At 39.3% G+C, this 288358-nt stretch overlaps 13 protein-coding genes and 1 pseudogene across 20 annotated transcripts in view; 9 read left to right on the top strand and 5 right to left on the bottom strand.

Moving 5' to 3' along the window:
- Positions 1-488, bottom strand: part of pitpnm3 (PITPNM family member 3) — a 161381-nt gene extending 160893 nt beyond the window's left edge. For all 3 annotated transcript variants that reach the window (XM_088345163.1, XM_088345164.1, XM_088345165.1), the window contains exon 1: positions 224-488. In XM_088345163.1, coding sequence (XP_088201289.1) covers positions 224-248 — 25 coding nt within the window. In that variant the 5' untranslated portion in view covers positions 249-488. The remainder of the gene's footprint in view (positions 1-223) is intronic.
- A 9824-nt stretch (positions 489-10312) lies between these two features.
- kiaa0753 (KIAA0753 ortholog) lies at positions 10313-50770 on the bottom strand. 3 transcript variants are annotated; one of them, XR_015851576.1, is made up of 20 exons: positions 50400-50770; positions 49456-49758; positions 48337-48513; positions 48050-48256; positions 46407-46748; positions 46266-46328; positions 43281-43502; positions 43019-43208; positions 41822-41943; positions 41626-41759; positions 41222-41383; positions 39859-39948; positions 39691-39778; positions 37887-37958; positions 37675-37797; positions 37513-37588; positions 34382-34502; positions 26381-26602; positions 13226-13508; positions 10313-12435 (listed from the first exon to the last, which is right to left on the bottom strand). XR_015851576.1 is itself a non-coding variant. In XM_088346273.1 (20 exons), exons 3-20 carry the CDS (start codon positions 49624-49626, stop codon positions 13349-13351), a joined length of 2742 nt encoding a protein of 913 aa, XP_088202399.1. In that variant the 5' UTR covers positions 49627-49758; positions 50400-50494; positions 50579-50770; the 3' UTR covers positions 13204-13348. The 3 variants fall into 3 exon arrangements, 2 of the variants coding, with proteins under 2 accessions (XP_088202399.1, XP_088202397.1); XM_088346273.1 differs by lacking the exon at positions 10313-12435 and having other exon boundaries at positions 13204-13508; positions 50400-50494; positions 50579-50770; XM_088346271.1 differs by lacking the exon at positions 10313-12435 and having other exon boundaries at positions 13204-13508.
- Positions 50771-51354: 584 nt separating this feature from the next.
- txndc17 (thioredoxin domain containing 17) lies at positions 51355-53507 on the top strand. The gene is made up of 4 exons (XM_088345453.1): positions 51355-51601; positions 51700-51781; positions 53112-53187; positions 53260-53507. Exons 1-4 carry the CDS (start codon positions 51457-51459, stop codon positions 53326-53328), a joined length of 372 nt encoding a protein of 123 aa, XP_088201579.1. The 5' UTR covers positions 51355-51456; the 3' UTR covers positions 53329-53507.
- Positions 53508-53701: 194 nt separating this feature from the next.
- Positions 53702-53838, top strand: LOC148357748 (U2 spliceosomal RNA; annotated as a pseudogene).
- A 5088-nt stretch (positions 53839-58926) lies between these two features.
- On the top strand, positions 58927-123347 carry nxn (nucleoredoxin). Its single transcript, XM_088345667.1, has 8 exons — positions 58927-59491; positions 103064-103181; positions 112552-112685; positions 114485-114585; positions 114652-114758; positions 119288-119467; positions 121276-121400; positions 122862-123347. The coding sequence occupies exons 1-8, from the start codon at positions 59183-59185 to the stop codon at positions 123042-123044; spliced, it is 1257 nt and encodes a 418-aa protein (XP_088201793.1). The 5' UTR covers positions 58927-59182; the 3' UTR covers positions 123045-123347.
- Positions 123348-124997: 1650 nt separating this feature from the next.
- On the bottom strand, positions 124998-134797 carry mrm3a (mitochondrial rRNA methyltransferase 3a). The gene is made up of 4 exons (XM_088345666.1): positions 134395-134797; positions 132924-133168; positions 131244-131405; positions 124998-125611 (listed from the first exon to the last, which is right to left on the bottom strand). Exons 1-4 carry the CDS (start codon positions 134757-134759, stop codon positions 125055-125057), a joined length of 1329 nt encoding a protein of 442 aa, XP_088201792.1. The 5' UTR covers positions 134760-134797; the 3' UTR covers positions 124998-125054.
- Positions 134798-142957: 8160 nt separating this feature from the next.
- Positions 142958-147816, top strand: glod4 (glyoxalase domain containing 4). Its single transcript, XM_088346524.1, has 9 exons — positions 142958-143124; positions 143228-143277; positions 143343-143463; positions 143551-143695; positions 143765-143901; positions 144084-144170; positions 145913-146026; positions 146100-146186; positions 146477-147816. Exons 1-9 carry the CDS (start codon positions 143119-143121, stop codon positions 146540-146542), a joined length of 813 nt encoding a protein of 270 aa, XP_088202650.1. The 5' UTR covers positions 142958-143118; the 3' UTR covers positions 146543-147816.
- A 976-nt stretch (positions 147817-148792) lies between these two features.
- On the top strand, positions 148793-173973 carry bltp2 (bridge-like lipid transfer protein family member 2). 2 transcript variants are annotated; one of them, XM_088346521.1, is made up of 40 exons: positions 148796-148888; positions 149323-149435; positions 151118-151244; positions 151360-151409; positions 152164-152308; positions 152715-152833; positions 152900-152960; positions 153022-153211; positions 154631-154754; positions 154820-154944; positions 155006-155073; positions 155144-155280; positions 155430-155548; positions 156458-156651; positions 156727-157012; positions 157082-157287; positions 157419-158457; positions 159932-160123; positions 160197-160399; positions 160957-161075; positions 161354-161577; positions 161653-161843; positions 162112-162211; positions 162352-162551; positions 162623-162920; positions 163275-163432; positions 163735-163941; positions 164411-164510; positions 164718-164900; positions 164971-165092; positions 165182-165337; positions 165752-165873; positions 165966-166146; positions 166471-166557; positions 169599-169709; positions 169792-169927; positions 171787-171911; positions 171987-172088; positions 172298-172432; positions 172573-173973. In XM_088346521.1, exons 2-40 carry the CDS (start codon positions 149365-149367, stop codon positions 172762-172764), a joined length of 6705 nt encoding a protein of 2234 aa, XP_088202647.1. In that variant the 5' UTR covers positions 148796-148888; positions 149323-149364; the 3' UTR covers positions 172765-173973. The 2 variants fall into 2 exon arrangements, with proteins under 2 accessions (XP_088202648.1, XP_088202647.1); XM_088346522.1 differs by lacking the exons at positions 169599-169709; positions 169792-169927; positions 171787-171911; ... (1 more) ...; positions 172298-172432; positions 172573-173973 and adding an exon at positions 167990-169592 and having other exon boundaries at positions 148793-148888.
- sae1 (SUMO1 activating enzyme subunit 1) lies at positions 173973-178504 on the bottom strand. The gene is made up of 9 exons (XM_088346523.1): positions 178292-178504; positions 178068-178179; positions 177768-177941; positions 176161-176306; positions 175995-176097; positions 174841-174946; positions 174618-174759; positions 174474-174543; positions 173973-174188 (listed from the first exon to the last, which is right to left on the bottom strand). Exons 1-9 carry the CDS (start codon positions 178381-178383, stop codon positions 174096-174098), a joined length of 1038 nt encoding a protein of 345 aa, XP_088202649.1. The 5' UTR covers positions 178384-178504; the 3' UTR covers positions 173973-174095.
- Positions 178505-183152: 4648 nt separating this feature from the next.
- zc3h4 (zinc finger CCCH-type containing 4) lies at positions 183153-194504 on the top strand. Its single transcript, XM_088345854.1, has 13 exons — positions 183153-183480; positions 185852-186137; positions 186347-186454; positions 186530-186728; positions 188019-188161; positions 188232-188516; positions 189280-189387; positions 189485-189596; positions 189677-189786; positions 190455-190861; positions 190928-191097; positions 191696-191881; positions 192041-194504. The coding sequence occupies exons 1-13, from the start codon at positions 183401-183403 to the stop codon at positions 193654-193656; spliced, it is 3810 nt and encodes a 1269-aa protein (XP_088201980.1). The 5' UTR covers positions 183153-183400; the 3' UTR covers positions 193657-194504.
- Positions 194505-210658: 16154 nt separating this feature from the next.
- LOC148357741 (cdc42 effector protein 2) lies at positions 210659-220796 on the top strand. 2 transcript variants are annotated; one of them, XM_088346246.1, is made up of 2 exons: positions 210659-210782; positions 219170-220796. In XM_088346246.1, the coding sequence occupies exon 2, from the start codon at positions 219336-219338 to the stop codon at positions 220101-220103; it is 768 nt and encodes a 255-aa protein (XP_088202372.1). In that variant the 5' UTR covers positions 210659-210782; positions 219170-219335; the 3' UTR covers positions 220104-220796. The 2 variants fall into 2 exon arrangements, with proteins under 2 accessions (XP_088202372.1, XP_088202371.1); XM_088346245.1 differs by lacking the exon at positions 210659-210782 and adding an exon at positions 211212-211363.
- Positions 220797-224905: 4109 nt separating this feature from the next.
- ercc2 (excision repair cross-complementation group 2) lies at positions 224906-238641 on the top strand. The gene is made up of 23 exons (XM_088346256.1): positions 224906-225018; positions 225190-225289; positions 225366-225443; positions 225505-225567; positions 225647-225760; positions 227105-227221; positions 227284-227400; positions 227507-227630; positions 228534-228630; positions 228704-228837; positions 230671-230839; positions 230902-231020; positions 231303-231372; positions 233069-233138; positions 233203-233304; positions 233875-233938; positions 235280-235401; positions 235467-235559; positions 235640-235712; positions 235830-235900; positions 235984-236127; positions 237870-238013; positions 238226-238641. Exons 1-23 carry the CDS (start codon positions 225014-225016, stop codon positions 238316-238318), a joined length of 2283 nt encoding a protein of 760 aa, XP_088202382.1. The 5' UTR covers positions 224906-225013; the 3' UTR covers positions 238319-238641.
- Positions 238642-239898: 1257 nt separating this feature from the next.
- Positions 239899-258932, bottom strand: klc3 (kinesin light chain 3). Its single transcript, XM_088345536.1, has 16 exons — positions 258880-258932; positions 258626-258707; positions 258455-258513; positions 253957-254189; positions 253817-253882; positions 253552-253719; positions 251511-251583; positions 251273-251424; positions 250054-250136; positions 249871-249958; positions 247895-247996; positions 245232-245405; positions 245064-245163; positions 243872-244046; positions 241048-241114; positions 239899-240975 (listed from the first exon to the last, which is right to left on the bottom strand). Exons 2-16 carry the CDS (start codon positions 258649-258651, stop codon positions 240895-240897), a joined length of 1647 nt encoding a protein of 548 aa, XP_088201662.1. The 5' UTR covers positions 258652-258707; positions 258880-258932; the 3' UTR covers positions 239899-240894.
- Positions 258933-270977: 12045 nt separating this feature from the next.
- Positions 270978-284770, top strand: ckmb (creatine kinase, muscle b). 2 transcript variants are annotated; one of them, XM_088345042.1, is made up of 9 exons: positions 270978-271044; positions 272877-272989; positions 274917-275013; positions 275085-275239; positions 275423-275555; positions 277926-278097; positions 280972-281095; positions 281505-281694; positions 284351-284770. In XM_088345042.1, exons 2-9 carry the CDS (start codon positions 272897-272899, stop codon positions 284527-284529), a joined length of 1143 nt encoding a protein of 380 aa, XP_088201168.1. In that variant the 5' UTR covers positions 270978-271044; positions 272877-272896; the 3' UTR covers positions 284530-284770. The 2 variants fall into 2 exon arrangements, with proteins under 2 accessions (XP_088201168.1, XP_088201167.1); XM_088345041.1 differs by lacking the exon at positions 270978-271044 and adding an exon at positions 272642-272808.
- Positions 284771-288358: the final 3588 nt, after the last annotated feature.

Raw genomic sequence — 288358 nt, 5'->3', positions numbered from 1 at the left:
GACAGTTTGTAAGGACATGGAGCCCTGGAGCTTGACCGGTATGAAGACTAATTATCTCAGGTACTTCTATATTTTCAACCACGAGTGGCTTTTAAGAAGGACCCCGTGAAAGCTTTGAGAGAGGGGCTCACATTCCAGCAGATGGAAGCACACTCGCGGGGGAACCTGTTACCAACACAGGGGGTACAGGAGGGGACGGGCGGCCATGCAGATGTTGCCTTACCTCTTCCTCTGGCTTCCTTAGACATGCTTGTCTGTGTACACAAAGCTTCCTCTTTTTCTCAATGTCAGCAAAAGCGCTGCTAAAAGGCTCCGGGAGTAGCGACCGACGGGAGTCCGACGCCGCGGCCGCCTTCTGCGCCTCCTCTGGCGGCGATGAGTTGCCGCGCCCGCTCGCTACGCATCCACCTGTGTCAGGCGGACGTCCGCCGCTCCTTCTCCCCCTCCCTCCCCGGTGCCACCGCGCATACTTTGGGGACAGTGGGTTGTTTCCGTGCAGACTTGGCTCTTATTCTGCTTCTTTTCTCCCTCCCTTCCCCCCTTCCTCCCTTTCCCTAATTCAGAGGAGAGTAACAGAGTACAGTTCTGCAGCGCCACGGCGCCTGAAGGGCATCCATCCGATCGGTGGTCCACACTTGCGCAATGAAAACCAAAAAACACAAAAAAAAGAACTCGGATGTCAGACGGCCATGAACGCGGCGAGATCGGGTATAATTGACGTGAATCAAGTTTGGCTTATTAGTCACGTGATCAAGATCAAAGATGAGTACGTCAACGTCCGTCACACGTCGTCTATGGCAAGGTTTTCCAAGACAGGGGTCTGAAACTCGCGACCCGGGCGACAAGTGCCAGCCCCAGGGATGATAGTTAAGGCCCCCACCGTAGTTTGAAAGTTAATGAATGAATAAATGAAAACTTTATTCGAACATCAAAATAAAAACAGAACAAAAACAATAACTCAACAACAAAATAACGTTACATAATATGTTCGAAAAGGGGTAGTGAAGGATTTTATATTTTATACGATCAAATACTAATTACATTTAAATGCAAAAGATATTCACTGGCTGAGCTGTGGGGCGAGGTCAATGTAACCTAGTGGGGAATGATGTTTACAGAAAACAGCAGGAACTGGGACGGGGGCTGACGCAGGAAGAGCCTCTGTGACACCGGAGGGCAGGCATTGTTTGGAGAAGTTGTCCTGATAAGCTCTGCTGATATGAGTTTTTTAGACATCTCGACGCCCTTCGGCGAGGAGGTGGTGAAGCTGGCACCTGGCGCGCCCATGGGAGGAGTCGGCACGCCATGGAAGGAGCCGGCACACCAGCTTGTGAAAATACGTGGGAAGAAAGGAGGAAGATTGAACGAGAGGGACAATCGAGAAAGGAGGCTCGACGAAGAACGACAACAATTCGGCTAAATCGATGGAATTCACTTAGTTCATCATTTAAGAAATTAAATCTGCCCCTGTGTGAAAATGTCGTTTATTCTTGTCCATCTTTTCCCAGAAAGAAACGAGCATGCATTGTTAAGTGAATGAAGTTTGTGTTTGGTTAATCGAGTCAGATAACTAATTCGAACAATTTGGTAAACGATACATTTGTAGTAGCTTAGTTCCGAACAGTAGTAAGGAGCAAATGCTTATATTACCTACCCCTTCATCTTCCCCACAAAATATACCAATGATATAACAACCAATGTAATGATATTAATCATAACAGTTTTGATATAAGAATAGCAACAATAACACAAAGTTAACTAGACGCACTCTTCCCAATCTCCCGCACCACTCATACCCCACCCTCCTCATCTCTGTATTCCGCCAGGAATGTTCATTTGTATCTAAACCTGAGCAAGTGAATAGTTGGACACTGTTTGATCTCGTCTTGCAAACCCTTCCAAAGCTTGACTCCACACACAGATACACACATACTTTTCCTGGTTGTTCTCAGCTTTAGGATTATGAATTCACTACAGCCCCTTAAATTATAATATAATAATTGATGGATGTTTTCTGGCACAATGTTTTTGTTGACCTTATATAGCAGTTGTGCAGTGAAAAATGTTATTAAATCATCCAATTTTAATAATTTGGACTGCATGAATCAAATATTAGTATGATCCAGATATCCTACCCTGTGTATGGTTCTAATTGCACGTTTTTGGAGGATAAAAAGGGGCTGTAGTGAACTTTTGTAATTATTGCCCCAGACTTTTGCACAACATGTTAAGTATGGCAGAACAATATAATAAATACACTGCATTATAGTTCAAAATGAATTTGGCTTTATTAATTATTGAAATGCTTTTAGATACTGTAGTTTTTATCTGTCTGTAAATGGGACAGTGTGTATCCCAAATGTTGAGCATTTTGAGCAATATTTTGGATGATGAAACTAATTGATTTTAAATCAGCTTAATTTTGGTATAAGAATAATGGTTGGGTTCCCCGCTTGCAAGATTTATTTATATAGGTTTATGAGGCCAGGTTGGATTATGTTGCCCTTACGACGACTGATTTTCTTTAATAAATAAGTTATTGTGATTAAAATGTAATACAAGGCTAAATACGAATGTGAGTTCATTAGGAAGTGTTGTACATAAATATGTTGTGTCAATTTGAGCTTTAAGTTGAAAAGTACTACTTCCATTTTTTTTCACGTCTCTTGCGATTCCGCCAGCTCAACGCAAAGGGAGACTCAGACAATGGCTGGCAGGACTGTTGCCATGTCCAATCCATCCTCATCCATGTTGAAGGATTAACAAGGTAATGTCCACAGTTTCTAAAAGTGTTTATATGATGTATAAACAACTATATATTGTAATAGTTCAGACAGGTGTAAATTTATTTACTTTATTTTCGTGAACTTATTGTCACGTGCTTCCAATGCATTGTATTGTACTTTCGTAGTTTTCACTGTCCGGAGAAAGTAAATCTTTAATTACATATCACCTTTGGTCACAGTTCTTTTTTAGTGGTTTAGCTCAGTGCCATACAAAGGTAAACCACTTCAGTTTTTGCATTTGTGATTTCCCACAGCCAATGGATTGCCGATAGCTCATTCATGCCCAGAATGTTCTGTTATAAAACCTCTGAAGGAATTGTTGTCCAAATCATTAAAATTAGATGATTTAGATGATTTCACAGAACAACTACTACTTTAGGTCAACAAAAACATAGTGCCAGAAAACATCCATAAATTATTCATTTGGAAAGAGGGAACTTAAAACTTAAGGGGCTGTAGTGAATTCATAATCCCAAAGGTGAGAACCACCAGGAAAAGTATGTGTGTGTCTGTGTGTGCTTTGGAAGGGTTTGCAAGACGAGATCAAACGGTGTCCAACTATTCACTGGTTTAGATACAAAGGAACATTCCTGGCGGAATACAGAGATGAAGAGGATGGGGTATGAGTAGTGCAGGAGATTGGGAATAGTGTGTCTAGTTAACTTTGTGTTATTGTTGCTATTCTTATATCAAAACTGTTATTATTAATATAATTACAATTGTTGTTATATCATTGGTGTATTTGGTGGGGAAGAAGAAGGGGTAGGAAATACAAGCATTTGCTTCTTACTACCCCTTTTCAAACATATTATGTAACATTATTTTGTTGTTGAGTCATTGTTTTTGTTCTGTTTTTATTTTGATGTTTGAATAAAGTTTTCATTCATTCATTCATTGTTCATCTCTAACTCTTATTTTGACCAACCTCTTGTCTCAAAACCTGGAGAGAAAAAGAAATACGTGAAGGAAAAAATGCCATTCTTCTTCACTAACCACAGAATCGATTGATGCGTATGGAAGTAAAAAAAAATTGGTTTGATTAATAAGCCGTTTCCTGGCGTGCCCTTGGCCCATCAGTGGAAGAAAATAGCTTTTTTTCCCCTAACGCCGATGCAACAAAACAGCTTTTGGCCATCATGTCACTGTTGTGATCACAAAATATGAAAAGCTTCAAATAACGCCAGCATGAAGTCCGTTTGGTCTCAGATGCTTTCCAGGGATGAAATAGTAATGGAGCAGATGACAGGCCCGAAATCCAGCAGCGATCCGTGTTGATCTGACACGAAGTTTTATGGCCGCCACCGCATTTGACCCGCACGGGCCGTAAAAAGAAAAGAGCCCGAGCCCTCGACAGCACCGCCGGCGTATCTCAAAGAGAGCTTATGTCACCCTTTTTTATGACCCGTCTCGCCTCACCAGAGCACCAAGATGGAGGAAAATAGGTGCCGGAAAAAGGAGACGGTATTATAACCGACCGTATTTTCAGGATAGAGATGGGCTGTGCGAAAAAAAAGACCACTTCAGGGTAATTTGGGCTATTTTTAGGACTCTTTCAAAGATAAGCTACTTTTGGAGGACCTGTACAAAAGTCATGGATTGGAGGATCATGCAAAATGGCCGACAATTCGACTGTGCCAAATGATTATTAAACTCGCTTCAATTTTAGATTTTTTTTTGTCATTAAATCAGGTGGATGAAAAAAGATTTTTTTCCATCTTTGTATATCAAAACAGACCATGAGCTCAAATTCTCACCGTCGTAAATGTAAATCAATGACAAATTGGGTCACACCATGTCAAAATATACAGGTAGCTACTGTTAGGAATTAAATATTAAAATGTACCGTTTACCAAATTGTTCGAATTAGTTATCTGACTCCATTAACGAAACACAACCTGCATTCTCCTAACAATGCGCGCTTGTTTCTTGATGGGAAAAGATGGACAAGAGACCGGCATTTCCACACGGGGGCAGATTTAATTTCTTAAACAATTTAATTAAGTGAACTCCATTGAATTAGCCGAATCAGTGTCGCTTGAGTCTTCTCTCGCGATTCTCCCTCGATCTTCTGAAGTTCTTTTCTCGACCCAAGTCCCTCCGCCAGCTGGTGTGCCGGCTCCTCCCATGGGTGTGCCAGGAAAGCCCCCTCGCCTCGATGTCTGGACCCCTAGCGTCTCTGCGTCACCAGGGCCCCTCTTGCGTCGGGAAGTGCTGATTATCTTATCAGCCCTTTGTCCCAGTTCGCCGCTATTCCTGTAAACATCATTCTTCACAAGGTTGCATTTGAGTCAAAACACATGCCTTGCGGGTGCAGAGGTTCGTTGACGGACTGACAAAGGGTAAGTGAGAGCACTCAGCTTAAACAGGAGGGAAGCCAATCAGTCAACGAACCGCAGCTGGCGCCAAACGGGCGGGGCCAATTGGGCGCCATGGCCAACCGTGACAATACAACATGGGCTAACAATAATAAAAACGTTTTAAAAACACTTATTTTTACAATATGATTTTAGAATTGTTTATTCTGTCTTTGATATTGGACACCTGCAAAGGAGATTGCATTATAGTCCAGTTTGTTATTATGACTATAACGCACCTTTTACATTATTGTCACTATCGGCCAATCATGTTCCCGCTCTTTGATATCCAAACCCTTTAAGGCGGATCTGATTTTTGTGAGATTTAATAAAAAGAAAGGGCTGAGGGAAAGGATTTGGAATTTGACATAGGGAAGGGTTTTTTTGTGCAGTCCTCTATGTCAGAAAGCCATCAAATTTAACTGAACTGCACCAATTATTTCAAGAGGAGAAGTCAAAGATTCGACAAGAAGCTTGCCAGAAGCTTATGGATGGCTACCAAAAGCATCTAATTGAAGTGAAAATGGCCAAGGGACATGTTACCATATATTAGCGGTGCTGTATGTATATTTTTGATTCAGCAGATTTTATCACCTTTTCTCTTAACCCATAATAAAGTAATAAATGAACCAAACTTCATGAATGTTTGTTTGTGACAAAGAACTATTTGTTCCAATCATTCCATCAGAGAAAATTCTGAGTTGTAGAAATAACTGGAAACTCAAGAGAGCCATGACATAATGTTCTTCACAAGTGTATGTCAACTTTTGACCATAACTGTATATTTGTCAGGACCAGAACGGAGACAGGACCCACTAGCGTGCGTTTCTCTTAGTTTTATTGGGAAGAAGGGAAAGGATCGTACACAGGATCCGGAGATCGCTGGTCGCGGAGAGCAGGTTGCTCAGACGCGGAACTGTATTGCCGTGGCGAGCGATGGCGGTGTCGAGAGCGGAAAAAACAGGTCAGTGGCCCGGGACAGGGGAGCAAACATCGGGATCAGAAACTGGGTCGACGCCGGGAGACAGACGGGAGCCAGAACAGGAGAGAGTCAGGGTCGAAAAGCTTGCCCAGCGTAAGCTGAGGTTCACAGACGGACTGACAACCGGTGACAGAAAGACAAGGATTTAAAAAGTGACAGGGACCCAATCAGCATCCGAGACAGTCGGCGCCAAATAAGCGGGCACTGGTGCCTTGCATCAGTACCGGTAATCATGACAATATTGACTTAGTTCATTCATTCATAAATGGTTACCGTAGGTAGAAACATTTAATTGTAATTGCGCATTTCAGATTTTATTCACTGTATTTCCGGTCCATAAGGCGCAGGGGCAAGCGGGCCGTATGTTGACACCACTTAACTAAACGGATACAGTACATCAGGTCAAATCACGTTTATTAGTGATGCCATTAATCACAAGGAGTCTCGAAGGGCTGCACAGACCACAGACTATTACAGACTATTATTACACCATCTCCTGATTTAAAATCTACATCAGGGTAAGGAAAAACTCAAAAACCTCAGCATGAGGAAAATTGTCAGAACCAGAACAGATGGTAGACCCAAACGCGTAACGTTTCACACAAAGCTTTTTCGGAGAATCGAGGAAGTCAGGTGCGGGGAAACAAGCAACAGTGATGTGCTCGCTGCACAGGAGGAGCAAGGAGCTCACGGGACCGAGTGGAGTTGCCGGGACGGGCAATCGGAGCGTGGTCGATGTGCAAAAACGGGTCAAGTAGCCGGAGCGGGATATTGGAGCGTGGTCGGTGGGCAAAAACGGGTCGAGTAGCCGGAGCAGGTGGTTAGAGCATGGTCAGTGGGCAAAAACGGGTCAAGTAGCCCGAGACGATCGGGAAGTCAGGGACAGACCGGAGCCAGAGTCAAACAGTGCTTGCCTTGCATATGCAGAGGTTCGCTGGCGTGCTGACAATGAGTGAATGGAGTACTGAGTTTAAATAGGAGGGGAACCAATCAGGCAACGAGCAGCAGCTGGCGCCAAACGAGCGGGCACAGGTGAGGGCAACGGGTAATCATGACAAAAACAAAGAAACCTTGAGAAGGGACAGCACCCCACAAGAACTTCCATCTAAGTCACTGTGTGTGGGGCCTAGTTTGCATCATCGATAGCAATTTCACAAAAAGCACCAAAGCTAATTGAATGTAATCCCTCCAAGATTTATGTTCTTTTTACACTCAACTTTCTAATAGACGGCTTCTGTTTTCTTTTTCTGTGGTGAGACACATGAAGTATTCATCAGCAAATCATTTATTCATCATTAAAAGCACACAAAGATTTTTTTAAAAGCATTTGCAGACAGCCATGCTTGACTCACACTTCATGTTTAAGAGAGCTCGTTTTTACGATGCATGAATGAGTCACCGTTACATTTATAATCATGATGGGTTCCATATTGGGTTATTTTTAGCAATTTTAATGTATTGAGCCTGTTTAATGTGTGGGAAAAAAATCATACTTGGTGCTTTAATAGACTCCAGTGGCACTTTCCGATTGTTCACTTAAAAAACGAGACAGATCTCACCGAATAAAGAAAACGTTCGAATTTCCTGTCGTCCAACAAACTAAAATAACCTCCCAATTGATATTAAAACGTTGAAAGTAACAGAAATTGGGTCCAAATGGACGGATTCACGACTTGGATTAATTTGATCCTACTTTCTGTCTTGTTTAATAGGAATCGACACAACATTTAACATTCTTCTTTCAAGTATAAAAAATGCATACATTGTTTTTATCTAACGGTCTCACTAATTAGTAAATCATTTCATTTTTGTTCCAAATTTTTTTTCATCCTACTAGTTAATCATGAAAAGAGTGGTTCTGTTTCTGCAAAGGAGATTGCTTTGGATGTTTGGGTTGTTTGTTACTTTGACCATTATGCACGGTTTGAATCCGATCCGATGGATGATTCAATCCTACCTACCATAAATTTCCGAGTATGACAAAGAAATAAGCGAGTCAGTGATTTCAATCATAAGTTATGATTTATTTGTTTTTTAATAAAATCAAACCAAATGCTCTCTCCGTCCGCTAGATGGCAGTATTGAGTTTGTTTGGCGCGGTGAATTGGTTCAGGTGTAATGATTTCACTCAACTGTTATAATACATCAGCTAACACATTCAATGCCAAACTTTCCCCCCCATTGTTTGTGAAATAATGTGTTTAAATATGTTCTCTTGTCTATCATGATTATATTATGTATTTACTAATGTAGGCTGAATGATAAAGCATATTTCTGAAAAACAAAACTTAAAACTTGGAGTTGACATCCTTTTACTGATAAGACTTGCCTCCGAACTTAAAGTCTGGATCCGCACACAGAACCAAACTGAGTTTGACATCCCTGGTGGACATCATTGTCACTACTAGCCAATTGCGTTGCCGTTGTTTTTTTCCGATCACGTCTAGATGTAGGAAAAGTTGTGTTCTAGCCAACCCCCTAAGGAAACAATGTGTTCTTATTTTGCTTAAAAAACAACAGCAGTAAACAAACATAATATGATAATCTCATATTGACGTTAAGACCCCCGGGTTACAGCACCCCTACTTTACTATAGTTTCACGTTGCGATGTGGAATGTTTTTTCTGCCCCTTGTTAAGTCATTTCCCTCACCATACAGCATCAACCTCAACTTCTTTTGCTTTGTCCAAAAGTCACGTTTAAACTTTGTGGGAATTGCAGGTATTACAGTTAGAATTGAGTGCTTCTAAGATGCCCATCTACTATTGGTCGACATCAGAACATGCCGGTCTGCATCACAGCATCATTAAGATGACGTTATGTCATTGGCTGAACATCCCACACTGCTTTATTTCTCTCTATTTGTTCAGTTCAGAATGTCATGTAACAAACTTATTTGTTCAGCTAATAGTCTCAAGACATGTAGTGGTGGTAAAGGGAGAAGTAAGAAGATAACAATGATAACAATCTCCAGTTACTAAGTTAGGAAATACAAAGAAGGCACACACATCGATAGCCTCTCTACGGAATATGGCTGTAACCAAGTGACAATCAGGACAAATTTTAAGAATATGGGGACAATTTAGGCATCAGAGTAATTTAGAGGGCATGGTAATCCTAGTGGTAGTTTTGATTCTAATCTACCGTCTTCTCCCCCTTCTGCATCCACCCACTAACTTCACTGTACCAGCTTAAGTCACATCACACCAAAGGTAAATTTCCTTTTTCATGTATATTTATTATATCATAATATACACATACAGGTAGTACTATAGGTAACTATACTATGCGTTAGCTAATTACCATAAAATGTCATCTTGTGATCTTCACCTGAATTAATGTCATACCCTGGGGGTCTACTTTATGTACTGTAAAGTATTTTGAAAAACCGAGTCTGCTTCAACATGTTCGCAGGAATACAGTTTTTGCATTAAGGCCAAAAGTAGTTTTGCTATTTTGTCTAGTTGAAAAGCTATACAATTGGATAAAAGTTGCTCTATTGGCTTCTTGTTGCATCACATCTGACGTATTAATCAACCAATTTGTGGGTTTCAGACGATTTCAGTTTCCCTATTTATGCCAGAACTTGGCCACGATTCCACAAAATTGTTTGAACCATTAAACGGACGCTTAAACTCGCATCTCTGGGGCTTTGGCAATCTTTGAGTGTGGGCCGAGCACTGCAAAAACAGTAAATAAAAAATAAAAAAAATCCACCAGTTTTCATTACATTGTTTCATTACATAAGGAAAATCATGCAATATTTTTCTCCATCCAACGTGACAAATCGAGTGGGTGACTTATTGGAAAGTCTTTTTTTAACAATTTAATTTTGCAAAACAGTCTAGCATCTCTTGAAAAAGACCGACTACCAATTAAGTACACAGAGGGAATCAGTTGGAGAATTAACATTTTCATCTGAATTTAAAACTCTAAAAGATTAGAAAGTGTAAAAAAACACACACACAAAAAAAACACAAATGGGGGAAAAAATTAAAAATGCAAGTTAAAAACAGATCAGAATATATAGAAAAAGGAAGCGCGAAAACATTTTTCCTCTAAATCACCAAAACCAAAAATATAAATACTCTATATTCATCCCCCCTTAACGAAGTTCACTCACACATTTAGTTTGCTTTTCGTTGTAATTTTGGGGTGGACCCAAGCGCAGGAAGCAGGAAAAGGCAAGGTACTCAAAAACAAATGCAATTTAATAACACAATCATCAACAACAAACAAACTGTCAAAAACAACAAACTGTCTTGGACAAGAAACAAACCAAACTTCAGAAACCAGGATATATCTGAAAAATGTGATAGTGGAAAAAAAGGCTGAAAATTAAAATCACCCGTCCACGGGTGCTGTCCAAAATGTCCTTATGAAGGGTCAGGCTAATTAGGGCCAGATGTGGGGTGATTGGAAACACCTGTCCCGATTACAAACAGAATACGTGCGCCAGGCTCTAACACTTCGATTACTTTATAATTTTTTTAGACTCGATTTAAACTCCATCATAAACAATATATGGGTTTCTATTTAATCATTCAAACATTTAAAGTAGATGATGATAAATGAAACATTGTGAAACATGTGTAAAAATATATCTTTGAAAAACATTTTTGCATGATTTTAATTGTCACTCAATGATTAGTTTCAAGTTACTTACAGGGACACAGTGTAATGTTTGACGACTAGATGTCGCTGTGTTGCGTTGCGCAACTAAAAACGAGTGCTACAAAGCACAGAAAAGAATACAGACCACGACAACTCAGATGACCAAAATGCGCAATTACAGTACCTTCTCATTTTTTGGTCCAGCCTTATGGGGGTGTCGTTGTTTTTTGGGGGGAACACGAAGCAGCAAGATGGCGGACAATCAGGTGAGCTCGCTCTAAGTGAACCTTGAGTGATGTAAAATTGATCAGACTTTCTCTGCTTGCAAGTATTTAAAAATAAATGACCTTTGCATTGCAGTTCATGTATTTTTCCTTCTCATTCAAAATAATGATTTTTTTTAAGTAAATTATTATTTTCACCACTGGGAGGCATTAAATAATACACAATGTCACTTTAAAAGTAAATGGTACATTTTGATTGAATAGAATTCCTTAAATTTTTGACAAATTATGTCGAAAAGTAGATGTATTAATAAATAAGAGTGGATCTATGTTCTTAGAGTATAGACTTAAGAAATTAAAGTCAATTTCTTGAACATTATTATGCAAATAGTGATGTCTATATGATTTTTCCTGGAAGGCGAAAACCTCATATGCTGTTCTAAAGGTTTCATTTTCCTCATGCTGAGATTTTTGAGTTTTTTCTTGCCCTCTGGTAGGATTTAGAACAGGGGATAGTGTAATAATAGCCTGTAGTTTGTACAGTTCTTTGAGACACCTTGTGATTAAGGGCTATACAAATAAACATGAGCTGACTTGACTTTAAAATTGAAATTCTATTAAAATCAAATGTACTTTAATAATTTTACCAATGCCATTTTGTGAAGAAAAAAATAAAAAAGAATTATTCTAACTAAATTATACAAATGTCTCTTCAAAAGTTATCATTTTGTAAATCTGCCAATACTATATTACCAGTAAAGGTATTGTTTCTGTCATGTAAAATAAAAGAAAATAACTCCAAAATGTATTTTGGGGAAATTAGTGTTATTCTGAAAAAAAAGGAAAAAGGGAATTATGGAGAAAAAGAGTTTTCCACATTACAGCTAAGGTTTAAACCTGAATACAAAACTCTTGACCATATAATAATGTATAGTCCATATCTAAAACTAGACGTATTGTATTAAATTTGGAATTCGGAAAATACATATTAGGTGGAGAATTCACGCTATCACACCCCAAAAAATGACGCCATGGATTTCATAATCGGAATCAGCCCATTCCCGATAAACCTCGACCAAGAGACGAAAGCCATTTATCATGCGATGTCACGACGCAATAGCCCCCTCGCCTTATTCCCAGCCGGAAATAGAACGTGTGAGTAATCCGCCCGAGAGATCCAGTAATCTTATAATCCCTCTGCCAAAATGTAGTAATAGTCTCTCCAAGCTTATCGAAACTAATTTTCCCTCTGGAATACAATCTCTCATAACTGATGGCGCGGGAAGAGAAAAAGACCTCACATCAAATGCTGTGCGGCGGTCTTTCCTGTTGGAGATTTGTTTTATTAAAAACACACGCACAGATAAAAACGGGCAGGTAATTTCACTGCCGCTGTACAAAATAAATTAAAAAGACATCAGCGTGAGCTGGCCGCACCTAAAGACCCTTTCATAGCCGTGACGTCACAGTCGACGCTGGGGGCAAAAGAATATTCCGCGTTAGTGAACACGCAAGCTTTTCTTTCTGCTAGTTTGGTATTAAAATGTCCTCTTGTTGTGTGTTTGGGTCCTAGAATCGGAGAAAGTTGAAGTTTTACAGGATCCCAGCAGACCCGCCTGATCAAAGGGGAAGAAGAATTTTTTCGTTAGATGCATTTAAGCGAAAAGATTGGACCGAGGTATTCATCAAAAATGATCAGGTTTGCAGCGCACACTTCATATCGAGTAAGAGAAATTAAACATTTATGATTTTTGCTATCCACATTACTTAGTATATCGGCAAAGTGTATGGCTATTTTCTTAGCTTCAGCAAACTGTTAGCATGTAGCCTAAACGCCATCAAAAGATCCTTATCCTAAAAATACAATAAATACACGAATAATTAAATAAATCAAAAAATGACTTAGATTTTGTGTCCAACGTTGTTTTCACTGTGTGCTTGTTTGAGCAGTCACACGCAGTGTTTACAAAGCTGAAGTTGGCCTTTAGGCTACAGGCTAACAGTTAGCTGAAGCGCAGAAAATAGCAATATATTAAGCATTTTTGATGAGTGCCTCGGTCTAATCTTTTCACTTTGCTGCATTTAACTACAACCGTTGTTTTTTTTTTTGTTTTTAGGAATGTCCGATGGCATCCTGTAAATCTTCTATTTACGATCACTAACGTTTCTCTGATTCTGGCACCGAAACACACAACATGACGACATTTTAAAAACCAGCTACAGCAGCTTTCTTTTCTTCTTTTGTCCAGCGCAAGCCTTTTTCACCTCCACATTCCCCTGTGACGTCACGAGTGGCGTAGGATATCGAAGCCATCCATTTTGATTAGACAAAGCTAATCTTTTAGCGATTGTTGACACTTTGCCTTGCCCTAGCTTCTGCTTCCAGGCCTATTGGTTGACCGATGAGGAAGAGGAGGAAGTGATGCGAGGCGACTGGATCAATTGCAGGAACTCGGCGGTAAAAACGGCCTCTGCGCACTCTTCGGTCACGTCCTGGAACTCGGCAGCCACCTCGCCGGCCGCGTCCCACAACAGCTCATCTGCCAGGCTGCAGCGTTACGGAAGAAACGACAACAAATAAAAAACAAAACACACACACAACACCATTGTCATGAATAATGACATGCACGGAAGCATGCACATCAATTATTTCAATTCTTAATGTATCGACTAGGGTGGAGCTTATTTTCAAAGTTGCAAAAAGTCACCGTCTTACCCCCTAATTGTGTTCCATTACACAAAAGAACAGTTGCTGTGTAGTTTGGTCTAAATAAAATACATTTTAGAGGTAGCTCAATTGCTGAGAAGTTTGGTGTTTTCTATCATTTTTCTTAAATGGGAGTTCTAGGGATGCTAGGATAAACCACGTATGTGTAAGTTTATATCTCAAACAATTATTACCCACAAGTCATTGCTCAGCAAGATCAGTCTATTTCAACTAGTATAATATCCCTTGACCGACTTTTGAAGACAAGGCCCGCAGACCTTTGTCCCCCAAGAAGTGATTGACATTCAAAGAACAGCATCAGGTAAATATTCAGTACATTGTTTCAATTAGATCTTGGTACTTATGTGTCTGAACTAACTGGAAGCAAGCTACCATCAGTTTGCATTGCTCATTGTTTCTTTATCAACACTTAAAATTGCACAAGCCCATCAGAGCGTCTCCTGCATTGAAAGTGAAAGAATTATCGTATGGAGGTGCAGGCAGATCCCCCCCGTGGCTGTGCTCCAAATGGCTGCAGATACCATACAATCTGCGAGCGGCGGGCCTAAGACGCAGCCATAAAGAAGACTCGTCTGCACCCACCCGGAGGGGGGAGCCGGAGCTACGCTGTGGGAGTCCCGGCAGCAACGGCCTGGGTTGTGGAACCCAGAAGGGAGAGAACCCACGCAGAAGGGAGAGGACCCACACAGAGGACTGGAAGAATGCTGCTTGGGAGGGTGGGATGGCAGAGCTATGCCCTTGCACAATAGTATTGCCTTTTACACGCTGGTTAACTACTGTTAAAAGAAAATAACTCTGAAATTGTTTAATTGATGTTGAAAATGTCAGGAAAAAATGTTAAAACGTCATATCGTCACGTCATATTGTCAGATATAAAAAAATTGTGAATATGCTTGATGGCTGTGTTTTGCTGCTGTTGGTGTCGGTGGATTTGTTCAGACCGAGGACAATCGACTTTGGCCTGGACGGATCTATTGACACTAACAAAGATGTTATATAATGAAATTGTGAATATGTTTGATTTTCGAGAAGGTTTGTTCAAACATCACTTTGTGTTTGCTGTTAAAAACGTAATATTGGAATATAATATTGTGAATGTGCTTAATTGCTGTTGAGATTGTCATGATTGTTTTCTGTTTTTAGTGTCAATAACGGTATCCAATATGGCGGCGCATGGATACATGCTTGCGGCTCGTTGCCCAGCTAATCTTCTATTTATTGCCGTTCTCTTGTCTTTTTTGCTTTCACTTTTGGACACATGTGTGGCCAAAAACACTTACAGTAGGGACGAACTTATTCGGTTGGGTGGGCGTCTAAATTTCGATTATTCGGGCACTTTTTATACCGCCCATGATATACCGAGCGAACTTCAAAGAGACCCGGCATCCTTGTCGATAGCTATTCCTCTTAATAAACGACGGCGGCGGCCCCGTAAAGAAAGGAAACAGAAACGTGGTTGCCGTGCAGGTAGATGTGTGAAGCGTGTGAAGTCCAAGCAGCAAGATGGACGCGAGGATGGACGCGAGGATGTAACTAATTCCACCATTCATTCCTCGCCGGACAACCGACGCTTTAAACTCAGCGCTCACGAGCGGCCACAACGCTGGGAGCTTTTGAAGATCTCGACAAAGACTACAAAGAGTTCAGCTAAGTCAAATGATTCAGCAAAGCTGAAATTTGGTCTGTTAAATATTAGATCGCTTGCTCCAAAAGCTTTACTTGTTGATAACATTATTCGTGATTATAAACTTAACTGTATGGGTCTTTGTGAAACGTGGTTACGCCCGGATGAGCACTTAGCGCTAAATTATGCCTCTCCCCCAGACTACGAGAGTAGTCATATAGCACGCACGCTGAAAAGGGGTGGTGGTGTTGCGCTAATCTCTGAAAAATCGCTTAAATTTAATACACGTACCTCTAATAATTACAAAACGTTTGAGGCTCTTGTGATGCGGTCCCCTCAATTGTCAATTGATGTAATAACTATCTATCGTGCACCTGGGCCATACACAACTTTCTTAGACGAATTTGCTGAACTTTTGTCTGAACTAGTAACCTATGCAGACAAAATTATAATTATGGGAGACTTTAACATTCATATGAACTCCCCACACAGTTCACTTACTATTGCGTTTAGTTCTCTAATTGATGCATTTGGTTTTACTCAACTGGTTGACTTGCCAACCCATAAAAATGGGAACACGCTAGACTTGATTCTGACTCGAGGAGTTTTAACCTCAAACATTATGGTGCTACCGTGTACTACTGTTATCTCTGATCATTATTTAGTGACATTTGAGGTGCTAACTAAATGTAGAGTTAATAAAGCTGAGGGATTTAGCGGACGCAATATAAGCACTGGCACAGTTTCTGAGCTCTTTGAACTCCTTCCTGGAGCAGTTGCGTCCTTTCCTAAATACAATGGCTCGATTGACTCACTCATGAATGAGTTCAATACCACCCTGACTAGTGTGCTGGATTCAATAGCGCCCATAAAACTAAAATCACGTCCCAAAAGACGCACACCTTGGTTTACTGATGAAACTAGAACCCTTAAAAAAGAATGCAGGAAATGGGAGAGAAAATGGCGCGCTACCAAGCTTGAGGTTTTCCATCAAACCTGGTGTGACAGCTTGTTAAAGTATAAAGCGGCCCTTGCCTCTGCAAAATCGGCCTACCTTTCGAAGGTGATTGCGTCTCAAAAGAACAACCCCAAAGCCCTTTTTGACACTGTAGCATCGCTTACAAGGCAACAGCCTATCGCAGACAGTTCGACACACTCTGCTCAGGACTTAATGGTCTTCTTCACTAAGAAGATTCAATGCATACAGGAAGAAATTGCAAAAGATATTGTTAGTACCACACATATTAAAGGACTGAAATTTACAGATGCACGACAGGGTGGCTGCCCTGGGAAAATGGCCGGTTTTAGTGAACTGTCACTTGATGATCTCAAACAAGTGGTGAATGCGGCCAAACCGACAACTTGCCAGTTCGACCCGCTCCCAGGTTCACTTATTAAAAGTCTTTTTAGCGTCCTTGGGCCTTCAGTTCTAAATATTATAAATACATCACTCTCCTCAGGTGTAGTTCCAGCAGCTTTTAAGTCCGCCGTTATTAAACCCACACTGAAACGACCCAACCTTGATCCAGAAATATTAAGTAATTACAGACCTGTGTCAAACCTACCTTTCCTCTCTAAAGTACTCGAAAGAGTAGTGGCACAGCAGCTGAATGCTTTCATATCGGAGAATAACCTTTTTGAATCCATGCAATCAGGATTCAGGGCTAACCACTCTACTGAGACAGCTCTGATCAAGGTAACAAATGATCTCCTAATGTCAATGGATTCTGGCGCTTCATCACTTTTGCTGCTGCTGGATCTTAGTGCTGCTTTTGACACAGTGCGCCACAATATCCTACTAGAACGGTTGGAAAAATGGATTGGTCTCTCAGGAGCTGTCCTCTCGTGGTTCAAATCCTACCTCTCAGATAGGACACACTGTGTTAAATATGGTGAAACGACATCTGAGCCCTTTAATGTTACCTGCGGTGTTCCGCAGGGTTCAGTGCTCGGCCCCCTACTTTTCAACATTTACATGCTTCCATTAGGTGATATTATTCGCAAGTACAATATCAGCTTCCATTGCTATGCAGACGACACTCAACTATATCTTCCGTTGGAGGAATCTTCCACACTAAACTGTGGAAATTTGGAGGCCTGTCTCACTGAGATAAAAGAGTGGATGTCACTCAATTTCTTGCGTCTTAACTCTGAAAAGACTGAAATGTTAGTCATTGGTCCTTCTAAATGCCGGGACTTATTCTCAAAAACTGCTGTGAACATTGACAAATGTCACATCACACAGAGTGATTCAGTTAAAAATTTAGGTGTCATATTTGACCCTGATCTATCCTTTGAGATGCATGTAAAGCAAATTACTAGAACTGCCTTCTTCCATCTTCGCAACATTGCTAAAATCCGTTCAATACTGTCTCAGTCTGATGCGGAAACAATAATTCATGCATTTGTTACCTCCCGTCTCGATTACTGCAATGCACTACTCTCCGGTCTCCCGAAGTCCAGAATCAAGTCTCTTCAGCTAGTACAAAATGCCGCAGCGAGGCTCTTAACCAGGACAAAAAAGTACGATCACATAACACCGATTTTGGCTAACCTGCATTGGCTCCCAGTTAGCCAAAGATGTGACTTCAAAGTTCTCTTAGTATTGTACAAAATCATACATGGACTTGCTCCCTCTTATCTTTCAGATCTGATCTGCCACTATGTCCCGGTCCGAAGCCTACGATCTGAGAGTGCTGGTCTTCTGATGATCCCGAGAGCAAAGAAGTCTTCTGCTGGTTCGAGAGCGTTCTCCATCCGGGCACCGGTGCTGTGGAATGCTCTTCCCCCTGAGATTCGATCTGCAACCTCAGTGGAAATGTTTAAATCTAAACTTAAAACTCACTTCTACTCCATTGCATACGAATAACCTACTCCTCTTGTCGGTTGAAAATAGTTTGTGTAATATAGTGTAACAATCTGTGAAGCCCTTTGAGACTCTTCGTGATTTAGGGCTATACAAATAAAAATGACTTGACTTGACTTGAATAAATTTGTTCAAACCAAAAAAAAAAAAAAATTGGGAATAAAGCAAGAATTCCAATTCGAGATCCAGAAAATTGTCAGACTAAATTGAAAACATTTTTCAAGCATGGCGTTTCTTTTAAAAAAAGAACAAAGGATGACAAACAGCAATACAAAAAGCCCAGGAAAGTGAATTAAAAAAAGAATTTGATGACTTGTTTGACATTGTTCATGCTAATGCTCTCAACATTATGACAATCCCAGAAGACAAAGAGTTTTTGTTGGCTCAAAGAGCAAAAGGAAGAAAGGGGTCAATGGCAGGTGTTGCCAAAAAATTAGCAGAGAAAGAAATAAGACTTGAAGAAAATCAAGGAAATACCTTGAAACGACGCTTAAAATCTGAAGCTGAGCAAAGAATTGCGAATGAGTCAGTTCAATTATCATGTAGCAGAAGTAGTTCGGAAGATGATAAACCAGGAACAAGTCATGACATATCAGGTGTTGGTATCTCAAATAGTAAAAGAGGCATGAAAAACGTTGTAACTCCAGAGTTAGCTGCTTATTTAGATTGCACCAAGATGTCTGATGAAAAAGCTACATTTGCAATTGATTCAGGAATACTGTGATCATATCAAAAAGATGAAACTGATCTGCAGCATCTGCTGCAAATTGCTGAAAAACACCGCAAAACTTTTCCTGACAGCCGTAAAGAGACTAATTAGGGACGGAGTTTTTTTTTTTATTGTTTGTATCATGTACCTAAGCCATCATTATTTTGTGTGTGTAACCGGCTCATAGGGCGCTAATCCCAATCTATAGAGTGAATGAGCTACCTGTAAAGATCAACTTACATGACTGAAACTTCTGTCGTGTAGTTATTGGTGGAAGTGGAACATTTTTGTGGGGTAAGGTAAAAGAATATATGAAAAAAATATATATTGGTCATATAAGCTCCACCCTAGTATCGACTAATAATACACATGTATGTTCGACATACACATAGCATCAGACTCAAGACTTGTTGGAAACACAGTGGTACCTCCTTATACGAGCACCTCTAAACGCGAGAATTTCAAGATACAAGTTTTTTTTGGAGGAGAAATCTTGCTCCTCATATGTAGAAAACCCCAGGTAGGCCGTGGGACTGCTCAGGAGCAGTCCCACGGGCTACCACTGGAGACCGCTTGAGACCACTCATTGACAGCATCAGCCTTCCAGTTGGCGCACGCAAACAAATGGGCAAGCCGGTATTTAAAAAAAAAAAAAAAGCAATTCTGTATGGAATTTGTTATGCGGCCTACACAATTTAAAATGATCAAGAACCATAAAATCCGAAGAAAAGTTGAGAGGTATGCGATCTCCATCACTCCACCTCACAGAAACCCCACCCCTTCCTTCGCATCATATGCACTTAACCTAACCTTTGTTGCGGTGACTGCCTTACGGTAAGTGCTTATTTGCAACTCACATTTTATTCTATTAATATCTTCTTATCTATTTTATTACTGTATTTTTGAATCTTAAATTACTATTTGAATGTGTTCTTAGCAATCAGAAAGATATGTTTTGTAGCTATTTAGGGTTCATTTGGATGCTTTTGGCAGGAAGAGAAAGACCAATTCGTTTTTAATTATTTTATAACAGGAAAATTAATTTGTTATGCAAGCAATGCGAGCTACGAGCACAATCCTGGAAGAAGTGAAGCTTGTATGAAGAATTACTACTGTACGTCCACTTGCACATACTACCCGGACCAGCAACTGCTCATTTTCTCCAACTGTTGCTCATTTGTTCCCAGCAAACGCTCGTTTTCTCCAGTAATTGCTCTTTTTTTTTTAATATCTGTCACCGCACCACGTATCAGCCCGTCAACACTTGCTACAATTTTATAACCTAGTCAAACTAACAATAAACTGTTTATAATAACTAGGCAGATAGTACCATTGTAATGGATTCATGACCGACAGGTGGGAACCGATCACTGTCGTAAGCCGAATGTTAAATGAAGACAATCATGTTTATGACGTGACTGACTGCAACACAGTTGAGAGGATTTTTCTCGTAATCTTTCCTGTTTACATGAATACTAACACACCCGTATTCAAATGCCAGTTTTTTGTCATACTAAAAGTATTTTTACCCACAATTGTGACCTCTAACCTGTGCAACTCAAAATAAGAAATACTTATTGGATATAGTAATTGAAATGATAATTAAATAAATGTAAATGATATACATTAAATATATACACATTATTGTTAAAAGTTTTTTTTATTAATATCTAGTATCGTTTTATTACATAAAATACAAATAAACAAAATTAAAGTATTTGCACAAGTGTGCAGGAATTTATAAAGGATGACTCAGACAGACCAATTACAGATGACCTGTTGCCCAAAGCAGAGCTGTGATTGGTCCTTACTGTAATGTCATCTTTATTTTACAGCAAAACGTCTTCGCCCTGTGATTAAACAAGTGGATTTTGTTACATCATTCATGTTCCACAAGTGCAATATTAATCAAACTGCTGCATTTATACTCTTGTAAAGTACATTTTTACAGGTTAAATTTGTCTTGGAATAAAAAGTGGGGTCTTTTTATTACAGTTTTTGTGAGATTTATTTCTGAAGGTTTTGTGCTCCTGCAGACTGTTATTTGGAACTGTTTAAAATTCCCCTCAACATTTCCAGCGGAAGAAAAACAGCCCCAAGGCATATTGCTTCCACAATAACACGCTGCTGTAGTGTACGTACCGTCCGACTCACTCATATGCGCACAATCAATTCTTGAATGAATGAAAAAAAAAAGAATGACATTTTTCTATGAAAATTTCCCTTTTAATACTGAATTGTAACTGATCATACAATTTCAGAAGAAATGAAAAATGGAAGGAGACAATTTTATACATTTATTTCAATTAGAAATATGAAAGGTGCCTAAAGTTGTGAGCCAGATGGTTTAGTATCATGTCCTTATGGTGATGAGCAGTGTTGTGTCTGTGCTATCTTTTGTTTTTTGGGGGACAATTTTTCCACTTACACCTGGTGGATTTCAAATCTGTATTTCGATTTTTCTTTTTCTATACAACTCTAGCCATCTTAGCTATATAGTCACCCCATCCATCCATGCCTCCCTCCTTCCTTCCATCTATTCTCCTATATGTCCTTCTAATTGTCTATATTATTTATCCAGTTCATCTATCCATCCCTCTGTCTATCTGTGCTAAATCCCACCTTCCAATTATTTATTGATCCTTCCAATCATCTAACTTTCCCTCTCTCTAGCCCTCTATATATATATATATATATATATATATATATATATATATATATATATATATATATGAATCCACCTCTCCCTCTATATATTCACCATCTCTCTTTTCCTCCCTCACATTTTCTATCCATCAACCCTCTATCCTTCACTCTATGCCAGGGGTCAGCAACAAGCAGCTCTGGTCCTTTGGTCTCCCTAGTGGCTTATTGATGCTTTTACAAAAACGTTTGACAACGTTTTACAGTGACTATAAATACATACAGGATACATATACAGTATATGTTGCATTCCGTATAAGGCAATAATAAATCTTTTAATTTTTTGCAGATCAAATATATGTTTTTTTTGTCCCAATATGACTCTTTCAACAACTAGGGTCCCAACTCAGTTTATCCATATCTAGCTATCTGTCTATTATTTTAGATATCAATATACACAGAACAATTCCCAGTGTTAGCTTAACATCAGCAAATATTTTTGTTTGTAAGTCCATTAATGATAATTTTAAATTTTTCAGTCTTACCTTTTTTACACCAGAAATTTGTTAAATATTATATAGTGTTATATAGTGTCTAATGTAAAAAATGAACACTTTGAAAAGTGTTAAATCAACACTTATGGACTCTTAACACAAGTTATCACTATCTAGTGTTAACCCAATGCTGATGTTGTGTCCATTTATCAATCCATATTGTTCTAATTGTTTTCCCATTCACTTGTGTTTTCTTGCCACACTACATTGTACTGCAGAAGATTATCCATCCACCCATTATTTGCACCGCTTATGCTCAGTGGGGTCGCGGGGAGCTGGAGCCCATATTAATCTGACATGCATGTTTTTGGAATGTGGGAGGAATCAGGGTGCATGGAGGATCGGAAGATACCCGCGCAAGCACAGGGAGAACATGGTAACTCCGCACAGGAAGGCTGGTAGCTGGATTTCAACAAATGACCTCGGAACTATGCCACAGACGTGCTAACCACTCAGCCGCCTTGTCACCAGCAGAAGAGGATATACTGGACTGTCTCAGAAAATTAGAATATTGTGATAAAGTTCTTTATTTTCTGTAATGCAATTAAAAAAACAAAAGTGTCATACATTCTGGATTCATTACACATCAACTGAACTATTTCAAGCCTTTTATTATTTGAATATTGCTGATTTTGGCTTACAGCTGAAAAAAACTCAAAAATCCTATCTCAAAATATTAGAATACTTCCTCAGACCAAGTAAAAAAAATAATTTTATAACAGCAAAACTAAATCAAACATTTGAAAATGTCCATTGATGCACTCAGTACTTGGTTGGGAATCCTTTTGCACGGATTACTGCATCAATCCGGCGTGGCATGGAGGCAATCAGCCTGTGGCATTGCTGAGGTGTTATTGATGCCCAGGATGCTTCGATAGCGGCCTTCAGCTCATTTGCATTTGTAGGTCTGGTGTCTTTCATCTTCTTCTTAACTATACCCCACAAATTCTCGATGGGGTTCAGGTCAGGGGAATTATCAGGCCAATCAAGGACAGTGATGCCATGGTCAGTGCACCAGTTACTGGTGGTTTTGGCACTGTGGGCAGGTGCCAGATCATGCTGGAAAATGAAATCCTCATCTCCATAGAGCTTTTCAGCAGATGGAAGCATGTAGTGCTCTAAAATCTCTTGGTACACAGTTGCATTTACTCTGGACTTGATAAAACACAGTGGACCAACACCAGCAGCTGACATGGCTCCCCAAACCATTGCTGACTGTGGGAACTTCACACTGGATTTCAAGCAACTTGGATTTTGCTCTTCTCCAGCCTTTCTCCAGACTCTGGCGCCTTGACTTCCAAATGAAATGCAAAACTTGCTTTCGTCTGAAAAGAGGACTTTGGACCACTCTGCAACTGTCCAGTGCTTCTTCTCCATAGCCCAAGTCAAACGCTTCTTCCGTTGTCTTGAGTTCAGAAGTGGCTTGACCATAGGAATACGGCTATTGTAGCCCATTTCCCGGACACGTCTGTGAACTGTGGCTTTTGATACCTGGACTCCAGCTTCAGCCCACTGTCTTTGAAGCTCCCTCAAATTCTGGAAGCGGCTCTTCTTCACAATTTTGTTAAGGCTGCGGTCATCTCTCTTGGTTGTGCAGCGTTTCCGGCCACATTTTTCCCTTCCAACAGACTTTTTGTGGATATGCTTTGAAACTGCACTCTGTGAACAGCCTGCTCTTTGAGAAATTTATTTTTGTGTCTTACCCTCCTGATGGAGGGTATCAATGATGGTCCCCTGGACAGCAGTCAGATCAGCAGTGATTTAGTTTACTGAACCAAGCTGAGTGTTTTTAAGGCTCAGGAAACCCTCGCAAGGTGTTTCGAGTTAATTAGATGATTCAGGTGATTAGTTGAATAGCCTACTTGTATACTTTTTCATGATGTTCTAATATTTTGAGATAGGATTTTTGAGTTTTCTTAAGCTGTAAGCCAAATTCAGCAATATTCAAATAATAAAAGGCTTGAAATAGTTCAGTTGATGTGTAATGAATCCAAAATGTATGACATTTTTGTTTTTTTAATTGCATTACAGAAAATAAAGAACTTTATCACAATATTCTAATTTTCTGAGACAGTCCAGTATATATATATATATATATATATATATATATATATATATATTAAAGAAGGGAGATTGTCTCATGCAAAAAAACCTCCAGTCAAAACCAGACATTCTTGCAACATTTTCATGTTACGTTAGCTTCGAGAAACACCTTGCTCTGTTCTTTTTGAGTATAATTTTAAGGGACCACCTTTTTTTTGGGTGAATCCACTGTGCAATACAACTATTGTACATGTAATGCCCCGGAAATTATGTTGCCTGATGCTGTAGAATCTCCACATAGTATTCCATGTGCTATAATATTTGATAAAAATAAATAGAAAATAAAATATGCAATAAAAACATGTGACCTTCATTTAAGGGTAATCACATGCATTTTAAATCTTACCAAGTGTGTGCTACTGCTGACTTTCATTATCATAACTTTGAATGCGACCGATTAATTCTGAGCAACTTTTTACGAAAATATGCAGAAGGCAAATCATCTGTTTATTTTACACTCCCACTCAAAATCCATTTTTGTTTTTTCCTGTTCCACAGTTTTTAAGCTACTTGGTTATTTTTCATTTTGAGAATAATAAAATTGGACAATAGAAACGCCTGCAAGCTGTGTGTGTGTGAGGGTGCATGTTGCCAGATTCACAAACCTGAGTTGGTGTTTGTGAATATTCATAGAGTCCAAGGAATAAGCTAGCAAATAAACGTGTGTTTTGTGTACAAAAGCAGAGAGCAGATGCGATGCGCTGACATTGTTGAAGTGCTTCTGCATATTAAAGCGTGACGCCCCGCGCAGATGTGTCTCCGCAAATATTAGCCGAAGGCTGGTAATGAGGACTCTGTCTTCCTTTGAGCTCTAACATGCTATAAAATGAGATGAAGAAACTCTGACGACATTTGAATATTGGAATAGGCAGCATGGGTGGGAGTCTTTTTCTGCACTGCAGCAACTCAACAATTCTGTTGAGTATGTAAATGGGAGAGTGGGAGACTGAGAGAGAGCCAACCATAAAAATCAGCTTTATCCGCTGAACGAACAAGAATGCCATGTCATCAGCAAACACGCCCAGCAGTGCCGTTTAGTGGATGTCTAATAACAATATCCACGCAAAGGGTGTTTGCTATGTGCAAGAGGTAAGGGTAGGTTTGAGAGGAAACATTCAAATAGGCATCACAGGGCATGTAGAAGATGACAAAATAAATCATTTCAACTTTGCTTGTCAAAGTTCAATAGTGTTTTTCAAAATAGAATAGAATAGAATTTACTTTTATTGTCATTCTTTGTAACCATGCACACAGAACGAAATGTCGATACACCTGACCCGTACAGTTGAACTGTAGTGAGCCGATGCAGCCGCAGCCAAACAGGGCGCCGCCATTTTAGACCCAACTGCTGTGTTGGGAGTCATTAGGTGACCAAACCCCCCAATTCCAACCCTTAATGCCGAGCGCCCAGCAGGGAGGCAATGAGTACCAATGTTGCTTTTTTCCAGTGATTAGCTAAACAACTGCTTTCATCTATATCGGTAGGTGACAGCAGATTACTATTTGTTTCTTAATATATACAAATTATCTACTCAAAGTAGTACAGTATTTGCTTTCTTCCATCGATCAGTCGAATAACTAAAATTCTAACGAACATATGAGTAGGTGTCAGCATATCATTATTGGTTTCTATTTATTTATTATTTATCTGCTCATGAGGAAATATATTTAATAACCAATTTTGTTTGCTGAAGCTGATTAAGACTGCACTACAAAAATAATAAATAAATAAAAATTCCCATAATTTTGCTTATTTTAATTAATGACCTAACTGTTTATATTTGCATTTTTAACACTCCCCATTGAGTAACAGTGTGTAAGTTTTGCCTAAAAATTCCAGAAGACAATGAATAATATTTGGGTATCATTGGTTATCACTTTGTAAAACTTTCATAAAAATTCCAGATGATAAAATATGAACATGGCCATATTCAGTCACGTTTTTTATTTTAGCCAAAACAAAGAAACCTACATTTACCTCCACCATGCAGACCATGCTGCAACTCTTACAGGCACATCCAACACAAAGCTACTACAATATTTGCATTTTTTAAGATGTTAAAATATGTTTATAATGTTTTTAAATTTTAAACAATGACTTTTGAGTCTCTTATAGATCTCCCAAATGTTCTGTCACAATGAGACACAGAAGCTCCCTTGTAAAGAATCAAAAGCATTTTTAAGTCATCTTACCTGTCCGCGATGGACCAGAAGTTGACGTTTCCGCTAGCGCCCTCGTGAGCCACCAGGCGCAAGTACGAATTGTAGTTTTCCCGATATCGGCGAATGCTTTCCAGCATGCTGACCGGCACACTTAAAGCAGTCTTCGGCGCACCATCCTCCTTGGGACCGGGGAATATCGGTTGGTCGTTGACTTGGGAGGTCTGCTCTAACGGGCTGGTCTCGGGGAGGACGCTTCATTGAGAAGACACAAGAATATGCTTGACCTTGTATATTTTCAATTGAAGGAGGCAAACATTTGTGCTCATAAATGAAGAAAAAATTAATACATTTAAATCAAGTGGATTTATGGTGCGTAAAACGCAAACGATATTACAAACAGAGTGGGCCAAATTACTGATTTTAAAAAAACAATGGTTCTACTTGACCCACTTAAGCTCCTTCTTTCCAGATTCAAACAGTCGGACACGTCAATTTAATTCAGAGTGACGTTGTCGAGGTTCAAGGAAAATGATTTTGGAGAGCGACAGTTTGGAGAGGGCGCAGCTGGGTACAGCTGAGCACTTTCTAATCCTCCCTACTTGGGTGGATTGGCCTGCTTCTTGGGCTCTCTGAGCTATATTTAGTGTTGCGGCAATTCCCACACATGCGTGCCTTTCTCAACAACTACTTTGTGCTCCTGAAAAAAAAGACTTCTGACCCTAAACATATGAGAGGTTGCTTCACCCAATCAGTTCTTACTCTCCAAATTTTTGGTGGGATTTCTTGAGATTGTCCTTTAAAATATATCTTGATTTTATCAGCTACTATCTTAAATAATGAATCCCTCTGCATTTATATCATTTAGAATTTTTTTTTAAAAAACATTCGGGATCTGTCGTAATGCAAAGTTAACACTCACAGCTTGTGCGGAAAAATAAATAATCAGTAACTATTGACTAGAAGCTGTGCATTATTCAAATGTAAGTACAGTATTATAATTTTCAATCTTTCAAATGACAAATTTAATTTATTGCCTGACCATACAGACTACACAAGCAAATCTTAGGAATGTGATTGCTTTTGTCAAAATGATGATTTATAATGAAACATTATTCTAATTACAGGTAACTATCACATTTTCTATTTTTTGCAACAAAGAACAAAAGTTCCTTTAAGTGAACTGCTCTGTAGCAAGTCCATGTCTAGTTTTATTGCATAAAGTGTTTTACAACTTTGATATCAGTGACAATAAAGGCAATTCTAAGTGTTTCTAGACAGAACACTTTCAGTACTGAAATCCCGAGTATCTTATCTATTACCTTGCCGTTATCACAAGGAATACAAAAACGTTTGTTGTTCCATGGTCAGCTATTGCACAATCGAGATCAAGGAGCGGTTCCATAAGGGTTGCGAAAGTAGAACAGCTGCTACACTAGGTCAGAATAGATTATTATCGGCAATTTCTTTGCTTCATGGCAAGGAGTACATGAGAAATACATATTTTTGTTTTTTTTTATAGAAATATAACCGACATTTTGACCATTATTCTGCATTCACTATGAAAAGGGTGTATTTCCACCAGAGGGGAGTCTCCAAAATTGAATCACGATGTGCAAAAAAAGAAAAATTAAAAACAGACTCGACCCATTTAGATGAAGATAGCTCACTACAAGTCTGCTGAGTTTTAGTAGGAGAGGTAGAAAAATCAATATGAAGTGTGACTGTTTGAGTTTGGCACTAGCTTGCAATCAATAATCTTTTAAAGTGATTGTTTGGAATTTGGAGAGCGCATCATTGGGAACTGCAGCCCCCTTGAACCAATAGATGAGAGTATTAAAAGAGAAAGAATACTACAAAGAAAAATAAAGAGAACACAAAGGATTGTATGTAATTGAGTAGGTCCTGCATCTTTGTATTGATTTTGATGGAAGATACTAAGGGTCAGCTAAGGTGCTGGTCCTGTGTCTGAATTTTTCACAGTGGACACATAAATCTTGCCTTGCACTATAAAATGTCTCAGTATTGCATATCCACCTGTGTGGAGTTACTGTTCTGAAATATACTTTGCAAAAATATATACATAAATAAATATAACAAACATAGTCAGAACAGTTCATTGGTTAAATGGTTGGTTTGTTCCCTGGTTCCCATATTGATTACCAACAGAACAAAAATGTAAAAACCGTGATTGGACAAACTCATGAAACCCAGTATTGCTAAAAATCAAAGATGCTTTGTGGCATTTGAATATCTTGCAATAACATTGGAAAACATTCTCTAAGTGGTGGCCAAATTGGGGTGTTGGTGGTCCGGGGAAAGTTTAAAGGCATTTCAAGAGGTAGAAAATATTTTAAATTCTAGCTTCAAAATAATCATCAATGCAAAATTACAGCACTTGCTCCTCTTACACCTTAAAGGTGGTGTGCAGCGTTTGAAAACCTAAGGCTGCAATCATGACTTTAAGCCAGGATATGGCGGCAGCGTAACACATGATTTGCGTGTAGTTCTTAGACGCGTTTGAATAAACTCTTAACATCTTTTTGGGGAGTTTGTTCCCTTCCGAACAGGCCTGTTAACGTAAGATAAAAGCAGACAAGCACAATGGGGAAAAAAAACATAAGGGCTCTTTGAACTCAGTTGAGCATTTTTAACGCATACTTAATAGAGAAAATATTTAACTTTCAACTTTTTCAGTACCGTATTTTCGCACTATAAGGCGCACATAAAATCTTTTTTTTTTTTTAAAGCTGACTATGCGCCTTATAATCCGGTGCGCCTTATATATGGATCAATATTGAATTGCAAGGTCTCGCAACTAAGAGAAGCAGCCACCGACTCCATTTTTTGCGTAGAAGAAGAAGTGCGCTGTGCATACTAGGAAATATATAACAACGATTCTCTTTTATTTGTGCGTTTGTATAAAGACCCTGAAATGGCTCCTATTAAGAGACATGCTTACAACGCAGAGTTTAAACTCAAGGCGATCAGTCACGCAGTAGAACACGGATATAGAGCAACAGCGAGAGAGTTCAAAATTAATGAATCGATGGTGCGGAAGTGGAGGAAGCATGAGGATAAGCTGCGCCAAGTAAGGAAGACTAAACAAAGTTTCCGTGGCAATAAAGCGAGATGGCCACAGTTAGAGGACACACTAAACAGTGGGTTGTTGAACAAAGAGCAGCAAGTAGAAGTATCAGTACAATAACTATTCGAATGAAGGCAACAGCGCTGGCACGGGAACTTAACATTAAAGAATTCAGAGGTGGTCCTACTTGGTGTGTTTTTACGTTTTACATTTTACCGTTATTATGTTATTGCTTTATTGTTTTTGCACATTACGAGTGTCACTATATTGCGATTGCACTAACGTTTAATTTACCATAACAGTATCAGACGTTTTTTTTGCGTGTTGACTAAATGGAGGAAAAGTAAAATGTTATGCCTTGCTGTTGTTCAAAGATGTTAAAGCTGTGTCACGAAAATGCTTTACCTCAGAGAAAATAATAAAACAGCTGATATTCATTTTGGGAGTGAATGGAGTTGTGGAAAGCTTGTTTGTTATCTATTAATAATGTTTGACTGACCTATCTGACTGTTTTGTTGACATTCCCTTTAGCGCGGCACCATCTAATGGTTGCATAACGTAACTACATCCTCTACTGTAGCCAAGTCAAGTAAAGTCACATTTACTTATACAGCCCTCAATCACAAAAATGTCTCGAAGGACTGCACAGGATTACAATTACAAAATTGCACAATTACCTGATCTTAAACCAGCATGCACTCATAGCGCCTTATAATGTGGTGCGCCTTATGTATGGAAAAAGTTTTAAAATATATCATTCATTGAAGTGCGCCTTATAACACGGTGCGCCTTATAGTGCGGAAAATACGGTACATTTTTGTACAGACTCAACTTATTTGTATTCAATGAAAAACATATATGGGGGCATACGATGTGAGTAATCTGCTTACACATGCTTGCATCTGTGTTTCTTCAGCATGATGTGAGAGGTGTTTAAAAGGGGCAGAGAGAGAGGGCTGGGTATCCCCTCTTCTGTATCAATCTCCTAGAATGAGTCAAGATAGCACAGAGGGTGGGAGAGGGTTGCCCTCAAGCAACTTAAGACTTGGGGTGCTTAATGTGCACGGTTGTAATACGATTAAGAGTAAGAAAGGTGAGATTGGAATAAATTTCAGAGAAGAAGGTGTGATGTCTGTGCATTGAGAAAACTAAGTTAAGAGGGAGTGATGAGGTTTGTTTTGGTGATGTGGTTGGCAGAGTGGCAGGTGTGAGTCCAGGGAGAGCAGGGAAGGTGTGGCTTTGTTGGCGAGTGAGAGAGAGACAGCGAGAGAGCACTGGAATGGAAGGAGGTGTCCTCAAAATTGATGTGGGTTAAAAAGAAGTGGGGAAGGGAGATGTGGGTGTTTTTGAGTGTGTATGTTTGGAGTGAATTGTCAAGTATTTGTGTTGGGAGTTTTGAACGCGAGAGTTGGTGATGTGAGGATGGAAGGGGTAATCGGAAAATTTGGTGTCCCAGGAGTGAATGAGAGTGGCAAGAGACTGATTTAAATGTGTCTAGAGCAAGAGTTAATGATAGGAAATAACATTTAGTAAGAAGAATGTCTATAGGACTAGAATTGCAGATGGACAAACGGTTTAAAAAGCATTGATGGATTACGTGTTGATCAGTTGGAAAGTGTGAGGGAGATTGTTGGTAAATGTACTGAGAGACGAGGCTGGAGGAATGTCCGACCACTATCTTGTGGAGGCAAAATTGAGAGTGTGTGGTAAGTGGCAGAGTTATGGAAAGAAAGTGCATGTGAGAAAAGTGAAAATCAGTGAGTTGAAGAAGCGAGAAAAGTATTGAGGGAAGAGGGAGTGTTTTGAGATGGTGAGGGAGAGATTTGTAGGGGGAGTGAAGAAAGAGTGCGAATGTTTGAAGACATGTTTGAAGTGCAGCACAATTGAGGTAAGTGAAATGCGCCAGGTTGGTGGACATGTAAAAAGGGGTAGTGTAAGAGCAGCAGTTTTGGAAAAGAGAAAGACATTTGAAGAATGGTTGACGAGTGATGATTAAGAAGTATATGAGATGTATAGAATGAAAATAAATTGTTTAAAGCGAGTGGTAAGAGAAACGAAAAAAAAGCAGCGGATGATAGATGGGGGAGGAAGTTGACTCAGTTTTGAGCAGAATAAAGGGATTTTTTGGGAAAGATGTGAAGAGGATAAGGAAGGGGAGACAGGGCAGGAGAAATATGTGAAAAATCAGAATGGCAGGCAGTGAGGCAGTTGTCTGAAAAGTTCAAAACACAAGGAAGAGAGGTGTAATGGGCATTTATGGATTTAGAGAAAGCATATGACAGGATGGATTGAGAGGCATTGCAGCAAATGTTGAGTATATATGGGGTGGGTAGCAGGTTGCTGAATACTGTGCAAAGCTTGTATGAAGATTGTAGAGCTTTTGTGAGAGTTGGGATTGAAGTGAGCGAGTGGTTTCCGGTGAGTGTGGGTATGAGCCAAGGGTGTGTCATGTCATCTTGGCTGTTCAATTTGTATATGGATGGTGTCGCGGGTGAGGTGTGTGAAGTGCTTGTAAGTGAGAGCCGGTATAGTGTGTGAGTCAGCTGTTTGCAGATTACACTGCTTTGGTGGCTGACTCTGCAGCAGGACTGAGTGCTTTGGTAGTTGAGTGTGTAAGAGAAATAAGTTTAAGGTGAATGCAGACAAAATTAAGGTAATGAGGAGTTCGAGAGTGGTTTAAAGTTGCAGGAGGTAGATGGTTCCAAGTATTTGGGTTTGTATGTGGCAGCAGGTGGTGGTTTGGAGGAGGCTGTAAAGAAGAGGGAGTGGGGGTAAAAGGTGCAAGGCAATGGATGGCTGAATGGATTGTTCAAATGTAGAGATCTGTAAATGGATGCAAAGCAAGGATTGCTTGAAGGTGCGGTGGTACCAAAAGTAATGTATGGCCCAGAGGTGTTGGGTTTGAGAGTAAATGAGCATAATAGGGTGAATATTTTCAAAATGAGATGTTTGTGTAGTATGTGTGGCACCACTGTGTGAGTCAAGGAATGATCAACTAAGGAGAAGAACTGGTGTGGTAAGAGAGCTTGTTTTGGACATATGGAAAGAATGGATGAAGGCAGTTTGACTAGAAGTGTACGTAGATCAAGATAGTTGTTCTTATTATTGTATTTTTAGAATATTTGATCACAAAAATTGCTAACATTATTAATTTACAATAACAAAATAGTGCTTTTATTACGACTATATTTAAATCTTTAAATATCAAAGAAAAAAATGTGTTTTTCATTTTAATTCAAATATGTTAAGAGTATGTACAAATAATATTTTTTATTATTTTCCTATATATTAATTTAGAGGATAAAAATGAAAAAAAAATATCCAAAATATCTTGAATATTTACAAATAGTTATTTGACTATGTATTTAATTGAAAAATAGCTTTCCTTTTTATTGTATTTAAGATTTGGTATGGTAAAAACATTTTTATATATATATATATATATACATACATATATATATGTATATATATACATATATATGATATGGTTGGTCATTGAACTAAAATGAATTATTTTTAACTAAAAGTCAAGTCATGTGTATTTGTATGGCCCTTAATCACAAAGAGTCTCAATGGGCTGATTAATTGGGCAGTTGGGCAGCTTGGGTTTTTCTTTTGTGGACACCAAAATAACAATATTGTATTTTTTTTAACTACAATGTTAACAATTATACCTTTAAGTATCTTAAGTACGTTTTTTGTTGTTTTCATTGGACGATAACAAAAGAAAATGAGTTAAATTGTGAAAAATAAATATTTTTAAAGTCTGCAATTTCATGGATCATCAGTGAAGCACTGGTCAAGGGGCCACTTATCAGAAAAAAAATAATTCCCCGCAGGTACATACAAAAATGAAAAAAGATTGGGAAACACTGCGTTGCAGCATTGTGCTTCAAATACTTTTTTTGTGTAGAATTTAGGTCATCCTGCTCCCCATGTGCCAAAAAACAATAACTTCCAAAATACTTGTCTCAAACAATGGATAGATGTTAGCTATCTTTTTCACTAAGCCTAATATGTGGAACATCATTGTCCTATTTGAACACTAAAGAACACGTGCTAATTTTATAAAACTGACAACCTTCAAAAGTCAGGAACCAAACACTTTATCCATCTGTCTCACCAATAATGACTCCGTGTGTCCAACCTATTTGCCTTTGAGGGTGTCTGGCATGCACTTCACTCAGTAATACTGCTTCATGTACCTTTCATTACTTGAGAGCACCTCTACTCCTGTTCTCCAATCAAAACAAGTGTCATCTATTTCACTCAGTCCTTTTGGTAAGTCCTCTGAATGGGTTAGTGTTCACCGGGATAATAACGTAACAGCACTTGATATCGCTTGTAGTAAATTATTGATACGATTTTAAGAAGCCCATCTAAATGAATTATCAAATTGAAACTGCATTCAGTAATTTTCTTCCATTTGACTTGGTTGTGGCACCTTCCTAACCCAACGCAGTCCGTCCCTCTCATATTCTTGATTAATTCCAGCAGTTGGGCAGCTTTAGGCAAAGCCCAAGGCAGTTGTGGGTTTTTCTTTTGTGGAGACAAAAAAGGTAGCCACAAAGCCCCAATTCTTCTATCTAAAAAAAAGAAGTAAGGCCTCCTCCTGGGGAAAGCACTTACACTGACACTTCACCAAGAACAAAAAAAGACCGCTATAGAGGGCAGGAGAAAAAAAAAATCATCCAGTTGAGAGGCCTAATTATGGAAAATTGTCAGTGGCCTCCTGTGGTCATTTGCACACTCAGAGTCCACATCTGGCCTTCAAGTTGCAATGTACCCAAGAGTAATGTACCCTAGAGAGCTTGATTTTGTACACATATATGACCAAAGATACCTCCTGTAATTAATATGCATGGAAATCAATTTGCTTTCAAAATTGGCTGCATATATCAAACAAACTAATGACAGGGAGGAATAGAAATGGATGGAAAACCCACCCTGTCTCCACTGGTTCTCCTAGGACAATTTCAACGGCCTTGGCCTGTCTTAGTAAAGGCTTGGATAGTTGAATAGGCTTGGGAGAGCTTGGCCCTGAGGCCAGGACCTGGACTTGAGAGCCTGAGAAGAGAAAAAAAAAGGGCAAGGGGTGCAGAAAAGAATTGCATGTCTAAACGTTATTATGTTCAGTAAAATCAATGAGCCGATATTCATAAGAGACACTGGGTCATGTGACAAACATTGCAATGGACTTTTCAAAGTACCGTATTTTCACAACTGTAAGACACAACTAAAAGCCTTTATATTTTTCAAAAGCTGACCATGCGCCTTATAATACAGTGCGCCTTATATATGGATCAATATTGAGTCGCAAGGTCTCGCAACTAAAGCAAGCAGCCGCCGACTAAATTTACCCACATAGGCGAAGTAGTCCGCGGTGTATGCTGGGGTATATATACACCGGCGTTTCATTTCCTAACCAATGTGTCAATCACCATTTGAATCGGTCACTATTGGCTAAAGTTATAAGGGGGTAAAGGAGGCGGCTCCTTTTTAGCATTTACAGGCACACGTAGGCAAAAGCCGGGTAAAACAAAGCCTGCAATTGGCCGAAAAAGATGAATGTGAATCACATGTTAGGTTGCTCTACGGCATAGAGAAAGCATTTTTTTCTAGTCTATTTGTAAACAGGAATTATGGGGCTAAACACACAGCGAGCAACAAGCAACATCTATCGATGCAGATGCTTCTCAGCTGATTTTTTCTTTTATTTGTCGGCATTATTGCGTCTTTTGGAGAGTGTAAATATTTTACACGGTTGGATTTACGATACTCATGGATGTAAGAGTACCATATTATTATTGAATGTGATGGCTGCAAGCAGACTTTGGTGAGCTATACCGGCTTTTTATGTTCCCAGTATCTTGTTTCAGACTGATCTTGATGTTTCTATGATGAGTCTATTTTTAAATTCAATTCAATTAAAAGTGTCCGTACGTGTCCGAGAAAGGTATTTGCTTCTTCATGAGCCGTCGGAATGTTAAGGGGTTAATAAGTTTGACTGAACTATCTGACCGTTTTTTTGACATTCCCACTGTAGTGCCTTATAGTCCGGTGCGCCTTATGTATGGAAAATATAGGACAAAAAAATATTTTTGGGAGGTGCGCCTTATAGTCGTGAAAACAGGGTATATATATTTTTTAGCGTGAAAGTTATTACAAGGGTGAGTCTGACTCTACATCATTCATGGTCATTCTGCCTTAGTGCAAGGTGGTCAGCATTAGGGTGCATGACTGAGTGGTGTGTTTATTTTTTTACATATGCTTATTTTTTTATTTATTTGCCATTACGTTTCATTAGAGATTGGCAAGAGTGGCCCTTGATTCCGGTGCTGATACAAGATTTTAAAAAATATCTGTACTCCCACTGGGTGCCATTGCCTGCCCTCTAGTTACATTTAACAAGTGGGCTCTTGATTACAGAGAATGATTAATTGACAATAGATGAATGCAACACTACAAAAATATGTTGTTATAATTAAAGAGTATACAGTATGTCACAAAAGTGAGTACACCGCTCACATTTCCTCATTATGTTTAATTGAACAACACTAAAGAAACATTTTTTCAAAACAATTAAAGGTAGTCTGTGTAAAGCTCATATAGCAGTGTAAATGTATTTTCCCTCTCAAAAAACTCAAATTATAGCCATTAGTAGATAAAACAAAAGCAAGTACACCCTCAAGTAAAAGTTCCTGAATTCCAATATTTTGTGTGACCGCCATGATTTTGCAGAACCACTTTAATCCTCCTCGCCATGGATATCCCTAGAGCCTCACTAATTGCCACTGGAATGCTCTTCCATTCCTCCATGAAAACATGACTGAGCTGGGGGATATTTGAGATCTTGTCCTTTTCCACCTTCCGCTTAAGGATGCCTCAAATATGTCCTATTGGGTTTAGATTTGGAGACATGATTGGCCAGTCTATCCCCTTTACCCTTGGCCCCTTTGGAAAAGCCTTGGTCGTCTTAGAGGTGTATTTGGGGTCAATTTCAGACTGGAATATTGCCCTGCCACCCAGTTTCTGGAGGGAGGGATCATTCCTTGCTCCCGTATTTCACAGTACATGCTTTAGTTTATGTTTTCCTTAATAAAATGCAAACCTCTAACTCCTGTTGCACTCATGCAGCCCCAAACCATTACATTTTCAACACCATGCTTGACTTAGGCAAGGCACAAATATGTTTGCACTCCTCACCACACATGCTTCAAACCATCTGAGTTTCATCAGACAAGAGGATATATTTCAAGTAAGCCATGGCCTTTTTTGACAGACATCTTTTTGTGTCAAAGTTTCTTCAGTGATGTTCTATTAAACGTTCTAATTAAATCCCTGCAGAAATCTGAGGAGTGTTCTCACTTGTGTGATATACTGTATCTCTAAAGCTATTTGTCATTTGTAGCTGAGGGAATTGAATTGTGTGTATCGTATTTTTCCAGACTAAAAACCCAAATACAAAAGTGTGTCTTACATTTAGCCTACATTTTACCTTGTCGACCGAATGTTTTCCCCCCCTATTATTTTTCTAGCTCCTATAGAAGTTTTAATTTAATGTGCCTTATAGTCCAGTGTGCATTAAATGAAATATTTTACAAAATAATATTTTGTGTGTGGGAAAATATGGTACTACTATTATTGGTAAGTGGCATTAGAGTTAATGAACACTTAATGTTTACCTATTGTCTTAACAAATGAGGCAACCAAAATCCCTATCATTAATAAGTAAGAAAAACAATCACATCATCTCACGCATTGCAAGCCTACTTAATTGGAAACAGGCAGTTTTTTTCCCCGACAAGAGCAGTGAATGCGGTAATAATAGGATACCTATGTTGAGATTCTGTGTATGCTTGTGTGTGACGAATGTGGACTCTGATTTATTTCTGGCCCACCTCTAATAACCATGCCAGAGAAAGGGAAGTGTATCGATCGTGAGTATGCATCAGAAAATGCCAACTAGCCAAGTTGAAATTACGAGTCAAGTACACCCAAGGAAGGCTCTGCCTAATTTCCTTGGCTCAATTAATGGAGCGTTTAGAATGTGGAGTGTGATGGGATTGACGAATACCCGCTGACTGCTTCCACTGAAGAGAGTCAGAGTAAGTGATCGAGGCTACACGTCTCCTCACTTGCTCCTGGTCTCTCTGCTCCAGAAAAAAACAGAAGAAAGGGTAAAAACACTGCACCCATCAGTCACGAGCGACAGGGGGACTTCCATTCCGAGTTTTACCTGTATCTCCTCCATTCGCTGCAGCATTTCTTCCAAGGTGGGGTCTTGCAAAAAACTCATCATTCCTTCTTCCGAAAGCTCATCAGGAAGAGCGTCGCCCGCCTCCCTGGCACTCTCGACCACCTGGGGAACGAAAACCATCAAGGCACATTAGGGGATTGAATCTAAGTGTATCTTTAATTGCCTAGCTTAGAACAGTCTATGTGCGTCACCCTCATTGGAGCCTGCTCCGACAGCTTATTCCTCAGCGAAAAGCTGCTCCTGCTGCAGGACTCTCCGAGATGCTGAGGTAAACACACAAATGAAGACAAACAGTTTTGGAGGCTTGTTGCAAAAGCCCATAACAACCACCAAGAGACACTGAACTGCTGAATAATGCATCGCAAAGAATCGTAGCAGGCCAGAAAAACTAACCCATGAGAATCTGCGAGCGGAAATGGGCAGTGATATCAGACCGAGTGACTTCCTTTGGCTTCTCAAATGCCCTTGAACAGCTCCGGTCGTGTTGAGGCATCATTGTCGCCTCACTATTTGTCAACACGATCTTGTCCCAAATGTGTCAGTGGCTAAATCATTGACTCCCATTATTTACTTGCCTTTTGCACAGCAAACACACATATTTATGTGTAATAATAATTGGTTTAGATCTAGAGATATTATGCAAATGCATATCTGCTGCATATTTTGTCGATTTATTACATCTGAATCAGTAGAGTAATGATGACGTACCTACGCATCATTTAAATATTTTGTGTCTAGCATTATTTGGGTTGCGGTCAGCAATCACTCCACTATATTCACTCATGCTTTAAGTCGACAAAAGCAGCTGGCAAATTAAGAATGATGTGGCTGAGTCAAAGATGAGTAAAAACATGCATTATGAAAATGCTACTTTTTTGTGTCTTGTTTACAGAACAGTATATCTGGGGATCCTGACCAATGTGTCCACCAATCAAGAGTAGAATTAGAAAACAAAGTACCAAACTTGGTAATTAAATTACACACAAAAGAAAAACACACGACTGCCTTGGGCTTTGCCGAAGGCTTCCCAACTGCCGGATTTAAACCAAGAATATGAGAGAGGACTGCGTTGGGTGAGGAAGGTGCCACAACCAAGTCGAATGGAAGAAAATTACTGAATTAAGTTTCAATTTGAAAATAACTTTAATATATTTTTTAATAAAATTAACTTTGCTCGTCCTTTTTTAGTTCCAAAAAGATTCAACCGACCTCAGAGAAAAAGATCAAATCTGCAATGATATTTGGCCAAATTGTACTTCTCCACATACTGAGGTAGCTGTGGGGATACAGTAATCCCTCGCTATAACGCGGTTTACTTTTCTTGGTTTTGCTACTATATGGATTTGCATTGTGCATTGTGTTCAGATTGGCTGAAATGTCTTGCTGAATATCATTTGATGATGCAGTATATATTTGTGAGAAAAAAACCTTTAAACACCATTTATACAGTACTTTTTTGTCCAAAAATGTATTGAGCCTGGAAAAGGGGTTTGATCAAAGGTTTTACTCTTTTCTGTATTTTAAAATATGTTGTTACTTTTCAATCACTCTAGCCTTGAATTTTCTTAAGTATACAGAGCTTCTGTTTATTTGACACCACCTAAAAAAAGTGTGGGTGGTGGCTGGTGTGTTTTGTGTTCGGCAAGAAAAATGTTTTCATTGTCCTGATCGCTTGAGTGTTTTCCACACTCTGGGCTTTGCCGCAGAGTACAAAGAAACAAACCGTCTGCTACCAACACTTGCAGCCTGAGTTCGACAAATGCCGCCAGGACCAATCCAGCGCATGGTGGTCAATCAAACGAAAACTGGAACTGCCAAATTTCCCCTGGGGCGAATAATTAATCATCAAAATATCTATACTCCATCAATGGTGAATATTGTAAACAGACAACCTACAATGGCGTGATTAAGAATCGTGTTAAATTGTGACAAATAGACATGATAATATGTAAGTAATGATGTCAATTGAATATACACAACGAGACGTCACCGAACCTTGGCTTCATCCAATAGTGGCTTGATTCTTTCTCGCACCTGCTGCTCTGCCCTCTCAGCCCACTGAGTCGGCGAGACGACCTCAGCCCTGTGCATAAAAACACCTCATTAATTTTAATTGTATCCAGTTGTAAACACTGGTTGCTCTATCTGCATGTGTCTGCTCGCCTCAGTTGTTGAATGCGTTCCGCTTCTTCTCGTGTCAACTGGTCAAGGTCCTTTAGTCGTTGCGTGGTGATTCTGTCCAACCAGACACTTCTGCAGTGAACAGAATGTTGCATGTGATTAGCATTTTGGAGTACAAACACTGGCAAATCCTTATCTTTGGGACCTATGTTGTAAAAAGTAAATAAATATTGTGAACAAAGAACAAATAAGCAATTGTGACAATAGAAAGGATCTGTACAAAAATGAGTAATCCATTCATCCATTGAAAAAAAAACTGGTAAAAATAACCCCATTTGAATAACATTAGGCAAGGAACAATCTTCAACTTCCTGGCTTACTTATAAAACTCCCATAAAAAAGCTTCATTGTCTTTGAAATAACTCCCCCAAAACTGGTTTATTCGTTTTCAATAACTTGAAAACATGGCTCAGTATAATGTAACATGTTTTGTTTAAAACATAATTGAAAAAAAATCAAAAAAGTTTGGATCATATTGTACTGAACAACTCTCAAAACGGGGTCTTTTTTTAATACATCTGCTTAAAAGCCATGCCATTTTATTGGGTGATTACAAATACAATGTTGCATATTTGTTGGATAGCGTGGAGGGTTTTCTATATTTCTCTCCAATTTTAGAGGGCACTGTAGTTATTGGGGTGGAATGATTTTTATATGTTCGCCCCCTTACAACATATATTATTCTGATAAAACCAGACTAAATGCAACAATAAACAGACAGCAAGACACCACACAGTGCCGATAGGAGATGAAGCTGCTCATAAAGTACAATATGAGAAATAAAATAGTGAAATAATAATCATAGACAGTATTTGTTTTGACAAGGTAACTGGTGACCTAATTAAGATGTAGCAAAACTAGAGACCAAGGCAATCAACAGCACACTGAAAAACAATTTATAGTTATATACATTGGTTAATTTTCCGTAGAATTAACAGAAATGTGCAGTCCGTCATGATTTTTAGTTTGGGAGGCCCCCATTGTGCTAATGATTTTACGATTAAACAAACATATGCGGAGCGGAAAACGAGGCCACGGATTAATCCCCACAAAAACAAATGATCTCGATTAAGAATTAAGCGAGCAGTTTGATTAATTTATAACAGAGGGTAGGAAAATAACTTTGATTGGTTAATGATGCACACAGCATGTAACTAAAATCTGACAATGGGAGTTAGAAATAGCACTAAAAATTACAAACAAGGGGGTCATTTAATCTGTTGTTTAGTTTTCAATTATTATCCTTTGCATTTATTGCTACTCTATAAAAGCCCAACCCAAACTTATTCAAAACAAACACATGGTTTCTGTCAAGCATGCTAGAAGAAAAATAATTGAATGTCACCTCAGTGCTTCATCCTGTGCTTGTTGCTTCTTTTTCGAGCTCAGATGGGCCTCTTGTGTTATTTCCGCGGACGCTTTCTGGGGGCTTGAAGCCAATAAGGGCTTGGCGGGAGACGATAGGCATCTAGGCTCGGGTGTCGTCTTGGGATGAGAGCTGCAAAGGCTAAAAGAGATTTGGATCAATTCTATCTTGAGACAAGAGGAAGCAAAACGACAAGGGGGTCATCAGCTCACATAGGGACCTTTAAAAAAGATGGGTGACTTTCTGTCTTTTCAGATATAGATTCAACAATCGAATCTCATTGCTAGATATTTCAAATGGCATCCTTTTTCTAAGAAACGTGTTTACTAAATGTTATCCCACTCAGATCATAATCATCACATAAGAACAAAAAAGAGGCTCACCGCGGAGGTGAGAGGGAGTGCAACGTCGCCGGTATCCACGGCACCAACCGCTTCCTGCGAGGGAGCTGATTGGTTCGAAGGCGAGAAGACACAGTGGGCTCCTTGAAATGTGCATCCTCTTTCCCTTGATTACTCTAACAGGATGGAAACAATTTTACAAACTGTGAGCAATCATACTAACAATTCTACCAAATACCTTCACTTTTGAAGCCAAGTGATTTTTTTTTCCAGGGGAGTTTCTCTTGAGCTGTTGGGGCGCCCTCTGCAGGCTTACTGGCCGTTCTGGAGCGCGTCGCCTCTGTGCCACTATTTTCCCGGCTGCAAACATAATGAATGGTTTACAGTCGAAAGACTGCCTGTATCCATGCAGGTGAAATATCTAACAGTAGGAAAATGATTTTTGGGGATTCCATTGGGAAAAAAAATGAAAGAGAAAACTGTTTTATAGCATAACATTTAACCTAGAAAGCAGCAAGTGATGCTTTAAATATCAATTACACACAGAACTTTTTACCCACCCCTTTATCTTGCGGCACCCTTTTCCACATTTATTTTTCCTTTTCAATCATGTTGCAAACAAACATCTCATCACCAAATCAACAAATCACCAGAAAAGAATAAAGGGAAGACGGGTTGAAGCCAAAGGCCTTTAAGACACCAACCCCTAAATAAACTCCGGACGCTTCTTCTATCCATCATTCCAACTCTTTATCATGTCGTAAGTCACTATAAATTACTTGTTAGGTCCATTCAGAAATGATCAAATTTTTTTGTATCACAATATACATTTCACAATTTCCGAGGGAATTTCCCCCCCCATCAATCTCTCCCTTACGCTCTAAAAAAATGTTTGTAAAAGTAAAATGCGTAAATATCTCAAAGCCAGTCTTTAAATTTTGGACCATAAATGTGATAAATCCCTTCCTTAAAAATACGAGAAGCACCTTTTCTCAAGAGGCTTCGGAAGACTCATATTCTTTAAAAAAAATTCCACAAACCATTAAATTTAAAAACGTGTGTTAAATAAAATAAATAACCTAAAACATGTTTTATTCATGAATAAATGAATACAAACTTTAAACAGTAAAACGTAAAAAAATCCATTATATAAATTGTGTCCCCTGTAACTGGCTGACGACCATTTCAGAGTGTCGCCTGCCCACTGCTCGAAAATTGCTGGGATCGGGTACAGCACCCCTGCGACCTTAGTGAAGATAAGCCGTGCAGAAAATGGAAGGATGGATTTTATATTATTAAACTTGATTTTATAAATAATTATTACCTACTCGTGTAATTACTTTGTAAAGTCAGCATTAGAAATGAATGATTATTTAAACTGTTTTTTATACCATTCATTTTTTTTGCATTTGTGCCTCCTTTAACTACGACTTACCGTAGAGGTTTCTCAGTGAAATAGATGCTTTAGAGAGTCCACGAGCTGCAATTCCCTTGGGTGTTCGGTTGGCAGGCATCAAATTGAAATGAGTGGACGGCTTCCTCTGTGAAGAACCAGCTTGGTTTTGCTCGGCTTGGTTTTGCTTGGCTTGCTTTGCCTCTTGTTTGCTGACAGCGCAGTCCAGAATCTAATAGGAGTATAAATCATAAAAACCCACCCGCCTGTGATGTCGAAAATTGCACATTCATATTTCCTTCACCTCTAGCTTCCGCAAGATTTCAACAGCTGTGTCTGGTGTGGGTGAGCCTGGCTCCACTTGGATCCTGGCGGAGGACAAACAAAGCTGGCAAATGAGCCGGCTCAGTTCTGCACAATGGGATGGAAGTTGATTGTGACGCTGATGAGCAAGTTGGCGTGTGACCACCTGTAAGGCCTTTAGGGTGCTGCGGTGGGCACCTGATAGACGCTGGATGACTGTGGACTGTGGAAATGAAATTTGAAAAAAAGAGGATTACCGTATTTTTCACACTATAATGGCGCACTCCCCAAAAATAGTCTTATGTCATATTTTTCTAACATAAGGCACAACAGACTATAAGGCGTATGAAAGTGCGACCACAGTAAAAGCTTCCGTGTGGACGAGTACATAATAATGGCATTAATTATTGCGTGCTTCCATCCTAAATTGCAAAAAAATTATGCAATAGTAATCGAACCTAATGTAATGATATTGAAAGCGCCGACACATTACTACTAGACCACCATTAGTGCAGATGACGTACAAAAAGGCATTATAGATTATCTCATCATCACACGATTCTCACTGTTCAACAACACTGATTTGCATAGTGCATTCTAATAGGTCAAACAGTCTCTCCACTTCTTTACCTGTGCGTCAATAAGCTTTTGGTTTAATACGTGTATGTGTAAACGAGCTTGCATAGAATTTTGTTGTAAGACTTTTTTTTCTACATTCTTAAATCTAATTGGTGAAGAAGCTACCACTACACGGGTTGGGATCCCGTTGCATACAATATTTTGAAATTTAGGTCAATGATGTTTATCGATTTAATTAATCAATAAACAATCCTTGCTCGAATACGGTATTGCTGTAAAACCTTGTATGGTAATGCACACCAATAATTACTGTATGCATTTCCAATCTTATTTTCCGTATACTGTTTAATATAACGTCCACCGGGTAATACAGGCATGAAATTTGGTCAGGACTTAAAAAGGTGAGAAGGGTGTGGAGGAAACACTATATTTATTTGTGTGTAACGCGCATTCCTAGTATTTGATTTGAAATCAGTAAAAAAGCAGTAGCTCGGGAGGTAGAGCACTCATCTAGGGGTCGAGAACTCCCAGGTTCATTTCCGTTCGATTCCCGGCTCCTTCGAATTACAATATGTCAAAAAGTAAGCACACCCCTCATATACCTCCAGAGATTTCATTATAATATTTAATGGAACAACACAGAGGAAACATTGCTTTGACACAATGAGAGGTGGTCTGCGTAAAGCTTATATAGAAGTGTTAATTAATTTTCCCCCTCAAAATATAGCCATAAGTAGCTAAACCCCTGGTAACAAAAGTGGGTACACCCTTAAGTAAAAGTTCCTGAAGTTCAATATTTTGCTTGACCACCATAATTTTGCAGAACCACCTTAATCCTCCAGGCCATGGATTTCACCAGAGCCTCACAAATTGCCACGGGAATGCTCTTCCACTCCTCCATGACAACATGACGGAGCTTGGGGATATTTGAGATTTTTTACTTCCACTTGAGGATGTATCAATGACATTCTATTGAATTTAGATGTGGAGACATGATTGGCCAGTCCATCCTCTTTACCCTCAGCCCCTTGAGAAAAGCCTTGGTCATCTTAGAAGTGTGTTTAGGGTCATTGGCAGGCTGAAACATATCCCTGCGATTCAGTTTCTGGAGTTATTAGTCTGTTTTACATTTTTAGTTTTTATGCTCATATATATATTTTTTTTTAACATTAATATTATTTCAACGTACCTTCGATTAGTTACCTTTCTTCAAAACCAATTAATGCCCATCTTTTAGAATGGATACTTCAGAACACCATCCTCCCCTGTACTGGAGAGGATTATGGGTCGGAGTCAGTGCCAGAGATCCAGTGAATAATATGGACACTGAGAAAGCAAGACTTAAAAACTTTTATGTATATATTTATAACAGTTAATGTTTCCAGTTTTTGTTATCTTACAATGTGTTCATTGTCAGTTCCAGTCTTTACTCCATTATAACCCTGAAAAATCCAAGTCAGTTTTTTTCTGCTTTTCATTTTTAACTGTTATTAAATTTTCTTAACACATCATTATGGTAGATATTGCCAGATATTGAAAATTGGGTTGTTCTGAAAACAAAAGGGCCAAAAGTTATCACTCACACATAACATGATTTCTGACTCTTTCATGGACAGAATAACAAACCAAAAAAACCTCCAGGCTTCCTGTATGATACTTGTACAATAAAGGATTAAGCATTATAATGAAATCTGCAGAAATGTTAGGGGTGTACTCACTTTTGTGACATATTGTAAATGTCAAAGTGTCCTTGGGCAAGACACTCAACCCCCAATGCCCCCGACAAGGGTAGGTAGTCACCTTGCATGGCTTTGCCGCTGTGTGAATGGGTAAGTGTGAAGCACATTTTAAACCGCTTTGGGAGGTCTTCAAGGACTTTATAAGAGCATTATAAATGCAGATTATTTTCAACTGTGAACACAATACAAAGAGTTGTTTCCCTTATCGTGCTTTTTTGAGTTTATATCTTTCAGGCCGACTTTCTTTTTCTCAATTCTCAAAAATTAGTCTCTAGTACCGTGAATAAAGAGTGTATTAATCAGATAGAACCTAATGCGTGTTACACACTGATAAATACAGTAATCTTGCCTATGTGGACTACACCGATTTTTTTATTTAAACTAACTACCTCCAAAGCCTGATTCCCTCTGGGAAATCTCACAATACACCCCCTTCCAACCTTAATACATTTCCTCCTCGGATCTAAACAATTCACATAGGTAACCCTTTTTGACTTAAAAATGGTGAATTTATCTAAAAGGTGATATTTTTTCATGCCTGGTTATGAGGCGCACTTTCAAACTTCTGGCGAACTTGGGGTTTTTAGGTGAGCCTTATAGTCTAGAAAATACAGTACACAGTTTGCTGGTAATTATTCTCATGATTGATTAATTTAAATTAAGGGTACCTTTTTATCATCCCACATGCCCTGATTGTGCAGTTTTTCAATGTACTCTTGTATCATATTGATCTGGAGGGGGGAAACAAATTGTTATCCTGGGTGGGAAAAAATATGGTTTTCATTTTACAAATGGCCGAACGCAAGTACCTGCTGGCGGAGGGAGTAGATGGTCCGTGCCGAGAGTTCACACTGCTTCTGCCAGCGAACCTCTAACCTCTTCTCTTTGCAAGGGTCAAGCTCTTCTACCTCACGATGGTCCTTTTTAATCCACGATGTGTCTCTATTAGTCACATGCTCCACTAGCAGGATGAAGTTCTCTAGCTCTGCGTCCAGTTTGTACATTTCCTGAGCTAAGAAATCTTGCTGGTCCTCAGCCCCTGGGACAAGATTTTGTTCAGATGACACCTTCGAAGTAACCAAACGTTTTTTAGAAGCGTTATTGGCAATTTTCTTGGGAGGGGAGGTATCACTCCAAATTGTGTTTCCATCCTGTAAGCAAAATGAATTGATTCGACTCAGTCATAGATTGTGTGAATATAGGTAGGACAAAGACAACTGCTCTACTTAAAATACAGTATGTTAACTTTTCCATTTCACCTAGGGATTACTTAAAATCCAATGTGTAATATTTGACCACTAGTTGACACAGTGTTGTCTGGCAAGGGCCAGTGCCACAGAGCACAGATCCTAGATGTTATACAAACATGGCGGGGACATAGGTGGGGATTCCACAGTGTATAAGAAATACCAATTTTTCCACCTAGGATTTTTGATAAAAATTAAATTTGGTATGATATTTCATGTATTTTTTGTATACAAATCAATGTTTTTGTTTTCTTGCACGAGTGATGCGAGTGATTTCACATGCATGCTGGCGGTTTTCTTTTATTCCAAAATGAAAATGGTGAAAGTAAAAGAAGGGCCGTTTCAAATACAGTCCAAATGCCAAACTAAACCCCGAAAAGATAAAAAGCAAGAGTTTATTAAAGCGCATCTAAGAGTTTCACACACTTGACGATATGATGATATTAGCCAGGAGATGGCGTCAACAAGTAGAACACTTTGAAGATAAAATATATTAGAACATGTGCTTTTTTGTGGAAGTCAACCCAAAGACTTCCTACCAGGACGCCCGCTCCAGGACTGGGAGGTCACTGGTTTGCGCCTTGGCCGAGTCATTCCTAAGACATCATAGGTACCCAATGCCTCCTTGCTTGACGCTCGACATTCGGGGTTAGATTTGAGGGGTTCAGTCACCTAACGACTCCCAACGACAGGTGTTGTGACACGTCGGTTAGTTAGAATCGTCGCATCATTTATCGTAACCAGTCGCATGTGTGTGTATGAAAGCCGACCCCTGATTGATCGGGATAAGGCGAGGAAAACGAACGAACCCAAGGACTTCGTAATATTATGGGCCTAAAAAAAACTAGAGTAAACCTGGCATTTTATGTTCATATAATGAGTTAAGAAGTAATCCACCCGTTTTATTTACCTCCGTGAGCAGCCGTTTTTTTAAATGATGTTGATGGATGATGACATCCCAAATGCTGTGGGTCTAACTGATGATCAATCGCACTTCAACTGCTTTTAGAAGCAGAACCAGGTGGATTTCGCTTTCCAAATCATATCCGCCATATAGTCACTTTATGTGAAAACAGCGATCAACATTTTTTTGGTTACACTTCAAACATACGAGAAATATATCAATTAAAAAAACTATGGGGGCCCATGAAACATATTTTTAAGAAATCCCTGCAACAACAGTTTCAAGAAAATGTAGTAAGTACCTGGACAAATGCACTTTCAGAGCTATGTTCAGGCCTTAAAATCCCCTGACTCTGTAGAGTCTTCTTGCCTGGACCATACGTTGTCCGCAGTGTGGGACGTTTCGTCCAGGGAGAACGATGAATGTGTAGTTTTGATGAGACGGGGGGCTTCTTGGCCAAGAATAATGGTTGTCTGTCTCTATTTGGGCTTCCTTTAGAATTTAAACCCTGCAAAGAAAAAAAAAATCCCGTGAAATCTCTTACCAAATTGAATCACAAAAACACCTCGCAGTTTCGGTACAAGGTACCTTTTTTAGACTTTCAAGTTCATTCTGAAGTTTGCGGAGCTCCTGCTTTAAGAACTTGTGCTGGTCCGCACCTGCCGCCTGCCTTGATGAAATTGGTGGATGGCTTTTTTGGTTGGGTGTTAGTTGTTTGGAACCAGGTCTTGACAGCCTCTCCTTCAAGCTCACTTTATTTGGCATCTTTGATGAATAAGAAGAAAACAGGATACAATTTGTATCAAACACTTGCTAGTGACTCAAATTTCACCCTGCAGATTACAACAAAAGGAGCACACCAATAAATAGGGTATAACTTCAACTTCAAAAAGCCAATAAATATATATATTATAATAAGAGGATGGCAGCACGGCAGCGCAGTGCTTAGTGCGTGTGCGGCACAGTTCCGAGGTCATGAGATCAAGCCTTCCTTTGTGGAGTTTGCATGTTCTCTCCTTGCTTGTGTGAGTTTCCTCCAGGCACTCTGGTTTCCTCCCTTATTCCAAAAACATGCATGTCAGCTTAATTGGCCGGTCCAAATTGTCCCTAAGTGTGGGTGAGCGAGTGAGTTGTCTGTCTCTGTTTGCCCTGCGACTGGCTGGCAACCAGTTCAGGGTGTCCCCTGCCCACTGCTCGAAGATAGCTGGGATGGGCTCCAGCACCCCGCGATGCAACTGAGGATGAGCGGTGCAGATAATGGATGGATGGATGATAAGAGGAATTTCCTAGATTAACAGTTGAAACAATCAATAAATCACCAGCTATGATTTAGTTTGCAATACATTCAAAGTCATCTTTCACATCATAGTTGGATCCGATTTTTAAAAGTACATCAAAAGTGAGTGTCTACAATGCATTGTGTACTATGAAGACTTTTCATAATCTCTACTAACAACCCAGTCTAGATGAAGCAAACATGTGAGTCTATAAGACACACTGTATTAATTTAAATGTGCTTTTACATACTTGACACAACTACTTTCTCTTTTTACGAGGAATTGTGAAACAGCAAAGAAAAAAAACAATAAACACAAGGAGGATTTCTCAGGATAGATGATGCAAATGGGTAGAGACCGAAACCCAAGTACAGTATAGTAGGTGGGCATTGACTGTATACTTTCCATATAGATTTTCCATATTGCTTACCTGGGTAAGCATACTATTGCAAATGTCCAACTCAGGTACATCACCAGAGGGTTCTGCAGATTCCATGCACATCGCTTGAAAACGACTCCGCCTCAGATCCCTCTTGGCAAGGTCTACCGCAGCCTGCAGTTTCTCCTCAGAGACACTGCTGAAGCTAAGTGAGGTTTTCATGCCGCCGTCATCATCCTTCTGGCGCCCGCTCGGTGGCAAGGGAAGCAGCTTCTCAATAATAATGGCGGCTGGGGGGCCCACCGCTGTCGCTCTGTTCTTGAGGCTGGTGGGAACGGCTTCATTGAATAACAGCTGTGTTAAAGAAGACACAGGGAGGAAAATGCACTTATCATGGTGTGTCTCCATATTCATTGTGTAAAACCAAACAATTAAGCACATGATCATCAGTGTGTGTTTCTGTATATTTGAGGTATTTGTGCACAGGAAGAGAACAGATTTATCCCTGAATTGAGGCAAAAAGTTGTGAAAGTTTCACTATAATAAAGTGAGGAATGAATCCAATTAATTTTACACAGGATTTCAGCATGTTATGATACAAAATTAATGAAGGATCTCAGGCAGAAAGTTAATTTGTGAATACAATATATAGACTATGTATACTACCACTATTTCAACATTTATATTTGAGGGCGACATTATTCTAAGTTTCCCGGCTCCTCCGTGTTATATGTCGAAGTGTCCTTGGGCAAGACACAGAATCCCTAATGTCCCCAATAAGCAGGTAGGCGCCTTGCATGGCTGACTCCCTATTGGTGTGCGAGTGTATGTGTGAATGGGTAAGTGGGAAGCACATTGTAAAGCGCTTTGGGAGGTCTTCATTGACTTGAAAAGCGCTATATAAATACAGACCATTTATCATTTTAAGGTGTTTATTTGCCAAGGATCAATACTATTTGGGTCAAACTGAACTAGACAAAACAGTCATTGTTTACCTTGGTTTGAGACGTTCCTCGGGGGGAATAGCTACCGTTTTGGGTGTTTCGGTTTGAAGGCAAAGCAACCCATTCCCTTCCATTAGTTTGTTGTCCTAATGAAACCATTGCAGCGTTTATATTCTAAAAAAAAAATCACATTATTAAAAATAGCAGCTCTAGATTAGCCTCTCAAATACCTCACATCCCATTTGCGTGGAGGTCTCATTAAAGAAAATTAATTTAAAACAAATGCATATGCATTTGCAAAACACGGATACGAAAAAAAATGTGTTCTTAAAGAACAGCATCAGGTATTTAAAAGCCATAGTTCCTTAATACTGTCTCTGATAACTGCGAGAATTTAAACTGTCGCCGCCATGACGACAACAAACCGCCGTTATCGGAAGTAGAATGTACGGAAAGCAAAAAGGGTCATTTATGGGAAAATAAAATTCCGTTATGATTTTTTTGATAAAATACGGTAATGAAATTGTGAATTATATTTGTTTTTGTTTTAGGCAGTATTAGTTTACAAAACTTAAAAAAACACTCATTCATCTTGTACCAACAAACTCAAGTTACATGTATTTAGTGCACATTAAAAATGTAACAGACTAAAGTTTTAGTAATATTCCTGTTTTGCACTTGGAAATTATGAACAATATTCATACAGCAACGATAATTAAATCGCAGAAAAAACAACAGGGGTTTGAACAATTTGTATTGACACTTTTAACAGCAATTAAACACGTTCACAATTTAATTATATCATATTCTAACAATATGAGGTTTGAACAATTTTTATCTTTTAACAGCAATTAAACACATTCACAATTTCATTATATCATATTTCTAACAACATCAACAACGCTTGCAAAAAAAACACACACAAAAAAAAAACATAAGGCGCTCGCCCGTACCCCGGAAGAACTCGTCGCGTCTGATAGCTCCCCCCCCCCCCCCCCCACGTTTACACCCCAAACGTGACATCAGCTGACACGACACAACTGGAAACACTTCTCTTTTTGGTTTCACTTTTGTATAAACTCTTTGTCGAACCAAGTCGAACTAAACAATGGCCCAATATGAATATGTGAACGTACGCGGCTATACCGAATTCAACAAGGCAGTAGAGGAAAGACCAGACAAAGATATTTTCGTTTACTTTTGTGGGGACAAAGACGAGCAGGGTCAAAGCTGGTGTCCAGACTGTGTCCAAGGTTAGTTTCACTGCAGCCTGCAATGCGTATTTTACTGTTATTCTGCTGCAAAGTTGAATTCGATATTTGAATAACGATTTCTCATGTTTTGCTTGCAGCTGAGCCAGTTTTAAAGGCAGCAATGAGTTTCCTTCCAAATGACTCTGTCTTCATTTACTGTCAAGTTGGAGAAAGGAAATAGTCAGTATCTCTTTTTATATCTCAGTACTTTTTTCTAAATTTGCAGATGTGATCTCCAAATCCAAGTGGTTTCAATTTATGTTGCATTTTGTGCAATTGTGGAGTTTACAGTGATTTGGGAGAAAAAATCCTCTTATTTAGAATACATATGTATTTTTAAAATATTTTATGTTCTTCTCCGTTCTGTTATTACGGGCTTTCTTTCTATGGAGCAAAAATGTTTCGCAATAAGTAGAGACTTTTTGCAGATCCTTTGTCATGAAAGTGTCACAACAATGCTTCCCGTTTATGATCTTTTCAGTCATGTTTAAGTAAGAAGAAAATAACAACATGCTTTAGCCAATTGGTACATTTTGAAATTCTAGAATAAAAATATGCACATTTTTTTCTCCCCACACTAGTTGAGATAGGTTTGTAAACCATTGCACAATTTCAAGTCTTGTTGTTTTAGTCAACGGTTCGAATTTGTGTTTTAACATTATAGGGCTGAAATCTCCAACGTGATCCCTGCAGGCACTTTAAAAACAATCTTTTAGTGATTGACTCTGCTAATTTTAACCCTCATTATAATAAGTGCAACCTGGTAATGACATAGTAGTAACATTGTAAGAACATAGATAAAACATAAGTTGCTATTTTGAAATACATTTCAAACTAGAAGCCCTTCGCACTAGCTCTCAGGTTGAAAAAGGTTGGCAACCTCTGTTCTAGGGCACGTTTTAGATTAACTAGTTTAAACACTGGATCGGGAAAATATAAGGAAATCCCAGTCCCTACAACTGAGTGTTCTACCCCCAGGTTAGGGTTTTAAAGTTGGCTATGAATTAACTTAAATCTAAACGGCTGCTAATTTGACTTTTGCACTAGTGGCAGTTTTTTTATAGCTTGCCACTCCTTGCACATTTGATCTCTGCACTATTGTTACTTACAGTGTTATTACTTACAGTGTTATTGTTTACAATATAATGGTACTGTGTACCTGACTTGTTAACCTGACTGCCCATCTTGCACATCTGGTTAGCGTCTCTTCTTGCACTATCGGCACTATGGTAAATAACACAATACAGCTTTATTTATATCTGTACACTGAAGGACACTGAGGGAAACTGTGGGAGTCAGATCCATCGACATTTCGTTCTGTATACACGTGTACTAGAATGACAATAAAGTAGATCTGAATCTGAATCTGAATCTGAATTCATACCAGGGATAAGTTTTAAATTATATTTTCATGGTTGAGATCCAAGATGGGATTCTAACCAAAATATAGTGTTGTTTAATTACTTCTGGCACTTTTGTATGAATATTAACATGTTTGTTTTTCATGCAGTTGGAAGGACCCAAGCAACGACTTCAAGACATCTCTGAAGCTGACTGGGGTGCCAACCCTGCTGCGATACAACACTGTAAGAACACGGACTAGGACATTCAATAAAATCAGATCTGTAATCACAACTTTTGTGTGTATGAATTTTCAGCCTAAGAAGCTGGTGGAGGAGCAATGCTTCAGAGAGGATCTCATGAAGATGTTATTCACTGATGACTGATAGACAAGATGCGTGTTAATGACTTCAGAATCAAAAATGAGTGTTAATCACTTCAGAATGAAAAAGGAAAATTTAGCACTAAAAAGCACTTCTTAATTTTGTCACATATCAATGATACATGTTTTCTGTAATCTGCCTTAATGTACTGTATAGCTTTTGATAAAGTCTTGTCTGATGCAGCATTTTGTCTTTTTGTTCAAACTGAGATCACAATGTTTTTGAAGAATCATCACACAGTCATTATGATGATATTAATTAATGTGCATCGTTTGAGGTGTTCTTAAGATAAAAGTAAAATGTCTTATCTATTAAGTGTGTTTAAACAATGCCCACATGAGTTCAAAGAGCCCTTATGCTTTATTTTCTATTGTGCCTATCTGCTTTTAGTGTCCCAAATTGAGATGGCATGAAACTTTGATTTTTGCAATCCAGAGATGGAATAAGAGCTTGCTCTGTCCACTCCACGCATCGGCCCGGTATTGCAGTACCTCCGGGAACGGTGCATTCGCAATGATTGCAGCAAGGCTTTAGGGATAGGACCTTAGCTTGGCCTTTTGGCTGAGAGTAAGTGTCCCGGCTCCTAGGCTTTGTAGCGTATAATGAACTGACCGATAATGGATAATGAATAACGAAGATAGATCAATAACCCTTAAAAACCCCAAACCCCCCCTTTTAGTTTTTTAATCAACCTTGTTCAGGGCGGAAGGGAAAGGGGGCTGGGGAGATCCGTAATTCTCTTCCCTACAGTTTTTTAAAAATGTATCTCTATTTGAAAGTGGAGCACAAAAACGGTAAAAGAAAATGCCTGCTTCTAGTATAATCCAAACGCTGCTGGAATGGGCAGCAATCAAGTCTGCTGGAATGGGCAGCAGCACCCCAGCGACTTTTGTGAGGATATGTGGTTGGACAATGAACAAATGTGAAAAGTGTAACTTTAGTATTTAAATTCAAATATTTTATCGCTACCTTTAAAGCCCATTAAAATATGGGTGTATTATTTTGAACAAAGTAATTTTTACTCGATACGTGTATTCCACGTCATATAAAAGTCATACAAGAAGCACATTCAATACGTGTATTTCGATGCCCAGTTTAAAATAGTGTTCAAATATTTATTTAAAAGTACCACTACTTCAAAATACGGCCAACTTGTAGGTCTCTACTATCAACACTAGATGGCAACCCACGATCGGGGTTTACGGTATAAACTAAATCACACACGTTAATCGATACCGACCACTGTATATTTTTATTATTGCGTGTAACTAAAGAAACACTGTATTTTAGAAGGGATTGTAACAATAGTGTACTCCAATTAAACGTTTTTGCTTACGTATTATTTTTATTTTGCAGCGTCATGTGACAGGAAGCCTCTTAAGTGTTGAACAACAGCACAGCTGCAGCTGTGCAAGCAATGGTGTGCGATACGGCCAGTATCGTCGATCCAAATGCTAATACTGTAATAACAAAAGCATCACTAATCTGCGGATGAAAATCAAAACAATGTAATAAATTGAATATGTCAATTAAATATATTGATTAATTGGTGGAAATGCAAAGTGGTACTGGAAGAAGAGGTATCGGACGACGGTACATTAAATCCAGCGTTAATATCATGTATAATTTTGTTTTATACCGGCGACTATAATATCTATACAACACTGCTAAAAACCGAAAAATGATAATAATTTGCAAGGTTCAATCAAAATTATAACTTTACATACTGTGAAAATACGTACCTTGCGATTTATTTGGGATTTTTGTTGCTGCTAAATTGTACTTCTTTTCATTGCACCATTGCCGTGATGCTCTAATATTTTTCGTTCAGCTATCATTTTAACTCAGACTGGCTTCTGAGCATACATTGTAAATATATTTTGCCTATTCATCACAACGTTGATGTCAGTAACAACAGAGATAATTTAATGTAATTCAATTCAATACCCAAAATATAGAATTCCCTTCACTCTGCAAAAACTAAAACACAGATATTTTGAAGAAATACGCCTCTGGGCCATACATCACTATTGGTACCACTGCACCTTCAAACAATCTTTGCTTTGCATCCATTTGCGGACCTCTACATTAAAGGTGTAGAGTTTGAGAGAAAATGACCGTAATATGTTAAATGCCTTTGAAATGAGATGTTTGCGAAGTAAGTGTGGAGTGACAGAACTGGATAGGTTAAGGAATGAGTAAGTAAGGAGAAGAACTGCTTTGGTGAGAATGTTCTTGGATAGTTTGGAGATATTGAAAGAATGGATGAAGGCAGTTCGACTAAAAAAGTAAGTAGTGCAGAGGTGGTGGGAAATAGAATGGTTGAATGGATGGGGTGAAACGTGGTCTGAATGTAAGGTCGGTTAACTTAATTGATGCAAGGGTGTGTGTGCTAGGGGTGGACATGAATGGAGAAGGATGGTTAAAATTGACTGATATCGACGCATTTGATGCGGAGGAGGTAAACCAGTGAAAGGGCATCTCTACTGAAGGGTTGCATGGCACAGCAACTCAGCCCTTGTTGTGCTGTGTGCCTAAGGTTCGGTGTTAGGTTGGGAAGAGCGAAGGGTAATACATATTTTGTGAATGTGAGTGTTCTTGACTCTGGCCATCTTCCACTGTGGGGATATGGCTCCAGTATATGGATGAAAAAATGGAATGTTGAATTTTTTGAATAGAATTTGCCCAACGGCGGTTGAGTGGTTAGCGTGTTAGCCCCACGGTGCAGAGGTCCAGGGTTCAATTCCAGCTACCAGCCTCTCCATGCAGAGTTTGCATGTTCTCCCCATGCCTGCGTGGGTTTCCTGACACATTCCAAAATCATGAATGGGAAGAGGATTGGCAGGTCCAAATTGCCTGCCTCTGTGTGCCCTGCAATTGTCTGACAACCAGTTGAAGGTGACCCCTACACTGTGCCCGAAGATGGCAGGGATGGGCTCCAGCATGCCAGCAACCCTACTGAGAATAAAAAGTTCAAAAAAATGGATAGATGAGTATCTTTAAAATCTTCAGGGGTTCCAATTATTAAAGTGAAGTTACAAGACAGCCCTGAACAAAAGTTGCTGCTGCCTTCTACAAAGCCACAGTGGAAAGCATTCTGGCATACGGCATCACGGTGTGGTATCCTGGGAGCACGGTAGTGGACAGGAAAAACATACAGAGTAATCAACACAGCCCCAAAAATCATCAGCTTCTCTCTAACCAGTCTAGAAGACATTGCTGGCTTGCAATACCGTAGCAGAGCCATTAACATTATAAAATACGATAACCCCTCTCACCACTACCTTTTTGACCTGTTGCCCTCTGCTAGGAACTACAGGTCTCTCAAAACTAGGACAAACAGGCTCAGAGACAGCTTCTTCCCCAGGGCCATCACCACCTTATACAAACACACAAAACTGTAAAAACATATCTTACAACTTATTTTTGTTTGTTTTTCTTTTTTTTGTTGCTAAATAAAACTGAGAAAAAACATATACTATTTGAAACTGAAATTGTGAAAATATATACCTTTGAATTATATTGGGTTTTTATATTGCTGTCATGTCCTGCACGGTTGTCATGGCATCTAGCTAGCCCCGCCCCTTGCGGCTGAGACGCATTGAACTGATTGTTTATGGAGTACTTAAACGCTCCTTTTGGGACTGCCCGTTGCCAGACCATTGCTTAACCTTGAGGAAAACCCGTTCAGGCCTGTTTGTTCTGAGTAATGCCTAGTTTGTAATTTTGATTACCTTTGAACCTGTTTTGTTTTGTCCTTGGTCCGTTTGTGTGTTGGACAACTTTTATTTCTCAATTAAAGTGAAAGATCGGCTACGCAAATGAGTTCCGACTTTCTGCTTCCTAGTTCGTTTCCTGACAATTTCTGCTGTTAAATATTATTGCACTTATTATCATTGCACTATTGTTCCGATGCACTATTCTTCATTGGATTGTTATTATTATAATTTAGGCCAGTTTTCTAAGTACTACCTTGTATTTCTTTTTTTTTTTGCCTTTTTATCCTGATAGTCTTTTCTCCTTTTTCTCTTCAAAGTCTTTCCTACTACTTTTACCTGGAGTGCCATGTCTAATCTCGCTGCATTTTTTGATTTGAACAAATTTATTGACACTAATAACAGCAAACAAACGATGTGAGGTTTTAACAACCCTTCTCGACAATCTTAACAGCAATCAAGCATATTCACAATTTCGTTATATAACATCTTTGATAGTGTCAATAGATCCGTCCGGTTTGAACAAATTCATTGACACTAATAACAGCAAACAAACAATGTGAGGTTTGAACAACCCTTCTCGATAATCTTAACAGCAATCAAGCATATTCACAATTTCGTTATACAACATCCGTCCAGACCAAAATCGATTGTTTTTTAGGTCTGAACAAATCCACCGACACCAACAGCAGCAAACAAACACGACAATCTCAACATCAAACAACCATATTCACAAATTTGTTATATCTGACAATATGACGTGACAATATGACGTTTTAACATTTTTTCCTGACATTTTCAACATCAATTAAACCAGATGAACTCCTTTTAAGTGGGGCTAATGATGGGTAGACGCCTACGAGTACTTAAAAAAAAACAACATTTATATATTAGTTCGTATATATTGGCTTACTTTTCTAATCAATGTTGTTTGTTTAATAAATGTTTTTTTCTAACCACGAGAAAGCGCTAAATACTAGATCATGGGGCTCCAACGTGGTCAGAAAATATCTCACCAGTGCTATATCATTTTCTATTTAAATTATTATTACAGTGATGTACTGAGTCTATTTATCCCTACGTCCAATAATTAACCTGATAATAACACAGTAACAATATGATAAGTTTTTTATTTTAGAAATGCCTATCAAACTGTGCTAATTAGGAACTCTCAGCTTCAAAAAGGTTGGAGACCCGTGTTCTACACAATCAGTTCAGGGTGTCCCCTGCCCACTGCCCGAAGATAGCTGCGATGGGCTCCAGCACCCCGCAACCCTACTGAGGATAAGTGGTGCAGATAATGGATGGATATTCTTAGTGTGTTTCAGAATGTGTGAGATCGTGTTGATTTGCCATATAACAACACAAGTCCATTTTATAATTGTATATAATTGTTCTCTTGATAAATATTTGTCATTTTTATGTATATAGTGTATTTGTATTTATCATTTTGTCTTTTGGTGATTTACATTGGCAAATTATATATATATATATATATATATATATATATATATATATATATATATATATATATATAGTGTATCTGTATTCATTATTTAAGCTTTTTATATATATATATATTTACCATTTTATGTATATTGTGGATTCATATTATTCAAGCATTTGTGCAATTGACAAATATCCCTACCTCTTTAATTCGTGATAAATATGTGACTTGGCAGTTTTTGGGTCTGGTAGGGGCCTGGGGGTGGGGTGCTTGGAAGGGGTGTTGCCCAGGGAGTAATTTAGTATCGAACCGCCACTGGTCAGATGGTTTAAAGAATGGAAAAGTGGCAAGGCAATTTGCCCCAAAATAACATTTCCAAAACCCGTGACCGAGGAGTGAGAGAAAATATCAGCACAATTGAGTGTATCGGAATATCGACACCCAGTATCGTTCCCGAGGACACCACCAACGAGACGCCTTCAAGTGCGGTGCATTCCTGTGCTGGGTGCCTGCGAACCAAGTCTCTTAGGCTGGGGAGACGCACCGCGACGCCTCGCCTCGCTCGTAGGGGGCCCGGAGGAGCTCACCCCAAAAAACCTCAAACTCACACTTGAACCCGCGGCGCTGGGCGGGACGCGGGGTGGTGTGAATCGTCGGCGCCCCTCAGCGGTTCGGGGGAACCTCAGAAGCGGCAATGTCGGAGCTTCTTCTGAGCGTGCTCGGGGAGCGGCTCGTCAACCGCGAGAAAGCCGAAGTGGATGTGCAAGCGCTGGGCGAGCGCGTGTCGCTACTCGGTCTGTTCTTCGGCTCCGGCCTGAACGCGCCTTGCCGGCAGTTCAACGGCAGCCTGTGCGACTTTTACGGTCGATTTAAGAAGACTTCAGAGCACCGAGACCAACTGGAGGTGGTTTTCGTCTCATCGGACCAGGAGCAGAAGCAGTGGCAGGACTTTCTGCAGGAGATGCCCTGGCCCGCCTTGCCTTTCAAAGACAGACACAAAAAGGTAAGAAGAAGTAGATCGTTTTTGTGCTTGGGCGTTTTCATTTCAGGGGTCCAGATTGCATCTGTTTTCCCTTAGATTTCATCAAATAGAAACTTGAACAATTTAACTTGTAACACTTCAAATCAAATCAAAAGTAAAGCAGTTTTCAGCCAATAAATTGCTAAAGTGCCGTATAAAACATTCAGTGTACGATAAGAAAATTTAAGACCCCTTCCTTTTTTCCACCCAACATCCCGAAATAACACATACACGTATACACACAATGGTTAAAATAAAATAAAAATAAAAAATCAATTATCATACAAATGCGATTGATAAAATAAATCCAATTATGGCAAGGCACAGACTAACCATGTGAGGAAAACGACCCAAAGGGGGCAATGAACTATCACAAATAGTCTGACTCATAAACATAATTACTTTTAAGTGTATTTTGTTCTTCTCACACGTCCTGTTAAAACGCCTAAAGACAAAAGATTCAATATTTGTATTTTTCTTCTTTATTTTTAAAAAGGTTTAGAAGTAGATCGTTTACAAGCCTGGGCGCTTTCATTTGGAGGTTGAGATTGCAGAACATCTATTTTGCTTAACATTTAATTGAATAGAAACTTATGCAATTCAATTTGAAACACTTAAGAAATCCTACTCCACCCCAACAATGAATTATTACTAATAATCTGACATGTAAACAGAATGATTTAGAATTTGTTTTTTCTTCAATACCTTTGTGGCTAACATGCCAAATTCTTACACATCCTGTAAATCGCCAAAAGACAAATATTTAATGTTTCACTCGCTGTGATCAGACATTGTATTTTTCCTCTTTATTTATTAATCCATATAAAATTCATTATTTATTGGCTGGCAACCCAAAGCACTGTCAGTTAGTGCTTCCCCCTTACATGCAAGAGTTCAGTCATAGAGTTCAGACAGACAATAAACACAATGAGCATAATGTTCTGTTTAGATGCCACTGTAAATACGCACATATTTATGATATATCTTTTATTTATTTAACTCTCTTATCTCTTTGCATTTTTACCCTTTTATTTTATTATTTTTACTTGCACAAAAGTTATCCTTGTACAATGACTTAAAGGCCATTCATTCATTCAACATAATGACAATTTCTTTCTTATTTTATCTTTCCCTAAACCAAACTCGACTCTCGAAGCAAAAGACAAGGAGACAAAAAGGATGCATTGATGCACAAAAACAACGAGGTCCATGTAAATAAAAAATATATATTTTTAATAAAAGCAATGAATTTTAAATAGACGTATCTATATGTGAGCTTTAACTAAGAACTATGTTTTGATCTGCTTTCAATATATTCTGCAATTAATTGATACGAAGTGATGGTTTTAAGCCTCACATGAGGGGTGCTACACTGCAAATTTCCATTGTTGTCTTGCTTTTCGGTTAAGAAGCGGCAGCAGCACCATTGTCCTGGCTTCTTATTGAGTTTATTGCAAGTATCTGTGTTATCGATAAAGGAACCATTGTGGAAGAATGTTGTCGATTTTCCTATTGGTCAGAGATTAAGCAATCCTTGCTTTTTATATAAGCTTCTATCATTGCTTGTACATTATTTTATTTTTCAAAATGGTATTTTGTTATCAAATGCAGCGCTCGGCAATATTTCAAACACGAGACACGTCTAAAGCTTAAGTTGCATTCATTTTTACTCCCTTATTAACATACGTTATGCACAGTTATTATTTTTTTCTTCTTTTGTATTTGGCGTTACTTGATTTATATTTATGTCTGCATTATTGCAGCTCTTTTGTCCACACCTTATGATGTAAAAGAAATCATCAGCTAGTTTGAAGTAATAAGAATATTAAGAATAAATAATATGGAACAGGGACACTCTTTTGACTTTTTTTTTGAAAGCTTTGAAAGTATTTTGTCATCCATACATCCATTTTCTGTGCCGCGGGGCTGTAGCCCATAATACTTTGTCATTAAAAAATGTATCATGAAATGTACCGTAATTTCGGGACTATAGAGCACACCTTATTATAAGCCACACCCACCACATTTCGAGAGGAAAACCGATTTTGTACTTACACAAGCCACACTTGTATATAAGCCGCATGCGCCCACATTAAAAAAATGTAATACAAAATTAACCCAGACCCGACTTTAAGTCTCGCGATTGTAACTGAATATCCTTCTTTAAAGTACACATTCCAAAAATCACAGCCGACTAAATGAATGTAAAATGATACCGGTAATTAATGTTTGATGCAGACCGGCAGAGTCCGGGTCCCGTTGAAAGTAATCCAAAGAAAAAAGTGTATATTTCCAAAGGTAAGGGTGGGAAAAATATATATCCACTATTGTCCGCCGTGTCCACAAACACTCACCTTTACCGGTCCCCACTTCCCGCCAGCCCGCGTTTGTTACGCCCCTTCTTTTTAATTTGCCCATCCGAAAAATATCAGAATAAGTGTTCAAAATAAATACAAATAAATACATTACAAAAATATACATTTGCAAAAACATATTATACATGGTTACACATATTTACAAAAAAAGACGGTACACCAACAGAGTTTTCAAAGCTTTAATAATAATAATATAACTTTCATCCCATACTGTGCCTGTGACAGGTAGCAACACGCTCGCAACACAGTAAACGGGTCTCTTAAAAAAAACATACTGTACTTGTAACAATCACGGTAAACCGTCCTCATCTTCCTCCTTACAACTGAAACCATCAAAGTCGTCTTCCTCAGTGTCGGAAAGAAACAGTGTCATAGAGACGTTGTCCCACGCTCCCGCAGCCTCACTCGCGCTGTCACTGTCGCTGGTGTGCCCTCCTCTCCGTCACGGCTTTTCGGAACCCGTTGGTGATGGTGGATTTTTTGATGCTGCGCCACGCTGTCAGGATCCACTGGCAGACTTCCGAAAAAGTTGCCTTTTGCATGCGGCCAGTTTTAGTGAAAGATTTCTCACCGCTAGTCAAGCCAAGAAGTTGCAGTCTTCCTCGGCGCATATATTCCCCCGGTCTAAATCTTATCTTTTGTACTAGAGCGCCTCTGGCGGCCGTTAGAAAAATTTACATAAATTGGCCGCATCATTGAATAAGCCGCAGGGTTGAAAGTTTGGGGAAAAAGTAGCGGCTTATAGTCCAGAATTAATAATAATATTTTTAGATTAAGAAATCTGCTAACTATTGTTAAACAATATACCATATTTTCCGGACCATAAGGCGCACTGGATTATAAAGCGCATCTCCTTAAATAGGCCGATGTGTAATATTTTTCAAAAACAAGTCACACTGGACTACAAGGTACATGGAATTGAAAAAAAAACGCAGAAAGAAAATAGTTTTTCTTTGAACATCAATGCCATGAAACCTATCCACCTAAAGGAATTGATTATAAATTGTAACCCTATATTGTAGCGTTTCATTGTTCTTATAATGTAATTTAGCATATTTTTCGGACTATAAGGCCCATTTTAAAAATTCTCGCAATTTTTCTTTTTTAGGTGTGTCTCATAGTTTGGAAAATACAGTATTTATCTATCTTAAAATGGATAACATCAATTTAAATTTGATTCGTTGTTGCCCCAATATAAATAATTTGACAGAATGTCATACATGTCATTATATATATATATATATATATATATATTTTTTTTAATTTTATTTTTTTTTTTTTTAATTTCATTTTTGTCGACTAAATGGCTTAGATTAAAACACATTCTATTTCAGTATTTTAATAGTATATACAGTACTATATTTTTTTGTATGAGACATTATTATCCTAAAAATGATAATTGTATTTATTGTCATTGATAACAACGTAGTGAACTTTGTTTTTAATGAGATTAGACATGGCACACCAGGATAAACACTTCATATAGAATGAAAAGAGAGAAACAAGATTAAAAGAGGGTCAGACTGAATGGGAAAAATATATACAGGATAGTGCTTAGAGACTGGCACTAAGTTGGAATCATAGTGCAATGAAAAAGAGTGTAATAACACTTAGCAGCAACAGAAATCCCCAAAAAGCCAGCACATGATATATCATTACCCAATTTTATACACAATACCTCTTTTTCGATACAATTGTCAAGATATCTAAATAATCGTATTCATGCATTTACACAAACTATACATCTTTGTGTTGCACAAAGCATTCAAGATAGAAGTCTTATTTCAGATGTTGTTCCGTGTCAGAAGTTAATGATGTGTATGCTATTAACAGGACTAGTCGGTGGTTTCTGTTGTTGACCCAACGGTCATGTGACCACCTCAGGCCTCTATCCAGACTCTCCTTTTTCTTCAGCCCAGCTTCTGCACTGCAGTTTGTCTTCTATTGTTTACACCAGTGCCCTGCACCCCCTTTTGGAATCTCACACTGTACCTCCTGTTCCTGCTCGGGGCCCTCTTTCGTTATCTTGTCTCCTGGAAGGTTATCTGGGGTTATCTATTCAGTCCTTCCCACTGTGAGAAACGTGAATTATATTTTAAAAAATGTAGTAGTACATCAAATTGAATTCAAACAAGGTTTAAAATGCACTTTAACAGGTACATTTGGCAAGTGTGTCTGTCGTGAGTAGATCTTTGTCAAACTGGCATCAGTAAGGTCGTTTTGTGTTGGAGAGATTTTGTTTGAATGCGAAGTTCAAACATCACAGTTCTGGGAAGATGGATGATGCAAAATTATGAGGGATCTTTCATAATTTCCTTGTGTGGGAGGTGCATGGCAGTGGACTTGGATGAAATCCCAAGAAAATAGTCGAGGTGAATAATAGGAAAAAGTAGCTTTAAATACTATTTTGACTGAATCATGAACTTTCCTGGACAAATCTTTTAAGAAAACATTACCTAGAAAGGCTATCAATTTTAAAATGCATAAGAAGTCAAATAAAGATACGTCAAGTCACATTTATTTGTATAGACCTTAATCACAAAATGTTTCAAAGGACTGCGCAGGTTACAATTACACCATCCCCCGATCTAAAACCGATATGAGGGCAAGGTAAAACCTCAGCATGAGGAAAATTAGAAAGCTTGAGAAGGGGCCTTACAAGTGGTAATCCCCCTTCCAGGATGACCATGATGAAATAGATTTAGCATTGGGTAACAGTAAAACACAAAGATACAAGAATGAATTGGTTAGTCCGACATCTAATTGACTATTGAATTAATCCACAACCATCTATTATATTAAATAATGGTTAAAATGTTAAGCTCGTCAGTAATAAACATTTGCCACATTTTGTCTTAGAAAGCCAAATTGTGTTGAATAACAATCCAAACTATTTAGGTCAACATTTTGTGTATTATATACTTATATTGTATACTATAAAAATCTTGAATTCATTCATTTACTGTCGGCCTATTCAAGTAAGATGTGTCTTTAAACACATTAATCCGACAATGACAGTGAATGACTGGATACTGTCCTTTTCAATTATTGACACACGTTTGTCTTGAAAATGTAATATTTGTGGTTTTGTCTTTCTAGGAGTTTAGGGTATGTGATCTGAGACCATTTATCATAGCACCGTTGCTTTTTTTTTTATTTTATTTTTTTATAATTTTAATTTTTTTGTGTGTGTGTGCATGTAATCTTGCTTTTCATTATAAATCTTAGTGAGACTTTAGCCTTTCTCATATATTTAGAACTCTTAGCTGATTATGGTGTTCAGGAAACCAGCAGAGGTGAAAAGAAGATGTAGCAATGTTATATCTGACTCCGTCGTCATCAACTCAGCACCATGAAAAAAAGGTCAAATAATTGAGGGGGGTTAAAGTAATACTTGAACAAGTATCTGTAGTTATTTTTAGGGTCTCTAAGAAATTGATCATTCTGGCTATAAAGACGCTCCCCTACTTACGACTATTTGACTTACGTAAAATGGTAGATACGAACATTTTTTTCGGGAGGTCGAAAAATATTCGCTTCTTTCCGCCGCTACCGGCGTGTGGCGCTGAGAGATTTCACCCAGCATGCACCCGCAAGTAAAAAAAAAAATCTGCTTCCTCTTTCTAGTTCATGTATGTTTCCTTCACCTGCTCGTAATGCCACCGCTGCCACCAATGTAGCGTGTCGTTTTGTGTGGGTAATGGATTACTCCTCGTTCATGAAAAAATACGTTTACGGTCTCTTTGGAGAGCGACAACCGTCAGCACCCGTTAATTGTAAACACACCAAACTCTCTCCAAAACTAAACTCTCGCAACAACTCTCGCGACAATCGTTGCCCCACTGACATCATTCATGCGCACCTAACATTCTACGCCTACACTATCTCCAGCGCGCTAAGAACTTTGACATTTTTATTGTTTAATATCTCGTGCATCCATTCAATATGGTTGGTGTAAAGAAGAGGCAAGCCGTTTCTTTTGAAATAAAAGTGGAATAAGAATGATTGATGCAGTTGAGAAAATGGTTGGATCACTTTTTTTCTGCCATTTTTTACCATGGTAGAGGTAGGTGCCTAAGAAATAAGAAATAAGCTTTATGGTAGAGTGCATAACAGTTTCAATACGAGCGATTTGAATAGAAAAAGGCAAAATAAACATGTTACCTGCTCAAAAGTGATTTGTATACGGCGTGCATTACCGTTGTATTACATTCCCAACAAATGCAAGACAAAGTGGTTTTGGTTATATGTTCGCCATTAAATTCCCTAAAAGTCATATAAAAGTTAGATAAAACGAGGTAAAAGTGGTTGTAGTAGCGAGGGGATGCAAATCTCGGCAAGGATGCATTTCTCGGCATAACGCTGGCTCGGCAGCTTTTATACCCGTGGTCCACACGAGAAAATGACGCGGAAATGACGCGATGAGGAAGCGGAACAGTCGCCGGCGTCTGTTTTGCGGGCATACCACTGATGAACAGCGGGTTGGCCAATTTTGCGCATTTTCCATCGCGGGCAACCACGGGCAAAAAAACCCCGCAAAATTTTACCCGCGATACAGACGCAAACGGCTGTGTGACCAGGCCCTAACTCTTGAAGCTCATCTTCCAAAAGTTAGTTAAACTTCACGTTATTTATATTTATAGAGCATATTATTTTATAAAGTGTTTATTTTTTTTAGTATGAAACATCACAGGTTACTTATACAAACCTCAAACATACTTGCATAAACCATAAACATACGAAATATAGCGCCGAACCAACTTACGAAAAAATTCAACTTACGAACGGTGGTCCCTGAGTAGGGCAGCGTCTGTTCCTGTATGTTTAGAACAGAAACTCTTGATTTGCTTTAACAATTTGGTGTGAAAAAAGAGCAAACTTTAACCTGGTTTCTGACACATTAGCGGTCAACACGACTCGTAAACGCATATTGAATAAAATTGACAAAAATTGAAAATTAAGGAGCAGATGATTTTTAACTTATTTCTGGCGTAAGATTGTTACCCGTAAATGTAGCCCTGGAGTCACCAATTTTGTTTTTTAACTCAATGAATGACATTGACATCTGAAGTTCTCAATTAAATTAAAGCTAATGCCAATAACCGTAAACTAAAGTGAGTTAAGTGTGGCTGATGGATGGGATCTGATTTGCTACTTAAATTTGACGATTGCATTCCAAACAGATGAGTTACAAAATTTCTAAAATTTTGAGTGTTTGTCGTCAGATAAAGCGTATTTATTAATGTATAACGTGCACCCGTGTACTTATAGACCTATTGGTAATTTTTTGTTTATTGAAAATCGGTATAAAAATTTTGTTTCACTTTTTTTTTTTTTAGCTCAAACTAAACATTGTAAGTGAGAGACGTTAAATATGTGTGGCCATGTTTGTAATCATTTATTGACAATGTAAACCACAATTGCAACTTAAAAATTAACAATAGTTATTTAATGTCCTTCAGTGTTTGATACATCATCAGATACACCGAAGAGTTGTTTGTCTCGCCTGGCTTTTTGTGTTTATTTATGTCTTTCAGGATTACTTTCTGTTTTCTCCACTGCCTAATATTCATCTCTGGTTCAGTGAACTTTCTGCTTGCTGCTCGATTTCCGTAATTTTTAGGCTTTTTATCCTCAACTTTGAGCTTGATAGGGGCGTTATATGCAGAAAGTTTCTCTTCACAGCCTAAGTTACCATCTAACATATACAAATATATAATATAATTGCAAATATAAGACTGTATTGAATCTTATAACTCTTAAGACATTGGTGATTGCACCAAACAGCAATGCTCAGGTTTAAGTGTTAGCGAGGTGAATCAATAAAGAAATGAAGAGGCCTCTGCGCACGAGCCATTGAGAATTACCATAATTATTAAAGAACGTCGACACAAGTGATTAAGATATTGTTTCTAAGAATAGACCATATGACTATTGTGGGTGCTAATAAAAATAGTCTGATGAGAAAAAAAATGGGATATCTTTTTGTTTGTTCGCCGTATCCATGGTGGTCCATTTTTTTTCAAGATTTGGCGCTTTCACTGCCGTGGCCCAGGTTTGTTTTCCGTTGCATTCAATGTTTTGCTATGGTGGTCAGCGATATTTTTTGACTAATTAATCATTGCACAGATACAGTAATGTAATACTGTAAAACCTCATGTATTTCGCGCAACCAAACTTTGAGTCCTGTTTTAGGTGAAAAGAAATGCTGTTATACACAAATTAATACAGTAGCAGCAAAGTTTTGCCAAACGGACGTTAGTGATGCCCAAGTGTGTGGTTCTTGGCATTGTCTTGACATGACTGTTATTTTTGCTGGAGTCTCGCCTACAAATCAATTAAGAAACCGCTGCCAATAGAGCGGCTGCTGCAGTTGGCGCTCTCTTCGGCAAAAGAAAGAAATTCTTGTTCGAGCCCGGGCCCACCGCACCTCCATTATGAGGGCACAGGCAGATGCCCACATGATACCATCTTGGAACCGCTATGATGGCCCAAGAAGGGCCAAGTACATAATGCCTCACTCAAAAAGCAGCTGTAGTTTGTCTGCGCTATCTAAAAGCAGCAAATCATCCAGCCAAAGATAATCTCATTTTGGCCTCTGTCTTGATGATTACTTTTTGAAAAACTGCACACACACCCTTTGGAGATTTGAATAAGCATCATTGTTTTACTGTTATTGTTAGTATTTGACAAAAATGGCAGCATCTGGAGCAAATTGGAATGGGCATTTTTCACATTAATGTGGATTACTCCATTCGCTGGATTTGCTGGGGCAAGCTAATGCAGTGAATTGATCCCCAAAAAGAAGTCCAGTTTAGTTTTCAGATTGGCAGCTATTGTTCCATTAAATGAATGTGATGATTCCTCTTGCCAAGTTTTGGGCATAAATACCACTTTGGAGAATAGAAATTAATAGACTAGCATTAAAAAATGATGCAACGTATTCTGCACTTTACATTATCATTAATGTCAATGTGAAAAAAGTGTTTATCAACTATGTTAATTATTTCTGTGATCACTATTTGGATTAAAAATTCTCAGAAATATGTCCTGTTATCAGTAAATATTTTTTGAAGTTTCTGTGCCTCCTGATAAAAATATTATCTTCATCCTGAATCCATTTGTTTTTCCGATGTCGGAATTGCTATAAAATGATTAGCTATATATTGTAGGTCAATGGTATCAGCCTCAGGTATCGAAACTCATTACAGCAGCCAATACCAGTAGTGGCTGTCCTCAAGTGGCCGTATAAAAAAAAATTGAAACTCAAAGGTGAGGACTGATAAATTTCATTTATTTTAATGCCAAATAAAGGGACATTGTGTATTATTTATAGAATCTCGGTGGTAAAAAAAAGAAATAATTCCTTAAAAAATATAATGGATTTTAGAAAATAAGCAACAATACGTGAACTGTTCTATAAAAATTTGTATTCCCGTTGGTTAAGAAATTTGTATTTATTTTACATTCCATGAGGCTTACTTAGAGGTAGCCTACTTGTTTATCTGCCATCCATGAGGCTCATCTAGTAGTAGCTGATATTTTGGTCTGCCATCTTACTGGTAAGGGTACCCCTCAAAAACAAAAACCTGGTGAAAAGCCTGGACAAAAAAATGAGAAGAAAAATGCTGTGGTTTGGTTACTTTACTCTCCATAGTGTGTAATCTTCCTTGTGCTTTGTAGCACTCGTTTTTAGTGGCACACACCAGGAGTCTCTAGCATGGTGCCAATGAGCACCTAGGTGCCCCCTAGGGACAGCTGAGGTGCCCGCGGACCTTTTCTAAAAAGATGGCTCAGCAGTTCTGGGTCAATGTTATTTTCTCTAGTAAAATTATTCTTTAAGTTGTTGACTAAGTCCATTTCAGCCTTCTTCCAATAATTAGCCTGGTAATTATAGAATAACAACATAGTGATAACCTGGTGCCCGTTGCGGTGCAGATACTCCCCTAATTACGAACGACATGCGTTCCGGACGATCGTTTGTGAGTTGAATTTGTCCGTAAGTAACGTCAGTGCTATATTTTGTATGGAATGTATGTTTAAGGTTTATATAAGTATGTTCAGGATTGGGTAGGGTTACTTTAACTTGATTACTTTCAATTACTTTTGGATTACTCCAATACCAAATATGCAGATAAAAGACAAAAGACACTAAATATGAATACAATTACTTAATTTTATGCAGGCTTGGGGGGTAACGGAATACATGGAACGGCAAAAATGATGTTGGCAAGCTGTTTGGCTTTATTTTCATTTTGTTTCTGTCGCATTTTATGTTAGTTTTGCCAGAGATCAAAGAGATCAAAGCCAGGAGAGAAAGCTTACCACGTGTTGGGAGTCATAATTTTATTCATATTTAGTTTCTTTTGTCTTTTATTAGCATATATGGTATTGGAGTAATCCAAAAGTAATTGAAAGTAATCAAGTTAAAGCAACCCTCCCCAACCCCGAGTATGTTTAAGGCTTGTAAAAGTGACCTGTATTGTTTTGTACTGAAAAACATTTATTCAAATAATATGCTCTATAAAGATAAATAAGGTGAAGTTTAACTTACTTTTGGAAGATGGGCTTCAAGAGTTAGGCTACTTGCTCCTGCGTGGTAGAAAGTGGCCGGAAAAAAGCAGTCCCACCATTTTCTCAACCCTATCAAACTTCCTTATTCCACTTTCATTTCAAATGAAACAGCTCGCCTCTTCTTTACACTTTACTCCAACCATAATGAATGTATGCATGAGATATAAAACAATAAAAATTTCAAAGTTCTTAGCGCGCTGGAGATACAGTACATAATGTTTACAAATGAAGTGGGACTGTGACAGGAAGAGGAAGCCGGATTTCTTCTTCAGTGTGGATTCTGGGTGAGCTCTCACAGCGCCACACGCCAGTAGCGGCGTAAAGCACTACAGTATTGTCCTGTACCCGGAAAAAGGTCCACAATACAATAACTTACAGCTATGTCCGGATATCTTTCGACATCCCAAAAAATATGTTCGTATGTATCGTTGTTCATAACTGGAATGTTCGTAAGGGAGCGCCTGTAATTTGAAAAATCTGAACAAAAATCAGCTCTCGCCTTGAAGAAAGGTTGGAGTTCCCTGCACTACACATTACAATAGAATCTAGGGGTTAAATATTACACACTGTCCATGTTATTGCATAGAAAGCAGAATTTTATATATTCCTGGAATATGTACCTGGTATCAGTATCCATGACTAATGGAGTATTGATTTGGAAAAATTGTGGTATCGCACATCCGTAATTATATTTGTCCTACACTGTACATTTGAAATATGGCTTTACAAAACAGACATTGAAATGAAACTGTTTTTATTTTATCTGACTCACCAATTGACAAAATAATCAACAACAAATCATCGTTTGTTTCACCCCCTAGATCGCTGTTCTGGTCGGTCATTTCCATTAACCATCACCTTGCACAACTAAAAGATTTAAAATCCTCTAAAAAGATACTAAGGAATTGTGCGGAACATCATAAATCCAACACCAGCTGTTCATATGATTATTAGAGACGTTGTTGCATTGAAGCATTTTGAAGTGGAGTAAACGGCTGGAAGGACCCCGGAGCGAACCTCCTGCTGAGGCTACTCCGCCGCCTCGTCAGGAGGCTAATCGCCACTTCGATTGGTCTTTTTTCGCCCAATCTGTTCACGTGCCGTGGCATTGGAGCCGCCATGTTGCATGAAAGGGTTTCATCAGCTTAAGCTTGTTGTAAGGAGCACTCAGGGGTCTCATCCACAGAGGGGACACACATACAAAGACACACGAGCATCAAGCCAATTAGAGACGGCAGCGCCTAAAAAGAGAGAACACTGGCATGCGTGAACAGTTCATTAATGCAGTCAGGATTCAGTATGATCAATGATTGAATTGACTTTTGATCATTGTTATTATTCATTGTAATCACCTAACACAGTCTAAATGAATGCAATTACCATATTTTCCACGCTATAAGGCACAATGGATTATGAGGGGCACCCCAAAAAATAGTCTTTTTTTCATATATTTTACACACATTAGGCGGATCGGACTTTTTGGCGCATGAAATCTACAGTAAGAGCATTTCTATGTACGGGTACACATTATTGAATTCCATTAGTATGTGCCGCTTTTCCTATTTGCAAAACCTTGTCTGTAATGCGAATTGAACCAGAGTAGTGGTGTGAGAGCGCCAATACAATACTATTAGACCACCAGTCGTACAGATAACATACAGAAAGTCATTAGAACTATCATTATCACACTATATTTACTCACAGTGCCACAACCCTGATTTTGCATTGTGCATTCTGATAGGTTAGACAGTCAACTTTTTCACCTGTACGTCAAAAACCTCTTGGTTCCATATGTATGCGTACGTAGTAGAGCTTGAAGAAGTTGAGAAACTGCTTAACCTATCAGAATACACTATCCAAATCTTCACCAATGAATGTTGGAGAATAGAGAGAACAGTCTTTTAACAAAATACTATACAAGCCTTTTTATGTACATGAGTATATTAAACCGAGAGGTTATTGACACACAGGGAAAGAACGATTAAACAGTATCTCCACATCAGAATGCACTATCCAAATCTTCGCCAATGAATGTTAGAGAATAGAGTCTTTTAACAAAATACTATACAAGGCTTTTTATGTACACATATATATTAAACCGAGAGGTTATTGACGCAAAGGGAAAGAAAGATTAAACAGTATCTCCACATCAGAATGCACTATGCAAATAATTGTTTCTTGCACTGTGAGTAGAAATATTGTGATATTAAGATAACGGCTAATGCCTGGCCGTATGTCTTTTGTACCACTGGTGGTCTAGTAGTAACGGGATGGGGTTCTCACCACCATTACCTCGGTTAGATTCCCGTTGCATACAATGTGTTGCAATTTACGTCACAAATCTTTATTTCTTTGATCAATCATTGCTCAAATGTTAAAATAAAACCTTGTATTTTAATGCACTCCAGATATTAGTGTATGCATTTCCTATCTTGTCCTCCGTATTCTGCGGTATACAAGGCGCATGGTCAAATTTCTGGCCAAATTGGTGTATTTAGGTGTGGAAAATACGGCCATTCACAATGGGATGCTTCTGCAGTTTAGCAGCTCACCTTGATGTCTTTTACCACCTGCTCCAGTCAGTAGCTTAGCTGTGTCGGTGGCAGTAGGTGTGCTCTTCTGCTCTGATGATAGTGATCACTTCTGTTGCAACCACAGTAACGGAAATCCAGTGTGTGTGTTTAATCACGGCAAAACGCTCTAGTGCACATTACATCCTACAGGAATAAAGAGGATTAGCCAGGAAAAAAAGCATGAAAATGGTTCATGTGAGAAACGGTGGCCTTCTTCTCAATTGCATTTGTCAGGCAAATGCTATTTTATGTAGGCTTATTCCTTGCGCACACACTTATTTTTTCCTGATTAGTTGACATTTGTTCAACATATATAACTAGTACCGAAAATAAAGTATTGGATTAAATTTTTCAAGTGTTCAGTTTTGCCCCACAAGCAATATGTAAAAGCAAAAATGGAAAAGGTCTACACACTTCTGGTGAAATACTCGATTTTGTAGATTCCATAAAATAAATAAAGGGATAGTGTGTAATATTGAGTGCCTCTTACAAAAAACCTTTCATTCGGTTAAAAAAACATTGATTTGAATACTAAGCAAAAATACTTCAACAATACCAATATTGTTATGGAAAAATCATAGGTCGAGAAATTTGGATTTCTTTCACATAGTGGAATCCCTACTTAAGTCGCTGCCATGTTTGTCTGGCATTTTTTTTGCTTGCTGTGGCACTGGTTTTTGTCGGCATTAGTCAACAGTGCCATCAAGTGGTGAAATATTACACACTGGGGTTTAAAAATAAACAGTATGTATCTAGTGATGGCCTGATATAGAATATTTTTACCCCCATATCCATAAATAAAGATGATTTTATTTTGCTATACAAGTTTAAAATCTGCTATCAAATTTTTGAAAGAGTTAAAACCCAACTCGGGCTTCATTTAAATAGTATCTCAAAACTTTTCTTTCATGGCTGCATACAAAAACAGGGGTAACAAAGGCCTGTTTGTTGGTTGTTTTAACTAATTTACCAAGCAAATGATACCTGTTTTATTCCTATCCATCCATCCAACCATCCCTTATCTGCACCGATTATCCTCAGTTGGGTTGCGGGGAGCCCACCCCAGGTATTTTCGTGCAGTGGGCAGGGGACATCCTGACCTGGTTGCCAGTCAGTTGCAGGGCACACAGTCCAGACAACCCTTTATATGCTCACTTATACCAAGGGACAATTTGGAGTCACCAAATAACGTGCCATGCACATCTTTGGATTTTGAGAGGAAACTCGCGCGGGCACAGGGAGAACATGCAAACTAAGCACAGAAAGGCTGGATTTGGCCTCAGAACTATTCCAAGGACTAATTGAACAATGGTTGATTCTTTAAATATGTTTTTTTGTTTCAGTGTATAATTACCAGCTCAGTAGCCTAGATGGTAGTGTGCCCGCTTTGAGACTGGGAGGTCGCTGGTTCGCGCCTCGACCGAGACATACCTAATTGGTATAATGGCGGCGCCCTCTGGCTGCGGCTGCATCGACTCGCTACAACGGGTCAGATGTATCGACATTTCGTTCTGTGTACATTGTTACAAAGAATGACAATACAAAGGAAATTATTATTATTATTATTATTATTATTATTAATAGAATCCCATTGTATAATAATTGTAAAAAAAAAAAAAAGGTTTCTTTTTTTCGGATTTTGCCTATCACGGGTTCATTTTGGAACCTAACCCCCTCGATAAACGAAGGATCTCTTTATTTAAAATTTGACACTTAAAATAAATTACAGATTTACTGTCTTCTTGTAGACACACAGTGACACCATCAGTTTCCAAGATGGTTCCGAGTCTAAAGATCCTAAAACCCACTTGTGCTCTATGTACTGAAAAATACAATTATCAAATCTTATCAGAACCAAAACCAGACTAATTTGTGTCCAAATGTGACATTCCAACAATATGAACCACAATGGAGAAAACTGAAAAACAAATACATTTTTTCCAACGATCCCCAGGCCATTATTTGGATGTGACTGAGATAAATAAAAAAACTACTGAAGTTCTGTACTTAAGTCACAGGAATCCTCTTGGATTGCTGGAATTTGGCAACGAAAAAGTGGTTTCAGATGTAGCTTGGTCCTTGTTCATCGGGAGTGTTTTTATCATTTCCTTTGTTGATTCAGGTGTGCACTAAAGGAAAGACATCATCATTATCATCATAAAGATGTTCTCACTGGTTCTTCCTGAGGCACATGTTGGTAAGGTCACACGGTCATTTCCGGCAGCTAAGAGATTGGAAAGCGTAGCATCATTTTGTTTCTTCATCAAAAGAACTTGCCATCATTTTCCAGCCAAGTTAAGCAAGACCGTTTGGAGGGGGACTTTAAAGCCTAGGATGTTATCCGAGCAAAAAAAGAGTTTGTGTTGATCAGAGATTAAACCGTGGCTGAATTTCTCACACATTAGCCCATGCCAACACTCTGGCTTGAACACAAAAGTCTGCGAAACACATTTTCTCAGTTGATTTTCAAGATCTGGGGTTGCTGTTTTTTCCATTCTGGAAATTTGAATGTGATTTCTGACTTTATAAACAATACATTTTGTTTTAGGTGAAACTAGAAACTAAATAAGGAAGAGTATTGTACTTGTTTACTTTTTAGGATGTTTTTCTAAAATCCTGAATTCAAACCAATACAATCTAGCATGCTATATTTTGTATTTTTTGGTTAAAGTTTCAGTTTCACTGAAAGGTGGGGCGCCATGTTTGAGGTGTCCTTAAAAAAGTTGAGGTTAAATATTTTCTCTATTAAGTATGCGTATACAAAATATGTTTATTTACATACACACATAATATATAATATATATAAATAATATATATATATATATATATATATATATATATATATATGGTTTTGTTTTTTAAAGGGGTGAGAGCTAATAAGCTACGCTTCTGCTCACTCCTTTCTGAATATGTATTAGATGCTGCCCTACTTACGAACGAGATAGGTTGCTGACGATCGTTCGTAAGTTGAATTTGTTTGTAAGTTGCTTCAGTGCTATATTTTGTATGGAATGTGTGTTCAAGGTTTATATAATTATGTTTAAGGCTTGCATAAGTAACCTGTATTGTTTTGTATTAGAAAAAATATATTTCATAAAATAATATGCTCTATAAAGATAAATAAAGTTAAGTTTAACTTACTTTTGAAAGATGAGCTTCAAGAAGTCCTCCGTGGTAGAGAGTGGCCGAAAAAAAGTCATCCAACCATTTTCTCAACTGCATCAAGCTTTCTTATTACACTTTTATTTCAAAAGAAACGGCTCGCCTCTTTACACTTGACAACAACCATATTGAATAGATGCACGGGATATTAAACAATAAAAATGTCAAAGTTCTTAGTGCACTTGAGAGTATGTTTACATACAAACTGAGACTGTAACAGGAAGAGGAAGTTGGTGGATGATGGGTGAGCTCTCACAGCGCCACATGCCGGTAGCGGCGGAAAAAAAGCACTACAGTGCTGTCCTGTACTCAGAAAAAGGTGCAAAATACAAAATCTGACTTACAGCAATGTCCAAGTATTTTTCGACACCCCCCCCAAGAAAATGTTCGTATCTCCCGTTTTTCGTAAGTCGAATGGTCTGTATTTTGTTTTCCCTTCCTTTGCTTTCTGGTTTAAGTAGCCTCCTCATTTGTTTTTCTATTTCACATGTTTTTGTTTTGAGAAATTGTTTGACAGTACTTGTAATGCATATTTAGAATAAACAACAATGTCCAACTGAGTTCAAAAAGCCCTTACGCTTTATATTCCACAGAACCTGCTTTTATATTACTTTTGGCAAAGCTGTTCTGGGTAGAACACATTAGGGTGGAGAAATGCTCGTCCCTGAGTTTTTTTTCTATTTCTTAGTGTAGCTTGAAAATGCTCCAACCCAAATTCCCCAAAAGTTGAAAAAGGAAGAGTTTATTCGAGCGTGTTCAAAAAGTTGCACGTACTTGCATGAGCATCATAAGGGAGCTGAAAGTGGCTGCAATGATGACTTGAGCCATGAGATGGCGGCCATGAGGAAAAAAAGTTCCAAATTGTGTCCAGCTCCCTCAAAGATTGTGTCCGTAAATTCAAAATAATCTACTTGCTGATGCCATCTTCTGGCTGAAATCATCATTGCAGCCTCTGTCAACATGCTTGAGTCCCACATGCACGTACTTACTGCACTCGAATAAACTCTTTTTTTTCTCATCTTTTTGGGGGTTTGGTTTGGCATTTGGACTGCATTAAAACATTCCTTCTTCTTACTTTCACAATTTGTATCCTGAAATAAAAAAAACAACAACAACAACAACCAGGACACGTGTGAAATCCCTCTACAACACTACAAATCCAACCTCTGTTTTTCCAGCCTAATGCGCGCCGTGCCCGGAACACCACTGAAAAAAGTATGAAAAAAGCAGATAGCCGCAGTGAAAAAAAAAAAAATTTACAGTAATTCAACTCAGTTGAGGCAGCACGGCAGCGCAGTGGTTAGCGCGTGTGCAGCACAGTTCTGAGGTCGTGAGATCAAACCTTCCTGTGTGGAGTTTGCATGTTCTCCCTGTGCTTGCATGGGTTTCCTCCGGGCACTCCGGTTCCCTCCCACATTCCAAAAAGATGCATGTCAAGTTAATTGGGCGGTCCAAATTGTCCCTGGGTGTAAATGAACGAGTGAGTTGTCTGTCTCTGTGTGCCCTGCGACTGGCTGGCAACCAGTTCAGGGTGTCCTCTGCCCACCGCCCGAATATAGCTGGGATAGGCTCCAGGACCCCCGCGACCCCACTGAGGATAAGCGGTGCAGACGATTGATGGATGAACTCAGTTGGCCATTGTTACCACATACTTAATACAGAAAACATTTAAACTTTTTAAGGATAATGGTAGGAAATTACGCACCCTAACTTTTAAGGAAGAAACAAAAATTAGCTGTTAAATAAAATTCAAAATTATTTAGAAATATTTTAGTGTTATAAGTTTTATATTAAATACACTAAAATAAAATAGGTTGACAAGTATGTTATAAGCATTGGAAAATGAGCAATCTGTTTTTCTTTTATCCCTTTTCCAATGAACCTTTATTGAGATTTGAAGGGAACTTGATATATTGAATATAGAATCTGGAGCTACGAACATTGAAATTCTCGGGGAATATGTGTGACAAACATGACATTAAACACTGGTCACATATTACAAGATGGGGAATTGATTGAACAGTGAAACCCGAGATATGTTATTGCTTTCTTACATTCATTTAAAGTTATGAGTACAAAGGCCAAGGAACAACAAACATTTTGCATGTAAAATGGTAGTTTTACACGTGCTCGGCGTTGTCTGAGTGGTTCAGATTATAGCTTGCGATGCGCCGTTCTATATGTTGGCATGCAGTTGAGAATCTACATCCTGTCCCGTTGTGCATGGCAAGCAGCTGTGATGGGACGCTGGAAATAATTACTGCCGCATGCCTGTTAAATCGGCGATGTTGGGCTGCAGCTGTCTCTTATAACTATGGTAATCATTTTGAAGTGCTAACTTGGAGATGTTTTTCAAAAAAGTCAAAATGCTTTATAGGCTTTTCTTTGAATGATGTAATGTAATATCTTAGAGTCTTGTTTTATATAAAATCCAAATAAGATCATCTGCATATTTATCAACTGGCCCACAGCACCCAACCTTCCCCAAGAGTGTTTCCCTTATCATCCTCAATCTTAGTGACACAAAGAGGACAGCCGTTTCAAAGTGGGTCAGGTTTCTGTCTCATGTATTTCTTTTTTCCAAATCTCTATTGTGTGGAATTGGTAGAGGCAGCAAAAGAGAAAAATTAAATGTCATGAGAGTCACTGTATTTTCTTGGACACATGGACAATAAGGCATGTAATATAATTTGAAAGCAAAAGGCTCTATTTAACTCATTAAATGCTCGTCTATCTAAAATAAATCCTTCACATCTATTGCCATCCACGGCAGTCCCGCTAAAATGGATCTTTCACCCCTGTAGCCATTGATAGCAGCCTAGCTATGGGTCTTTGATGTTTAACTATCCATGCCAATCTAGCTTGAGTGGATCTTTGACATCAATAGCTATGTCCGTGAATTGGTTATATAACACGTTCTGTTCTCTGTTCTGATTGGATAACCAGTGGAAGCATGAAACCAAATTGCAGGATACTAATTTCTTGGAATCTTGCTTTGTTTTAGCAAGATGTGACTCATGGTTTGGTGAGTGTGCCCATTTGAAACATGGAAATCGGCACAATTGTTTGAGAGAAGGAGCTTGAGTGTAATAAGAGACTGTTATATGTCAGACTTTAAACACTTGATTTGAACAATTGCAATACAAATCAAGTCAAGTCCTGTTTATTTGTATGACCCTTTTTCACAAGAAGTTTTAAAGGGCTGTACAGTCTACCATAACACCATCCCCTGATCTGAAACCCACATGAGGGCAAGGAAAAAGGTGAGATAAAACACTCAATGAGAACTGAGTTCTCATTGATAGCATAGTTTTTAATGTTCAGTCTGCTAACAGCGTAAACTTCGTCTTTATTTTGACCATCAGCAAAAGTTTGAGATTGTACTAAACAGATTTTAGATTTTGCGGTGCATGAGCACCCCTGAACTCTTTCTCAGGGTCTGACAAAAGCCACCCCCACATTTGCTCGACCCTCATAATCCTCTTTATGCCACTCGTTTACTTCCAGCTCTTTAACGCTGGCTCTTCCCAGTGTTGTAGACATTGACCCATGAGAACCGGAGCTAATTCTTTCAATGGCCGCAACATTTGGTCATGCTTTGACCTTGTGGAGGTGGCTTGTTAGAATTTTGTGTTTTGTTGAGTCGTCCAATTTCTCCTACACTCAGTTAAACAAGAAAGGAGGGGTGGTGGGACGGATTAAAGTCAAAACATTTTGCCACCAAGATCAGCCTTAATGCTAGACCAAATGCTCATTTATTTGATATTTTATGTTGTACTTCAATCTTCGAAGTATTTGAGGTTGAAATTTGGTATTTAACCAGACCTAGTGTGTAGGATAATGCCATCTTTAAAGGAATTCTCAGTTGTGAGCTTGGCGTGTTTCCACTAAATCTGTCAACTTTCCAAATCCTTTCGCTCATTTTTGGGGGGAATATCAACAGCTACTAACAAATGTAGCTACTTTTTCTTTCATCCCTCATGACATTCCTGTTTTCTCCAACAACTTTGGAAATTATTCAAATTGGAGATGGGCGTCATTTAGCAAGTTCAAGCGGCTTATACGACACAATAGGCTAACTTTTGATTTGTTAACTGTGCTTGAAATGCTCCTATATGATTCGGTTTGTGGTCATGCAAAATTCCACACAACCTAATTAAGAAAGGTTTGGGGTAAAAAGCAAGTACACCTCCTGAAACTTTTCCCATGCTAAGGCAACACGAAATGGTAAAAAGTTTTCATTTCTTGCCATTTTTATCTAACTCCCATATATTACTGACATTTGTATTGTTTAGTAGACACTCAAGTAGACATCAATGAGTTTTGAACAAGGAGAACAGAAGAGGACGGTACAAACAACCTTCAGATAACAAATTCTAATGTTTTGATTTAATCTCCCAAGGGTTTGGTGATCAAAGAACAGCAACATTTTGGCCAATTGTGAAAATGATGTAGACCGTGCATAACCGTCAAATTTAGGAACAACAGTGTGTGGGTAGTATGCATATGATCCCGGGGTTGTCCAATATCGAAAAGAAGCAGAATAAACCTATTAATTACTCATGCTTCAAATTTAATTTTGATTTAACAAAACGTTTGAGCCAAGCTTGTTGCTTTAAACAAAATTAAGGACTTAATCGCAAGCTTAAGCCCTTCTGAATCTTTTCCTCCATCAAGTTGGCTTTGGGAGCAGACCTTTCAGGTATAAAAAAATGGGTAGGTGGGCTATAGTCATTTCCTGTAATGACCAAAAGTGAAAATGCTTTTTTTGGGGATGAATCGTGATTGTGAGTGTGAATTATGAGTTACGGGGCTCCAAGCTTGAGATGATTTTACTATGGCAACCCGGTTTATTGTTCTGCTCTCGATACTGGTTCATAGTGAGACGAACATGATATTGAGATCCACTTGAAATAAGTCATTAGTTGTTGGGAGGCGTTTAATCATTAGCACGAAGGAGGACACGTCAATGAAATGAGCTTTTGTGCCTTTTCCAGGTGACATTTTGCAGGAGGTGTGTTTGCGCATGTGTGTGCCATGATTGTATGGTTGCGGAATGCTGTTCTCCAGGGTGCCTTATCAAGATACCACCATGCTGAAAGAAAGACCCCCAGGGGTGAAGTGAGGGATATTTATTGACCTCAATGCAGGGATCGACTTCAGTGTGGAAAATTACCAGAGTAGCCCCCCACATCTGACTGTGTCAGAATGCCTTGCTGGCGCAGCTTAGGTTGTTTATTGGCACTGTTTCACATTAAATGATTTTACGTTTTAAATCATGAGGTTCCTTGACGTTTAGTACAATGGTGAGAGCAGATGCTGTGTTATTTGGAATTCTGCTTTAAATAAATTCTTTACTCTTAGTATACTAAAATGACAACTCTGACCACAAATTTTAAGTTTATCCAGAAAGAAAACTTAAAGGACACGTATCTTTTGATTTTACACCATTTTACGATAGGGTATAGAAAACAAGACTGTGTGCAACATCATCGGAGGGTGCATTGGACCTTACGAAGAACTGTTGTCAACTGCTCGGACAAAAACTGCAGTGGTATGGTCATGTCACAAGATCATCAGTACTGGCCAAGATCATTTTCCAGGGCACAGTCCAAGGGGGCAGGAAGAGAAGAAGATAGAAAAAGAACTGGGCTGACAACATCAAGGAATTGACTGTTGCCAACTTTGTCTAAAGCGGGCCAGAAACCGTCAACAGTGGAGAGAGCTGTCCAGATTTGCGTCCTCTCCGGTGCCCCGACAACCCAGGCGATTTAAGCATCCGTGAACTGTGATGGACATTAAATGTTTATATCCCACCTTTAATGCAATAGCGATGCCTTTTCTTATACAATATATTTCATGGGAAAACATCCTCACCAGGTAGTATGGTATTCTGCGCTGAACTCGCAGCACTTTCAAAGACCAGACACAGAACTTTTAAACATTCAAAAAGCAATGGCATCTGAATGTTTGTTTCTGTCAAGTTATGTCGTAAATGTTTGACTTATAAGTACCACTTTGAAATTATTATTTTCAAATAAGCTTCAAAGGATAAGTGCCAATTCTTTCACTATAATGCAAGAATAGTTGTCTTTGAATGCGTTTAGAGTGAGAAATCGGAAAAAAACCTCAAATGTTTATTCAGTCGTATATTGGTCCTTTTAATTTTTGTGATCAAAAAGAGAGGTTAGTACTTGCTTTTTTATGGAAAGACTATGGTAAACAGAAGATCCTTCTGGTGAAAAGGATCTTGTTTTGTTATAATAGGTATGCCGAAATGTATTTCCCTAGAGCGAAAATTGTAAAATCTGGAAAGAAATAACAAATTTTAGTCATACTTTTCATATTTCTTTTTATGGTGATATACAGTCAGTGTTCATTTTACCTCTGAAAAGTGTTGGGTCCCGGGGACTCGCATGCTCAAAAATCTATGGGTCCCAACAGAGATCTATGGGTCCCCAAAATTTAGTGTAATCGAGGTTGAAATTGTAAATCGGCGACAAATATTTAACAAAAATCTACATATTCATTCAGTTTCAATCATCACAGTTAATTGGTAATACAAAGCAGTTATAACTTCAAATTTTTCAGTTCACAAAAATATTGTACATTATACAAAATAATATTGCTGAAATATTAGTCTATATAACTGTTTTTTCGGAGGCATACTCATACTTGTCAACCTCCACGGCTCCAAGCCCTTACAAACTGTCGTATTTTCCCATACAAAAAAATCTTACACCGTATTTTTTTTTTCAAACGTGTTTATTTATGTAGTTTAACATGTTATATTGTACATGTGTTTCCTTATATCATATATATTGTTAATGAACATTTTGTTGTGAGACACTGAGTTGCTCGACATGAATGAGGTTTATTATTAAAAAAAGTTCAAAAATTAAGTAGCTTGGACGTTCACTGTAGAAGGAACAAATACATGCAAATATAATTAAGTAGAAGATTATTAATTCATTTTTTGCATTAAATTATTGTTGGTGATATACTGATTAAAGGAATAACCACAAACCTGTCTTTTTTCATTTTCTCCTTTTAACTTCCTTTTTTTTCTTAACTTCTTTATACATCATAATTCGTAATATAATGCATCAAAGCAAGTGAGCCGTTTGAGAGCCTGCTCTCCTTAATGAGTTGCGCCGAAAAAGCCGGTTCTCTAAAAAGAGACGGACTTTCACTTTACAACTCGAACTCATCTCATCTCATCTCATTAGCCGTACCGCTTATCCTCATTAGGGTCGCGGGGGGGCTGGAGCCCATCCCAGCCATCTTCGGGCAGTGGGCAGGGGACACCCTGAACTGGTTGCCAGCCAATCGCAGCAACTCGAACTCGTTTGACTTGATTGATTTGCCGTTTCGTGATAGTCGGTGTATACGGATGGTACCCATAATTGACAAATTTGCGTTTTTCCGTACAGATTTTCTTGTACGTCGTACACGTCTTAAAATGCATAATAAACGTACTTTGTACGGCAAAAACGTACAGGTTGACAGGTATGCATACCTCACCTTCACTCAACAAGCACCACAACAATGACGTAATCTCAAAGCAACGAGATCTCGTTTGCTGAGATCGGCGTGCAGACAAAAACACTAACCGCGAGACCAAAACAACAATGGTGGATCTGCCTAACGAAAAGTTTGGAGTGCAGTAAGTCTTTGTTTAAAAAAAATAATCGGGTAATAATGACAATTTTGTGTCTAAAAAGTTGCGTCCCGGGGACGCACGTTGATTTGACACTATGCGTCCCCAGCAAAAATTATGCGTCTAGGACGCAGGGACGCGGGCAAACAAGAACACTGTACAGTACTTGGTATACTTGTGTATTTTAGAATTAAATTGTGGCATATTTTAGTGACCGGTACATATAGTATCATTTACAGCATTAATCAGCTTCGGCCTTAGTCTTTCCAGGTAACCTCTGAGGCGAGCCTCCTCTAAAAAACAAGGATAATTAATTTTCTTAACAGAATATTGCAAGGGTATTTTACTGTTTATTAATGGTCTATTGAATAATGTAAATGCTTTTGTCAGTATGCATTGTGTTCAAAATGGTGTTTTTTTTTTGTATGCTTCCTTACCGGGGTTTATTTAACTCTAGTGTGGAGTGTGTTGACGTTTTATGTCTGCTTTAAGAACTAACACAATACGTTTGCTTCCAACAACTCGCCAGCTTTGCTTAGCTTCCTCCTGACATACAAAAGTCCAGATAAAAGACTGAATACTGTTCCAAAATGTGTTTTTTTTTTAAATTATGGACGTTACGTATTTGGTTTAATCAGTTACAATTGTAATTGTCACGAATATTTGCAAAAATTGAGATTCTACTTTTTAGGCCCATTGTCAAGCCTTACCTTAAAGGATCACTGCTAGGTTTACACTTTAGAGCTTAATGCTCAATTCAGATTTTTTGGTGAAATCCGATGTGTTTGTGAGATTGTTCACATTTCCAACTAAATATGACTTGTATGGGACTTTAATTCTGGTGTGAACGCTACAAGCGGCGTTACACGCAATGCGCTCATGTTTGCGGAAGTACTCGTGGATGTTAACGGCTCGGCGTTGTCACCCGAAATATGAATTAAATCCAAACCTCACTTTACCCCCATTGAATGCTCTCCATGTGGTGTGATTTAAACGTAAATGTTAACTACCACGAGAGAGTAATATTGCTTTATCAATGAGCGGCACTGTTGTAGTGACGTCAAGCAACATGTTGTGAATCCAGTTGTATGTGATGGGATGTTGGCTGTTCTGTGGTTACAAAATAAACAGGTGTTTATCTTCCATGAATGTGCAAATTCATGACAGTGTTATTGTCCGCCTTGGTTGTTGATTTCTTTGCATCCTCACACCTAGTTGAAGGCAGAATAGAGATGTTTGCCGGCTATAAGGGCTGCACGATTTTGGAAAAAAACCTAGATGCGATTTTTCAGACCTAAATTCCAATGTCCCTGCGATTTTCGATTTTAAAAGAAAAGTGCAATTTCTGTGGTAGTTTTTTTCCCGGGGAGAACTTAAACATTGACGTTCAAACATAACTTGAGATGACGTACTCAAAGACTGAGAGTAAACAACTGACAAAATGTCAACTGTAGATGTACAAATAAAAACAGAATTGTATTTAAATTAATTGTCTTTATTGTCATTAAACAAAAGGACAATGAAATTTGAGGACTACTTCTTTTAGTGTAAGAAAGCGATTTAGAAAGTGGATGGCTAGCTGCATGCTAGTGACGGGTCCCCGCAACTTCTGCAAAGTCTTTGTGAAGATTAAAATACAATATGCACAAATGTAGTGGTTTTCCACAGGTAGTAGCTCCAAGTCGTCCATTTTATTGATAACAGATCTGGCGTTGGTGACTAGCCACGTTCGGCAGTGATGACTTAAGAGATGTTAGCCTAGCTGTTAGCTTTCCCTTCCGACGCCGCCTCAGTCAATTCCCGGACGCGACAAAAATCCAAGGAGCACCCGCTGGTGATCAGCTTTTCTTTGCGGTCTTCCGTCTTTCCCCAGAATCTGATTTTATTAATGAATTTATTTTTAATGTAACAAGCTGCTAAAGCTATGAGCAATGGCATTTGTTTTGATAGCCATTTGTACAAGGGCTGTTTGACAGGCTGGCGTAAATTGCCGTTTAATCAAAGTCATGCACAAAAGTCTTGCAAACCTTGCCTTTATTGGTTGGTGCCATTAAAACCTGTTTCTGGTTGGCCAGCGCTATTAAAGCACGAAATGTGACAATTCTTGTTGGCCAAACACTCCATCACTCAAATAACAAACTGGAACTATGAATCCTTGAAAAAAACGTGTTTTGCAGTTTCACTATCGCACTAAGCAATATCTATTTGATTCCGGTTAATCATGCAGCCCTACCGCCTATCGATGCATGCTGATCGCATGAATGCGCATTGACCGTTCAGACAGCAGTCACGTTCCAAAAGATCGGACACGTATCGGATTTAGGACCACATGTGAAAGTGGCCTGGGTCTGGTATTGAAAAAAGCTGATTTGTGCCGTTCAGACAGACTTTAATGGATCGGATACAGGCCGCGTGCAAAAAAATAAAATTTCCCTGCAGTGTGAACCTAGAGACTCACAATGACCAAACCGTAACGTTTGTTTGCCCTGCCTTTCACAAGGTTTTTGGGAGTACGAGTAGTAGCAAGATGGCAAGTAATCATGTTAGCTCCTTCTAGGTGAGCATCATGTAATGCAAAAGAAATGCAAATTACTCGATCTACTAATATCTAAAAAAGTGCACGGTTGTATGATAGTTTGTGTATTTTTTTGTTTTTTTATTAAAATCAACATAGTTTTTTGTAATGAATGATGTTCTTTTCAACCAAATAGAAGGGACTAATACACAATATCCCTTTAATGTCAGACCAACCCTTGTCTGTCTCTGTCCTGCCTGGCAGGACACCTGTATTTCGAGAGTAAAAAGACCTTGTTCCTGCTTGTACGCATTACACCAAGTGCCACTCAGCAGCTTGCCGGCAGCGCTCAATCCTGTTAGTGTGGAACATGGACCAATTAGATTCGCTCCGCATCCGGCCGCTACATCTGTATAACGTCACTAAAATGTTATGACCATGAGCGGGCTACAGTGACTTCACAATGACATCCGGATTGTAAGAGAAGTTTGTTTAAGGCGTGATGTTGCCACGGCAACAGGTCTTGTTGGTGAAGCTGTAGGCTTTATGTCGATTCAGGTCTGCCATGCTAGCATATATTACTCAGGATCGGTATACAGTAATCCCTTGCTGTATCACGGTTTCCTTTTTGCGTTTTTTTTATTGTGCACCGTGTTGTGCATTCTGATTGGCTAAACTGTTTAGTCACCCCGTCTTATGTACACGAATGTAAAACAGCTTGACGAACCTATATCATATATGGGCAAAACTTTTTCAATTGAAAGTTTCTGTAAAAGTCATCATGTCAATAAAGCGCTCTGGACCCACTAAAGCACTGGCGGCCAGAACCGAAGGATAGAGAAAGATTCTTTTTATCGCCAATAAAGTTTGACTTCTTGACCCGCTATAGCAGGGGTGGCGAACACGTGGCTCTAGAGCCGCATGCAGCTCTTGGCCAATAAGAATGCGGCTCTTTGCCTCAACATATTTTCTATATACTGTGGCTCTTTGCCTTGTTTCATGTTTATTTATTTTTTGTGTGTATTGAGGGTGGACACTTTCCTTGAAATCAACACAAGAACAATACTTGTTGTATTGTAAGGAGAGGAGTGTGTTATGGGAAATAATGTTTTTAATTGTGTGTGTTTGTGTGTGTGTTTGTGTCGGTCATGGCAGGTCAGTGCGTGGTGTGGCTCTTTGACTCTCACAGTTAAAAATTTTGGCTCTTTGTGTCATACTTGTTCGCCGCCCCTGCGCTATAGCATGTGTTAAACTCTTGGCCCTGGGTCCAAATATTGCCCGCCACATCCTTTTATGTGGCCCATGAGAGCTTAAATGTCTGAGCTTCAATAGAAAAAAAAAAGGTCAAAGTAATGCTTTTGACCAAAAAGAAATATCCCACGATACCTGTTGACTACAATACCCACAAAGTTACGGCTCAGCACCACTATATACCAGTATTACATTTCAATGCCAGTGAGTGGAATTAAGAAATGAATTATCCTAAAAATGTCCAAAATATTTTTTTTATTTTCCTGTATAGTCATACCTCTACTTACAAGATAATTTTTTTCCCGGATCAAGCTTTCATTTAGAATTGCTCGTATCTCAAGCGATTTTTCCTGAAACAAAATAACGGAAAACCAATTTATTAGTTTGCGGCTTCCCAAAAGCATCCAAGTTATCTTTTGATAGCTATCATACACGTCTTCCTGATTATTAAAAACCCATTCAAATAGTAATCGGACATAAAAATACAATAATAAGATACAGTACTTTACATAAAGAAGTCACATTTATTTTACATACCCATTACATTTAGTTACATTTAAAAGTTAAATCAGGCTCTTTGAGGACAGCCTTTACATTGATGTGGCCCTCAGTGAAAACGATTTTAGCACCGCTGCGCTTAGGAAGGTAAATGCAGTTTTCTATAACGTTCACATCGTGATGGAGACCAAAGAGCATGAGTAGTGAAAACGTAGTGTCCTAAAATCATTTTCAACCCTTAATATATTACATGCGCCATGATGATTTTTGAAATCATAATTTGAAAGTACACAAGTTTAAAAGTACAGTAATTTTGTTAAACAAATGCTTGAGCCTGTAAATTGTTTTTGCTCTTTGTTTCAATGTATATTATGAATTGATTTAAAGCAGAATAGAGTATTCAATAAAGAAATACAGGTTTATACTTTGCAGGTTTTGACTAACGCGGGACCTTTTTGGAACGCAACCCCACAAAAAACTAGGGACTACGGGATTGTAGTTTTCTTGACAACGTATGATTCACACAAAAATGTAGACTGAATGCAGTGTACAAGGTCGTCTCTGGCTGACGACACTTGTATAGGGTGACCTCATGATTACAAACATTCATACCCTAAATCTGAACAGCGAGTACAAAAATGACCTCGGCTGATGAGCAATATGCTGTTTGAGGAGAATTTCTTAGTGTGCACATTAGATGTGGTCTTCTTAACACTGCTAGCTTGCTTATAATATCCAGCTCCTCTGTTGAGATCGCCAAAATATAGTTGTTTCCTGAGTAATATCAAGATTTATCTTTCTGGTTCTCAGGAAAGCAGATGCTTGAAATGCAGAACAAAGTCCATAGTAACATTTCAGCCACTGCAGAACCTGGAGCCACTTCACGATCACCCATGTACAGTGTAATATAGTTAATCAGAGCAGGAAATCTTGTAAAACATGGGATAATATACTGGATGCTCTCAGTCTCACAGGATAATTGACAAGCGTGTAGTGTTTTTTTACAGTCCTTCAAATGATGCCTTGGTAAAACGAACCAGTGAGTACTTCCTCTTATTTTTTTTTTGTGGCGCGAGAAAATGTGGGTCATATTTTGCAAGCACAATCCAATTTTCCACATAACTATGAACTTGACTTTAACCCATTTTCCTGCGCTATCCATTTGTACAGCTAGAATTATTCTCTGGCGGTGTGACTCCCTATTATTCACAGCGCGAATTCCTTGTTGTTTTGGCCCAATGGATGAAAGGAGGCTGATGTCTATCTTGGCCTGGAGGGATGAAGGCATGCAATGTGGCAGATTGATTACCCTCATAATGTCCTTTGTACCAGGTCGGCATCCTCGCTGCTATGTTGTGTCACTTTTTTCCCTAAATCTAATCCGTCTGCATTTGGAGTTGACATCGAAATATGGTGCAATGTCATTAAAGTTGATATGTGAAGTTATGAACACATAAAAGACTTAGCCGCTTGGTTATTCCTAGCAGCTTGCTTTTAGCAATGATGGATTTTATCAAAGTCTACCAAAAAGTTGGTTCAAGACAAATTTCTAGTTTTGAATGACTATGTTGACCCTAAAGTTAAATGTGGCCAATTTGCTAAAAGTGGCAAAAGAAATAGGCTACTTAAAACATTTGTTCAGAAATACAAAAAATAAAGAATTTGAAGCTTTTCGATGCACAATGTTAGTTTGAAAATGGCTAAGTTTGTATTTGAAAATAGAAATGAAGTTTAAAAAGGGCATTCAAGCAGCTCTTTGATAATAAATGTACAACATTATGAAAACATTAAGCTAATGGCGAGCTTACTTGTACTGTTGTGTAAAATTATTTTGTCTGCAATTTGCAAAAAAACCCAACTTGTTTCATTGCCCATAATGGTGTTGCATTGTATTTTGTCGTGGTACCAAAAACAACTGCTGCAAAACACAAGGGGAATACAAACTACGGAGACTCGGTGACCAGACTGCACCACTTTTCTTCTCGTGTTTTTGACAGTCTTTTCAAAAGGTTTTGGGGTACCAATAGCAAAAAAATGGCAGACACTTATATAAGTTCATTTGAGGTGAGCCTCATGTTATGTAAACTAAATTCAAATTTATGGATCTATGAGTATTTTTTTAAATACATATTTATTTAACAGTATGTATTTTTGCTTATTACTTAAATCAATATTGTTTTTTTTTTCAATGAATACCATTTGGAGACACTAAATAATACACAATGTCCCTTTCATAAATTCAGTAATATTAATCATTATCTACAGAGAATCATGGATATCGAAATTGATATAGTGTTTATCAATGTGTTGAATATGACTAGGCTGTTGTTATCAAAGATTTTTAAAAATCAGGGCTAATGGCTAAGTAGTTCATTGCATAAAAGTGCCTAGTTGTAAAAGCACTAAGTGATGTTCATTTCCCGTCTTCAAACAGCTAGACACAGTAATTTCCAAATTTTAAAAGTTTACTTCGGAAATGTATGTAGTGTACCAGGTCAAAAATCTTTTTGATTCAAGAGCCTTGAAAGCAATACATTTAGATTTTTGTTTTTTTGTTTGTTTTTTTTTCAGACCCACAACAAATATTTCAAGACAAAATTCAACAACACCACGAGACCTGCTCTCCAGACAAAAGCAAATTCTTCAGCACAATTGATTTACTCTGTAACGTTTGATGATTTGATAAATTCTATGAAATCATAATAATCGCGTAATCAAGAAATATACCGCTTAAAATCTGTCTCCCGCTGACAGTTACGTACGATCATGTTTGCCGTAAATAATGTTTTCAACAAGGTGCGAGCAAGGCTCTTTTGTAAAAAAGTCACAAAATACTGCAAACTAAAAGGATACAGATGCATTTAGGGGAGTGCGCTATGTGTGCTGAGATCCGCCCACCCCTACTGCTCACCCAATCAAATTGCTCAGGGTGCTTGCCTGGCGTTTCAGGGTGTTTACATTTTGCTTTGTGGGTTTTTGTCATAATGTGTATTAACAATACAGCCAAAAAGGGTCTGTTGATGTAACACTAAGTATAAACTGTAGTTACAACTTCCCCAGTATATTCTGGACTGAATGTGCAGCTTTCTGACATTCAAAATATATCCTTCTTTTTTGTAGTTTGTTGGTCTTTCCTGTTATTGCAATAAACGCCAACTGTGGCTAATACGATAAGACATGCTCAAGATTTGCTTAATGTGTTAAAAAAAATCCTGGGAACATGTTCGGGCAACAATACATGGATAATTTTGTAAGAAAAATGGATGTTTGTAACTTAACACGGGTTTAAGGTTTACCTGTGTCTAAGCTAACTCGGCTAGCTTGATGGCACAAGTGCTTTGAAGTGATGCATGGAGTCCACGGCTTCCTTTTGTGTGCGTGTCCGCCTTGTGCAGAGTTATTTATAAAGCAAGTAAAGCCTCAGAACATTCCAGGCTGCCGCAGACCTCTCAGCCATGCAAGTTCTCTTTGTGGACCGACATGCTTGAGAAAGACAAAAGGAAGAAGAATGCTGCAGATTGTCATCGTTTATGGACTTCCTTCTTTACAATGCTTTTTACTTTATTTGATTTTGGCTTTTTATGATTCGTTTTGTCTGTCATGATGAGTCATGCCAGGTCATTTGGCCCTTTAGCTTCCATTTAGGCAGCACTTTTCACTTTAATGCACTGTGGAGAATGCTCTCTATTTTAATGGCCGTTTTTTGAGGGAATATAAATCATTTATTAAAGTGAGAGTAACAATGGCACCATTTGACTCACTTGGGACATTTCTACCTATGTAATTTTGTATTAAATAAGAAGGTAGGGTGCTTAGCTTGTTAAAATGGCATTGACTGGGATCAGGCGCAATATCTGAATCTCTAAAATAATATTTTACTGGATGTGAATAAAAATGGCTTGTTTATTCTGGAACAAGTTACATTTCATTGTCTATGAGAAGGAACCATTTCCATTTTTTTACCGGGATTATAATTTGCCATAAATAACTCACTCACACTAGAAATGTCCAATAAAATGTTTTCTCAGAAAGAGACGAGAACTTGAATAGTCACAGAAAACCAAATTGCTACTCACAAAATGGGACTCATCAAGGTCAAGGGGACAGGCACAAAAAACTTGTTTTGCAATCATTATGGACGGTATGATTTTAATGAATTTTTTATTTAAAATTACTAAATAAATAAAATATGGAGATTTTTTCCAAAATAATAATTTACTTTTTTAAGACCAAAATAAAAGATTTTTACAATATGTTAGATATTTGAATCCATATCAAACAAAGCAATAAATCTAACCACACATGATTCAGAAAAATATGTATATATTCCAAAGATAATACATTTATTCTAGTTTTACTTTTGAACACCAGCATAGGAGATTGCGTGCCTGTCTGTTATTTGGACTATTATTGCACTGTTGTTCTGTTTTTGAACAAGTTTAAATTTCTTAGCTGAGGTTTGGGCTCTTTCCTGTTGGCCTTGCAAGTTCAAAACCCATTGATGTCTTCTCTCCTTATTTTGAGTGTGTACTAAACTATAAAATCATCCTGTTCAATACGACAGGTTTGGGCAAAAATGCTTATTTACAATAAAAGTGTTTTCATTTTATTGTGCTGTATTGTAACCAAGGGGTGGGATGATACGTATTGGTCACGATTCGATTGATATCACGATTCTTGATAATTGCGAAACAAGTATTAAGATTCGATATCATTGATTATTATAATTGTATTTTCTTTCCTAAAAAAACAAGCAACTTAAAACGAACATCTGGGACAATAAACCATAAATGACGTTCAAACAATGCACATCAGTCTGTGTCAGTCAGTCTGGAAGCTGACTTTTATTTCAACTGAGTCAATGAGAACATTACATGTACACTTTTTACAGGTTTACAGCCACAACATTTTGTCAACAGAAATGATCGCTTGGGTTGGTTAATGTTAATATCGGAAGAGGCGCGGTTATGTTCGTCGTGTTACCCCAGTGGGATACGGGTCTGCAGCAAAGTTTGCAGACAGTTTTATGTCGAGCTCCATCTTCCCAGGACTGTGTAAAAACCAAAAGGTGTCCATACTTTGGATTTTTAATTGATGGGCCACCTGCCTAGGTCCTCTTTGCTCGCTTTCTTCCTCCATTTTACACTTCCGTTTGCTTCCCTGCATTTTCACTTCCCAGAACTTGTGATGCATACGATGTATACATGAAGCAATTTTTTTTTTGTCCCACTCTTAATTGAAACATTCTTTTTTTTCTCTAATTCACGACTCTAGCTTGCTTAGCCTTGTTTAAAACCACATCAATGCCGACTTGAGCATTATGTTGAGGTGGGCAAAACCTTGAAAACGGCGTACAAGGGGAGGAAAGAGCCTAATGAGCGGGAATATTTTGTCACTTGATGCCATAATGTCACTCTACTTTGGTAATACTCACATAGTCAACATCATGGCCCCCAGGTAAGGGAAAGCTCACTCGCATTGTGCACGGTACCGCAAAGAGATGGGACATGACCATAAATAAAGAAGGTTTGAATGGACGTTGAGCTACTACACCTCGGAGCTCTTTTATGCTCTTGTTCAAAAAACTGTGTCACTGTGATTTATGAGGCGACCAGTCCCTCTATAGGGGGAAAACAAAAAGTGGGTCACAATTATGACATCAAACCCACCTATGGCGGCAGTGAAAAATGTGCCGGTTTTATTACTTAGCTCGAAGCCAGTGATGTTCAGTGAAGTTTGTTTCGAGTGAGGCTCTGTCAGATTTACAAATAAATGAATTTTCATCTTATTTATTTATTATTTGAATGGCTGAGCAAGAAAGCAACATATAAACTGTAGCAAAAGAAAACATGTTTCATTGTCTTACCTTAACTTATAAATGACGTATATGCGCTTCTCCTTTTAAATAAAAGCATCACTAGATTAGTTATCCTCGATTATGATCAAAAGTCAACGTAACCACAAATAAATTACTGGATGGCTTGACTTACTGTGAGCTTGATAAACTATCACCAGTTCTGTCAATTGGGGTTCAAGTGTACACCAGACCCAGTGTTCATTTTACCTCTGAAAAGTGATGAGTCCCGGGGCCTCGCATGCCCAAAATTCTATGTGTCCCAACAGAGATCTATGGGTCCCCAAAATTTAGTGTAATCGAGGTTGAAATTGTAAATCTGCGACAAATATATAATATAAAGCTACATATTCATTCAGTTTTAATCATCACAGTTTATTGGTAATACAAATCAGTTATCACTTCAAGATATTTCAGTTCACAACAATATTTTACATTATACTAAATAATATTGCTGAAATAATTATATTAATCTATATTTTCATTCAGTTTTAATCATCATAGTTGATTTGTAATGCAAAGCAGTGATCACTTCAGATTTTTCAGTTCACAAAAATATTGTACATTATACAAAATACTATTGCTGAAATATTAGTCTATATATTCATGCACTTTTAATCATCACAGTTAATTGGTAATACAAAGCAGTTATCACTTCAGATTTTTCCATTCATATATTCTTCGTGGTTTGCTGTCCCGCCACATTTGTAATGCCTTCTCAAGGTCCAATTCATTATCATCCTCCTCATAACGTAATCAGGAATATAACTTAGTCCATTTTGGCAGAAAAGTCCTTTTTTTAGCTAGTAGTATTCCTTTGTTTATTTTCTTTCGTCGAATCGTTCGCTTCAACACACGTGTTTTCCTAGCCTCCGTGATCTTCCGAAGAATTTCTCCGCCGATTTTCGTGCCGAATTATTGCCGTTGTTATCACTTTCGGCATTATGTTTTGACTTATTACTGACACTGAAGAAATTACCAATTTTGTGTTGATTTTTTTTTTACCTTAAATCGACGACAAGCACCACAACAATGACGTAATCTCAAAGCAACGAGATCTCGTTGGCCGAGATCGGCGTGCAGACAAAAACTCGAACCGCGAGACCAAAACAACAATGGCGGATCTGCCTGACGAAAAGTTTGGAGTGCGGTAAATCTTTGTTTATAAAAACTAATCTGTTAATAATGACAATTTTGTGTCAAAAAAGTTGCGTCCCGGGGACGCACGTTGATTTGACACTATGCGTCCCCAGCAAAAATGATGCATCTGAGACCCGGGCAAACGAGAACACTGCAGACCAGAATCTTTGGTCTTGCTATCGCCCTCTGTCGTGAGACAAGTAAATTGCATGCCTCAGTCTGCATCTGCTGATGCTTAGCACAATAATATTACGCACTAGGAGGATTTTTGCAGACCGCCAGGGTTTAATTGGTCCTGCCAGAGTCTCATACACTTGTGTTTTTTTAAAACATACAGTGAAATGTTTTTTTTAAATATATAAATGCAAAGTTAATCAAAATATTATTTTTATTTCTTATTATGTAAAAGATCAAACATGTCATGGTGTGTATTTTGCTTTGTATCTCTGTCAGTCAGAAGGAATATTGTTCAGTCAACACTTTGGTGGACACTGTAGCTTATAAGTTGTGCGTTACCATAACCTCTTGTGAACCATCGAAGAAGAACCGGCATCCAGTTGTAGCAGCAACCACGAAAGGTGCGATACTGATATTTAATACTGTAAATTACCAAATCACCCATATGAGTTTTATATTTAATTTATTTGAAAACTTATATCTTATTAGTCTAATTAGATGAAACCCTTGTCCGAAACTCTTGTTTGGAAGCCTGCTTAGGAATACTTTCAAACTATTCCAGTATTTTTCTTGAAGCCTTCCATTGACAATCAAACAGCCTATTCAAATGTTGTTATTAACGGTTTCCACATTTGAATCCGATCAATGTTGCTTTAAAACACAATTATTTTTTCAAACGCTCCTTCAATGTTGAAATGAGGTGCAGAAGGCTGCTAATACGTGTGAAATGTTCTCCTTTTAAAGTGGCATCAATATTCATGTGTTGTGATGCGAAGAGCACGCGAGGAGGAGCGGCAGTGGGATTTAGGATTGAGGGTCAAACGGAGGTCACAGCAGGGAAGCTTTCCAAGCCGCACCCAACCCCCTCCTTTTAAAGCAGAAAGTGGGGTACCACTTTGTGAAGCCTTGCCCTCCCCTGTGGACTTGCGTGTGTGAACTGAATGCTGACTGCGGCTAATTGAGCAGCAAAGTGTGCAAATGAGGCTCATTAATGTGTTTTGTGCGATTATTAATATGTCGTGAAGTCACAAATGAGGCCACGTAAGGCTTTTGCGCCAACAGCTTTCATTTCTTTTTTTGCGTCTTATCTGGTGGTGTTACCGCTGGCACACACAATAAATGCACCTAGTTTTCCAAGCCACGGGTTAGCCCTATCGGACCCGGGAACAAGGTAAAGCATAAAGCCAGTCCAGGTGGTTTAGACAAAAGTCAAAACCTGGGCTGGTTCCAGCTGATCCAAACAAGAACCAGGTTCGCATCTTAAAGGGTGATAGAGCATCCCAAATACATTTCAGCTGATGACAAATGTAATCAATGTATGAATCAATCAAATATAATTAACAAGAAATGTCATTATGAGGCAAATAGGCAATAACCTTTTTTACCATGCAAATTAGTTCATTACAATAAACTATTAATTTCCTAATTTTTTTGTTACAAAATTTGGTTACTTTTATTATAAGAGATTTTACTGACCATAGGAACTACTTGCACTTTTTGTAGCACCTCAAAGGGACAGTGTTTATTATCTAGGACCTCAGTGTTAGAAAAAAACGTCATTCATTTAAAAAACATATTGAGTTAAATAATAAGCAAAAAAATACATTAACAATTTCAAATTAATGAGCATTTTTTTAAATACTCTGTAGTATTACATGAGCCTTACCTAAAGGAAGCTGACATAATTATCCCCCATCTTGCTGATACAAGTACACCCAAAACCAAAAACTTTGTGAAATGCGAAGCAAAAATTATACTGATAAAAAATGGTGCAGTTTGGTCACTTTGAGTTTTGGTAGGTTGTATTATTCATTGTAGTCGTTTTTGGTTGTTTTATTTCTAAAGAGCAAATTTAGCCCTGAGGAAAAAAAAAAAAGAACCTAATTTTCCAAGTTTACTTTGAACTCGCAATCCTGGCTCGTACAAATCTAAATCTTCAGTCATTTTATTGTTTGATTTTAAAAATCAAACTTATTTTAAATACCAGAACCAGGCTTTAACAAAGGAACCCGAGCAGAACCTTTGATTCTGGGCTCACATGTGTCCAGTGTGCCTCCACCAGTCATGCCCGATGGTCCGTTTCAAATTGTTTCCACATTACTGTGCATGCTACCCCATTCGTACACTTTGTGATCAAAATGAGGACCAAAGAGAAGATAAGAGAGCAAAAAATGGACCCACTGCCACTGAGACCACAGGTTGCCTGTAAAGTCACAATGCAGCACATATTCACCGAGCTTTTGTACTCGGTATATTCCTCCCCCACCGTTTTTTTTTCTTTAACTCCATTAAAAGTGGTCACTATACAGACTCAAAGTTTAGGGCCTCTATTCAAGCAGGTCGCTTTTGTGCCTGCACACTAGGCTGCACGGAGGTACTGGGGGTGGGGTGGGGTGGTGCAAAAGGGTGGGCTGTGCCTTTATCCACTTCCATTTATATTTTTTTCCCCCTGAAGCACTCTGACATTCTAGCACCTGTTTTCAGTCACAAAACCATTAATTTATCACTGAATTATTAAGCAAGGAAAGCGCACAATACGTCTGGCGCTCTTTTGGCACTGAAGGGCGGAGGGTGTTGCCGTGGCAACATGTTTGGTGATGAAGATGAGGAGGTAAAGAGGGGAGTCGTCATCATAACCGATAATCAAAAATTGCCATTCATTCCGCCGCTTTCCTGGTGTAGAAAACAGATGTGGAGATAGTAAGGAGGACCACCCCTATGACGCCACTTGAATCAATAGCTCGCTTCCAACTGAAGAACGTGACAAGATAGAGTTAAGAGAGGTTAAGACCCACGACGCTGCAGCTGTCTCTGGAGAGGCCCCCTGGTTTGGTCGTGCACACTAGCGGAAGAGACAGCAGAAAGATTCTCGCTTTTGTTGCCACAATGAGCAGTTGTCATCTCGGGGTCCCTTCTAAGAAGAAAGCAGGACTTACTTATTTATCCAATTCAAATCGACATTTCAATATAATGGATGCAATTTAGAAAGTTCATACCGGTGCTCAAATTCTTTGAAAATGCTTGAATTATGATGTTGTGTTTTCAAGGAGTAAAACGTGCTTGTATTTTGGGTGAACTGCTTGTAAATGCTTGAAATTCTTGTCAACGAGTTTCCTTAAAAATGACAGTGCTCTCTGGTGGCTTTGCTTTTGCCATTGAATATCTTCCCTCGTAATGAACTGCTGATGGCATTAGTTTGTATGGAATTGTCCTGTGAATCCTCATCGCCAACGACGGATCGCTCCAAATAGGACAGGTGCATGCTACACCTAAACTGGTTACTATGAAAGGTGTATTAGTGAAAGTATTAAGTATCGATTATGGGCATTTATTATGGCCCATGCATAAAGAGTTTGGGTAACGCTTCTCAGTAATCAATTGTAATAGGAAAAACTTCCTCCACCTGAAATTGTAAGCTACATATTACTGTCAATTTTACCCATTTTAAGATTTTTTGCGATTTACTCCATCTAATAATCATGTCTTGTTGAATGCACACAAAAGATTAAAATCGCATATGTAAACCGCAGATTTATTTTTGACTCTGGGAAAAAAATGTATATAATGCTCCTGGAGAAATTGGAAAATTGGCTTTGGAAGTCCTGAAAAAGTGCTTGAGTTTGGGAGTGAAAAAGTTGTACGAACCCTGAACTTAAGTAATCAGAGAAAGTAGGTTGGATTCTCCAGCAACTGAGCTAAATAATTTGCTTGTGAGGTTTAGTTATTTTGTGTACATTTGGGAATTTTTGCAAGGAGTGGTGACTGCGATCACATACCTGTCAACTTATATATTTTCCCAGCACCGTATACGTTTTTTCATCATTTCAAATTGTTTATGCCGTATAACAGATTTTATAAGGGGGGAAACCTTTTTTCTAATAAGACTCATCTCGTCTTGCCTATTTTTGCTCTAATCCTTATCGTCTCGCTCAGCTGCAGCAGATGACACTGTCAATGTAGATCGCTAATATTGTTGCAATATTCTACATAGTCTGTTTTGCTGTGAGGATTTTGGTGCCGTGTTGGTTTCTTAGGTTTATCATCATTTAATAAGGGGAATCCCAACCATTAATATGGGGAGCAATTGGCTGAGGTTGACGGGGATGAGATCAAGAGAATATTTATGATACGTTAGCACTTACTGTACACTTATAATTAAATTTACTGTAACTTTAAATGAATGTTCACACAAAAAGAAATTACAGCATGATTCTTATTTTATTTTTTTGCCTCCAGTAGTTTGCATGTGCCAACTACAACCAGCTTTGGTGAGCGGTCTCTCGTGGTAGTCTCTGTGACAGCTTGTGACCTGGATTGTCTTTTGTATAAAGAGCATGATTTTTGTTCTAATTACTATATCTCTAACTTGCTTATATAGATACCTCTTTATTTCCCTGTGGTGTTTGAAACTTTCAATGTGTATGGCTTTAAAAGGCAGTGTCTTGAATGGTGAGTGAGGTAGGCATTAGCAAGCGCGGGTGTTGAGTTAACTGGTTGTTGCACAATGACTGTGTAAGAACCACGAGTTTAATGTTTCAGTGAAGTTATTTATACTGGCAGGGTCCTTTTACTGTGTGCCAATTGCTTTATCTTTAAAATTGGTTTATTGATTACTTTGTTAAAACAAAGTATTTTCATTTTAAACTCTTTATGCCAAAATATAACTTAAAGGAGCTGCACGGAATTTGAAACTTTTTTACCCGTGCAAGTATGTGCATTTCTGAGACGCACTCAAATAACCTCTTTTTTAATCTTTCTTGTGCTTTGGGTTTGCATTTACACTGTACTTAAAGAAGGTCCTTTCTTAGTTTCACTTTTCACAAATAGAAAAAAAATAAAAACCGCAGAGATGACATCACTCTACACCACTCCATCTCCATCACCCCATTCCTCCGACCTCATTTTTGTTCCAGAGCAAACAACTTAGCTAAAAGATAAAAGCAGAAATGTGCGTTAGAAAATAAAGCATAAGGGATTTTGACCTTAGTTTGGCGCTCTAACACATACTTGATGGAAAAAATATTAAACTTTCAACTTTTTCAAAGATACCTCAAACCTTTAAAATTTAAGATAATGGAAAACTTTCATTACAGTTTATTTGCACTGGTTTAGTCTGTAATGCGTTGGAAAATTTAGAAAAATATATATCATCCGTATTTTCCAACCGAAAAGTTAATCGCTAGCATTGAAACCTTTACTGAAAGTCCATAATGGTCACATTCAATGAACACCGTCATATTCATCTTGTTTCAATCTTTCAGTTTTGGGTTTATTATTTTTTTTCCTATACAATTGTTTCTGTTTTTTTCCTAAATAAAGTATAAAAAATTGTATTTTCTCATTTTAACCAAAGTTATTTTGTAATACATACGTACATTCAGATTCAGATTCAGATTCAGATTCAGATCTACTTTATTGTCATTCTAGTACACGTGTATACAGAACGAAATGTCGATGGATCTGACTCCCACAGTCTCCCTCAGTGTCCTTCAGTGTACAGATATAAATAAAGCTGTATTGTGTTATTTACCATAGTGCCGATAGTGCAAGAAGAGACGCTAACCAGAGGTTAACAAGTCAGGTACACAGTACCATTATATTGTAAACAATAACACTGTAAGTAATAACACTGTAAGTAACAATAGTGCAGAGATCAAATGTGCAAGGAGTGGCAAGCTATAAAAAAACTGCCACTAGTGCAAAAGTCAAATTAGCAGCCGTTTAGATTTAAGTTAACTATATGTTAGATTGACCATTTAACAGTCTAATGGCCAGGGGGACTAGACTATTGCGGAGCCTGGTGGTCCTGCACCGCACACTGCAGTACCTCTTCCCAGAGGCTAGCAGAGTGAATAGTCCATGATGGGGGTGAGAGGGGTCCCCGGTAATGTTCTTAGCATGGGATAAGCAGCGCTTCTGGCCAATGTCCTGAATGGAGGGAAGTGTAGTCCCGATTATTTTCTCCGCTGTCCTCGTTACCCTCCTCACACTACCCCAGTCGGTAGCGCTGCAGCCTCCACACCACACAGAGATACAGCTTACGAAAGTAAACGCAAATGTGTCAAATGAGCAGTTTTCCATAGATGCTGGTTTGACCAATTGTGACCTTTAATTTTTCATTAGAATTAGAATTTGCTCTTTTTTGTCATAATAACAATAAAGTAACAAATATTTTCCATGGGGATACATGTGGTACTTTAGTATAAACATGTGAAATATAAAAATAGGATTAAAAAAAGACATGTTAAAATGAATAGGCTTGTCACGTCCAGAACAATGGGTAGACCCAATCGCGTAACGTTTCTCACAAGTTTGAGATGGAGAGAGGAAGGGCGACGCCCGTGATCCGGTGCTCACTGGATGCGGGAGGCAAGTCGCTCTCGCAATCGTATCGTGATCCGAATACGGAAGTGGATCTTCTGTAGCGGGAGTTGGCGGTTTCAGGGACGGAAAAACTGGTGGATAGCCGGGACAGGAGAGCAAAAACGTGGCCGGGATCAAAAACGGGTCGCAGCCGGAGGAACGGACAGGTGAAAAAACGGGTGCAAAAACGGGACAGTCGGGAGTAAGGGTCAAAAAGGCTTGCCTTGTAACAACAGAGGTTTGCAAACGGACTGACAACTGGAGAGTGACAGGACTGGGCTTAAAAAGGGACAGGGAACCATTCAGATAGCCCGCAGTGGCTGGTGCCAAATGAGTGGGCACAGGTGATCCAAATTGGTAATCATGACAAGGCTAAAATATTTACAAGGTAGTGCTTGGAGACTGACCTAAGTTGTAAGTTATCGTGAGAATAGTGCAATAGAAAATAGTGCAATGACATTAGCAGCAACGATAAACAGGATGTGAATAGCCATTTTTCTATACATAGGCAAGATGTATCTATTTTAACCATTCTTTAACAGTTTAGTGCATTTGTTTGGGGTTATGATGGCCCTGGGGAAGAAACTGTCTCCAAGCCTCTTAGTCCTTGATTTAAGGAACCTGTAGCGCCTACCAGAGGGCAGGAGGTCAAAAAGGTGGTGGCTTTGCTGCGGTCTCTCAAGCCGGCAATGCCCTCCACACTGGGCAGAGAGCAGCTAATAACTTTCTGGGCTGACTTGATGACTCTCCGTATGTTTTGTCTCATTACTGCCGTCTTCCCAGCATACCACACTGTGACGCTGTATGCCAGAATTGTAATTATTTGGAGCCACATCAGTAAATGTGCATTCACAAAATGACTGCCTTTAAAACATTTGATGTACATGTATTTAGAATTTTTAGGCCTGGGGTGAGTAGCAGAGCTCCCCCTACAACTTTGAACCATGAACATTTTGATGAAAACATGTCCTGGCAAAGTTGATATTAGCATCTAACTAGAAGAGTATCGCAAGCACGGTAAGCTTTTGCTCTCAGCTGGAAAATTAAAAAGATAATACTGTGAGTTTTTCTAAACCCTGAAATGTTCATCACATTTTTATAGTCTTTACTGCAAGCAGTCGTTTTTTTTTTTACAAGGCAACGATTCATGTGTCTTTGGAGACATATTGCTGCATTTTTTTGCTTCAGCTGTAAGAGCGTCCAATGAAATGACAATTGTGGGGGTGGGATTAGTCGATCAATACGGCATGAGATTGTTCACGCTTATCGTCTCCTCCTGGGACTCTCACTGTGAGAGCAATTGTCTGCAATCCTTACCTCATGTCCGAGTGGTTTTAGGGCGGTGTGGAAAACGCTCAGCTGTGTGTTTGAAAATGGAATACCAAAGCTTTTGCTTTTTTGTTTGTTTGCAGATGAAGCTGTGGAATAAGTACAAGGTGACCAGCATCCCGTCGCTTGTGTTTGTGGACGCAGCCACGGGGAAGGTGGTCTGTCGGAACGGCCTCCTGGTGGTCAGGGATGATCCCAAAGGTGAGGCTGAGTGGGGGTCTACACACACCATGTACCATATTTTTTAGACTTTAAGGTGCACCTAAAGACCCCAAGTTTGCTAGAAATTTAAAAGTGCGCCTTATAACACCCCAATGCTTCTTATTTACTTCAAAATACAACGGAAATGATTGTGAAAGCATACAGTATTTTTGTGTGTGTGCCCTTACACAAGGTGTTACGTTATACGACCGTATTTTTGCAATGAATTGTATTGAGAAAAGCTCGGCAAGTGAATAGAAAAAATGGTGAGGTTTGGTCACACTGAGTCTCCATAGTTTGTATACTTCCTTGTGCTTTGTAGCACTCTCTTTCGGTTGCACTGAATGATATAGCAACATCTAGATATCAAATATTAAACAGTGCCCCTTTTAAGTATGTATTCATATTTGTATTAATCTATTTTTTAATTTATGTGGGATGAAAGGTATGTTGTTGATACAAAAATTTGTTCGTTTTCTCTTGAGAAAGGACACTTCTTTTCTTTTCGCTTTTTAATTGGCTTTACTAATGATTGTTGTAATGTTTGTATGATTGATTGAAGAAGCAAAGTTATTTTGGGGACAGGTCTCCTATAAGCCTTTAGCTTCAACGTGTCTTCCCTTATTTCTTTCCAGAGTATTTATTGATTTTGTGAGGTGATGTTTTTGGCAACACAATTAAAAAGGAAGAAAAAAAAATAAAAAATGTTTTCATATTATGTAAAAGTCTTGTGTTTCTTGGTATCATCTGGATCATTTGAGGGCTTACTTGTGTCCACCAGCTGTTAGATTACTCCGTGCCTCTTTTTTAAATCTTCTGTGCAGCACATCGCCATCACACGAGGAGTTTTAAGATTTGCATCGCATTTACATTTCTTCCCATGGCTTTGCTGCACTAGCGGTATACTCAAAAGCGATCAATCATGTGTGAGAATTGCCTGCTAAAGGCGATACAGGGAAGAGCCAGGGTGGATTTCTTTCCTTTTTGACAGCTTTTACTGTCCAGCTAATGAAATCCAGAACAGGCCTGTGGTAATATTTACATGATTCATTAACTGCGCTCGCAAACGAGCTGACGGTGAAGAGGACATAAATTATTTGCTGTAGAACAAGCACATACATTTCAAGAGTTTATTACTAATTATTGTGGTTACTCTTATTGTACGGGGATGGTTTCCTTAACGTTTTTATTGTTTCTTTGTTTAAGTTTAGTCTAGCTAATAAATTGGAGGGTTGGGTGATTATGGACAAATAATAAGAGCAGTCTGTCTAGATATTTGCGAGTTTAGAAGTTTTAGTTTCATTGATTAAAAATACATCGTGCGCAAAATGTTCAGACAAGAATGACTTAATGCAAATTATAAGTCACAGCTCATGCGAAAAACTTAAATTACAGTAACTAGTTAGTAACAGCACAAAATTGGTGTAATTCAAAACTGAACTTATATTTTGCCTACCATCAATTACACTATTAAAGGGTCACCATATATTGTTTAGATCCTCCTAGTGCTAAAGAAACCTTCATTTATTGAAAGAAAAATATTAATTTGAATAATAAGCACAAATGTGTGAACTGCCAATACATTTTTATTTATTTTACATGAGTCTCACCGAGAGGGAGCTGACATCATTGTCCGTCATCCTGCTGTTAAGGGTACCCCTAAAACAAAAACCTGTCTGAAACGTTGGGGGTGAAGGGGGAAAGAAAATGGGGCAGTTGAGTCAACTTGAGTCTCCGTAGTTTGTTTTCTTCTGAGCTTATCAGCACTCGTTTTTAGTTGCACTACACAATACAGCCGGGTTCGGGCCTAAAATCCTAAATCAGAGTCAGAATATAGTCAGACTATACGGCAAAGTTGTACTACTGAAAAGAAATGATGAGACATTATTGGCCCCGATGTCATTTCATGTGTATCCCCCTGTAAATATGTTTTTTCTTGAAGCATTGGTCTGTACCTGATATTTGTTTTATCATGTACAGAGATCAAGTCAAGTCATGTTTTATCAAAGGGCTGCACAGATCAAAGACTATTGCAAACTACAGACTATTATGACACCATCCCCTCATCTAAAACCTACATGAGGGCAAATAATACCCTTGGTTTACAAAATTACTGGAGACCAGAGCCACCCGCAAAAAGTGAAAATCCACTGAGTAGTGTCGCACCTTTTATTTATTTAATTTTTTGCCTCCAATAGAGCAGACTTGCCGACTTACCGAAAGAGTGAGCGAGAGAGAACAAATTGATGATTGGAAATTTTAACAAAGCCCTGCCGATTGGCCAACTGAGAGAGAGAGCCAGAGAGAGAGAAACAGAGAGAGCCAGAGCCAGAGTTTACTTTACTGTGTACCAGTCTTTGATTTTAAAGCCTAAGATGAAAGACATTTTTCTGCTGCTCTCAGCTGCACTCATTTGAAATGTGTTGAAATCTTAAAACTTGAAGTGAAGAGACATTTACTTGCTCTGCTGCTGTATTTACTAAAGTGTGTGTGTGTTGAAATGAGAGTTTTATTCCCACCTGTGCAACTCATTTATGCAATGTGTACAATTTGGCACCTTATTACTGAAAAGTTGAGTCAAAGACCTTACGACCTGTTACCTTACCTGCGCATAGTTCCTCAAAAGGTTTTAGCCCAACAGGCTAAAATCCTGCCCCGTTACAGTTGTCTTAATGAAAGGAACGGAATATTAAGTTGATAGTGATTTATTGATTATTTCTTGACCATAAAATTCATCAAGATGTACAGCACGGGTGGCCAACCCGGTCCTCCAGAGCCGCATGCCATGAATGTTCCGGATATTTCTCTTCTCCAACTCAGGTGATGCAAACGTTCAGCTTGATAGCAAGCTGTTTAGGAGCTTGATAATGATGCAGGTGATTGGAATCCCCTGTATTGGAGCAGAGAAACTCCCAAAATATGGAGGACATCCGACTCTTGAGAACTGGGTTGGCCACCCCTGCTGTACAGTATTATTATCATAGTAGCCTTTAATGCAGAGTGGAAAGAATTGACAATATATTCGTCAATCGTGGTTATTTGTGTGACAATCGTCTCCAAAATATCCAAATCGTCACAGCGTATCAATGATATGTGTCATGATGTATTTCAATGACTGGCAAAATCGGGAAAACGCGTATTTTTTCCCAACAGGACACCCAGGTGCTATTGTTTATTTTGGATTTTTGAATCCAGGTCCTACCCGATAATTTCTAATCACTGGGGATAGAAAGCATAATTTAGTAGTAAATCTTGCTACTAAACTGAGACATCCTTGCACTGCAAGTGAGTGCAATCGTATCACCTTAAAGGGACAGTGTGTATTATTTGACCACTAGATGTCACTGTATTGTGTAGCCCAACTGAACTATAAAGCACAAGGAAGCATACAAACTAAAGGCTCAAAGTGAAAGGCCCCGTTTTCTTTTTTTTTTGCCAAGCCTTTGACAAAGATTTTTGTTTTTTGGGGGGTACCATTAGAAACAAAATGGTGGACAAACATTGTCGGCTCATTCAAAGGGAGCCCCACTTTATGTAAAATATATAAAAACCTCTTGAATTTAGGGTAAGAAATTAAGCCTGAGCCCGACCCAAATTTCGGGCCTAAGATGTCAATTATTATGTTCAGGTTCGGGCTAGTCCAGACTTTTGTTTTTTTTTAAATTACCGGTATGCCTTTGGAGAGTTGCCTTTCTTTGGTGACATCTAGTGGACATAACTGCAGGTCATTATTTTACATGATGTGGCTCATTTTTTTCCTGTGTTCCTCTCAGCATTGTCTCAGATGCCGGGTTAAATCTTTTGGTACCCCTGATCCAGCCCACAGGCCGTATGTTTCACACACCTGGTCTACATTAAAAAGATAACTCGTTCTGCTGTAAGATGTTATGCTTGAGATGGCTCCATGTTTATTAAAACCGTGAGAGCAGCTGCCATGCTAGCCAACGTGGGTGTAGGAATGACCCCGGCAATGATGAAAAAGCAGACTGGAGTGCCTGCAGCTTGCGTGGAAGATGGAGAATGTGCGAGTGGGCCTTTTAGCTTCAGGACCACAATGAGCGGCTGTTGGGCTGCAGACGTGTCATTCCTGCCTAATGAAGCCCCGTGCATAAAGGCGCCATTATGGAGCGGCTGTACAAGCCTTTATTTAGGATTACCTCCTCTGCCCGCCCTCTCTGTATAACTCCACTTTCTGGTGCCCAGGGGCTAACAATGAAGACACCGTGAAAAGGAAGGGACAGCAGAGCAAGTAGGAAGGTAAAGATGAAGCCTTTGACATCTGGTTGCCTGGGCTCACTTTAAATATGATGGGTATGTCAAAGTTAGTTAGTCCAATCCAATCACAAATCAGTTTTTATGATTACCCAAGACACCTTAAACATCGGTGATGCCATTTTCAGGTTTTCCAAAGGGAACAATTCCAAGAAATGTGTTGTTTATTGCTATCAATGCTAGCATGTTAGAGAGGTGGACGTCATTAAATGCAGGTTAAGTTTTTGTCAATTAAGCAACAACGTTCATTAAAAACACTATTGATTTTAATAATAAGCAAAAATACATTTCATTGCGTTCATTTTTTTAAGATACTTCTTTGTTGAGGATTTTGCATTTATTTGACATAACATGAGCCTCACCTAGAGGGAGCGGACATAATTGTTAGCCATCTTGTTGTTATAGGTACCCAAAAACCAAAAACATCACGATAGGCTGGGTAAAAAAATGAGAAGAAAAATGGTGCGGTTTATCTGTAATTTCTATTCTTCCTTATCCTTTTTAGCACTTTTTTTGTGGTTGCACTACACAATATAGTGACATGTAGTGGTCAAACAATGCACACGCAGTTCCTTTACCCCTTACGGAACATACTGTAGTTAACTAATTGTCATAAATTTGATATTCCTTTGTTTAATTGTAGATGGATGAGATTACTGTAGCGCTTAAACTAGTCACTTAAGACTTTCCAATGCCCTTGAATCAATGAATGAGTCAACAACAGAATAATGTCCCTTTACTATGTACTTCACACTTTACGCAATTACATTTTTGTACAGAGAAGAAAAAAAAAAGTCATGTTGATTTTAGTAGCCCTTAATCACAAAGGGTCAAGGGCTGCACAGACCAGAGTATTGCAAACTACGGACTATTATTACACCATCCCCTGATCTAAAACCTACATTAGGGCAAAGAAAATCTCAAAAACCTCAACATGAGGAAAATGAAGAAACCCTGAGAAGGGACTGCACATGAGGTAATCCCGCTTCCAGGATGACCTGGCTACAATGGATGTTGCAATAACGAATAATACACGGATATCGTCAACAGGAAATATTGGTCATTCATAAGCTATAGAATAAAAGTGTGTTTTAAGCCTAGATTTAAACAGCTCCACTGAGGTTTCAGATGGATTCCATGGAGCAGAGCATTCCACAGCACCGGGGCCTGAATGGAGAACGCTCTTGAACCTGCGGTTCTCATCTTGGCTCTTGGGATTACTAGTAGACCAGCATTTTCAGAGTGAAGGCTGCGGCCCAGAACATAAGGGGGAAATTAAAACTGAAAGATATGAGGGAGCAAGTTCATGTATTAGAAAATTAGAAAAAAGGAATATGTAGTCATGTCTGAAAACACGTTGCGTTATCCAATTTGGTACTAAGTGACCATTTTGGGGGTCACACTTCCTTTAAAGGTCTTTTAAAGGGACAGTGTGTAATATGGCTGCGGCCATGTTCTTCTAGCATCTAGCCGCCACTCGTACTCTGTGGCACTGGCCCTCGCTCACGCCAGACAACACAGTGCCATGTAGTGGTCAAAAATTGCACACTAGGGCTTTAAATGCTATTTTGTCATATTTGCTGCTAAATTTGAACCACGTATACGGTAATAGATACAACATAAATGAACAGGAATTTTTGCTTTTTTATGTAGTGAGGTTCATTTAATCTCCCTAAAAATTCAGAAATAATGCTGGTTTCACTTAAAGGGACATCGTGTATATTTAGCGCCTCCTTTGTGGTAAAAAAAATAACATTCATTTAAAAACAACATCTTTGACTTAAATAATAATGCTGCAAACAAAGACCAAAACACTTGTGAAAAGCTGAAGGGAGAAAATAAATTGTGCCGTTTGGTCACTTTTAGTCACCGTAGTTTGTATTCTTCCATTTGCTTTGTATCACACTTTTTCATTTGCACTACAGCAGGAGTCACCTACTTTTTAAAGCTGAGGGCTTCTCTTTGTTAGTGATTGGCACTCACTGGTGCTAGTGTAATATGCATTTCAAAAATTCCAACTTTATCATGTTATACCTATATTGTTACTATGTTACTACACAATGCTGACATAAAGTGTTCAAATATTACAGGTTGCCCCTTTAACAGCACATGATTTGGCTTGCATGAAAACCTGACATTCACTAGTAACTCGCCAAATATTTCATTGCTTTGAAGATTTTTTTATGCTCGCTAAGATGTTTTGAGCGTGTTTAAAATTTGATGGCAACGCATTAACTACAGCTCTCCTTCAAAGATGGACTCCTTTGAACAATTTAATCCGATAGCTAACACATTTTAGCAACATTTGCAAGACAGATGGAAGATAAATTGAAAAAGTAAAATTTGGATTTTTATTATTGTGCCACATGTGTGATAAATTTTCAGACCATCCAAAATGCCCATCTAGTAATAACTGCCTTAAAGGTCTGCTTTTCTTGTTTGATACTATCATTTTTTTAGGGATGTACAAGAACCGATACAAGTTATCCATTTCAATGCATATACCACCAACATTTTTAATGTGTTAGTACCAGAGGTGTGTAGTAACGGAGAACATTTGCTCGGTTACATTTACTTGAGTAAGTTTTGCGAAATGTTGTACTCTGAGTATTTTTAAATCCCTATACATTTACTTGAGTAAAAACTATTAATCAATAAACTGTACTTTTACTCCGCTACATTAGGCAACATTGAAGTGTTTACCCTGTTACTTAATAAAACCCCTCCTCGTAAGAACTAGTCTGTCTGTCTCCGCCATTTCGACGTAGAACTCCGGCAGGCTCTATCCTGGTTAACCAATCAAACTTGGCAGCCTCGTCACATGACCATATTCAACTTCAGCTGGGGAAATTTGGTTTATGGATGAAACGGATCGAAAATGTCGCTTAGCAATACCGACAATGAAAACACAGAAGAAGAGGAGCACCCCTGGCCTCACACCAAAAGTTTGTTCCCCTTTAAAAGGGTGTCAGCTACAATATGCAATGTCCTCTTTGTTCGAGTTCATGGGCAAGCTTGTTGTTCTGCTTGCAGAGCCCGTTAAGTATTGGGGCTTCAAATGTACTACTTGTTCTTAATTTATTTATTTGATTTATATTCTTTTTTATTTTAAGTGTGTGTGTAAATGGGTAAGTGTGAAGCACATTGTTGAGCGCTTTGGGAGGTCTTGAGTGACTTGAAAAGCGCTATATAAATGCAGACCATTTACCATTTTATTGTTTATTAAAGCACTTGAATTGACGTTGACTATTTTAATCTTATTTTAAATTGAATGTATTTTTTGTTTATTGGTTGGACTTTTATAATTTGTTGATCTGATTGGTTGTCTTACAAAAATTATATATAAATACGACACTGCTACGGTTACTCAGTACTTGAGTACTCTAATTTTTTCACCAAGTACTCTTTTACTCAAGTATTTGGTTGACTACTTCTGAAGTAACAGTACTTTTACTTGAGTAACATTTTTGGCTTCTCTACCCACCTCTGGTTAGTATTTAAGGATCTGCAAACCGAGAACGTGTCACAGTTGCCCACGGCGCCCAATCGGCCCCGCCCATTTGGCACCAGCTGCGGCTCGTTGACTGATTGGCTTCCTTCCTATTTAAGCTCAGTGCTCCCACTCACCCTTTGTCAGTCCGCCAACGAACCTCTGCACCCACAAGACGTGTATTGTGTTTGTGTATCCTGTCCGGTTTCTATCCCGTCTATTTTGTCCTGTTTTGATATCGTCTCCGGTCTCCAGTGTCTGGTATCATTCCCGTCTATCTCGTTCTGTCTGATCTCTGTTTCCAGTCTCCTATCTCTGTTATCAATCCCATCCGTCCCTGTCCGGTATCGATCTCGTTGGTTTCTGGCTTCCTGTTGTTCCACGACAGACTTCTGTCTTTCTTCTTCCGCCTAGTGATCACCGAATCACTGGCGTTGGTGTTAATGTGCATGACTGCCCCATTCCCGTAAAATAAAGCTTGTGTGAGAAACGTTACGCATCTGGGTCCTCCTCCTGTTCCGGTTCATGACAAAACTTAAACTGGCAATTGTAGCAAATTGGCAAATACCAGTATCAGCAGTGGCTATTTAAAAACCGAGAACCTGAAATTAAAGAAATGACAAGTATTCATTAAGTAAAAGCAAAAATGGAGAACATTTTGCAATTTAAATGTATGTCTTGAAATTTATTGGGCTGTTATAGGTCTGTGTTATCAATGGCTATTGAGGAAGAAGGCGACTTTTCTTCCTATACGTGTCCGTTTTGTGGTGAGAAGATAATAAAAAAAAGCCAAGATGAGCAGTTTATTTGAAACTTAATTACAGAAAATTCTGAGAACAAATGAGCTAAAGGACAATGACTGAAAATTTTGAAGTGTGTTATCAGAATTGCTGACAATTACAGGCAGTCCAAAGGCTGATTAAAAATCGAAGCCAAAGAAAGCCCGTTTTCTGCCTACAAAAAAAACACAGCTGAAATAATGGAGGTGAATTAGAATAACCGAATCAAGAAGTAAAATAATTGCGACTAAATACACGAAGAGGTTATAAATGAAGAAATCATACAATCACAACTTAATGTAAAACGTGAACCATTTCAATAGTGCCACTCTGTTCAAGATTTAGATATTTAAGTATTGAACAACCCTGTCATTTTCGCATCATTTCCCTTTGATGAAATGCATCTGATCCAAAACTCCTTTGTGATTTGTAAACAATAAGAAAAACACTCCAATTTGAAGTTCATAGAAAAATGTTCCAAACGGATCTCAACATAGGCTGTGGTCGTAGCTTTGAAGATTGAAATTTGTTTTTTGTGGTTATGGAAATATCCAAATCAAAATAATCATCAAAGACCTTCGATAGTCTTTAAAGATTCTTTTTTAAAATAAAAGTCTCACATGTTTTAGTCTTCCAGTCTTTTTCAAGTGCTGACACATCCAAACTCCAAAGGACTCTCCCGCAATGTAAAAATGTACAGTTCTCACTTTGATTTTTTTACAGAATTCCATGGACTCAGCCGATAATCTGAATATTGGTCCGACGATATCACCCTAGGCTAGAATTTGAACAACCCTCGACTTCTATTGTCCTTTCTTTCCCTCCACAGGCCTGGAGTTCCCCTGGGGGCCGAAGCCATTTGCAGAAGTGGTTGCCGGGCCCCTGCTTAGAAGCAACAGGCAGTCGAGCGACAGTGCTTGCCTGGAAGGGCACTTCGTGGGGGTCTACTTCTCGGCACACTGGGTGAGTGGCTTTTATGACGTCCTGGTATTGTTCTCGCCAGTGAGGGTTGTGTAAGAAGAACAGAGCTCTAAGTACTTAAGTAAAAGTACACATACTTTTGTCCAAAAAAAAAATTCCAGTGGAGGAAAAGAAACTACGTTATTAACATAATATTCCCCTCAATAAAGAATCTGTCTTGCATCTAAGTACTGGCACGGAGTCCTGGACGCAGTTGTCCCTCAAGCCGCCAGAACCACAAAGCCACTGTTGAGTGGTTGACATGACACAGAGATAGACCAGAATGAAGACTTTTTGCACCACAATACCACCAGGAACTCAATTCAATTACTGTGCGAAGGCTGTAAAGCTCCTCCAAGTGGTTGAAAATGTTTTTGCAAGGAAAGGTCTTTAAAGAATTGTCGCTCAACCGTTTTTAGAGTCAAAACGCCCTTTTTGATGATTGCAAAAATCTCAGAAAATAAGTAAACAAATAAAAAGTTTCATTTATCCATCCATCCATTATCTGTACCGCTTATCCTCAGTAGGGTCGCGGGGGTGCTGGAGCCCATCCCAGCCATCTTCGGGCAGTAGGCAGGGGACACCTTGAACTGGTTGCCAGCCAGTCACAGGGCACACAGGGACAGACAATTCGCTCGCTCATTCACACCTAGGGACAATTTGGACCGGCCAATTAACCTGACATTCATGTTTTTGGAATGTGGAAGAAACCGAAGTGCCCGGAGGAACCCACGCAAGCACGGGTAGAACATGCAAACTCCGCATAGGAAGGTTGGTATCTGGATTTGAACCCATGACCTCAGAACTGTGCCGCACACGCGCAAACCACCCCGCCGCTGTGCTGCCAAGTTTTTTCTATTTAATGTTTAAATGACTAATAGTACAGCGTGTATTATTAAGCCAGTCTTTCCTGTTCTAATTTAAATTTATTAATGTCTTCTCTCCTTATTTTGAGTATCTATTAAACTATAAAATAATCAAAGAGGAATGTTTTTTTGGGCGGCTGAGGCTCAGGTAATCTTATGTGTAAATACCTTTAGGACTACTTTTGTTGTAATTGTGTTTTTTCAACTTAGTTTTTCTCGTTTTACTGTATTTGAACGTGAATATTAGGAAAATAATAAAAAAGTTACTTTCAAAATGAGTAAAATCATCTTTTTAAAATGAATATTAAAAACCTTTCTTCCTTCTATAAAAATTCAATACCTAAATACTTGAAATTATAAAAAATTTCTGCCTCAGAAAATCTTATTTTTTTGGGATCATAATTATCAAATGTATCAAATTCGAAGTCTCAAGGCACACTGCTATAAAGAAGTACTGCAGCCTAAAATTGGTATAAAATGAATATTGGATTGTACACAACTTTTTTTCAGAAGAATTGCAATTTTCCTCCTATTCCAAAAAGGAAAAAAAAATACAAACAGGAAAACCAAAATGTATTTTTTACTTGAGGAAAACATTGATTAATCCTCATTAAATATGACTAATGTAGAATTGGAATTGTCTGTATTGTCACTGATAACACCGTATTGAACATGGTTTGCAATGAGATAAGACAAGGCACACCAGAAAAAAACATGGAGATGACGTGAAGATATAGGAATGCCATGTTAATAGGCAAAAATATTTACAAGGTCGTGCTTGGAGTCTGGCCTAAATTGTAATAATAGTGCATCATAACAATAGTGCAATGATAGGTTAGTGCAACGACATTTAGCAGCAACAAAATTCCCCAATAAGCCGATAAATAAGAAATGAATGCCCATAAGAAGTTAGTCTTTCTGTCCGATATCTTTTAGTGTCCACCATGCCGCAGTTTGACACGAGTTCTGCTGGAGTCGTATCGCACCGTCAAAGAGTCGGGTCAAAAATTTGAGATCGTGTTTGTCAGTGCTGACAGGTAAGTTGCAGTACATACAGTGTTTAATATTGAGACCCACGCATATTTAAGTTGTCTTTCCCGTAGATCTGAGGAGTCTTTCCAGCAGTACTTCAGCGAAATGCCTTGGTTGGCGGTGCCGTATTCAGACGAGGCTCGACGCTCGCGACTTAATAGACTGTATGGGATTCAAGGTATAGATGAAAATCATTGTTCCATCTTTTTTTATTTCCTTGTTTTTACTCACTCTGCTAGATATAAAAATTCAACCCCGAGCGTGCTGTGTACCACTCAGATGAGCGCAGATAATTCTTAAAAATACAAAGTGTTTGCTTTAAACGGTTTATTGCTTTTCCCAGTTGATGTTTACTGTAAAACTAAACATAGACCAAAACACAACAAAAGAAGTCTCAATCCACATTTGAACTCGTAAACCATGGTTGACCAACGTCAGCTGAGAGCTAATTCTTTGTTTCTGATTGTGTGATCGGCTACCAATGTCATACATTTCTCATATAACAACTTGTATTACTATGTTTATGTTATTACCGATATTAGGAGTGGGGCTACGATGGGCACTGTCACCTCAAAAAACATTGTCTTTGAAAAAAATGGTAACAGGCGATTGCAAATACAGTGTAATACATTTTGCTTTTCGTACAGCACTTTGAGTTGCATTTTGTTTTATGAAAAGTGCTATACCAAGAGTCAAAACAGCCCACCAGTGATGGGTCATTGCAACTGTTTTTAGGATATTTGATAGCTAACTGGCATGAGAAATCATTGTCTTTAAATACATGGTCAATGCTTTCCAAATTCATTTAAGGTTAGCCCATTGTTATGTATGTAAATCACGTTATACAGGGCAGCATTTTTATTGATTGACTGAGCCTATTCTAGCCCTACTTTGTAAAATTACAACCTGTAATAACATTATAATATAACAACAACATAGTAATAAAATAAGTTGCTATTTTATGTATTATTTTACTTTTTTATTTAACACATCCACAATTACATCAAACGATGCCACAGCAGTGTTGTCTTATAAGTTTAATGCACAAACGAACTATATTACATAGAATAAGCTGTGGACCAAACTGTCATTTCCCTAAGTGCTACGTTGCATCGCAGGGAAACTGGGGAGGTTATTTTTTCCACCTATATGTTCTTCTTTTTAAATATTTTAGAAATGCATATCAAATTGTTAGCCTTTTAAGTAATAAAAAAGTACCTCTAAGCCTCAAAAGGTAGGTGATCTAAATTTGATTTGTTTCGATTAATGAAATCAGTTCTTGTCAGTTATTATTAAAACTTTACACGCTGCCCTACTTGAACGAGATAGTAAGTTCGCAAGTTGAATTTGTTTGTAAGTTACTTCAGTGCTAAATGTATTTGTATGTTTAAGGTTTGTATAGGTATGTTTAAGGCTTGTATAATTAGTAACCTGTATTGTTTTGTACAAAAAATAATATGCTTTATAAAGATAAAGTTAAGTTTAACTTACTTTTGGAAGATGAGCTTCAACAGTTAGGCGACTTCCTCCTCCGTGGCAGAAAGTGGGCGAAAAAAAGCGATCCCACCATTTTCTCAACCGCATCGATCTTTCTTATTCCACTTTCATTTCAAATGAAACGGCTCAACTCTTCCTTACACTTTACACCAACCATATTGAATGGATGCACAAGATATTAATCAATAAAAACGTCAAAGTTCTTAGCGCATTACAGGTACAGTACACGTAGTATGTATACACACGAACCAGGAAGTAGAGGCCGGATTTCTTCTTCGGGGTGGATGCTGGTGACCTCTCACGCGGCGGAAAGAATGACTACAGCACTGTCATCTACTCAGAAAAAGCACACAATCCAAAATCTAACTTACAGCAATGTCCGGATAGTTTTGACATCCCGAAAAAAATGGTCGTATCTACGGTTTTTCGTAAGTCAAACGGTCGTAAGAAGGGGAGCTTCTGTACTGTAACCAGCCATCAAGGACAATGAAAATAAATCATCCAACTTTAAATACTGTAAAGCCAAAATTGTACTCATAATTCTCTTATAAGGAAGGACTCAAGTTTTCATTTTACTTACGATCCTTCGACAGTTCATTTAGGAAAAAAGAAGAATTTGACTTATGCAATTACTTTATTAGATACTGTCCATCTGAAAAAAACTGTCAACTCTGAAAATGTTCCACTATCTTCTAAGATGTTTACGTACATTAAAACACAATTTATTACCATTTTTTAATACATTCCAAAGTGCAAAGATTCAATTTGGTGCACCAGAATCAAATGTTTGTTTTTGTTCTACAGCTTTTACAAGGAGCTTGCACATTTGGAATTGACACAATAAGTGAAAAATATCCACCAATCCATCTGTTTTGTTATTTTTTTGCCCGAATAGCTCATCCTCTGTAGCATCTGCGTTTAGATTTCCAAGGTTGGCATTCGCAGTTGTCAGAATTTCATCTCTCACAGCAGCTCTGAATTTTTACGAGCTCCTGGTTTTGATCCGTCATCGTGTTTTCGCCTCTACACTCCTCTCTCATCCTCTGAAATAAGCGAGGGGAGGGGAATGCTTGCGAGGTTTTCTTGCAAAGCATGCATGGAATGCAGGGAGATGTCAACATTGCCCCCCTTTTCATTCTACCCTGGCCGCTTCGGGTCCACATGTGCGGACAAGACGAAAAGTGAGGCTGGCCCTGGCTGAGCCCCGCGTCACGGCTGTTTTGATAAAGTTAGCAGATAATGATCATATCGCAAAGCAGCCCGACAGGAAGCTACATCCACAGGGAGCTGCCTTATTTTGTCTTTATCTATCTGTTCCTTCATTCATGTATGTACTGTATCTGTTTATTTATGTGTTTATTTTAAATTTTGCGCAAGAATTTGAATGACTTACTATGTCAACTAGACTATATAATACTGAAAAAGGCATTGTATATATTATTCTTTTTTGAGGTTGCATTTTAAGGGTAAGTATGCGCCAACTAAAAAAATCCCAGATTTAAAAAAATGAGGTTAAGACAACTGATTTACAACTTGAGTTAATTTGACCATGTTTCTTGTATTGTTTTGGACAAGCAAGAGTAAAATGTTGTGGTTTTATTTTCTATGAAAAAAAGAAAAATTATTTAACTCTAAACAGCCCAAAAACTAAAACGTGTTTTCCATAAGTCCTCCAAAAATATACCAGGTTTTCGTAGTGCAGTGGTTAGCACCTTTGCCTGGCACGCAAAACGTCCCCAGTTCAAGACCAGGTGGAAACATATGTTGGCCTGGAGAGGGAGGGGCTCCACCGGGCTATATTTGCCAAAGGCACGCAACCGGGAAAAGTGCCCCTACGACCATAATGGTTGAGGGATCCAACCAACCATTCAAGTCAAGTCACATTTATTTATATAGCCCTTAATCACAAAAATGTCTCAAAGGAATGCACAGGATTATAATGACACAATTACCTGATCTTAAACCAACATGCTATTAAGCCAAATACTTTTTTTACAAACCATTTTTGAAAGTGAAGCGTCATTTTGTGTAAACAACCCAGAAATCAAGTCCAGTTTCATTTAATAAAGACATCCTTAATCACAAAAGATTCTCTCGAAAGGCGGTTAACCTATTATTTTGAACATAAAAAACACCCCAAAACAGGGTTGTTTTGATTACACAGGCTCAAAAAATGTTGTTGCTTTTAACCAAGCCAAAAGTTAGGTTAGGACAACCCACTCCACATTCCCCAAAAAACAAAAATGGATATCTTGTTTTAAAAAGACATTATGTCCTATAAACCCCTCCTAATGGTATGAAAAATATCATGAATTAATAAAAACAATCTTGATTTTAATAAAAAATCAAAACTACGTAAACCACAATAGATAGGTTGAGACATTTCTATTTATTTTACATAACATGAGGTTCACCTAGAGGGAGCTAACATAATGGTCCGCCATCTTGCCTCCACGGGTACCTCAAAAATACACAAATCTGGGAAAACAAACTAGAAGCAAAATGCAGTCATGATGCAGTTAGGTCACTTTAGATTGTAGTTCTTATTATTCCTTTTGCTTCGTGCAGCCCTTTGAGACTTCTTGTGACTAAGGGCTATACGAATAAACTTGACTTGGGGCAGCATTGGCTCAGGAGGTCGAGCGCTTGTCTTGGGATCAAGAGGTCACAGGTTTGATTCCTGGCTCTTCCGTGTTATGGGCAAGACACTGAATCCCTAATGCCCCCAATAGCAGGTAGCAAGTAGTTTCCTCCGGTGAGTTAGTGTGTAAAACAGGTAAAGTGTGAAGCACGTTGTAAAGCACTTTGGGAGGTCTGCATTGAGTTGAAAAGTGTTCTATAAATACAGACCAATGCAGACTTGTAGCACTGGTTTTCGGTTGCACAGCACAAAACACTATCTCATGGTCAAATATTACGCCGCGTCCCTTTAAATAGCAAAATAGCATGTCATTTTGTTTAAAATACTCAGAAATTATGCTGTCTTTTTCGATACTTAACTAAAACAAAAGAGGCTGTTTTTACTTTAAACCCTTTTTTATAACGAGTTATTTTGTTTAAAAAAATGCAGATATGTAAGCCATTTTGTACAAAACAATTCAAAAGTTGATCTAAATAGTTGATCGGTATTTTTTTATTTATTCATTTAACTCGATAGGGGTTAATTTATCTATCTTATCATCTTATCCTTCAACTTTTATCGCCACCCAGGTATCCCCACCCTGATTGTTTTGGACACGGAGGGCCACGTGATCACGCGCCAGGGCCGCGTGGAGGTGCTAAATGACCCCGATTGTCGGCTCTTCCCGTGGCATCCTCGCCCCGTGCTCGAACTCAGCGAGGCCAACGCAGCGCAACTCCACGAGGGCCCCTGCCTCGTCCTCTTTGTGGGTGAGTCGCCATACATCGTTGACGGGGTTGGCAGGGTTACTTCAAAAATGGAATCTGATACAGTTACTACTGTAATTACCTGTTGAAAAATGTCATCAGTAACGTCCCATCGCCCATCCCTCTCCATGCCATTTTTGGGGGTAGGGGTTTGCTCCTCTGCATTAAACAGATAGCACAAGTTTCTATGGTTACACGTTGTCATAGAAGCCTCCTGATCTGACACAGAAACAGCACCTTCATCATCTGGTTTCCGTTGTTGTCAGTGTAAAGTGTCCTCCCACTCTTAAGAGATGTGTTGGAAATAAAAACAGGATCCCCAATTTGACAGATGGGAGAGTACTGATGCCTAGCAATACCTGCCTATTTTTAGGTACTGATGCTTGTGACATAGGAGTGTGTGCTGCCCTCTAGGGGTCGTATACAATCAAGAACAAGAAGTTACAGATTAGATGAGTATAATAATAATAATAATAATTTACTTGTATTGTCATTCTTTGTAACAATGTACACAGAACGAAATGTCAATACACCTGACCCGTACAGTTAAACTATAGCGAGCCGATGTATCGCAGCCAAACAGGGCGCAGCCATTTTAGTCATTAGGTGAGCAAACCCCCCATTCCACCCCTTAATGCTGAGCGCCAAGCAGGGAGGCAATGAGTACCAATGTTGTAAGTCTTAGGTATGACTCGGCCGAGGCTCGAACTAGCGACCTCCCAGTCTCAAAGCGGGCGCCCTACCATCTAGGCTACCGAGCTGGTATGTGTAGCTACCGACCCTCCAGTGCAGAGTTTGCATGTTCTTCCCGTGCCTGCGTGGGTTTTCTCTGAGCATGACAGTTTTCCCCCAAATTACAAAAAACATGCATGTCAGGTGAATTGGCCGGTCCAAATTGTCCCTAGGTGTGAATGAGCGAGTAAGTTTTCTGTCTTCGTGCCCTGCGACTGGCTGGCCATCAGTTCAGGGTGTCCCTTGCCCAGGTAGCTGAGATTGTCTCCAGTTCCTCCGCGTCCTTACTAAAGACAAGTGGTTCAGATGATGGATAATTATATCCATCCATGAATCCATCATCTGCACTGGATGGATGGATAAATATATTCATCCATCCATCCATTATCTGCACAACCTACCCTCTTCAGGTTCGCAGGCGAATGAATATTTGTTGATCTTTATTACTAGCAAATTTAATCAAAAATAATATGCTTTCCTTTTTTTCTTTTTATTTAAAGGGGAGGAGAGGAATTGTATGTACTAGTAGTATCTATATCTGATGTCTGAATCTGAATGAATGACGATTGAAGAGTTGATATCAACATTGGTCTGAAAAAAGTTGCCTTACCTGATATTAACCATAAGTTCATAGGTCAAAATACAGTAAGATTTTAAAATCCTATTTATTTGTTACTGTCACATAATTTCATTGATCATAAATTGTAATTCAATCTTCACATATAGAACAAACACGTGAAAGATTAAATTTGTTATTAATTTGCTTTAGAAAGACTCAAAGCTAAATATTTATGAGAGCCATATGCAGTTTATGTCAAATTTCGGTCCAGTTCATTGCTGAGGCACCCATCCAAACAATTGAGACGAACATTAAATAACTGCTTCAAGCCAAAATGTCCAACTTCCCAGACTTAGCCTCTAAAGACTTTTTGAGCTTCTAATGATGAGCGTGTCCACCAAATTTGGAAAGAATGCAGAGTGTTCTGCAATGACCAGCTAAATTCAACACGGCCCTGACGTTTGTGGAGGTCAAGCCGCATATAGAAAACACAATGCGGACCATCTGTTGTTCTCTTCAGACGCTGAGGAGGAAGGCGAGCTGGAACCAGCCAAGGAGCTGATCCGGCCCATCGCAGAAAAGCTGATGAGCAAATACAAAGCCAAGGAGGAAGAAACGCCGCTTCTCTTCTTTGTGGCCGGAGAGGTGAGAGGTTGAAAAAAGTAATTCACTCGCAGCCATGACGAGCATACGCAAAGATCGAGATAGGTTAAAAGAAACGGTTGGATTTTTTTCTTGTAAAGACTGACAGGAAGCGAGAAGTGGAGCAAGAATGCCTTTATTTTTTTCCTTTTCTGAGAGCCACCTCTATCCTCAGGTTTCAGCTTTAGACTCCGAAACGGATGTCTGAGAACATAGCCTTAAGCCAAATCAGATATTTGACATCCCCAAAGCTTTCAGTTTAATTTCCTGTCTTTAACTTGACCGCCTGCGACCAATGTTCCCTCTGAGCTTCCACGGGTCTTAGAAATCACACAGTCTGTGAGTGTGCTTGGAACAATGATGAGCAACATCAATCCTGCATGTGGCAACCAAGTCATAATTAAACATGTCCAAAACCTGAGATCAAATCAAATTATATTTTGCTTCGTTTCCGGCAACTCTTGATTATTATTTGACATTATGATGAATTGGCCAATGTACGCTGTCAATTTGTATGCGCTATATGGATTTTCTTGTGCGCTGAGAATGCACAGGATGAGAGCCATTGCACACTGGCACAGTTTAGCTGGAACATAGCCTGCGACACCGGCCTGTTTCAATTTCTCATCCTGATAACGCACACATCTCACGTCCTGTCCTTGGACATCCGGAAAACAAGACACCCACATACACACACACACGTAAACAACACGGCAGTAACGGCAAACCCATACAGAGAAGTCATAAACACAGCCCATAAAATAATTTACTTCACTCTGCCCATTCTGAAGCAATGCTGGCTTGCAATACTGAATGACTTAAAAGCCAACATTATAAAGGACTTCTCATACTGTGGCCAACACTTTTTGACCTGATTCCCTTTCCATTGTTTGTATTCTTCTTTGTGTTCTTTAGCACTCGTTTTTTTATTCCACTACACCATACAGCAACATTTACTGGTCAATTGTCTGAATACCAATAGCCCTCGAGTTTGTCTAGCCCCTTCGCAAATTACGTGCTCTTTGACAAACACACAGACACACCGCTCCCGGAGTTGGAGAATAGTTGTCTTTTTTATTTCGCACATGTTCCATCCTGTTATATGCAGTCATTGAAAATCACATGTCCGACACAAAAAATACACACTTTCCCTTCAAGTTCATATTAAAGCTGGTTTAAAATTTAACTTTTTACACAAAATCTAACCGTTTGTTGGGTTCATTCTTCTGAAATAAAAATTTCCTAGACTAAGTGAAGGGTACATTTTATTTTTGGGTAACATTGCCCAACCCTCACCAAAATACACATCGCGTTTTACTATTATAAATCGTATTTCTCTTTTTAATTCTGATTCAAGATACTTGGCTGAAAAGAAAATACTTTGCAGAGGGTTCTTCGCTAAAGAAACCACTGGCCTACAAACTAATTCAATTGGGCCCTTCTGTTTTCTTCATTGCCCCCTAGGACGACATGAGCGACTCTCTGCGCGATTACACCAATCTACCAGAGGCGGCGCCACTGCTCACGATCCTGGACATGTCGGCCCGGGCCAAATACGTGCGTGACGTGGAAGAGATCACGCCGGACGTGGTAGAGCAGTTCGTGGGCGATTTCCTGGCGGACAAGCTCAAACCCGAGCCCGTCTGAGACGGGGAGACCAAACACGGACGAGAACGGAACTATTCAATCATCGTGCACTCCTTCCTTCAAGCGTCATCCTTTACGTTTTACTATGTTTGTTTTTTACTCCATCTCTTGTGGTGCCTTGCATTGACTCTATAGTCCCTACAGTTAATATATATGAAGTTTCCTTTGTTTTTCCACATTACGGCCTCTTAAAATAGCATTTCTGGATTCTAGCGAAGCCCAGCGGACCTACTCATCACTCGCATCTTTTTCATGTCCGAACCATGGAACTTTGAAAAACAAAAATAAAAAATAATAAAGTGATTTCGGCATTTTATTTTCTAAGGTACTAAGTGAATAATAATGTCTTTTTAGGTTTAGCCCTCCACTCCAGATATATTTTACACTGGGATATCCATACAGATACAGTAATCACTCACTATAACAAAGCTTACTTTTCATGGTTCCGTCACTCTACGGATTCGCAACGAGCATAGTCTTTTGCATTCTAACCGCTTATTATTTGATGGTAGTTATTTGTCTGAAAAAGGATCTTTATACAGTAGTTTTATTAGATTTCTGACCAGTTTGGGGTTTTTAGGGCGCGCCTTATAGTCCGAAAAATACGGTATCTTGCGGAAAACCCGATGCAGCCCCACGTTACATTTTTCCTTGCTCTTATGTAGGTTTTAGATCAGGGGATGGTGTAATAATACTGTAATCTGTATTAGTCCTTAATCTGTACAGCCCTTTGAGACTTCTTGTGACTCAGGGCTGTACAAATATACATGACTTTTTAAACACAATCTTGAGCCTGTGAATGTTTGTTCTTTGTATTCCGTGTATAAAAATTATTTAATTGTAAAACGAATATACTATTTCCACTTTAAGGATTTTGCCTATCTTTTTGGAATGTAACAGCTGCGAAATTCAAGGAATTACTGTAATCTCCTGGAAAATCCAAGATCAGTTTTAATAAGGTCTATGTTATGGTATATTACCAGCTCGGTGGCCTTGGGGGTAGGGCGCCAGCTCCGAGACTGGGAGGTCGCTGGTTCAAGCCTCGGCCGAGTCATACCTAAGACTTACAACATTGGTACTCATTGCCTTCCTGCTTGGCGCTCGGCATTAGGGGTTGGAATTGGGGGGTTTGGTCACCTAATGACTCCCAACACATCAGTTGGGTTGAGCGAGGGGGCTGGGAATCCCCTCCTCTGTATCTATCTCCCAGAGTCAGGAATGTGTCCTTGACTCTGGCCACCTCCCACTAGGGGGATATGGCTCCGGTATATATATATGTGTGTGTGTGTATATATATATATATGTTATGGTGGGGTCAGCGGATTCAGCACTCAATTGAAAAATGGTGGATGTTGCAAGGAAATGAGCTCAAGCCAGATTCAGAAGGAATTTTGGTGCTTTAAGGGGAAATTGTGTATTATTTAGCTCTCCTAAAAATATTCATTAAATAAAAGATAAAATTGAAATATTGTTGACTTTTGAGGAAAAATTTGCTACTTCAGTAATAATTGTAAACACCAAGATTGTAATTTTGAGGGGGCCACATTATCTCAGTAAATGTGCATTCAGAAAATGACTGATTCAAAGGGACGTTTTGTATTAGTATTAGTACCTCCTAGTGGTAAAAAAAAAAGTATTTAAAATAAAAAAAACTTAAAAACAGTAATTGGCAAAAAATACATTAACTGTCATATAAACGTGCCTTTTTTTTTTAAATACACGCGGCTTGAAAATTTTTGATCTATTTTACATAACATGAGCTGACACGGTTGTCCACTATCTTGTTAAGGTTACTCACAAATACCAAAAAACTCAATGGTGCGGTTTGGTCACTTGGAGTCTTCGTAGTTTGTGTTCTTCCTCATGCTTTTCATCTGCATGACACAATACAGCGACATCTATTGGTCAAATATTACAGTGTCCCCTTAAAACGAAATGGTCACAAGACTTAAATGCTTTTTATCACAGAGCTTTAATTTCAACGTGCAGCACAGAGGACAATGTTTAACGTTATGAAATTTGTCGTCTGACATCGCTACTCTGCTTCCTGCCAGAGTTACGCATCGCTGTTAAGAGTTGCTTCCTGCCCTCAAATAACAGGATGCTGGCTGCCATAGCACAGTTCAAGCTGTCCACATGGGGAACCATGGGAACAAATAACCTGCATCCTGCCCTCTTTTCTGCAAAGTCGAGTGCCTCGTCGCTCAGTCCATACGTCTCTCCGCCGACTACCAGGGCCACTGGACCCTCCGCCCAATCTTCGTAGTACGCCTTGGCGTCCAGTCTAGGCAGGGAGATCTCCTCGTCCGAGTCCGAATCCTCGTCAGAGTCTGAATCCTCTAAATCGGTTTCGCGGTTAGCACGTGTTTTGCTGACCCAGCCGAAATCGCTTGGTTTGTGGGAGGGGTCGACTTCCCGGTTTTGGTGCCTGTCAGCCACATGGACACTGATGTGCTTTGAGAGGTGAACCTCCACCTCTTCCCACTTCAAGCTAGGATAAATGGGAAGGAGGAAGTGGGCGCCCATCCCTGCTCGAAGAACTTTGGGCTCCCAGACGTCAACACATCCTGATGAAGACAGGAAACATTTATTATTCGAAAGAATGTTTAAAATGGCAATAGAATGACCCCATTACATAGAAGCGAGGGCTGCACGATTTTAGAAAAAAACCTAATTGCGATTTTTCAGACCAGTATTGCAATTTCGATGCGATTTTCGAATTTAAAAGGAAAGTGCATTTTCTGTGCTTGTTTTGTTGTGAGAACTGAACTCTTGGAGGCATGACCTACTAGTACATACACTCCTCCAAGAGTAGGGTCGGAAAAAATAAAAATACTAAAGGCATCTTGTCAAACACATGTTTTATGAAGAATACCTGAAATATTACATTTATGGATTTTAAAGGATAGCAACCCACGGGGTCATTTTTTTTATGCAACTTATGCATTCAAGGGTTAATACTAGTAATATGCTTTAACCCGCCTGCCGTCTGATTGTTGAGACGTAAAGACATCTGTATGATGTCACCAGTCATTTTGAAGTCTCCAAATGGCAACTTTTGGAAATGGCTCGACCTACCCTTAGAAAAATGTGCAAAATATTAATGTTTAGTTTTTCAGATTAAGATCAAATTTGACCTGGCTTCATGCATTTGTCCCAGCTGTTTTCCGGCTAAGATGCCCATGCTACACTCATCTTGCATGTGATGGCAAAAAAATAATAATTCAGGCGAGATAAAAGCCTACTTTTTCTGTGTGTTCGAACTTAGCAATTGCAGTTATTATTTCAGTTTGGGACAAAACTTCAGTGTGTTACCATAGGAAAGAGACCAGAACCATCCATATTCTTGAAACCAGGGGTGGCGAACACGCGGCTCTAGGCCAATAAGAATGCGGCTCTTTGCCTTGTTTCATGTTTAAAAGCCATCATATTCTATATAAGTTTAATAAACACGATATATAGAGTATGTTCGCTTAATTGTTTTAATTAGCTCGCTTTATTGTTTTAATAAACTTATTATATAGAATACGATCGTATACCTGTCAACCTGTACGTTTTTGCCGTACAAAGTATGTTTATTATGCATTTTAAGACGTGTACGACGTACAAGAAAATCTGTAGAGAAAAACGCAAATTTGTCAATGATGGGTACCATCCGGTATACACCGACCATCACGAAACAGCAAATCAATCAAGTCAAACGAGTTCGCCGCGGAGGCCTCTATCTCGGTATTATTATTTTTTTTTCGTTGCAAACGAAGCGAGCGGTTTGATGCTACTGTGCGCCTGTGTCTGCCGCCTGGGGATTTCCCATCATGCATCATTCCAATCACGCTTGAACAAAGCGAAATCAGAGCAGTAGGACTACATTAGAACATAGTTTAGAATTTTCTTTGGAAACAATCATCAAGTCGCAATGGCCGAACCTGAATTAAAACGCCGTAATACGTTCTGATCTAAAAACAACAGGCGGGGTTGATTAAAGTAAATTTGAAATACATGTGGTCTTAAAAAAACATCGGATTTCATGTGTTAGTTGTGTAGTGAAAGGAAGTCTGTCTCTTTTTAGAGAACCGGCTTTTTCGGCTCAATTCATTCAAGAGAACCGGCTCTCAAACGGCTCACTTGCTTCGATGCACTATATTACGAATTATTATGTTGTATAAAGAAGTTGAGAAAAAAAAGGAAGTATAAAAGGAGAAAATGAAAAAAGACAGGTTTGGGGTTATCCCTTTAATCAGTATATTATCAAGAATAATTTAATGCAGAAAATTAAAAAAGACAGGTTTTGGGGTTATCCCTTTAATCAGTATATTACCAAGAATAATTTAATGCAGAAAATGAATTCATAATTTGAATAAGAAAATGTATTATTCTACTTAATTATATTTGCATGTATTTTTTCCTTCTACAGTGAACGTCCAAGCTACTTAATTTTTGAACTTTTTTTTAAATAATAAACCTCAATCATGTCGAGCATATGATATAACGAAGCACATGTACAATATAACATGTCAAACTACATCAATAAACACGTTTGAAAAAAAATATGGTGTAAGATTATTTTGTAAGGAAAAATACGACAGTTTGTAAGGGCATGGAGCCCTGGAGCTTGACAGGTATGCGATCGATTTTGTTGAAAGCGCAGCAGAATACTTCAATTACATTCACGCGAGGGGGGAGGATTTTGCAGGAGAGTCGGATTCAGGCACTACGCCGGGAAATTAAGTAACTATTTCATGAGCGTGCAGACTGTTCCCCTCATGGTCAAAATTGCAAAATGCAAAGCGAAACGGAAAAATGAAGATGAACACAGGGCATTTCAGGAAGAATGGGAAGATGCTTACTTTGTTGTTGAACGGAATGGCAAATAACTCTGTTTATTATGCAGTACCACGATATCCCATTTTAAGACTTCAAATCTTCAGCGTCATTTTAGCACAGCCCATGCTAATATTGACACGGAATTCCCCAAAGGTACTGAACTACGCAAGCAAAAATTGAGCACCTTGAAAAGCCAGGTAAAAGACAGTCTCAAGTGTGTGGTGTGGCTCTTTGACTCTCAGTTAAAAAATTTCGGCTCTTTGAGTCAAACTTCTTGGCCACCCCTGCTCCAAACGGTTCAGCTACAGCATTAAATTCACTTAGGGTACGTCTGGACTGAGATTTTAGAATATTTTTAAAGGATGATTAGGAGGTGAAATTTAAGTAAACAGCGCCCTCTTCTGGGGAGCTTTATTTGGGTTTGGTATCTATAAATCCTTGGGGGAAAAAAGGACATTAAGGCAATTGCACTACGTCACATCGCAATGTCGATTAGATTTTAGTTAATCGTGCACCCGTAATAGAAGCTACTCTTGGTTACGAGAAATTAGCGACACGAGTAGTCTTTTGAGCAAAAATCTTGCCTGACATATGAAATGTAATCCAGTTAAGAATTTCTAGACGCTACCACGAGAGGGCCGAGCATTATCAGCAACAGCTTGTCCCAGTTAGCACCCGCTTTTTCTGCCGTACAGACCTTGGTGTTATTGCACGAAAGTGGAATAAAGAAATCCAGGCTAACTGAATAAGCACAAAACTTCATCAGGTCAGGCTGGCGCATTTCGGCTTAATAGGTTGCTCATTTGCTGAGCCAGGATCAAGTAGCGTGGCTATGTCAAGCCGACTATAGATTATTGAAATAAATGTACATTCACTGCATCCTCAAATAGACCCACAGGTCTCAGAATCAAAAAAGGTTACATAAGCACTGTTATTGGGGAAAAGAGGGAAACCCTGTAATAGCGCACCGACTCAATGCAACTGTGGTCTATTTGTAGATTCACATCATTTGTATTCAGTGGTTCAGTCATATGATTTCTGCCTACCACACAGGAAGCCCGGGTTTGATTCCTGGCTCGTGCAACCAAGACACATTTTTGCCCATTTTCCTAACATAGCCCGCATGCTGGTTTAGGATCAGGTAATTGTGTAATTTTGTAACTGTAATCCTGTGCAGTCCTTTGAGACGATTTTGTGACTAAGGGCTATATAAATAAATTTGACTTGACTTGACTTTTTTGACTTGACTATAGTCAAGTTAGACCTAAGATTTATGGCCCGAGCCCGAACCCGAGGCAATTTCGGGCCGGGTCGGGCCTGAAATGTCAGTCATACGGTCGGGTCGGGTCGGGTTCGGTCCTGCTTTTTTTTTTTTTAAAACGCAATTTGTAGAATACGATCGCGCTTTATTGTTTAAATAAACGCGTTATATAGACTAGGATCTCCCAATTGTTATAATTAGCTCGCTTTATTGTTTTAATAAGCGTTTTATATAGAATACGATCGCTTTTGTCGGAAGCGTACATTGACGTTGGTGACATTTTCATCCGCGTTAAAAAACGCAATTTGCAGAATAAAATCACGCTTTATTGTTTAAATAAACGCGTTATATAGACTAGGATCTCCCAATTATTATAATTAGCTCGCTTTATTGTTTTAATAAGCGTTTTATATAGAATACGATCAGGGGGGGGGAATTTGCATAGGAGTCGGAAAAGGGCACAACACGTCAACACCCCCTCAATGAAAGTGCTGCGCTAAAATCTTAAGGACGTACTACTACTGCTGCTGTGGATTATGGCCCAATGATCAAGTCGTCAAAATGACGGACGCCCTTAAATGTTTTCGCTACCTCAAAAAAAAAAAACCCGTCAATGACAGATTGTCGCTTAATGTAACATCTTCAGTGCAGACACAGAAATATAAAAGATGTAAATGTTTATACAGTTTTATTTAACTTAGGCCTAGATGTTGTAACAAAAGGCAGAGTTTAATTTGTTATCATAAATCACCCCTCCTTATAAATAAAATATGTAATTTCGGGCCCCTTTCGGGCCGGGCCAGCAAATCCAGTTAATTAGTCGGGCTCGGTCCGGGTCGGGTTTAATACCCCTCGGGCCTGCGTCGGGCTCGGGTGCTTTTTTTTGGCCCGATCTTACCTCTAAGTCAAGTCATGTTTATTCGTATAGCCCTTAATTACAAGAAGTTTCAAAGGGCTGTAAAGATTACAGATTACACCATATATGTTTTAATGTGATAGGAATGAGTGGAGAGCTGTTGTGAAAGGATAGTGGGATGTTTGGACGCGTTCTAAGGAATTGGCAGGGCACCCGTATGATGCGGCAGGGGTAAACCAGTGAAAGCTGTCGGGCCCTGCTGTTGAACAGAAAAGTGTGTTGTGTCACCCTGACATGGCCGCTTTCTTGTATCCCGTTTCATCTGGAGGGACGAAAGCATGACCAACTTAGGTACAGAGGTGCCTAACTTGTTTGGGCATTTGGGTTGGCCATGGTCAATTTTTTTGTGTTTTTGCTACTTTTTTTCTTCTCTTTTTTTGTGTGTGTGTCTAGCTGTCGGTCACACCTCTTGAGGGATATGACCAAGGTAGATAGATAGATGTTTTAACTCATTTTTCTCTTAAGTCTTTTAGTACATGTTTTTCCTGGTGTGCCATGTCTATCTTGTAAATAATGTTCACTACGTTATCATTGACCATGAAGGCAATTCTAAATCAAATTATTATCCAATATATTTTTGGGGTTTTATTTAATTGATCCTTGATAAAGAACAACTGATATGTATATTTAGGGATAATCTTAGCCTGGTGGTTAGCCTGTTCTGGAGCAATCTAGCAGTAGAGAATAAATAACCATAGTAACTGAGCCGAGCTAAATTGAAGCTGCTTTTGTGCAACTGATTTTAGGCTAAATCAAGCCCAGATATTGAAAATATCTCAGCTTAATCCCATATCTTGGTTTTGTACAATAACCCCCTGATCCCACACGCTCGTGTGCGTTTTAACATTCTCTCATGCTTTCTCACTCCTCCCAATACCCTTATCCTTAACTCATCCACTGCCTACCCACTCTGTGGTGAATGCTCAAAATAACCCCGCATTTTATTTTTGTAATATATTTTATCTTATCACTGTATTTTTATGTTCAATAATATGTGAATGTGTGTTTCGTAAACAGGAAGGTGGGTTTAATAGCTCTTAAAAGTTCACTTGGATGATTTTGGCAAACCGGAAATGGATTAATTGATTTTCATGGGGAATATTTGTCCCACGATACGAGGAATTCTAGATACGAGCTTGATCCCGGAGTGAATTAACCTCGTATGTAGACGGACCACTGTGCGCAAAATTAAATCTACCTTTGGTGAGGAGCACCTGGTGGCAGCCGGCAGCGGCGGCACATCTCAGCATGGTGCCCAAGTTGCCAGGATCTCTGATGTTGTTGCATATGAGTGACAAAGGCACACAATGCTTGTTGGCAGCAAAACTCAGGCGAGACGCGTCAGGTCGGGAAAATATACCTGCAGCACATGAAATACTTAAAGGGACACAGTTTAATATTTGACAGCTCGATGTCAGTGTATTGTGTAGTGCAACCAAAAAAATAAGTGATAAAAAGCACAAGGAAGAATAAAAACCACGGACACTCAAAGTGATCAAAACGCACCCATTTAGTTTCATTATTTTGCCCGATTTTCGGAAGGTTTTTGTTTTTTAGGGCTACCCGTAGCAGCAGATGGTGGACTATCATGTTAGCTCTAGGTGAGCCACTGGTTATGTCGAAGACAAATCTCTTGACTTACGAGTATTTTTAGAAATGTATGTTTGTATTATTCATGTGTTTTTGCTTATTATTCAGATCAATATTTTTAAATGAAGTTTGTTTTACCACCAATAATACATGTCTCTTTAATCAAAACGTACTAGTCACAAGCTGTACTTGCCAACGACACACCACAGGAAATGGTGCCAATACAACTTTAGGGGTTAAGGCGGGGTAGGGAACCTAGGGCTCGGGAGCCATGTATGGCTCTTTTCATGAGTACATATGGCTCCGAAATAAAATGTAACTATTGCACATCTCTCTGTGGCGTTCCAAAGTCGAGTGATTTCATCCCGATTTTGGTCCACATAAAGCGGAAGCAACTTAATGCAGAAGTTTGATAAGAAACCATTTAAACTGATAAATAAAAACGCTGGCAAACGACTTTGATTGGGTGAACAGTATAGGTGGGCGGATCCTTGCACAGAGCGCAAGGCACTTACTTCTCTCTCTCTGGCTCAGTGCAGTCTACACCGAAAGTTAATATGACGATATGCTTATCGTTTGCAGTCATTTGTGACATTTTTACAAAAGAACTTTGCATGCACATTGTTTTGAAACCGTTATTAAGGATAAATTTCATGGAAAAAAATTGCCTCAACACTCTTAACTGTAGGTGGAAGACAAATTGTAAATGGCATATTTACATTGATTTGGGACACAGGATTTGACATTATTATCATTTCAAACATTTGATTAAATCATCAAATGACACAAAGTGAAATAAAATGTGCTGAAGAATTAGCTTTTGTCTTAAGAGCGTGTTTGGCAGTTTTTTCAATTTTGTCTGAAAATATATGGTGTGGCTTTCTCAATTTCTTTTTAAAACATTTTTTGCTTTTAAGCCTCTTTTGGTCAAAAAGGTTCCTGACCCCGGTGTTAAGGGATCCAACCAACCATTCATTCTTCCATCCATCCATCTTCTGGGCCGCTTATCCTCACTAGGGTTGCAGAGGTGCTGGAGCCCTTCCCAGCTATCTTTGGGCATTGGGCAGGAGGACACCCAGAATTGGATTCGAGCCAGAAACTTTTTTTTTACTGCCATTTTTGGTACCACTAGGGGGCACTAAATATTACACACTGTTCCTTTAGGGGAAAAATAGCTGTCAACAGATTAACTCTGAATGTTTGATGGGAATTCTATCATTTGTAGTGTGGCAATAATATTGTACTCCTCATGATTTTTGATCCTGTAATAATTCCCATCCAAACTCACCTATGACCCCTTGCGGGGCCACCAAGTCAGACCACGATTTGATGTCCTCAAACTTGACTTTGACCAGTGAGGCCCTCTTCAGTTTGTCTAAAGGAAGTTCTTGTAAGCGCTCAGGTCTGCTGAAGAAGATTGTCTGAGGGATTGCACCCGCATTTAAAGCATCGCAGATCAGACGACGACCTTCCAGCAGGACTTTGCCTTGCTGTTCTCGGAACGTTCTGGAACGGGCCACGCTCACCAACCTCCTGCAAAGAAAGAAAGAAGAACAATAGTTGTATTCCTTGCTTAGCTTTGTTAGAGAATTCATTTTTGCAAATTGTGCTGCTACATGTCTCTACACTACTTTCATTATACTATTTTCTGGTGCACATACAACTTAGCATATGAATAACCTATATTTTATGTTGATAATATGTGTATTATTTGCCCTCATGTAGGTTTTAGATGAGGTGATGGTGTCATAATAGTCTGTAGTTTGCAATAGTCTGAGACTCTTGGTGATTAAGGACTACACAAATAAACATGACTTGACTTGAAGTGTTTGTAGACTGGCCTATCAAAATGTTGTTGTTTTTTTTCGTATTTGATTTCCGTTTTATCCTGGAGTTCTACGTTTAATCTCATAAAATGTTCACGGCGTTGTTATCGATAGTTGTTTTTTTTATGTGATCATAATACGGTAGAAAAAAAAACAATGATCATTCTGTATTGCTGGGGGCACGTCACCTCAGTACATGCCAAATCTACGACCTTGACAGAAATACATTGTTCCTGACAATGTAAGGTACAGAAAAATAAAGAATGGGTTCACAAATGTGCTATCAAAATAGTTGGCAAACACTTTCATACTAGGAGGGCGGGCTAAGAAAAACATGAAACTTTCTACTTCACAACATCCCTTTGTCTAGACCGGGTCTGGTAAGTAATAATAAACGCAAAGCCATTTACTAAGTGCAAACCAAAAATAGCAACTTCAAACAATGTACACTAAAAAATAACGAATTGTTACACCTATGGGCAGCACGACGGCGCAGTGGTTAGCGCGTCTGTGGCACAGTTCTGAGGTCATGAGATCGAACCTTCCAGTGCAGAGTTTGCATGTTCTCCCCCTGCTTGCGTGGGTTACCTCCGGGCACTCCGGTTTCCTCCCACATTCCAAAAACATGCATGTCAGGTTAATTGGCCAGTTCAGATTGCCCCTAAGTGTGGTTGAGCGAGTGAGTTGTCTGTCCCTGTGTGCCCTTTGACTGGCTAGCCACCAGTTCAGGGTGTCCCCTGCCCACTGACCGAAGATAGCTGGGATGGGCTCCAGCACCCCTGCGACCCTACTGAGGATAAGCAGTGCAGATAATGGATGGATGGTACGCCTATCTCAAGACGTCATGCGATTTTAAAGTACAGTGCCGTATTGTAAATACAGTACATTATTGGAAGATTGTTTTCAAGGAAATGTCAAGCAAGCCCTACTCACGCCAGTCTCTTGTCCCCAGGAAAAGCCCTCTCAAATCGGACACCATCAATCTGATCACTTGTAACATCCATAGGTTCCTTTTTTGTCGATGGTATCTTGCCATATCTTGCATTAACATCACTTTTTTCTACAAAGTGTTGAAGCTCTGCTCTCAATGGAACTCTAGCCCCCTTAATTTCCATAGGAATCGGCGGTTTGACATCTCCTTTCTTCGTCTCATTTTCGGGAAATATCACCTTGACGGGCCTCCTTCTTAGTCCACGTACATATCTTTTAGATTCCACGTTGAACGCGTTATTTCGTGCCAGAAATAGAGCATGTTCCAAGGAGAAAAGGCAACTCATATGCCTCATGTATGTCGCCATATTACCTTGTTTTCTTTTTCCCCTTGGAAATATGTCATATCAACCCACAGCGTCACCCTATGGGCAAATAAAGCACTTCTAGAATAACATACTTGACAACCTGAACCTAATGGTCCCTTGTTTATTTCAATTCACCATAATGAGCGATAATAAACTTTACAAACACAACGAAGCGCCTATATACTCACAATAAGACACACTATGCGGAAAACACAAATATTTTTTGTGTAAACAACTTTATTTTATCCTCCCCCAAAAATGTTTGAGGTGGCACGGTGGGTTGTTGGTTAGCACGCAGCCCCACGGTGCAGCAGTCCAGGGTTTGATTCCAGCTACCGCACCCTCCCCGTGCGGGGTTTGCATGTTCTACCCGAGCCTACAAAAAACATGCATGTTAGGTTAATTGGCCGGTTCAAATTGTCTCTAGGTGTGATTAAGCAAATGCGTTGTTTTCCCTGCAACTGGCTGTCCACAAGTTCAGTGTGTCCCCTGCCCACTGCCCAAAGATTGCTGGGATGGGCTCCAGAGCCCCAGCGACAGCAGTAAGGATAAGCGGCGCAAAAAACAGATGGCTGGATAAATGATCGATAGAAATTAGAACCAAAATGTGCAAGTAGAGATCCATCCATGCATTATCTGCACCGCTTATTCTCACTAGGGTCGCAGGGGTGCTGGAGCTCATCTCAACCGTCTTCGGGCAGTGAGCAGGGGACACCCTGAACTGGTTGCCCGCCAGTCGGAGGGCACACTGAGACAGACATCTCACTCGCTCATTCACACTTCGGCACAATATGGACCAGCCATTTAACTTGACACGCATATTTTTGGAATGTGGGAGGAAAACCAAAGTCCCCGGAGGAAAACCACGCAAGTGCCGGGAGAACATGCAAACTCCGCACAGGAAGGCTGGTAGCGAAGTTCGATACTATGACCTCGGAACTGTACCGCAGACGCGCCGACCACTCATCCGCCGTGCCGCCCCAAGTCTAAAAAAAGACGATTTTTATAAAGAAAGCAAAAGTTGAAATGCAAAAATAAAATAAAAAATTAAAAGGTCATTCGAAGTGGGTTTTTTTTATTATTCAAGTTTTTTTGAAGTCGTTTTTTTCCGATTGAATTTTTGGCACAGTTACCCACGGTGGGCGGGTGCTTCCCTATTGGTCAGACATGTTTGATTGACAGGTTTTTAGACCAACAATGTCTTTCTGACAAGTAAGTCATAGTTGCCAGTAAACAGTGATGGAGTTGTTGGTAAATACATACAACCAGTATTAAGAGATTAGTGTCATGTTATTATCGTACTCTGATATTTTGATCAAACATGCTGCTTTCTTAATTAGCACACGTTGACTAATTTATGTGATGGTGTGACGTCATTGGTTTAGACACTGTTTTGTTTTACTGAAGTGTTTTTTTTTGTTTGAAAATATTTATTTGATTGAAACCATTTTTGGGGACTGAATACTGTAGACACAAATACATAAATTGAAATCACCCAAAACGTATAAAATACTGGAAAACGTATACATTGGCCAGCAAATAATAAGAAGAATGATATCTAAAACGAAATAATAATTTTAAAATTAATTATAATAATAATAAATAGTCTGTATTTATATAGCACTTTACAATTCACTGAAGACCTTCAAAGGCACATTACAATGTGCTTCATTCTTACCAATTTACACACGCATCTGCGACCTTTCGATCCCAAGACAAGTGCTCTACCTCCTGAGCTTCTGCCTCCAATACAGTAATGTTTTCTACTTCGCGCTTGATGTATATTTTTGTGTATAATTCTACGTTAAAACACTTGTCTTTCTCTCTGTGTAACCGCGTTGTACGTGTCCCACCAAAGATCCACATTCACGCTGGACTGGATGATGAGGTTTTTATTATTACAGTTCTGCAAATGGATGAGTCACAACATTAGCTTTTTCTGCTGGGTTTGATCTCTTTGATCTCTTTGTAGTACTCTGGTTAAACTGACAACAAAGCATATCAAAGAGCTGTCTTTTCACTTTACAGAAAATACATTTTAGAATATCACAATACATTTATAAATCTTTGCATTTTAACAAGATACTTTTAACAAGAGATCGTATAGTGGATTTTTAACGTTTACAATGAATTCAACATGTTTTTCTTTACTCTGAATTTTAACCAACATCATCCACCCCATACCAGCAGATGGCACTGTTGGACTCAGCATTGCAGGACATTTACCAAAAACTATACACATATTTTAGCAGGAATTTCAATAAAATAAAAGTTATTATTACACCCGTTACATACACCCCCCTGAAATTCTGCTAAATATGGGTGTGCTACACTAAACAGAAAAAAAATCACATGCCAAAAAGGCAAATACTGATGAAAAAGAGGACACGAAAACTGGTACAGTATTACAAGGAACAAACTGAAGTGCATGTCAGTTCTAAAACTCTCCCAAAAAGGAGTGTGAAAAGAAAGGAGGCGATCAAACTCCTAACTAAGCACAGACTCAAAGATGCCTGTTACATCTCTGAAATATCAAACATTGTTCCTGTAGTTGTAAGTGCTCACATAGGCACAATTCTTGTTTCTTACTCAAGCTTTGTTACTCAAACTGAAAGTGCATCTCTACTGAACTTAAACTAGGAACTTGCAGATATTGCGGACAGATGATTGTCACCTACCACATGGTCATTCATCTGACAAATAAGACGACTAGGAGGCCTGATGGACTGGCGGACCCTAAGACCATAACGGTTAGGTTGAGCACAAATAACCTGAGCTTGAAGGTCTGGGGCAGTCAAGTCTAAACAGTCAGTATCAGGGGAGTCTGCGTCCAGATGGTCAGTGTTCAATGGGGTCTCGTCTGGGAGACCCATACCCAAAGGGATCATGTTTTCAGAGCACTGTGATGGGCTTTCCGTATTGTCACTTGAAGTATGGTCAACATCTTGTTCGGGGATGTGCTGACTTCCTCGGCTGGATGTATCAACACTGCGAGAGTCGGACTGGGCATCAGATCTGCTGTCTAGTGAGTTATCCTCTACCTCTGGATGAACTTGCTCTTCACCTGCCTGTATCACCCAGTTTACTGTACGGACATCACTGTCTTCAACCGCGTCAGGTAAATCAGGGCATACATCACTTCCATGCATAGCAGCGTCAGACTCTGAGTGTTCAGATTCGCTGGCCAGATCATCCTCACAGGGCAAGAAGCTAACAGAGAGCAGCAAATTCCTGTGACCTACCTTCTCTTTGCCCGTCAGACAATCCTTGACTCTGTAGACATTGAGATCAGGCTTGACTGATATGACTTCATACGGGGTTGACTCCCACTTGTCTGCAACTTTGCGTTTCCCCGGGACACCTCTGTTGGCGATCAACACCCGGTCTCCCACGACGAGAGGTGATCCTTTGGCCCTACGGTTGTACAGCTTGGCATGACGAGTCTGTTCTCTGAGAGTATTCCTCTGTACAATCTGAGCAGCTTCATGTAGATCTTTCTTCAGATGGCGTACAAAGTCAGAGTAGCTGACAACAGCATCATTGGTATTAGCATGTTGAAACATGACATCGACAGGGAGACGAGGGATCCTACCAAACACTAGGTAAAACGGTGCAAACCCTGTTGTCTCATGCTCTGTGCAGTTATAGCAGAATGTGAGCTGCTGCAGCATTTGTGGCCACTTTGCTTTGGGCTGAGGGGGAAGGGTTCTGATCATATCTCCCAATGTTCGGTTGAATCGTTCTGCGATGCCATTTCCCATGGGGTGGTACGGAGTGGTATGGGATTTCTGCACCCCTGCCATCTCTAGAAGCTCTTTGATCAGTTTGCTCTCAAAATTAGCTCCCTGATCAGAGTGGATACGCCGTGGGAAACCATAGACAAGGAAGAAATCCTGCCACAGACGGCGAGCAACTTGTTTGGCGGTTTGATTTCTGCAAGGGAAGGCGTGCGCCATCTTGGAGAAATGATCAGTTACGACCAGGACATCTACAGACTTGTTCTCTTGCTCAGCAGTCCAAAAGTCTATACAGACCAACTCCATAGGCTCAGGGGTGACTATGTTCTTGAGTGGTGCACGGTTGTGTGGTTCCGGTGTTTTCCCTACTACACAGCGCTGACAGGATTTGACATAATTCACAACATCACGTTCCATGCCATTCCAGAAGAATCGTTGCCGCACCAGAGACAAAGTACGGTTCTGGCCTTGGTGACCTACTGAGTCATGTAAACCTTGAAGGACTTTCTGTTTTGTCTGGCCTGGCACCACCATTACTGGTATTATCATTTGGCACCCGTAAACTGTGACGTGAATGTCGTACATATCTCTGGGAGAAACTTGGTGTCCACCGCAGCCTACAATGACATAATCATCGGCCGTGTAACTCATCATATCAGGGAATTGCTGCAGGAGGTTCTTAGCTGTGTCCTCACTTACTGTACAAGCCATCGACCCGCTGTCCAACAGCGCTCTGAAAGTGGGGCCTTCTTGCACAAGTACAGGTGTGTAAAACAGTTCGTCAGTCTCCGCTATTCTCTGAAACCCCTGAAAGATCAGCTTCTTCGATGGAGGTATCTTGTTGCTATACAACTCATAAATTGATTTATTGTCTTGCATGTCAGGCTTCACATTAGTGGTGGGAGGTATACTCAGTTGATCTGCACTGTTCTCCCCTAAGCGCAGATCAGTTAGTTTCCCTGAGGCAGCGGGACAACTTTCGTCACTGGACAATCACGTCGAGAATGCCCTGGGGCATGGCAGTGAAAGCAAAGGTTTTTGTCTCGGCAATGAGAGAGAGCACTGTGTTCGACTTCTTTGCAAATGATACATGGCTTGGCAGTGAAACCATTTATTCTGGCTCCAGGTCGCCTGGTTGGAGCTCCCCCTCTCTCTTGAAACTGGTTCGAGGTAACACGTATCAGAACTTTCTCCAACATACTAATAACGTCCGTTAGAGAGACATACTGTGGGCTCGAAGTCTGAGGTGGCTCGTGCACGAGGGTTGGACCATGGTTCACCTCAGCTTTGTGTACGGCAATTTCCGCTCTATTCGCAGGTTGTTGTAGGGAATCTGCTTTGTAGCTCTTCTCAGCGTGGTATTCATTCAGCACCTCTAGTACCTCACATGCTGACCACTTTTCGATGGTTTTTGATCTGTAAGTGAGTGCCAGTTCCTTGCATGGGCAGTTCCTAATAAATATGCGAGTAACCTCTATTTCAGGGTTGTCAAATGTTTTGCCCTGCTCTCTCAAGCACTCAGAGGCAAGGTCAGCTGCTCTGTTTAGTCTCAGCCAGTAGTCATAGGGGTCTTCCTGGTCTTTGGGCAAAGTTGAATAAAAGTCAGCTAAAGGGACAGCAGAGTACTTGGTACAGCTAAAGTATTTCCTGAGAAGACTATAAATCATGTCAGGGCGGGTATAGACGTCTATATTACTGTTTCTAATGCTAAACCTAACTACATCTTTAGCTTTTCCTCTCAAATGTATAAGGATTTCCTCTGCTTGCTCTTCAAGTTTCACATCACTCCTTTTTATAAATGTCCTCATTAGATCTTCCCACTCATGTATTGTTATTGAGTCTGAGCCATCCCCAATAAATGACGGCGGTTCCTTAACCTTTCTCTGCGTAACCACCTGACTCAATCTGTTTGCTACATCTTGTGTGGCAGCAGCGTTAGGAGCTACTATATTATGTGACTGTATATTTGAGAATATGCTATCAGCCAATTTATGTCCTATCTCCTGAATAATATTTGTCATGTGATCAGCTAAACCCTCAGAAATTTCACTCGTGGAATTTGGCGTAGATGTGGGTCTGACCTGAGGTGAAGGTAGGCTAGCATGTTGGTCAGCTGCATTATGGGTGCTCACACTGGAACTTGCCTCTACTCTATGTGTAGCACCACCTGGGGTAGAACTATTATCAGAGGGGATGGGGGTAAACATGCCCCTGCCCCTGCCAAAGTGAATAGGTGTGTCAAATTGTGGAGCTAACACATTGCTCTGATTAAACATGTTTCAAAGATTAACAGAAAAAAATGTAAATAAGTCAAAATCACAAAATAAATCAGCAGCCTTCGTATCACTGTGACACTGCACTGTAATGAGCTAAACAATATCGCTCATGTAACTAAAATTTCAAATACTGTGAGCTCATGTGGCAGGTAGGACAGTCCTCGGTTCGGCGAGTTTGATAGAAGTCACGGGTCACGGCACCAATGTAACCGCGTTGTACGTGTCCCACCAAAGATCCACATTCACGCTGGACTGGATGATGAGGTTTTTATTATTACAGTTCTGCAAATGGATGAGTCACAACATTAGCTTTTTCTGCTGGGTTTGATCTCTTTGATCTCTTTGTAGTACTCTGGTTAAACTGACAACAAAGCATATCAAAGAGCTGTCTTTTCACTTTACAGAAAATACATTTTAGAATATCACAATACATTTATAAATCTTTGCATTTTAACAAGATACTTTTAACAAGAGATCGTATAGTGGATTTTTAACGTTTACAATAAATTCAACATGTTTTTCTTTACTCTGAATTTTAACCAACATCATCCTTTTTTAATGTATATGAAAAAATAGGAATAAAAACAATAATGAGTATAAAAATGGGTACAATTTACCTGCAAATGGATGAGTCACAACATTAGCTTTTTCTGCTGGGTTTGATCTCTTTGATCTCTACAAGGGGAATTAATATTTAGTAAAACAGAAACAAAACGAAAATAAATCAAAACAGCTTGACAATATCAATCACATTACTATGCATGGTGAGAGATTTGTCAGCTGGGGTTATAATGTTTAAAATTAACTTATTTTGTGGAGCACCAAAAGATATGTCTTACCTTTGTAGTACTCTGGTTAAACTGACAAAACCCCGCCTCCTGGTCACATGTTAGAAGCCAAAACCAAACCCCACCCCATACCAGCAGATGGCACTGTTGGACTCAGCATTGCAGGACATTTACCAAAAACTATACACATATTTTAGCAGGAATTTCAATAAAATAAAAGTTATTATTACACCCGTTACATCTGCAGATTCACGACTTTATGTTTTAGTGTATTATTATTATAAACATTTTTCAAATCCTTATTATTTTAGTTATTTTTTTCTTTTGTTCCTATTTTAATTATTAATAATGATTGTTACTGTTTTTATTGAAATCGTTTGTACTATTATTATTATTGTCATCATTACTATTATTATTGTTGTTGTTAATACTATTAGTAATACTATTAGTAATGTTGTTGTTGTGGTTGTTGTTATACATCTATCTCCTCTTTTCTTATATTATTTATCTAATTATTCAGTCATTTTAGTTTTCTGGATGTTGTGAACGAGTGGTTTAGGTGGGAAGGTGCATATGATCTCATTGTTTTTCAATGGAGACACACACCTCTGTTTACAACCTGTTCAGTGTGCGGTAAGTCTTCTGTCTGCCAGAGTTGTCTGTTCCGGCATTAAAGAGAACATTTAAACAAAACATTGTTTTTAATTAACACTTGTCACTATTCAAGGCTTATGTTATCTCATATGAAATCACTAATCATTTAAAAGGTATCTATTTTTTCAGTACAAATCTACATGTAGGTTTTCATGCACAATAACGCTAATTGTAAGGCACAGGTGTCAAACAGGCGGCCCACGGGCCAGATCAGGCCCGCGAAGGGATTGAATCCGGCCCGCGAGACAACACTCAGAGAAGCGCAAGAGAAAAACAAGCTGCAGGTTGAAATATGTCAACTTGTCTCTCTTTTTCTCTTCCCATGTTCCTCTTTGTCTCTTTCTCTCTCTGTGTCTTTTTAACTTATTTTGCTCTAATTCGTTTTTCCTTTTCTCTCTTCTCTCTTTCTCTCTTCCTACCCTTCGCGCTTACTTTTCTCTTTTCTCTCCTTCTGTCTTTCTATTTCTCTTTGGATTTCTTTCTTCCTCTCCATTTTTCCCCCTCTCTCTCTCTCTTTGTCCCGCCCTCTCTCCTCTTTTCTCTCCCTCTTTCTCTTATTTCTTTATCTCTCTTTTTCTTTCTCTTTAATCTACTAGTCCGGCCCCCGACAGAACGTTTTTTCTATCGTGTGGCCAACAAGTTAAAATGAGTTTGACACCCCTTACATTGTAAGGGATAATTCGCCGTCGTGTTGGCGCTTTGCTTACAGCTAATCGACGGCAGATAAATCGATCAACGCGGAAGTGCAAACTAATCACGTGATCTACGAATCACCATCATCATTATCATTCTAAAATAGAGACCGCAACATAAATCGGAAAAGGACACGAGACGAGCATTACATTTTGTTTTTAAAGTTGGCGATCGAGCCAAAACTGCCATCTTCTACCGAGATGTTTTAGGCATGAAAGTGAGTGTTTTTTTATTGTTCTTGCATAATATCACATGTTAAAATCAACGTGTTTCACAACTTGAATAGGAGTTCCGTTCTCCTTTCTCCCCTTAAATTACAGGTTTTGCGTCACGAGGAGTTTATAGAAGGCTGCAAAGCAACTTGTAACGGGTGAGTTAGAATATTAAAAACGTTCCACGTGCAGATTACATATTTAAATTCTACTCCTCCCACAGCCCGTACGATGGTAAGTGGAGCAAAACTATGGTTGGTTTTGGCCCAGAGGACGACCACTTTGTTGCTGAACTGACTTACAATTATGGAGTGGCTGAGTATCAACTTGGAAATGATTTTTTGGTAGGTATGGTGAAATGTGATCAAAAGTGCCAAGGTGACTATGGAGACTTGATTTGTTATTACAGTTTGTGTGATACATTTTTGCAGGGGCTGACTCTTCAGTCAAGCCAAGCCATTTGCAATGCCAAACGTTTAGGCTGGCCCCTCACCCAAGTGGGAGACAGCCTGTTCTTGACCCATGCGCCGGGGGGTTATTGCTTCTACCTGGTAGACAAAGAAAAACCCTCCACTGGTGAGTGGCATTGGCCTCTTTTGGTCTCAAGGAGTCTTTTTTTTGCCTATGTTCATCTATTTTCTCTAGATCCTGTCCAGAAAGTCTGCCTTGGAGTATCAGACCTCTCAAAGTCTACTCACTACTGGTCGAAATTGTTGGGGATGACTGTGATGGAAAGGAACGAGGAGAAGAAAACAGTGGTGCTGGGGTTTGGAGACACACAGGTACCTCTTAGATATATTTTCAAATAATTGATGAACTTGAATTACTTTCAAGATTACAGTTATTCTACTCATACATAAATAGAAATACCAGTAATATTATCGAGATCACGTTATATCCCTTTCAAGAATTTTTGTTAAAAAACATGAACATGCCATTGCAATAAAGTTATTTGTGCTTACAGTGTAAACTGGAGCTCCAGGACATCAACGGGACTGTAAACCATGGAACAGCATTTGGGAGGATTGCATTTGCATGCCCTCGTGATGAAGTACCGTTCATTTTTATTTGTATTCAAGTACACATGCACATGCACAAGCACATGGATTACTTTAGGTAACATGTTTTCTGATCAATTTTAACATATTAAGTCCTTCTGTCAAAGCTTTCTATTGATATTATAGTAGACTTTATATTGTCTTCCGTTGCTTGGAATGTGCTTTTTTGTGGTAATGTCATGTAAGTGAAATTACTTGGCAAGTGTTAGTGACTTGCTCAATCTTTTTATGTTTGTTTAGTTTTTTTTTTTCCCAGCTAACTGAATGCATAAACGTACTTAATGATGACTTTCTTTCATGCTTCACATTGGCAGCAATATTGCTAAAGCTCACTACTATTGGGGAATTTGGCAGGCAATTACAAGCATAATATCAGCCTAACATGAATTCCCAATGCAGACTACCTGTAAATATCTCAAATCTGAACGTATTACTTTTTTACTATACAGTATGTCATAAATGTGAATACACCCCTCATTTCTGCAGAGATTTTATTAGTGTAAGTAGAACAACAATGAAGAAACATTGCTTCGACACACTAAAAGGTAGTCTGTATAAAGCTTTTATGGCAGTGTTTATCTATTCCAACCCTCGAAAATCTCAAAATATAACCACCAATAATTAAACACCTTTCGCAACAAATGTGAGTACACCGTAAAGTGAAAGTTCCTGAAGTGTATGGTCTGAGTACTTCCAGGCTGACCCCAACCTCATCGATCTCTGCAGCAATGCTGACAGCACCTCGCCTAGCTTTCTTAGATAGCATTTGGATGTAATGCTGTGCACGTTCACTCCGCTTCTTTGGACATCTAACACGAGCCCTGTTGTGAGTGCATTCTGATTTTTTAAAATGCTGAAGAATCTTGGTCACTGTTGGTTGGTTGGATCCCCTAACCACTAGGGTTGTAAGGACACCATTTCCTGTTATGTGACCTGGGCAAGTACAGTCTGGTGGCCCCATCCCTCTCCAGGTCAACATGTGTTTCCACCCGGTTATGAACCGGGGATCTTTCGCATGTTCGTCGAATCCTGCAGCTCAACTTCAGGGTGTTCGCAATCATCTTGTAGCCTTGGGCGGCCTTATATAGTGCCACCCTTCATTTTTTTAAGGTCCCAAGAGATTTCCTTGCCATGGTGTGCTATATTGGGAGTTTCATGACCAGTGTGACAGTTTACTACAAATGTGTCTACACCTGTTCCCTATTCATACCTGAGACCTATTAAGAGTAACAAGTCACATGATATTTTGGAGGGAGCAGAGCTTTGGTTGGACATATAGATGTGTAGTGTCTTTGGGGTGTACTCACATTTGGGGTTTAGTTATTGATGGCTATATTTTAAAGGTGGGGAAATAAATTTACTTTGCTATAAGCTTTACAAAGATTTATTTTCATTATGTCAAAGTGATGTTTCTAAAGTGTTGTTTTATTAAACATTATAATGAAATGTAAGGGGTGTACTCACTTTTGTGACAAACTGTATGTTTAACCTACAATTCATCCTGGATTACTATATTGGTTTTTGAGAAAATTTTATGCACTTAGAAAGGCTGGCCTCTAAGTGCAAGAGATTTGGATCACACAGTAACGTTCATTGTAGTGACTGTTGTTCCATATAACTTTAGCTTCAAGAAGAAATAAGCTTTTGAGTCACTGTTTATTTTAGTGTGTTTTAATGTTTATCTGATTCAATAATAATGATAAGGGTCGATGTTAAATTTGGTCAATTTCCACAGCTTCCTGACTTGGAGGCCTTAATGAAAAAGGAGAATCAGAAGATTCTTACACCATTAGTGAGCTTGGACACACCAGGAAAAGCCACTGTGGAGGTGGTGATATTAGCTGATCCTGTAAGTATGTTCGAAAAATAAATCTTTGAAGCTTTATGACATTCATTTGTTGGTCTTTTTTTTTTTTTTTTAGGACGGTCATGAAATTTGCTTTGTAGGCGACGAAGCGTTCCGACAGCTTTCCATGGTAGATCCAAAAGGAAATGAGCTGCTTGATGAGGTCTGTGGTTCAACAAAATGTTGTTTTGTAGTCTAAAACTATTTGTTTTATTAGTGTATGTAACATCAAAAGCACATTTTAATTATAATCCTAAGCAAGTCAAGTTTGTGTCAGTAACTCCCAAAAAGGAAGAAGAAAAAACACTGAAAAATTGTAATTAAATTACACATAAATATGTACTTTATTACCACACAGGTCAGTACTGTATTGTCCATTACTCTTGGGAATGAAGTGCCTTAAAAAAAAAAAAAATAAATACCTGCTTACCGTCTTCTTTAATTATTTTTCAGGGAATGGCTAACGACAAAAGCAACGAGTGGTTTGCTAAGCACAACAGACAGAAAGCTGCAGCGTAAAGCAAACGTCATTTGACAAGAAGTGAACCTTCACATTACTGCACATGAGGCTCCATCTAGTTCAACTACCTTATTATGTATAACCCCTAAGGGCAAAAGAGTTTTCTTGTCATGTTATACTATCATATTAGATGGCCACTTACATTTCTGTAAAAGTGATGAATTGACTTAGAGCAAAGTTTTGGGGAAAATACTGTTGAAGACATTCAAATATATAATAGAATTTGACACTGCTTTGAGTGTGGTACAAATGTTTCTGAAATTAACAAAACTCTGAGGCTCAGCTATCAGGTTTTGATGGCCAAAATCAGGAAACCTATTTTATATTCTTATCTGTGGTACAACAAAGAATGATACCAATATTATCATATAATGTTTTACCAAATTAGTGCTTTGAAGTTCAAGCTTTAACCTCAGAGGTGGAGCTCTAAATATGCTTTTGTTAAATCAACCTGATTTACCGTAACTCTTAAGTTAGAGTTCTTCTATTATACCAGTGTTTCTCAATTATTTTCTGTCACGCCTACCCTCTGAAGATGATCATAAATATGTGAAAGGAAGTAAAATTGTTCATATAAATGAATATATGCAAGCGTGGGTTTCCTCCCACATTCCAAATTGCCTGGTCCAAATTGTTCCTAGGTGTGGAGATAACTGGGATGGGCTCCAGCACCCCCGCAACCCTACTGAGGATAAGTGGTACAGATAATGGATGGATGGATGTTCCACAACGACACATCTTGAAGATCCCAAAATGGAATGCATTATAAATCCGATGGCATTGTTATAGATTCAGCACTACATAGTTATAGTTGCCTACATCCCCCAAAGTTAAAGAAACTCTTTAAAATTATGAATAATATTTATCCATTGAGAGATTTATTAAAATCACGTTTTAAATTTGAACATAATATCTGCTCATTTTGCAAGATTGATATTGAAACCATTGACCATATGTTCTTTTCATGTCCAAATATACAAGAGTTCTGGCAGCTCTGTTTCACTCCTGTCATCTCCACTTTTCCCACTAACTTGTCAAAAGATCATATAACATTTTGACTTCTTTTACAGGACAAGAATGATGAAAATGCAATAAATCTTATTTTATGTACAACAAATGTTTTCCATCCAGCCCATAAAAAAAATAATAATAATTGCGTGGTCTATTGAGTGAGGCTGCCAAGAAACATGGCAACCATTCCGAACTTTTTCAAGCACCTCATCAAAAATTCAAGCATTTCCCTGACCTTGAAAATAAACAATCTTTAAAGCAATTTACAATGTGTATGAACGATTGGTGGTATATAGTGGCCATTCATCACGCTATATTAAGAGAAAATCAGATAAGGGGATGGATTCAAAAATAACAAGATGAGTGGCGGAATATATATAAAACATAGTGCACATCCACTAGCTCCTGGAATCTGAGGGAATTCAACTGGAAGAATATTGTCAGATTTTTTATTACCCCCAAAATGATGTAGGTCTTTCCTAGGTTCACTAACCGTGCTGGAGAACATGTGGAGAAGTAGACGTTGACCACATGCATATATTTTGGCTTTGCCCAAGAATTAAGGTTTTTTTTAAAAAGCATTAACAAGATTATGGCACAAACAAGATCTCCCCACCGTAGAGCAGTGGGTGTGCAGTGGAGGAAATATGTGTAATGGAGAGAACCACATTTTGAATAAGAATACAGGGGACCCAATTCATGGACAAATGGGAAAATGGATAGACTATAGGGAAAGTAAGGACACCACTAACAAACGATGAAGATTGGACTTTGAAGAATGACTTGAACATGGAAGATATTCCCAAACACTGCAAAGTTGTTTTTTTATTTATTTTTTTCCGATTTTTTAATTTGTCCATTATTTTTTTTGTTTTGTTTTTGTCACCCCCTTTTTGTTCTTTATCTGTTGAGTGTTAAAAATAAGAGGAGTGGGGAGCACTAAAAATCACGTCACCATTAAAAAAAAACTAATTTTCAGAATGTTGTCAGTAAATTGTTTTTTGGGGGTTGAATCTTTAAGTTTGATGAACACTCCAAGTGTCCAATCCAGGGGATATATAAAAGTCTAAAGAATCTTCCTCCGTATTGAAGTAAACATGTATTTTTATATTTTATTAATTTATTTCTTTTTTCTCTATTTCTACAGTACCTTATGTTCTCTTGAAAATCGTTAACTTTGTATTGTTGTTTGCCTTGCCAATTTTGTTTGTATTTACAATGTTCAATAAAAATCGTTTAAAAAAAACCTAAAGGGGCGGAGTACAGACTGACGTTTTCGCTTGTAGGTGGTTGCGGTGCTGGAGCTCCAAAACGCCGTCAAAATGCCCGGCTAGGTGAGTTTGTATACCTCGGCCGTTTAAAATCAATAAACCTCTCTACTCGAAAAAAAAAACTTACCTCCTATTGCCTGGAAGAAGCTAACATTATTAGCTTTAGCATTAGCCCGCTAGCTCAGATTTGCTGCAGATTTTTTCCCCCTATTTGGTGACGCGGCCACCGAGTTTTAGGGACACGAAACGAGCAAATTTTGATCTCACTAATTTTCGCGTGCTGTCATTTTTCCAATGCACGTTAGCAGTACGTTTTCTTGAAGGGTTCCTAGCTTGATGCTAGTAAACTGAGGTCTTCTTGTGTATAATGATTTTCTGCTGTCAAAAGTGGGTTAGTAAGGAAGTAAATAACTCCAACAGTTCAATCGGTAACTTTTAGGATGGCGAATAAGAAAAAGTGGCAAGTCAAAACATTGTTGTGTCTGTTTCCATAACAGAAGCTGGTAAAATAGCTCCATGTCTACACTACTTGAGACAACATGCCTCTCCTGCTTATTTCCTTCCTTGCAGTCCTGTTTCTTGCCATTGTGTTGACATGCATCGTATTCCGGTAAGTGTTTTTCAGTTTGGGAATAACCATCAACAGGCTGGCATGCATTGTTCAGGAAAATTAGGGCCCACCTAATTATAACACATACCTGTCAACCTCCAGGGCTCCATGCCCTTACAAAATGCAAAATAATCTTACACCACATTTTTTTTCCAAAGGTGTTTATTTATGTAGTTTAACATGTTATATTGTACATGTGTTTCGTTATATCATATATATTGTTAATTAACATTTTGTTGTGAGATACTGAGTTGCTCGACATGAATGAGGTTTATTATAAAAAAAAGTTAAAAAATTAAGTAGCTTGGACGTTCACTGTAGAAGGAAAAAATAAATGATAATATAATTAAGTAGAATAATACATTTTCTTTTTTAAATTATGAAATCATTTTCTGCTTTAAATTATTGTTGGTAATATACTGACTAAAGGGATAACCACAAACCTGTCTTTTTTCATTTTCTCCTTTTATACTTCCTTTTTTCTTAACTTCTTTATACAACCATAATGATTCGTAATATAATGCATCAAAGCAAGTGAGCCGTTGTAGAGCCGTCTCTCTTTAATGAGTTGAGCCGAAAAAGCCGGTTCTTTAAAAAGAGACGGACTTCCTTTCACTCCATAACTACCACATGATATCCGAGGCGGCAGATGCATGCGCATAGTAGCATCAAACCGCTCGCTTCGTTTGCAACGAAAAAAACGATACAGAGATAGAGGTTACCGCGGCGAACTTGATTGATTTGCCGTTTCGTCATATTCGGTGTATACTGGATGGTACCCATAATTGACAAATTTGCATTTTTCCGTAAAGATTTTCTTGTACGTCGTACACGTCTTCAAATGCATAGTAAACGTACTTTGTACGGCAAAAACGTACAGGTTGACAGGTATTGGTTATTTACTAAGAAAGAATGTACACAGAAAAAGTTTTAATAATATATGGTACCTTATTGTTCAGACGGCCCACTAGTGGGACGCCGGACGTTTAATAAACAAATATGTGTCTGTACGATGTCACCTCTCACTGAAATACGGCATGCCACATATCATTGGAAAGCTTAAATCTTGGAAATCAATATATGATGTCTATCTCACAATATACTCATCAGAGAAACATCATGATCAGTCTGAAACAAGATACCCAAAAACTCACTATTATGTCTCCTGGCCGTCTTCAACTTATTTGAATGTCTGCCAAAATTGCTTTGTTACATCAAGGACAATCCTTAGAATCCAACCATGTAGAATATTTACTCCAAAACAGACAATTATGCTGACAGATAAATAGGAATCTGCCTTAAACATTTATGCTTCGTTGGATGTTGCTACTTGTAATCGGTTCATTTCGCCCCATTATTTCAGTTTACAATCAAACAGACTTGTAAAACAATTACCAATATGGTAGTTAGCCCCATTTTCTATGATGAGGGTCTGTTCATGCTAGTTTCATTTATTCCCAAAGCGCAAAGTTACATTAAACTTGTCTCTTCCTCGACACACATACATCACCTGTCTCACTCTTGCCTTTACTGCTCGGGCACCCCTGGTTGCAGTCAGAAAAAAAAATCATAAATTAGCCGCATCATTGCATAAGCCGAAGGGTTGAAAGCTTGGGGAAAAAGTTGAGGCTTATTGTCTGAATTTTACGGTAAATATATATTTTTTATTTATTTTTTTGAAGGTTGCTGGTCAACACTCTGGCAGTGCGACTCTTCCAAACAGCATTGAATGCAGACTTGAAGATAAAATCTGTTGGACTGTTCTCAGTTCGAGGAGTCAGTATCCAGTTTCATCCGCTGCACACTGTGGTAAGTGTCACACTGTTAGGTGTGGCATAACCGCAGCCTACTCCATGACGTTCAGAAGATGAATGGGATGTACACCTGCATAACGGGGCCCTAATAGTTTATTATTTCATGACAGGAAATTGACCAAATATGGATTTCAAGCAAACTTCTAAACAAAGAATTTCCGTAAGTAAAAATATTGTATGTTTTTTATCAACATATTGACAATATATGTATATAAGCTTCATGAAAATTAATTGTTGATAACAAGCATCTATCAGTGTTGCAAAAAAATATCATAAGTCAAAATAAATAATTTATAGGTAATTCAAACAATCAACCAATCGTCTAAAAAATGTATCTGTACAAAACTTTTCAAGCAATAGATTGCAACTCACTATAATATGACTTAGTATCTTCTCTTGTATTTTAATACGGTGATGCCTCATTTATCGCGGGGGTAACATTCCAAAATAGACCCGTAATGGGCAAAATCCCTGAATTTTCAATTTTTTTTAAAACAGTTTTTAAACAATTAAACCCTCTGCTCTGTGGTTTCATTGTACAATAAAGTGTTTTTAGAGGCCCAATCAAATAAAAATACTGTATACTGTACCTATCAACATTTATTTATTTATTTATTTTGGACCAATTTTTACTCTCTCAGGGGCTGTATAGCCAATCAGAATGCAGAACACAGTGCTTGATAAAATTCCAGGAAGTAGCCAGAATGTGAACCACGTCGTAGCGCTGGATTACTGTAATCTATTCTAATTCATTATTTCTTTAATGGGTATAGTTTTTGGATAATTTAATTATAGCATTTTTAATTTCAAGGTGTTCTTGTTCTAAACCATTGTCTCTTTATAAGGGTGACTACATGTGTTCTAAAGAATGTGTGTTCATAAATTTAAAACGTTTTTTTTTTTTTTTAATAAAGGAAATATTTGGCATTGTGCGTGGGCGAAACCAGAGTTCGCTTCGACCTTCATGCACCTCTTGGATCACTGACGAAAAGGACAAGCCATGAGAACAAAACGGGAAGAGTTAACATTAGTGGCACAACACTTCGCTTTTTATCACAAGTATGTATAAAGCTAAAACCTTGGGATTAATGCTAGTAATTCTATTACTAGGGTGTTTTTTGTTAGGAGTGAAGCAAATCAGGCCCAGTTAGCCGAAAAAGCTTTAACCTTGAAAAAAGAGCACATATTCCATTTATGAGCTTATTCTAAAAAGATGTATCAAGAAGTGATCATGTATGTAATGACAAATAATTAATCAAACCAATTAATACCAAGATAAATCACAATGTTTAAATATTTACCATTGTCACAATCTCAATAACCTATCACTGGCGAGCTATTTTCGTAATGGCTCCTCAAGCCACCCGGGTGTTATATGGGGGCTAACTGTTTCCTGCGGGCACCAAATTGGTGATTGACTCGCTATGTTAAATACTATAAAGGCTTGCACTTCTTTTGTCTACAGTTACTGTCATTCCACATCAACTCAGTAAATGTGATGGTCCTGAACATGGCGCAGTCCGAGTCGCTGTGGCACATGACCATCTCATGCATCACGTTGCTGTTGGACCACCACGGTAAAAGGTGATTAGGCCCTGATTAAAAAGTGATTAAAACACTTCTTTTGATACAGCATTTCATTCTACTCAGGTTAGCATGGGATTTCACTGTTGGACAGTTAAGTAGCAAAGTTCTCAAAAGCAGCCAGCTGGTGAGTTTTCCTATTCTTATTGTACTAAGCCCGTAAGCCCATAGTGGTTTCTTTTATACAGGACATTTGTCTGGCAGAGGTGGCTTTCAACATGCTGCTTTCGGGCAATGTGAGTCTCCCTGAAATGAAGCCTGGGTCACTGTCACTACGAATCAGGGCCCTGCTGGCTGAGCTGCATGAAGGCCTCTTTCTCAGTCCCTTACTGTTTACGACCAAGACAACTCCAGAGTCGTCTACTGAGCAGTGGCAAGGTAGTTCACTTGTTCTTCAACTAAACAAAATACCGCATTTTCCGGACCATCAGGCGCACCTAAAAATCCACAAATTAGCCCAAAATTTAAAAGTGCGCCTTATTTACCAGAAAATACTGGTGGATCAGAAATGCATACAGTATATATTCATGTGTGTTACTACACGAGGTCTTACGGTATACTTCCATATTTGTGAAATGATTGATCAATCAAAATCATTGCTGACCAAAACCGCCAAACATTGTATGCAAGGGGACTCAAACCTGGGTCATGGCACTGAGCGCCGAATTCTGACCACGAGGCTATAATGATGGAGATAATTGATGTAAAAGGCTTTAGCTTCCATGTACTTGCAGTACCAGAGATGGATGTTACGGAATGGAGAAAACAAACTTGTCCTGAAAGATATAAACGAATGCAATGTCCGATTTAGCATCAGATACACCAATAATTTGTTTCCCTAATTGCACTTTTTTTAGTTCATTTATATCTTTCATGACGACCTACTGTTTTTTCTATTCTCTACTTTTTTCATTTAAGATATTGCTAGGCACCCTGACAATTTATAAATATACTTATGGGATTATAGTTTATATACAGGTAGGATTGTATACGTTTATATGCATGTATGTCTGTGTATTTCTGTACATATATTTATATTTTTTTTGTTTTGTTCTCGTAAAGGGGTGAGAGCTAATGAGCTATGGTTCTTCTCACTTCTTTCTGAATATGTATTTTGTTTTGTATTACTTAGTTTTTTTTTGTCTTTTTGTAGCAATAAAATGTTTAAAAAATTAATTACCAGTACTATTTTTTTTTTCAACTTTAGACAGAATAATGTTTCTCTTGATTTTTGTGCTCACTGTGACTCAGGTTATCAATTTTGGTGAATAATTTTGCTATATTTATGTTTTTTACCATATTTTCCATCTGCCTTATACGTTTTACTATATCATTATCTTTATTTTCTATAAAATAACACTTAAAATGAGTGAAAGATGATCTACCAGCCGAACAATGTTTTTTTTTACTGGATTTAACGTTTTCTATATTTTTCTTCATTTTGGTAAAAGAAGAAAATGATATATTATGTGTTTGATTTATTTGATTTATTTCATAATTTTTTAGCGGTTCAATCTAAAACGGCTTAATCAAACATAATATTTCTCTATATTTCCTCATGAGCAGACAATTCATTGGATGAAAAGAAAAAAATAATAATCTGCTGCCACCTACTGATGATTTTTAGTTACCAGTACTCTGCTGATCACTGGAAGAAAGACAAGATAACAAAAGATGGCATGCCTTTTTTGCAAAAACAAAATTCGGTTATTTTCTGCAGCACTGTAGACTGGGCACATTAATTTGTATCGGCTCTCTGGTTGAAAAACACAGACAATTATATTTCCTTTTTTTAAGAGTGTTTTGACACTGAATTCATCCAAACGGAAGCTGTTGAAAAATTCCACAGCATCATCCCGCACAAGGCCAACGTGGAGTTGGACAACACAAACGTCACCTTTTCCATGCACAGTCAGAAAAGGTGAGTCACTTTGTAATTTTGTGCTCTACTTGCCGTTAACATGGCACTAAAATACCTCTGCACAGACACCTGAATTGGACGCTAAAGACTTTAAAGCTTTGCTACACACGTGACAGTGAGCAACTTCCTCTGAAGAGCTTCACCCCTGAGCTGAGCTTTCCCCAAAGCAACGTTGAGCTCAATCTGGAAGGTGGGTGCACAGCCGGGCTTCACATGACCACGACTAAAGTTGCTTTTTTTTTCGTTTGCAGATGGACTGCTTTTGTCACAAAGCAGGCAAAGAATTGTCTGTGTGAACACACTAAAGACCTCTGTGCAGGCATGAAAAGTTTTCTATATAGCCTGAGAAAAGCGTAGGAAGATTTTAAACCTGAGTCTTTTAACCATAGGTCACCTCCATGGACATAGCAGGGTTTTTTGCTGTCAACACTTGTATCGTCCATTATCGTCACCAAGAGTTTTCTCATTGGCTCAATCTTCTGCCATGGGGAGAGCTGATGCACAAAAAGGGATCACGGCGAAACAGGCAAGTGCCAACGGGGGGGTAAAAAAAAACAAAAAAAGCATTCTCTCAACAGTAATTATAATCTTGTTTTTGTGTCTTGCGTACGTCTGTATATTTCTGTCTTATGTGCGTAGTCCATTAGAGTTTTTTCCCATCCTTTTATTCCTCAGGCGCTTGCCTCATCTGGACGCCCCTGTGATGATTTCATCCTCGGTGTCCAACCTGAATGTGTCCGTACAGCTTGGAGATACCACACCTTTTACCCTCGGTTTTCTCTCTGCCAGTGCAGGTAGCATGAAATCCTTATTTAGGGAAAGAGTGAAAAAGATCACAAAGATTAATGGACTTGTCAACAGAAAAGGGTGTGTTAAAAATGAACTAGTATTGACAGGTACTAATTAAGACAATATTTTTGCGTTCTCGTTAAAGCTACTGTATCTAATCTGTAAATCCAAATAAACCTTGACAATAGCATTTTTATTTGTCACTTTCTTCAGGTAAACATGTTCTAAATAGTAGATTAAAACCATATCAGTTTACAATAGTTTCTCATGTCAGCCTGGCAAGTACTTGGAGTTTGAATTTGACGAACTCTTGCATGCAGAAAAGAATGTGTAATTCTTATTTTAGGCCACTTTGGGTTCAACCGTTTTCCTTCTTTTAAATTCATTCTTGAAACTATTGCCGCAGATACAGTATGTTTCAGTTTTCTATGACTCTCTGGTATTCCTAAAAACTGCAGGTAAAGCTCAATATTGATTAAAAACTCCGCTGCACCGGTGTAAATAAGGACCGGAAGGCAGGAAAGTAATAGTCCAGTTGTTACATAGCTGAATCGACTTTTAGGATTATTAGTTTTACATTTTCAAAACCTACTTTCATTGTGTCTCTACTCCCCCGTGTGGGCTGTTCTTTTAGCAGTCTCTGGGGTGGTGATGGACCCTGTGGTAGTGGGCTGGTGTGAGCACTTCCATTGGTGTTTTCCATCACATAGCTTCTCTGTGCCTTTTCATATTGGTTTGAACTTAGTTTCCAGATCACGTGTGTGTGCGGATGTTGGAGAATTTTATTTTTGTGTTGATTATACATACATTGTGTTGCATTTTTATATATGGCCAATTTTAAAGTGATTTCATTTGATTTTGTATAAATACATTAAAAAAACGCATCTTCACATTGATCTTCTTTATATGTACAGAACTACAACATCTTCTAGATTTAAAGGTTGACCAGGAGTGCCCAGAATCCCGTAACCTGCATCAACGGGCCTCATTGAATCTGGAGAGTTTCTGGTGGCGGGTGGGCCAAGGCTCCCATATCCAACAAGCTCCACATCCTCCCTGCAAACACGTGTGGGGTGAAGCGCTCATTCTTGACTCCTTCAATCTTCAGGTAAGAAAAAGAAAAGTCAAGCTATTATGTATTTATGTCAGTCTTGAATAAAGCATGACTTTCCTGTCAATCAAGGGGAGCTGGAATCGGGCCAACAGTGTGTTGAGTGGCAGCACACAGTCTTTGAGTGCTGAATCCAACCTGAAGGGACTCCAAGTAGAACTGTCAGAGACCAGCACACTGTGCTTGTCTCGTTTGCTCTCTTTTCCTTCCACCCCAGATAATGTGAGGGAGTCAAATAAGCCCTCTCAGTCTTCCTTTGCTCCTTACATGGGAGTGTTCCCCTCGTCTTCGCCTCTGCTGTTCAAATTGGACTTCCATTTGGAGGATGTTAACGTTTTCACAGTCTCAAATCTAGCAGGCATGTTTAATTATAACCAGTTTTAACCTGTTTTTTATGAATTGAGTGTATTTATTTAAATCCATTCAGGAGCTCTATCTTTGCGGATGGATACAGTTGGAGTAAAGAGCTCAGCTGAGAGCTCGCAGATATCTTTGCAGGGGGTTGGCTTGTCATCGATTAAGACGCTCATGGAGAACACTGAGACATGCTGTTCTTCTTCTCAGATTGAGGAACCCATTGTCAAACTCACCGCCATAGCACTTTGCTACCATGTCAGCACCCACACTCTGCAGGTAGACACACAGCTTTCTTTCTTTACTCTATTTGTTGTAAGGGGGGAGTGCACATTCTTCAACATTTATATTTGGAATAAGTTGATATTGGCCAAAATTCATGTTATCAATTAAAAACATTTCCCTATCAGGTTCAATGTGAGGATAACCTGGCCATGGTATGGACACCCCCAGACCACATGTTCTGTTATCAGCATATGACGGAAGCAATTGAATGCTGGCATTTTCTTGGCTGCAAACGAAAAAATGAGAGCCTGATTGCCCCCGACAAAGGCGATCAAAAAAGTCTCAATGTGCTGATGGAAGTGGGTGCCACTCGTGTGACGGCACACGTGGGTGAACACAACTACATCCTCCTCCACACCCAAACGTTTTCCCTCTCTAAGCATGCTGGCTCATTACATATGCGCTTGAACGCCCTCGCGTTAAACTTTGATGGCCATGATATTCTCTCCTTCAAAGACTTGGATGTGGAGACTCAGAGTGAGCTCCCGGAGATGCAATTTCACAGGAACAGTTTCCCCACTTTCACCATGCCTCACAACCGTGTCTGCATTTTTACTTGTCCCCTCCTTTCTGTGGAGTTTCCCTACCAGTACAACTTCTCTGACACATTTGACAGAGCTATCAGCATGCAGAAATGGCTGAAGACCCTTCACCACCTACCAGGCCCCTCATCGGCCATTCAGCTGCGACCGCCACCCGACCTTGTCTTCAAAATCAGCCAGTTTTCCTTTGTCTTCCTTGATGACATCTTTGAGATTAAACTGCGTGACAACTATGAGCTGATGAAGGACGAGAGCAAAGAGAGCGCCAAGCGTCTGCAGCTGCTGGACAAAAAGGTGGCCGAACTACGCAAGCAGCACGGTGAGCTTCTACCTGCCAGAAAGATTGAGGAACTGTACAGCTCACTGGAGAAGAAACACATTGAGATATACATTCAACGCTCACGACGCCTGTACGCCAACACTCCCATGAGGAAGTCGCTGCTCACGTGGACCGTCTCTGACCTGGAGATGGTTGTCCTGGCTGACCAGTCGCTTCACGGCCCGGAGCGGGTCAGAGAGCAGCTGATGGACATCGATAGGATCAGTCCTTTTCCGAGAGAAGGGCTGCATTTGGTTGTCCAGTGGTGCCGAGCTGTCAAGTTTAAGTTGGCTTCATTTTTGGGTTAGTGTCCCATTGCGGAAAAAAATACTCGCACATGATTTTCATTTTTATTTTTTGCAAAACGTATTGAAATACGTGATAAAACACTGATAAATTTACAAATAAACTTTTTTTTTAAAGTAAATGTACTAGCATTGAGCAACAGGTCCAAAAAAATAATCTGGGTTCTTTCAATCATTCTGAACAATAGTCTAGTCAAGTCAAGTCTTGTTTATTTGTATAGCCCTTAATCACAAAGAGTCTTAAAGGGCTGCACAGACCACAGATCCTTTCTAAATTGAAACCAATAGGAAACAAAAGCAGACTCGCCCCAAAGGGTATGGAAATCAAAGAAGAGCAACATTACTGGCCAATAGTAACATTGACATAAAGAGTGCATCGCAGTCAAAAATGAACAGGTACCCTAAGCAATCACCTTTGCGTAAGTCCAGTAAAACACACTTATATTATTTTGTTTATGAATGACCTATATTTCATGTCGACAATATCTGTGTATTGTTTGTTATTTCAACATCCATTGCAGCCTGTTAATCCTCATTAGCGGTCCCTTTTCAAGGTTTCTTCATTTCCCTCATGTTGAGGTTTTTGAGCTTTTCCTTGCCCTCATGAAGGTTTTAGATCAATGAATAGTGTAATAATAGTCTGTAGTGCACTAATCTGTGGTCTGTGAAGCCCTTTGAGACTCCTCGTGATAAAGAGCTATACAAATAAACATGTCTTGACTTGACTAGAGAAGTACAGAACAGAAGAAACTTAAAAGTACCATTTCAAAATTCCTTGTAAAAATTATCTGACTATTGTATGTTTGATTGACGTACCACTCATTTAGTCTAGACTATTTTAAAAATCTCAATTTGCATGTGTGTGTATATATTCTTATGCGGCTTATAGGCTCCAAAACGGCTGAACCAATTTTCTTTAACTATTTTATTGTTTTTTTTTTTGTTTTGTTTTTTGTAAAATAAATAAATAAAATACTTCTACAAATATAAAATTACATTTGAAAATAAAAGTTGTTTTGTGTGCATTTTGTTTCGGATTTATTACAGAAAGCATTTTGTAAAACAAACTCGGACAACAATAATTAGTTTTGTCCAGATGTTATTGTAAAATCAACATTAGGGTTTGTGCATAAATATCTGGTTGTCATTTCTTGTGCCTAACTACAATCAAGTGCTTAGTTTAGTTATTGTAAGCACTGCTTGTAAACAAACCAGTCCAGAATCTTGCCAATTTTGAAAAGCTTATATTTACACTAACTCTTAAATTCCTTCTCCCGATTTTATGGTAAATTCAGGGAATTTATTTGATTATTACCCAGCCCTAGAATATAGTGCTTGGAACACCTGGATATATATATATATATATATATATATATATATATATATATATAATGTGTGTGTGTCTGTCTTGCAATCACATTTTTCATCTAAAGTGATTCTCAACCTATTTAACTTTGTTTCTGTCGAGCCAGTAAGAATTCGGGACTACCCACGGTATCTTTTTGAGATACGTGACTGGTCACTGTCAGGACGCCTGATTGGCACTGAACAAGATGGGCAGCCCAGGGCTTGCCGGAAAGAAACTGTGTACCTTGGCCTCCCTTGGGGGGATGTGACAGTGCACAGAAATATGCCACCCCTCAAGTTCTACTACGACTTCAAATGTAAGTTCATGTAGTTTCACACTTCTTCACAAAAGGCTGCATCTTCTGTGTACTTAGTATTGTCTTTCTGCAGCCAACATTTGTCTCTACACCACTGTCTGGGGGCCATGTTGGGACCCGGCGTGGACCTTGATCGGTCAGTCTGTTGACCTGCTCACCAAAATGACAGCTGACCCTTCACCTCTGCTTGCCTGGTGGGACAAAAGTCGCCTCTTACTTCACGGACGTTGGGTTATGGACATTGACCAGGCCAATCTCCATCAGCTTGCCACTGAGGTAAAACTACACAGTATGTTAATCAATTGTGAATAAACAAATTCAATAACAATATTTTTTCATTTGAAAAGTGTCTTCTATGAACTGAAGCGTTTAAAAACTAACACATACTTTATAGTCCATTTGGAGAATTAGGATAAATAGTTGATCACCTTCAATGTTTATGAATTATGATTAAGCAAGTACTAGCAGTATGAATTAAAGAACACTGTCGGCCAGGGGGTCACCAAACTTTTAGAAGTTGAGCTACTTTCCGTTACAGATTGGAGCGAAGGGCTATCATTTTGATACACATTAGGAACACCAACTATTCCTATGTTGTTACTTCAATATTAACAAGTTGTAATTATTAGAACCAAGTTATTCAGGTATTCTTAGAAGGCTATCTGCTGCCTGCTGGCACCTTGTCTGAAACCCCTGCTATAGGTCTACTTTTGCATTTATTTTATGAATGAATAATGATGGTATTTCTGCCCTGATGCTTGGTCTAACAGAAAACATAAGACCTTCAGCAAAATGTCTGTACTCCTGTCATTTTGTCTGATCCATTTTTGCAGGACCCTTACAATACCACAGAGAACCTGCACTGGGAATGGAGCAAGCTCAACTTTGACTGGAACCCTGGCCAGTTTGTTTTTAAAGGAGATTTAAATGTCAATGTCAGGACCGCTTCCAAGTGAGCATCTTTACTTATAGTAAATGTATCATGTATATATTTTTTTCTTTTTTAAGCAATTAAGGCTCTTCAACATTCAATAAACTAATTGTTTTAATTGCCAACGCCCCTTTATAAGTCCACCAAAGTATCATTTTGTTTGTTTAAAAAGCTATTGTAGCGTCTGATAACTCTGGATCTCTGTAAAGCTTTGTGCTTTGACACATGATGGAGGAATATGAAGTATGAATGCTTCATTTTATATCTGAATGCTGACTACTTTCTTGTCTTCACCTCAGATATGACGACATCTGCTTCCTACACCTTCCCAATTTGTGTATGACCCTCGACCTGCAGTGGCTCTGCCATGGCAATCCATATGATCACCATGCCGTCACACACTGCTCTGCCGAGAACGCAGCGAATGTAACCTCAGGACAGCCTCATGATTCATACAGGGCCTTCCGCTCAGAAAATCTCAACCTGTCTATCACCATGGACCTTAACCAGCACAGTGGCACTGGTGAGTCTGTGTCCATTTGTGTATTGTGAGTCCAACAACCAACCTTCCATATTGCTTTTTGCTCGTCTTTCCTAGACTCTTCCCAGCCGAGAATTCTTCTGTACAGTAGCACACTGCGCTGGATGCAGAATTTTTGGGCCACTTGGACCAGCGTGTCACGGCCCATATGCAAGGGAATGCTGTTTCACAGCCTCAAGCCTGTGCGTAAAAAGCTGGGTCAGCATTACAAGCAGATGTCCTACACCGCTGCCTTCCCACAACTACAGGTAAGTGTACAGCGTCCTTTTTGCAATTAATAGTCTTTTAAAGGCAACATATTCCTACTTAAATAATGTGTTATGTTTTTGAATATATAAGAGTTTTCAGATAAAAGTATAGTCAGAAAATGAATAAAACGTGTACAGTTTTGTGGTCAAGTGTGTCATAATTATATTTGGGATATATAGTATTGTCATACCATTGTATTATGGCTCAAGAAAGGTTTGCAGAAAATCAAATTTACAAATGTTTTTTCTGGATACTCCTCTCCTTTAGGTGCACTATTGGGCCTCCTTTGCCCAGCAGAAAGGTATCCAAGTGGAGTGTAGCAAAGGCCACGTCTTCACTCGAGGGGCGCAGAGACTAATTCCACAGGGTATTTCTATTTTATTTTTAATTAAATGAAGATTAACGAGGTTAGGGTTCTTGTAATTTACTGGTTGGAATCCCGAAAGGGAACATTCAATCAACATTCTCTTGGTTCGTCAGAATAGTCTATGAATTCTTGTGTAACAGCTGGCACTGTGATGAGGCGGCTGATATCGGAATGGAACGTAACTCAAATGGTGAGTGAGCTGTCACAGGGTACTGTGCACTTAATGGCCTCCACGTGGGATGAGACAGCCGACCACCAGATCAATGCTCAGGTGAACAAGACTCACTTGCTCAGCCTGTCCTGCCTCAGCTACCAGCGACAAAGCAACCGCATGGATGAGGTGATGCTGTACATTTACAAACATTAATGCACGGTTGTGTTTAATGTAACGTGTTGTTTGGTTCATGACAGGACATTAATACAACGGACGAAACCAATGCTACATATACTCACAAGCTGCGCTTGGTAGATCTGCGCGCCTCTTGGACCACAATCAATAGGAATATCGCATTTGGGTTGTACGACGGTTACAAAAAGGCCTCGGTCCTAAAAAGAAACCTCTCCACGGAGGCGCTAAAGGGTCTGCGCATTGACGCGCAGCTACAGGCCAAGAAGCTAAAACGTTCGCCTTCAAACTACTCGCCCACCACTGCCCCTACCACACCAGTTGTGCCTACATTGAATCGAGGCGAGAAAAGTCCACATGAAGGTGAGTACTTTATACTTCAAGTCACATTTATTTGTATAGTTTGTAATCAGAGAAAGCTTCAAAGGGCTGCACAGACAAACAAGGCAAGGAAAAGTTCAAAGAACCTCAGCATCATATAAACATTTCTGAGTGTGCACCTGCACGACTTGACAATACAGTACATGTCTTACGATAATTATTTAAGTGTATTGATTCAAATCCTTATTCAAAAAAGTCAATTTGTTTCATTCAACATTTCAAATTAATGCTCCCACTCCATTCTGCAAAACCACCACAATGAAATCAAGCATAGGACGATCAAAACGTCCAGTGTTTTGGACTGTAGTGGTCATCCCTTTCTTTTTCTTTCTCTAGGGACCTCAATGCTCCAGAAGTTAATTGAGGAAACAGACAGGTTTGTCGTTTTTTCTGAGGAAGACTCTGGCGTCAGTGACCAGCTTTGCGGCATCGCGGCCTGCCAGACCGATGACACCTACAACCGAAACTGGTTTATTGAGTTAGTCAATTGCCAGGTAATCTAGCTTCTTAACTTCAAAGGGGGGTCGATTCATTAAGATCCTAAATAGCACAACATTACATGGTATTTGAAGATGGAGAATCAGCCATTTGTCTTAAGGAATTGATAAATTACACTTAGCATACTATATTAATGTACTGTAGTTCCTTCCATATTGTTTTCTGTGAAAAACTTGATCTTGATCCTTCGTGTTCAGTTTGCACATGTTTTAGGATTTTTAAATTTGTCGTATTAAGCACCGAAAAATGACGTAACCACAATTTGTTCAGTGATTTTAGAGTCATATTTTATTTACAGATGATGCTGCGTGGTACAGAGACTGCCGGCTGCGTGCTTGTATCTGCAGCCAAAGCCCAGCTGCTGCAGTGTGAACACCATCCAGCCTGGTACAACGACACCCTGAAGCAGAAGACCACCTGGACCTGCCTGTTAGATGGCATGCAGTATTTTGCTACTATGGAGCCAAACCCGTCCGAACAAGAGGACAGACAGCTGTGGCTGGAGGTGGGCTCAATGCCAACTATGAGACACATTGCCTGTATTGGCTGGTGGAATTTTATTTTGCGGTTGTTTTGAGTGTTCCTGGAGGTGCTTCAAATACCAATGATTCCTGAAAGTATTGTCAGTAACGTGCCACTATTTGAATCTCAGATTTTGTATTACTCAAGACGTGTGTACAGGATTTCTTTAAATATGCTGATTCTGAGTTCAGTTGAGAAAATCTCTGTTTGCATAAAGTACTCTTATCTGCTGTTGGCATTTACACTTGCACAAAGGAAGACGCATTTGCATTACTCATGTATGTCAAGACAGAACATGTGCAGTTTCCATGCAGACTCTCAATGCCAATTGTACGCATCCTTGAATCGATATGAAATTCCTTTTATATTTAGCCATTTTTCAGATACTGAGAAGTTTATATAGAGTGTTTTATGAAATTTGCTGATTATTGTTATTGCGACTTTTTATTTAGGTCAAAAACATTGAGGAGCATCGGGAGCGGAACCTTGACTCAGTACTGGAGCTGATGGAGAGTGGCCAGGCTGTAGGGGGAATGGTTAGCACGACTACAGGTAGGAATAATGACCAAAAGTTCCAAATCAAGTTTGAGAATGGACCTGTTGCTGGGTTTTTAAATACTAGACCCGGATTTGACACCTGTGCGTTTATTGTATTCCCACATACTCTTCTACCTAATCTCCCATGTGAAATGAAGTCTTGTGAAGCAGTTGTGTTTTGCTTGTACATACACAATTTTACAAAGATATCTGCTATCACAGACTGGAACTATCCGGCCCAAGTGAACGAGACCCAGCAGGTTCAGCGCATAATCTCCCGCTGCAGCTGCCGAATGCACTACATTAGTTACAGTCACGACATCGACCCGGAGCTCGCCACACAGATTAAACCGCCTGATGTGAGGAACCACCATGAGAAGGAAGACCTGCTGAAGAAACAGGCCGGTATGTGTGGTTCACATACAATGCTTGGGTTTCCAGCATTTATTTGTTTATGATTGTTTACATTTACCAGGTGCTGTTGACACATTTACACTCATTCACCATGACCTTGAGATATCCACCAATCCTGTCCAATATGCCATGATCCTGGATATTGTGAATAACCTCTTGCTCCATGTGGAGCCTAGACGGAAGGTCAGGAAGTACAGTTTGTAAGAATTTGCCATGATATGTTTTACGTATTTTTTTAATTTTTTGGGCCTTCTGTTGCCTTCTACATGCAGGAGCACAGTGAGAAAAAGCAGCGTGTGCGCTTCCAGCTAGAGATCTCTAGTAACCCTGAGGAGCAGCGCAGCAGCATCCTGCATCTCCAGGAGGCCGTTAGGCAGCATTTGGCACAGATCAGACGCCTGGAGAAGCAGATTTACTCTAACATTAGGGTTAGTTTAAATGGTCGCCTGTTCTTTGGAAAGGTTTCAATTTTCCGTATTGTGGTTACAAATATATTTAGAATCTCAATAAAATAGTTAACATTTACGTCAATGTAAAAACCTACGCATATGCAATCAATTTATATTAAACACATACAGTATTTTACAACAACTATAACTGGTATAATATTGGTAACAGTAGAAGGTGAAAAAAACCTTATACTAAATTGGTGGTATTTATTTTGTGAAGGGCAGAAAAATGTCAGTTTTGTGATTATTAACCAATGCCAGTTCTATGTTATTGATCATTAAATAACTTTACCACAAACTAAAGTCAAATATTAATTCAAAAGGATATCTATTGCTTTAACCTCATCCATCTTATGTGGATATATTTTCTTCTTGTTGGTCACCGACCCCCAGACACAAAATGAAGAGCAAAGTATTGATGAGCTCAACGAAATCAACACGCAACTGCAGAACCAACTCAATCAGGAGAAAAATGACATGCAGATGAAGAGCGAGGAGCTCAACATTCTTATCAGGTACTATCTAATGACGTTTTTCATGGGTCTCAATTAGAAGCGGAAAAAGTGAATTGTCTGCTTAAAATGTGCTTGCTTTGGTTTATTGTCAGGTGTTTTAAGGACTTCCAACTGCAACGAGCCAACAAGTTGGAGCTGCGCAAGCCGCCAGAGGACGTGAGTGTAGTAAGGAGGACGGAGATCTACTTCGCGCAGGCTCGCTGGTGTCTGACAGAAGAGGATGGGCAGTTGGGTATTGCTGAACTGGAGTTGCAGAGGTTTATGTACAGCAAGGTGAGGGACAACAAGAGGGGATTTTTTTGAAGAAAAAAAAAATAATTTCCAATGTTTTTTCATGATTTACAAGAAAAAACAATACATTTATTCTAACCATTTTTTTTCTTTTGTTTTTTGTATAACAAACCTTTTGGGAGATATTAGTATTTTTAGGCTTTTGGAAAAGTCATTAGAATACAGCAGCTAAATATTTTACACTAAAACAGACCATTGTGGTTGATACAAATTGATCAATAAAACTGACTAAATGTCGGCCCAAGAGAAAACGATTTTGGTCTTTTATGCAAGCTTCTGCAGTTGACCCATCCTTTCCTTACACAGCTCAACAAGTCTGATGACACAGCCGAGCATCTTCTGGAATTAGGCTGGTTCACCATGAACAACCTGTTGCCCAATGCAGCCTACAAGGTAACATCTGCCAACAGTCACAAAGAGCTTTTCCGTACACCTCTGCAGCCTGAGATCATTGCAAAAAATACTCGTTTTAAAAGCCTGTATTATCAAAGAGATAACGTCTGTAACAATGTTCTCTAAATTGTCTGTATGACTAAGACTCACAAGACGAATGTATCTTAATCTTTTCATGCTGCTTTAATGGTTCCTCCGAGCTCATTGGCATCTGAAAACATACTGCTCTCTGGGAATAGATGTTACCCTTAACGCCCCAGTGTTTTATAGTTGACCACTAGATGGGACTGTATTGAAAAGCAGTGCCACAAAGTACAGCGTAGCAGCAAGTGGACAAACAAACATGGCAGCGACCTTAGGTAGGGATTCCACTATGTAAAAGAATGACAAATTTCTCGACCTGTGTTTTATTTATTTTTTATAATCCCTAGCATTGGTATGATAGTTCAGGTATTCTTGCCTAGCATTCAAATCAACGTTTTTTTTTTTTTTACTGAATATGGTTTGTACCACTTGGAGGCACTAAGTATTACACACTGTCCCTTTAATATGCCCAGTCAGTTCCCTACACAGGCGCATTAGTTCCTGCCAATATTCCAACATAGTGAATTACCCATATTTAACTGTTTTCCTTGTAAGACAGTTTATTACAAGTTCAACCTCACAGGTCTTTAAATCATGCTCACTGATCTAGTACTAAGTAAACATATTTTTAGAAGTGCTGCTTCTTTTCTATTTATAGATTTAACAGGGTTCGTACAGGTGCTTGAAATCCTTGAAAATGCTGGTATTTTAATGTTGTGGCCTCAAGGTTTGAAAAGTGTTTGAATTTTGCGTGAAGTTCTTGTAAATGCTTAAAATTGTTGGCATGTTTCTCAGCAGTCTGACTTAAGAGACCACGCATTAAATAAAGAAAAATAAAACAAGTCTGCTTAAAAATTATGTCGACATGACTGCTCTGGTGGCTTCGCTTTGACATTGCTTTTCTTCTTCCCCGATGACTAACAGCAGCTGGCATTAGTTTGTATGGCGTTGTAATGTGAAGCTTCATTGCCCCCTAAAGTTCCATCAGGAAAAGCGTATCAGAGAAAGATGCTGAAGAAATAGGATAATTGACTTTGAAAGTGCATAAAGAGTGCTTGAATTTGGCCGTAAAAAGGGTTTTACGAACCTTGATGAAAGGAGTAATATTCAAAAATGTACACAGAAATATATGTTTTAATTTGTGTAAGACTTATTTTCATTAAGACAATGCATTTGTTCTTCTATGTGTGTATGAAATTTTTAAAGGATTTTTTTTATATAGCGGGTAGAATTGTTAGTTCTTGGAAAGTTTAAGCATTTTTGCATTGTATCGTCAAAGAAATGCACTTGTTATATCAACTCTAGCTCATTATGCCATTATATTTTCTGCCCGGTTTCCCCTGCACAGCGTGTGAGGGTATGTATGTACGTAGTTGTTGGTCAGAGTTTATGCCATCTTCTTGTCTGTTTCATTTGACCACCGATGTTGCATGCACAAGCATCATCATCAACCCTGCCTTATTGACGTGTATTGAGAGTGTACTCACATGAGGCGATTTATGGATTCCAGTCTTTGTTTCTGTTGTGAAAGGTGGCTGTCATCATGGATAACAACAGAGATAAGCAATGCACTTATTCATGAAATGTTCTTGAAGTTAAACCCACCATGCATGATTTGGTCATTTCCATCGTGCTAGGTGGAGGTTTCCCTGAATAGTTGGTGGAAGGCATGATCGCATGATTGGTATCTTGCGTTGCATGTGACAGCCTGCCATGGACCTTTTTCCAGTTTATTGCATACATTTATTTTATTGCACTACATGGGTAGTAATCATGACCATATATAGTGACAAAAATAACTATTTATTCAACCACTAATTGTGTACTCCCACTTGAAAATATTAGAGAGACCTGTAATTGTCAACATGGGTAAACATTAGTCATGAGAGAAAGACTGTGGAAAAAAAACTGAATATCACTTTGTTTGATTTTTAAAGAATTTATTTGCAAATCATGCTGGAAAATAAGTATTGGTCAATGCCAAAAGTTCATCTTTATACTTTGTCATGTATGTAGCCTTTTTTGGCAATAACGGATGTTAAACGTTCTCTGTAACTCCTCACAAGCATTTAACACACTGTTTTGAATATGTTGGCCCATTCCTCCATGCAGATTTCCACTAGAGCACTGATGTTTTGGGGCTGTTGTTGGGCAACACAGACTTTCAACTCCCTCCACAGATTTTCTATGGGGTTGAAAACTAGAGACTGGCTAGGCCACTTAGCGACCTTGAAATGCTTCTTACGAAGCTACTCCTTTGTTGCCCTGGCTGTGTGTTTGGGATCAAGACCCAGCCACGTCTCATCTTCAATGCCCATGCTGATGGAAAGAGATTTTTACTCGAAATCTCTTAATACATGGCCCCATTCGTTCTTTACTTTATACGGATCAGTCATCCTGGTCCCCTTTGCAGAAAAACAGCCCCAAAGCATGATGTTTCCATGCCGATGCTTCACAGTGGGTAGGGTGTTCTTCGGATAGAGTTTGGCATTCCTTTTCCTCCAAACACAAGAACCTGTGTCTCTGCCAAAATTTTATATTTTTGGTTTCATCTGACCATATACAAATACTTATTTTCAAATGTAATTTGGATATAAATTCTTTAAAATTCAAACAGTGTGATTTTTCTCCCCACAGTCTGTCTCCCGTGGTTAAGGTTTATCAATGGCAGAACTTGCACAAATGGTAGTTGAGTAAATACTTATTTTCCCCACTGTAGCTGTTGAGAAGAGTATTTTATTTTTTCATTTTAATTTCCATGGTTATTGTCATATTATTAGTCATTGCGTACACTGAAATGCATTGGCCAGGTTGTGAGTTTTCTAAACGGAGAATATTATTTGTAGACATAAGTTTCATCAAACATAACTTGCAAAAAAAGGCACAAAGAGCATTTGACTCATGCATTTGGATGTGTTTCCCAAAGTGTACCTTTTTCATAAGGAATCATTTAATAGGTGGTGCTTCGGCCTCAGAGCCCCTGTCAATCGGGACGACAATTCGCCTTGCGCATTTTCAGCAAAGTGCGCCCCCCGGTGGGTGGCATTTCTGTCAAGGAGCACTTTGAGGTGAGGAAAGTCTCAAATAATCTTGTATTCCTATTTTTAAATACTCCACACAATGACGATCAATCTGATTTCATGGTTTCAGGTCAATGTAGTGCCTCTCACCATCCAACTCATGTACCAATTCTTTAAGCGGATGATGGGATTCTTCTTTCCGGGGAGGAATGTTGAAGAAGAGGAGGTAACCGATGAAGAGGACAAGTTCCGACTGGTCACAACAGGTATTTTTTTAACGTGCAGCTGTTGCAGTTTCACATAAATATCAAAGAAGGTAGATATCCATTTGTATATCACAACTGAAGTCTGTGTGCTTTGGAGGTCCATCCATCCATTATCCGTACCGCTTATCCTCAGTAGGGTCGCGGGGGTGCTGGAGCCTATCCCAGCCATCTCCGAGCAGTGGGCAGGGGACACCCTGAACTGGTTGCCAGCCAATCGCAGAGCACACAGGGACAGACAACTCGCTCGCTCATTCACACCTAGGGACAATTTGGACCAGCCAATTCACCTGAAATGCATGTTTTTGGAATGTGGGAGGAAACCGGAGTGCCCGGAGGAAGCCCACGCAAGCACGGGGAGAACATGCAGACTCCACACAGGAAGATTGGTAGCTGGATTTGAACCCATGACCTCAGAACTGTGCCACACACGCGCTAACCACCGCGCCGCCGTGCTGCTGCTTTGGAGGTAAAACGGGAAATAGTAACTGAATCCATGTATCCCTGACTTCAGGCATCGATTGACTAACAGTGTCTGGGTCTGGAGACTTTGAGTAAAAATGATCAGAGAACTGATACAAATTTTGGTTGACTAAAAATATTTTAAAGGCTCTACTGTAATATCTCGCAATTAGAAGGAGGATGTATAATTTGAAACTATAACATTGATAAAATGCATAGAACATCTGTTAAACATTGTCAGTGGTAAAATCTTTTTAGAGGAAATTATTGCATCGTGTCTCTTAGAATATTTTAATGCAATCTGAGAATAAATCATGAACCTAAAATAAATCTGATTTAAATATAATCCAATTCACTACTGTGGAGTCATTTTTAATTAACTATGTGGGGGTATTCGTTTAAGATATCTTTCTGTAGTCTATAGTTTTGGGTGTTTTTCACATATTATTTTAAGCTAATATTTGAAATGAAGAAATACTCTGGTTGTGATGTAATTATTGAAAGTTCCAAAGCACCAAAAGCTCTTAACTTCACAAGAAAAAAATGACTAGATTTCGTTTAGATTTTAAAGGGACATTGTGTATTATTTAACTGACCCAATGGTAAAAAAAAAATCATGAAATAAAGAGAAAATAATATTGAATTGAATAATAAGAGAAAATATGACCTATCATAAACATGCATTTTTTAAATATTCATAGGTCAATAAATTTTACATATTACATAAGATGCTCCTCGCCTAGGCAGCACAGCGGATGAGTGGTTAGCATGTCCGTGGCACAGTTCTGAGGTCATGGGATCAAGTCCAGCTGCGAGCCTTCCTGTGCGGAGTTTGCATGTTCTCCCCTTGCTTGTGTGGGTTTCCTCCGGGCACTCCGGTGTCCTCCCACATTCCAAAAACATGCATGTTAGGTTGATTGGCCGGTCCAAATTGTCCCTAGGTGTGAATAAGCGAGTAAGTTGTCTGTCTCTGTGTGCCCTGCGACTGGCTGGCAACCAATCCACTGCCCAAAGAAAGCTGAGATGGGTTCTAGCACCCCTGCAACCCTACTGAGGACAAGCGGTGCAGATAATGGACAAATGAATCCTCAACTATAGGGGTTCTAACATAATTGTTGTCTGGCTGCTACGGGTACCCCATAAAATCAAAAGCCTTGCAAAAGATTGGGCAATAAATTGAGAAGGAAAAATGGTGCGGTTTGGTGGTCACTTTGAGTCTCCATAGTTTGTAATATTCCTTGTGCTTTGTAGCACTTGTTTTCGTTCACACAACACAATACAGCGACATCTAGCGTCTTAATATTACACAGTATCCCTATGAGAACATAATAGTTTTGATGTTATGACACAAACCGCTCTTTCGTGAACAATGTGATTTATCTTTACTCTTTATATGGCAGGCATCCCCGTTAAAACCCGTCAGTCTTCTGAGGACACCATGGGCGCTATGGGCCCCAGTAAAAGCCTCGCTCAGGGGATAAACCGCACCGCTGGCGTCAGGAGGTCATTCAGGAAACCACTTGAGGTGTGAGACTTCTTATTCCGCTTTACTGGAATAATCACAAAGTTATATAGTGCACTTTCTTCTTTCCCTCAACAGCATCCTGTTGATGACATTGACAAAATGAAGGAGCGAGCAGCCATGAACAACTCCTTCATCTACATCAAGATTCCTCAAGTGCCACTCTGCGTTAGCTATAAGGTGGGCTTTTTTTATGAGGAAGTGTTGACTTGACCAGTTAAATAAAGTTAAAATGTAGAATTGAGCTAATGAAAAAGTTTAGTTTGCCCACCCCTAGCTGTGAAATAGCCTTTACAGTTTTTGCCACTGTCTTTTGGAGGCCCCGTTTTCTAAACACATTATGATGCACCAAGTACAAATAAGTTATTGAAACTGCTAATCTCCCCCAGGGAGAGAAAAGTAGCGTGGACTGGAAGGACCTCAATCTGGTGCTGCCTTGCTTGGAGTACCACAACAACACTTGGACCTGGTTGGACTTTGCCATGGCCGTCAAGAGGGATAGCCGCAAAGCTCTGGTCGCGCAGGTACGGCACTTGGCTTAAAGCCCCAGTGTGTAATGTTTGACCACTAGATGGGACTGTATTGTGACTGAAAACCAGTGCAGCAAAGTACAGCAAGTGGCTGTCAAAGGCATATCTGTCAACGTTTTCTTCCTTCTCGTCAGATGATCAAGGAAAAGCTGCGCCTGAAGCCGGCCGCCGGCGGTTCAGACTCCCGAGGGAAAACGTCGGACGGCAAAGTGGACTCGGGTCTGCAGCAGCAGCAGGAAGAAGACGAAAAGGCTCGTCTGCTTATTGGCCTCAGTGCCGCTGACAAAAGCTCAGGAAAAAAGAGCATCTTCAGCAGGCGCAAGTGAGTTGAGTGGACTAATAAGGGAACTTGTGTGTGTTTTTTTTTATATAACATTGTTGAGTGATCCTGCTGACCTTCACATTGAAGCAGAGCCTTATAGTGCCTATTGACCCAGAATATGACCAAACTCTTAAGCATCGCCGCTGCATTTCAACCATTGAGCACAATTGCGTAACTCTCTATGTAGTGTTTCCTGCTGGCTCGGGAACACACTCTTGTTGTCTGCTGTAAGAATTAACTATTTTATGTAAACAGTTGCATCTCTATAAATGAAGACTTTTTCAATTGCCAAACCAATTTTACGTACAAAAAAAAAACTCCACGAGTCACAAAAAGTTAGTAATATACTGCAGTGCCATAAAATTTGAGATTTCAGTTGAGCAATTTTCCCTTTAATTTGACAAAATCGCACAATGGTGGCGAACTGAACTGAACAAACTTGCCAACCAATAGCAATTTTGTTTATCAGAAAAGCTTGAAGCCTGAAACAATTTGAATTTGACAAAAAACAATGCACAAATCATAATTTCACCCCACTGACCTTAGTGTTCTAATCTTTTGCTGGCATTAAAAAAAACTGTTTTAAATGGTGTTTTTTCACCAAATTTACATTTTTCCCTAGAGCACACTTCATTCCTTAAATCACGCTATTTTGTTGCTTTAGAGCTCATTGAAAATTGCCCAAAAAAGGCGTTTGTACATTTCACAAATTCTTTACACGTGCATCTTTGAGGGGTTTTTTGTACACAAGTTTAGAACATCCTCCTCAGATCGGAGTTGAATTTGGAAATGTCTTTGATTCTTCATGTTCTCACTAAAATATGTTAGGTTTCTGGTTATTCGCTCACATATTCTAAAATCATACAGGTGCGGTTTATTGAAGATTTGAAATTCCCCTTCTGTTAGAATGGTTAGTTGCCTTCATGTAGACTTGTGGTTTGCTGGCAACGAGTTTAGGGTGTTTATTCTACAAAAGTCCACCTCATCCGATAAACACAACAGAAAAAATGCTACATTCTACCCTATACACATTTCTCTTTTTGAATGAAAAATACAGGTTCACAGTACAGAGTTGTAACTTAGAGATGTAAACCTTTTATTTTATATAATAAAGTTAATTGAAAAAAAAAACGTGTTTTCTGATGACTTTGAATACAGTGTTTATAAAATTATTCAATTTAACCATTTTACAAATAACATAAGATATCAGGATGGTTTTCATAAGTTTTCTTTATTAGCAAAAGTAAGAAAATGTCAGAAAATCAGGAGGTTGGTGGGTGATGTCATAAATACAAAATCGCTACTAGATGGATTGAGCGATCTGACTTCAGACACTCAGTTGGGTCCAAAATAGTCCACCATTCCATTTCCTTTGCGGCCATCAAAGAAAAAAAAGTTGCGATGTGGAGCGTCCCTCTGAGATAAGGCCTAGAAAACAAACAGCCTCAATTTAGAATTTGGGGTACTTCAGATTTGTTTCAGCTTCATTAGTTTGATACTGTGACCCGTTGGGCTCTTACGATTAGTTTAAAGACGAGGTCTGAATTCAAAATGGAAATTAAATAAAAAATAGGACCCCTAATGCGCCCTATAAGCAGGTAGGCAGTATCTGTGTGTTTGAATGGGTAGGTGTAAAGCACATTGTAAAGCGCTTTGGGAGGTCTTCAGTGACTTAAAAAGCACAACATAAACGCAGACCATTTATGTTTTTACCTTGACAATTTCTTGTCCGAGCACTCCACCCACAACGGCACACACTGGGGACATCTCCGAAAAGCAGAAACTGAAGACGACACATCAGAACGAAAGGTATCAACACAAAAGATGTGGTCTTTGCCTCACCAGTGGATTCAATACCTGATAAAGTCATCGTTGATGACGTCACCCACTGCCAAATTCTCCAGGACGTCTTGGCGGATCTGGCTCAGCAACTGACTGTCTGCAGCAAAGTTCTGCGGGTCTGGGTCCCGGCCTTTGTCCGTACGGAATTTGAGCAACACTGGCAACAACAGATTATCATTTCAAGTTCTACTTCTGGAGACAAACATTTGTGCAACATAAAATGATAACGGGTGAGTACCGTGAAGCAGGAAATAGTCTACCGGCGTGCGCTTCAGGCCGGCTTTGGCTTTGTCGCTGGTCCAGTCCACCTCCAGAGCCTCCTTCAGCTTGCAAAACTTGGATGTCTGGTTTATTGAGAATGGCATTATTACATAATTAGTGCAGCCATTTCTATGTGCGCAAACAGGATAACATCATTTTATATTTTAAAGCACGAAAACATTATGCTGGTTTAAGTAATATTTCTAAACTTATCTGAAAAAAACTTGACTGCAACCTAACAAAAGCACTCAAATAATTGTCAGTTTTAAAGATATATTAAAAAAAAACTACGATTATTGACTTAAAACAAGTCGTGTAATATTTTTAAGAAACAATTCAAAATACAACTTTCTATCAAAATAAAAGCTAAATCACCATTTGAAAATGTTGTGAACGGTCTTTTTTGCATGTTCGTTTGATTCAGGTTAGCAAGGAGGGAAGTTTTTAAGATGAAAGCTGAGAGATGAGCAGTTCCTTCCAAGTTTTTATTACAGAATATTTTGGACACAAATGAGCTGCAGGACAATGTCTGTGGAAATCCACTTGTGCAAAGACTGAGGTAGTTTACATTTCACATCATTGGATGTTGTAATAGTGGTCTGTGTGTCTCTTTTTGTGGAAATCTTGCTCAAGCCACTCAACCTTTGCTTGAGGAAATCAACTATATTCCGGTTATGGGGACGAGAGCTGGACTTCACTTGTGATATTGAGCTGATCATAGCTCTCATGGGATGAAATTATTTTTTTCTTGTCTCTCATTTTGTATTCAACTCAAAAAAGTAAGGTGATAGACCTAACAATGACTTAAAGCCACTTCTGACTACAAAATAAAATAACTGAAGTTACATAACTACGACTACAGTAAAGACGTTTTAAATTAAGAAAATTATACAATCATGACTGAATATGGGCACTGACATTTCAATAATACAACAGTAAGGGATTTTTGTCAATATCAATGTTATTAGATTTGTTTTGAGCCCTTTGATACTCTAATGTGATTAAGTGCTATAAAAATAAATGTGACTTGACTTTTTAAAATCCTTTTTTGGGGAAAATAAATTTCATATCCATCTCAATAGTTACCCAACTAAAATGGGTTATACATCTGTACCTTCAAAGGGTTTGTACCTTTTTCACCATGGTGGTCTCATTGGGGTCCGTTTTGAGCTTCTTAGCATTGGGGCCATCATCAGAGTCTCCTGAAGACTTCTTCACCACTTTGGGTTTCTCCCTTAAAAGCAGAGCGCCGTACGAGTGATTGTTGTTTGCCCTCCATTCGCGGAAACAAACTCACTCCACGTAGTTGTGCTCAGATCCGAGGTTGCAGAACATGTAACCATAGTAACCGTGAACATCTCCGCAGAAGACCTGAATGTTGTGTTCTGAGCAGAGCTGGTCCACGCGTATCATCACATCTTTGGGGCAGCAAGTTAAACAAACCTGATGACAAAAATAGTAGATCATTACATATCAGGATCAACAATTCTACCGGCAATGATCACTATCATCCCCAATATAGATAGATAAGTGTTAATAGGAAACATATTTTGCAAAACGTCATGAAGGCAGAAAGGCGGCGCACAACGGCTAATGGGTCTCCAACTAGTTTTCCATTTACCGCTCTCTTTTTACTTCCTCTGTTGGATACATGCTTGGCCAATAATGCTAATATCGTCAAGAACTCATTAACTTAGGACAGAGACTGGATTTCAACTTTTACAACACACACAATTTTTTCCCTAAATAAGCGCACAAGACAAAAAATATCTTGCCTATCTATAAAAACATGTATATTCCTATTTTATTCCTATAATATTGTTTTGGAAAAATGTTGCAGCTAATGTCATTGCAGTAGTTTTTCCTTGGAACTTTTTTATACGTACTTCTGGACGCTTCTGACACTTGCACCAGAATTTTCCTTTTTCCCTTCTTCACTCCCTTGTACTATCACTTTATGTTTATTATGCTCTGTCAAAGTCACATTTTACAGTTTTAAATATCACCAGTAGAAAAACCTTTGAGTTGACTTTTGCTTTAAACCTGATAAGTCCAAATTTAACATGATCTGTATAAAGGTGGTAGGAAGAGTCCATTACATATTTGCAGGTGCATAGCATACATTTATATGCTTTTTTTTATTATCAAGTTTATTGATAAACACTTAATTTTTTTATTGTTTTATATCATAGTGCACAAAACAAAATATTGTAACGTCTGTCCAAAACGTCGATATTTGAATAAATAGGAAGGAAATTAGAAATCTGATTTATCGAAAAAAATAATCGATCGATTATGAAATTAATGGTTGCAGCCCTAGTTCTAATGCACTTACAACTTAGGCCGGTCTCTGAGCACTACCTTGTAACTATACCTATTAATCCTGACGTTTTATATTATTTTATTAGTTTTAAACCTTTATTACTTGTTTATTCTGGATTTCACAGTTGATGGATCCTTTAACAGCATGTGTTGCCGGATCACCACTTCCAGCCCTATTTATGGTGAAAATAAATGTGACAACCTATCACAGGTGCAACTTCACAAAATAAAATATTTTCTCTGGCTGGATGCAGTGTACAAGATCTAAAAATTCAACAGCATGTTAGCTTCCCTAGCTTTATGTCATGGGATTTATATAGCCAGAGGGAAAACTATTAGGACTGTAAATAGCAGACACGGATGAATGCAAAGCAACAGCACTTAATAGTTTCTCTCGTCCCTTTGTAAAGGAGAGATGATCAATTACTCCATAAAATTGTACCATAATAATCTTGGGATTCGCGTTCAATCCCTGCAAAAACCTTTGTATTGATGCCCATGTCTAATCTTGTTGTAAACATTGTTATCTAAGTCACAAGCGTTTTGAAAATGGATATAAACTCACCATCTACAAACACTCACCGCATTGAACTGCAGGAAGAAATCGTCAGGTTTGTCTTCGATTCTGTCCGTGTCAGCAAGTACTTCCACCATGGGATTGAGTTTTTGTGCGCGCTCCAGAGATGCTTTGGCCCGGTTCTGTCCCTGCTCGGTCACCGGCACCAGGAACTGAGCCCGACATGACTCTTCCGTCACCTGATAAGACAGGGGCCCCAAATAAAAGCACGTGCACATACACAACATGCATTTACAACGTTTGATGAAGTGTTATCCAGTGGACAGAATCATGTAGAATTGATGAAAACCCCTGTCAAATGTTACCTTCTCGTGATCCAGCAGTGTGAGTCCTTTCACACCAGCCAAAATCAAGTTTTTGGCCACCTCTGCACCCAGACCACCTAAACCAGCCAGGAGGACGCGAGATCCACGTAATCTGCAAGCAAATTAAGCATGCACATGTTTTAATTGTATAAAAGTTTTTATATTAAAAAAGGAGAGCGGAAATCCCTGGGGCCATAATCATTAGCAAAACAGGCTACCCGCACCTTTTTTGGGCATCTAACCCCCAAAGCCGGATCTGCCGGTCGTACTGAGCCGCCTCTTCTTCGGTGATGACTGGGTCCTCATTTTCAATCATATTGAACACGTCAGAGTTTACAGAAAATAAGTGGAACTGCTTAAAATGTGACTTTTTGGTGAAGATTTTTAAACCAATTGTTTCAAATGCCGCGACAATCCCGTTGAATGGGCGCAGGGTGATGACGTCAGGGGAAAAAATACACACGTCTTTACGATTTTTGCCCTACTTCAAAAAAAAAATTATCCTTCAAATTTGGCTCACGTGGAAGTAATGCACAAAATGGTTTAATAATATTTACGTACATATAAAAAGTATACTTTATATGTAGGATGACTGAGTGAGCGAGCTTAAGTATTCGCATATCATTTTTCCCTGAAGTTAGACTTACAGCCATTTTGAAGTCCATCCATCCATCCATCCATTATCTGCACTACTTATCCTCAGTAGGGTCGCAGGGGTGCTGGAGCCCATCCCAGCCATCTTCAGGCAGTGAGCAGGGGACACCCTGAACCGGTTGCCATTTTGAAGTGTGTCTTTAAAATTGATAGCTAAATATTATAATCAGTCTCATGAGCAGTGCACAGTAGAGTGAGCTAAGATGATATTGCACTAGCCCGCGATTATAACAAACACTTGTCAGAAGTAGAGAGTGCATCTTTAAAATGTAAGCTACCATTTGTATTCTGTACAGTACCACCCAATAAAAAGCTATGCAAATGGTGTGGTGGGTCGTTATGCATATTGACACAACAATTATATTACTTCAGATGGTGTTGATACATTAGTATTTAGTTGCTGCACTGTTCAGTAATTAATCAGCACTTTAATTTGTCTATTGCTGAGGAATAGTTATCGATGACAGCTATACAAATATATGGAGTGTGGGAGCTACAAAGATAGATAGATAGATAGATAGATAGATAGATAGATAGATAGATACTTTATTCATCCCTGTTGGGAAATTCACAATGAATTAATACAGTAATACTGTCAGTGTATGTTGGCCCTGGGAGGGATGGGCGCCACCAGGCTGTACTTGCCCAAGACACACCACAGGAAATGATGCCCCTATTACCCTAATGGCTAAGAGATCCAACCAACAAACCAATGCTGTTATACAGGTATGTGCGAAATTGGCAAAATTTGAAGTGTGCATAGTTTGTGGCACCCAACCCAAGAAAGCTTTGGGAGCAGAGCAGACCATATTATAAAGGACTCATCTGGCCTGCTGCCTTCTTTTAGATGCTACGGAGCTTTTAAAACAAGAACTAACAGGTTTTTAGAAAGTTTCTTCCCCATAGCAATCACCACCCGAGAGAAGCACACCAGACTGTGTAAACAATACATCTTGTCCGTTGGATGGAAAAATGAATATTCATAATACATTTTTCGACTCTTACTTTGGAAATAAGCTGCTGCTAATGTCATTGCCCTACTTTTCATTGCACTATTGTTCTTATGCACTTATGACTTAGGCCTCTCTCTTGTATTGGCTAATATCCTTACATTTTCTTTCTATTCTTATCTTAAGTGTTTTATTACATGTTTATCCTGGCATGCCATGTGTAACATTGTGGTAAACAATGTTCACTATGTTGTTCTGGATGACAATAAAGAAAATTACACTCTGAGTGGCTGTGACCCAAAACATGTATTGTCGAAAATGATTTTAGAAAACCCTTGTGATGATTCTGGAAATCCGCAATACTTTGCAGGAGGATTTGATAATATATTACCCTGTTTTTTGCCTAATAGAGTTTGTCTAATAGTGTTCACTAAACAACTGTGAGAGAGGAAGCACGGATTCAATGAACGCAGTATAGAACTGTTCAAGGCCTGCCAGTTCTGATGGTGGTCTCCCACTTAGAGTAAAGAGACTGATTAACCGAAACTTGAAGGCCAATTGTTGCAGAGGATGTCATGTAAGGTACTTTAAAACATAATTCATGTCAAGTCATATTTCTTTAGCCCTTAATCACAGAGAGTATCAAAGGGATGCACTGACCACTAATACAACATTCCCTGATCTGAAACCTACCTGAGGGTGAGGAAATAGTTAATAAAAAAACAATTTGAAGAATATTAAGAAACCTTGAAAGTGGTCACCGATGAGATAATACCCCTTTCGGGATGAAAAGTTTGCAATGAATGTTGCATGGGCAGACATACACAAAACATGGTCAACATCAACAATAAACATAAAGAAAGAACTGAATTTGTGCAAGTCAGCACTGGTAAAGCCTCCCATTCCAATCAGACTGTCAATGCTGTGGTAAACAAAATTAATAATTTAATACCATACTTTATTAGAATTACAATTGTCATTGGTGTCGTTTATCACAACATAGTGAACATTGTTTACAACAATCTTTGACCTGGCACTCCAGATCAAACATGTAATGAAAAGAGAAAAATATGGTGAGATAAAAAATGGTTAGGATACATAGACTAATATTTACAAAGTAGTGCTAGTAGACTGGCCAAAGTTGTAAATAATCAGTGCAATTAAAAATTGTGCGGTGACATCAGCTTTGTGGCTTAGTTGGCCCAGTAATCATCTCATATATGTATGGTGTCAATCTCCGGGCCCTTGTGACCATGATGACTTGTTTTTGAGCAAAAAAAAAAAACATTTTTAAATCATCCCTGGGTTATAGACAAGATATCAAATAATGGGTTTGAATAGCCTATGTGTGTCTGCACTGAGGATAAGCGGTGCTGATAATGGATGGATGGGTGCTTATGTCTGGAAAAATGGGTTTTCACATCTTATCTTTTGACTTATTTTAGATTTTTTTGCTGCTAAATGTTATTGCATTAGTTTTCATTGAACTACTTTTGCGATTCACTACTCATCATTGCACTATTGTTCCACACTTAACCTCAGCCAATTGTGCACCTTTAGAGATTGCAATATTTGTATTAGGCAATAATAAACCTAACAAACAGAACACATAACCTATTTACTCACAGCAAGACGGACTACATAGAATAAAAACAAAGATAGTTTGTGTATATATGTTTTTTTATTTACCAAATAAACAAGACAAACAATTAATTCAGCATCTTAGTTCTTTCCCCAATTGCAGTACATTTAGTGTTGTGTATGATACGTAGCTGTGCAGGATTTCGCAGATGCTTTTACTTTGTAACAGAAAACTGTTACAATTTAGTTTAATTTGCAACAAAGATGTCAGAATTTCAGTTCCCGTTATGTCCTTAAACTGAGTACAATATGTATTTTCTTCACATGGCTGAAAACTCACTGTCGGCATTAGACTGAGGAAGGAAGAGCTGAACTTTGTAAATCACTTATATTAATGGAAGGGGATCCTGCTCGAATGTCAAGTCATGTTTATTTGTATAGCTCTTAATCACAAGGAGTCTCAAAGGGCTGCACAGACCACAGATGATTGCAAACCACAGACTTTTATGACACCATCCCCTGATCTAAAACCTACATGAGGCCAAGGAAAAACTCAAAAACCTCAACATGAGGAAAATGGAGAAACCTTGAGATGGGACCGCACATGAGGTAATCCTTCTGCCAGGATGACCAGACTGCAATGGATGTTGCAATAACAAATAATACACAGATATTGTCAACGTGAAATATAGGTCATTCATAAGCTATAGAATAGAAGTGTGGTTTAAGCCCAGATTTAAACATTTCCACTGAGGTTGCAGATCGAATCTCAGGGGGCAGAGCCTTCCACAACATCGGGGCCCGAATGGAGAACACTCTCGAACCTGCGTTTCTCTTCTTTGCTCTTGGGATCACTAGTAGACCAGCATTTTCAGAGCAAAGGCTCCAGACCAGAACATAGGAGGAAATTAAATCTGAAAGACATGAGGGAGCAAGTCCATGCATGATTTTATATAATACCAACAGAACCTTAAAATCACATCTTAAACTAACAGGGAGCCAATGTGGGTTAGCTAAAATTGAGGTAATGTGATCAAACTTTCATGTCTTAAAAGCATCGCTGCAGCATTTTGTACCAGCTGCAGGTTCTTGAGTTTGGACTTTGGGAGACCGGAGAGTAGTACATTACAGTAATCGAGATGGGAGGTAGCAAATGCATGAATTATAATCCCCGCATAGGACTGGGACAGCATAGGGCGAATTTTAGCAATGTTGCGAAGATGGAAAAAAACTGTTCTAGTAATATTCTTAACGTGTGTTTGGAATGCAAGATTGGGGCCAAATGTGACAAATGCACTCTTTTAATTTAAATGTGAGTGGGCCAAAAAACTCTAAATTAATTGGTTTTCCATCTTGGCTTTTCTGGGGGATGAGAGCATCATTTTCCGTGATCAAGGGCTATACAAATAAACATGACTTGACCTGACATCATGTCGCAGCTGGTCATCCTCCCCTTTATTTAGCTCAGGGCCATAATGGGCAAGATGAGATCGATCTAAAAATTAAACTATTTCCCCCCGTACAAAGATTGTTGTACAAGTTACACAATTTGAAATGATGAAAAACGCATAAAATACAAAGAAAATGTATAAGTTAACAGGTATGAATTAGCTTGTAAACAATGCTTACAACATTGTTATCAATGACAAAACAATTCTATTTATATTTTGATTCGTTGATTGTTATACTTTATAGTGGTCTGAGAAAGAATCAATGAGTTTAATGAAACCAATTTTTACAATATTTAAAAACTCATAATAGAAAATTAAAGTGTCTACTAGTCAAAATGAAGGGCTTATTTCTTTGACCGAAACTGTTGAGTAACGTCCGTGAGGCGCATTACAAGTGTTAGGCAGTGACGTCACAGTGAGGAAAGTCCGCCTCCTTCATGTTCTGAAGAAGACGGTCGGCCATTTTAAGCGCACCAGTCGTCATTTCACAGCGCTTCAGTAGGACGGAAAACAGAACGTCTGGATTCAATTTCATCAAATTTCTCTTACAACTGTAATGGAGAATTGCCTACTTCATATGAACTGAAACTCAACCCAAAACCAAGTAGATCCTTGTGAAGTGACGCATAAGACAGTAGATTTCTAGGTCGAGTTTGACTTTTGGGCACCTCCATGTTAGCTAAGGGTTAGAGAGGAAATGGCTGTGGAAAGCATGACTGTCCATGCAAACTCCCCAACTTCCAACCACGAACACAACAGTCTCCTGACTGACGAAAGGTCGAGTAATTCTACAATCATATTTCAATGAAACTTTATTTGTCCTCTGCTTTTTTACATAAAAAAGCCCTGGGATTCCTTTTTTTTTTCAAAGAGGGATTAAACTCGCCTCTTCTGGAAAAACGGGTAATACGGTAAACGGACTTGTGCTTTAGCACGACGGCGCCAACTGGGAGGTCAAAAATAACGTTGGAGATAGCATTTGCCCTTTTATTTCACTACGTTATCTCACCCGACGGGGAACCGTCTCGATGCGGACTGATATGACGAGCAATAGGAGCAGGCCGACGCTCCTAAAACACACTTTGGCACGGACATCAACCACTTCGACGCATGCAAAATCAAACGTCAAGTGGCTTTGATTTTTTTTTAAACTAACCAAATTGTTTTGCCTAGGTAATTACTATCAATTTGCGTTTCGATAAACATTACTGGGATATCAGGCGTGCTCATTCCGAAGGTTAGCTTAGCCACGTTAGCTTTGTAAGAGCTAACCGACCGTAAGTTTTTTTTTTCGAATAAACATCTTGACGTTCTCTGTCGTCGAGTTGTCGTGTCATATAGTGAGTAGTACATGCGTTACCTACGTACAAAGTTCTTTATATTCTACTCATAACTCTAAAAACAATCACCAGCGACCCATTGTAACAACACAAAATATCAAAGTAACACCCTTTTTTAACATGGCAAACAATTTTTACAAGATTGGGATTTTTTTCCTCGATGACATCTCTAACGTCAAATTTTAAAGGTCGTTTTGGCTGTCAAATATTGCTACTTGTTTTTCTTCCTCCCCCACCCCGTGACTTCTATTTGTCTAGCATGTTTAAAAACTGAATGTGCCAACCCCGTGTGTAAAATGTCTGCAAAGCATCCCAGAAGTCAAACACAAAAAATCAATTTGAAATATAATCACCCTGTTCCCATTTGGCAAATTGATTTAATGTTTTCAGTAAATACAATCCCTGGCCCGTATAAATCTCCAGTAACCCCCAAGTGTTAGGGGGAGGACTTTTTTTAATGGTTGTGAGGGCAAAATGTGAAGAAGGCTTTTCACAGTGAGTATCCCCCTTTTAATCATGGCCCTTCTCTAATTGAAGATAGTTTTAACCATTGTGCATGGTGAAATTTGCATAAGACGACTGGTGCTGTCTCTAAAGTTCTGATCTAAGTGACTTTCAATTTGGCAATAAGTAATGTGACTTTTTAGGGTATTTTCTTTAAAGATGCAATCAGAATCTCATCCAGTAATGTTGCCCATGGTCTTCTGACAGGGTTCAGAATAACCTGTTAAGGATATGTTTGAAATGGAGCATGTTAGGCCAAAACCCCATTGTTGAGTGTCTGCGCCAACCTTTGCCCTTTAAAGAGTCAAAATCCCGGAGCTTCATGATAATTTGGTCCCCAAAAATGAACCCAATGCCCTGTTGTGGTCAATGGCCAGACGATTCATAAAACCACAAAACACATTCAGCCAAAATGTCCCACTTCTGTAGTGTAAAAACTAATTATGTAAGCATTTTTTGTTTGCATTCATCTAACACCAATTTAGGGTTTCACTTTGAATAAACCCTTTAGAAACAAGTGGTTTTACATTGGTGATATTTCCTTATATCCATGTTAAATTTGAGCCCCCAATCTGGTTGAAAAAAGGTTACTGTATCAGCCCAGCAGAAACTTTCATGTTATTTAAAAATGTGTTTTTGATTGCCGATTATTTGCTTAGTTATGAACTCTGCAATAATCTTCCCGGTTTTGTACCCTGCGGTGCACCATGGCCATGTGATCCATATTAATTACACTACTGGGTTCCTCCATTGTATGTCTCCTATTTTTTTATCAATGCTAATTTAATAACATAATATTAAACTACACTGTTGTTTCCGAGGATGTAGCATCTCAATTTTTTTCCCAGAACCACTTACCGAGTACATGTGGTTAACTCGATGGTGTGTAGGCCAAAATATTCTGATGACACTTCGATGTAGCACACCATGTTTAACTAGTAATCCCAACTTCTCCACCCTATTTAGCAAAGGCAGATCATCAGAAGTGCATTTTAAAATGCATAAAACTGTTGCAAATAATATTAGATCTTTTCCATGCAAAAACAGTAATATCTTCACCTGTCTCAGGCAAGAAGGTACAGTAGACCACAGAATCCCACTGTGGCCATCTGTTCATCACAATAGGCTGTAATAGCTTTTTGCAAGTTTCGGTTTATCAATTTGTTTTCAAGTAAATAAAATCTGATTTGCTTACTAAGCAAATTTTGGAGTATCGTAAATTGAAAGATCATTTTACTCGAGTAACCTTCAAATTTTTCTATGCCTAACCGTAGTACTTATATTTGCATGTCTATTGCACACAGGCCAGAGGATGGTGAGTTGGAGGAGGGTGAGCTTGAAGATGATGGGGGCGAGATGGACATGGGAGGTGACGCGCCTGCTGGAGGAACAGGTGTAGAACCGGGTGAAGAAGCAGGCGGTGATGCCGGCGCAGCAGCGGACGGTGGTGAGCGTCCCCCTCGAAGCCGAGAGCGCCATGGAAGCAGCAATTCGGACGAGGATCGCTCGCACCGGCGCAAGCGTAAGAGGAAGAAAGAGAAAGAACGGGAAAAGAGACGTACGAAGAAAAAACGCAAATCCAAGCACAAAGTAAGAGAAAATAAACAAGATATTACGGATATAATACATACTGTACAGTATGGAGAATCTTTTATGATTTTATAGAGCTTGCACAACAAGGGAGATATGCCTTATTTTTGTACTCATATATTCTACACTTTGAATCGGTGGTCCTCAACTGTTGTCACTGATGATTTTATCTATAGTGTACGATTTAATTTTTTTATTTTGTCCTTCAGCGCCACGCTTCATCTGAGGACGAGTTGTCAGGCCTAAGCGATGATTCCGACTACTCGCCCAGTGAGAAGAGGAAATACAGAGAGTACAGCCCCCAATATCCCCCCACCGTGAGTCAATGAACAACACACTTAAAGCATAGGCTCGACCAATCTTTTCACATGGCTTTCCTATTCCTTGCACAGTCTCACGGAGGCTACAGCGGCCCCAAGAAGGTCGGCTACATGAAGATGGACAAGCAAGGCTATGGCGGCTACGACGACTACGAGGAAGACAACTACGATGGGGAGCAGGAGCCAGAGATGGGCGGCGAGGACTATGACGACTTCACCAAGGAGCTCAACATGTACCGCAAGGCTAAGGAGGGCGGTCGCGGTGGAAGAGGTGGGTGTGATGGAAATTTTTACCATTCCGTAACAACATTTTTACAACTCACACTTTTTGAGTTTTCAACTATCTTCCATACAAAAGTAAGAAAAGATCCCTCCCCAAACAAACGCAAAACAGAGGCAAAAGAAAAATTCAACATCATATATGGAAAAAAGCAGTATATTCAAAAGTGCTGTATGGAATTTAGAACTTTGTTACTCTCTGGTGCCATCTCCTGGCTTGTGTCGTAATTGAAGCCTCAGTCAGTTCATTCATGTGGCGCATACAAGTACGTGCATTTCTTAGACACCCGCTCAAATAAACACGGCTTTTTTCACCTTTCTTGGGGTTTTGGTTGCCTTTTGTACTTTACCTAAAACAGTGAATTTCATACTTAAGCCATTTTTATGCTACAGTAACAAATAATAACAAAAACCCGCAGGGACAATTATGAAATCGCTCTCCAGCACCCCCCAGCCCCCATTCCTCGAACCTATGTGTTCTGTCCCGATGATGAAAGATACATGCAGATATGTACTGTAAAAGAGAAGCAGAAGAGCTCTCAAAGTTTAGTTAGGCATTGTTACCACACACTTAATAGGGAAAATATTTAACTTTCAACTTTTTAAGGACACCTCAAAAGACGCACCCCACTTGAGGTGTAGTGAAATGCACTACGAAGGCATAGGTAACAAATTTTGGGATCAATTGATGTGTTTAAAAAATTGTGGTGCTAGAAATAAAGAAATATTTCTCAATGAAAAAAAATACTAATAACGTTCAGTTTAGAATAGAAAAAATGTAGCATCGTAAAACACAGGGAGAAATACATTTATCCATTATTATTTTAAAATAACACTTTTTTTTGGTTATTATAAACAATACTTTGGTAATTTTCACAGATTTTCTATACATGTATTTATTGTGCTTTGAATTTCTGAAATGTTTTTCACCATATTACAATTCATTAAGATGTGGCTGTAATTTTCCAAATAGGTATATCGTTTTTTTTTGTTTTTGTTTTTTTTTGTATTCAAATTATAAAATATATTTCCAAAAGGTCAACTGGCGTCACTGGCAGAAGGGCGAGGCAGTAGGATCAAAGCCCTTGAATGCGTCCTTGAGTGATCCATTGTCCTGCCCGGCAAATTAAAATCACCATAGGGGGAGTTAAAGTCTTTCCAGAAAGCTATGTAACAATTCAAGTAAAGTTAAAAAAAAATGATCTTATCTTTAACGAGCTGATATCAAGAACACAGACATTGTTAATCATGTCACCAATTGAACCTCGTTTCGTTGCTACAGGAGGCCGCGGACGCATGAGGAACATGAGAGGCCGCGGTGGAATGAGGGGAGGACGTAGAGGAGGACGAGGAGGCAGCCGAGGAAGAGGACGAGGAGGAAAGATGGCAGATGACGACAGAGAAGGTTATGGGGAGGATATGGAGGTAAGTGCTTTTGACTTCTGTGTTTTACTGCGCTTGAAGGAAATGTATTCATTGACGCTTTCCTTTTCAGTATGACGACGAATATGACAACATGGGGGAAGATGATTACGACGACTATCAGTACAAGAGACACAAAGACAGAGGAAGAGGTAAGACTTTAGTTTGTGAAATAAGCTCATCATCTACACACTTTAACACATCTTTGGTTTTGACTCTAGGTAGAGGAGGCCGTGGTAGAGGTCGAGGTAAAGGAGGACGTGGTATGATGAGAGGAAGCAAAATGAGGAGTAGAGGACGAGGGCGAGGTGACATGGGGCACGACGACGATAACAACAATGGAGACATGGACAATGGGGTATGGTCACTCACTTTTCTACAAAAAAAAAAACCCAAGTGTGAGAAAAATGATCATAATAGGGCTCACAAAGGTGGGACCTGAAAGACCTATTTTTGAAATTAAAGAATAAAGATGGCGAGTTTAGTTTAAAGGAGCTGCAAAGAAATTGAAATATTTTTTTGCGTGACCGCCATCTCCTGGCTTGTGTCATCATTGCAGCCTGTGTCAGCTCATTCATGATGAACGTGCAAGTACGTGCATTTCTGAGGCCCGCTTAGTCTTACTTTTTCTTGAAATTTGTGTTGGCGTTTGGATTGTACTGTACTTGAAGCAGGCTTTTTTTTTATTTTCCGATTTTCAAGCTACACTAACAAGTAGAAACAAAAAAATAATGGCGGGGACAAGCATGACATCACAAGCCCTCACCTGAACCCCTTTCCCTCCTACCTAATGTGTTTCGCTTTGCCGAAAGTTAGATAAAAGCAGATGGACATGGTGTAAAATAAAGTTCGGCATTGTTACCACATACTTAATAGAGAAAACCTCTAACTTTCATCTTTTTAAGGACACCTCAAATGACATACCCCACATTTAAAGAACACAGTTTTCAGGGCGTAATCCCAATCCAGGTGGATTACCGAAGATCAGTGGAAACATCGAATCCGCCAATGTGTACAAGTTTTGCCTTCCATATTTTAGGGTTATTTTGAGTGTGATTGCTTCACTATTATTATACATTGTGAGCTTCTGTAATTCTTTACTTTTTTTTTTAATTTGTAAGGACGGAGGTGGTGATGCAGGAATCGGGAAGAGAAATCTGAGTGAGAAGTACCAGGACAAAAAAGGAAAAGCAATCTGCAAGTATTACATGGAAAACAGATGCACTTGGGTGAGCCACCGTCAACCATCCTTTACCTCCTTATTCCATATGTATTTCAAATGGTATTCTTTATTTTACAATATTATTATTATTGTTTTATTTCCAGGAGGATTACTGCAATTTTAGCCATGATATCGAGCTGCCAAAGAACAAAGAGCTGTGCAAGTTTTATATCACCGGCTACTGCGCTCGAGCCAACCACTGCCCTTATATGCATGATATCCTTTCACCACTTTAAAAGCGTTTAATGTTTTATAATTGTAATTTTTGTTCATTACTGCCTTAACACTGACGCCACGCGAATTCCCTTGCAAGCTGTTCCACACCACGGGCAACTGTGTCAATGGCGACGAGTGCATGTTCTCCCACGACAATCTCAACGACGATACTCAGGAGCTTCTCGACAAGGTTTGACTATTGATCTGCTCAAGTAATACTTGTTTGGATTGCAGTGTACCTCCTCTGTATAGAGCGACACAAGAGCGACACTGGATAAATGCCACAAGAGGAAAGCAAACTACAGCCATTAATATGTTAGCGTGTCAACTAATGCCAAAACAATGGATTTGAGTTTTTACCATCCACAATCACTAATTGTTGTGCTTCCTCCGCGGGGAGCGCTCGACCCGCTCGGCTTGTCGCGGAGTTGTGCGTATCGCGCCGGAAAGTACCCGCGCCGCGGGTTAGGGGCTCGCTCGCGAATAAGGATAAGCGGTGCAGATAATGAGATGAGTTTTTTTTTTTTTGAAGGGACGTCGCTACTTCGCAGATTTTAACTTTTTGCGGGTGGTTTTGCTCCCTATTAAACGGGTCTAAAAAATAATAATTTTTTAAAAATTATTATTATTATTATTATTTTTGAAGTGGCGGTGCTACTTCGCAGATTTTCAGTTTTTGCGGGTGGTTTTGGTCCCCATTAATCGGGTTTAAAAAATTATTTAAAAAAAATCTTTTTTTTTTTGTTGAAGGTGCGCCGCTACTTCGCGGATTTTCATTTATCGCGGGTGGTTTTGGTCCCCGTTGACCGCGATAACCGAGGTCTTACTGTATTCCTCTTTTTTGGTGTGTTTGTCCAGATGCTGGCTGAAGATGCAGAGGCTGGTGCGGAAGATGAAAAGGAGGTGGAGGAGTTAAAGAAACAGGGAATCAATCCTTTACCCAAACCCCCACCTGGCGTTGGCCTATTGCCCACGCCTCCTCGCTCGGCAGCGCTCGAAGGCACTGCAGGGGCGGGAGATTTTGGAGGCCCAGCAGCCGGTGACTTTGTAGGCCCAACTACTCACCAGGCGCCTGTTTCTACGAAGGCGCCCCCTGGTGGTCCAGGGATAGATCCCTCTCTGAATTCTTGTACTGGTGGTCCTCCTGTACAAGATCCTGAAGGCGGACAAGCCCTCCTGCCGAGTGGAGGTGCTGGTGGAAAGAAAATCCCCTCGTTGTTTGAGATCAAAGTCCAACCAACTGGACAGCTGGCTCATAAACTAGCGTGAGTTGTCAAAAACATTACTTTATTATTTCGTTTTTTGATTACTTATGGGGCGCCTTCCCTCAGAAGTCAGGCACCCAACACCAACCAGGCAGAGACCACTGCACCTGGCGCACCAGCTGAAACCGTGGGCACTTTCGCATCTGGGGATTGCCCTCCGGCTCAAGCCGGAGGGAAATACTTCAACACGTTCTTCAATCAGGAGGGAACGAAGATGGAAGGAGTGGTGGAAGAAGGTGGGAATCGAGAGACCGTTATTTTTGTTAAGCATTGCCATTCTTTAAGAAGTTCGAAGATCAATAATTCGATGCATATACTATCAATTCCTTCCCATCCATGGTGTAAACAAGGAAGTTTTTGGTTATGCAAACAGACATAACATAAAATGTGCACTCTTGATAACTTGCACCCCTAATTTAAAAAAAAAAGGTATAAAATTTGGTTTTATATTTTCTTGGCTCAAACTAGGCATTGTAAATGACAAACAATGAGGCGAGGTGGTCAGGTCTTAAAGGGAGTGTAAATTCGTTGCATTCAATATGTTGCGATTGTGGTCAGCAATATCATTGATATGGACAAAAACTGTAACATACTTCTGTAATATACAACCTAATTGCGTCACTCCAGCTCTCATGTATAACGCACAACCACACTTGAGTTCTAGTTAGGTTTAAAAAATTTACGTTTTACATGAATAAATCCAGTTAAAAACAATTTTTGGTTTAATTTCTTCTTTATTTTTATTTGACGTTTGTATTTAGAAATCCCAACTCCCGCTCCCCCGCCCCCAAGTTTAGTGACCCATTCTTCGTTTCATCAAATATGTCCCACCAGGTGACAAGCAAAGCAAGTTAACCAACCAAGAAGAAAACACCAATGGAGCAAGTCAGGGAGGAATATCTGTCTCAGACCTTCCTCCAGCGCAGCGCGTCCTTTTTATGAGGATCCAACAGAAGCAACAGGAGGAAGAACGAGCTCGCTACTCGGATGGAGGCACAGAGAAGAGCAGAGAGACTGAGGGTAAACATCTGACAAATACAAAATGTTTTTTCTAGTTTGCCTTTTCACTTTAATGACAGGGAAATATTGAATTAAAAGAATGGATGGGAAAAAAAACTTAGTTTTGAGCTAGTCCTGTAGATAGCGACTTATCAATGTCATGAATTATTTTGTTTTCAGGCGACTCTGGCAATTGGTACTCCAGCGAGGATGAGGACGGTGGCAGCAGTGTGACGTCCATCCTAAAGACGCTTCGGCAGCAGACTCAGGCGCCTCCAAAGTCGGACTCGCCGAGCGACCCTCGGCTCCAGAAGCCTGCCAATCCTCCAACTCGCCCTGCCGACCCACGCCTTCCGCGTGACCCACGTCTGGCCCGGGCTGTCCCACCCGATCTGACGCCGCCTGCGCCGTCGTCGTCAGGCCCACCGGCTGACCCACGATTGACCCGTCTTGCCGCTATGTCCGTGGGGCCTGTGACCCACCAACCCACTGCCCCTAAAGTAGAACAACCACTTATATATAAACCGCCGCCACTTACTGTGCCAGCTGTTGAGGAAGAGGAGACGGAGCGAGTTCTGCGAGATAAGCCAGTCCCGATTCCCCTTGATCCTCTAATGGGAATGGCCCTGCGTGACCCCCGTTCCCAGCTGAAGCAATTCAGCCACATTAAAAAGGACATTGTTCTCAACATGCCCGCTTTCTCAAAAACTATTACCTGGTCTCCTGAAGATCTCCTTCCGCTTCCACTTCCTAAACAAGACCTGCTTCCCCTTCCACCGGGCATCCCTCTAGTTCCTTCCCTCGATCCACGTCTGTCTCGTATCTCACGTCCCCACTCGCTGTCCCCTCCTATAACCGTCCCCCCTTCCTCCGAATCGTCTGGTCCTACATCGTCCTCTTCTATTCCAGACTTTGAACTGTTGTCTCGCATCCTGAAGACAGTCGGCTCTAGCCCATCTCATTCCTCTTCCCCTCCGCGGGTACCCACGCCTGCTACCCCATTGGCACTGGTGTCCCAACCTGCTCCTTTTTCTGCCCCACCTTTAGAAAAGCCCGTAGACCCTCGCATAGCACGGAAAGGTCCATCGGACCCGCGCCTCCAACCGCAAAAGCCGGCCCTCAAACAGCTGTCTGAACCTCCAATACCCTCTCTTGAATCATCTTCCTCTGGTGTAACCAATTCCAACTCTTCACCTCCCATCGCTCCCTATGATCCTCGGCTTATTTCTTCTGGTGGGCCTGGACGTAGTGCTGCACCTGGAACACCAGGGGGCGCCAATGTCCTGAGCAACATCAGTTTGTATGACCCTCGGACTAACAAACCAGGAAGCCCTGGTACAGCTGGTGTCCCCAACAACTCCCTTGTTTCGGAATCAAAACCAAGTGAACCCTCAAGTAGCAAACCCAAATTGAAGGAGCCCTTGTTTGTCCGCAAATCTGCGCTGGAGCAACCCGAGCCAGAGAAAAGCGGCGACCAAGGCACTGACCGATATAACAGCTACAACAGACCCCGCCCTAAACCCGCACCCTCACCAAACTCTGCTGCGCAGTCTGGGCCCCCTGGCGGGGCCGCTGCAGGGGTCCAGACGGAACAGCTACCCGCTGGTGTCCACAATCTGCCCGTGTCCACACTCTTTGGTGTGGTCAAGCAGACTGGCAAGCCCGGTGGCACCAGCAGTCCGTTTGGGGGCAGCAGCCCCACCCAAGCTGAGCAGCCCACTGCTGAGCAGGACAACGGGTCACTCAAGGACGTATTCAAGGGCTTTGATCCTACTGCCTCGCCCTTCTGTCAGTGATGCCAGTTGACTCTAAGATGTTGTTAAATTTACATGGACATGTGCACTCACAATGAGTGCAAAAGACTTGCGGGGATGCGTGAGAGTTAAATGTCTATTTTAAAAAGAGTATATAAGGGTGGATGGAGCGGACAGCGTTTTAGCTTCCACTCATTAATCTCACTAGTCTCACCTCCAACCAACAGGTTGAATAATTACGACATCTGAAATTTCATGTTTTTTTTTTGTTACGATGAAGTCAGCTGCACCTTTACCAATTGTCCCTTTGTTTTTTATTTTTCAATATTTATTTTTCTACTTTATGTACACTGTCCTTATCGGAGGACCCGTTTTTTAATGTCTCTCACCTGAGCAATTACAAAGTGTAGCCCCTTTTTCCTGTGACCGCCTGTCTTGATGCTTCTTTTACAGAAGATCGAGAAAAGGCTTGATTCAAAGTGGAAGGTTTGTTAATTTTGGCAACATGACAATCAAGAACATTTTATTGCTGATTGCCATTGAGAACATGAGTAAAGTCAATATAGGAGACGTGAGTTTTGAGACAACTCCATCAGACAGGACCTTTTTGTAAAAAAGAGGAAATCTTCATTTTAATTTATTTTTGTACTTACAACATACTTTCACATACTCACAGTTTGTTGATTTAATATGATTAATTTTTTATTAGTTTCTAGTGTTTATAATGTTGTTCATGTTGAGCTTTGTAAATCTGCTTTGGTTTCTTTGCAATAACAACAATTATCCATTTGAATTGTTTCTTGTCAATTATAATTTAAAAATGGTGGACTTTTCTAACTGTATATTATAGGCGAGTATTTAAATAAAGACACCAACCCGGATCAATGCAGCCCCCCAATTCTTCGACTCATTTACGGCTGTCGAATTATTTTTAATTTTTGCTTTAACCATGTTGCGTTATCTTAATTGAAAATTGTTTTTATACCAGGCGCCTTTGGAGTTCTGTGTTCCTATTGGCGGCGCACGGCCTGCTTCCTGTTCTCATTGCGATCCCTCGCCGCCGCTTCCTGTAACCCTCCCCATCCTAGTCGAGTCGGCTCCAGTGGGACTGGTGAGTGCACCTCAGAGATTTCCTTTCGCTGCTCCACTCCTCCCTATTGGAAAACTACATACACTTTCAGGACGCTCGTAGCTAAATTTAGAGTACTCACTTAATCAGACGTTTGGCAAATGAAGTGGGAAACACCCTTGAATAGATGCCAACCAATGGTATGGCAGTAATAGAATACACACACACCTTTTTACACAGCAAATCCTACATTTACATTTTCTGATTTGGAGTCTCGATTTTGACTGTTTATGTTTATCGTAATGCAGGCGCGTTATCCCTAAGATGTTCATATTGTATCTGCAAACAACGGAACTTGGGTCAAGTATCCATTTTTTTCAACAGTTACTGAAATTTATTTTTTAAAATAAAATTACTTTTATTTTCATTGATTGCAACATAGTGTGCATGGTTCAACAGACTGGACATGACTTTTCAAGATAAACATGAAATAAAGCCTTAAAGCAGTCTTTTAGTTCTTACTGTATTTGAAAAGACATGTAGCGTCTGTTAAAGGGTAGCAGGCCAAAGAGGTAGTGGCTGAGGTGGTATGAGGTATGTTGTTGGCTCTGCCACTGTCGTGCCAGCCAGCACTGTCCTCCAGACTTGTTGTTTTGTAAACATTTAGTTATTAACAACCCAGAAATTCACAAATACAATGAATCTCATTCACTCCAACATGCCACACAACATAATTTATCTTGTGGAAACTTTTCCATAGGCTCCAGAAGTCAACTAAAAAAAATTGTAAATAGGGATTAAATTGTTTCATAGATCGTGAATTTAGCAGCAAAATTTACCATTTTTTTCAACTGAGCATGACTCTCGGATGGACTCGTTTACTATTGAATCACAACTCGTGTATCCTGTTTTTACTTTTCATAGCAATTATATCAATTTTTAAAATATATTTATAATTCAATTTTTTGACTGTTATTTTCCATTGTCAGCCTTTTAAAATGGTTTTCATAATACAAAAAACAAATTATTTTGGGGGATAAGTAGTGTGCTTAAACAACATTGTGTATTATTGAGCGCCTACTTGACATTAAAAATATATCTAATTATTTAAATGCTAGGCAAAGATATATGAACTTTTATATTAACATGCTTTTTTTTTTTTTAAATACTCAAAGGTTAAGACATTTGGGTTTATTTTACATAAATTGGGGGGCTGCATTGATCCGGGTTGGTTTCTTTATTTTACATATCATGTGCATCACCTAGCAGGAGCTGACATGCCATCTTGCTGCTACATATACCCACAGACTCCAAAAACTCAGTGAAAGGTTGGGCAAAAATGAGGAAAAAATGGTACAGTTTGGTCACTTTGAGTCTCCGTTGTTTGTATTCTTCCTGGTGCTTTGCAGCACTTGTTTTCTGTTGCACTACACACCATACAGCGGTATCTTGTGGTCAATTATTCCACAATCTCCCTTTTAAAAAGAAACTCGTTTTTTTAATTGTAAACCTACTTTTATTTAAAGAATGTTTTATTGTTTTGAGAAACACATCCTGTGCAAATAAGTGATTTTAAATCAGTTCAAAATCCTGAACTGGGCATCCTGGAGGTTCCCATTATACATATTAACATATATGTCCTGTCATGTGTAAAAAAAAAGTATTTTTTTTAATTATTATTTTTTTATTTCCCTTTTTAAGTGAAAGTATATCTGTGTTACTGTAGGTTGACGTGTAATTGTTTTTGATTGTTAATCGTCTTAGCTGCCGCTACCTGCAGGCAGTCTTTCCATATATATTTAGCACATGCAATCCTCTTAAACCTTTGGCCCGGATTTTGAGATTTGACTACTGTAAAGGAAGCCTGTGAGACTGTGATCTTGCGGGGGAACGATGTGCTCAGGAGTCAAGTGATCGTGTATAAAATAGTATTAGAGATGGTGTCATGTGAGCTTGGAGGAGCCTCTCTCTAAATATATACGTGTACATTCTTTTCTTATATATTTTGCATCATCTTTCTATTAATGCTATGTTTCTCTTTTAAATCAACAGACAATAACAGATAATAATGACATGAAAAAATACAGTTAATGGTGATTGAATACGACAGAGCATTTTCAACAAAAAGGACACGCTATTAGGTTTGAAATGTCCAATAGGAATCAGAATTAATACATTTACATATTTTCTTTTTAAACTTGATGAGACAGACCATAGAAGTTGTGTTAATCTGATAACCCTGAGAGAACAAAAGTAGCCACTTAGGTGTTGGCTCGTATCCCGCCGTTACTTTAAATAGCGATATGTGAATCCATGCCAGGAGGCCTTAATCTCTTAATGTATCCTTCTCAGGACACTGGAAACTTCCCTCACAGAGAGCAGAACTAAAAAGAATAATCTACAAGTGATATGTGTGCGTCTTGAGAAATTCAGACTCATCATTCCAAGCAGTTCTTGCTCGTTCTGCTGCTGTTCTACCGTTTACACAATACCCATCTTACCACACTTCAAACTCTTCTGTGGTTTATTCCGCTCAACCAGGGGTCTCCAACCTTTTTCAAGTTGAGAGCTACTTTTTGTTTCCAATTAGCGCAAAGGGCACACAGTTTGCTCTGCATTTCTGAAACGCAACTCAGCAAAACGGGTTGCTAAATAGCTAAAACGGTAGCTTGATGGTTAGTTAGAAAGGTAAACAGGCAATTAACTGAAAGGGAGCTAGCTAAGCAAGTAAAAAGCCATCTAAATAGCCAAAGAGGAAACTAATGAAACCTAGCTAGAAAGTAGAGCAAAATTAGTTTGATAACTAGCAAAAAAATGTTAACTAGATGGCATACAAAACATGCACAAAGCTAGCTAGCTAGATAGAATACTAAATGGTTAAATGGATAGGAAGAGAGCTAACTACAAACCTAAAACAGTAAATGACTTATCATGTTATTATGTTTTTACTATGTTATTACCAGGTTAATTATTAAAAATAGGGTTTAACAGACTCAGTCAACCAATAAAAAACATTTTTTTTTTCACTAGAAAATCACAATGACTCGCTACTGGTGAGCTATTTTCAGAACAGGTCCGCGGGCACATCAAATGTTCTTGTGGGGAACCCTGGAGTCTCCGGGAGACCCCTGCGCTAAACCTTGGCTGTAGCATTCCCGTTAAAGAAGTGTTTTTTTTTTGTTAAGGTAGTGGACAACACTGGCAGGTTCATTTGACCTGGGAGAACTTTTTTCTACCTAAAGAATCAAGTGCAATTGCACCTACACTACACTAGGAAGCAATGGCGCTCTCATTGGCTGAGTTTTTTGTTTAGATTTCACTTCCATATAGCATATGGCACAGAGTATGACTATTGAGCAGTGTAGACACAAAGTATAGATGACCCTCAAGTGACCCCATAAAAAAATATTTAACTCAGATGAGAAAACCGGTGAAGAGAGATGGGATAAAGAGAAACAAAAATCTCCTTTGAGACGAGGATGTTTAACGTAGCGTACCGTAGCCGTTCATTGGGACCACGGAGAGGAGACACTTGACCGTACTGCTTGCTATCTTAAAACTGTTGGCAGCGGACAGCATGAACCTAGATAAGTCAATAGTTCACTTCAAGGCATTACACCCTAATCGGCGGAAACGTGCCGAAAGGCAGACGTTTGGCATGCAAGGAGGGTGAGGTGTTACCTTTAATATCATAATTATGCGCAGATATACTTCAAACAATTTTCTAGACAAATAATACTATTCTTAGACGAGGGGTGGTCTATTGGGAGCGGGCAAGTGAGAGGATATCTTCCGAGGGGGGGCTTGACAGAAAATATTTGCACCTTTGTAGTTCTCCGTCTGCTTTTAATGTTTATAGAAACGACAACTTCCCTTTTTAACTCTGATAGTTCCGTGAGGGATGCAAGGGAAATTTTGCGTTTTTCTTGTTGTTTTTTGCTTTTATTACCAAGCACACAAAAATCCATGTTTCTTTTTTCCCCACAAACTCTTGACAATCTTAAGTGTTAGTTTAGAACAGTTCTTTTTAAATCGTTTTTATTTTTTCTTATTCATATAATTTGAAAAGGTGAATTTGTATCTTTGCATATTATTAGAAAACTGCACGTTATATAAAACACATTTTGAACAGCACTCAAGTATCATTTTTAGTATATCGTCTCTGTCATGTTAAAAGCGTGTCTCATTGTAATTTTTTCATTTTTTTTTTAGCATTTACGAAAATTACATTGTAATTTTTTTTATCATTTTGGTTGCACTACACATTACAGCAACATCTAGTGGACAAATATAAAACATTGTCCCTTTAAGAATAGCAGAATTTTTTTTGATTGGCGCTGTTTTTGTGGAAAACCCCATTTGGCTCAACCCCACCCATATCCTAGTTTCAGCAGCCCCTGACTCAATTGAGTTGGAGAACCCTGCTTTAAAGGTGTATTGTGTATTATCTAGCGCATCCTGTTAGGAAGAAAACGTCATTAATCAAAAAGGAATATCCTGCAGAAAGAAAAAAACGGAGAGTGATGACGGGTGGATAATACATTTTTTAAAAAAGTAAGTGCGAGGGATCCAACCGTAATGATTGATATTTTAGCCTTGACCAGAATTTCGGGCCTGCTGGGGTTTGTTGGGGATTTATTATTAAAAACGTACCGTTTACCAAATTCTTCGAATTAGTTATCTGACTCCATTGACCAAACACAACCTGCATTCAACCTAACAATGGGGGCTCGTTTCTTGATGGGAAAAGATGGACAAGAGACCGGCATTTCCACACGGGGGCAGATTTAATTTCTTAAATAATTTAATTAAGTGAACTCCATCGACTATATGGCCGAATTAGTGTCGTTTGAGTCTCTGTCAATCCTCCTCTCTCGATCTTCTCGCTTCCTTCTCTCTCCCGGCCCACGTTTTTTTCCGCAAGCTGGTGTGCCGGCTCCTCCCATAGGCGTGCCAAGAAAACCCCCACGTGGGGTCCAAACACCTCGCCTCGATGTCTGAAACAGTCAAAACATCCCCGAGCATTTCTACGTCACCAGGGCCGTCTGCGTCGAGAAGTGCTGATTATCTTATCAGCCCTTAGTCCCAGTTCCCCTCTGTTCCTGTAAACATCATTCTCCACTAGTTTGCATTGACCTCCCTCACAGCTCAGCCAGTGAATATCTTTTGCATTTAAATGTAAATTGTATTTGATCGCATTAAATCCTTTATCGTAAAATGTATAAAATACTTCAGGCTTGGGATCTTTCCTCCAGTCTGTGTAGTTTGTATTCTTCCTTGTGCCTTTTTTTCATTGCACTATACCATACAGTAAAATCTAGTGGTCGAATAATACACCATATTGTGGAGTCGTATACATATAAACATTGCTGTATTATGTGAGAAAAATATCAATTTTTACACTTGTTTGCATTTATAGAATATTTACAAAGTAAACTTGTTGTACTTGAAGAGCGTGTTTGAGTGAGAGGTTGTTAGTGTGAATAGTATCCATTCATATGTAATATTCAGTGTCTCTTTTTTAAGGGAAAAAAAATCCCTTTGGCTGGAGTACAACAGCTGCTGCCGTGCCGGTCACAAGACCTTGTTTACGGCATTTTTGGCTGCGCAATTTTGCTTTTCTTGCAAGCAATAAAGTATAAAGACAAGCGTCGGGTGTTTGGCTCCAAAAACAACATCTCGGCTTCCTGTTGCGAAGCGCCAACTTGAAACCAACTCCGGCCGGAATGTTCCCCGACAAACTCTGACGCGAGATCCCAGCCCGCCGAGCCCCTCCTGCTCTTGCGAGGAACATTTTATACATAGTGGCGCGCATAAACTTTTGTTTTCCTGCCAAATTCAAAACACACATTAAACCGTTTTAACCATGGTCGCCACCTCCCCTTCCTCCCCCTCGTCTATTTCGGAGTATTTGTCACTGGAGGGTCCTGACCCTCCGCGCTAGCCCGGAGCCTCGAGGAGGGCCGGAATAGAGGTGGGGGGGTGCAGATTGTGGGAATGAAGGATGAAGGGCGGGACGATCGGAACCCTGAAGAGCTCCGAGGAGGGAAAGAGCAGGAATTGTTTTCCCAACTGGTGTGTTTAATTTGTGATTTCGTGCTTTTATGCGAGCGGTTTGTGTTTTGGGTTGCCGGCATTATTGCACCACTTTTGAGTGTCAACTCAAAGGACATTTTCAGACCCTCGTCTACCTTTAAGCACAGGTGTCGTACATGCAGCCAATGAAGCGGCCCACCGAAGGTTTCGATCTGGCCCGCAAGACAACACCAAGAGAAGCACAAGAGAAAAATGAGCTGCAGTTTGAAATAACCCTGGTGTCACTCGCATAGAAACTGGAGCTCTATTACTTTTTCACTCTTTTTTTCCTGAAACTGTCCTGTATTCCTCTTTCTTTCATCTTTCTCTTTTTTTCTTGCTCTCCTCCCCTCCTTTTTTCTCTCTCACTCTCGTTTTCTCTTTCTCTTCGCTCTCTATCTTTTCTTATTTCAATTTCTCTGTTTCCCCACTTTCTCGTTCTCACTCTTCTTGCTCCTGTTTTCTCTCTCACTCTCCACTCTTTTCACTGTTTCTCTTTCCGTCTCTTTTTCACTGTTTTCTGCGTATTCTCTATCCATTTCTCTTTCTCGTTCTGTCTCTTTCTTGTTCTCTTTTTCATTCTCTTTCTCACTCTTTTGTCATCTCCAAATCACTCTCTCAATGTATCCCGCTTTTTTCGTTTTTCTCTTTTCACTATCTTTTCCTCAGTTTCTTTCTTTTAATCAATTTATTCTATTCTGTTCTTTACCATATGGCCCCCAAGCTAAATTGAGTTTGACACCTCTGCCTTACCAGCTCAGTAGCCTAGATGGTAAGGCGCCCGCTTTGAGACTGGGAGGTCGGTGGTTCGCGCCCCGGCCGAGTCATTCCTAAGACTTAAAAAGTGGTCGGCGGCGCCCTCTGTTGGCTGCGGCTGCATCGGCTCGCTAAAACGGGTCAGGTGCAATCGACACTTCGTTCTGTGTACATTGTTACACAGAATGACAATACAAGGAAATTATTATTATTATTATTATTAAAGGAACAATGTTCATTTTTTGACCACCAGATGTCACTGTAATCTGTAAAAAGTGCTAAAACAAAAAAGCACAAGAAAAAATACAAACTACAGAAAACACCATTTTATATTTTTTTTTTTTCAGCCCTTTTGGGTTTTTGGGTACCTGTGGCAACAAGATGATGATGTTAGCTTCCTCCATGTAAGGCTATGTCATATAAGTTTCTCGACTTACGAGTATTTAAAGAAAAACGTATATGATATATTGTGTTTATAATTTGTTTTTAATAAATGATATACACGATCCCTCTAATGCTTTAAAAAAGATACATAAAACATATCTTTTTTTTTTTTTTTTTTGAACAAATTGCAGGCTTAGTATGACTTTAAATATCTCATTCTGTGGCCGAATTTTCACACATCAAAACAAAAATTGTCACTGCTGTCAGGTTTGGTTTTCTCTCTTGCCTTCCCTGCCTTTTTGGGTCACTTCCTCCTTGGCTTACATGGTGTCACTTGCACTGATTGCTCCCTATTCACATCTCCTGCTCACTATTTAAGCAATCCTGTTTTTGGGGCTCGGTGCTAGTTTGTTGTCTCTTCCAACGTTCCAAGCACTTCATGTCATAGCTTTGTTTGTTTCCAGTGCACAGAATCCTTGCCTTCGTTCCCAACCACGACTGCTGCCTCTGAAGAAGCTACTGCTGCTCTGACCCCTGACTTCCCGTTAGGCAAACCCTGCTTGTAAATATAACCACTGTACGATCTGTGATTCTGTGTTTTACTTCTACATCATCCCGAGTTATCCTGACAAAACAAATGTTGTCTTGATGTTTGAGTTTTATATTACATAGCTATGCAAAGACAAAGACACACTGCAACATATTGTCCTAACATAAAAGTCCAAAAGAAATTATCGCCTGTAAGGTCTTTCTCACATATAAGTATCAAAACAAGCCTTTTTGTTGTCTTTTTTTATGTATTCTCACACAAGAAATTTTAACCTTGAATGGATATGTTGATGTCCTTGTAGTACATGTTTATCAATATAATTCTAATTGACAAGACTCTGCCCTATTGCTTCCTGCTCATGATGAATATACCAACTGCAAGCTCTATTTTATTCATTTTTATTTATGTATTTTGACCATTTGTTCCTCTCCCTTTTTTAATGTTATTTTATTCACCCAATGCCTGAAAAAGTATTCAAAATCTTCACAACATTGCTGGCTTATCTCATTAGCTGCACCGCTTATCCTCAGTAGGGTCACGGGGGTGCTGGAGCCCATCTCAGCAATCATCGGGCAGTGGGCAGGGGATTTGATTGCTGGCTTAATCATCCTTAAATAAAATTTGAGGAAGACCAGGGCCTGCACTCTAAAAACACAACTGTCAAATATGACTTTAAAAAGGAGAAGGAACAAAAGTGGACGTTTCTGTTGGGCTATTTAGTTTAAGTTTTTTGGGTTGATTTTTTGAAACGATCCAATATTTTGAGTATTTTTAGACAAAATGATGAAGTTTGGGTTGTTTTTTTTACAACTCAACCAATTTTGGGAGTCTTTTTACATTAAGTGACATACTTTTGTGGGCGCAACTTGAAGATAAATAAAAAATATTGTAATCACTCGCTACTTGGCGCTACATACTTCGCTGCCTCAGTGCAACACTGGTTGGAGAATATTCCGCAACCCATTATCCTTGATCACATATTTCTGCGAGTAGGGGCCAGCAGAGTGCATTTTTATTGGGCCTGGCAGCTATTTTTTGCCATGCAGTCCAGCAAAAAGTGAACTGCACTTGTCCATTATCCACAATCACTTTTTTGGGAATTCTGTCCACCAGAAAGTGAACTCCGCTCGTGCAGCTATGATCAAGTATTTCAAATCCCATATTGCTGTGAGTGGGTAAAGGCAAAGGCACCATTGTCAGGGGGTGTGCATTTATCCTGCCTAGAATAAAATTCACGGCTGTGGCCATGATCATTTATCCCCAGGCGACAATTGCTGAGACCGAGGTCCGAGGGAGCACATTTCTGTTCAGCGAGGCGTCTTTTTTTTCCCGTTCATCCTGCCTAAAATAAACTACCTGTATGGCTTTGATCCATTATTCCTGGTTGACAATTGCTATGAGCCGAGGCCAGCAGAGCGCATGCCTGGTCTTCATTAACCACTATAAACAAGAGATCACAGTAAAAGAAACAATCATTTTTTAGGGATGTTACGTGCAATATGACTTGATGGTTTTTAGTTTAGGGGGGAGTTCATTTTAAAAGACTGACTTAAACAAAAAAAGAACCAACTTCAGGGCAAGTATTTTTTCGTGACAGCTTAATTTGACCTAAGTAATGGATTTGTCCACTTTTTACCCAAATTTGGTTATTTTTTTCATTTAGGATAAGTATTTATATGCTGAAATGATAGCAGCGCGGCAGCTGAGTGATTAGCGCGTCTCTGGCATAGTTCCAAGGTCATGGGATCGAACCTTCCTGTGTGGAGTTTGCATTTTCTCCCCAATTTTGCGTGGGTTTTCTCCAGGCACTCCGGTTTCCTCCCACATTCCAAAAACATGCATTTCAGGTTAATCGGCCGGTCCAATTTGTCTCTGGGTGTGAATGAGCGAGCAAGTTGTCTGTCTCTCTGTGACCTGCGATTGGCTGGCAAACAGTTCAGGGTGTCTCCTTCCCACTGCCCGAAGATGGCTGGGATGGGCTCCAGCACCCCCGCCACCCTACTGAGGATAAGCGGTGCAGATAATGGATGGATGCTGTAATGGAAGGTCTAGTCTAGTCTGTATTTAAATATGATCTTGCTTGCCTTTACCTGAAAAAGTAAAAATTAAATAAATCATTCAAAAAAATATTATTATTATTGTTTCCACGTTTGAACTTTACATGAAATAGTCTAGAAATATTGTTGTTGTTTTTTCCCCCAAAACTTAAATCCTGATCCATGGCCCTTTTTCCTAACTGCACTGATTGACATCATCCGCATTTTACGCCTCCTGGTTGGGAATGTCGTGAGCAAAGCGATCAATTCTGGGGTTGGACCCTCCTTTACAGCAATCAGTGTAAAACGGATCCACATGGACTTCTTTCTCACAGATTCCCAAAATTCTCCACGATGAAGTCACTCCAGTGTCACAGCTGCATGTCAATCCTGGTCTAGGTTCTGAGTGTTTACGTTAGGATCCAGTCTGCAGAGGACGCTCGGAACATCACAGGAAAGTTCCATGTGTTGCGTAACAACACGGAGCTGGAAAAGATAAATGTGCAGGAAAAGGGGCCGGGGGCCAACTTGAAACCGTGCCAACATCACAAAGTGCGCTTGAACGCGGACCATTTCCTGTTTGCCACCCTTGTTTTCCTTTAGCTTCCTGTACATCCTGGAGGATGTCAAAATAATACCTGAAGTGATGTGCCAGTGAAATGATATGTGATGGGCGTTGTGAATTCCGCAAGAAAGAGCCATGTCGTACCAGTAGCCTGTAAATCCTCAAGTTCAGCTAGAATCGGTTGTTATGTATTATCTTTCATGCAAAAGAAATCACCAGGTAACAAATGATCTGTGAATTGATACTACTGCTCTTTGTGTTGCCCTTTAGTGAACCTCACATGCGGCCTCCTGGCCAGGCTGGGGGGGTTTCAGTGCAGGGGTCTCAGCATGTGGTGATTCCTGGGGGGCCTGGAGTCTGGCCACGAGGCCCAAGAAGAGCCGTGCTGATTACATCTTGATTTATTTAGGTGATGTCATGCCCTTGTGTGTGTGTGTGTGCACATGTTGCAGATACCTTGTGTTTATCTTTCCTCTACATTCCAGTCACTTTTTAAAGGCTCAGTAGGGAAAATGAGTGTTTGTGCGACATAAGTTCGACCTTGCACTGTTTTTTTAAAACAATATGGCAACAATATTTGAAAAACGACAATTTGAAAGTACAACGGGTCAATGTTATGCCTTTAAAAAAAAGTACACATTAGGGTTAGGCTTTATTGCCGAAAAATATCGAATCTCGATGTCATTAATTCAACTGGACACATTAATTGCATTTAAATGATAAATACCTCACGTGCAAATGTTCGAACAAGAATGATCAATTTTAAATGAGTTTAAATGGGTGGTTAACAGTCAACGCTCTTGCAAAAAACACCAACCTTTATCTATCTTAGTTACAACTAGTTAATGACAATCTGGACCAATTTGAATAAGTAAAAAATGATCAACTGAATTCCTACCCACAAATTTAAAATTTAGGATTTTAAAAATGTTTTCAATTGCCCAGCTATGGTATATATGAGGTACACCTTATTAAGTATATTCAAGTATACAATGAACATGTCACGAGTAGTGTTCTTGAAGATACTGCACACTAATTTAATACTTTTTGATACTAAATTGGAACAAAATGTCGAACGCAATATGCAGTAAACCTTTTTTTTATTGAGGGGGTTATATTCCCAAAAGAACCTGAACAAGGCAAATTAAGTGGAAACTTCTATTTTTTACAATCATTATCATCCATCCATTATCTGCATCGCTTATCAGTATGGTTGCGGGGGTGCTGGAGCCCATCCTAGCCATCTTCGGGCACTGGGCAGGGGACACCCTGAACTGGTCGCCATTCAGTCGCTGGGCACACAGGGACAATTTGCTCGCTCATTCACACCTAGGGACAATTTTGACTGGCCAATTAACCTGACATGCATGTTTTTGGAATGTGGGAGGAAACCGGAGTGTACGGAGGAGACCCACGAAAGCACGGGGAGACAACAAACTTGCTGGATTTGAACCCTTGACCTCAGAACTGTTCCGCACACGCACAATACACCGCGCCATGCTGCCTGTGTGAGATATTTGTTTTCAAATACGCAACAGAATTTTATGTTGGGCTGTATCAATACAGTATTGGGTAATGATATCAAGGTGATTTGAATAAAATGGTATTGAACATGGCGCTAACCACCGCGCCGCCGTGCTGCCCCAATTACTGACAATCAAATACTATTTTGTACAAGGAAAACTGTGTACTGAACCTATAAACATTGTTTTATGTTTTTTTTAATCAATATGCCTAACACGTGAAAGGACCCCGGTTTGAGACCGGGTGGAAACATTTGTTGGCCTGAAGAGGGATGGGTGCTCTAGGCTGTACTTGCCCAAGACACATGGTGCCCCTACCACTCAAGTGGTTTAGGGATCCGCCCACCTGCTCTCTTAGCGACTATTTAGCCAATCAGAATGCAATATTCAATGTATGAAAAATTTGTGAAGCAGCGAGAAAGGTGAATCGCGTTATAGCAAGCAATTACTGTACTTGTGGTATTTCCCTTTTCTACTATATACTTGTAAGCATAACCTGGGATGAAACCCATGGTCTTTTAGTCTGATAGCAGTCAGTCATAGGGCCCACTGAGTTGTTCTGTATTTGTGATTATGTTGTATATGCTTGTCAGTAGAGTAACATTTAAGATGGCGTAAATCATTGTTTAGGATATACTGAAAGAATACTTGAGATTTGTCTTGAATGTGGTCAGTCTTACAAATAAAGGAACCTACCAGTACATCTTATTCATCATTTGATTAGCAGAGCAAGAAAAATATATATAAAATGAAGAAAAAAACATTTGTTGTGTTATCTTAACTTATAGATGAAGTATATACGCTGCTCCTTTTGAATAAGAGGATCAATGGACAGGTAATACTCTTATGAAAACAAGTCTATGCGACAAACCAAAATTAAAGGATGGCTTAACTTGCTGTTAGCTTGCTAATATAATCATTAATTCTATTGTTAGGTGCTAAGGTGTGTGCCAAATTAGAATCCTTGGGTTCACCATCACCCTCTGTCATGAGGCAAGAATATTGCGTGCCTCACTCTGCATGCTCAGATCCCAAGCACCTGTGATACCTTACATACTAATTGAATCCATTTTATTCATATTGTTAAAATTGAGCAATTTTGCAAAAAGATCCCAAAATTGTGAAGTTAAATGAGAAATTATTTTAACACAGTATAAATATAATAATTTAAAATATTTCTTATTTATATTTCCATGATTACAGGTGGGGTACGTCCTCACCTACTTCCCCTGATTCCACATTACTGTTTAAATTAATGTTTTGCACTAGTACACTCATACACTCAGTACAATGATGATAGCTCCATAAAAGGCAGTATTTAAAATTATGTTTACAATATACTGCCTCCATCCTAGTATGAAAAAACCTATGTGTAAACAAACCATATTTTGCCAAGAGAGCATATTCGAAATAACCAAACTAAAATGTTTTTGTTGTAATTGTGACACAATACAGCAATTTTGCGGCGCTTCGATTTCTGACAATTTTACATTGTTGTGAGGTTCTCAATATGCTGCTCTATCACAAAAGATGCTGCTCGAGCACCTACCGGCAAAATGATTCGCAACATGTCTGCATGGGTGGTTTCATTTTGCCCGCAGGTGTCCTTTGGGAGCACAAACTGTGTGCTCTTGCAGAGGCTTTTTGCTGACAACACATATCTTCCTGCCGTGATTATTATCTTTATCATCTACTTCATCAAACCCGACAAGCTGAGTGTGTGATTCTTTACATATTTTGGACTATCACCACCTCAAGCAATATTTGAAAGAACAGATCTCACACGCTAAGAGAATATCAACATCTAACCAGAAGTGTCTAAACCAGGGGTCGGTAACCCCAAAATTTTGTATGAGCCTTGGCAGACCCAATGACAAATATGCCTGGAGCTGCAAACAATAAAACCCTTACATACTGTAAACCTATTTTTCAAATAAAACAAAAAGGGAATACATTCATAGAAGTGAGTTTTTTAATATTTATTCTAATTATTTTTAAATCATTGGAAAACTTTAAGAATTGTTTGAATCCAACACACCACTGTCTTCCAAACGGGCAAACTGGAGGACCAGGCCCATGTTCTTTATCAACCGCACCTTACTCTAATTAGGAAACCAGTATTAACCAGGACAAAACAGAAGTTTTGCTAACTGGTCCTGAAATTCAGAGAGATCATTTTACCAAAACTACAAGATTTTAGACCTTTAGATCATATTAATAACTTGGGTGTTATCTTCGACTCTGAGCTCAATTTTGTTCCACAAATCAAAAATTGTTTTTTTATCATCTCAAGAATATAGCCAAAGTGCGCCCATTTCTTTTAATACTAGTGGGGATTTTACTGTCTTGTTGTATGCTATGTTTTTATACAGCACTTGAGTGGCATTTTTTTGCCTGAAATGTGCTTTACAAATAAATTTGATTTGATTGTATGACTGTGCGGACCGCAAAAGCTGTCGGATCGTTGTTTTCCCTTGATGTTCCTGATCTCCTGCCTGAGTATACCTGTGGTCAAGTTATTCTGGACCTCCTGAACTTTGCCCGCCGTGAGTGTTTTCTGGACGGTGTTTTTGGTTACTCGTTTTCGCATCTTTTTAAATTACCTTTGTCCCAAATAAACGTGTCATTCAGCTATTATGTTTGTGCTTGGGTCCACCTCAATAAAACATAACAAGGAATGTTTTTGTAATGTCGTCCTCCTACAGAAAACCATCACAATTAATTTTTTTTTTTTTTTCCATGCTCCATCTCTTTTTTTTGTTTTTGAAAAAGCACCAGAGGGGCCACTAGGGAAGCGTTAAAGAGCCACATGCAGCTTTAGAGCTGCAGGTTGCTGACCCCAAATCTAAACTGTACTAAAATAGCAGTATATTGATATCAATACATCATACTCACCTAAACCAGGGCTTTACGTGTTAGACTGCCGCTCTTCGACCCTTAAAAACGCCGACCGATATAAATGAAATGAAATGATCTGCATTTTATATAGCGCTTTTCAAGTCAATGACTTCTCAAAGCGCTTTACAATGTGCTCCACATTTCCCAATAGAAACGAAATCTTGTGGTTTTTTATAAATCTAAACAACAAAAACGGCTAGACTTGCATTCTAGTCTACGGCTGCTTTATTTGGAAGCACAACTTATGTTTTTGTGTGTGAATAGATCGCTCTAAAGAATCATTAGATCTCCATTTTGGTATAAGTTTGCCACTTCCTGTTCTAAACAAGGACATGTTGTTTTATTTTATTTTTTAACATTGTGGAGACTAATTGGGTTTCAAACGTAATAATGAAGTTCACAATTATATCTAAATTTATAGATGGGTGTCTTATTTTGGCAGGTATGTATGCTCAAACTTGAGGTAGATGGTAATGTTGTGTTACCATGGTGACTAAATTGCAGAATAAATGTTATAAGAAAACATTATAAAGAACAGTGATTAATGGGCCATTTGAGGCGTTTCACAACATTCCTCTTCCTTTTGAAGGTAAAATTGAGATCAGGAGTCACTAATCAAATGAAACAACTTAATTAACACAAAGAAGCACATTCTAAGCGATGATTTCAAAGCCTTCTCAGCTATTTGCACATTAATAGCTCGTTAGCACGTTTTCTAATTTGATCAAATAACCTGGCGCGAATCTTCTTACTCGACACGCCAGCGCTGTAATTAGCATTTTGTAGCTCATCAAGTTAGAGGAAGTCACAACAGAAGTCGAGTGATGCTGGAATGAAACGCCAAAATAAAGGAATGACAATAAACGTATTTACGATCTTTAAATTCTTTTAATTTGCATTACCCATAGATCTTTGTACATATTTTGTAATCCTATTTTCATCTTTTAAGCCTTTTATTACATGTTATCCTGGTTTGGCACATATACTGTTTTGTTAAACAATGCACTACGTTGTAATCAATGATGATGATGACAAAAACGAATATATTCTGTTCGATTCTATAATATGGAGTTAGCAGGTGTTTACTTGAAACGAAATATATATTTTTTTAGAAATACAGCAATATATTTTGTTTTGAAAACCCTTAACGGGAAGCGCTTGTCTCCTGCACGCTAACACAACAGTACACGCGCGATGTCTGGTTCGCGGGAGGAGTGTCAGTCGGCGGCAGTCTGTCGCCAAGCGGTTAACGCGAAGGTGAGCTCCGATGACAGAAAAGAGGATGCTGATGGCACCCCGCGTCAATTTGTAGGTAAATATCCGCCTGACGAACAATTTTTAAAACTTCACTTTTCATTTCGACACGTATAGTGCTCTATTATCATTGATAACATTAAAAACGTGTAGGGTGGAACGGACACGCCCTTTCGAGGGGGACGTTGTTCACATACGTCTTTAAAACCTCCAAAATAAAATGAATATAAAGTATTCGGAAAATTCTGACTCGGGGTTTAAAATCGATACATTGGTGACGTCAGGAAAATGTCTGTGTAATCGGGATTAGTTTATGTTTGAATTCAAAGTAGAGAGCCATAAGAGCTGCAAATGTAGCATGCGTGACAGTTAAGATAAGACGAGCTTCTTCAAAAGGCTTGAGGAGGCAGGTGGTGACGTCACCCTTGCGTAACATCAAATTGTGGTGAGGTACTGACTGAGCGTCACTTGCAAAGTTCTCTGGTGGAACAATTACACGCATAATGTGCACGTACAATAAAAGTACACCGCAGGATTTTTATGTAGACCTCGACTGCATGTGTTGCTATCCACTACGGTGCAGAATATGCAGTGGACCCCCGCATTCTCACGTTTGGCTATTGTGTATTTGCGTATTAAGTAAGTAGTCAAGTCCAGTCATGTATATTTGTATAGCCCTTAATCACAAAGAGTCTCAACTGTAACCTGTTTTATTAATATGTGTTAACAAAGATCAATAGCTTGGCCGATTGATTTTATGCCATTGTAAGCAACAACATCTAGCTTGGAGTCTTCTTAGGTGGTGTTAGTGAACCAGAATTACTTACCTGTCAACTTAATCTAGTTGCTCCCCTTATTATAAGACTGCAATTTCCGTTATCTAGCAATAAAAACTTCACAAACGCAACACGGCACCCATTTACTCACTGCAAGACCGACTTTATAGGATAAAAACAAAGATAATCTGTGTAAATTTTTACCAAGTAAACAACGCAAACAATTATTTCAGCATCTTCCTTAGTTATTACTTGCAGTGTTGCTTATTATACATAGCAATATTTCTTTTTTTAATTGTCCAGAACACACAGAAATTGCTATACGGTGTAAACCATTCGAAATGATCAAAAAACGTATAATTATGTGGAAAATGTATAAATTGACAGGTATGGAATTAGTATTGTTTTTATTATCGTTGATAATGAACAACATAAATGTAAATGGTCTGCATTTATCCAGCGCTTTTTAAGTCAATGAAGACCTCCCTAAGCGCTTTACAATGTGCTTCACACTTACTCATTCACACTCTGATAGCAGCGTCAGCCCTGCAAGCCAACTACCTGCTTATTGGGGGAATTTGGGATTCGGTGTCTTGCCCAAGGACACTTTGACAAATAACACGGAGGAGCCAGGAATCGATACTGCAACCTCTTGATTCCAGGATGAGCGCTTTACCTCCTGAGCTACTGCCTCCCAAAGGTCTTCCTCGGACTTGCCAGCACCAAAGCGAAGGCCATCATGATTATATAGTTAGTAGGCCCCAAGAGAATACAATTGTTGCAAGAATACAAACAGCACCTGGATATAATACTTGGCTTCGTTAAGGCACTTTTAGGCACATTCAAACTATAATAAAACAAGAATTTCCCTTACACATCTCTCTCCAGGCCAACATATATTTCCACCCGGTCTCGAAACCAGCGTACATTATTTGAAATTATCAAAAAAGCGTCTTAAGAACGTTAGGTTGACAGCAACGTAGTTAACCATACAGCCATATATGGCATATATAACCAGATAACAACCATAAACTAAAGGAATTCTTATTCTTACATACAAAAAATAAAATTGGAATAAACTAAAGAAGCCAATGCTTGCTACGACTATACTCCTCTCAAAAACAGCTGGAATCCCTGTACTGTGGTAAAATGAACTGACTTAGAGACAGCATTCACCACATTGTAGTCAACCCCCCCAAAAATGTTAACCACTATTTTTTTAATAAGTAATGTACAGCTCTGACTGAATGTTATTGTGTTTTTCACTATAATTTGGACACACCCATATTCATGTCAGCTAAAATAGCTAAATAAATGCCTTTTCCTATCTTTTGCTTATTGCTGATTACCTAAAACTCAACTTTCTAATTGCAATACATTGCAGAGTTGATTATTTACAAAATGTTATGCAAATCATTTTATTTCATTTTTATCATGGATTGTAAGGGCAGCAAGATTTTTTAATTACTGGATTTTTTTCCCATCCCCTAGTGTTATAATAAAATGTGCCATATTTATATTTTGATGTTTTATAAAAAGAGACAATAACAAGTTCATTTCACCCACATTTGGGGGCGTAAAGGTAAATTACCCTTAAATGAAAACTATAGGCATTTGTATTTTCGTGTGTTTTTTTTTTAATCAAAATGTAATTGACATTGAAACAATAATGCAAAATAAACCAAATGTGTACTTACACGAATTAGGAAAAGGTAGATAAACATGGACCACACGTTCTAAAGGACTGGATTTATGACAATTTAACCAGTTGTACTTCAGTACTCTGTGAGTGTTTTTAGCTAGGTTTGGAGTCAAGATACCCGCAAAAAATTGATAAACATCTTCTTTCGTGTAAAAGTGGTTCTGGAGCTGCATGCGGCTCCTTGGCACTCTCTAGTGGCTCCCTGGTACTTCCCCCCCCCCAAAAAAAAATCTCCCCCCGGCTTTTATGCTTGTATTGAAAAAGATAATAATGTGTGGTCACTTCTCAAGGTTTGTTCATTTTCCCCATGTTGAGGTTTTCGAGTTTTCCCTTGCCCTCATGTAGGTTTTAGATCAGGGGATGGTGTAATAATAGTCTGTGGTTTGCAACAATCTGTGGTCCGTGCAGCCCTTTTAGATTCTTTACAAATAAATATGACTTGACATGTAGGCACTTTATGAATACAAATATATACAAAAATCAAAAGCCATTGCAAGGCGTTTTTTTTTCTCCCTCCTCTGTTACCAGCCAAAATGAATTCAAGTAATGAATTTGCTTCAAAGCGATGTGAAACTATTGATGCCCATGTGTTTTTTAACAAGAGGTGCATTGTTGATGATCCGCTATGAGTGCATACAGAGTTGAAAAGTGGTGAATATGTCGTAATGACGGCAACTAGCAACGCAGCGCTAGCGTACTTGTAACGACCCTTGGATCAGTTAAGCCGTTGAACAGATGTGTTTGGTTGGTCTCTGGGGAGGTCAAATTTAGCCAAATTTTAGGTGATTTTTGCTGTTAGACTCAAGAACAATTTGGTATAAACAGTAACATAATTGCCTAGTAACCAAAACCAAGCAACAAATACCGTTAAAGCAGAAAGAACGTAATTGATCCTCTTTTGTGTTCTGTCACGTGTATGCCTATTTTGCAACTACAGGTTAACAAGTGAGTCAACATCTAACACAAGGGGGGGGGACTTGGCGCCAAAATGGAGGCTCAGAACAAAACCAGATGTCACAATAATGACATCACCAGGTGCAGAGCCACTTGTTTGTTTGTAAACCCAGATAATGCCTTGCAAAGTTACAAGTACATGTTTTTTTGTGCAGCCCAAGCCTTCTCAAAGGCGAAAGCAATTCATCCGAACCTGAGTGCTGAATTTGACATATTTTGAAGTTGGTTTTTGCATGTCGCTGCATGTTATGTAATATTCTTCATACTTGAAAGAAAAGTGCTTTGAGGCAGACATCAGATGCTTTCAATGGAGAGAAAAATGCAAAATAAAAATAAAAAACCTGCAAAGTGTTCCCTCCCGATTTAATAAAGTGGCCAGTTTGTGTGGCTTGCTGTGTGGGCAGTGTAAAGATGGACAGCGCACAAAACAGATAAAACCGTGTGCGAGTGTGAACGTTCACAGAGCTGCTTCACATGCCATCGTCATGACGACACGGACTGAAAACATACTGACTTATTGTAACTTGGCCAAGCCACCGTTACGACATCCGTTTACTGAGGAGAACTGTTGGCGGGCCTCCTTCTATTGAAGTCAATTTGTAAATATCATCTACTACGATTTGGAAATTATTATTACTAAATACAAACATCAACAATTCAAATTTACAGACAAATTTACAATAATATCCTTATCATTTTAAACTGAGATACAAGTAGGTACCTGACATGAATTACATTGTTAAAAATCTAAAAAAAACTATTTCTGAATTTATGAAATTCAAAAAAGTCCTGAATATTACGTTTGATTTATTTTTCAATTGAATTTATTTTCAGGACCAGAACGGAAACAGGACCCAGTTGCGTAACGTTTCTCACAAGTTTATTGAGATAGAGGAAGGGCAGCGCCCGCGATCCAGTGTTCGCTAGACGCGGGAAGCAAGTCGCTCTCGCAATCGGATCGTGATCAGAATACAGAAGTGGATCTTCCGTAGCGGGAGATGATGGTTTCAGGGATGGAAAAACAGGTCGATAGCTGGGACAGGAGAGCAAAAACATGGTCGGGGTCGGAAACAAGTCCTAAGCCAGGACGGGAAAGTAGACGTAGTCAGGATCAAAAATGGGTCGTAAGCCGGGACGGGGAGCAGATGTGGTCAGGATCAAAACAGGTCATAGCCGGAGACAAACGGGAGCAAAAACGGGACAGGCGGGAGTCAAGGTCAAAATAAGGCTTGCTTTGTATCAACAGAGGTTCTGACCACAGGGGATTGACAGGACTGGGTTTATAATAGATGCTAATTCGGAGGGGGAAGTTCATTAAATATTAGGGATGTTCAATACCATCCGTTATCTGCACTGCTTATCCTCAGTAGGGTCGCGGGGGTGCTGGAGCCCATCCCAGCTGTCTTCAGGCAGTGGGTAGGGGACACCCTGAGGTAGAGCGCTCGGCTTGGGATCAAGGGATCCCAGTTCGAATCCCGACTCGTCCGTGTTACATGTCGAAGTGTCCTTGGGTAAGACACTGAACCCCTAATACCCCCAATAAGCAGGTTAGCGCCTTACATGGCTGCAAGGCCGCTATTGGGAAATGTGGAGCACATTGTAAAGCGCTTTGGGAAGTCATTGACTTGAAAAGCGCTATATAAATGCAGATCATTTCATTTCATTGCCAGCCAGTCGCAGGGCACACAAACAATAATAATTTGGACAGGCCTATTAACCTGACATGTATGTTTTTGGTATGTGGGAGTAAACCAGAGTGACTGGAGGAAACACATGCAGGCACGGGGAGAACATGCAAATTCTACACGGAGAGGCTGCGGTAGCTGTACTTGAACCCATGACCTCAGAACTGTGCCGCACACGCGCTAACCACTGTGCTGCCATGTTCAATACCATTTTATTCAAATCACCTTGATATCAATACCCAATACTGTATTGATACCGCCCAACAGAAAATTCTGTTGAGTATTTGAAAACAAATCTCTCACATAGACATTGTTTACTGTTTAGAACCTCCTAGTGGTAAAAAAACTACATTCATAATAATAAACAATAATGATTTGAATTATACGCAAAAATACATTAACTATCATAGGAATGTACTTTTGTAACATTCATCCGTACCGGTAGGTGGCCGCATTTACTTTCTCTCTTTTTTTAAAGTAATCCTCTGAACATGAGACAGATCCGGTACAAATATTTATTAACCAACAGAAAATAATGAAATAAATGTAATAAAGTAAAAATCATAATTTAGATATCTTGATAATCTCCCCAAAAACATTGAAAAAAGGTTAGAATTTATTAAATCATGTTTTGTATTACTAGAAAATAATTTTTACTAATTTTTGTTTGTTTTCTAAAAAAAGTCAAGTCATGTTTATTTGTGTAGCCCTTAATCACAAGGAGTCTCGAAGAGCTATTATGACACCATCCCCTGATCTAAAACCTACATGCGGGCAAGGAAAAACTAAAAAACCTCAACATGAGGAAAACAGCATAAAATATAACTAAACTTGAAAACAGATGAAACATAATACAATCCCAAATCACAGCAAAATTATTAACCAGAATGAATAAATTGGTTTACATCCTGACCCTCGGTGACCACAAATGATGATAAAAATGTTAATGTTAACTGTACAGTACTTTATTTACACAGTCCTTTACAACAGTCCTTTCAGTGTAGCAAATTGCTTATACCTTTACTTTATACTGTCATTTTGGCAACATGGTGATTTAAGTAAAAAATCATCAACATGAAACTGGTACTGGCAATTCATCTTTAAACATTTTCTATAGACGGTGTGCCTCGAATTTTTTTCATGAAAATAAGTGGGCCTTGTGTCAAAAAAAGGTTGAAAAACACTGCCTTAAATAAGGTTTGTCTCTGCCTGGTATCTGTAATAGCTCAATCCTAATAAATATTAAAATTATAAGCGTATTCGTTAGCATGGATAAAAATGTCGTAAACATTGTTCTGGAATGTTAGTAAACATGGATAAACTGGCAATAAAGACTTCAAAAAGAAGTATAAGAGAAATGAAAGTCAGAATAAAAAAGGCAAAAATATTTACAAGTTCATTATTTCGACGATATACGATGCGGAGGGGGTAAACTAGTGTATGCTGTCGGGCCTCTCTGCTGATGATGGGTTGCATGGCACAGAAATCACCCCTTGTTGTGCTATGGGCTTAATGTTCAGTGTCAGGTTTGGAAGAGCGGTGAATGTGAGGGTGTTCTTGACTCCAGCCACCTCTTACTAGGGCGATATGGCTACGATATATTGATTGATTTACGAGGTAATTATAGGAGAATGGCCTGAGTTGTTATAGTAGTGCAATTAAAATAGTGGATTGTCGCAATAGTGCATGAAAAGTAGTGCAATAACGCTTAACACAACAATTCCCCAATAAGTCAACAAATAAGATGTGAGTACCGTACCCATTTTCAATGAAAGTGGCAAGACAGATCGAAGGATAGATACTATTTTAATTAGCTCCTTGTTTTAAGGGATCTGTGAGGCCTGATGAGTTCTTGATTAAAGAAAATGCTGAAGCAAGTTCAAGATTCATTGTCTGAAAGGTTTTTGTCATAACTAAAAGCAAATCAATTTGTTTTTTAAATGAACTCAACGGACCTATCCTTGAACTTGAATGCCTTTCACAAGTAACTACTGGCTTCTTTTATTTGAAGCAATTATTTCCCACTTGTAACAAATACAATTCCCTTTATTTAAATTTTATTTCGCAACAAACTGACCCGCTATTGTTGTTATCTATACCCTATTCACTGAACAACAACCATCACACTCCATTACATCAATTGTACTATACAAGAGTGGTCGGCAACCTTTGCTGTACCACGGACCGGTTCAAGGTTTGACAAAATTCTCGCAGCCCGGTACGCTAATAACAAAAATAATACTAACAATGATGATAATAATAATTATAGTAATAAGCCAAGGCCCACTGTGTAATCGCCTTTGGTTGAACTCTTTCCCATCATGCTCCATTACAATGTTGTACAACGTGGCACAGTGAGTAAAAATAGTGTGATGATGAGGTATGACCTACTGCCTTTTCCTGGGACATCTAATATCCGAGTGGTCGAGTGCAGTGTTTCTGAACTGGTGGGTCGGGACCCAAAAGTGAGTCGCGTACATGTTTTTAGTGGGTCGCAGGCCTTCGCCATGGCCAAATAATGCTTAGAAAAGAAAACAATATTTGAGGGTCATTTAAAATCCTTAATAGTAGTTGTCGGCAACCTTTGCTGTACCACGGACCGGTTCAATGTTTGACAATATTCTCGCAGCCTGGTACGCTAATAACAAAAATAATACTAACAATGATGATAGTAATAATAATTACACTAATAAGCCTAGGCCCACTGTGTAATTGCCTTTGGTTGAACTCTTTCCCATCATGCTCCATTACAATGTTGTACAACGTGGCACAGTGAGTAAAAATAGCGTGATGATGAGATACAACCTATTTCCTTTTCCTGTGAGATCTAAATTCCTAGTGGTTTTCCTGTGTTTCTAGCGGGTCGCGGGCCTTTGCCTTGGACAAATAATGCTTAGAAAAGAAAACAATAATTGAGGGTCATTTAAACTCCTTAACAGTAGATGGCGTTATTTCCCATTAAATACAAGTTGACACCTAGCATTTCGCACCTCAGAAAAGGTAAAGTTTGTTTACATAAGTTGAGCCTGGCCAAACTTAGAAACGGCGGACAATATATGACATGTGGATTTTATTATATTGAAAACAAAGCCACTAAAGTGAAGCTTTTGGGGATTTTGTGTTGTAAATAATATTTTTAAGGTACTGGCAAAAGTTATTTTTGTAAAAATGTCACAAAATGCTGCAAACGAGGATACTGGCGTTTTTACCTTCAGTGCAGACAGAGTTGGGCGAGGAGAGAGAAAGGAGTCTGTGCGCTGTTTGCATAGCTGCACCTATCCCTACCGCTCACCCAATCAAATTGCTCTGGCATTTTCTCTCTGCTCAGGTTAAGGAAGAAGACTAGAACATTTCCCCGGGTGCACCGCGCCATCCTGGGTGTGGAAACGTCTTCCTGGAGCCTCTGCTTGCCACCCCAGTGGTGTCTCAGGCTTTTCCCAATCACGCCCGAGTGGTCCGAGGTGTTCGGCGGAGGCGGCGAGTCGCCGCTCAGGATGCCCGCCAAAACCCCCATATACCTTAAAACCAGCACTCCCAAACGAGGCAAGAAACCCAAACTTCGCGACGTGCTTTCCGGCGACATGATCAGCCCCCCATTGGGCGATGTTCGCCACAGCGCCCACGTGGGTCCGCGAGGAGAGCGCGACATGTTCGGAGACGTCGGCTTCCTGAACGGCAAAATGGACATGTTACCGGCACGGGATGACGCCCGCTCGCACAGCGTGGATGGGCGGCACGGGTCCGAGGCCGGCGCCTCGGACTACTCGTACAACGGCTACCACTACCAGCACTCGTCCTCAGGCTTGTTGAAGACCACTGTCTCCATGCCCGTTTTTGTCGCCCACGAGCAAGCGCCGCCCAAACCTCCTCGCCTGCACCTGGATGACGGTAAACAGCGCCACCTGATGCCCGCGGACGCCCACGGCGAACAGCAAGCTCGGCGCACCTCTAAGAACGGCACCGGAGACATCTCCCTTTCGTCCTCCCTCCGCCGACTGATCCCCTCATCCGGTTCTTTCTCCGAGGCTTCTTCGGAGGAGTCCGGGTCGGACGGATGCGGTTTCCCGGACGAACGAAGGGGTCTCAGTCTGGACTCTGATGCGGGCCTGAGCAGCGAGGACCTGAGGGGCGATTCGCCGTGCGGGATCTTCCTGCGGTCGGACTCTGTGGGGGGTTTGGACCTAGACCTGGATCTGGGGCCCTCCATTCTGGACGACGTGCTGAGGATCATGGACCGCTACAAGGACGTGGACCGCCTGTAAGGCAAAGGGTGGACAATAAAGCCTTTTTTCTGAGTGAATGTTATGAAATTCTGACAGCAGGGCAGACAATTTGGATACAGCAGATACAGGAACTACATACGGGCACTTCAATGCTTCTACTATTTATGTTACAGCCTTTCTCAAAATGCATCAAATGTTTGTTCATTTCAAGACGCAAATTACCCACAGAATGCTAAAAGGGACAGTATGTATTATTTAGCGCCTCCTAGTGATACAAAAAAACCCTTTATTTACTGTATTTTTCTGACATTATGGTGCACCAGATTATATATAAAGCGCACCCTCATAATATCCTCATAAGATTTCAAACTCAGTTTGGCCCTTGGGCCAGGTTCCAACCTTATGTTTTCAGGCGGTCCAGATCAGTGAAAGTGTGTAGACTCAAAATTTTTAGTTTTGTTTTTCAGTATTGTGCTTTTTCATTCAGTCTACATTAGTGACCTAACATACATGTTACAATGACAAAGGCTCTTTTCTCAAACACAACACATATCTTTAAACAATAAAAAAGAAATATTTTTATGTTTGGCTTTGGAAAGGCCCCGTACCAAAGTATGAACTCCTTTTAAAGGCGCAGTGTGTATTTAGCACCTCTTAGTGGTAAAACAAACTTAATTTATTAAAGAAACTATTGTTTAAATTATAAGCAAAATTACATGAATTATCATATAGACATACTCTTTTTTTTTTTTTTTACATACGCCTGGGTCAAAAAAATTGCGTTTATTTTACATAACATGAGCCTCATCTAAAATAAATTGACATAATTGACAGTCATCTTGCTGCTACAGGTACGCAAAAAAAGGTAAAATGGTACATTTTGGTCATTTTGAGTTGCCGTGGTTTGTATTCTTCCTATGCTTTGTTTTCAGTTGCGCTACACCATACAGCTATATCTCATGGTCAATTAATACACACTGCCTCTTTAAGTGACAAGGTTAATTTTCTTTCCAATTTTTTTTAAAGTGAAAAAAAAATTGTACTCTCATCTGATGATACTACACTTTTCCCCACATTTTATATTTTCAGCCTTATTTCAAAAAGTATTTTTCCTCAAAATTGCTACACATGAAATACAGTATATGATAATGAAAAGCTTAGTTTATTTTTAAAGTTTGTTTTGCTAGCACACTCCAAATTTTGTTTCTGAATAAAATTTAAAAAACATACTAACATGTATGTAAAAGTAGGAACATCCTGTAGTCTAAAGGGACAGTGTGTAATATATAGTGCTTCTTAGTGGTACCCAAAAAACTTTTCAGTATCAAAAAAGAATCCATTGATTTAAATAACAGGCAAAACCTAGCATACCAATGTGAATTTTTATTAAAAAAATTATAGGTTGAGAAGTATATATTTCTTTTACAAAGCTGAATTCCACCACTTAGTCACCGCCATATTTGTCTGTTGTCTTGCGGCTACGCTGTGATTATTTGGCACTGGTGCCATCTAATGGTAGAATATTACACACTGGGGCTTAAAAAGGACACAGTGTATTTGACCACTAAATGTAGATGTATTGTGTATTGGAAATAATAAAATGTGCTACAAAGCAAACACAAACTACAGAACTGTTTTTTTCCTGCCCAGATTTCACAAAGTTTTTGGTCTTTACGGATACCCGTTGCAGCAAGATGGCGGACAATTGTGTCAGATCTCTCTCGTCTCAGATTTCTTGAGTATTTTTTAAAAATGCATGTTTGTATGATGGTCCGTGTATTTTTGCTTATTATTCAAATTGATATTTTTTTTTTTACCTGAATGAGTTTATTTTACCGAGCTAAAAAATACACTATGTCCCTTTAAATATATGTTTTTTCTTCAATTAATTCACATGTATTTTTTTCATGTTGTCAAATTGTGTTGTATGTGTATTTTGTGAGAAAAAAAAAACGCTTTAGAGCGAAGCTATCGCACAATAAAGCACAAAAACATTCATGTGCTGTGAAAAGTTGGCAAATGTGCTGCTATTGCTGGGAGACGACAGGCTCAGGCTGGTCCAAGGGAGCCTTTTAGCAGTTGTTTTCAACACCCGTTACTTCGATTCCACATGAAGTCTGACTCAGAGTCATAAATAACAGTTTACTTACACAAACGGGCATTTTGTTAGGGTTCAAAACAGTGCTGTTATCGAACTCTCCTGGAGATTTTCACACCATTAGTTATTCGTATTCGAACAATATTAGTTGCTGTCTACATCCCTGCAATAACAAATATTGCTGCCATATTTATTATATATTCTTTTAAATTTAAAACAGCCCTCTCACTGTGTTTCAGAAGCTATTATTTCAACTAAAACCTTGTACATATTTTCTAACGAATGTTGACTGACATACTGTAATTGCAGTAGCCTCTTGTTCCATAAGTCATGCATGCTGTATCTATTCCTGTGAAAATATCAATAAAATGGTATGTGTTTTTGGGATCATTATTTGAGTTTTTACCCCCTAAAAATAGACTGACAACCAGCATCAGGTAAAAAACATGATATATGTTTAAAGTGCTCTGAAGTTAATTCGGTAATAAGAAATGTAATCAAATACGTGGTCAAAACATTATATCAGTTAGAAATAAGTATTTAGGCACTTCCCTTAAAATATTTGCCTATTTATCCTAAATTATATTTTATCTTATTTTTCTCCACCAATTTTTTATTACATGTTTATCATCGAGTGCCACGTCTAATCTCACCGTTAACAATATTAACTACCTTGTATCCAATGACAGGACAATTCTAGTAAACAATATTTAATTATTTAAGTAGAATTATTAAACTACCAGGAATAAAATTGAAACTGGATGATTTTAAAATCATTAAAAATGTTCCTTTATGAATAAACGCTTCAAATATTAAATAATGGGTATACCATTTTTTTTACTGCCACAATAAATATATGTTGTTTTTATCACACAAGAGTTTTTTATTATATACAGAAAAACTGATTGAATCAAATCAACAAAAAACAAAATAAAATCATGGGGTTGGGACATTGAATACCTATTTGCTCATTGATGAAAGAAAGAACAAAGGAAAGTAAAATACAGATTGGTATATAGAGAGAGACAGAAAGAAAGAAAGATCCATCCATACATTATCTGCGCCGCTTATCCTCAGTAGGGTCATGGGGGTGCTGGAGCCCATCCCAGCTGTCTTCGGGCAGTGGGCAGGGGACACCCTGAACTGGTTTCCAGCCAATCACAGGGCAAACAGAGACAGACAACTCGCTCATTCACACCTCGGGACAATTTGGTCCGGCCAATTAACCTGACATGCATGTTTTTGGAATGTGGGAGGAAACCGGGGTGCTCAGAGGAAACCCATGCAAGCACGGGGAGAACATGCAAACTCCACACGAACTTGAACCCTGAAACTCCACATTGTGGGGCTGTGCACTAACCACCACGCCGCCGTGCCGCCAAGAAAGAAATAAATATAAATGGTCTGAATTTATATAGTGCTTTTCAAGTCACTGAAGACTTCCCAAAGTGCTTCACAATGTGCTTAACACTTACCCATTCACACACACACTCACACATCTATGGCCTGAGGCGCATACCTGCCTATAGAGGCATTAGGGGTTTAGTGTCTTGCCTAAGGACACTTTAACATACTCTCAAACCTGTGACCTTTCAGTCCCAAGACGAGCGCTCTACCTCGAAAGAGAAAGAGAGAAAGAGGGAGCGAGAGAGAAAGAGAGAGAGAGACAAAGAAAGAAAGGAAGGAAGGAAGGAAGGAAGGAAGGAAGGAAGGAAGGAAGGAAGGAAAAAAGAAAGAAAGAAAGAACGAACGAACGAACGAACGAACGAACGAACGAACGAACGAACGAACGAACGAAAGAAAGAAAGAAAGAAAGAAAGAAAGAAAGAAAGAAAGAAAGAAAGAAAGAAAGAAAGAAAGAAAGAAAGAAAAAGAAAGATGGTCTGCAATTATATAGTGCTTTTCGAGTGACTGTAGACTCCCCGAAGCGCTTTACAATGTGCTTAACACTTACCCATTCACACACATACACTACCACACCGATAGCGGCGTCAGCCATGAAAGGCTGCTACCTGCCTATTGGGGGCATTAGGGGTTTAGTCTCTTGCCCAAGGACACTTCAACATACACTCGAACCTGTGACCTTGTGGTCCCAAGACGAGCGCTCTACTTCGAGAGAGAAAGAGGGAAAGAGGGAGCAAGAGAGAGAACGACAAAGAAAGGAAGAAAGAAAGAAAGAAAGAAATAATTAAAGAAAGAAAAAAAGAAAGACATATAAAGACATACAAATGGTCTGCAATTATATAGTGCTTTTCGAGTCACTGAAGACTCCCCGAAGCGCTTTACAATGTGCTTCACACTTACCCATTTAAACACACACTCTCACACAGATAGCGGCGTCAGCCATTAAAGGCTGCTACCTGCCTATTGGGGGCATTAGGGGTTTAGTCGCTTGCCCAAGGACACTTTGACATCGAACCTGTGTCCTCTCGGTTCCAAGACGAGCGCTCCACCGAGAGAGAGAGAGAAAGAGAGAGAGAGAGAGAGAGAGACAAAGCAAAGCATACCATAATTCTTTGATGTAGATTGCGTTAGGTCCATGTTTGGTTTTTTTGAGAGAGAGAGAGAGAGAGAGAGAGAGAGAGAGAGAGAGAGAGAGAGAGAGAGAGAGAGAGAGAGAGAGCGAGAGAGAGAGAGAGAGAGAGAGAGAGAGAGAGAGAGAGAGAGGTAAATTTACGCTACGCTAGATGGCAGTAGATAATATTGTGTTACGATTGCTTTGTTATTTACAAAGCGAATAAGAGTTAAAGGACTGGTTGTGCTTGCCAGTTTCCTTTCAAAACAAGCTTGTCTATGAAAGCTTATATAAAGCGATTATTGAGTCTTATAGGAGAAGAGATATTCAGCAAAAATGAAGTAAGTGTTATATTATAATGTTTAGTACCTAACTAAGCCCCTTTAGATGTGACTGTCATAATGTCTGACCTCGTCGCCTTATTTCACTTGTGTGCTAACTTGAAGCTAGTAAATATAAATGGACTTGTATAAGTACAGTATTAGCAAAAACTTTTCAAATTCGTATTACAGGCTCAACATTGACGGTCTGTTGGTGTATTTCCCCTACGATTACATCTACCCTGAGCAATATTCGTACATGCTGGAGCTTAAAAGGACGCTGGATGCAAAGGTGGAGAAGCACTTTACCAAACAATGACTTCTATGGCGTCCTCAACAGAAAATGTCAAGTGTTCTTCTGCTTCTAGGGCCATGGAGTCCTGGAGATGCCATCAGGAACTGGCAAAACCATCTCGCTCTTGTCGCTCATTGTTGCGTACCAGAAAGTAAGGTCCACCTTTTGTTTATGTTCTTTCTCGGTTCCCTGCCTGAGATTTTCCTCCTCAGGCGTTCCCTCTAGAAGTCACCAAGCTCATCTACTGCTCTAGAACAGTCCCTGAGATCGAGAAGGTGACTCAAATCAGTCTTGTCATCAAAGATGGTTATAAGAGCAATAACCTTTCTGAATGTTTTTGCTGTGAATGTCAAGGTGGTGGAGGAGCTAAGGAAGCTGATGGAATATTACTCAAAGGAGACAGGCGAAAAAAACAATTTCTTGGCTCTGGCACTCTCCTCCCGTAAGAACCTCTGCATCCACCCTGAGGTGAGCCTTCCTACTTCTTTGAAAAAGTAGGAGAAATTAAAAATAAGTGAATGAGGAATTAAATCTGTCAATTCTTTACCAATCTTTCATCAAAGTGATCCTAAGATATGTGATCTGTCATGATCCAAGCTGAAAGTATGCAAAAGCGTAGATTACACTGAATATCTGCTGTTGCAATTACTTTATATTTTTCGTAACTCCCCTTTTTTGAGAAAAATTTAACAAAGACCTTAGTCGCCTGGTTCACAAGACTGTATTCGGATGATAAACATTGATTAAATTATGTAAATTTAGTATATCATTGATTGACGATACCATTTTACATACTTGATACTTAAGGTTATTAAAAAACAGAGTAACATTTTGGGAATTGCAGTTCTAAACTCTACCCAATACATAAAAACTGTCACATATATGATTCTAATTTCCCCTAAAATACTGGTTTTAATCTTCCATCTTTTTAAATCTGAAAGTTAAAGACGTGCAAAATTAAAATGTCACTAAATAAAAGATTGATAGAACTTAAATGTAACCCCCACAAATCTCCCAGGGTAACTTAAAAATGTAAACTTATTACAAATTCAATGAATTAACTCAGTTAGATCATTTAAATATGTTATACAGCTTGTAGAAAAAATACATCACTGTCTGGTAAAAAAAAAAAAAAATTGTTGATGTGTTCAGGTGTATCCGTAGATGTATTTTAAACTGAGATTGAATACAAATTCTTGTATGTGATTTAAAATGTTGGTTGGACTCTTTAACCACGAGGACCATAGAGGCACCATTTCCTGTTGTGTGTCTTGGGTAAGTACAGCCTGGTGGCACCCATCCTCTCAAGGCTGAGGCCGGAACAATTGTAGAATAACCGTTCTACCGCCCAAGAGAGCCAGTTGTAAAGCTTCAAACGTGGTCGTCTCCTCGTTAGAACCGGTCAATTTAGTCAACTATTACGTCGAAATGCTATTAAAAAATACCTGAAAACATATTTGCATGTTGCTGTGCCCAAAAGAGTGTTAACTACCAAACGCTATGGCACAAAAGACAAAAAAGCTTTCAAAATGTGTACTCACCCCAAGTTGAGGTCTTGCAAAAAGGCAACCACTTCCAAGATTAAAATGTACCGGAAAATAAATGAACGCCAATCAATTTTGGGTAATATAATTAGATTTCACTTTTAAAGATTATTACTTAATTTTTAAATAAATGTAATTAAAACATGTAGTCATGTTGCATTACTAAATAATTCATAAAATAAATTTCGAAGAGTTTTTTTAGGTTTATCATGTTGCATTTAAAAGAATGAACACCATAATTAGTGAACTTTTGATGTTGCTACTACAGGTAAGCAGTCTCCGCTTCGGCAAAGAGGTGGACAGCAAGTGCCATAGTCTAACAGCATCATACATTCGTGCCCAACGCCACAGCGACCCAAACCAGGCCGCATGTCGCTTTTATGAGGTAACCGCTTCTCTTTGTTGCTTGATCTGAACAAAACTGTAAGTCCCCACTTTGGCCGGCAGGAATTTGACGCCGTTGGCCGCCAAGTGCCTCTTCCCGCCGGCATCTACAACCTGGACGACCTTAAGGACTTTGGGCGCAGAAAAGGATGGTGTCCCTACTACCTGGCGCGCTACTCGGTAATAACAGGAAGTAGACACAATGCACATCTAGTTCGATGGCAAAGCATACCATAATTCTTTGATGTAAATTGCGTTAGGTCCATGTTTGTTTTTTTGTATTTAGATCCTGCACGCCAACATTGTAGTTTACAGCTACCACTACCTGTTGGACCCCAAGATCGCCGACCTGGTGTCCAAGGAGCTGGCCAAGCAGTCCGTGGTGGTCTTCGACGAAGCGCACAACATCGGTGAGCGTCTTTAAGTCATGTCAGGTCACAAATATTTGTATAGCCATTAAGAAGACAAACTCACAAAGGGCTGGATCCCAGAAATACAATATCTGTTGATCTGAAATCTACATGAGGGCACAGAATAACTAAAAAAAAACTTTATGCATGAGTAGAATTGAGAAACCTTGAGAAGGGATCGCACATGAGGTAGTCCCCCTTCCAGGATGACCAGGCTGCAATGGGTGTTGCAAGGGAATAAACACACAAAATACAGGCAACATTAACATGAGTAATAATTCAAAAGCTCCAGTAGACAGCAACAAAAAGCTTTCTTTCTCTAATCTCAACCAATGCAGCAGGTTTCAGATGATTCTGTGCATTACGTCCAGGAGCCAGTACAATGGCTCAGAACGCATTCAATATCCAGGCTTGCCATTCTCCCTAATGGACAAGAAAACAATGTCAGCATCACTCTTAAGGTATATAATATAAACCTTCTTAATTCTGCGTTGAAACACTTTCACTGAGGTTGCATATCTTATCTCAGAGGGCAGAGCATTCCACAGCGACGGGGTCTGAATGCATGTCGGTTTCTTCTTGGCTCTTGTAATTAATAGTTGACCAGTTTTTCTGACCAAAGGCCCCAGGCAGGAACGCAAGGCGCAATTAAATTAGAAAGATAAGATGGGGCAAGTCCATGCAAACCTTTGTATGTTAGCAACAGAACTTGAAAATTACATCTTAAACTGACAGGGAGCCAGTGAAGGTCAGTTAAAATTGGGGTAATATGAACAAACTTTCTTGTCTTAGTCAAAGGTTCTGCTGCAGTATTTTGCACCAGCAGCAAACCTTTGATAGAGTTTAGTAAACATGGTAATAAGTGAAACCGCCTAAAAGGATACCCTTTCTCGTCCTCGCCAGACAACGTGTGCATCGACTCCATGAGCGTCAATATCACCAGGCGGACACTGGACCGTTGCCAGGGTAACGTGGAAACGCTGCAGAACACCATACACAAGTAAGAGCAGGATTGACGTCTGGAGTTCGGGGAGGGAACAGAAACACGACAACTATCTTATTTCTCGTGGTAGGATCAAAGAGACAGACGCTGCCAAACTGAAGGAGGAATATCGACGCCTGGTGGAGGGCTTGAAGGAAGCACACGTGGCGCGGGAGACGGACGTCTACCTCGCCAATCCTGTGCTGCCGGACGAGATCCTGAAAGGTGAAAGACCACTGACTGACTGGGGTTATAAAAGTTTGGGAATTTTTATTGTGCAATCAGATATAGAAATCGGCCGTAGTTTACTACGCCAATCGATAGAGAATAATGAAATATGCATTTACTATGAAAACTACAAAAACCAAAAAGAAAAAAATTCCAGCAATGCTCATTTTTGTATTGACAATTGGATTTATAGATAAATCAAGCATTAGTACTGTCTGCTAGACACTTGCAGTAATAGCAGGTTTATGGTCTAGTTTTTTTTTGTTTAAGAACCTCTTTAAACTTAGTATTTTTAAATGCTACTAAAATGAGAATTGAAAATATAAAAACTCGCTTTATCCATTCTGAAATATAATTTTCAATGTTTATCATAGCTTTGTGGTTTGTGATATCGGTGAGTGGTATGGTGTGGTTAAAAGTGTTCAAAAATTTAAAATTAAATCACAAATATGACTTCAATATGATTCCTCTTGTGTGATTTAAGATTCATTTTTAATGTTATTTTGTAATGTTGAACTAAAACAGACCTTTTAGCCAAATATCCTCTATGAGCAGGTTTTAATTTGGGTAGAGTAGAAGTGAAAATTTGAATGGAATTTAAAACAGAATAGGATAGAATAGTCTTTGCTTTTACTGATAACAACGTAGTGTACATTGTTCACAACATTTGATGTGGCAGGTAAAACATGTAATCAAAGATTTAAAATACAAAAAATAAGATATAAAAATAATATTTAAGAATTCAAGGATAGGCAATATTAACAATGTAGTGGTTTTAGACTATCCCAATTTGTAAGTGCTTTTGAAAAATAATGCAATGTGCAGCAATTAGCAGCAATATTGTGCAAACATAAGAATAAATACATATCAATATTTATAATTATTAGAAATAGAATTGTCTTTATTGTAATTGACATCGATGTAGTGAACATTGTCGCATTCCAAGATAAAACATGTAATAAAAAGAAAAATAAGATATAAAAGATTGTAAGGGTAAAAAGGAAAAATATTTAGAAGATAGTGCTTGGAAACTGGCCTAAAGTCAAGTCAATTCATGTTTATTTGTGACGCCCTTAATCACAAGGAGTCTCAAAGGGCTGCACAAACCACAAATTACTGCAAACCACAGACTATTATTACACCATCCCATGATCTAAAACCTACATGAGGGCAAGGAAAAACTCAAAAACCTCAGCATGAGGAAAATGAAGAAACCTTGAGAAGGGGCTGCACATGAGGTAATCCTTCCGCCAGGATGACTAGGCTGAAATGGATGTTGCAATAACAATAAATGCATATATATCATTAACAGGAAATATAGGTCATTCATAAGCTATAGATTAGAAGTGTGTTTAAAGCCTGGATTTCAACAGTTCCAATAAGGTTGCAGATCGAATCTCCGGGGGAAGAGCATTCCACAACATCGGGGCCCGAATGGATAACGCTCTCGAACGTGTGGTTCTCTTAGTGCATCACTACACTAGTGAAAAGAAAAATTTAGCAGCAACATATTACCAAAAAAGTCCACAAATATAATATGAATACTGAATTTTCTAGACATAAGCAAGATGTATATATTCACAGTCTTGTTTGCTTGTTTAGGTGATGGCCCAGGGAAGAAACAGTCTGAGCTTTTTAGTTCTTCTTTTAAGGGACCTGTAGCGAAGCCAGAGGGAACCAAGTCACCCATACTTTTAATAAGCCATTGTCATGTGTTGTGACGCGGTACCCTTTTAATTATATCCGGTCCACAAAAACGGGAGATGGGTTTGAAAAGAAGTTTTTGTTCTGAATGCAAATCCTAAAATAAAAGTTACATGTTTGCGGCAGAGGCCATTCCGGGCACCATCCGTACGGCCGAGCACTTCGTGGGCTTCCTGAAGCGCTTCATGGAATACTTGAAGTCACGCCTGAGGGTGCAGCACGTGGTCCAGGAGAGCGCCCCGCAGTTCCTCAAAGACATCTTCGACAAAGTCTGCATCGACCGAAAGCCGCTCAGGTGATGATCGCAGCCCTGGAATCACATAAGTGACGCGCGGCCTCACATATGGCGTCTTGCAGGTTTTGCGCCGAACGTCTGCAGTCGCTGTTACGGACACTTGAGATCACAGACATCGCCGACTTCTCTGCCATCACGCTTATCTCCAATTTTGCTACCTTGGTCAGCACTTATAGTCAAGGTGCGCTTGGAAATGGACATCTCTTACATTGAAATGTTGCTGCGGGCTTTTTTGAACACTCAAAATGAATGAAATCTTTAACGGAAATTTTTAGTAAGAAGTAGCTTGTTTGAAGAGTTATTACAATGCATTCTGAATAGGAAATATAAAATATCAACTATAGCAGCTATTTTTTTATTCCAACAATATTCAATTTTGAGTCAACTTTCAGCCCCATTTTGTGTACAACATTCTGTATTTGTCTCTTAATACCATTTTTTTAATATATATTCCTCCTTCAAGGTTTCACCATCATCATCGAGCCCTTTGAAGACAGAACGCCGACCATTGCCAACCCTGTTTTGCACTTTAGGTAAGGCAGTCTGCAATCATGCCGCCAATAGGACTGGAGGAGAATTATATGATCTAAAGGCCCGGTCACACAGCCTTTTGCGTTTTTTTTTTTTTTTTTTTTTGCCCGTGGTTGCCCGCGGTGGAAAATGTGCAAAATTGGCCGGCGACTGTTCCGCGTCCTTCCGGCGACTGTTCCGCGTCCTTATCGCTGGTAACCGTGGCTGCATCGCTGTGCCGCCCATGGTTACCCGTGGTCTAAAGTTTTGAGCAGCGCAAAACTTTTTCGCGCGGCCAACCGCGTGTGAATTTCTTACCGCGTGTAAAGCACGGCTGTATCTCGTCTGTATCGTGATCTCAAAAGTGTCCAACATCGTCTGCTACACGGGCAGAAATTTCTGGCAGTGATTCAGCCTCGATACGTCTGTGAAAGACTGTGTGACCGGGCCTTAAATCTGTGTTTTTCAACCAGTGTGCCGGGGCACCCGAATGTGCCGCAGGAATTTCCCAAATTTATTTTTACAAAAAAAGCATGATTTGGTTAATTATCGTTACTTTCTCCAGTGAACTGCAACAATGATCTATATCAGTGGGTGGTAGTAGACAATTAATTTTATAACTACCTTTTTATATACTACTTTTCTGCTCATAATATCGTACAGGATATTTATCAAATTATTTTGTGTTACGCACATCTTTTTTAAATATTGTATTCCTAAATCTTAGTTTTGTTCCACAGGCGGATATTTTGCTAATTGTTAATATTATTTTTGGGGCATTTGTAAACCAGATAAAATTATAGTAAAACCAATAGTATAGTAAAATCCCAAATTTTTAACCAAAGTAAATAACCTGAATTCCCTCCTGAGGCACTGTGACCACAAATGATAAAAACAACTATATAATGTCAATTTAATCAACATGATAATTTAAGCTTTAAAAAAATAACAAACATAAAACTGGTGGCAGGAATTAATTTTTAAACATTTCAAGATTTTTTGTTTAGAAAAAGTGTTTCTTGGCTCCAAGAGGTTGAGAAATACTGATTTAGACCACATCATAATTCAAGTATAAAAAGTAAGAAATATATGAATGAAACCAGTGGTGAGAAATTTAAACATTTTCGGCGGACGCTGTGCCTCAAGATTTCGAGAGTTACTGGACGCGTGTTTTAATTTATTCAAGATTGAAAATGGTGAAAGTAAGAAAAGAACTGTTTCAAATACAGTCCAAATGCCAATCCAAACCCCAAAAAGATGAAAAAAGAAGAGTTTGTTCGTGCACTTTCGGTAAGCCAGTCTGCAATCATGCCACCAACAGGACTGGAGGAGAATTATATTATCTAAATCTGTGTTTTTACATGTAAGAGAGATATGTTCGTGGCATGCGGACAGCTTGACAGATGCTGCAATGATGATTTCTGCCAGAAGATGGCGTCAGCAAGTAGAATATTTTTGAAGTTGTGGTGTCCATAACACCACCTTTAAATACTACTAGGTGGGAAAATATATATTCATTTGACATAACATAAGGCTCACCTATAGGGACCAGATATGATTATCTGCCATCTTGCCCATAAAAAAAAAACCTTGTGAAAGGCTAGGCAAGAAAATGGTTCAGTCACATTGGGTCTCCGCAGTCTGCATTCTTTCTTGTGCTTTGTAGCACTCGTCCCTTTAAGAAAAAAACCTCACCTCGTGCATCATCTTCTTCCTCAGCTGCATGGACCCGTCCATCGCCATTAAACCCGTCTTTCAAAGGTTCCAGTCGGTCATCATCACGTCAGGGGTAAGTCTTCCGACCTCCGAGTTGTTGTGGTCTTCTCACCTTCTTGCACGCTTATCCTGGCCAGACGCTGTCCCCGTTGGACATATATCCTCGCATATTGGACTTCCGGCCGGTCACCATGGCATCTTTCACCATGACGCTAGCGCGAATCTGCCTCTGCCCGCTGGTGCGTGTGTGTTTTAGCAGTTGTTAAAATTGTGGTTTGGTTTTTACAAAGTACAAAGTTGTGGCTTTTAAACAACTATCCCGTATTATTATAAACAAATATTACGTTTATAGTTTGGTAGACATTTTGAAATGAGGAGACATCAATGAATTTTGAACCTTTAAGGAGCAGAACTGTACAAAAAACCCTTCCCTGAACCATTTTTTTCTAATTAAATCGCCTTGTGGAAATGAACGAACTGCAAAATGATTGGCCAATCATGACAACGATGTAAATAGTGCTTAATGGTTCAAGTAACAAACAACAGTGATGTATAATAGTCCAAATAATGAACTGACATTTTATGCAATCCCTTTTGTGGGTGTACAATAGTAACAACAGTAAAAAGGAAAAATAAATGTATAAACAATATTGCAAAATGTATTTGAATGTGATATCGATTTTCTTTCTATATGTTTAAATCAGTTTTTGCCACAAATTAGCAGTTTTTGTACATGTATCCATATACAGTATCTATGTAGATTTTATATATACGATACATAAATGTTGATTATCACATCTATATTTCAGATTGTTGGGCGAGGAAATGACCAGGTGGCTTTAAGCTCCAAGTTTGAGACCCGAGAAGATTTTGGTAAGTAAAAAACGGTGCCACAATGATATGAGTATATACTTTTCCTTAGTACAGGGACCCCTGGCTTCTTCGCGGTTCAGCTATCCCTGGTTCACTCCTTCTCGGGGAAAAAAAGAAATGATTAAAAAAGAAACAGATGTTTCCGCAGCACCAAGGATTATTTTAGGCAGCCAAGATTCCCGTCGTTTTGCCTGCACTTCTATACTTTAGATTTCCGATGCCCAGTGGCCAATACATATCAGACCGTCTTTCATAACTCTACTGTGACTGTACACCTGCTCTTCGTTCTCTCTGCAGATCGCTGAATAGTTTGTCTCCCGCTCTTTTGTCATCCACCTAAGCGATGCATATCTCTCTTTCTCTCCCTCTCTCTCTCCTCTCTCTCATATTCTCACTCATTCGCTTTTAGTTGGCTAAGCTTTTAATCAAGGTGCGCTCAAAAACAAAACAAACATTGACTAACTTAAAATACGGACCAGGTTTTGATTTTTTTTATCTATCTCAGTCGGTAAGTTGAGGACTCTTCTCACCCCGGCCACCACCTCTTTGACCTGCTGCCTACCAGCAGACGCTACAGGTCACACAAAACAAAAACAGACTTAGAGACAGTTTCTTCCTCAGAGCCATCACCACCCTTAACACACACTGCACAAAATACTGAAACTCTTGCAAACACACTACCTCATACAGATGTAAAATTGTATTCATGCCTATGCTCACTTTGCACAATGTTGACGATTTTGCACTACCGCATATTGCACTAATACGATCCCAAAACTGTATGTAAACACCCAATGTAAATATATTCTGCCTCTACATAACCACACTTTCTTGCGTAAATATTGTGTAAATTATATTTTGTCTTTTTTTTATATATTTTTTTTAATACCCACAGTAAAATAAGAAACTGGAGTGCCACGTCCAATTTCGTTGTCACAATATGTTCAACCCATTTTGTAATAATAAAGGTATATTGTATACTATTCTAAGTTGGTAAGTCCACTTTAATGAAGGCTGCCTAGAAAAAAAAAAGGTGTGATGGTGTTTTCCCTTTTCGCGGGTGGTTCTGTTCCTCATTAACCAAGGGATTTCTGTATGTACTGTGTGTACTTATATAAACCTTAAACATACAAAATATAGCACTGAAGCAACTTATGAACGAATTCAACTTACGAACGATCGTCTAGAACCTAACCCATTCGTAAGTCGGGCAGCGTTTGTATTGTATTAAAAGCACTGTTGGAACTTACTTTAAATATGTTTAGCAAACCTATCGCATTGCTTCACTTCCTAAATATTTCATGCAAGAATTAAGATACAGATTTTTTTTGTGTTCTCTAGCTGTGATTCGTAACTATGGCAACCTACTCTTGGAGATGTCGGCCGTAGTTCCTGACGGCATCGTCGCGTTTTTCACGAGCTACGTCTACATGGAGAACATCGTGGCGTCTTGGTACGAGCAGGTCAGCACTCCGCTCGCTCACAAGCTCTCGATCGCATCACGCTAACGTAGCAGTTGGCATTTTAGGGAATCCTGGAGAACATTCAGAAGAACAAGCTGATCTTTATCGAGACGCAGGATGCCGCTGAGACCAGCATGGCGCTGGAGAAGTATCAGGAGGTAACGTTCACAACCTGGTCGGGCGCTGGCAATATTTGGCTTCTTCAATTCTGCCCTTTCTTCCCTCGTTGCTTTTGCAGGCGTGCGAGAATGGCAGAGGAGCCATTTTGCTTTCCGTGGCGCGAGGTAAAGTGTCTGAGGGGATCGATTTTGGTAAGTGGGAATAATGGAAAGTTATTGCGTTGCTTTGGCAAGGAAAGGATTTTGTTGTAATCTTATGACAGGAGTGTTAGAAATTTTGATGGAAAACACTGTTTTATTTGCGATCAGTGCATCACTTCGGACGAGCGGTCATCATGTTTGGGGTGCCGTACGTTTACACACAGAGCCGCATTCTTAAGGTAAGATCCAATCTCTATCCTTTGTAATATTTTGGGACAATTCTTTGAGGAGGGCATTTCTGTGACCGTCTACTTTTCCGCAGGCCCGACTGGAGTACCTAAGGGATCAGTTCCAGATTCGAGAGAACGACTTTCTCACCTTTGACGCCATGCGACACGCCGCGCAGTGCGTGGGCCGAGCCATCAGGGGGAAGACCGACTATGGGCTCATGATTTTTGCTGACAAGGTCTTTTGGCAATTTTTGTTTGTTTTTGCATGAGATTAGGTTGGAGAGATCATAAAGGGGTGGGGGGGGTGGGGGGTGGCATGAAAGAAGGTGAAAGGAAAGAAGGAGATAGGGGTTCACTTTGGGAGAGAGCGTGGGTTGGAACGAAAAGAGAAGGATGGTGGGGGGAGATAAAGGAGACACGCTATAAACCAGGGTTTGGGAACCTTTTTGACTTAAAAAGCCATAGAAGCAAAATGTTTACATTTCCATACCTGACTATCTCAGTTCCCATTATCAAAGGTGGGGTGCGCATTTGAAAACCTAAGGCTGCAATTATGACTCAAAGACAGGAGATGGCGGCAGAGTAACACATGATTTGCGTGCATTTCTTAGCACTAATAAATGTGTTTGTTCAGCCACTAAGAAGCCTGATAAAGGTAAGATAAAAGCTAATTGGCACAATAAAAAACAAAAATAAAGGCTATTTTAACTCAGTTGGACATTGTTAACCCTTACTTATAGAGAAAATATTTAACTTTTAACTTTCTAAGGATCCCTCCAACTACGCCTCTTACACATAATGATGAAATATTGTGCTGCTTATTATACATAGCAGTGCAGGATTTTGCAAAATTCATCTTTTTTTATGGATGTTGTTATTCCGTAACAAAAACTTACACTTAAGTTTCAAATAAATGCTCTATCAAGGATAGCATTTCCTAGTGAACCGCCACAATATTAGCAGTCAACGATGACATCATCTTCTTCAAGTGACCGAGACGATCTGGATTAGAGCCTAAACGCGTCTTAGCAAAAAGTGATTTAAATAAAATGTTAAATGTATTTTCTTTTATTTTTTTCCCTTGTACAAAAATGATTATATAATGAACACAATTTGAAATGTTCAAAAAAAAAAAACACAAAATATTGCAAACTTAAAAAGTATAATGAAAAAAAATGGAAACATTTCTATAACGACGGTTTCAGATCCAAAGTACGGTATGTAACAAAAATACAAATACTGGATGATAAGACAACTAGATAACTAAAATGCATCCCATTGCACAATAAGTATAAAATAATGTCAGAAATGCAAATAAAGCATCAATTATCACTCCTAGGCTTTGTTGTCATTGTGACAACAGATTTACAGTTTTTTGTTCGAGAGCAGTAACATATTTACAGTTTTGGTTGCAGCTTGTTGCTCTCTTTTCATTATTTATGTCAATTCGTGGTGTTACCACAGTAGCCGACTACAACACAAACTACACTTGGCATTTTCCTTTTCTATTGTTCAAAAAAAAAGTCCACACTGCGCTGGGCCTCCTCTTTGCCTTTGCGCATAGATTTGACCCCTTCTTCTGCCTGGCAGGCAGAATGCAGTGGCAGGCCAGGTAGGGAGATGTTCTGAAAGCCTGCCTGTCAGTCACATATTCAGCATAGACTTGGAGGATAGAAGAGTGAGTCGGGCAAGAGACAGAGGGGTTTTGCTATCTGCGTAAAATTGTTGCGCTTTGAGAAAATGGAAGGTGGTGCGGAGTATTGATCCCAGGACAATTGTGTCGATCCGGTCCAAGTCATTGCTTAGTATCGCTAATATTGATATATGTGCCCAAACCCACTGGCATTGTAATTGAATATAATTGAAACTAATAGGCCACCAGACCAGGGTTCAGTACTTCTCCTGGTACCTAGCCAGCCTCCTATCGATGATGATTTTGTGGGTTTGGTTTGTTTTTGGGTTCATTAACTTCCGGCAGCGGTACGCCCGAGCAGACAAGCGCGGGAAACTTCCTCGTTGGATCCAAGAGCACATCAATGACGGAAGCCTCAACCTCACTGTGGATGAGACGGTTCAACTGTCCAAGCATTTCCTCCGCCAGATGGCTCAGCCCTTTAGACAAGTACGGTGGTGACTGTTGTCACTCAGTCATTTTTAGCTAAGTTTTTCAGTAGCTTAAGGCTAACATACAATATGAAATTCTGCAGATAGGCTAACAGAAATTAGCATGTGTTCTGTTGAGCAGCACTCAGCAAGCACACTCAGAAGGCAGCTTTAAAGCAGCCAATCATAATGTATACATTGGTAATGGTTCTTTATCGCCCTGCTGCACAGGAGGATCAGCTGGGTCTGTCTCTGCTGACACTGGAGCAGTTGCAGTCAGAAGACATGTTGAAGAAGATAGCGCAGATGGCTCATCAAAGCTGAACGTGCTCTTGATAAACTTCAATCCGTCCTGACATGATTGGAAAGTCTCTCTGCAGATTGTCTGTTGTGCAGACATTTTATATTGTTAGTCTTTTTTTTAATTACACCATGGGTCAGTGTTATGGCGCCTTTAGTGTTCTTCAAAAATCACGTAAAACGCAGATGAATAATGAAACTGAGGTATTAATGCTAGTGACCAAATTTTTTGGTGTGTACATTTAACGTTCTTTTGTTGTTTTACTGTAACAACTTTGTTAGTTATCTTGGATCATGTATGTTTTTTACACAGTCATAATAAAAAATAATTGCACCTATCCCTGGAACTACTGTTTAGCTTGTCATAATTGGTTACCTGCCACTTCTAAAAACTAAATTCTATATTCCATGTACAGTAATCCCTCGCTAAAATGGCTCTGGTTTTATAAAGGTGTTTTGTTGGGAGATAGCATAGGGTTTTGGTTGGAACTATGGTTAGGGTTTTGAACATTAGGGACATCACTGGTATCTCAACTTGTAAGATGCCTGTTTTCCACACACAGGCATGCGGATTTTAGGGTAATGGTTTGGGTTGGAGTGAGGGCTAGGGTCAGAGTTATGATAGTAGTTAGAAACAGCACTGGTGGTTTGGCTGTTAAGATATCTGTATTACACTCGTTAGGGTATTGGTTCAATCCCCAGGCCATATATATTCTAGTTTTTGTTGGAGCAACTAAAACCCTAGGTCCAAACAAACCTAAATATTGGAAGCTACAATGTCTTGACAAGGAATTGAACCTACCACCCTATAAATTAAATTTAAGCATCTTACTGTTCCAGCTATCATTACTGCCAACAGTTCAATCAAAACTCTAAAGAATAACAGTTAAACCCATGCTTCAGCCAACCATAAACCAAGTTCCACCCAAATCCAACTCACCAAAACTTGCATTGACTTAACTGGTGATTGAACCCAGGCCATAGGAGTGTAATACAGATATCTTACCATTTGAGCTACTAGTGGTACTACAGATAACACCAAAAACCTAATTCAAAACTCTAGCTTCAACAAACACTGTAACCATAGTTGAAGCCAAAATCCTAATATTAACCATCACCAGGATATCAAACCAACAATACTGTGTACAGAAACCAGGCAGCTTACTGGTGAAGCTACCAACTGGCGAATGTTCAATGGCCTAACTCCAACCAAAACTCTGACCAATGCTCTCAGGGGATCCTTGTGATTAGCGTGTGACAGTCGCACAGCCCAAATGGCAAATACGCCTGCCTGTGCCAACTACACTGATTTGAATTCAAACACTGGCTTCCTTCCCTGTAAAATTTCACAAAACCCCCCTTCCCCCCTCAAAATGTGTTCCCCTCTGATCTACACAATTCACGTAGGTCACCAATTTTGCCTCTAAAACTGGATTACATCCAAAGGAAATGGATTTTCATTCCTGATTTAAATGTATAAAAAAATGGGGTTTGTTTATATATTTCTGTCTCACAGGTTCTTTTCGTAACCCCTGAAAAAGAAACAGGATTACTGTAATCACTGTTAAAAAGTACTGTTGTGTGCCATAAAAGCAAACACAAACTAAAACTTGCTGGCCTTTATTTAAACTTCCCGTCATAATTAAAAGATTCAAATAGACCAGAGACAATCTTAGAAAACGCAAACACATCGTTTCTTCTAAACAGTTTTGACATTTTCCGCCACCGCAACATTTACAACTGTGACTGTAAAAGCAGAATAGCAAGTAAAAAAGTCAGAAAACACCATTTTCTCTAAGAGTAGAAAGGTTATCAATACATAAATATATCTTTTTTTAAAACTACGCCATCGCAAAATTGATCATGAAATTGTCTTCGGAGGTCCACTACAGCTCAACAAATATTTAGGGTCAGTCCCTGATACGCTTCCATTTAAAACGTGCAATCATTTTCTCATAGTGAAGTCAGTTCCGTCAGTAGTATGAGAGGAAAAAAACAGTTCCATGTAAACAAACCATGTAGCTGACAAAAGGCAAATATTGCAATACTTGTTTGGAATGTAAAACCTTCCGAAAATCATCTGTAATGTGAATTTGTCCTGTGGCGAGAAATTCAAGGAATCACTTCAACTGGAATGTACGTTTGTGAAAAAGTGAAATTATTCAGAAGAAAGTGAAATAAGTTAGCTGGGCCACTAGTTAGCAATGTAACATTACTTAGTTCCAAATGGGCCTGAAAATGGATGGATGAGTGTGGTAATAGCAATAATGTTAATGTGGTGGCCGATGTTTTTTTTCCCTGTAAAAACATTGGCATGGAAAGTAGCCAGATCACCATTTCTTTTAACCAAGCATGAAATCTATCATTGCCTTTCACACAAAACCCAGCAAAAAAAAATCATGGGCATTCACACATCAACATGCCTTCATGAATTAAAAATAACTCCATGATGTTTTAAAAAAAAAAAAAAAAAAACAGCTCTGATGCTCCCTGGGAAAGTGCAACTTCATACATTTCATGACATTCACAAAAGCTGGAAACAAAAAAGGGCAGAAAAAAAAAACAATGTTGAGAAAAGAGGCTTGAGAAGCGTGTGCCGATCAACTGGTCCCGAGTGATCCTCGCCTGTTTAGGCTCTGCGTGCTGGTGCTGAGTCCTCGATGGTCGGCCAAGAAGCGCGGCTGACAGGAAAAAGCGAAAACACCAAATTAGCTTGCGTAAATAAACGGACTGTTAACGCGGCGCTCGCTCACTTGAGGGCGGTCAGGACTTTCACCGCAGCCCACGTTCAGTACATTAAGCGAATTGGCTCTTTTCATCCTGGATAAGAAAACAGGGTTAGAAAATATACAGTGGTTGGGCCAACGTGTCATGAAGGAACTTGTTCATCGAACGCAATAACTGTAATTTCCGCACTATAAGGCGCACCTAAAATCATTTTTTCCCAAAAATGACCATGCGCCTTGCCTTGTATATGGATCAATACTTAGTCGCAACAGGTCTCGCAACTACGGTAAGCAGCCGCCAACTCGATTTTTCTCCCATAGAAGTAGTGCGTGGTGCATGCTGGGAAATATATACCTGCGTTTCATATCCTAACCAATGTGTCAATCATCACGCTAAGGGGTTAATAAAGTTTGGCTGACCTGACTGTTTTGTTGATGCGTTTACTGTAGCGCCTTATAGTTTGGTGCGCCTTATGTATGGAAAATATATGACAAAAGATTTTTGGTGGTGGGCAGCACGGCGGCGCAGTGGTTGGCGCATATGCAGCACAGTTCTGAGGTCATGAGATTGAACCTCCTGTGTGGAGTTTGCATGTTCTCCCCGTGCTTGCGTGAGTCTCCTCAGGGCACTACGGTTTCCTCCCACATTCCAAAAACATGCATGTCAGGTTAATTGGCCAGTCAAAATTGTCCCTAGGTGTGAATGAGCGAGCGAATTGTCTGTCATTGTGTGCCCTGCGACTGGCTGGTAACCGATTGAGGGTGTCCCCTGCCCACTGCCTGAAGACAGCTGAGATGGGATCCAGCACCCCCGCGACCCTACTGAGGATAAGCGGTGCAGATATTGGATGGATTTTTGGTGGTGTGCCTTATAGTGCAGAAAATACGTTACTTTTCCAATGCAATCTTCCACATAGTGACAAGGTTTCAGTGTTTTTTTAGCTACTCATTTTGTGCAGATCATGAACTTCAATGTCTTCTCACTCCTGAATACTGCTGCATAACTTATGTTGTCACAATCCACCCGCACTGTGCACAGGGGGGGGGGGGGGGGGGGGGGGGGTACAACTGACAGTAGCGCCGCCTAAAGCACAGAGTATGAGGGCGCTGAATTTCTCCTCATTGAGATATTCTTCCTACCGTATATACTTCCATCCATGCCGAATTTAAAACTATAAAATACTGAAATAAGGGGTCAGCTTATGGCTCCTTTCCACTACATAGGTCCAGCTCTCCTGGCCTCGGTACAGAGTCTCCTTTCCATTACATAGTACTGCACCATGCAAAAGCAACATACTCCCTCTTTTGGTCAAATTTGTGAACTATACTACATCAAATTGGCTTATTTTCCGTACAATCAACACAAAAAATAATACATTATAAACTTGTGACCATTTTTCAGATGTCACATATCAGCGTTCATGATTTGAAACGATAAACGTATGAAATTGGGGGAGGAAGCAATTTTGTAGGGGTTGTTACTGCAAACATATTTGACCCAATTTATTTTTGAGGTAACAGTTGAGTAAGCCAAGCCATATTCTGGCTTATAAAATGCAATAAAATGTAACTATTGATATACCTCTGGGGCAATAAAATCAAATTACAATCGGAATATGTGGTTATGAACGCATATAACGTTTGTTAAGATGTTGTAAAATCATAGTGTTTAGGCAAGAGTAAATGGGTGCTTATATACACATACTTGGTTTTGCTGTGTTGTGCTGAATTTTCATAATTTTATTTGTAAAAATATCTTTGCAATACACCATGCTTGGAGAAAAAAGAAAACATCAGGCCTATACTGCTGTCCTAAAGCTAAAAATAACAAAGCAACCTGAAAGCAGCAAGAAAGTTTCATGTAAAAGGAGACAATGCTAGATGATCAGTGGAAATAGCACCTAAGGCCAAACATGAGAACAGCAGATAAAAAAGGGGCAGTACCCAGAAATGGAGATCTTCGAGTGGATTGGACAAGCAAAGAAATATGAAAAAGGTTCATTGCTTTCACAGGTTGGTGTACACTTTTTCTATTTCTTTTAGTATTCGGCTATTTTAAAGCTGTTTTAGGGGGTCGGCTTATATGCGAGTACAACTGTATTTTCCAGACTATAAGTTGCAGTTTTTTCCCCCAGTATGGCTGAGGGTGTGACTTATAATCCGGATAGACTTATCTGTGAAATTTTTGACACATTCTTACCAGTATAAAATTCCACATGTTATTTTCACATTTGACCGCAAGAGGGCGCGCTAAGCCAGTGTTGATCCTTTCAAACTTGTGTTGTGCTGAAAAGCCGGTTACAGTGTCCCAGATGACATGTCATTGGATTTAGCGATTTGTAGTTAAAATGAAGAAGCATGTTCTTCATGCTCAAATTATCTGAACATCCGTTAGTATGTTACATCTTTACTGAAATTAACAAGCATGTCGAGCATGCAATGTTCGTATAACGTACAAATTAATTCAGCCCCTTGTTCACTTTTAGTTTAAATTGCCTTTCAAGATGATGTGTATGTTTTTGATGTTTCGTTTTATCAAATATATTTCCTCCGAAAATGTGACTTTTACTCCGGTGCGACTTGTATATGGTTTATCCTTTTTAATTATGCCATTGTTTTAGCTGGTGCAACTTATACTCCGGAGCGACTTTTAATCCGGAAAATACGGTACGGGGTCATTTGTAACATGCAACATACTTTCAAAGTATGGTTATTGGCGCTAGTACTCTAGGAGGTAAATTCATTTTTAAATGAAGTAACTATTTACCGTTTTCCAGTAACACCCCACACTGGTCACATATTTCTGTTTGTCTTGATAACCTTAAAACGTGTCGTTTTTCCGAAATCGTACCCAGCATTCATGGGGGTGGCTTCCTCCACGTCGACGCCCTTGAGCTTGCGCACAAGCTTCTCGCTACTTCGCCGAATAGACTCTCGCAGTTTGGTAAAGGAACCGCTTCGCCTCAACGGGACGTCCTGTTGCCCCGATGGATCCCTGGTACCCGCCCAGTTGGGTCGGGCGTCGCCTGAGAAACACCAAGAGGGCAAACAGGGGGTAAAGGTTGAAATGATAAACCTTATATCTATAAAAATAAAAGTAAATGGCCATTAATAAATGAAAAATACCATATTAATGTGATAAAAACTAAGCTCTGAAACAGAATAATTGCTTTCATGTAAAAAATATAGTGGTGCTTTCATTCAAAGCAATATAGTGCTCTCATTCAAGTCCTTAAATATTTCTGTTAAAGCTATTTCTAGTTTTTTTGTTCTGGGTCAACTCACCGTTGCAGCTTATGTCAACCTATTTTGTTGAGGGTGCAAGTATGTGAAATTTATAGATGCGCTCGAACTAACTCTTCCTTTTTCCTTTTTTGGGGGTTTGGGTTGGCATTTGGACTCTATTTGAAACTGTTTTTTTCTTACTTTCACCATTTTAATCCTAGAACAAATTAAAATTGCAGGTACGCGCAGGAAATCCCTCTTCTACTCCCATCCCCTTGCCTCCTTTGCTCCAGCCTAATGCGCTCTGTAGCCGGAACACCGAGGGTAATAGATAAAAGTAGATAGAGGAGGTGGAAAAAAATATACAGTACATAGAGGCTCTTTGAACTCAGTTGGGCATTGTTAACACAAATATTTCATATTAAACATTTAAGGAGAACTCAACCTACCTTTAAAAAGGATACAGTGTTATGCAGAAGATAATAATTGGGAAACACTGTTCTAGTGCAAGCCAAAAGTTCATTGATGTGTTCTCTCCTTATTTCAAGTGTCTACTAAACTATAAAGGTATTTTTTTTTTTTTCGCTTTATCCCCAATTAATCTGGGGTCCACTACCATACACGCATGTGCGACCGAGTACTGTAGATGTCATGACGATAGTTCTACCCAACCAATGTGTCGCAACACCCGGCACTGGGAATCAAACACCCCAATTCCCAATTCACTTAAGAAAAACAAACAGTAGACAATTGCTTTTTTTAAAAAAAAGGAATTATTTAGCGACCTTTCTTGCAGTCATGGTGATGTTCGTGCTTACCTTCCACAGATCCAAACTCCTTCTCGTGCGCTCGGGTGAGGATCTCTTTGTAGAGCGCTTCGGCCTGGCGGTACTTTCCCTGCTTGAGGTAACAGGAGGCCTGGCAAGGAAGACCGAGGAGGTAAGGAAGAGGAGAGGTCGAGGAGAGGAGGTTTTTGGCGGTCTCACCAGGTTGTTTTTGGTCTTGGCCACGTTGGCGTCGTCGGGTCCCAGCTTGCTCTGGTAAATGTGCAACGCTCGATCGTAGTAGCGCTCGACTTCCTGGTACTTGCCTTGGTTCTGACACAAAAGCGCCAGGTTGTTTAGCTGCTTGGCCACGTCCAGATGCTCCGTGCCCAGCACCTGAGGGCAGAACAAAAATAAAAAAACAGAAAAAAATACTGTCATTTGCACTGTTTATTTTTCATACATTGATTCCTTTTTCATTTTGTTCTGAGTGAAAGAAAGATTCTAATTGATAAGGGCTATCTAACCTGTAAAACAAATATTTATGATACAAAAAAATATGCTACAATATTTTTTTTTCAACATATGAGAAAAAAAACATATGGTTTATTCTAATATATTAAATCAATAGATTAATGTAATAACCATGCACCTTAAAAATAGTCTTAGGTGAATCATTTTTCATACATAAGACCCATGAAATCGAAACTACTGGAAGAGCATAAAAGAAAAAAATCAGATTTGGGTTCTTTTTTTTGTGAAAAAAAAAAAAACAATAGTTATGAAATTTGTTTTAGAGCGTTCTCCATTCGGGCCCCGATGTTGTGGAATGCTCTCCTGCCTGAGATTCAATCTGCAACCTCAGTGGAACTGTTTAAATCTATATTTAGAACACACTTCTATTCTACAGCATATGAATAACCTATATTTTTTGTTGACAATATCTGTGTATTATGTTGTTGCAACATCCATTGCAGCCTGGTCATCCTGGAAGTGGGATGACCTCATGTGTGGTCCCTTCATTCTCCTCATGTTGAGGTTTTTGAGTTTTTCCTTGCCCTCATGTAGGTTTTAGATCAGGGTATGGTGTAATAATAGTCTGTAATAATAGTCCGTCGTTTGCAATAATCTGTGCAGCCCTTTGAGACTCTTGATTAAGGGCTATACAAATAAACATGACTTGACTTGGCATGACTAATAAACTAAATTTATTGACTCATTAATGGTTACCGTATGTAGTAACATTTAATTTTGATAACCATAGTTTCCGGAGTATAAATCGCACCAGCCAAAAAATCCATAAGACCAAAAACAAACATTTCATCTTGAAAGGCAGTTTAAAACAAAAATTTGACTGAAAGCATTACTGCAACATTGACGATCCTTGTTGTAATCCGTTTGTTTCGCCTCGTAATTCCTTTTTAAAAGTAAACAAACTCGGACGATGATTTCCAATATGGCTGTTACCCTCTGACCATTTGATTGACACCGCTTTCCTCCAATTGCAAACTTTTTAATTTCACAGTCCTTAGGCCGCGATAGCCTCAGCCTTCAAAAATCTTCAGCCAGTAGAGACTGATTCAAACAATGATTGACACATTAGTTAGCCAATAAAATTCCCAACATAAATATATGAATATTTACCATGTGCATTCAACTCATAGCCAAAAATAATCGTGCGCAACATAACTCGGGATCCGTTTTTACGCGCAATTACCATGCACAAGTGTGTACAATCAGTGATTGACTTCTAGAAAGAGAAGTAAAACATTTACAACTCTTTCACAATGTCTAAAAATGGCCAAAGTAAAATACACAATTAGCAGAGGTTTAAGAGCTATAAACTGGGCGTCCCCAAATGTGTAAAATACAATGTTTAGTTTTTCAGATTGTGATCACATTTGACTTGAGACTTGAGCTACTCGCTAAAGTTCACGAAACACGAAATTTCAAGAGAATTTGCACTTGCGTAATATAAATTCAGGAAGCTGATTTACGTTAGTGTATTAAACCGCAACGTTAATGACGCAGAGATCGATAAAAGGCAGAGTGACTGTTGAGCCAATCAGTATACAGAACCCAATGCACAATGCACAAATCGCAAAGTATGCAAACCACGAAAAGTGAAGCACAATATAGCAAGGGACTACTTTATAATGTATAGGCTTGTTCTAGTAACAAGAGCCAAGAAGTGTTCCGCAGGTTCGAGAGCGTTCTCCATCCGGCCACCGGTGTTGTGAAATGCTCTTCTCCCTGAGATCCGATCTGCAACCTCAGTGGAAATGTTTAAATCTAAGCTTAAAACTCACTTTTACTCTATAGCATTTGAATAACCTAAACTGCTTATGTGTAATAACCTGTGAAGCCCATTGAGACTTTTTGTGATTAAGGCCTATACAAATAAAAATGACTTGACTAGTAGGATTTATTCAAAGCTGTTGTAATGGTGGACTGTGCAGCCCTTTGAGACTTTTTGTAATCAAGAGCTGTACAAATAAACATGACTTGACCTGACCTGACCTGACCTGACATGGGACCAGGTATGGCTTCATGCTAATGTCTCAGCTGTTTTCCAGCTAAGATCCCCATGCGACACTTTTCAAAATACAATAAAAACGTTCTATTTCTGTGTTTCAACTTAGATTATTCAAGGTTAGTAGCAGTTTGGTATCAAACCCAGAGTGTTACCTTTCAAAAAAGACAATCCATTATCTCCAAACAGTTCAAGAACAGCATTCAATTAACTTTGGGTACGTCTCGGATTCGGATTTTATTGACATTTTATTTGACAGTATTGCTAAGGGATTAAATTCCAACTATTGTTTTTTTAAATCGACAGTTATTCATTTTTCATAACTAATAAATGTTCACATTTTTCCCCTCACCTTCTCTCGGATCTGCAGCGCACGTTTGCAAAGTGGCTCAGCCTCCGTGTATTTGCCCCGCTTGCCGTAAAGAACTGCCAGGTTGTTGAGAGTGGCAGCCACCTACAACACACAAACACCGGTTCTTAGACTTCTGAGAGGAAAGAGCGAGGAATTTACAAACCCATTGCAAGTGCAACTGGGCCATGTAGTAATAGGCACACCTTTTGTCATTGAAAAATCTTTAGACACACAGTCCGTCAAAAATGTTTAAAAATGAATCCAGCTTAAATTGTGTTAACTCAATTGACGGTATAATGTTTTTTTTTTCCATCATTTGTGGTCACCAAGGCTCAAAGAATATATATATGTATATATATACAGTATTCTCGTTTGCCCGCGTCCCTGCGTCTTAAACGCATCATTTTTGCTGGGGACGCATAGTGTCAAATCAATGTGCGTCCCCGGGACGCATCTTTTTTGACAAAAAATTGTCATTATTACCCGATTACTTTTTTTTTTTAAAGATTTACAGCACTCCAAACTTTTCGTCAGGCAGATCCGCCATTGTTGTTTTGGTTTCGCGCCGATCTCGGCAAACGAGATCTCGTTGCTTCAAGATTACGTCATTGTTGTGGCGGTTGTCCAGTGAAAGAGAAGTATGCCTCCGGAAAAACAGTTGGTATTAGGTGCAAATCAACAAAAAATTGGTAATTTCTTCAGTGTCAGTAATTAGTCAAAACATAATACAGAAAGTGGTAACAACGGCAATAATTCCGGCACAAAAAAACGGCAGGGAATTTCTTCAGAAGATCGCGCAGGCAAGGAAAACACGTGTGTTGAAGCGAACGATTAGACGAAAGAAAATAAACAAAAGAATACCCCTAGCAAGAAAAGGACTTTTCTGCCAAAATGGAATAAATTATACTCCTGGGTACGCTATGAGGATGATAATGGAGGCTACATGTTCTGTGATGCGTGCACCCAGCAACACAACAACACAAGCTTATGAAGGTGCATCTTACCAAACAATTGGACCTTGAGAAGGCATTACAACTGTGGCGGGACAGCAAACCACGAAAATATATGAACTGAAAAATCTGAAGTGATTAAAACTGCATGAATATATAGACTAATATTTCAGCAATATAATTTTGTATAATGTACAATATTTTTGTGAACTGAAAAATCTCAAGTGATAACTGCTTTGTATAACCAATTAAGTGTGATGATTAAAACTGAATGAAAATATAGGTTTATATTATAAATTCGTCGCCAATTTACAATTTCAAACTCGATCACACAAAATTTTGGGGACCCATAAATCTCTGTCGGGACCCATAGATTTTGAGCATGCGAGTCCCCGGGACCCATATATATATATATATATATATATACATACATACATACACACACACCAGAGCCATATCCTTGTAGTGGGAGGTGGCGAGAGTCAAGAACACATTCACATTTCTGACTCTTTCTGGGAGTTTGATACAGAGGAGGGGATACCCAGCCCCCTTGCTCAACCCAACTGATGTGTTGGGAGTCATTAGGAGACCAACCATCCCCTACTATTTTTTATTATATTTTTTCGCAGGGAAATCTTAAACTGCTTCATCAAACAAAATAAGTTATTAAATTTCTCTGTAAGATCTCATGAGTAGTTAATTAGTTCACAGTGAATTATATAAAAAAGAAAAATTATAGTAATCTGCTGCCAACTAAAGACATAAATGATTGTTAGTTACTCGGCTGATCACAGGAAGAAGGCAAAGGTACTGAACATTGGCACGCTTTTTAGGCCAATTTCCTGCGGCATGCTAGACAAGGTCTCCTGGCAAACTGGTTGAAAAACACTGCACATATGCATATTCAGACTTCACTGTTGACATTATATTTCTTTCCCCATTTACAGTTACATGAAAAATTTTTGCAGGCCAGCCTTGTAGCCAGCTGGTTTTTACTGCAGACATGTGTGTTTATTTGCAACTTACAGCTGGATGGTCCAGTCCCAGTGTTTTCTCCCTGATGGTCAGTGCGTCATTTAGCAGGTTTGCGGCTTCTTTGTATTTGTTTTGGTCTCTAAGTACAAAAGTAAACACATATCATGATATAAAAATCAAATTACGTTTTTAAGTTAAAGCACCAGTCTGTGTTTCTATAGCAACCAGCCTCACCTGTACACCAGCGCCAGAATGTTTAACATGGTGGCCACGTCAGGGTGGGTGTGGCCCGACGTCTTTTCCAAATCTTCTAAGGCCTGCGGAGCGTTAAAGGATTTACCAAACAGATTTTCTTTTTTCAAATAGGAACAAAACGTGTAGTCTTACTCCCCGCAATTATGAACAAATCGTGCAAAATATGCCATGCTCAAGGGGACTCGAGAAATGTATTCTATGGGTTGAACCAATGGAGCTGTTTACTTTAGGGCTGTGACGTAATTGAAGGAACACAACATTTACAAAATGGTGAATACCATAAACACAACTCTAAAACAGATGGCAATAGTCGTGAACAGCGATCGCATACTGCTAATCTGCCTAGATATAGGTGAATATGGCTTCTTGTTTGTGTTTTTGTAGCGAGTGTCCCGGTTGTTATAATTTTGTCTGGTTATCTCTCCGTTACCTTCAGGGCTGCTGAGAGATTTCTTGTTTTGTCTGCTCTAGGTTGGATCTCGTTGGCTGCTCAATGTGTGTAGTTTGGACGACTAGCTTAGCATTAGCGCTGGTTTTGCCCTGTCCCTTGGTCTATTCCCAGGCGGCTTTGCCAAAATCGCCGTTGCCGCTTTTCGTTGTTGGTTCCCGGTTAGCCTGGCTGCTCACAGCGTGTTTTTTGATCGGCTACCAGGTGTTAGCGCTGGTTTTCCGGACTTCCTTGGTTTGTTTGTTTGTCCGGCTTTTTGCTTGTTGGCGTAGCTGTTGCTGATTTTTGTTGTTGGTTCCCAGTTAGCCTGGCTGCTCATTGCATGTTTTTTGGTCGGCCAGCCTCACCTGTTTCCGCCGAGGCTGTGGCCGCTTTTTCAATTATCGGTCCGGGTCAGCCCCCCATTGGCTACTCTCCGTTTTTTTTTTTTTTCTCCAATTACCCCCCTATTGGCTGCTCACCCCTTGTTGTACTATTAAAGCAACTCTGACACAACACATAGGAATTCCCCACAAAAACTACAAATACTATAAAAACTTGACTTAAAAAAACTTAATTATAACATGAAAAACAATATGGCGACTGGCTTGCTAGAATGCTGGTGTTCCTTCGATTAAGTCAATGCTTAGTATGACAAAGACAAGACAGATTTTATGTGAAAAACCATGCACTATTTCCTCACATTTTGCATGTTTAAGAATTTGGGATTACCTTTTGCATTTTGGGTAAGCTGATTGTGTAATTTCTCACCTGTTTGCAAAGAGGCACAGCCACCTCGTATCGACCCTGAGAGGCGTACTGAATGACCAAGTTGTGGAGCGTTCGGAGTCGAGCGGGAATCTCGTAACCGCCTTGTTGGGCCGCCGCTGCCGCGCTGCTGTGATGTTGCTGAGATTGCGACACTGACACAAACGCAACATACACATATTTGAGTCCTTCGCATGATTTTGTTGAAATAAACACAGTGGTGTCTGAGTGTAAAGAATACTTTGTGGTGCCTCCTCATCCTCGGCAGGGAAAAGGTCATCTAGCTCTTTGTTGGAAGATGTGTTTTTGTCATCCTGGATGTATTACACACACACATACAAGCACCCAATAACATAAAATCACACAAAAACTGAATTTTACGACAAATGTGGAAAAAAATTGAAAAGAAAATACATAGAAAATGTGCAAATGTCACAACGAACCAACAACTCTACTTAAGGGAAAGTGTGTAATATGTAGCACCACCTTGTGGTAGAAAAATAATCATATTTATTCAAAAGCTAAGATAAAATACATGAACTATCAAGTGCATGTTTTAAATACTTATATGGTCCAGTATTGTTCCTTTAACTCTACTTAAGTTGTATTCATTCTTGTGCCTTTATGAACTCATTTTCGGTTACATGACCACAATATAGCAACATCTAGTGGTCAAAACACTGTCCCTTGAAATGAAAAAAATAAATAAATAATTGGAACCCATTTATATAACAAATAAGTGCAAAAATATGGCAATTAGAAAATAAAACTATTCAACTAAATTATGACTAACAGAACATATAATCATTTTTGTTTTCGATCTCAGGTCCAAGTATTTGAATATAAGCTTTACTTTGAAAAACAAGATCAAAGTTTGTACTTATTTTGTGGCATGTTTGCGACTAAACCACAGTTGAATCCAAAAATGATTTCATCTATGCTTGGGAATTGTTTTTAAATGATAACTCGCTCTTTTTGGCAATTAGAACAATAACAACTGACCATGAAATAAGAAAACAAGTGCTGGCTACAGCTCTGGTACATGCACTGTAAAAAAGACATAAATGCTACTAGAGGTAAAATCGCCCCAAATATTACCCCAAAAAATTAATATTTTCAAAATATAAATGACAATAAATTTACAAAATACGATGAAAAGTCATTGGGAACAGTGTTACTTTTTGAAGTGAAGAAAGAAAATGTAACATACCACCAACTGTAAAAATGTTGTTTTAAAATATAATCAGAGTAGAATATTTTATTGCATTAAAAATGTATGATGAAATTTAACTTTAAAGACCTGTTTTTGTTTTTGCCATTTTCTTGAAATATTGTATTGTGTTGTACTTTAAGACAATTGATATTTATATCATTTATTGAATTAAAAATATAAAAGTAGTTTTAGATAAATGGCCTAAACCATTATGACCAATTTCCCAATCAACATTGTTTGGAAAGTGTGGTTTTAATCATGTAGTTATAATATAATATAATATAATATAATATATTATAATATAATATAATATAATATATTATAATATAGGCAGCACGGCGGCGCAGTGGTTAGCGCATGTGCGGCACAGTTCATGTCTTGGGAACCTCCTGCGTGGGTTCAAATCCAGCTCCAGACTTCCTGTGCGGAGTTTGTATGTTCTCCCCGTTCTTGCGTGGGTTTCCTCCGGGCACTCCGGTTTCCTCCCACATTCCAAAAACATGCATTTCATGTGAATTGGCCGGTCCAAATTGTCCCTAGGTGTGAATGAGCGAGTGAGTTGTCTGTCCCCATGTGCCCTGCGATTGGCTGGCAACCAGTTCAGGGTGTCCCCTGCCCACTGCCCGATGATTGCTGGGATGGGCTCCAGCACCCCCGCGACCCTACTGAGGATAAGCGGTGTAGCTAATGAGATGAGATGAGATAATATAATATAATATAATATATGTGATAACTCTTAAGCCAACAGAAACATGGAATTATTTTTTTCATCAAATTCCAAATTGAGTTAAAAGATGATAGCCAATACCAAACCGTAGTAAAATGAAGATGATTGTAAGACAAATATATCAGGTAAAAGAAAAACAATGGAGATGAAGAGTGGAAATAGGGGAGAAATATATGATTCTTCTTTGTCTAACTTTGGACTAGAATTTTCAGCGTCAACTGATTCTTTATTTCGTCCCCACTGACAACTTTGAGCACCGTCTCTGGCAATCGTCCGGGACTCATGGACCGCAGTTCTATTGGTAACTTTCGTTTCCGTGCTATGCAGTGTGCGCGCCCTCACCGGTGGCGGCGCCTCCTCCTGGTCGTACTTTCGTATGGAAGCCATGAACTGCAGATGTTTGTTTTGCTCTTCCAGCGTGACCACGTCCTGCTCTCGTTCCTGCAGACGCTGCTGGGCTCCCGCCAGCTCGTCGCGCAGCCATTGGTTCTCCTGGCACAGGCGCCGCACCTGAAACCACGAAAAACAAAGAAAAAAAGCAGACGATTTTACGGATCCTTGTGTTTGAAGACGTTTTCTCTTCAAACACACATGTCCGTTTTCTCACCTGAGCTCGCAGCTTCTGCTTCTCAGCCTCCAGTGAACCCAAATGAGCCGACAGCGCCATCATCACCTGAAAACACATGGAGCACACGAACTCAGACTTTTGAAGTCGACGTTTAGTATGCTCAACGTTTCGGAGCAGACCTGAGCTTCGCTGAGTCCCAACTCGATCCTCTCCAGCGACTGTCGTATGATGCCGCTCTTTTCATGCTCCACGCTGCCCACACCACCCTCCAGGGCCGCCATCTCTGGATTCTGAACCGCCTCCTGGAGGCTCTCTAGCAAGCTGTGGTTCTCACCCCGGAGCGCCTCCAGCCCGGCGATCACCTGTTGCGTATTACACAGGATCTCCTCCGCCGACAACATGGCCGCAACTCCTTAAGCGTCGTACAGCAAGCAAAAAAAAAAAGTATTTTCAGTTAAAATTGACTTTCCAGAACATTAGAATATTTGCTGCGGTTGTTAATGGACTAAAGCATTATGGAATGCAATTTCTTTTCTCAGTAATGAGCAGTGTCGGGCATGTTATTTTCAAAAAGTAATTAGTTATAGTTACTCGCTACTTCTTCCAAAAAGTAACTAAGTTAGTAACTGAATCCCTCTATAGTAAAATTAACTTGTTACAAGGGAATGTAACTTATTTTGTAACTTTAAAAAGAAGTTGTATGTCAAAGAATTTAAACATTTTTAAGCAAATACGAAACACTGCAGTGACATCTTTAAAGAGTTTACTTGGAGATTAGAGTTCCAAATATATTTAGAGAACCGTTTTTTTGGCTCGGCCCACTGAAAAGAAGCGGCTCTTTTTGGTCCCAAAAGGCCCTTCAGGTGGTTTTGTTGCTTTTACTAATTATGATGTAACATAATGCACTGAATTACTTTTAAAATGGGAAAAATAAGGAAAAATGAAAAAAAGAAACAAGAGAAAAAAATACATCAACAAAAGGAAAAAGAGATAAAAGTAAAAACAATGAACTTTATTTTTTTATATGAACATGTTTACACTGAAAAACACAGGAACTATAATTCAAATATTTATAAATCAACAAAAAAAGATAAAATACAAAACCATTTTACCCTGTTTTATGGTCAAACAAATTTAAAGTCAACAACACGGAATGCAGACGAAATATGCTTATTGACCAATCACAAGAGAAAAAAAGGCACTTGTAGGGAACCAACTGTTGATTTGTGGGGAGTTCCATTTGTTCACTTCCAAGAGCCGGTTTAAAAAGACATTTCGTACACAAACGACACAAGTTGGAGTTGTTATAAAATATAGGGCACACATTTTTCACGAATCAGCCCTCATTCGGCTTTACTTTTTTTTTACACAGGCAAAACAAACCAATTGAAAAACGACGGGGCACATGTAAGCACAGAATTTATGGTAAATGTGTTCTGAATTTGGAGTATTTTTATTTGTTTTGATTTTTGTTTTTGCCTCGAGGAAAAAAAAGAAAAATACTTGGAGAGTACACAGAAATGGAGAGGCAGATCTTTGAGTGGTATGAAGCTCCTAAATGGATATTGAGTGTCTCGGCTAAGTTTTTGTTTGCTAGCTCTCAAGATTGCGCAAGCTAAGAAACAAGAAGGGTTCACTACTTTGACAGGTTGGTGGACATGTTTTCTTCTCTCTTCTATTATTTGGCTATTTTAAAGCAGTTTTGAGGGTTTTTCTTCCATGCAAGTACATACGGTTATTTGTAAGTAGTTAGTTTCTTTCGCAATACCGACATTCTTTCGGGTGTAAGTTATCTGGGGGAAGATAATTGAGTAACTTTTAAAATGAAGTAACTAGTAACTGTAACTTATTACTATTTTTCAGTAATGTACCCAACACTGTTAGTAGAAAAGTTAGAAATACTCACCATTTTTAAGCTTTTGTTTGATTCTTGTTTGATTGAGTTTTTTCTTGCCATCATGTAGGTTTTAGACCAGGGAATAGTGTAGTAGTAGTCTGTGGTTTGCAATAATATGTGACCTGTTCATCCCTTTGAGACCCCTTGTGATTAAGGGCTATGCAAATAAACTTGACTACTTATTTACTTCCTGTTTTTATGATCTACTGCTTTTGAATTCATATTCAAAACATGTAATAAGAAAACAAAGATTAAGCGCTAATGGTATGTTCATATTCTTACTCAGAGCATGTTGATTATTACAAGTACAGTGGAACCTCGGTTTTTGAACGCCTCTCAGTTTGAACAGATCGGTTCTCGACCAAAAATTTCGAGAAATTCTTGCTTCGCTTTTCGTCAAAAAATCGGAGTTCAAACGCCGGTACGCTAGGGGCGACGCTGAGCGGCGTACGAGTGTAAATTGCCCCCACCCCTCGTGAAGAGCTGTTGTCACGGCAACGCGCACTCCTTTTCTGTTTTCGTTTTTCATAAGCGATGAAGGGAGTGTTTTAACCCCTAATTATGCCTCGGAAGAAGGTTGGTGCAAGCAGCAAAGTTGCTACAGGTAAAAAAAGAGGAGTAGTGCATACAACTATTGCATTTAAGAAAGAAATAATAGCAAAATATGAAGAAAGTGTGCGAGTTTCCCTTCTTTCAGGAATACAGCATGGCTTCTGCCGACCGGTAAGAAATCCTATTCATAATTCTTTTCTTTATCCTTTAACCGCTCACCACTTGTTGTGGGGACCCGGGTGCTAAATGACGTGTAAACGACCTGATTTTTTTATTTTTACACGTTCATGTTAGCGTAATCTTTCGTACGGAAGATTACGCTAACGCGAACGTACGATTAGCCTGGTTTAGCTTTACGTTAAATATTCAAGATAAACATTCAGGGTGTTGGAACGGATTAAAACAATTTTACATTACTTTTAATGGGAAAAACGGCTTCAGTGATCTTACAAATCGGTTTTCGTACAAAGAAATGGAACGGATTATGGTCGAGAACCGAGGTTCCACTGTAATGTTAATTTAAAAATGTAACAAAATTATAAAGAAAAAGGTCATGGTTTTTTTGACAAATCATAAATATACTGTAGATGCTACAATATGTTTAAAAATAATTTTGCTTTGTGCTTAAAATCTTTCTCTTTTTTTTTTTAAATAATTCGTATTTTATATGACTCAAAGGGACAGTGTGTATTATTTGGTGCCTCCTGAAAGTTAAAAAAAAATAATTCATTAAAAAACATTAATTTTGATAATAAGCAAAAATACATGAACTATGATATAAAAATGCATTTTTTAAATACTCCTGAGTTGATAAATTTGTATTTGTTTTACATAAAATGAGCTTGAGGAGAGATAGCTGACATAATTGACCACAATCAATGTTGTGGTCAATTATGTCAGCTATCTCTCCTCTGGGTTCCCTCAAAACCAAAAACCTTGAGAAACGCTGGATACGGGGATGAATAAAGTATCTATCTATTTATCTATCTAAAAAAAATGAGAAATGTGTTGTGATTTGGTCACTTTAAATTTCCATAGCTTGTATTCTTCCTTGTGCTTTCAGCACTCGTTTTTGCCAGTACGACCATACAGCAACATCGAGTGGCCAAATAATACACACTGTCCCTTTAAAATGAAACATTCTTTCACATTATTTATCTAAAAATCTTTGTTTTGTACAAGGGCAGCACGGCGGTGCAGTGGTTAGCGCGTGCGCGGCACAGTTCTGAGGTCATGATATCGAACCTCCGGTGTAAAGTTTGCATGTTCTCCCCGTGCTTGCGTGGGTTTCCTCCGGGCAATCCGGTTTCCTCCCACATTCCAAAAACATGCACGTTAGGTTAAATGGCCGGTCCAAATTGTCCCTAGGTGTGAATGAACGGGCGAATTGTCTGTCTCTGTGTGCCCTGACTGGCTGGCAACTAGTTCAGGGTGTCCCCTGCCCACTGCCCGAAGATAGCTGGGATGGGCTCCAGCTCCCCCGCAACCCTGCTGAGGATAAGCGGTGCACATAATGGATGGATGGATGGATGTTTTGTACAAATTAAAAATAAAAACTTGGGGAAAATTTTCCCCTCAAAAATACTCCAGTGTTTTTAATTACAGCAATTAAATGTGGAGAACATTTAATATATACATTTCAAGTTTTTTGTTTTTTTGTAATTATAAGACTACGTATTTTAAAAACGTTTTGAAAGCGGGTTTGTTTTAATGTGTGTATATTTGAGAAACCAAAAGGTTTTGACAGGTTTATTTTGGGAACATTTTACAAGTCTTATTTTTTTTTTATTTATAAAAATTAATGACTAAACAACGTTAGAAGAGACTATAGAAAATGATTATGATGTTTTATTACGTGTTGTGAAACGTTACCACGAAGAACAAAGTAAGCCTTATGATAGTACATTGTCTTAATTAAAAGACGCACACATTTTAATGGAAAAATAGGTGCACTGTACTAGTTCTATTGTTGATTTAAATGTCCATATAAAATGACGTCATCAATTAAAACAAAACGTTATTTATCCACACTTCGTGGGCCGCAAGCGATAATAACAATTCCCTTATTAATCGTCCAACACGATATGAGTAATTTTTTTAGCTAAAGAAAGTGAAGTTTGTAATAGAACAAGCGACATATGTTAACATTTTTAACCTCGGCCACAAGTAAACAAAATAGAAAGACGCAGGTTCATTTCCACTCCCATTTCAAGTTATTTTTAGCTTACCTGCTAAGTCCACACACCCCGGGATCCCGTCTGTTTTATCTTCCTGCACCAGGCGTTGTCTTGGCATTAAGGCAGGTAATATTTATAATTTAATTGACATTTTCCTCCCGGTTTATGTGATGCTGAGAAGACTTTAGGTGTTAAAAACTCATAAAAATGTTAATGATCCACCTGCTGCTTACGCGACCTGCTGTCATCACAGAGACACTTGTAGCAGCCTTGCTAGCAGCATCTGGTACTCTGACACTTCCGCCTACGAATATGACATCACAAAGTAAAAGTCACAAAGCATGCCAAAACATAAAAAAAAGAGGCAATAAATGCAATTTATTGCCTATAAAAATAAATTTTTTAAATAAAAAATGGCGTTTAAGTATTATAGAATAGTTATGAAGAGTAATGACAATAAAAAGTGAGTGTAATACCTTATTCTGGAAGCAAAGTCTAATAATTTCCTGTGATTTTCCAGTTGCTTTGTGACATGAAGGGCTTACCTGATCCGAATTTTCCCAGCATCCAATGCAGCCAAACGACGTCACCTGGGTGTCGTTGTTGTCCCGTATCACAATTGTAAATTAGTTATTTACATTTTAGATTAATGAGTGTTTGTTTGTCCGTTTATTCCTTTCTTTCTGTCTTTCTCCTCTTTCTTTCTTTCTTTCTTTCTTTCTTTCTTTCTTTCTTTCTTTCTTTCTTTCTTTCTTCTCCTTTTCTGTCTTTCTCCTCTTTCTTTATTCCTCATCTTTCTTTCTTTTGTTCTTTTTTCCCTCTTTCTCTTCGTTTTACTCTGTTCTCTCTTTTATCTCTTTGTATTACAGTATTTCACTCTTGCGTATTAGTATTTCACACTAATTATCCCTCTCTCTTTTCCCTCTTTATTCTACTCTTTTCTCTCTCTGTACTGGCCTGACCAGGAATCAAATCCACAAACCTAAACCAAGCCCAAAGTCCGACCAAGCCCTAAACCTAGCACTAGCCAAAACCCTCCATGTGCCAACCCTATCCCTAACATTTCTAGTTGTTTGACTAAAGATCTAACCCACAACACCGTGTTTGTAAAGTAAGCATTTGTTCTACCTTGACTGGTTAAGGATTACCCATAAACCTCTAACCCTAGTTCCCACCAAAACCCTAGCTCCACCCAAATCCATATTCCAAACTCCAAAACTACCCCTAACATCTCTAACTCACAGGCTTGTGTTTCTAAGCCTGGCATTACTACTAGCTTGCCTGGCCATCAAACCTGTGTTTGTAGGGCAAGCATATTATCAGTTGGGCTACTGGTGAACACACATCAAATTTCTAGTTTAGGGACGAAACCCTACCCCCCATCCCTAGCTCCAACTAAAACCCGAACCTCTAACCAAAACCCTAGTCATAACCTTTGGACTAGCTTGACTGGGTACTGTTCCTACCACCCTGTGGATGTGAGGCAAGCATCTTAAGCTATGATTTAAGCCCCTACATTAGAACTGAAACCCTCGCCCCTGAACCCTAGTTCCAACCAAATGGCTAACCGTTACCCGAGCTCCAACAGTAACCCTAGCACTAACTAAAACTCTAACCCTACTTCCAACCTCAAACCTTACACAAAAACCTATACTGACTTGATTGGGGAGCGGACCCACTACTCTGGGTAAGGCTAGCATCTTACCAGTTAAGGTCTCATCTCTCATCTCATTAGCTGCACCGCTTATCCTCAGTAGCGTTGCGGCGGTGCTGGAGCCCATCCCAGCAATCTTTGGGCAGTGGGCAGGGGACACCCTAAACTGGTTGCCAGCCAATCGCAGGGCACACAGGGACAGACAACTCGCTCGCTCATTCACACCTAAGGACAATTTGGACCGGCCAATCCGCCTGAAATTCATGTCTTTGGAATGTGGGAGAAAACCGGAGTGCCCGGAGGAAACCCACGCAAGCACGGGGAGAACATACAAACTCCGCACAGGAAGTCCGGTAGCTGGATTTGAACCCACACAGGAGGTTCCCAAGACCTTAGAACTGTGCCGCACACACGCTAACCACTGCGCCGCCGTGCTACTGCCAGTTAAGGTACCAGTGAAAATATTCAAGACTCCTAATTTTGGGCTGATTAAGGTAACCAATGATCTTCTCCTGGTAATGGACTCCGGCGCTTCATCACTCTTGCTGCTGATGGACATTAGTGCTGCCTTTGACACTGTGGACCATAATATCTTACTAGAACGGTTGGAGAAATGGATTGGTCTCTCAGGAACCGTCCTCTTATGGTTCAGATCCTACCTCTCTTATAGGACGCACTGTGTTGAATAAGGCGAAATGACATCTGAGCCCGTTAGTGTTACCTGTGGTGTTCCGCAGGGTTCAGTACTCGGCCCCCTTCTTTTCAGCATTTACATGTTTCCATTAGGTGATATTATTCGCCAGTATAATATCAGTTTCCATTGCTACGCAGATGATACTCAACTATATGTTCCGATGGAGGAATCTGCCACACTAAACTGTGGAAATTTGGAGGCCTGCCTCACTGAGATAAAAGAATGGATGTCACTCAACTTGCGCCTTAACTCTGAAAAGACCGAAATGTTAGTTATTGGTCCATCTAAATACCGTGACTTGTTCTCAAAAACTCCTGTGAACATTGACAAATGTCATTTTACCCAGAGTGACTCAGTCAAAAATGTAGGTGTCATATCCGACCCCAATCTGTCCTTTCAAACACAAATTATGAATATTACTAAAACAGCTTTTTTCCATCTCGGCAACATTGCTAAAATTCGCCCAATGCTGTCTCAGTCGGATGCGGAGATTATAATTCACGCGTTTGTTACCTCCTGTCTCGATTACTGTAATGCACTACTCTCCGGTCTCCCAAAGTCCAAAATCAAGAGCCTACAGCTGGTACAAAATGCTGCAGCGAGGCTTTTAACTAAGACAAGAAAGTTTGATCACATTACCCCAATTTTAGCTAATCTGCATTGGCTCCCTGTTAGCTTAAGATGTGATTTTAAGGTTCTCTTGGTATTATACAAAATCATGCATGGACTTGCTCCCTCATATCTTTCAGATTTAATTTCGTCCCATGTTCCGGTCCGGAGCCTTTGCTCTGAATATGCTGGTCGACTAGTGATCCCAAGAGCCAAGAAGAGATCCTCAGATTCGAGAGCGCTCTCCATTCGGGCCCCAGTCCTGTGGAATGCTCTTCCCCCTGAGATTCGATCTGCAACCTCAGTGGAACTGTTTAAATCTAGGCTCAAAACACACTTCTATTCTATAGCTTATGAATATGCTATATTTTAAGTTGACAATATCTGTGTTTAACACCTACTACAGCCTGGTCATTTTGGAAGGGGAATTACCTCATGTGCAGTCCCTTCTCAAGGTTTTTTCATTTTCCTCTTGTTGAGGTTTTTGAGTTTTTCCTTGCCCTCATGTAGGTTTTAGATCAGGGGGTGGTGTCATAATAGTCTGAGGTTTGCAATAATCTGTGGTCTGTTCATCCTTTTGAGACTCCTTGTGATTAAGGGTTATACAAATAAACATGACTTGACTTGACTGAAACTATGTGTTTGTGTTATTATCCAGCAAGTCATGACGGGGTTAAAAAATAATTAAGGTTAGCTGTATTTAGTGAGGGGCTTACACAGCCAATCCACCGAAGAATGTGAGCAGATTGTCGTTAAAGTCACATTGGAAAGCAAACTCACATTGTGCTTGTGTGTGTTTGTGGGTTTGACTGCTTGTGTGTTACATGAGCCCCGCAAGCAACAGCTCAGCTGCAAGGTGGCGACCGTATAAGGTCACTCCAACTGCTTGGTCTTGCTAAGCCATAATAGTTGACTTTATTTCTCCATAATCGTGTTTGCGACCTTGATATGAAGTACTTTCGAATCACATTTTGAAGTAAGGACTAGTTGCATCAAAGAAATTGAGTTTTGGCTTCTGCTCTGATCTGGGAGTGACAAAGAACCAAGCAAAAAGGCCAGACAGGTCGCTCATAAGTTATCATGTTAACCCAACATTGTTTTGTTCACTATGGGTAACATTTTGAAGATGATATTTTCTGACTGTATCATATAATATAACATTAGCCATTTCTGTCAGGACTGGAACGGAGACAGGACCCACTTGTCTTGCGTCTCTCACAAGTTTTATTGGAGGAAAGAGAAAGGACTGTGCCCACGATCCGGTGTTCGCTAGACGTGGAAAGCTACTCGCTCTGGTACTCGGATTGTGCTCTGAATGCAGAAGTGGACATTCTGTGGGGATGGAAAAGCGGGTCAGTAGCCGGAACAGGAGAGCAAAAATGTGGTCAGGGGCGGAAGCGAGTCATAAGCCAGAATAGGACAAAAAGAGGTCGAAAGCCGAGTCGGGAGAGCAGACATGGTCAGGATCAAAAACGCATACCTGTCAACCTGTACGCTTTTGTCATACAAAGTAAATTTTTTATGCATTTTAAGACGTGTGCGACGTACAAGGAAATCGGTACGGAAAAACGCAAATTTGTCAATGATGGGTACTATCCAGTATACAACGACTATCACGAAACGGCAAATCAATCAAGTCAAAGGAGTTCGCCGTGGAAGCCTCTATCTCGGTATCGTTTTTTTCGTTGCAAACGAAGCGAGCCGTTTGATGCTACTGTCCGCATGCGTCTGTCGCCTGGGGATTTTCCATCATGCATCATTCCGAAAAACAAAATGTGTACAATTATTTTGTATTTTGTACGGGAAAATGCGACAATTTGTACGGGCATGGAGCCGTGGAGGTTAACAGGTATGAAAACGGGTCGAAGCCGGGGACAGACGGGAGCAAAAAACGGGACAGATGGGAGTCAGGGTTGAAAAAGGCTTGCCTAGTGTTCACTGAGGTCCGCAGACGGACTGACAAAAGGGGACAGACAGGACTGGGTTCAAATACTGATCGGGAGCCAATCAGAACCTGCGGTAGTTGGCGCCAAAGGAGCGGGCACAGCTGAGTCACATCAGTAATCATGACAATTTCTTATTCTTCTCCTTAAAGGAAACACTGAACTTGAGAAACTATTGGTGTATCATGTTTTTCATGGCTTCAGGCAGAGTGTGAAGAGCCAAAGTGAAGATATCACTAACACCTTGTCCTCTTTCTTAAAACGGTTTTATGACATTGGACCCTGTTTACCCCACGTTGACCCTTTACACCCACGCACATGCACGTGGAAGAGTGCATGCACATTCACATCGTTTGGCGATTGTATTTCGGTCGCCCTTCGACTGCAAAAGTTGTCAAACAAATGAGGGTAAAAGGTAGTACGCAGGAAGAGGAAGACTGCAGAAGTTGTGGTCACGTTGTGCCCACGGACAGCTGAGTTCACGCAATCCGATCGCAGGGCGCCACTAAAATAGAAGTCAGACAGTAAAAGTCGAACCGGTGTGACCAGATCACTTTGTCCAGTTAGTATTACAAAAATCAGCCAACTTTTATGATGAAAAAAAAAAACGTACGTCTAAAACTTTGAAAGCGTCAACGGCGATGACATGTTACGTAAGCTTGATTGGAGCGGCTAGGTGACAATATCCATAAAAATAGTTGTCCCTGACCACCGTGACGAATAAAAACTGACACCGGTGGGGTGGCATGCAAGGATGACTAGCTCCCCCATTCCTATCCTCGCCTTTAACCAAGGGTGTCAAAGTCAAATGGATGGAAGGGCCGAATAAGAAAATGAAGATACGAGCCAGGGGCCAGACTGATCGAATGTTGACAATTTTAAAATAAAATGACACGAATATTCGAGTGAACCTAATGGGAGCTGCTGAAACCTAACAAATACATTCCAAACAAATCAAATAAAAAAGTAAATGGTAAATGGTCTACATTTATATAACGCTTTTCAAGTCAATGAAGACCTCCCAAAGCGCTTTACAATGTGCTTCACACTCACCCATTCACACACACACTCACACACCAGTAGGGAGTCGGCCATGCAAAGTGCCTACCTGCTTATTGGGGGCATTAGGGATTCAAAAGCAATATTATCCTATATCTCGGTCAATAATCTTTCATTTGAAACAAGCCCAAAAGACAAATTTCATTGAGATAAAAATTCATATTCTATTCATGGATCCTATAACCGCCAGGGTCGTCACTTCCTGTGGTGTGTTTTGGGCAAGTACACCCTGGTGGTGCTCATCCCTCTCCAGGTCGTTTTTTTCGGTAGGAGTTTGGTGTTTTTAGAATACAGTAAGGGGAAAGCCTCCAAAGTTTCGTTTTCCTCTTGGTGTCAGGTCCCGGCATGCCAATGCCCTCCAGTGACTGATTACCTGATGAGGTGCACCAGGCTTATTAAGACTCCATTTTATAAGTGCAGCTGGCACGGAGCACCAGTGTGGGATTGGTGACTATTCTGATGGTCTGTGCCCCCTCTTCAAACCCCAGTAAGTCGTTTGTATTTTTTTCCAGCCGTTAGGCCTGTGTTTTTTTCCCCGGTATCTCTTCTCCTCCCTTGTGAAGCGGTTTGTGTTTCCTCTTGATCCTATTAAAAACTGTCAACTTCTTGGACGTGTCTGCATTTGGATCCCCTCAGCTGATATGAAATATGACTCACAAGCCATTGTCCTGTAGCTCATTTATGTCAAGACCAGAACAGATGGAGGACCCAGATGCGTAACGTTACTCATCAGTTTATTGAAAAATAGAGGAAAGTCAGCGCCAACGATCCGGTGCTCGTTGGACGCGAGAAGCAAGTCGCTCACGGTTGGAGCATGTTCTGAATGCGAAAGTGGATCTTCCGGAGCGGGAGATCGTAGCGTAGTTGGACGGAAAAACAGGTCGTTAGCCGGGACGGGAGATAAGAACGTGGGGGGGGGTCAAAAAAACGGGTCGTTAGCCGGGACGGCAGATCAAAATGTGGTTGTGGTAAAAAAAAAAAAAAACGGGTTGTAGCAGGAGACAAACGGGGAAATCAGGAGCGGACGAGTGGAAATCGGGTGACAAAACAGGACCGACAGGAGTCAAAAATGCTTGCCTTGTGAAAACAGAGGTTCGCTGACGGACTGACAACAGGCGAGTGAAGGGACTGAGCTTAAATAGGATGAACGAGCGGGCACAGGTGAGTTTAATGAGTAATCACAACAATTTCTGTTACAATAAAATTTCAGAGAAACGTCTCATCTCTTCTCCAGTTCTTGTTTTACCAGCTTCACCACATGGATGTAAACCAGGGGTGTTAATCTCATTTAAACTTGGGGGCCACATGGTGGGAAAAAAAAACGCTCATGGGGGCTGGACTAGTAGATTAAACAGAGAAAGAGAACGCGAGAAAGAGAGGGAAAGAAAAACATAAAAGAGAAGAGAGAAAGAGAGAGAATGAGAGAGAGAGAGAGAGAGAGAGAGAGAGGGAGGGAGAGAGAGAGATCAGAGAAAGAGAGAACATAGCAAGTGAGAGAAAGAAAGAACACAGAGAGAGGAAATAAAGAGAGGGTGAAGAAAAAAAATACAAAATAGTGAAAAAAAACAGAATGAATATGAGAGAGACATAGAGAAAGAAAGAGAGAAAGAAATAAAAAAAAAGATAAAAAAGCAAGACAAAGGAGAGACGGAGAGACAATAGAGATGGATAGTGAAAGAGAGAAAAATAAAAAGAGAAAGGGAGAGGTAGAGAAAGAGAGGTAGAGAGAGACAGAAAGACAGAAAAGAGAGATATTGAAAAAGTGAAAGAGAGAAAAAAGAAATAAATAAGAAAGAAAGAGACAATCAGAAACAGAGAGAGGGAGAAAGAGAGAGAGAGAAAAGTGAAAAAAGAGAGGGGGAAAAAAGAAACAAAGAAGCTCCAGTTGCTTTGCGAGTGGTGCTTGGCTTTGTCAACATTAGGTGGACATATTTTTTAACTGCAGTTCATTTTTTCTCTTGTGCTTCTCTCGGTGTCGTCTTGCAGGCCAAATTAAAAACCTTGGTAGGGCTGATCTGGCGATCGGGCCGCATGTTTGACATGCAGAAGAAGAAAAAAAGGCTTTCAATCTTCAGTTTTAAAATGTATTTGTGTTTACTAATACTAGATTACAGATACTTGATCCCAAATAAATAACAATGTCCCATAATGATTTATTTTTCAAAACAGTTCACAAAGGGCACTTGGCTACTTTTATTCTTGCAGTTACAACATGCGACCGTAAGGTAAATGCCGACAAAAAGAAAGGTAAAAGTAATGGTCGAAAGAATGAAGCGATGCATCTGCTCTCAAAGAATCAACAATGTACACTCACTCTCACAACATAAAACAAACTAACAAGCATACGTCTCACAGACATTAAGAAACCTTAACAAAAGTAGACAAAAATTAAATAAAACCATCACTGGCTAGATTCCCTATTCTGAGGTAAAGTCTTGTGGATGAAATAGGAAACTGAATAGACTCACCCAGCAACCAAAGTACACACATATGCAATACGTGTCACTGAATGGGATTAAATATGCACATCGAGGGTAAAAAGAATAAAAGTGCTTGGAATATAAACTATAAGAATGTGGGATAATGTATAATGTAAAAGCAAGGTTGTGTCAATTAGATCACACGAGTATTTCAAAGGCTACTCGTGGCTGACTTATAACTGATATTTAAATGTGGATTCCTTTTGCATCAGAAGCAGATTGATAGAAAATACACGCACAATCTCTCTTCTCCGTTGCCATGCATGAAAAACATAAACAACATTGACGAAAAAAGGAAGCCTTGCCTTTCTCTACTTTTTTGTGCAACCAAATATTTTGTCAATGACTCCAATGTTGTGTAGCGCGTTGAAATCATTCAGATGTATACCGTAAGGAAGTACAATACTGTACACGGTAAAGTTGTCAACCGGTACGTACCAATAAATGTTGTCTACCTTCAAGTTATGTTCCATGATTGCTTTTATCTATCTATGTATGTATGTATCTATTGTATGTCTTTATATGTCTTTCTTTTTTCTTTCTTTCTTTATATCTATCGATCTCTCTCTCTCTCTCTTATCTATCTATCTATCTATCTATCTATCTATCTATCTATCTACCTACCTACCCTGGTCATATCCCTTGAGAGGGGTGACCGACAGCAAGACAAACATACAAAACAAAGAAAAGAAAAATGGAAAAAGTAGCAAAAAACACAAAATTTTTGGACCATGGCGAACCCAAATGCCCAAACACCCAAACAAGTTGAGCACCTCGTCACCCAAGTTGGTCATGCTTTCGTCCCTCCAGATGAAACGAGATACCAGAAAGCGGCCATATCACTCGGGTCAGGGTGACCAACACACTCTTCTGTTCAACAGCTGGGCCCGACAGCTTTCACTGGTTTACCCCTGCCACATCATACGGGTGCCCTGCCCATCCCTTAGAACACGTCTAAACATCCCACTATCCTTTTACAACACATCTCCACTCATTCCTATCACCAACAACAGCTCTAGCTTCCACTACATTTAGATATCTTTCCTGCAGTGCACTCATAACACCATCCATCCACGTCAATCGCACCCTTCCTCTTGGTCTCCTCCCATTTACTTCTGCTTTGTACATCCTCTTCAACATTCGCTCCTCATCCATCCTCTCCATGTGTCCAAACCAACCGAGTATTCTCTCATCCACATGCTTGCTACTACTACTCCAGTTCTGTCTCTCACAATTTCATTTCTCAATCTATTCAATCTTGTCACTCCTAACATACTCCTCAAATACTTCATCTCAAAAACATTTAATTTGTTTCTCAAATCTGCGTTCAGGCTCCAAGTCTCTGCACCATACAACACAGTCGGCACAATCCCACTCTTATACAGTCCTCTCTTAACATCCAAACTCATACTCATCACTCTCCTCAGAGCACCCAAAACCTTGCTTCCTTGATTCAATCTGTGCAATACCTCGCACTCCATTCCACCAACTGTAGCAACATCACATGATTGCTTTTATAACTTATATAACTTATATCACTACCTTTGCGATCTGTTACTGTGGACAGCTATGGCACTCTGGGAAGGACTTGCAGGGTGTGTTCTGTGTGGGGTGGTATGCCGATACAGTGTGCATCCAAAGTAGGAAACCTGATCTCTGCCACGTTAGCACAAAATCCAAAGAACAGACACACAAAACATGACGAAAGTCTTATTGATGACCTTTTAACAGTCGGCGCAAGATGGTCGCCGTCACTACGCACGTCAAAAAGTCGCCTTTGTGCTCAAATGCCGCGAGTTCGACATGGCAACAAGCCGGCGCGTTTAATTTAGGAAGGGGGGGGTGTCGGGTTGAAACCCGAGGCCGGGGAAAGATTTATAACACAGGCTGTGACACCTGACGCTTATTTGCGGCGCAAACTGACGTCTTCTGCTGCAATGCAAACCACAGACCTTTAAAAGTATATGCATTGTTTTCCCACGTTCTAGTCAAAGGGAGCAAATTGTGCCATCCCCGGTGAAGTGTCAAACACATCCGCTTGATCTTAGCCCATTTAATAAGCTCCAGGCGGATGACGGAGGTTTATCAAATTAGCGGCTTGCGCTAACGCTAGCTGAGCTTTGACATCAATTACAGCAAAGCTTCACAACGCGAGGGTGGGGAGTTTTAGGAAGCGCACCCCGTGTACCTCAACCCCCAAGAATCAGTCATTTGGGTCATTTGATCTAGCTCGTGGTTGGCATTGAGTCTCGCTGAGTGATGGATTCGAGGTCAGATTGCAAAGGAATCACTTCCCTCGGTGCCAGAAAATTCAGGAAAATTCAAACGTTGTACCATATACTCTACTGGGAAGTTAAAGCATCAAATTCCAAAAGATATTTAGCATACAGTTGTGGTCAAAAAATGACATACACCTGTGAAGAACTAAATGTCATGGCTCTCTTGGGTTTCCTGTTATTTCTACAACTTTAATTTTTCCTGATAGAGTGATTGGAACACATAGTTCTTTGTCTTTTATGACTTTATTATGGGTTAATAGAAAAAGTGATCAATTTGGCTGGGTCAAAAATATACATACAGCAACACGAAATAGCCTAACCCTAAACCTAACCCTAACCCTTAGATAGTTGTGTCAGTGAAATGAACTTCATAGCTTGGCCTCTTAACTTCTTGTGAGTGATTATAAGTGACTACAGCTGGTGACTTCTCTGAGGCAATTTAAATAAGGATCATTGGATGGGAACACCCACAAACACTACAATAGGAAAGTCAAAGGAGCTCAGCATGGATCTGAAAAAGAGAATAAGTGACTTGAACAAGTCAGGAAAGTCATTTGGAGACATTTTAAAGCAGCTGCAAGTCCAAAGAACAACAGTGCAAACAATTGTTAGGAAGTATAAAGTGCATTGCATTGCCACGATCAGAAAGAAAACGCAAGCTATCACCTGCTGCTAAGAGAAAATTGGTCAGGAGGGTGAAGATTCAACCGAGAATCACCAAAAAGCAGATCTGCCAAGAATTAGTTTGGTTGAGTATGGTGCATATAAAATTTTAATTCACATAAAGTAGTTGAAGAAGGCTGACAATATGGCATGCTATATTCATAATGTGTATCGCCAACTACTGGCCAGCAAGACCTAATAAATTTTTACTTATTCTTTCAAATATTGTTACTTGATTTTATAGTTGAATATGACACAAAATAATGTTAAATTCACATACAGTAATGGAAGTCTGAGAACTTAATAACAGCTAATCCCGGACAACAGTCATATTGTTTTCCTGATGCACCTTAAGATTTATAATGTGGATTGCCAACTACCGCCCAGGGAAACTTCCTCGATCTATCTATCTAAATCTAATCAGTGTGACCTAATCCAGATTTGTGTGCGTTTATTTGCATGTGATTTATAGGCTACTTTCGTGTGAAGCCACGCCCCATAAATACCAACAAAGTCGATAACTATCTGCTTTCGCGCGATCTGCTTTTATGGGGCTTTCTAACTCCCCTTGGCGGGCTAACTGGGTACTGCAGATCCCAACTTTCCAAGCAGCTGAATCCAATCTTTTATCGACTCATAAAAATCCCGATATGTGTAAGTGAGTGTGTGTTTGTGACTCATAGGCTCCGGAACGGTTGCACCGATTTTTGGGAAAATCTTTACAGTTGTACTTTAAGCCTTGGTGAGCGTCTTTAGCTAAATTTTATGTCAAGGCGCCCCCAATAAATACCAATAAAATCGATAAACCTCTGTTTTCGTGTGGTCTGCTTTTGTGGGGTGTCTAACGCCCTCAGGGTTCTGCAGCTCCCAACCATTCCAAGCAGCTAAATCCACTCCGGCCCATTTGCTTGTTTACTATCACTTGATTTTGTAATGAATCATGGTGCAAATAACGTTAAATGCACATGCAGAAGTTAAAGAATGCTGAAGGAGTTGCACGTAGGAGGGAGAATACAGGCCAGCGCGCCGCGATGTAAAAGGTCCCGGCATACGTGGAGCAGCTGTCGACTGCTGCTTTTCCCGGTTGCCTTTTTCAACAGCAACCAATCACGCCTAGCCGGGCCGAGCCCTCCCAACTGTTGGGAAGGGGGTCGCCACGCTATAAAAGTTGTAGTCCAACAACTGGCGCACTTGGGCGACCCCTACGTTTGGTGGACAGGATCTGATCCCGGGATCTGTTACCTCTTTCTTCTTAAGCAGGTAATGTCGTCGCTCATGTCAAAAGTCTGCATTGGGGGAATCGGATTTGTGCAATTTTAGTAAGAATCTACTGCAAAAATTTAATGAGAAATCAGTTTGGATGAACTTTAATAAACCTAGTGATTCAATTCCGATTCATGCATTTTCATTTCAATAAGCATTAAACATTACATTCAGAGTACAAATAAAATTAAACACAACTGTGTTAACGAATAAATTCTAATAATTGGACCAAAAAAAAACAAAAACAAATGGGAGCATTTTATTAGACTTAAATCGTTTTTAAAATTATTTTGCTGCTTGAAAATTCACAGATGAGATTCCAAAGTAACTAAAAATGTTTTTAATTTTTTTCATTGTAAATTTAAATTATTTTAATCCAACAGTTTAAAGGAAATTGCCCCAAAAATGCAACACCAAAAAAGCAAAAAATTATCTTTTAAGATATTTAAAGTAGAAAATGAATACAGAAAAAATGAGAGGCACAACTGTTTGGCAAATTATAAAAATGGTACCAAAAAAATTGGAAATATTTGACTAAATTTAAAAGTAAAAAGTCTAGACATTTACACATGTATAATTGATATTAAATCACCCACATGACAATTTTTGTTCAACAGTTGAAACACACACAAAAGAAAAAAATTAGAGATATTTAGACCTTTGTATTTGATCTTAAATCATTTATCAATTAATCATATAACATTTTTAACAGTTTAGAGAGAAATTGCCCCAAACAAACACAAAAAAAGTGAGAAAAATATGTAAAAAACCTGTACATGAATTACAATTTTGGATCTTAGATCTCTTCTTAATTAATCAACATAAATTTCTTAATCCAACATTTTGAATTAAATTGCCAGGAACAAAAAACTAAAAGACAAAAAAAGCAAAAAAGATTTGTAGAAATCTTATAAGATATTTAGAAATGTGTATTTTGTATTTTTTAAATCACTCATTAATTAATAAAAATGAACATTTCAAACCAACAGTTTGAAGGATATTTCTCAAAACTCACACAAAAAAATCATATGTCTCAATCATTTAAGATATTTACAAATTTATATTCGATCTTATATGACTTTTTCAAAAGAAAAGTGACCAAAAATATGCATAAATCTTTCAAGACATTTCCAAATTTCTATTAAACTTAAATGAACACAAAAATTAAGCATTTAACTGTACATTTCAGATAACTTAAAGAGAAAAAATGTTGCACAGACTACAAAAATCAAATAAAGGCACCAACAAATAAATAGATTACTGGGCAAATACATGTATTTTTAAGTGTTTTTTTTTCACAAAACAATCTATTTGCTAATATATCCTGCAAAATGCTCATTCTTATTGGGTTGAAAGTGATAACACCTGCCGGCATGTTTGAATCATATATCATTGAGCGATGTCTTCAGGTTGGACGAGAAGCGACAGATGCACTCGGACATGTCGCCTTCCATTTTTAGTCCCCTGGCCCCAAGGTGCTATAGAGGGGACCGAGGGGCCTTCCAATCTATTAATAATCATCTGTGGGCGGAGTCTGGACAGGGGAGGGGCTTACAGCACAGCTGAGAAAGACATTGACAGAGACGCAGATACAGATACTTTTGACTTTTAGCAAACACTTGATGGGGTGCAGAAAAAGGGGGATGGAGGAAGGGTGTGAGGTGCTAGCTTAGCAGAAAATGAGAAGGTGTCTCCTCTTGACTCAAAGATTCGTTAATAAAGCCGTCGAGGCCCTTGGACAAGCGTCGCAACACACTCACGGTGCTTCATTCATTAAAAAAATGTCATATTTCGTCAATGGGTTATAATTTGTCATGTGTCGGTTCCAGTTGAAGAAGGAATCGCAGCCATGGCCAAGAATTGTCACAACGACTACAAGATGAAGTTCTCGGTGGACGACGAGTTCCCCGATCTGTCCCTGCACAACAACCACATGGCCAAGGTAGCGCACCGGTCATAAGAGGTTGAGATACAAACTGATGTTAAAGGGACAGTGTGTATTATTTTGCGCCTCCTAGTGGGAAGGAAAAATGATTCCATTAAAACAAAAACAAAAAACAACTATATCAATTGAACAATAAGCATGAATTCTCGTAGGTTGAGAAATTTGCATTTGTTTTATATGACATGAGGCTCACTTGCTCGGCAATCTTGCTGCTACCCCAAAAACAAAAACCTTGCAGAGGCTGGGCAAAAAAAATGACAGGAAATTTGGTTCTGTTCTGTCACTCTGTTCTCCGTGTTTTGCCTTCTTCCTGGTACTTTAAAGCACAAGCATCGTTTTCAGTTGCACAACACAATACAGCTACATCTAGTGGTTAAATATGACTGTGTTCATTTAACCCCATAATTAAAACGTTCGACATTTTGGGGCCCTGGTTATTAATCTGTATAAGGGATGTTTTTTACAACATTTCATTCAGACTGATACAGATGCCCATATCTAGAGAAGGTATTGATATGGATACCAAAAAATACAATTAGTGTATGAAATTCCCTTTCCCTCAACAAAACTGATTGAGATTTTCAAAATGATATCTCTATATCCCAACATAATACACCTTTAAATATTGCATTTACCAGTAGTACCGTAAGTACCAATACCTTGAAAAACGCTGGTATTGTTGCTGCAATCGACACCTGGTATCGGTACTCGCCCATTTCAATCTGTGTTGGGGTTCAGGAAAAAAATGTAATATATAATCAATTTAAAATAAACAGTAACTTTAAAGGGATAGTGTGGATTGTTCAGCGCCTCGTCGTGGTAAAAAACAACAATAATTTTTCAAAAAATAAGTAAATCTACATAAACTATCAAATACTGTACATATTTATTTGATTATTCACTGGTCAAAAAAATCCGTGTTTATTTTACATACAGTAAATTGAGCCTCACCTCCAGTAAGCTGACATAGTTGTCTGCCATCTTGCTGCTACTGGTACCAGAAAAACAAAAAACCTTGCGTAGCCTGGTCCAAAAAATAAGAAAAATGATATTGTTCGGTCACTTTGAGGCCTCCTTGTAATTTTAGAACTCATTTTCAGTTGCACAAAACAATACAGCAACATCTAGTGGTCAAATAATGCACAGTGTCCCTTTAAATCCCAACTTAAAACATTTTCTTTTCACCATTTAACTATTCCTGGTTCCATCTTGTTAAATGGCCATTAGTAAGCAGTGGTATCGGCCACTTTTGGGAGTACTGCTATCTTGAAAAACAATGGTATCTGAGCTGACACTAGTACCTGGTATTGGTACTCACCCATTCATAATCAGTATTAAACAGTAAAATTACTAGTGTTGATTTAACACTCTGTATAATGGGATATGTTCATTGAGGTAATGTTAAAGGTTTACTCGTTACATGTTAATTTAACACCGTTTATTTTAAGGTACAGTATGTTGTGCCCAGATGACCCTAGCGGTTAAGAGATCCCTCAACCATGCACTCAGTAATAGTGTTAATTTAACACTTAAAGAGTAAACTTTTAACATTACCGCAGTGAACATAAGGTCCTTATCTAACAAATGTTCATTTACACTGGTTATTTTAGCGAATCTTATAGGTCTCTGGAAAAATAGAAAATAATTAATATAAATTAAATGTTAACTTTAAAGGCATACTATTTTCAAAGTTCAACCTCCAAAACCAAAACAAAGCAATTCATTGCATGTATGTTTTTTTTTTTCGTTAATTGACAAATGAATCCATATAAACAGAACATTACTATCTGCAAACATGACAGTGCAAAGAAACAAATCAAGGAATAGAGTGCTCTTAAAGCTTTAACTCGGGTTAAACCAGCTTGATATGATTTCTTCCCAAATTACAATTCCATTGATTGATTGAGTGTTTTCCATCACACAGCTTCTGACCAAGGACATCTATTCCAAGCTGAGGGGCAAGTCTACCCCCAGCGGCTTCACCTTGGATGATGTCATCCAGACTGGCGTGGACAACCCCGGTAAGCAAAGGCTGAAAGGCCTTGTCATTTCGATTTTTTTAAAGTGCTATAAACCTTGTCTCCTTCTTCAGGCCACCCCTTCATCATGACAGTGGGTTGCGTCGCCGGCGACGAGGAGTCCTACGAGGTCTTCAAGGACCTGCTGGACCCCGTCATCTCGGACCGTCACAACGGGTACGGACCCAACGACAAGCACAAGACCGACCTGAACTTCGAGAACCTGAAGGCGAGTTCTTCTAAAATATCTGCTGGAAGGACAGAAAATACTTTGGGAATTCAATCAAGTCTTTTTGAGACTTTTTAAAACTAACACAAACCTTATGAGAAATGAAATTTAACTTTCATTTTGAGGTTTTTCTCAGTAGCTGACCTCGTGGGTGAATGTTTTTTACATCTTCATACTTTCCAGGGCGGAGACGACCTGGACCCCAACTACGTTCTGTCTAGCCGCGTGCGTACCGGCCGTAGCATCAAGGGCTTCACCCTGCCACCACACAACAGCCGTGGAGAGCGCAGAGCCATTCAGAAGCTTTCCATCGAGGGTGACTACCTACTTATTTGCTTCAATTATAACTTAAGGCATTAGAACTACAGTAATTCCTTGTTTTTGGCGACTGTTGTTTTCCAAAAAGGTACAGCGATGGTCAAAACCTAGCAAAAGACCATTTATTTATGTATCTATTTATTAAAATAGTATACATTGAGACCAAAGACCAACCCCAATTTACAAGTTCAAGCCTGTTTCTGACTAGTAAAAGTAATGAAAACTATACATGTTTTTAAAAAGAACTTTACATTCAAATTATAATTTTAGAAATAATCTTGCTACTTTATTGCACTATAGACTCAGGACACAATCCACTTTACTTCCGATGATATTTTGTCATCATCATGTGGATGACTGTCAGCACCAGAACGGAAACAGGACCCACTTGCGTGACGTTTACAACAAGTTTTATTGAAAGAGAGAGGATGGGCTGCGCCCACAATCCCATGTTCGCTCGGCGCGGGAAGCAAGTCGCTCTCGTCATCGGATTGTGATCCGAACGCGGAAGTGGATCTACCGTAGCGAGCGATGGCGGTGTCAGGGGCGGAAAACTGATCGGTAGCCGGTACTGGGAGAGCAAGACGTGGCCGTGTCGGAAACGAGTCGTAAGCCGGGACTGGAGAGCAGACGTGGTCGGATACAAACGGGTCGTAGCCAGGGTCAAACGGGAGCAAAAAACGGGACAGGCGAGAGTCAGGGTCAAAAAAGACTTGCCTTGTATCAACAGAGGTTCGCAGACAGACTGACAACAGGGGATTGACAGGACTGAGTTCAAATAGTGACAGGGAGCCAAACAGAACCCACGGCGGTTGGCGCCAAATGAGCGGGCACAGCTTAGTCACATAAGTAATCATGACAATGTCAAAAATGTGGTGTGAAAAGAACGTTCCAAAGAATAAAAAAAGGACTTTTTACGATTTTGTACTATTGATTGGTTATCTGAAATATGATTGGTTGACCAACTCTTTGGTTGACCAATTGTGCAGATAAAGTAGCTTTCTATGGGAACACGATTGAGGAAAAAAGTTTCAATTTGTCCTAAAAACAGTGAGTAATTCACATATGTTATTAGTGTGACGATATATTATCATTATATATTTACCATTTTTGTCTGGCAGGCCATATTAAATACGAATTAAAGATTCATTCTGAACGTTTCAAAACGTTCCTTTTATTCCAGTGTTATGGGATTAAATCTAGTTTTTACCTTCTCAAGGTTTCTTATTTTCCTCATGCTGAGGTTTTTGTATTTTTCCTTGCCCCCATGCCGGTTTCAGATCACGGGTGGTGTAATTGTGGCACTTTGGTAGGTTCTCAGTGAATTGAATAAAATGCAGACCCCTCACAACTGTCCCCGTTACTATGGACCATCATTAAGCTATTATTTTCTGCATGTGATTGTTACCTAGCATGAAAAAACACATAAGATTCAACCCAAACTTGTGGACATTACAGCAATGTGCCAGAATTTATTTAGCATATTTGACCTAAAACATAAACAATGAGAAAGAAAAAGTTTGAAATCTTACCTGAAAATATCCAAAGTCTGGCTCGGGGGCCAGTTACGTCCCGTGATCAAATTTCTACCGGCCCACAGATATAGATTTAATACAACAGTATAAAATAAATTTGTACAAAAAAATAAAAATAAAACCACCTTTTCACCAAATAATGGAAGTAGCCCTTTGGCCACCTTGCTCTTGGCTTTCTGTGAGAATTAGAATTAGCCCACCCCATTTCTGACATGGCGACTGTTAATAAAAGAAGGAAAGTTGACTGTGAGGGTTGCCGCTTCCAGCACAAGTGGAAATTGGAGTATTTTTGCACTGAAATCAGAAACAACCCCATGTTTTTCAAGAACATAATATTAAGAAGCCCTGACAGAAGAAACTGGATGACTACCAAAAGCTAAGTGGAAACAAGCGCTGTGAAAGATGAAGCTCTTTTAACGGCACAGCAGTGCTTTTTCACGAGACCCTGCAAGTCAAATGAAAATGCTACAAAGGCGAGCTATGAGGTCATGACACTGAACGCCAAGCACTGTAAACCTTTCACAAAGGGTGAATTCATTAAAGACTGTTGATAGAATGCAGGCTGAATTGTCAGCCCTCTCAACTGATCGGTTTACCAAATTTGGAAAAGTTTGGACACCCCTGCCCTAGTGGCATCCTCTAAACTCTCTTCCAATTAGTCAAACTGACTGTCACAACTGTAGTCGGTCTCCCCTACAACTAGAGCAACACCCTGACGCACAAGTAGACACAGGCAAAAAAGGGGAACGCTAACAAAATTTTTAAGATAAGCACTGACAGAAGCCTCTGACACACATGCTAATATTGTGCTCATTCTGTGTCTTTCCCTCCAGCTCTGGCCAGCCTGGAGGGTGAGTTCAAGGGCAAGTATTATCCTCTGGACGGCATGACCGACGCCGAGCAGGAGCAGCTGATCGCCGACCACTTCCTGTTTGACAAGCCCGTGTCCCCCCTGTTGACGTGCGCCGGCATGGCCCGCGACTGGCCCGATGCCAGGGGCATCTGGTGAGGGGAAACACATCGTGCATTTTTCCATACAAAAGATCAACAAAAATGCACCAAAAATCTTTATACACTCCAAGTGTTCATTTGTTATTATATCATGTGAACCCAATAAGAACGCCGCCCAATTCAGGCCACAATTTTCAGGAAAAGAAATAACAAAAATAAAATATTTTTATACTGAATATTGACATGGTAGGAAAATAGTTGAGAAAAGTAATTTAAATGTTAAGTATTTGTTTAAATAAATATCTCCCCAAATAATACATCCTTTCCCTTTATAGACCAAAGCCTACATTTTTATAAAAAACAAAAATTTCTGGAAAAAAGAACCTTTTCCACTAACTCACAAAAACAGGTATTTAAAGGAACAGTGTTCAATTTCTTTCATTGAGCAATGAAATAAAAGAATACGATGAGCTAAACTTGAGGATATGTGTATTTGAAAAAACTACTATGTCACAAATTCCACACTTGGCAAACCTTATTATAAATGATGTATTTTTAATTTTGTCTCCTTCTGGCATCCATAATAAAAAATAGCAGACGCAACTTTTTGGCAAATTGTGAGATGCAACTCATATAATATTACTGAGTGTAAATATATTAAATATAACTTGATGCGATATGTGAAGTTGATCCTAATTTTGTTGCATATTATCTAAATCACTAGTTAATGGGTCCAATTTTGACATTTTTATTCTGGCGTCTAGGTGCTATCCATACATGCAAAAACTTTTTCTGAATAACTTCTACACATATATATATATATATATATATATATATATATATATATATATATATATATATACTGGACTGTCTCAGAAAATTAGAATATTGTGATAAAGTTCTTTATTTTCTGTAATGCAATTAAAAAAACAAAAATGTCATACATTCTGGATTCATTACACATCAACTGAACTATTTCAAGCCTTTTATTATTTTAATATTGCTGAATTTGGCTTACAGCTTAAGAAAACTCAAAAATCCTATCTCAAAATATTAGAATATCATGAAAAAGTATACAAGTAGGCTATTCAACTAATCACCTGAATCATCTAATTAACTCGAAACACCTTGCAAGGGTTTCCTGAGCCTTAAAAACACTCAGCTTGGTTCAGTAAACTAAATCACAAGTATGGGGAAGACTGCTGTCCAGAGGACCATCATTGATACCCTCCATCAGGAGGGTAAGACACAAAAGGAAAATTCTCAAAGAGCAGGCTGTTCACAGAGTGCAGTTTCAAAGCATATCCACAAAAAGTCTGTTGGAAGGGAAAAATTTGGCCGGAAACGCTGCACAACCAAGAGAGATGACCGCAGCCTTAACAAAATTGTGACGAAGAGCCGCTTCCAGAATTTGGGGGAGCTTCAAAGACAGTGGGCTGAAGCTGGAGTCCAGGTATCAAAAGCCACAGTTCACAGACGTGTCCGGGAAATGGGCTACAATAGCCGTATTCCCATGGTCAAGCCACTTCTGAACTCAAGACAACGGAAGAAGCGTCTGACTTGGGCTATGGAGAAGAAGCACTGGACAGTTGCAGAGTGGTCCAAAGTCCTCTTTTCAGACGAAAGCAAGTTTTGCATTTCATTTGGAAGTCAAGGCGCCAGAGTCTGGAGAAAGGCTGGAGAAGAGCAAAATCCAAGTTGCTTGAAATCCAGTGTGAAGTTCCCACAGTCAGCAATGGTTTGGGGAGCCATGTCAGCTGCTGGTGTTGGTCCACTGTGTTTCATCAAGTCCAGAGTAAATGCAACTGTGTACCAAGAGATTTTAGAGCACTACATGCTTCCATCTGCTGAAAAGCTCTATGGAGATGAGTATTTCATTTTCCAGCATGATCTGGCACCTGCCCACAGTGCCAAAACCACCAGTAACTGGTGCACTGACCATGGCATCACTGTCCTTGATTGGCCTGCTAATTCCCCTGACCTGAACCCCATCGAGAATTTGTGGGGTATAGTTAAGAAGAAGATGAAAGACACCAGACCTACAAATGCAAATGAGCTGAAGGCCGCTATCGAAGCATCCTGGGCATCAATAACACCTCAGCAATGCCACAGGCTGATTGCCTCCATGCCACGCCGGATTGATGCAGTAATCCGTGCAAAAGGATTCCCAACCAAGTACTGAGTGCATCAATGGACATTTTCAAATGTTTGATTTAGTTTTGCTGTTATAAAATTATTTTTTTACTTGGTCTGAGGAAGTATTCTAATATTTTGATATAGGATTTTTGAGTTTTTTTCAGCTGTAAGCCAAAATCAGCAATATTCAAATAATAAAAGGCTTGAAATAGTTCAGTTGATGTGTAATGAATCCAGAATGTATGACATTTTTGTTTTTTTAATTGCATTACAGAAAATAAAGAACTTTATCACAATATTCTAATTTTCTGAGACAGTCCAGTATATTACCTTGAAGTGGCAGTGTGAAATAGCTTCTCATAGTGGTAAAAACTGATATAAAAATATATGTATTGATTTGAAAAAGAAGCAGAAATAGATGAACTGTAATATAAATGTACGATTTTTTAGATAGTTGTAGGTTGAGAAATGTGCTTTTTTTTGTTTTTTTTTTACATAATATGAGGCTCACCTAGAGGGGGCTGACATAATTGTCGGACATCTTGCCGCGATTATTACCCAAAAACCAAAAACATTGCGGAAGAATGGGCAAAGAAATGAGAAAAACATGGTGCGGTTTGGTCACTTTCAGTCCTCGTAGTTTGAAATCTCCTTTGTGTTTTGTCACACAAATTTTTAGTTGCAAGACGCCATTCAGTAACATCTAGTGGTCAAATTATACATCAGTGTACCTTTAAATAAAATGACTTCTCGCACAGATTAATGTATAGATGTTGATTGTTATTTTTGAAGGCACAACGACAATAAGACTTTCTTGGTGTGGGTGAACGAGGAAGACCACCTTCGCGTCATCTCCATGCAGAAGGGAGGCAACATGAAGGAGGTGTTTAGGCGCTTTTGCGTGGGTCTTCAGAAGGTAAGTAAAACACACCCACACACATGCCCACTGTGGTTTCCAATTTTCCCCAAATCCTAGAAAATTAACTCTCAAAAATGAGTCCCATCATTGGGGGAGTCATTCTGTAATTTAAAACTAACTCTAGCTTGTAAATATATTTTCAAATTTTTAACCCTTGGTCAGTAATAGCGTATAACCAATCTTCTCTAAAATCTAGGTTGAAACCTTATAAGTCTGCTCAACCAAAACCTCGGTTAAAGCGCACAAATATTTAGATCAAAGATACAATAGTGACATTAACATGTATGTGTCAATGGAGGCACAGTCGGCCATTTTGCTCCACAACCTCAACTGCCTCTCTTGACAATACAACGCTGCTAGAATCATGGACAAACCCCCAAATAAATGCGATTGTGCTTTTCGTCAGATCGAGGAGATCTTCAAGAAGCACAACCACGGCTTCATGTGGAACGAGCACTTGGGCTACATCCTCACCTGCCCCTCCAACCTTGGCACTGGCCTGCGTGGCGGCGTCCACGTTAAGCTGCCCAAGCTCAGCACGCACGCCAAGTTTGAGGAGATCCTCACCAGACTGCGCCTGCAGAAGCGCGGCACAGGTACGACCAGCTTTCATTGCAATATATTTGAGCAGATGTAACCCGCCTGTTGACCTTATTTTCAGTATACACCAGGGTTCTGGGAACTTATTTGTCCCAAAAAGCCATAAAAGCGATTCATTTCTTAAGAGAGCACATTGTATATTCTAAGACAAATTTCAACAAAACCACCTAACCCCCTATCCAGACAAAAGCTAATTTTTCAGTGCATTTTATACCATTGTGCGGTGTTAGATGATGTAATAAAATCTATGAAATAATAATTATGCCAGGGCCTGTGTCACACATCTATATGTGGGAATTTCTTGTTAAATCAACACGAACTTAAATTAATCATCTGACTCCAATTTGTGACCTTTCCCAATCACCATTCATCCAAACAATTTGCGCGCTCTTTTCTGCATAGAAAGTTCTCAGAAGCCGGCGTTTTCACGCACGGGTGGATTTATTTCTAACACACAAATCACTACATCTCTGCACGCTTCTCCTTCCAAAAACCGACTCTTCTCCTTCTTCCGAGTTGCTCAGCAAAGCATCTCCTCCGCCCCATCGCTGGCTCTCATTGGTCCCAGTTCCCGGAAGAATGGCGCGTCGACTCCTCCCGGTCCCGGTCGGCCCCCAGACAGCTCGTCAAGATTTAAGGTCTCCCGTTCCCGGGAGAATGGTGCGTTGACTCCTCCGCGTAGGCCCTCAGACACCTCGTAACCTCCCTCTGCCTGGGAGCTGCCCCAGGTCAAAATTTACGGTCTCCCGAAAACTTTGGCACAAAGCACAAAGAGTCCTACAGACAAACCCAAATTCAAACTTCCATATTCCTTTATATATAAATATAGAGGTGGTCGGTTGGTCGGATCCCTTAACCACGTGGTTCATAGGGTCACCATTGCCTGTGGTGTGTCTTGGGCAAGTGGAGCCAGGTGGCGTCCATCCCTCTCCAGAACAACATACAGTATGTTTCCACGCGGTCTCAAACTAAAGACCTTTTGTGTGATAGGCAAATGTGCTAACCACCGCGCTACTACTTAAAATTGGTCTCCCTCCTGCAGTTACTTAAGAGTGTTGAGGCTCATTTTGTCTGTTATTTTTTGGTCCTAGATAATGGTTTCAAGACAACGTGCAAGCAAAGTTCTTTTGTAAAAATGTACCAAAATACTGCAATTGAGGATACCAACTTATTTAGCTTCAGTGCAGATGCCACTGGGCGAGAAAGAGTGTGCGCGTCCTGTCCTGTGTGTAGCTCCATCCATTCCTACCACTCACCCAATCAAATTGCTTTACATTTTTTGCTAGAGCTTCTGGGTAAAAGGTTTGTTTTGGGCTAAATCTTCTTCTGTGGATTTTCATCGTGGAGTGTCTCACGATGAACATAGATTGTTTAATGAACTTCCACAAAAATGATTTCTTTAGCGATTTACAGCCAAAACGGGGTCTATTGGAGTGGCCCCTTGATTCTAAACTCTACCTAAAACTTGCGTCCTATTAGTACTGGACCGAACCCTTTTTAATGTGTATTGTGTCAGTTTTACATGTGCGACAATTTCTATGAGTACATTTTTCCAAATTCTATTTTATCTTTGAGCCTTATGTACTCATGAAAAGAGACATATATTGCTCGCGAGCCATAGGTTTCGGACACCTTGTACACAGAATATGTCCACCGGGTCAAAATTAACAGTCTTAGTTAAACCCCCGATATAAGCAGATTGATTTAGTTGTAAACACCCAATTTCATATTGCTTTGAGAAACAACATGTCCTTTACTACAGTTTGTAGAATACAGTCCTCCCTCTTCACAAAGGGGATAAAAAGAGCAAAAATGAGTTTTGCATGCCTTTTTTAGTCATTGCAAACACTTATGTTTCTTTCTTATTTTCTCCTTCCATTGTACAATTTCAGACAATACAAAACAATACATAACTAAAACATCCGCGAGGAAACCATCTGGTTCGTCTTATTTACTTCTGTTACGGAGTGATCTGAGACACAACTAAAACATTGTAATAATCTGTGGTGGGTCAATAATTATGTGAGATTGATTTCAAATAATCTATAGGGTAATTTTGACCTAAGAATACCTTCATTTTTGTTTTTTTTTGTATAGTTTACATGGAAATGTGAATAAAAGCTACATTTCGTTTGTTCTACTGTTGAGGTCAATCTAGGTAACTAAATCAAATGTTCATGTGACTTATAGGCTCCGAAACGGCTGAAACGATTTTCCTAAAAAACTAAACAAAAAGGCAGTTGTACTTTAGACCTTTTGGGACTGTCTTTAGCTAAGTTTTATGACAAGGCACCACCAATGAATACCAAGAAAACATATTAACATCTTCTTTCATGTGGCCTGCTTTCCTGGGCTCTCTAACACCCACTAGCAACCAAATTGGGTACTGTAGCTGCCTACCACTCCGAGCAACTGAATCCAATCTTGCTTTTGATTAATGGAGTCACTTCACATGAAGGAGTAGTTACATTTATTTTTCATTCCAGTTACATATGGCCTTAAGAAGAGCAATTACGGTGATGTAGCTCCTGGTGAAAATAAGAGTGACACCCGTTTTAGAGGATTATTGTTGGGTCTTTTAAACAGTAATGGGTCAAAATGACCCAAGGACACGAGGAGGGTTAATGTCTCTCTTATTGCCCTTTCACACAGGCGGCGTGGACACGGCCTCCGTTGGTGGCGTTTTCGACATCTCCAACGCGGACCGTCTGGGCTCCTCCGAAGTGTACCAGGTGCAGCTTGTGGTGGACGGTGTCAAGCTGATGGTGGAGATGGAGAAGAAGCTGGAGAAGGGAGAGTCCATCGACGGCATGATCCCCGCTCAGAAGTAAACCGAAAAAACGACAACCGCCGCGGAGACCATGACTGTCTGTGTTGTTGCTGTTTTTTTTTTATATATAACAAAAGCAAAACGAAGCCGGGTTGTACTTTGACAACAGCACTATTCTCCTTTCTTTTCCCTTTTTTCTCCTCTGTAACATCCTGGGATCAATCCATCTGCTCACAATTTCTCTGATTGTAAAAACAAAATCAAAAACTGGATTAATAAACAAATGCCCCATTAAAAATGAATTAATTTGTCTTGATTTCTTCTATGCGTTCAAGGAACATCCCCTTAATTTGAGACCAGCCAATCAAAGGACACCACACCCTACAGAAATTAAAACCCCTCACTTGTGGCGTTCAATTGATTTATGACCTTGACTTCCAGCGAAATCTAGTGGTCAAATATCATTATTTTCCTTTAAAGGGCCAGTCTGTATTGTTTAACGCCTCCTTGTGGTAACCCCAACTATATTTATTAGAAACAATATTGATTGAAAAATAAGCAAAAATACATGAACCATTATATAAACTAGCCTTATTTTAAATACTCATAGGTCAAGGAATTTGCAATTGTTATATGTCGCATGAACCTCACCTAGAAGCAAGTGAGTTGTCTGCCAAAACCCAAAAAGGCAAGGCAAAATATAAAAATACAAAATATGTTGCTTCCAGCGGCTGGGTGGAGGTCCAGGATTCAATTCCAGCTACCGCAGCCTCCCCTCAAAGAGTTTGCACGTTCTCCCTGTGCCTGCGTGGGTTTCCTCCGGGATCTCTGTTTTTCTTCCACTTTCCAAAAACATGCATGTCAGGTTATTTGGCCGGTCCAAATTGACCCTAAGTGTGAATGAGTGAGTGAATTGTATGTCTCAGTGTGCCCTATGACTGGCTGGCAACAAGTTCAGGGTGTCCCCTTCTCACTGCCTGAAGACAGCTGGGTTGGGCTACAGTACCCCCGCAACCCTACTGAGGACGGGCGGCACAGAAGCTGCAAGGTGAAGTTTGTAGTCTGTAATAGTCTGTGGTCCTTCCAGCGGCAGCTCTTTGAGTTTTCTTGTGATTAAGGGCTATACAAAAAACATCTTTTGACTTTGAGTTTGAGTGTAGATGGTATTTTTTCCTATGCTTTTTAACACTCGTTTTTGGTTGTATTAAAAAATACACCTACTTTTGGTAACAAATTAGTGCAAATATCTACCAGTATGATATCCATTTTGAAAACATGTAATATCTATGTTATTAGTATGATATTACCAGGTTATAATTAATAGTGGTTAACATAAGCCACGTCGACCAAGAAACAGCATGCCAGTGAGAAATCCAATTTCCTAGAAAATCATGATGACGCACGTTATATTTTCTCTTCCAAAGCACAATTCCTTGATCCAAAATAATTGTATTTCATTAAAAAGGAAAGTATTATAAATAAATATTGTTGGTGACCATATCATTTTAAACATAAAAATATACAGTTTATCTGTAGAGTTTTAGAAGAGAAATGCAAATATTGTTATCTAGCATTGTGGTGGCCATTGTGACTCTATATCAGGGATGTCAAACTCAATTGCACAAGGGGCCAAAATTCAAAACACACTTAAGGTCGCGGGCCAACCAGGATAAACATTTATTGAACACACTTAAACTTAATGTTTTTGGAACATAAATATGAATAAAAACAGACAAAATTATTAAATCTAAACCTTAAATCACTTATACAGTATTTATTATTTTGCTGTAAATAAAAATAGCTTGTTAAATTATGCAACTTAGAACTTAACTTAAACAACTTAACATTAAAATAACATTCAAATTCCTTTGCTCCTATGTCAATGTATATATGAAAAAAAAAACTTAAATATCCCAAAAGATTTTGCTCTCCTTAATATACAGTGCATCCGGAAAGTATTCACAGCGCTTCACTTTTTCCACATTTTGTTATATTACAGCCTCATTCCAAATTGTATTAATGTAATCTATTATCTCAGAATTCTACACAAAATACTCCATTATGACAATGTGAAAAAGTTTTGTTTTTACTTATTTTGAATTTATTAAAAAAAAAAGAAAACTAAGAAATCACATTTACATAAGTATTCACAGCCTTTGCCATGAAGCTCAAAATTGAGCTCAGGTGCATCTTTTTTCCACTGATCACCCATGAGCTCTTTCTACAGCTTAATTGGAGTCCACCTGCAGTAAATTCAGTTGATTGGACATGATTTGGAAAGGCACACACCTGTCTATATAAGGTCCCACAGTTGAGTGTGCATGTCAGAGCACAAACACCAAGCATGAAGTCAAAAGAACTGTCTGTAGACCTGCGAGACAGGATTGTCTTGAGGCACAAATCTGGGGAAGGATACAGAAAAATTTCTGCTGCTTTGAAGGTCCCAATGAGCACAGTGGCCTCCATTATTCGTAAATGGAAGACATTTGAAACCACTAGGACTCTTCTTAGCGATCGGGAAAGAAGGGCCTTAGTCAGGGAGGTGACCAAGAACCCGATGGTCACTCTGTCAGAGTTCCAGCGTTCCTCTGTGGAGAGAGAAGAGCCTTCCAGAAGAACAACCATCTCTGCAGCAATCCACCAATCAGGCCTGTATGGTAGAGTGGCCAGACGAAAGCCACTCCTTAGTAAAAGGAACATGGAAGCCTGTCTGGAATTTGCCAAAAAGCACCTGAATGACTCTCAGACCATGAGAAACAAAATTCTCTGGTCTGATGAGACAAAGATTGAACTTTTTGGTGTGAATGCCAGGCGCCATGTTTGGAGGAAACCAGGCACCGCTCATCACCAGGCCAATACCATCCCTACAGTGAAGCATGGTGGTGGCAGCATCATGCTGTGGGGATGTTTTTCAGCATCAGGAACTGGCAGACTAGTCAGGATAGAAGGAAAAATGAATGCAGCAATATATAGAGATATCCTGGATGAAAACCTGCTCCAGAGCGCTCTTGACCTCAGGCTGGGGCGAAGGTTCATTTTTCAGTAGGACAACGACCCAAAGCACACATCCAAGATCTCAAAAGATTGGCTTCAGAACCACTCCGTGAATGTCCTGGAGTGGCCCAGCCAGAGTCCAGGCTTGAATCCGATCGAAAATCTCTGGAGAGATCTGAAAATGGCTGTGCACAAACGTCTCCCATGCAACCTGATTGAGCTTGAGACTTATTGCAAAGAAGAATGGGCAAAACTGCCTAAAGATAGGTGTGCTAAACTTGTGGGATCATATTCAAAAAGACTTGAGGCTGTATTTGCTGCCAAAGGTGGATCAACAAAGTATTAAGCAAAGGCTGTGAATACTTATGTAAATGTGATTTCTTAGTTTTCTATTTTTAATAAATTCAAAAAAAAAGTAAAAAGAAAAAAACACTTTTTCACATTGTCATAATGGAGTATTTTGTGTAGAATTTTGAAATAAGAGATTAAATTAATACAATTTGAAATGAAGCTGTAACATAACAAAATGTGGAAAAAGTGAAGCGCTGTGAATACTTTCCGGATGCACTGTATCTCCTGTCAAAAGTAGAAATATGAAAATGCTGCAAAACCTGAAAATATACATAAAACATGTATTTTTCAGAAATAACAATTCTAATCATTCCGTTTTATTTGCTCTTATGACTCTGATTTGATCATTTACTCTGATCGCACACTGTGTAGTTCTTTGCAGTATTGTGTTTTCAGCACGGCAAAAAGGGTATAGTATATATATATATATATATATATATATATATATAGTATATAGCAGGGGTCGGGAACCTTTTTGACTCAAAGAGCCATAAAAGCAAAATATATTAGTTTTATTTTGGGAAAGAGCTACACCATATATTATA

The sequence above is a fragment of the Urocampus carinirostris genome, chromosome 10, assembly GCF_059441175.1.
Source record: "Urocampus carinirostris isolate Australia breed hairy pipefish chromosome 10, RoL_Ucar_1.0, whole genome shotgun sequence".
Taxonomy (NCBI): domain Eukaryota; kingdom Metazoa; phylum Chordata; class Actinopteri; order Syngnathiformes; family Syngnathidae; genus Urocampus; species Urocampus carinirostris.
The sequence above is the reverse complement of the archived record's forward strand: the minus strand, read 5'-3'. Positions and strand labels throughout refer to the sequence as shown.

What these genes read in the sequence shown, in the direction of transcription:
- bltp2 (XM_088346521.1), top strand. Translation starts at nt 149,365, where the DNA reads ATGCCTCTCCTGCTTATTTCCTTCCTTGCAGTCCTGTTTCTTGCCATT. An exon ending in CTTCTAAACAAAGAATTTCC is followed by an intron (nt 151,410 to 152,163) that starts GTAAGTAAAAAT and finishes TTTTTAATAAAG; the next exon opens with GAAATATTTGGCATTGTGCG. An exon ending in TCAGCACCCACACTCTGCAG is followed by an intron (nt 157,288 to 157,418) that starts GTAGACACACAG and finishes TTTCCCTATCAG; the next exon opens with GTTCAATGTGAGGATAACCT.
- kiaa0753 (XM_088346271.1), bottom strand. Translation starts at nt 50,507, where the DNA reads ATGGTTTCATTAGGACAACAAACTAATGGAAGGGAATGGGTTGCTTTG. An exon ending in AAATCTTGCGGAAGCTAGAG is followed by an intron (nt 43,209 to 43,280) that starts GTGAAGGAAATA and finishes TACTCCTATTAG; the next exon opens with ATTCTGGACTGCGCTGTCAG. An exon ending in CACTATTGGATGAAGCCAAG is followed by an intron (nt 37,959 to 39,690) that starts GTTCGGTGACGT and finishes TGTTTACCTCAG; the next exon opens with CATCTCGGAGAGTCCTGCAG.
- klc3 (XM_088345536.1), bottom strand. Translation starts at nt 258,651, where the DNA reads ATGACAGCAGGTCGCGTAAGCAGCAG. An exon ending in TGGGACTCAGCGAAGCTCAG is followed by an intron (nt 253,883 to 253,956) that starts GTCTGCTCCGAA and finishes ATGTGTTTTCAG; the next exon opens with GTGATGATGGCGCTGTCGGC. An exon ending in GGATGAGGAGGCACCACAAA is followed by an intron (nt 251,425 to 251,510) that starts GTATTCTTTACA and finishes CGTTTGTGTCAG; the next exon opens with TGTCGCAATCTCAGCAACAT.
- sae1 (XM_088346523.1), bottom strand. Translation starts at nt 178,383, where the DNA reads ATGATTGAAAATGAGGACCCAGTCATCACCGAAGAAGAGGCGGCTCAG. An exon ending in TCTGAGCACAACTACGTGGA is followed by an intron (nt 176,098 to 176,160) that starts GTGAGTTTGTTT and finishes TCTGCTTTTAAG; the next exon opens with GGAGAAACCCAAAGTGGTGA. An exon ending in AGACCACCATGGTGAAAAAG is followed by an intron (nt 174,947 to 175,994) that starts GTACAAACCCTT and finishes TCAATAAACCAG; the next exon opens with ACATCCAAGTTTTGCAAGCT.
- txndc17 (XM_088345453.1), top strand. Translation starts at nt 51,457, where the DNA reads ATGGCCCAATATGAATATGTGAACGTACGCGGCTATACCGAATTCAAC. An exon ending in GTGTCCAGACTGTGTCCAAG is followed by an intron (nt 51,602 to 51,699) that starts GTTAGTTTCACT and finishes TTTTGCTTGCAG; the next exon opens with CTGAGCCAGTTTTAAAGGCA. An exon ending in CCCTGCTGCGATACAACACT is followed by an intron (nt 53,188 to 53,259) that starts GTAAGAACACGG and finishes ATGAATTTTCAG; the next exon opens with CCTAAGAAGCTGGTGGAGGA.
- ckmb (XM_088345041.1), top strand. Translation starts at nt 272,727, where the DNA reads ATGAGAAGGTGTCTCCTCTTGACTCAAAGATTCGTTAATAAAGCCGTC. An exon ending in AGCGTCGCAACACACTCACG is followed by an intron (nt 272,809 to 272,876) that starts GTGCTTCATTCA and finishes TGTCGGTTCCAG; the next exon opens with TTGAAGAAGGAATCGCAGCC. An exon ending in TTTGCGTGGGTCTTCAGAAG is followed by an intron (nt 281,096 to 281,504) that starts GTAAGTAAAACA and finishes GCTTTTCGTCAG; the next exon opens with ATCGAGGAGATCTTCAAGAA.
- mrm3a (XM_088345666.1), bottom strand. Translation starts at nt 134,759, where the DNA reads ATGGCGACATACATGAGGCATATGAGTTGCCTTTTCTCCTTGGAACAT. An exon ending in CCTGGGGACAAGAGACTGGC is followed by an intron (nt 133,169 to 134,394) that starts GTGAGTAGGGCT and finishes CTTTCTTTGCAG; the next exon opens with GAGGTTGGTGAGCGTGGCCC. An exon ending in GGCCCCGCAAGGGGTCATAG is followed by an intron (nt 131,406 to 132,923) that starts GTGAGTTTGGAT and finishes CATGTGCTGCAG; the next exon opens with GTATATTTTCCCGACCTGAC.
- nxn (XM_088345667.1), top strand. Translation starts at nt 59,183, where the DNA reads ATGTCGGAGCTTCTTCTGAGCGTGCTCGGGGAGCGGCTCGTCAACCGC. An exon ending in CTGCCTCGTCCTCTTTGTGG is followed by an intron (nt 119,468 to 121,275) that starts GTGAGTCGCCAT and finishes TGTTCTCTTCAG; the next exon opens with ACGCTGAGGAGGAAGGCGAG. An exon ending in TCTTCTTTGTGGCCGGAGAG is followed by an intron (nt 121,401 to 122,861) that starts GTGAGAGGTTGA and finishes ATTGCCCCCTAG; the next exon opens with GACGACATGAGCGACTCTCT.
- glod4 (XM_088346524.1), top strand. An exon ending in TGCAAAGCAACTTGTAACGG is followed by an intron (nt 143,278 to 143,342) that starts GTGAGTTAGAAT and finishes CTCCTCCCACAG; the next exon opens with CCCGTACGATGGTAAGTGGA. An exon ending in TGGGGTTTGGAGACACACAG is followed by an intron (nt 143,902 to 144,083) that starts GTACCTCTTAGA and finishes TTGTGCTTACAG; the next exon opens with TGTAAACTGGAGCTCCAGGA.
- zc3h4 (XM_088345854.1), top strand. Translation starts at nt 183,401, where the DNA reads ATGGCTGTGGAAAGCATGACTGTCCATGCAAACTCCCCAACTTCCAAC. An exon ending in GTTATGGGGAGGATATGGAG is followed by an intron (nt 188,162 to 188,231) that starts GTAAGTGCTTTT and finishes TTTCCTTTTCAG; the next exon opens with TATGACGACGAATATGACAA. An exon ending in CTCAGGAGCTTCTCGACAAG is followed by an intron (nt 189,787 to 190,454) that starts GTTTGACTATTG and finishes GTGTTTGTCCAG; the next exon opens with ATGCTGGCTGAAGATGCAGA.
- LOC148357741 (XM_088346245.1), top strand. Translation starts at nt 211,311, where the DNA reads ATGCAGTGGACCCCCGCATTCTCACGTTTGGCTATTGTGTATTTGCGT. An exon ending in ATTGTGTATTTGCGTATTAA is followed by an intron (nt 211,364 to 219,169) that starts GTAAGTAGTCAA and finishes CTCTCTGCTCAG; the next exon opens with GTTAAGGAAGAAGACTAGAA.
- ercc2 (XM_088346256.1), top strand. An exon ending in ATCGACCGAAAGCCGCTCAG is followed by an intron (nt 230,840 to 230,901) that starts GTGATGATCGCA and finishes GGCGTCTTGCAG; the next exon opens with GTTTTGCGCCGAACGTCTGC. An exon ending in GGTCAGCACTTATAGTCAAG is followed by an intron (nt 231,021 to 231,302) that starts GTGCGCTTGGAA and finishes TCCTCCTTCAAG; the next exon opens with GTTTCACCATCATCATCGAG.